A 239173-nucleotide genomic window follows, 5' to 3' on the forward strand; every position below is an offset into this window, starting at 1 on the left:
TATATTTATTAATGGATATTGTGGACACCCCTCTCATAAGACACACAGAAGAGGTGCCAAAGCAGGTTAGATCCAAAGCTCTGCCTAGCCCACTATTCTCCATCAGCCCGCAGCAGGGTCTAGGGGAGAAGAGCATAAGAAACAGGACAAGTTTGGAGTGATGCTTCCCCTGCATATCCTCCAGCTTTGGCTGTCAACAGATTAGCTGTTTCCTAAACCTCATGATATATTTAATTACTGGAGACAGGGCAGAAGGTCTGATCCTAGTGCAAAATTCCCTAATTGCTTCTGCCTGATGAGCACCTTGCCTCAATCAGCTCCAGGGAGTTGCTAAAAAAAAGAGGGTGAGAGGAAAGCTGAGATATCTCTCTCTGGCACTGGCAGCAAGCTCTTCTGCTGTCTGAGGCCCCAAATGGCAAGGTTTTGGGGTGGGCCCATTGCTACTGGGTTTTAAGCATGTCTTTTACAGCTTCCCCCCCCCCCCCCCCCAGTCAGACAAGCTGCAAATGCTGCTAATAAGTTTCCTTTATGCCTGTTTCCGACGTAAACTAAGAGCAAGGCAGCTGCAGGCTCCCCCGCGGTCTCCCACGGCCCGCCGGGGCGGCGAGCACGGGGGGCCAGGCCAGGCTTGGGGCGCCGGGCAGCGCCGGGCCGCGCTCGGTTGTGCGGTGGCACGGGGAGACCTGCCGGAGAGCGCGCCGAAAGGCCGCCCGCCCGCCGGGCAGCGCACCGCAAGGCGCGCTCGGGGGCCACCCTGCTCCCCAGCGCCGGTCCCCCGGCCGGGCAGGGCGCCCAGCACCCCGCTGCATGCTGCGGAGACCTCCCGGGCGGCTTGAGCGATGTTACGGCTTGGTAATAACTCTTATTCGTGAATAAGGGCTTGTTAATTCCCACCGATTTCTAATGAGCTCAGCTGTTCATGCTGGCACCTCGGTGAGGCATGGTTTTTCAGAAAATCCTAGCAAAATCTCAAAAGCAGGCTCACTAAAGTCGTTTCAGATCTCAAAATGCTCCAGATCAGTGGTGACCTGAAGATCTTTAGGTCGAGGTTTTGGCTGCCATGCGGTCCCTGTGGCACGCGGACCCCGGGGCGGGAACGCGCACCCCCTCGCTGAGCCCACCGCCTCGTTCTGCCTCCTTTCTCGCACGGCGTCTCCCTTTACTTCTTCCTTGTAGAAATTTCCTTTCTGATCACCTCTCTGAGCTTGGGTGTACCACCTCCCGCCGTGCAGCAGTGTGTCACGGGGCTGCGTGACAGAGGGCACGTGTGGTCCAGCGCGTTCCCCTTTCGTTCATCCAGAGCTGAGGGCTGTGGCGTCAAGAAGCTTGACTCACCATTTACCCTTCCGGTGCAGCCCATTCCATTTTGCTGCTCTCTCCAGTCCTGATAAAACTCCCAGGGCAGTTTTCTCCAACACTGGCACTCGGACACCCTCCAGCGACCGACCCACCACCCAGACGCCGTTCGGGGGAACGGTCACTGGTGCCACCGGGTGAGCCGGCACAGCTGCCTGGGGCTGCAGAGGAGGTGGCACCGCTCACCCGCTCCCGGGGGGCCCAGGGCACAGCGACCCTCCAAACGCTCTCTCGAAGGCCCCCAGCACAGTTACAGCCTTCTCTTATACGGAAGCCTGCACAGGAACAGTACAGCATAGCTGATTTGATGTATTCTCCCCAGTATTCTCCCAATACCAATTTAATTAATCCAGTACACATCACATTTTTCTCCCATACAACCAATGCAGTTTCTTGTATATCAGTGATACTTCTGTTTAAAATCATGATTATATTGCCAGTGTTGTCTTTTTTAAATCATTCAGAATTACATTCTTCTGCCATCTTCTGGCAAAATGAAAAATCACAGTGTTTCAGTACCAGCAGTGTTGCTGTGCTGTTCTAAGGCAAGGGTTGTCATTAAAGGTAGTATGTAAATAGATCACTTGGCATAAATGGAAAAAAAATATAGCCCTTCTTGCATGTTTGAAAGCTTGTCTAATTCTTCCAGCTCTACCAGTTGGTCTAGTAGAAGTGTTTCAGTGGTTATCCCAGAGCAAAATGTCTTTTTTAGACCTTGTGTTTCTTGAATGTGTCTAACAGGAAAGGAGAGCTGCAAAAAGTGAGGCTTCATAATTTTATTCTACATTTTATAACAGGACTGCATAGAGTGTAACATAAATACTTTGAAGAGAAGTCCTTTTGCCAAATTTGGTCTCAGGTCTTCATAGCTCATAAACAAAACACATCTTTTTTTCCCCTATGAAACCGATGGAAGATCTTGTGTGATAGGCATGTAAAGATTTTCCTTTGATTGCAACAGGTAGGAAGGTGTTTCTTTCTGATCTCTCAATATAAGCACCACAAATCATGCCAAAACACCTTACATGATTTGTTTAATTCTAAAATAAGCCATTTGAATATTTTGCTTAAAATGTACAAAAGATTAAATTTTTTAAAAACAAAGTTTTTCAAGACTTTTAACATGAATCATTACCAAAACCAAAAAAAATTACTGTTCCTGATTTTTTTCTTTTTCTGTGAACACACAGACTTTCATTGTAAATGACTAGTCTTGACCCCACTCTCCTGCAACATAGCTTTTCCCATATATTTTTTGATAAAAAAAATGAGTTACTCATGCTAATTAAAATAGAAAAAAAAATCCAAAATGAAAAAAAATGACAATCTTTTTCCTTAACACAAAATCAAGATTTTTGAGCCAGTAAGAAAAACTACTCACAAAATTCTAGCCTACAAAGTGAATATAAATAAAAACTGTTCAAAACTTTGTGCAGTTTCCCTAGCACCAGCAAAAACGACTGCTGGGGATGCCAGGCGCTGGAGAGAAAGGATGTTAATGCTATTTATAGCTCATGGATGGCTCCCATCACTGGTATACCTGAGCAGTTCGCAATCCTCAAGGTATTCTTGCTCCCAGCGACTTTCTCAGGTGGAGGACAGCCTTCCCAGGGCAGTGCTGGAGGCAGTGGGGTTTGCTTTGGGAAAATGCATTGCTAAATATTGCAGCCTGTTCCCAAACTGCCTATTAAAACTCACCTGCGGCAGGTGCAACCTCCGGCGAGGCTGCGCCCGCCGCTGCCTGTGCCCGGCTCACGCTCCTGGGAGCCGCAGGGCTGGTGCCGTGCTGGAGGCGCTTCCTCCTCCGCTTCGGCCACGCAAAGCCACAGGAAGAAAGAGCATCAGAGGAGCAGCAGCATAACGCCTGACAATATTAAGGGGGAAAACCGAACAAAATCTTGCTGGCACGTAGCGGCCTTGCCTGACAGACTGCAAGACTCGGATGGCCCCAGCGTGGGAGCTGGGGGCAGCGCTGCGCTGCCCAAGCTGCTTCCCACAAGCCAGCAAAGGCAGGACAAGCTCCCTGGTGATCCTGGGCCGAGGCTTCCTGCAGGCCAGCGAGGCGTCCCCCGGCCCCTGCTACGCGGCGGCACGGAGAGGGGCTGCACGCCCCGCTTTACCCTCTGCTGGGCAGCTCGCCGCTGGCTTTCGCTCTCATTTACCCACCGCCCCAATACCAGAGAGAAGTAACAGGAAAACCAGCCCTCCCTTTCATTTCTCTTTCTAGACCCACGGCTCTAGATCTAAGGTCTCCCCTTAGCTGTTCTTGTGCATCTCATCTGTGACCAACTTCTTCGTGACAAACTACCAGCCTATTTAAGAAATAACTTAATCAAAAAACAAATCATGACTTTAAAATCAACAATTAAAACGTTAAAGAAAAAACATCGACTCTCCTTCAACAAAGCTGACTGTCCCTGGAAAGGTCTGTGAGATGTCTGAAAAGCTTAAGTGCCAAAACTGATCTTCTACTGTAGAGTTTTGAAGTCTTTTCAGTCTTGATTCCACTGCAAAGAGTTTGTGTTAACTTTATAAAAAGGGCCCTTTCTCATATGTACCCTTTCAAGCAAGGTAAGGAAAAGAGAGCACTTTACTGCTTACATTAAAGGTGCAGGGAGAGGCAACTCAAAAATACCACTGCCAAATGACTGAGGAATATCAAAAACCTTTTACTTGTGCCTTCAAATATTCTGAAAGCCTGCAAGCTTGACAGCATTGTCAATTTTATATTGACAGCAGCAATCAGACAAAAATCAGTTGAGGAGTAAATCAAGGAGAAGGAAAAAAAAACCTTTAATCCATGGTCACACCGATCCATACTGCCTGCAGAAGGGCAAGTGCTTTGGAGCCCTTTTAAAAGCAATATATTAACATCCTTGTTTGTCTTTCCCGATGCTTGCAAGGCATTTTTTTTCCCTCTCACAGTCTGGTCTCTTCGACATCGTTGGTGTCAGAACTGCCCATAGCTTATCGCTATCGACAGCCTGCGACACCGATGAAATCTCAGCGCAGCTCTGGCTGTGACAGTCCTCGCTGAACCCTTACCGATACCAAGGTCACTTTGGCTTTCTTGCTCTCGCGGGAGCCCCGCTGCCCTCAGCGTTACGGGGCGCCCAGGGACGCTCTCTGCCTGCGCACACCACGGCCCCAGCCTCCGAGCTCCCTCACCGTCGTCACGCCAGAGGAGCGCCAAGCTTCCACTCTCAGAAGCAGTTAGCTGCTCGGCGATTTTGTGCTCTCCCAAATATAGCATGCGGCACAGCTCTGACCGCTAGTGGCAGGACCTGAAACTACGGCTATTTTAATTCGGGGAGAAGCAAGGATGTAGCCGAGACGTGTCAAGAGGGACAGCAGCCTGGGGGTTCCGATGCTGGCGGGGTGCCCGGCTGGGAGAGGGGTGCCCCGCAGAGAACGCGCGCAGCCAGTCTCCCGCGGGGCTGGCGGACCCGCAGCCGAGCCGGCAGCTGCGGTGGGCGCCTGCGGAGGGCAGCGCTGCCTTGCTGGGCATGGTGCGGCCAATAGCTCAGAGAGGCCAGCGGCTAAGGTAACGCTTCTTTTTCCCCTTTGAACCCGAAAGCTGCAGACTGCAAAGCTGTCGTCCTGCTGCGGCTACGGCCTGCCACTGCCGGCGGTGCCGGCTCCCCGCGTTTCCGCCCCCTTGCCTTCAGAGCACCGTCCCTGGGGTCCGGCTGCCGCGGGGAGCCACCCGCGCGAGAGCCAGCGTGGGGGCCTCGCTGGGGCCTCCCGCGTCCCCCGGGAGCGCGTCTCGGCCGAGCTGGCTGCAGGCCTCAACCGGGGCCCGCCAAAACCCAGGGAGAAATAAATCCCCTTGCCCTTGCTGGATGCAGAAATGGAGGGTCACGGCCCGGAGCGACGCTCCTGGCGAGCGCGAAGCCCCGCGCAGGGAGACCGGGCGAGCAGCCGATCCCACCCGCGGCGCCTGGGTGCGCCCGCGAGCCGAGCCAGGGGCTGCTCCCCGCTCTCGCCCCACGCCACGGTGAGAGAGGAGGCTGTGCTTTCCAGAGCCCTCCACCTGGCTTCTTGCCCAGGTAGTAAATTCTCTTAAAAAATGAACCAAACAGAGCTTTCATTGTACATTCTGCTTTTCTCTTCACTCCAGAATAGTGGGAATGGCATTAATGCAGCGCTGCACTGCCCGCATACCCGCGCTGAGGCGGAGGGACTGATCCTGCTTCCCATTACCCCGGGGCACTGCCTCTGGTGAGGCAGAGCAGGGTTAGAGCAGAGAGCAGGAGCAATGAACTTCTGCTGTTCCCTGCTGTTTGAGTGTGGGCAAAATAAAAGGCCATAATATATGATTCAGTCAGCCAAGAAAGCAATATTGCTCTGCCATGTGCACGGTCTACACCGAGACGAGTCCAGGATCTCATTTCAAAATTCCCATTGGTGCCTCATTTAAACCATCAGCCATAACCTGCATCTCATTTCCAATACCACTTGGTATTAGCGCTGCAGTGAACTGCTGGTGAGAGAGTCTAATTCCTGCAAACAAGCCCCTGTAGGCTTGCAAGGAAAACAGAGAGTTCCCCTCTCAGTTGCCTGCTAGGTTCCCATCTGGCTGTTTTAACTTTGCTATTGCTTTTAAATGTGCCTGTTTCTGCACACAAGGCTTTCAGCTCCACCTCCAGAGACTCCTGAGCTCTGTGAGCATCGGATTCTGGCCAAAACGTAGAGACACAGATTGGGTCTTCTTAACAACAACAAAAAAAAGATCGGATTTCACATTACAGTATCTGAAAGATTAATTCCACTTACTTACATGACCATTTCCCTGTGAACCACACTTCTTTCCATCTGGATTTTTCCATCAGGAGGACAAAGAGCCATAGTGTTAAGCACTACCTAAGAGAAAACAACAAGCAGTGTAAAAGATGAGTGCAGAGATGCTTACTCAGAAAAAAAAAAGAGAAGGAAAAATGGGGCAGAAAGTAATTATTTCAAACACATCAAGAGGCTTTTTTGTTTGTTTTTCAAGTGAATTATGTTCTGATCTCATGCTTTGGTATTCTAAACCATTTAGTTCTTTGGGTTTTGTTTCAGGGATTTTAGGATATTTGGCTGCAAGAGCTCTCTATATCATGTTATTGTTATTTAGTGTTTGTGTTATTGCAGTAACCACAGGTCCAGCCCAAATCAGTGCCCTGCTGTGACTGAGGCTATGAACAATCTAATTTAAGATCTTGAAAGACACCTGTCCCCATCTGGGCTATCTTGATAACCACAAGTGGATCTGTGCCAGCTAGGAAAGTGCTAGCAAAGGGGGTAGATGAAAGACGATCTGGTGGTTATGGCATTACTTTGGGCCCTACTAATGCTTTGCCACAGCCTCCTCTTGGGACTTCTGACGGTTGTTTAATGTCTCTACAGTTGCGTTCTGCCTCTAGGAGGCATGGTAACAACCCATGGCAAAATGGCAAGAGGCCTTCCCCGTGTTGCAGAAATGAGAGCTAGGGCTCTGTGAGTAAGTGGCTGCTCGGTTAGTTTGTGTTCATTTTTAGTTAAACAAAACATGTTTTTCTCAACCAGGAACAAACTACTTCATCTTGTTTTCATATTTTAAAAGGTTTTATGCAATGTTAAAGTAAAATTCCAAAACAAAAGTAATTTTGGCAAGAAAAAATGGAAATGGTCATTTTTTTGGAAATGCCAAAATGAACAGTTTCAAGCCCACAATACTGGAACGTTTGCTTTCTTTTTCAGAAGAGTTTTCTTTAACTGGAGTCTGCCAATGCAACACAAATCTGTGAAATGCTTTAGACAATTCAAATCAGTGGGGGTTGTGGGGTTTTGTCTTTTCTTTGCCAGAAAAAATCTTCAGTAGAAAATGGCAATTGTTTCTAGTGCAGAAAAAAGAAAATCCTGGCAGACTGTGCAGACTCAAGTGGCAGGATAATATCAGAGCGTGCAAATGTCTCAGCGAGGCTGTTATTGCAGACAAGGTCCTGGACTGACCAAGTCCCTTGGGAACAGCACCCAGCTGCCCCCTCCCTTGGCTACCATGGCGAAGTCGGCCGCTGTCTTTCCTGGGGCTCCTGCAGCTCAGCAGTGCCGCGTACCTGCACCCGTGCTAGCATATGCCCCTGAGGTAGGGGAGACTCTTGTGCCTGTCAGGGAGATCCCAAGCAGCACAGGGCAGATGTGGAGCCCAGCCGGCCCTGGCCCTTCGGGGTGCGCCCCCGCGCTCTGGGCGTTTGGGCACCAATGCCGAGCAGTGGAACGGTCACAGGCGTTCACCGCCTTGCGGTCTCCCCACGAAGTGAGCAGGTTAATCCATCTGCATTGCACGTGCAGTCTCTTCCAAGTCTCAAATGTCTCCTGCAGGTAGAAGGTCTTCTAAAAAAAATTAAAAAAAAGGAGAGAGAAAGAAAGAATCGAATGAGATGGTCTTTAAGTACTCACAGACTACAGTTTAGGAAGAAAAGTAATCCTCCCTAACTTGCATGGGCTAGATCTCTGCAGAAACCGTTAGTGACCTTATAAGACAGAATTTCTTTTCCAATTACAGGGCATCCTACCACCCTACAGCTGCTGACTGTTTCCAACTGGAGCAGCTTCTGTGAGCCACCCAGAGGGGCAAGCTTTGAGAAACGTAATCAGTGGCAGCACTTTTGCTAACTTTGCAGTATCTTAAAGAAGAAGGTGAGGGAAAGTCCCTGGTCTTCAATTAAAAAAAATTCATATTACTTTCCTCATTAGTCCAATCATCTGGTATAGTTATTTCCAAGCTTACCCTGAAGGCCCTGCAGAGTAATTCAATTCCAAGGCCAGCACAGCACAGAACAGAGCGCTGCGTTTGGGAGGAGTTATGCTTCATGTTGAGGTGAGGAGCTCACTTGTCTGGCATTAGTCATGTGAAGCAAATGATGTTGACACACTTTTGGGGAAGAGCATTGCGGTATGAAAGGGAGCTCTGTTGCACCTCACTGTACCTCACTGGCTGCGAAGGCTGCAGTCACCCGCTCGCTTTCACCGGCACCAAACGACTCAGTTCCTCGAGGCCGCGAGAGCCTCCCCAAAGTCAGGCCTTGAAGAAGAGGCCTGGCAAGGAAATCTCTTTCCCCCTCTAGCACAGATTATTATTATTGTAACAAGCTCACAGACGACAAGGGAACTTTAAAACGATGGGGGCTAGAGCAACTGCAAGTTTAGCACCCATCTGCTTATCTTCACGACTTCAGCTTTTAAACATCTGCAGCAATTGAGAGTCATCCACACCGCTTGAAGATTAGCCTGTGGTCTTATGAACCTCCTGGAGTAGAACCTGTATTATCTTTTTCTTGATTTCCTTTTACTGCTTCAACTTAATGTTCTGTATCAGTGAAAGTACAAACAGGTCATCATAAAGATGCTGGCAGTAGCTTTTGAGCACAGTGCATGACTTTTGCAAGGCAGTAAAACTTGCTGGGCAATGCGCAATATCCTTTTCTGTGCTATTCTTCATGTTAATCTGTGCTGGGATTGCACAATGTACTCCTTTACCATCAGTCTTGGTGTTACAGGCCTTGAAAAATTTGTAGTATTCCTGTATTCCTTCTCTGCTTCCCTGAGTTATTCATATGCAGTTCCTTTTTCTTCATCATTAAAAGTGAGCTTTTTTTCCCTTTCTTCCATCATTTTTATTGTGCTTTTCATATTTTGCTTATTAAGTAGTTACCCTAGGGACACTTTCTTTTTATTGGAATGTACAAAAAGCTATAACTGCTCTTAACATTTGTGGGGACGAGGAGAGAGAGGGGAGCAGGGGAAGCACGTCCGAGCTGAGGTCACAGAAGTATATGTGGTATATTCAGTAGTATGCCTTGCCTCATCTATACTTCTTTTTCCATAAGCAACAAGACATCCTCCCTGGATTTTTGTTTATGCTCCAAATCAGCCTACACTGTTTAAAATGTACCTGGATGTTCAGACAAAGTTGTTGTTGTTGCTTTAGGAGCAATATCTGTGTTGCTGTTGTTGCTGTGGAGCAGTGGACAGACTGGGTGACTTCTAACAGTCCCTTCTGGGCTTGTTTTCCAGCACTGCTAAGTGAATACCAAAACACTAGATTTAGGCTTTCAGGTACTAGAATGAGAGCTGAGGTCACGTAACCTTTTGCAGAATAAATGCAGGCCACTCTGCTTTGCGAAGACTTCTGCTGCGTATCCCACATTCACCACGGCTCTAAAACCAGCAACCAACCAAACAAGACCCATCCACTTTCTCTGGAGGCAAGAACAGCAGTTCAGGATAATGAGATCTTATTGGCATGAGAAATGCTGCTGAAGTCTAAGAGGCGGGACTAGTTGGATATCTGAACTCTTGCTCTTAATAGAGTTTTGCTTCAGGCTGGCCTGAGCTTCCTGGGTCTAAAAAAGAGCAGGTTATTCTTTTACAGGCCATTCAGATCTATTAGAGACCCACTGAATAAGGAGTGAACACGCAAGATTTTTGCATTAATAACAGCAAACAACGTTGCAAAAGGGACGCACACACTGAACTGTATAATCTGTGAGGGAGCAAAACAGTCTTGGACAGGATTCTCAACAAGCCAACAGAGCCCGAACTTTCAGCTCTAAAATTTTCCAAAATTTAGCTCCTTTTTTTGTACATCCCAGGTACCTAAGTACCCTGCACTTCAGATGAGAGAGCTGGCCTCTCTCTAGAGGCAAATAGCTATCACATTTTTTTATACAAAGTGGAACAGCTCCCAGAGGAGAGACTGAGACAGGCAGGTATACCAGTATAGCTGAGTGTTCAGTGGTATTTGCCTGAGATACAGAAAAACATGGTTCAACTTCTCTTTGGTTTTGTTTATATACACATATATGTACACATGCCTCTGAAAATACTTCTGTAATTATACATGTAGGTATACATATGTGTACACATGTATAAATGTATTTGTATAATTGAAAGAAAATTTACATACATACATTTTATATATGTATACACACTCACACTATATGTTATATACACTTACCAAAATTTCCCCCTTGGCCCTAAAAGCCTTGTGAGCATAAGTAAGTCCAATGATTCATTATTTCAAAAACTTTCGGTTTTAACTAATAGGAAGCAAAGTGTACACAAACACTTCAGCTACTCTCCGACATAAAGTGCTAGAGCTTTCCTGTATTACACTCATTAGCACTACAGTAATACAAATAATAACTGCATCTATGAAACTCAGTCATTGCCACATTTGAGTGGCACAGGACTTTCTTTTTCAACACTGTTACTTGACAAGAAATTAAATCATACCATCTTATGCTGCTGCTTTCTCAGGGAATGAATTACATGCCTGTAGAGTCATAGCAGAGTCAGTCCTGCTCTCTGGATGCTTTTAGCAACACCTGCAGGCCCTACTGCACACACTAGTTATAAAAACGTAATGCTATTTGGAGGGTAATGAACAGGACTGCTTTCTAGGGAATATTATTTCTGTATGAAAATTTCCTCTTAATTCATTTCAGAAAAGCTGTCTCTGATATAACCTGAGCACGTGCAAGAGAGGAGCAAGAATGCCTCACACCAGGGACTGCTCTGAGCCGAGCAGTGAAGGCGACCGAGCTTCCTACGAGACGCCAGCACTAGCAGACCTCCAGCGGCTCTTCTGGTTCAGAGGAGGGTCTGATAATCATGTGGACCAAGTCTGGCCAAATATTTACCTGGGAGATGCGTAAGAACATATGGTGTATTATTAAGCTGTTACCGGTCCGGGGGAGGTGGAGGAAGGGGTGCGGTGCAGGGAAGAGCAGCTGTTGGGTCTATAGGAAAGTTTTTGCAACACTGGTTTCCAAAACTGATAACACAAGGAGTTTGGATGTCAGGAAAAACACGACGGACAAAAGTGTAACTAACTCATAGTATATCTGAGCTGGGTTTCCATGAACCACAGTGGATTTTAGTAGGGTAAGAATTATCTGTATGCAAGACAAAAGTGCTTAAAGGACCCACCTGAAACTGGTGGCAACTGTGATCGGCGCTGTGCGCTGAGAAGCATCATCTGCCCTGAGAACTGTGCTCGAAGGCAGGCAGGCAAAGACGCAGTAGCCCTCGCGTTCAAATAGGACTGACAGGATCAAAAGCCAGTTTGAGGAGGACTCAAATTATACAGCAGGGATTTTGCCAATCCAGATTCAACTCTCCTTCAAAGTAAGACTGTAAAACTGAAAATATCAAACAGGGATTTTCATGCAAATGCCTTACACTTGTGACTGCTTCCATTTATTTCCTTCTCCTTCTGTCTGGATCACTGCAGATTATGTAGCTCATCAGCTGGGCAGAACAACAGCTCTTTTTTCCCAACTTCTCCTCCTTATGAATACACCACTTAAGGATCACAGTTTTTTGGAATAATTTGAGTCCCAGTTTAGGGCTGGAAGGGGGAGAACCTGGCTGGTGAGCATGATGCAGCCACTTCATATCAGAACCAGGAATGAGCCCAAGGAAAAATAGTGAGAAACAGTTTGGAAGTGCTGCGTCTGTGTGGGTTCTCGCCCTTGCAACCCATGCACAGTGTGAGTGAGAGATTAGCCACAGGACTTGTTAAACAGATACTTAAAAGAAAATCTTGACCGCTCTATAGTCAGCCATGTTCCCAGGGATTAACTGCGGGGAGGCAATTGCCTAACTAACAGTATTTTACAGGCAAGTCTATGCTCATGCTGCTCTCTGTAACACCGTAGCGCATTTTTCATTTGCAAAGTGCTATGGGCATCTTAAAATTTTCTACTTTGCAATGAAGCTGCAATTCCTGTATCCATCCCTAGTGGGAGCAGGCATCACCTGTGAACTATGCTATTTTAATGCAGAATGTTGGCAGTGTTGCTGACTAACCCTTCATGTCTTTCAGGTGGGCTGCTAGGAATAAAACTACGCTTCAAAGCCTCAACATTACTCATATCCTTAATGCAGCAGATGGGCCATATAGCATCAATACAGGAGCCAAATATTACAATGACTTACAAATAGAGTACTACGGAATAGAAGCATTTGATGATCCTTCCTTTGATTTAAGCATCTTCTTCTATGATGCTGCCCATTTCATAGGCAAAGCCTTGAACACTTCAGGAGGTAAGATGGAGGCAGAGAGAAGTTTTGGGAGGAAGTTTCAACATGAGCCAAATGGCTTCACCTTGTATTAACCAGGCAGACAGTAAAGCTCAGGTTCAGCATAACATTTAATAAAGCACATGCAGAACCACGGCAGGGAGGACAGAGAAGGGCACCGCAGGGGAGGCAGCATTGGCCAAGCCAGGTCGCTGGGAGGTGGGGATGGGAGGCTGCCCCAAAGCCAGCAAGGGCCAACTCTAAGGGCAGAGGGAGAGGGAAGGGGAGAAATGTGGCCCTGCAGGTGCTCCTTGACACGTCTGTCCTGCAGGAATTACCTGCTGCCAAAATTCGTACGTCCCCCTGCCCGCTCACTTGCGCCCTCATGTTGGCAGGGGCTCCAGCCCAGAGATCTGCCCCAGGGACCATGCAGCAGCTCTGCTCTGGCTCTTGATGGCTTCGATGGGGGCAGAGGCACTTGAGCACTAGCTTAAATGCTTTACATGCTTAAGTGCTTCGCAGAATTGGAGCTTTATTCAGACTGCCTATTAAGCTAGAGAAGCAGCACAAGTTAATGAACTAAGTCAAAAATGACGAGTCTGACCCACAGCCTGCTGAATTTTTGTCAGTAGAGTTTGGATTATGGCCTGGTTATCATAATTTCCATTTGTTCCAGAGTTTGCTCCGACTCTGACTGGCTGTGAGAGCTTGCTGCTTTCACTGGAGTGCTTTATCAAAACCCTAGTTATAGTTCTCACTGGGCTGCTGAGATACAGTAAATTATGAGCCCATTTTCACAGGCAGGCTGTCCTGCGGAGTTTATGGGACTTGTCCATAATCACAGTCAGGACTGGGCCAAAATTTTCTGCCAAAACTGTTTTTCACAGCAAATTACATTGATAAGTTTAGTCACAAAAAGCTTCTCCTCCCACAGAAAATTTCAACTATTTTAATCTGAAATCAAATACCTGAGAAGTTTGGGCAAGAATTTAATTTCTTCAATTTGGGAGCAGACTAACCAGTCTGAAGTTCTTCTGCCCCCCTCTCTGTTATGGTGAGAGCTCCTAACTGCACTAGACCTCTCCCACAGTATAACAGCCAGCGTATCCTTCAGTGCACTGCTTTTTCAACCCCAAAAGCATCCTGGGAGCTACCCAGCCTGTAGATTGATAATGAAAGCAAGAGGCTCTTCAACTTCATATGACATTTCGCTAACAGTTTTTTGAAAAATACATCAGCGTTTGAATGTATACTCTCCTTCCTCAAACCAACCAAGCAAATCTCCATAGCACTCTTTAAACTTTACATGGAAGAAAATCTCCATCACTGAATAGCCTTAGTCAGAGGGAGCATATTCATAATTTCCTGTATGTAACTTTAGACCTTCTTTATATAGCTAATGTATCCTCACGATAACCTATATTAGTAGCTTTCTTCTCATTGCTAACTATTTTTCAGAGGCCAAAGTTGGATGCATGAGATCAGCATGAGTACCACCTCGCTTGAGGTCTAAGGCACGGTCTTATGATAACTGTCCATGGAAAACTGAGTATCCACTAATTGTCACAGTCATTTTGCCAACTCAGTTCTAGCAGTTTTGGTCCTCCCTGTGTCCCTCTCAGTAGAAAGCTGACTCTGTCTCTTCTTTTTGCAGGTAAAGTGTTCGTTCATTGTGCCATGGGGGTAAGCCGCTCTGCATCTTTAGTGCTTGCCTTTTTAATGATCCGTGAAAATATGACACTTGTGGATGCTCTGAAAACAGTGAGTTCTCACAGAGACATCTGCCCAAATTCAGGGTTCCTCAGCCAGCTCCGAGACTTGGACATTAAATTAAACGAAGAGAGGAAAGGAACCAGAGAATCTGCTAGCAAGGCATCATAAGAGAGTGTTGCTAAAAGAGACAGGACAAAATGTTATCTGAGTTTCCTGTATCTCTCTTAAATGAATTACATTTGCAAACTAAGGATGTAAGTTTAAGATACACTAGACTACATGTTACTACTAAAAGTACATTTTACTTGATCTTTCCATTTTGCAAAGCCAATCTCAATTATACTTATAATTGGTTGTATATTGTATCCCTCACTCTCCACCTTAAAACATTGCTCTCTGTGGGTAAAAAAGATATCAGGTTCCACTTCGGAAATAGCTGTGTTTCAGCAACGAGTGAAGCTCATATCAGTTTATGAAGTGTTAGGCTATTTGGGGTGAAAGATGTCATATTATTTATGCTACAATAATGCTTAGAAGTTCTCTTATGAATCAGGGCCTCCATTTGCTCTCCGTATCTAAAATGCTTTGTATTTTGAGACTTGAATCTGGCACTAGTTAGGTCTTGCTTTTACAATTGGTGGAGCCCCTGAGTTGGGGGTAAGAGGCTGTTTAGAGGTAGAGCAGCTGGGAAACAACACAAACCACTCTTCAAGAAATGATTCCTGTTCTAATTATAGTATTTTCCCTTTGACTGTTTATCAGATAGTTATTTGTTTGGAGGTTTTGAGGGGGGGGGGGTTGTTTGTTTGTTTTTTTGCTCCATGAAAATACCTCTGTTTGAGAGGACACTCAATTATTGCTCCTCTATCCCAGTAAAAATCATCTAGGAGATGCAGAGGAAAACACTTCTGAAGAGGAAGGTGGGTTCTCAGCTGAGGCTCCAAACAGATATACAGGCAATGGGAGTGGGTGCAGGAAAGCATTTGACAACAAAATTCAAGGGTTCCCAAATCTGCCTGACAGTTCAACATTATAAAACTTGTGATTTTCTTTCTCAAAAATAAAGGTCATTGGTGTCGCAACATCATGTTCTGCGGCATTTGCTTTTGTGAGGAGGCTCAAGTGAAAACTGAAGGGATGCAGGAATGGCAAGGGAAGTGCTGACAGGCGTGAGACTTTCATCTTTGTGTCTCTGGGCCACCATAGGAGCACTCAATAGCTACTGTCATCTGACAGATCAGTGCTGCCTGGAAACTATGTGGAGCACATCTGGCTCTCCGTTCCCAGCAGACAAGTATTCCCAGCACAAAGCCAGCTTGGGGATGGCAGCGATTTGCGGTCCTGGTGCCAGACTTGGGAATGCAAAGGCATGAATGCTCCCCACCATGGCTAGCTGGCTGTCCAAGAACAGAGGAGCAGCAAGCAAAAACACACATCTGCAAGGCAGATTTCTGCCTTGGGACAGACAACTCGGCACCCTTTATAACTCTCCTGGGCTACAGCCACATCTGCTGGGTGTGTCACGCAATAGGAGCAAGGGCATGGAGTAGAGCAGTCAATACCAAGCACCTGACCCTCACACCATGGCATTTCAAAGGTCTTTACTTAGACTAACTAATCCTTTGGACCAAACATCTGTGAGCAGCCCTAGAGTACATCTTTGCTCTCTTTTTCTACATAAGAAAACCTGTTTGTGAGCTCTCGGGTTGCTCTATGAGGCGACCCAATGCACAGCAAATAGCAGCAATCAGGCAGTTCACCCCAAAAGTACACTCAGACACAAATCAAAATGCTAACATATACTCACACCTCAATAACATTTAACTCAACAAACTTGCTTCAATCTGCAGAACAAGTGAAAAAACATAGAGGCAGATTAGGCTGTGGAGTCACCCCCAGTCCTCAATACAAGAAGCACGTTTTCTTACGCTTCATATCTATAGGAAAACTCTCCTTGCCTTCGGCGGCAGCAGCAGGACTGAGTCCGGCCATGCATTTCGGCAGCTACATGCACTGCGCTAAAGAAGACACGTGCGCCGCAAGGCAGGATGTGCTGTGTCTGGGGCAGATGCAGCGCGGGGGTCGCTGCGGGGCTGCTCGACACGCCGAGCCACCAGCGGCGTGGGCCACGCTCCTTGCCTCGGCACCTGTGACTGAAACGCATTTTGTGCAATAAAAACTCACCGCATTTATAAGCTGCTGCTTGGCGCAACTGGAAAAAATCTGTGTACAACTCTAACGTCAAGTATTTTAAAGGTAGAAGAATAGAAGAATATATGGACTATGCTGCACCCGCGGCGATTTAACCGGTTGCCCCGCAGCGCGGGCCGGGGGTGCGCGCCGCCCCCCCAGCGGCGGTGCCGCCCCCGCGCCGCCAGGTGGCGCCGCGAGCCCGGGCCGCGGCGGCGGGAGCGCTGCGGGGCCGCGGGTCTCCAGCGACGCGCGGGTCCGGCGCGGGTCCCGACCCCACGGACACGCGGGTCCGGGAACGACCCCGACCCCCCAGGCACGCGGGTCCGGGGCGGGTCCCGACCCCCCAGACACGCGGGTCCGGGGACGACCCCGACCCCACGGACACGCGGGTCCGGGGCGGACCAGGGCACCCCCCACGGCGCCGGCCGGGTCTCATCCCTTTGCACCACCTGACGATTGGTCTCTGTCAACACGCCGTGTCCCGCCACTGCTGCCCTCCAGCTCCTCTCTCTGGCTGATGCTTGCAGGTCCAAAGAGGGTAGGGAATTATGGTTTATAATTAACACAATTAAAAATAGACATTGAATAAACTCAACACAGAGAGGCCAGGAATCCGTTGTGCAACTGGCACGTTAGGAGGAAGCGAAGTGGCATTGCTCAAACAAAGGTAATCCAAGACACCGCAGCGCCGGAGCTTCGCCTACCAGGCAAGTACTTTTAAGCTTGTTTACAAATGAACCCCCAGCAAACTCAATACATGCACCGAGCAGCATGAACTGAGCCACAGCCAGGTCCACCAGCGGTGAGACAACTGCCGTGCTAGGCCATATTATTGTCTCTGTTGTCAGAAACTCTTAAGATTTGTGAAAAGCTAGTTTGCTTTTCAGCTGGATTCCCAGGGAAAGGAGCTCTCACTGAAAAAAATGCTTAAAGTTGAGTGGTGTTGGTTTTTTTTAATACTACTCCAGCTTGTATTTGAATTTCTTAAAGATCTGTCTATAAGGTAATAGTCATGAAACAATGTATAAGGGTTTTCTTCTCCTCAGCTGATGTTTACAAGAGTCTTTCTTGGGATGAGAGAAACTGGCCAACCAGTTACACTGGGGAAAATGTGAAACAGGCTGTGAATAAAGTGCTGAGCAGCGCAAAAACAAAACCTGGGGAAAAAAAATTAAGAAGTTTGGGGGGGGGGGTTGCTTTGTCTCTACTAACTCTTTATAGCATAGGACTCCTTTGCATTATTTATAACTAGGATAGAATTTTGAGACAGAAATGGGATTTTTAATATCAACAGCCTTCCTCAGAACATTTTTATTGAGAAAGTATGTTCGTATGGCTGTGGAAGCCATTGGGATGCTTGGAGTAAAAGAGCACAGAAAGAGAAGACTGGGTTAAATTAATTCCTACTAAATACCTACCAGCAGACTCACTGTCTATATGGGGAGCTGGAGACAGAACTGTACCAGCGTAAAAAGGATACTGTGTCTATTTATAGCATTGCCTTCAACGCAGTAGGAATTCAAAGGAAAACTCCAACTCAGCACACAGTCTTCTCATCATCTGCTTCTGTCAAGATTAAATCAGGGCTGAGCTCATTCCCTGCCCCTGCGAATCCCTGCAAGGAAGAGTCTCTTCCTTTCTGTGAGGGGCTACAGATCAGCTCAGCGCTCATGTGGCTGGGGCTCCTGGGGTCCCCGCGCAGACAAAGGCCAGGACTGACCCCTACCTCATCCCTCTCAGTTGCCGATGAAGGGGGAGGAGAAGGGCCCAGCAATTTAGCGATGAGGACTCAAAGCGTTTCACCTGCCCTGCAGCCCTCTCCCCCTTCTCCCTACACCGGCTTCTCTGGGGCACTCGCAAGCAAAAGAGCGGCACAGTGCCCATGTGCACCCCGTCTCAGCAGGGAGGAGAGGAGGACATGCTCCTGGCCACCCATCATGTCACCTACCCGGATGAGACCCTTACTCTACAGCCCCGCTTGCTGACACCCTGGGGCAGTCCATCCCTGGGAGGGAATGGGGCGCAGTAGATGTGTGGGGCACGTATTTGTCTGCTTAAACAGTCCCTGATGTTATTAAGAGTAGAAATGAGAGTAGCCCTGAAAAATGTATTTGAAAAAGCCTGCCCACCTCTCTAAAAATGAGGCTCCTGAAGCTCCTCAGCTGCACTCTTCTTTCAGCATCATGGTGCCTCAGATCTTTCCCCCACATCTTCCACCTTCCAGCTTCTCTTTCATATGAGCTGCAGTTTTCTTCTTCACAAAGCACTATCTGCTGTACACTTTCGGTGCCCCTCCTTTGTTATTCTGTTGTCAAGCTATCTGCAAGGTGGGGAGCAGAAGTTGCAGGACTTGGCACTGCCTTTGAGGTACAGGTAATTATTATGTGCATCTGTTATTGTGGTTGCTGCCTTAACAGGTGGAAAACATGCTGTTCTCTGATAGATTTGCAGCACTCTGCGTTCCTACCTTGTCTTTTCTCCAAAGCCAGTCATGTGGTGTTCCTAAAATAATAAACACAGCCTCACTGCTGCCACAAAACCCCTGGTAAATATATTTTTATGGGAATGAAATATTAAAGGATTTGAACAGTTATTCACTGAAAGCAAAATATGAGCAGTAAGGTTGAGTAAAGATTCAAAGGCTGGTTTGCTTCTCTTCCCTGGGGTACATCCAGCCAGTACTGCTTGCACTTTGGAGACGGATAGTGGGGAATTACTTAACCCAAAATGATGGAAACAATTCAGGCTATAATAATATAGTATGAGAGTTTCTCACATTACATCTATTCCCCATACTGCTGGCTATATTCTGCCCTCAGATTCACAAGCACAACTCTCATTGGATTCTGGAGGAACTGTATTTGAAGACAAAATGCACTTCATTGTCTTTCTGAAATCTCTCTATGGTTTAGTTGCTAAATCCTGAGCTCAAGCATTGAGAACAAAGCTTGTTTAAACATTTCCTAGTGTCTGTCCGTGTGAGATTCCCATCTGCTGAGTTTTATTTTGAATGTCATCTTCCTACTTTCCCTGAAAACACAAAGCAGAAACACACGTTTCCTCTGCCCTAGACTGCAGGAATCACCAAAATTCCCAGCAGGTTCTCTCACAAAATACAATGGATCCAAGTCTGTCTAAAAATGCTGCAAACCCTTTGTGGAGTAGAGAGGGAGGAGACCAGAAATGTGGGCCAAGTTTCTGAGTGTTATGAACCCCCCTGCCCCCAAAGGGACTCCATATCCTGTTTCCTCTCTCCCAAAAATTTCACCTGGCTTTGGGTTTCATTAGGAGAAATATACTTTGCTCCAGTTCCAGACTCTGCGTCTTCAGTTCGCGCTTCCTGCTGACACTGCAGAGAGCGCAAGGGCCATGAAAGTTGAGACTGACCTGGGGGCTTTAAATTTACTCCAATAGCAGAGCAAATTAAATAGAGAGCACATTAAGCAGGTTGGGAGATTGTTGTTGACCAACAAATCTTCATTAAGTTCCCGAGCCAACCTGTGCTGCACCTCTGATGAAACTGATTACCGTGTCTCCTTCCTCGCTTCAACTATTTGTTCACCAGGCTTACAACAAATTCAAACTTGTTTTAAGTCTAATTAGAAATAAGATACACCATTCATCCACCTTGCCCCATGCCTGCACCCAGCTTGCAGGTGTCAGTACATCATTCAAATAGACCAAACTCTACTCTCTTCACCACCAGTTATCTACTGTCCTGGTTTTTGCTAGCTCTTTTATTCACTGCCAGCATCTCATGGTGGCTTTGTTCATTGCTCTACGGTGACTTTCTTGGTTAACAGTTTGCATTGCCAAGGACAAGGTCTGAGATCAGTCCCTGGCACTGCTCTCCAGACCTTTCTGCTGAGCCCACCCTCCAAAGCCACCAGGATGAACTCGCACAACTTGTGCCTCCCTGCAGGGAAGCCTGTGCCCAGCGTAACTGCAGCTTTGACAGGATTAGAGCAAAGTCCTTATCTGGCCTCTGTGACTGAAGGGAGGCTACGGCGACTGGGGCCTTTGACACCCTTCCCTGCAAACCCCTCCTGAAAAGACTGCCCCACAGGTAAAACTCAGGTGCCAAGCTACTCTGCTGTATGGGTTTTAAAAACATCCTGCCCCATTTAGACCAAACTTAGAGAGGTAACCCCAGGGGAGGGAGTACAGGGGAAAGCGAGGGGAATTAAACAGCAGTGCTGAGAGGTACATGACTATCACATCAATAACACGCATGCACAGCAGGATCTGCTCACCCCAGCGTAAGTTGAGAAACAGTTATAAGGTATTTCTCCTCTAAATATAAGGTCAGAAACAAAAGGTATGCCCAGATAACGGGAACACCATGAATAAGGGAGTTAGTCTTCAGTGTCATTCTTTGCCTGATAATGTTCATAGTGGCCAAACTACATGTTGGCCATGGAGACTGGCTGTACCCCGTATAGTGTGTCTTTCCTCTCAGACAACACTTGGAAAATGTGGACAGGACTCAGCCTTTTTTGCACCAAAGAGAAGGCCTCAATTATTTATGCAATTTATGGGTTTAGGCAGCATCACCTCAGCACCCAAGCTGTCAGTATTTCCCAACACCTGGGCACTGCAGGGCAACAGCCCCTTTGAAAGCTGGGGAAGGGAAGACTGAAAAATGCAACCAAACCAGCTGCCTTCTAATGGGAGCTGTGTTATTTTTGTGCTGATGGTGAATTGGTTTCCAGCTCTAGAAAAAAATGAGTTCTGTTCTTCCTGTACCAGGTGATCTGTGACATTTTGGATCACATACTTTTAACTGCTAGTTGTTTTAGAAATATGGTAAGAATTAACCTAAAGGAAGAATGATTAGAAATACCTGTAATCCCAAGAGCTAACACAACTGCTGGGAAAAACTAGACCTCAAATCAGCTGTGCTACAGAATCTGACGAGTTCCTATTTTTTCCCCTTCAACAGAATTAGTAGTGAGATTTTACAATGAGAAGAAAACAATTTGCTTAGGTGACTTGGGATTTCACCTCCTTCCACACAGATGAGCCAGCAAGTCTCAGCTCTGTTCAGTCTCAGTCAGACCTCTGTACTAACTTCATTTATTGTTTCTAGTTCTCAAATAGTGTATTACGTTATACCCCAAAGGGCCTGATTAGAACTGGCCAGTATTTTAATGATTTATGAGGGGTATCTGGGACTGAACGGGTAGCATACGTGTTGTGTCACTGCTATAGGAGGAGCCTTTATTGATCCATACCAGTGTGCTCCAAGACAAGAGCGTGTCAAATTCCAATAAGCTTTAATTCACAAACCTGATTTGACAGGTGGCCAGGCTTGCACTGGGACTGACCATAGTTCTTATGGTGGGAATAAAAGAAAACAGCTGGATCGCTTCTAGCCATTGCATTATGAGAGGATTTCCATTCCTTTCCCCTGTTCTATTTCTATCTTGCAGTGGTTAAGGAGGTGTTTATCTTTCCTCGTTCTTCAGCCAGAAACCTGGGTGACTGGAGCTTGCTGTCAGTTCTGTAGCTTATCTTTCTGCCAGAAGATACTGGTGGGAAATACAGGCTACTGGAACTAGCCTTGCAAGCCTGAGTCCTGCCATGCATATCACATTGCTAGAAAGACTCAAATCAGAGAGGTTGATGTAGGAGAAGGATGAAAAAGCACTTAGAAAGCTGGTGCAATTATTTCTAATCTATGATGTCACTGTGTTTAATAAAGGCTCATATTGTTTTTTAGGGAGAAGGACTTTGCAAGCACCGAAAGGAGGGTATCAGGAGCCCCAGGTGGAGTACAAGGTTTCCATGCTTAGGGGTGTCCCTTGATTTTACGCATTCTGAGCGCCAAAGGCAAAATCAGCACAAAGCATTCCAAGAAAATCTCATCCCCCAGCATCATTTTTGGAAGGAAAACCAGTAGGCGGCCAAACTTGACCATGGCTTTCACTTCAGAATTTAAGCTGCCATTAGCTCACTAAAGGGGGCCACAGCTTTTGACCCAAATTGAACCTGAGAATGACTCTTCACTCAGGTTCAGCTGTCACTACAAGTGTTTGGCAGCACTCTGCCCTGAATTTCCTCCCAGCTCAGACCTGTGCAGAGATGTAGAGAAAACATCCAACTTCTCTTTACCATCTCCACTTGTACAGTGGGAAGAGCAGTGTTTTCCTCACAGGCTAACTAACAACTATAAAATGCATCCAGTGCTCAAGAAACGCTGATGAACCACAGCCACCTACCTCCTACTGCATCCCATCTTCCTTCCTAGCAGGTTCTTAAGTCCTCCTGCTATTTAAAGTGTAGAGATACATGTCTCTGCTCTCCTGTAGATGGGTAGCACAAAGCTACCTTGGTGGTTCTGGTGGAGACCGAAGGACAAGAACCAGGGGCAGGTAAGCAGTCAACGCCCCCAAACAGAACAGACCTCCCCTCCCCCCCCCAAAAGCAATACATTATTTTTAAGATAGAAGAACATACCAGAGCTAGTCATGGAGAGAAGGGCTTCACATTGTGCCATCTTTTCTGTTAAGTTCTGGGGGCAGGAACTGTTCATTTGTAAGCAATGGGATTCTTCCACTTCTAAAGCCTGATGTTGCTGGTGCTGGGCTGAAACATACTGCTCTATTAGTTATCATTATGGCAGGCTCGTTTACCTTCAGATGTGGCCTGGCAAACTCTGGCAGGGACACAAAATGCCCGCCTGAGGGACTGCATTACACCTGGGCTTCTGTGCAATGCATGGCATGTGAAATCCTTAGCCTCTGAACAGTTATTGCTGAAGCAATAAATAAATGTGACTGCCTCAGACCATTTGGGGTACCAGAGGTGACCTGGGAAAATTAGATTAATTAGATTAAGACTATGCAAGAGGGAGTAAACCTGAAGACGAGTAAAATAATGGCTGAGGGATTGGAAAGAGCGTTCAAGTGACATTTTGCTCTTCTTTAATCAAGCTAGAAGTAGTGTGCCCAGCAACCCGTGCGTGGCCTTCTCTGTTGTGTCCAGCTGGAGGTGAGATGCCCGGATTGACGGTCCTTACAAACTAGACAGTGTGTGAAGCCATGTAGTAGCAGAGCTGCTTGGCAGTGATGGTTTCACCCCAAACACCCGCAGCGAGGGAGCGCGACAATTTACACTGCAGTGTGTAGTGCTAACAGGCCTAACAGGCTCTGGCTCCCACGCAGCAACGGTGCTGAGGCTGAAACGTATCACCACAAATGTAACCCTCCAGTACGCTGGGTCTGCTTCAGAGAAACAGACTCAGCACCTTTCAGGCAACCTGTGAATAAACCTAAGCTTGCACATCTCTGCAGGGCCATGCTGTATTAACATCACCTGGTAACGAGAGTGCTACACACTCTCTACAACTGCAGGCTGCAGAAATTGAGAGGGCATTACTAAAAGTCATGAAAAAGAGAAACTGAGACTTCTGTTGTTCAGGGACAGTGAAGGCTTTGATGTGTTTGTGCAGAAACACCAGTGTCAGTCAGACAACCTAGCTGGTTACCGGCAGCTGCAAAACGAAACCAAAATGGCGCACACTACTCCTGATTTACAGCAACCTGGATAAACTGGCTAACCTTACTTTCAGGAGTATTTCATCCTTGGGGTTTTTCAGTAATTTTCTAGGTGTATTCCCAGAAACAAGGACAGAGATCACCTCTGCAGAGTATACTTGTCCTCACCCTGGAGAAGTCACTGCCAGAGGCGGCCGAGTTACAGCAGTGCTCCTGGCGCACTGGAGGAGAGTCAGCCTTACCCTGGAAGCACTGAATCTTAGGCAAGCTTGTCTTTAAGTGGGAGCACAGGGATAGGAAGCGTCTAATGAATGTAGCATATCCAAGAGGTGTTTGGTGTTACAGTGCTGTAAATTGGGATTTTTGTTTTCTCAAGGGGGAGTAAAATATAGTAGTATCTAAGGTAGGAAGGCATTACAGACTGTCAAGTCTGATGGCTGAAGTCCATGGCAGAAGGCACTAGCAATGATGTTTGACTCAGGAGCAGTACCCTGGCTGGGAGCTAGTCTCTCATGCACATGTGGACATGCTGTTGCAGTGACCGGTGGCATGCAGAGGTGGTAGATGCGTTTTGGACCAGCTAGGGTCTTTGGGTCATGTGCAATGTGTCTGATACTCTACCCGATCAGGTTGGGTTAATGGGTGTAAGGATTTGCTTGGCAACTGAGAGCACAGGAGTACTGAGGGGCTCCAGAGGGCCCAATTTCACAGCTAATCTTCTGTACCCACTGCCAAAAACCCTCCATCTCTGCTGGGACTGGGGCTGGAGGGGAGCTGACTTTCCTTTGCTTGCTTGCCAAGAGCCAGGTTCAGGCCCTTGGAGCTCTGCAGTGCTCCTGCTCCAGCTGGTGACTTCACGAACACCTAGAGTAAGGAGGAACACAGCTCCCTGCACAGCTTTAAATGTTTGTCTTTCCCTGCATATGCTGATGACATCATTGCCACCTGAGGGCCTGAACTCTGGTCTTGGCAGGTAAAAGCCTTTCGGATCACCTTACACTGGGGTTCTTGCTCTCGATGCATATTTATGTAATGATTGCTAGATGGCTGTAATTAAATGATTGTAAAGCACCACCTAAAATGCACTAGTAATAAATTCTTAATAGCTGATGCTATAACAAGCAGTACAAAAAATATATCGTACCATGCAAATTGTTAAAACAGTGTCTGGGCCTGTTTGGTGCACAGCTTTAAATAGTTACAATGCGTGCTATTAAAATGGCCCATAAAATTTGTAACTAGTAAATAAAGGGTCCAATTCAGCAACAAAATATATCCAAGCTTCAGTGGTGGAGAAGCCATGGAAAACTGACTTTTGTGTCTGCCAGCTCTGCATGGCCAATCATTACACTGAAGCAGGCCCAAAATAGCTGTTAAAATAGAAAGAGGAGCTTTCTTAAGTTATTTTTCCTACAACCATGAAGCAAAGGATGAGAAGCCTGATTCTGCCACCCTGGCTCCCTACTAGCTCCACTGAAGCCTGTGAGACTGCTTGCACGTGCAAAGCTTGCTCCTGTGAGTGTGTCCTTGCCGGATGGACCTCTCTTAACTTTTCTGTAGCATCTTAACTCAGTGCCTATCCAAAGACACCTCACTCACCTGTTTACCAGAGCACAACACACTTTTGGGACCTTTCTTTCCATGCTCAGTCACTTTCATTTTAGCTATTTTTGGTCAAGTCTTTCTCATTTTCCTTCTGCAAGTTGCAGCAGGTTTTCTTCAGCCTGCTCTCTTCTCCTCTCTGGGCACAGGAAAGCAGACCTCCTCCTGCTGCTGGGGATGGCTTAGAAGGCCTGGTCCAAAGCTTGCTGACGTCAGTAGGATTGTTTTGAGCTTTGTTTCTCCAAGTCTTTCTCAATGAACTTGGGGTGGATGAGATCTCCCCTCCTATCTGTACAGCCCTTCTGGTGCTTCTACCTATTAGACATGGTTTCTGTGAAGCATGCTCCACTCCTGCCTGGTGCAAACTCTGTCCCTGCATCTGCCCTAGCTCAGAAACATGGTTAGGATCCTATTTATATTACAAAAATGCAACTGTGTCCGGAAAGCCCTTGGTTTTCCATTCAGTGAGGAAGAGGTGGGCTAGGGAAAATACATTTAGCTACCCATATTTGCCTTTTCTCTTTTATCCAGTTAAAGCTGCAGTGTGGGCAATGTCTCTACAGAGATGATTTTCTGTGGCCAACAAAATAAAATAAATATGCAGACAAGACCCAGAAAAAATAGCAACATCAGCAGGTGGCCAGGTTTTGCAAATTTGGTGTGATATTACTGCACATGAAAGGATGGCTGCTTCTGTCTAGCCACCATCAGGAACCACACACATGGTTGGTAAATACAAGTGCAGTAACCAACTGATGACAAGAGAATATTTTATACTACAGTTATAGAAGAAAAGTAGGCCACCCTGCCTCCAGGCCTACATGCTGCTGTACATCCTGAAACAGTCAAGATCATCAGGTCTGAGCCCTGCTGGCTGGCTCACAGACTTGCTATGAAAAATTTAGACATACATTTTTGAGGCTTCTGAGACCTGGCTACCCATAACATCAGTAGAAGTTGTGGTAAATTCAGCATGCTTGAGAACCAGGATGGCTTGATTACTTTCTTCCTTACATTTGCGTAGTCCTTTGCACCAGAATTATCCCTGTGGATTCCCCTGGATGTTACATGGTGCAAAGTTCTACTTGGACAGAGGGAAGGCATCACTGTACCTCGCTAATTAGGACAGAAAACTTGGTACCAGCATAATACTGAGGGGAAAAGACAGACAGATGTTTTCCTCTTGCTTCTGCTGCTCAAAGCTGTTCTATACAGAGATTAATTTAGCCAGTCCATTCCTCAGCATAGACCCTGCATAGTCTGTTGAGGGCAAGGCCATTGAAAAGCTTTTTACTAAGTCACACCAAGGCATGTGGTTGCCTTACCCTAAATGTATAGCTAGGTTAAAGTTGTCAGTCTGGAAGCCTCTACTAAATTTGGAAGTGCTGTTCAGATTACATCCCCCAGCTGCTGGAAAGATTTTCTTACAAACAGTTGGCTACTCAAATATCCCATGCCTCCCTGGAAACTGCCTGTATCTCAGCTTTCAAGTCCAGCCAGCCCTACCTCAGTCATTGCTATAGATGATTCATACTGTCCATATCCCATAGCGCTCCTAGCAATCAATAAATTATGGCTCCAGTGAGACTATTGGGTTAAACACCAAGGAAGAAAGAACGATGACAGCAATACTTGTCACTTGTGCAGAGATGTAGCAACACAAAACCCTCCCGCAAACATATGTTATCTTGGAGGAATCTTTCCAAGGGATAGGCTTTCTGAGAAACATTTATGACTTTCGAATACATGATAGGCATGAACCTGACACGACCCACTTTGGCCAAGCCCTGGGCTTCAGCCTGGTCTTTTACCATCACAAATCAAACACAGTCCATTTGAAGTGCGGTCAAACTGATATCTTCACTAAGTTGACAAGATTACAGCACATACCAGCTTGCCAAAAAACAGGATGCAGAGCACTTTGTTCTCAGGATTAAAAATTCTAAAAATATATTCACTAAAGCTAGGGGAAAATGGCTATGTTCTACCCATAAACGCAATGCCAATGCAATGCCTGGGGTGATTAAAATATTCAATACATCATTGAAATGCGAGTATTGACATGCTGATATTGTACTAATATCCCTTCTTTATCTTGGCAATGCAAGGAAAAGCTTTCTACTAGAATGCTTGAACACTTTCTACTAGAACACACCAGTTTAATACGCTAGCCATTAGAGCTGATGTTTCCTCCTGACTTTCCACAGCATTACGCCACAGGGTCTCCTGTCCCCCTATCTCAGCCTTCACACAGTCCTGTCAGCTTGATCTTGTGCCAATGTAATGTCAAGTGGGCAGATTGCACTGACCTTTGATTCCGTTCTTATCCCATGAAATTCTGTGGCGCTGGAGAAATTGGCTAAAAAGTGGCACACATTTCCAAGGACTGAGATTCCTGTCCAGGGATCTGCCTCTAAAGGCCCTCTCCTCAGCATGGCACTGAGCGCCACTAGTTATGATATGGAGAAGTCTGTAGCCACTGAATTAACAGAAAAACTGCCAAAGCATCCACAGTACATACAATCCCAAGGGGCATTTGCTGCTGCACAGAGAGGAAACCTGAACAGTCAGGAAGGAGAGGTTCTCAGTGACCCTTTCACAGGCCCACTTTCCTTTCTTCCCAGCATATGCCATACACATTGCCTAGCATAATGAACCATCAAACTGGCTCTTTTCTTAGCCCTGTTGCAGAAAAGTCACTAATACTTTTCAAAAAAGTGGGTTATAGATATAGGCATTGCCTGGTGACATATACAGCCTGTGCTATACACTCAAGGTCACTCTAGATCAGCAGAATGACCTTTTATTCTGTGATAAGCCTCTTTGATTGCAATTCTCCTGCTGCTGGTAATTAAGGAAATTCTATTATACAGTTCAGCTAAAATTACAGTTGTAGTACAAACCAATTCAAAATTAATCTAAATATAATGGTAAAATTTCTCCTACGTGGTTGAATAATTACCGTGATACAAATCCAGTAGGGCAAGGATCAGAAACATTTCCTATGAATATCATTCAGAAACTGGCATTTTAAAATTGTATTGCTCATTACATACAACGTACATCACAGAAGCAGATCCATTACAAAAAAAGAATATAGAGGAATTAAGCTAAAAATCATTAAAATATATTTTTAAAATTAAGGAGAACCACACTATTACATATAATCATTTTCCTTTCATACTAATTTGTTTTAATCTATTCATGCTCCTTACAAAACATTACACAAGATTTTATTCATATCATTGTTTTCTTTTAAAATGTGCATTTCAGTAAATGGCATTTGCATGTATAAATTTAGTGAGTTAAAATGCTAGAGTGAAGCTAGAATTGAGCAGTCATTTATTCAGAAAAAAATTGCCTTGTTTTTCTATGTGTAAATTTTCTATGGAAGGCTATCCTTTTTTTTAGTGTATTCATTATTTAACATATTAGTTGAATAGTTCTAAAGAGAATTCTGTACTTCTGAATCATTCACAGGCCGTTAGTTCCAATTATTTCACATTTGAAACTTGAACCCTAGCCCTTAGTTTTTATTGGACATAGAGTTTACATGAAATTATTCTGTTCTCCAGTTGAACAAATGTGACCCAGATTGCAGATGGAACAAGTTTTGTACACAAGTTCAGGATTTCACGTCTGTATTTCAACAAGAGCAAATTCTTTAGCTAGAATACAAAATTAATGTGAGCAGAAGCTGCAAGTCATCTTAGGATAACTCTGAAAGAGCATGCCCCTCTTACGAAGAAAATCATCATTCCAGAACTTCTGATATCCACAGAGCAAGCAAAGCATGCCACCTCCTTTTGCTGAGTCTGCACGGTTGTGTTCCCTTCTAGAAAGACAAGTTTTTAAAGTATCACCAAAAGAGCATTTTTCCTAAGGTTTGCTATACATCAGAGCTCTTGCCCCAGTTGGTACAAGGATGGGATTATGGGCCTGAAAAGCACAGTGAGTTGCAGCCTGTCCTTCACGATCTTAATGACAGCCTGAACACCGTAGTGCTACTCAGGGCTCTTTCACAGTGCCCTCTAATTCTCCATTCCCGTGACGCTTAGGAAAGCAAGACTGACAGCAGCCTTCAGTCCTCTGAGGCTAGGTAATAGGAAAATCAAAGTATTTATACAGTGGAGAGGGAAAGAGGAAGGAATAACAGGCAGTAGTAAATAAGAAACCAAAACCAAAACAGTTGAAAGCAACTTTATAGGGAGTGAGAAGTGCCCTAGAGTGGTCATTAGCCACACTGCAAGGAATGGGATACATCAAAAAAAAGGAGAACATTTGCTGCAGATATTATGAGGTGGGAAGGATTGGAGGAGGCTTATTCTTGGAAGTATTTAATGAAATAGCAGATGGCCCTGTGGCCAGGACACAGGAAATGCAAGTTCTATGTCTGCTGCCAGCTTCCTGTGTGGGATCAGACAGACCACGCAGGTGTCCAAGATCCCCAGCTGGAGCCGGGGTCATGACTGGTGCCGAAGGCATGGAGGCTCTTCTGACGTACCTGGCATCGGGGTGGCCAACATCAAAGAAGCTATCAAAATTGATGGGGAACGTCCATTCCAGTGTGGGAATTTCTCCATTCCTCCTCTTGCATAAAGCCATCTGAAATGGGCAAGAACATCTGCTTTTGTTTTCACAGTAAAAACTGAGACTCAAGGAGATATGTGCATTTGGGAGGGGAGTGCATTCCACAGTGGAGCTCTTTGTAATACAAACAATACGTGACCATCCTGGGAACATCATTATTTGGGGGAAATTTACTGTTTTCAAGAGTAAAAAACTATGCCTGTGAAGGTGGCAGAAGGAGGTGTACTGAAAAAAATCCCTCCACATAAAGGGCCCTGATAAACAGCCAGATGGCAAGATGAGTCACCTGAAGTGTGCAGCAGAAGGGTGGCTTCTAGGCAATGTTCAGTGAATCTAGCACTGACTGACACAGCGGTCACTGCTCCCCCCTTCGTTTCTGTCAACAGGGATTTAGTAGTCCAACTTCTCCAACAAAGCAATGAGTTAACACAGAGGTGCAATGGGGCATAAGAGCCCTTCAGAGCTCCCAAAGCAGGTTAGTCTTCAGACTCTCTGTCTGTCCTTGTGCATGCCAAGTTAATTTTTTTGAATAAAACTACACCTTATGTGAATTTAGTGCTAGTGACAGAGCCTTGATGGGAAACCAGAAAAGTGTTTCACCACAGCTAACGTTGTTTGGAAGGAAATTGTAAATGGAGGTCCTTGAACATGAATACAACCTATTTTTAAGTGGCAGAGCTGCTCAGCAGATAGATGGGAGGTTTCAGGTTTGCTCTTCTGGACACAAACCACCACAGACCACCCCTCCTCTAATCACTTAAGTGAAACACGTTCAGCACAGCCAGTGGCAGAGCAAGATTTTGAATCATTGCCTACAATTTTATCTATGCCATAGACTGATGCATCTGGTCTAGAGCTGCATGAGTTGACAGACTTCTTAATACCTCCATAATGCAGATACTTGACTAATTTTTAGAACACAAAAATACTTTTAAAACAATTTTTTAAAAACAGAACTCTAGTAAAAATATATTGTGTCTATTCTCTTCTTCTCAAAAGTCATCCCAACAGTTAAAATGCATCTACAGCTAACAGAAGGAGCCACTATTTCAAAAGAAGTGTGCCACATAGGAATTGAATAATTCCAGAAAGAAATCAAGGCCTGAAAAACTGTGTTTCTCCTTGTAATTAAAGTATCCTGTTCAAGATTAGAAATGGAGTAATAGTTGGAGGGGGACAGAGAGAAGAGGAATGCAAATGAAACAACCTATAAAAAAAATACACAAATGCTTATACAGAAGGCATCAGGAATCACTATATCTTACTCATGCAGATTCTTTCTGCCATGAACATTTCTTATCAGGACAGCAAGTATGGCTGGTAACTACTATTGGAAAGAACCAAAATGCTCATTACAGAGCTTTCCCTGTTGAACTTGACAGTTAAGAGTTAACCAGTGAAAAAATTTTTTATGATCAATTCTATTCAACTCAGCTCAGTTTGTTTAACAAATTATAAAAGACAACTAAGATAAAGCATGTATAAGCAAGTCCTGATTTCCTGGTTGCGTGGATAAAGGAAAGGCTCAGCATACAAAACTAGTAACTGTTTTCTATACCCATGGAGTAGCTACGGTTTTATAATACATTTTCCATAGCATTACCTCTTTCCATTCAAAAGCAGAAGAACACATGTGCTAGCATATCAAAGACTGGGACACTTTATAAAGTATATAAACACAGAACACAAAGACAATCTCTGCTCCAAAGAGCTTATTTCTGTAATTGTGCGTGAACTTTGTGAGGGGGTAAGGGAAGGTGAGAAGAAGAGAGGGCGACCTCAGAAATGTCTCCAGCTGGTGGTGAACATCTGCCCTCCCCCTTTCAGGATGGCTTGGGATTCACTCTGCAGAGGTGACTTACTGCGCCCCAAGATAAGAAGTGCCTCAAGACGGACTACAGGAAGCCAGAGCAGCTACAAAACACCATCTCTGGAGGAGCTGCGGCACCTGCTCTGGACACGCACACATCCCACTGGGCATGTGGACGAAGTCTGGCCAAACCTTTATGTGGGAGATCTGTAAGAGAGAGGGAAGGGTTGAATGTGTTTAACACAACTCTTAGCCTTGGTCCCTTCCCCCTACTCCCACAAAACCTCCACCCTTTATTTAAAGCGAGAGTTAGGTGCTGATTTTGGGACCCCTCATGGTAAGTCTAGTTGTTGAGTAAGATTGAAGTGCACTTAGGATGCCACAGCATAGAGAAAAGGCATCCTGAGTATCCTGATATTTCCATCCAAGAGACCAAGAGATATTTCTGCTCCTGCACTAGTACAGGAGTCCCACATTGCTACAACCTGGCAGGGGCCATGACATGAGTGTGGCAGGCACGCACATTGGTACTATGTAAAACAGGATCATCCTGTTTTTCTTCTCATATTGCCAGATGACATCAGTCCCCCGCACTGATGAACACTCAGCAGAGGTGACTTGGTGAGACAGCAAACCAGAAGACACTTGACTTGTGCAGAAATATCATAACCACCACCTTTTTATTTTCCTTCAGTCGAGAGGAAAAACCCTCTGTTTCAAGACAGACAGCCACGTGTGTCTTGAAACATTTTGGTGGACCACTTTGAACCCAGCTGACCTGTCAGAAAATAGCTAATACTGCTTCACGCCATTTTAACAAACGGTGCACCATCAGCAGCTTGTTCTACCCTGTGTTGTAATGTAGCAGGGGAATATAACCCACCTTTCTTCTTTCAGGTATGTAGCTCGTGACAAAGCACAGCTGAGCCGAATGGGCATCTCCCATGTTGTGGACGCTGCTGCTGGGCGATTTCATATCGACACTGGACCGAAGTTCTACAAAGACCTGCCTGTGGATTACTACGGCATAGAAGCAGAGGACAACCCAAACTTCGATCTCAGCATTTACTTCTACCCAGTTGCTCGATACATAAGAGCAGCACTGAAGTCTCCAAGAGGTAACTAGACCATCTGTGCATGTTACGTACCTTCTGCATAGGAACCAAGTAGGGCAAGTTATCAAAGAGTATTCAGCATAAGCCAACCATCTGCAGATATGGGTAGGAATGGAAATACCCAAACCAAGCAGTGTTACACCTGCCTCCTGAACTCCCATGGTGAGACTGGGAAGCCGATGACATAGGCTGTAAAGAGAAAGTAAGTAGCTTGTTACTGAAATTGCTACCCTGTTCGGGAAAGGATAGAAATAAAGCCACGCTGCTTTAGAAGTCTATTTCTAGCCCTCTGGTGTGGCTTACATCATCTTCTTTTCGGAGGTGACTGTTCAGAAGCAACCTGGTTAGCGCAGAGATTCCTGAGGGCTTCTGCTACAGGACAGGGCTTGAGAGACGGGGCTGCAGTCCGTAACAGAGAGCAGAGCGCCAGACCCAGAGCACAGGAGCAAGGGTGCAGTTACCCTGAACCATCCCAGTGCAAAAGCTACCCAACATCTTTGCCAATGCACTGGGCAGGCTGTGCTCAACAGCCCTTGAAATGGCTCCTAACACACATGGTGTGATATGTCACAGCAGCCTCTGCTAGGGCACGCAAGTCTGCCACCATCATGGGCGGAGTGTGTGACATTGGTGCTTTTTGCTTTTGTTTGCTTGTTTTGAAAAAGCACACGCTTCTGTAGGCTTCCTGCAATTCACATGTTATGTCTTCTTTGTATTTGGCATGTGAAGGAAGGAAAATCTAAAAGATAACTGAAAAGATGATGATTTTCTCTGAAGGTGAAACAGGGAAGGATGCACTGAACAGGCTTTCAGAGGGGTTTTCCCTATACCTCGTGCTATTCAGCATCTCTGTAAGCAAAAGACAACAGAATAGCAAGTATCCTCTATTACATGCATGGACACTCTGACCTGGGAGTTGCATACAACTGATCTTGCCAAATTAGTGATGGAGTTTAAAATAAAAGCTAGGATGGGATAAAGACACATGTGCAAGTATCATATTTGGGAAAAAGGATCAACTATAATTCTAAAACTGTAGAGATCCTACAACCACAGAATAGGGAACAACTTGCTAGGAAGCAGTTCTGTAGAAGAGAGCCTAAGCAACACCAGCAGTCAGGAGCTGATGGCATGCTGTTGCCAGAAAGGGTATAACCTTGGGATAGGAAGATAACCCGCAAAATCCTTGGACTTGCTTAACATTGTCCAGGTGCAATGCCAGAGGCCTGGGGCTGGTGGGGGGGATCATGAATATTAATGACAAACCTTCACAAGAACAAGTCTCCACTGTGCCCATGCAAAAAAACAAGTGATTTATTCAGAGAACAGTTATGCACTCAGCAGCCTGTTTTGCTTGCTTGCATAGCAAGCTTTAATATCAGCAAGGGTCTTAAAACGGTAACTACCCAGTCTGATGACATGTAACTGGTAGATGCAATCTACACCTCTACAGATCTACACTGTACAAGCTAGGGAAGAAGGATAGAGTAATTGAAAACCACGCAGCTACATGCAGAGTTTACACCTACACCTCAGAGTTTACTGCTGTTTGGAGGGTTTGATTTGTTAGAAAGTTTCTGCCTCTGCGAAACTGAGAGTTGCGTTTGGATTGCAGAACCACTAGCATATTTAGGGAACTTGGATCTGCACCCATATCTATTACAGCATATGCTATTTACAATTGAAGTCAATATTGGTGGTGCTCCAGAGAAAGGTAAAATACAAAATCATTTCAAGTGTGTGCAAAAGGAGTAAAAAAACATTCCAAACTGATTCACAAGAGTCAGAAAACAACAGATGAATCATGGGGGCCACAAAAGCAAACAAAACCAGTGTTTCACAAGATGCATGCCCAAATACTGAAAGTTATGAATGCAGAACAAGTTAGGGCTCAAGGCGAACACAATGAACTCATCATGTCTAGAGTGCATATTTATCCCTACTCCTATGCCTTTAGATACTGATTTATTGAACTCCATATGGAAGCAGGGGTTCTGGGAATGGAGACAAGGTGAAATTCAATCGTATACAGTCCAGCTGTTGCTGACATTCATCATTTTAAGGAAAGTGCAACAGTTTGGAAATATATAAACAAGATGTTCTAGAAGCATAATTTCCTGAGCTACAAAAATTTAGCAGCTAAATACCCATGACCTGCACAGGGATGAGACACAGAGGGGATTTTTACTCACATCATTTAGAAGATGAGAAAGAACTGCATTTATTATAAGCAATGATGCCGAACAAAAAATCATACCAGGTGACAAGAGGCCTGTTCATATTAAATTCAGGCTGTAATGAGGTACTTCTGTTTGATTGACAAGTCATTTAAGAAGACTGCTGTTTTACTATTACTAGCAACTTCAACATCTCCTTTTTTTTTTAAATGGAATTAAATTATCTTGTTCACCTGGGAGGATAAGTCAAAGTTAAAACTATATGAGGCACAAACATATTTAAAACTATGAATCAAATATTCATTAGAATTAAGTAAGAACTGCTATTCCTATCATGCTTGAAGCAAAACACCAGAAGTAGTCCAGAATACAGCATGGACAGATTTATTCCAGATTTCTCGCCTAAATGAGCAGAATAGGTCTTCAGTGATGCAGAGAATTTATTTTAATGCAATTAACATTTCTTCAAACCCAGATGCTAGAGCATGAGCAAAGGGAAGCGGGGGAGTGTGGACTAACATTCTCCTAATCGAGAACTATTGTCTTTTAGGCAAGTTGCCCTTTGCTTCTGCCCACTATTACTGTTCCAGCCGCAGTGGTAGATGACTGCATCGCACTCCCTGAATGACTGCTTTCATCCTCTTTATCACAGACATTACGTCCAGAGCACAGCTAAATCTACGTGCAAATGAGCAGGGTTTGATAAAAATCTAGTAAAAGAGAGAAGGAAAGCGAACTCAACACAGGTGAGAGGAGGCCATGGAAACTCTCAGACTAACACCACACAGAGAGAAAGACTTGCAAGTAGAGAGCTTCTCCATTTATTGATCTCCAAGCATTTTTAAAACAGTCAGATTAAAATCACCCATTATCTTAGTCAAATTGTAAACACTCTCATAAGGCATTTCTCTTCTTACACTTCACTGGAGCAAATTTCCTCTTTCCTTTTTGTTGTTGTTTTTTTGGTTATAAAAGAAGCTTCACTAGGGAGAAAAGGATCCTCTCTCTTGACTCTGCCATAGGTGCATTATGCGCATCACTTTGACCTCCTACTCCCCCTGCGGATGACAGCCCTCAACTGTTCTGGGATGCCTGGGAAGAAGGGGCGCTCCACAGTCGAAAGCCCGCCTTTGGCTTCTTGCTGTTTTCAGCTGTGAGAAAAGAGACAACTAATAAATACAGAACTAGGCAATTGACTCTGCACCTGGCTGTAGGACGGTGGCTAAAATGCAACAAGAGCTGGGAAACTGCTGCGGCCTGCTGGCCCAGCTGAGATCTCCTCCTGGTCAGCAGTGTAATGCTGCTGGATTCAGTGGAGGTAGGGCAGCTGGGGCATTCACCACGGGTGGTGGATCTGGTGCCTGGTCTTAAGCCAAATTGAATCCATCCTGCAAGGAAGCAAGGGCTAGTTCAGGACATTTAGCTCAGTTAATGATGAGTAGCAAAAGGACTATAAGATATTATGTGTTTTAATGGCTAATTTGTTCAACAACATTGAATTCCCCAACTTGAACTTGGCCAACGAAGTTGAATGTACAAACTTCATCCCTGGCGCAAACCCTTTGATGTCAGTAGAGTTACAGCAGGCATGAGCTGGATACAATATCCATAATCCATTGCTAAAAACCAAGTGTTATTGTTCTGCACAAATCCCAGCCAGATGACAGTTATTGTCTGCCTCTGCAAAGAGTAGCTTGAGATGTGCAGCGCAACATTTCAAGTAAGAACTGCAAGATTTAATAATGCCAGAAGCTAAGCACTCCCACTTCTCCTCAGTTAATCCTCCTCATTCCTAAGGGATCCTGTTACACGCTCACTGCGAGGAGGTTGCAACATGGCCCTCTAATGTGGGATTGGTCCAACTTCTTTTTGGACTACACGTTGAAGCAAACAGGGGGAAGGGCAGAGCTGGAGAACTTCTGCTTGTGGCATTGGTGCTGATACGCAGGAGATCCGGACACAACCCCCCTAAACATTGCTGGACAGAAGCGCGTACTTGCTGCAGTGAACGCTCCCACAGGGGCTTCCAGCACTGCTTTCGCAGGCTGCAGGCCGACAGCCGCCCTGGTGTTTTCCCTGCGCCGCAAGGGAGTCTCTGGCAGGAGGAGCTGCTGGGGCGGCTGCGTCTCGGCTGCAGCCCCATAAGAGGCTTATGCGACTTTCTGTCATGGAGCACACTGCAGTCGGCACATCTGCATTTGAATAGAGCCCAAAGCGCATTATATCATCGTGGGTTCAGATTGTCACTTAACCCATTTACAGCAACTGCTAAGAGACAAGGGTCTGAACCTGTAAACAGAGCTAAATAGCAACACAGCTTTTGTTTCCTGACTCAAGTTTAACGTTCAATTTGTTTGCTACAAATAATCACACAGTAAATTCAAATCTGCTTTCATTAGAGCAATTTTACATTAATTAAATCATTTCACATGACTGATTTATCTGCAACAAACAGTCATTTTACTGTCAGAGTACCAGTATTTATCATAACCTCTGTGCCTAGTGAAACAAAGACTAACATTGTGGAACAGATATTGCAAAGGTAAAAGAGATAATATACCTGCATCCTTGCGGGAACAGGTGTATTAGGGAGCCACAGATTAGAGCCAAGGTCAATAACTGGGACTTGTCCAGATTTTTGCTGAGATGCTACCCAAATCTAGTTGCTGATCTAGGAGGGCTCTTCTGAAATGCAGAGAAGCAGGAAAGAAAAGACAGTCGTCTTATTGCCCCTTCACCTCCTCCTCTCAGAGACAGAGTTAGACATAAAATGGTAGAGAACGAGGCTGTAGAAGCAGGACCCTGGAATTTGCTCTGCTTTCTGTGTTCCCCACAAAAGCACCTCAGGCAATGTTTAACAGCAGCATCCTTACCTGCACATAGCTAGGTCTTCGCTTCCAGACTGCAGGTGGGGCTGAGCATTTCCCAAGGCAGAAGACTCCATCTGGGTGAAAAAATATGGAGTGAAGAACCATTTTATGAAGATGTGGATCAAAATAGCAACCATCATGTCCGCTTGAATTTCTGGAACAGTTTAGATTGAGTTTCAAACTCTTCAGTGATTCAAAGTCAAATCCAACCCAACACCTCTCTCTCTCTTTTTTTTTCCCCTCCCAGTACAGTTCAAACCATCAATATAATTTCTTTTTCCTATTAGGTGTAGGGTACTGTGAGTTTAGAAATTTTCAGACAAAGAAAAGAGAGTGTTTTTAGTTTCAAGAAAATCTTTCAGAGCATCTTGTTCGCTAGTTTCTATTATCTGGGAAGCGCATCAGGGTGAATGTCTGAATTTTCCCAGTCCCTGCCACTATCTTGCAGTTAGGCCTTCTGCAAACTAGCAAAGCATGGATTTTCAAAAGGCCTTTGAGACTTAGCCCTGTCTCCAGTATTTCTCAAAGAGGAGTTGTGCTCTTGACTCCTTTACGTTTCTCTGACCATGTCAGACCTGGGTTATTTGGGTCCGTAGTGCCTCCTCTGGAGAGGATAATTCAGCATACACCCATCCCACAAGGTTGCTGTGAAGACTAATGGTAGTGCTGCACACTGAAAATAAAACCTAGTGAAAATTCAAATTAGCATTATCTTTTAGCAGGAGTGCAGAGCATTTCTCCTCATTCCCATACAAAGTAGTACTTCAAGAATTTCCATTGAGTCCAAAGAGACTGACAGCTAGATATAAATCCAACTTGAATAGTGACATCAGGTGTCTCAATAAACCTCCTAAAGCTATGTCTGAAGGGGAAAACACAAATAGAAATCCCTTGATCCTTGAATTTTGCTAAATTGACATTACATTAAAAAAAAACTCTTCTTTCCCCCAAAGTTTCAATGCCCAGTCCATGTCAGCTGTCACCAGAGCTGGTTTTGCTGCTTCCTTGGAGACTATATTTGTCCCGTTATTTCTGCTGAAGACATGTCTATCTTTAGGGCTGAGCTCAGGTTTCTCATGCCGGGATAATGAAAGGTGGCTGTGTCACATACACTGTGGGATTCAACACTTCCCCGACCCTGCTGGCCATGGCAGGTTTTTACAGCACATGCTTGCTTGCTCGCTCGCTCACTTGGAGCATGTGGCTATGTGATCATCATTAGTCAGAATGGGAACAGTTGCTAAATAAATACTCTGTCACAAACAAAGCAGGATTTAAGATGAAAAGCTGCGCACAAAGTACCCGGAATTAACACCCAGGGAGACAGGGGCAATCAGTCAGAGGTTTTGGGCTGGATTTAGCATCATCATCCAACAAGGCTATTTTTGTCTTTATCCCTGGTAATAGAGAAATTAAAATGCTGTAAGCACAAACAAAACAAGCAACTTCCACTGAAAAGCTCTAAAGATACCTGGCCATTCTTTCTACCCATCCTTACGTTTTACAGAGAAGCAGCAACTGAGATATTTTATCCTATCTCCAAAAAAAAAAGCAACCTTTTTGCTGTTTTTCATCTTTTTCTGGATGTAAAATGTATTGTTAAATTGCATTTTGGAGAGCTATATGGCTAGAAGACAGAAGACTACAAATACGACAACCTAAAAAAATTAAGATTTTTAAAACGCAGAAAATATTTACTTTCAAACTTGTGCCTTACAGTGAAAAAGAAGTTTTGTGAAATTTTCATACTAAAGATACAGCATCTTTTCAGCTGCCTTAATGGGATACAGAGCTGTTCATGAGATGGTCAAAAGTTCAAATCTGATTCTAATCACTTTAATAATGCCCAATTGCTGAGCCATGGTCTCTCTGAAAAGACCAGATCTGACAGCAGCAAAGGACAAGAGAAGTCGAAAGTTCTCAGGCATGGTTGTAATTAAGTACAATGCCAGAACATTTTTTTATTAAAAATTTCCTCATCAAAACATACCATTTTTGTGAAAGTTGAAGCATTTTTGCAATATTCACAGGATGTAGGTTTTCAAGTTCCAGAATGCATTCTTTGGTCATGTCCAGTGGGAGAAGATTACAAACTTGAATTTTTCCATCTGAAAGCAATCCTTTTGACAAGATTTCCTTTAATTTCACATAAAACCATTCAAAAAGACATTTATCTCTTTCTAGCATGGGTCAAAGACACGTTATAGAAACCTGGAAAGTTGTCATGATACAGAATTGCCTTTCTCTAGCTGCTTCTGTCAGTGATTACAGCAGAGAAACCAAAAGCAGAGCAGAGGGAAAGAGGGAGGAGGAGAGCTGTGCTCTTGCATCCTGAGAAGGTCTTGTATCCTGAGAAGCAAGTCTGCGGCTTGCTTAGGGCACATGGAAGGACTCACAACATTGCTCTTAGTGAAGCAGCGCAACTCATATTCAAATCTCTGGGGAACTCAAGATAATTAACAAACCATTTTTCAAGTGGTCACCTAACAAAGAAGGGAAGATGACAACCTACCAAGGCTGCTTCTCGTAGCAGGACCTTCCTGCATTCAAACATGAACGCTAGAAGCTTCACCCACTGCCCACCCTTTGCTAGCAACTGCATCACTCCCATAGCTACAGGTGGGCAAACAGGGATATCGGGGCATGCCAGGCTAGACATGACTAGGGCATGAGGGCCAGACGAAACCCTGGGCTGTTGTGCTGCCCATGGTGCTGCCCACAGTTTGCTTTAACCTGAAGTCTGCCCCTGCAAGCAGACTGTGCAGCTCTTTACGCTTTTTCTCTGCTGTGTGCCATCGGGCTTAGGGCTAAGCCCAAAAATCACACAGTGAGTCACAGATCCTAGAAGAGAATTTGAGCTTTCTGTCCCCAACCAGCACTGCACCCTGTCTGCTCTCACAGCCTTAAAGCACTTGCTTAGACAGCCCCAACTATCAGCACTATTTCCCCCTTTGCTCTGGTGTGGTGAACCCCACCAGTTGGCTACACATCCTAGTGTAATTTGCATCTCTCTCTCTCTCTCTCTCTCTCTCTCTCTCTCTCTCTCTCTCTCTCTCTCTCTCTCTCTCTCTCTCTCTCCTTTTTCCAGGCAAAGTACTAGTTCACTGTGCAATGGGGATCAGTCGCTCAGCAACTCTTGTCCTTGCTTTCTTAATGATCTGCGAAGAGATGTCCCTTGCTGATGCCATTCGGACTGTGCGCTCACACAGAGGGATCTGCCCCAACTCTGGCTTCCTCAAGCAGCTTTGGGAGTTAGACCTCCGGTTAGGAAGGGAGAAACGCAGAGGAGCAAAGGTCTTCTAGCTGGAGAGGGGGGATGCCCTCTGCTACCAGACTGGGAGAGCATGAGGAGGCTGAATCTGGACTGTTTTGTAGTTGCACTGAGAAACTCCTCTGGAAATGGGTGTGTATGAGCAAGCTGGGTAGAAGCTTGGTATGTATGTTTTGGACAAGTTCACTAATTGAAGGAAAAAGAAATAAAGAAAAATTCAAAGTTGCAGCTTTACCCACCTGGGCCTGTTTCTTTAACTACCTGCTGTGCAGGGCATAGGGAGCAGTTGGGTTCTCATGCAGAATTAAAAAGTAGCACAGTCAACTGGAGGAAAGACTTTTTATTTACTTATAATTGCATTTATATGGCAAGAGGGAAAACAGCTAAACTAGTAAAAAGAAAAAGAAACTGGGAGGTTTTAAAGCAAGCTTTAACATTTCCCATCCAGCTGGCACAAGGCGAGACTTCAGGTTTTGTAGGTAGATATGCTCCTTTAGTCAGACATGGTAACACCAGTGCAGGATGTTGTGCTCTCTCCATTACAAGCCATGGAGGCTGTCACTGTGAGGGACCTACACACGTCCTTTCAGCTTCAAAACCACAGCAAACACTCAGAACCTTGAAAAGATCATGAAATGCTCAGGAGCTGATACTGGAGAGCCCAGGCAGATGCTGCACCCTGGGACACAGCTATCGATAGCCTTACTGTGCTATTCAGAGGGAAATAAGTTGTCCCTGGTGTTTGGGCAAGGCAAAGGGCACACCCGGAGCAAACTGCTCACCAGTGCACCGCATAGTGGTCACGATGCCAGACAGGAATGTCCTGCTCTGGGCTTGCAGTCCAGCACTCAGAATCACATTCCCTAAATTTCCCTGTTATGAAGGAAAGCCAGAATCCAGTGTCACCGTGTCAAAGCAAAAATGAGCAATACCTCTAACAAATCCAAAGCAGCAGCTATGCACTTCGATTACTCTTTTACGCCCAATTGGCCACATTTAATCTTGTGAAGAACTCAAAGCAGATACTTGCTTCAGTGCGATTACAGCCACATACAGAACACTGGCAAATGCAAACAATATAGAATTTCCACTTGACGGCAGATTAATTTGGTGTGATGTTTTCCCTTGAGAGGTCTTAAAGGCTTGCAGTTCTGAAAGTACCATGCAGTTTGTATTTATAGCACTGTGGATGTTGAACAGAAAGAGAGAGAAACATACTCATTCTGAAGTTTTTTGCCTCAATACATTAAAAAAATTAACTGAGCACAGCACATTTCCACTGCATTTCTCATAATGCAATATGGAAACATGATTTCCCTGTAGAGCCTACAGAGAAACTCAGGTGGTGTTTCCACTTTCATAAGAATAATAATTGAAAAGCAAGCAATGCTACAGAGTAATTTCCTCTGAGGGAACAGAGATGGGTCTTGCCTCCAGAAAGAGTCCCATCCTTTGGGACTGGAGTAAGTGGCCAGAAGGGAGGTCACGGCTAATGATGGAAAAAAATCAGTCAAGTTATAGCTTTCACAGGCTCCTTACTGGCTGCCACAGCAAGGAGATTAGATTTCCATGAGCATGGCAGCTGAACCACTCCTGGCATTGGGTCTCCTTTAGATGGGTCTGTGTGGGGATCTTTTATTATTGCAGGCCATACTGAAGCTGCTTTGTGAGTAGTCTTTTCAGCTGCCTTATTAAGCACTCCCTTGAACTCACTGTAACTCAGCATATGCCAAGCCAAATGGCACTGTATTAAAGCACAAGGGACATATGAAAAACCCTGGTCCAAAATCTCAGCGCACTGAGGCTGTCAGAACAGGTAATAATTCCCGGCAAGTTCCACACCTGGGAACATCTGTGATTGCAGGGTGGAATTTAAAATGAACAAGTTCTCAAAGTGACTGAACCTAAATTTGCCCCAGCTGAGGCCTGTTAACCATTGCAGGACCAGCTGGCCAGGGACAGCTGTAGCTGCCCTCACCCTGCATGGCTCACACCTGGGAGCAGTACCTGGCTGGAGTTGCAGCCCGCCGGGGGAGCCAGGACACTGGTAGAGCAAGACTGGGAGCCGCAGTCCAAGGCATGGCCGGATGCATCTGTTACAGGTCTATAGCAGAAGCATACTCTTCTGTCTGAAAAACACAGTGAAGAACAGGAGGCCGAAAAACCGAACCAAAGGCAATAAAGTAGCTGAGGGAGAACTTTTCCATCCTCAGGGCATCCTTGTTTCCCTTTCTAGAAGGGCTTGGGCTGTTTCCAGGGCTCTGCGTTGCTGTGAAGTTCAGACAGCAGGAGGCAGGTTCCCCCCCCTCCATCTCCTTACAGCTTCTCCACCCTCCATCGGATGACAGTACCTGAGCCCACCATCACATTTTCCTCAAATATGTAACTACAGCAAGGGGTGCAGCAGCATGGAGGCTGCCTCAAGCACATGGCAGGGGCACAGGTGCAGGCTCAGTAGTTGCTGACAATGAAATAAAATTGTAATCTCTGACCTACACGTGTTGCACACCCTGGTGGCTTGTTGCCACTGTGCTTAGTTAAACAGGAGTCTCTTAAAACTATGGATGGAATTAAAAAACAAAGAAAATAAAAGCAATGTTGGAGGTGGTTCCAGGTATAGGTATATAATTGTAATTATATATACAATTTCCAGATCCAGAACTGCTGGCTCTTTGCAAGCTGCCAACTCAACCTGAGAAACAAGGGATAGCTTCCTTCCACCGCAGCCATTCCTGCTAACAACGAGGAGTTGGATCCTGGAGCACAGCTGTCAATTTTGCTGATTATGAGTCAGGCAGAATAAAGCCTCACTTACTCTACTGCAGGTGTACTTCCTCTGCAGTGCCAGCTATAATCACACTTGCTAAATATTACCTGCAGGAAACACCGACTGTAGAAACTGCAGGCAGGGGGAGGTGATCAAAGTGGCAGATTCAGGCATATTAACAGGCAGATTCAGGTTTATGCCATCACCTTCTTCATGCCTACCTCCTACCCAGTGCAGCGCTAATGCTGAGGTTTCTTTATGAGCATTTATCCATTCTGAGTGCTTATCCAGCAGCTACTCCAGCTCTGTGGTAGTGTGGTATTTTCACACAATATGTCTATGAAGGAGGGAGTCCTATCCCCATTTCAAGGACAAGGCACCAGGAGCTCACCTAAAAGCTCCAGCAGGGTGTTTGGGGCAAAGCACTGTATTGCTCTCCAGAATCAGCACAATAGCATGAGAACATTTTTCTTAGTTAAAATATCTTGCTTTCTCCAGCTCTTACTCCCAGACTTTCAGCAATGGTAAATACAGAGAATATTGCTGTGAGCATGTCTGCACTGCATTATTTATCCTTCAGATTTGCACTTAGGGCTTTATTTGTAAAAGTGGGACCATAAACCTGCTCTGCAAAGAGCCAAGGGAACAAGTTGCATAGAAGATGCTGCTGCCAAGGGCAGGTTTCCCATGGAAAGAAATGTCATCTAGGATACTGCACAGGTACACACCACATGAAGTAGTAGCATATCAGCCATTTTGTTGCAGGTGCATTAATTCATTCCTCTTTGCACAGATAGTTTTGGGGTTGCTATTAGCAGGGACAAACCTCCTATCGGACCTTCCTGAGCCATAGTTTTTGCCCTTTTTCTCTTACAAAGAGAGTCTGAATTGGGACCAGAATAGACCACAAAGCTCAAAAGCTAAGTATGCCCAAGACAAACTTGTCAGCCTCTAGGGCATGAAGGGATGAATAACAAGCCACTGGACCAGCCTAAAATGGCCACATTCCAGGGTAACTGTTTTGTTCACAGCCTTCGGTGTACACATACGAAGGCACTCTGGGTACAGTGCCCAAAGTAATGCACAGTGCCTGTGGGCAAGGATGGAGCCAGGCTTGGTCTCATAAGCAAATCTCCTGTTTTTACATTACGCTGTATTGCTCTGATTTAACCAGTGGCTCCCACTTCTGCTTGAACTTCAGCTCTGCCTGCCAGAACCAGGTGACTTCTTCTGTTTAACACTGATGTCTGGCTCAGGTCTGCCCAGCTCCCAGCTGTCCTCCAGATTTTCAAAGCACTGTCGAATCCACTTGCTAGCTGTTATTTCTCCTCTTGCTGGTTTTCATTCCCAATAATAAGGCTGAGCCATGCATTTCTGTGGAGAGGGGCATACTCCAGAATAGCTTTGTGCTTTGCAAATTTTCTTGATACTTTTTGGTTAGAAGATTATATGCAGCTTCACAACCCAAGTCAAGCAGAAATCTATAGCCTACAAGGCTTTCAACATTTAGGTTTTCTTTAGGCTATGGCTATTCTGCTTAGAAACCAGACCCCCATCGGTTGCAGAAGGATGCAATTCTAATGAAGTCAGACAATTTGCTCTTTGCAATGCACTATTTGTGGTACAAGAATCATTGAATAATATTGCTCCCCCTCAGTGCCATCCCCTGGAACCTTGCCTGTCTACATACAGGGAACACTTTTAGGAAGTGCTCCTAAAAATACCCAGTGACGTTAACAGAGGGTCTGGCTCTGTCTCTCCTCCTCCTGCTTCTGTCTCAGTCTCCCATCATCTTCATGCTCTATCATCCAGTTCTGGCTGTTCAAGCCACCTCATTCTTGTCTCATGCTCTAAAATCATCCTCCTTCTTCTTGTTTCTTTGCCAGTAGCCATTGTCCACCACAGAGCAACTTCCATGATGTTGCCACGTGATGTCCCATATGTTTTGCTTGTGCTTTCTCATTTGATCACTAAGGTTACAGTGAAGCTCACGTTGTCTTTTATCAAACCCTTGAGTACACCTGCATGGCTCTTTCCCTTTTTCAGACAACAAGAAGATAGCAAGTCAGCAAGAAAATAGCATCAGAAAAAGTAAAATCTGTTTAATACTGTTTAAAGCTAACTTGGCATATGAGGACTGCAAATTAAGATGCCCTATCCCCCTTAATCTAAGTTTCAAAACCACTCTCAGGGAAGTTACCCAGAAGACAAAATTTGCTCAAGGGAAATATTGCAAATAAAAATATTTTCATAGTACAAATAAAAAAATCTGCATAGCAAAAATCCAGCCAGCTTACAAAAATATCAGTTATTAAACTTCAGAAGTAGGTCTAAGATTCAGCTAACATTTCTGAGGAGCTGATCTGTCCACTTCCCCTAAGATGTGAGCAGAGCCTCCTCTAATACAAAACACCAATCATCAATGGATAGAGTCTTCCATTTGCTGCAATGTGATCCTGTTTGTTGCCAATCATCCTCATGACCGCAAAGATTTTCCAGTGCATCCCAGCAGGCACCCAGCATGGACCGAGATCAAGACTGGCACAGAGGAACATTGATCCCTCAAGTTGTCCATGTATCACTAATTGACTTCAGTGTCTCTCTTTTGTAAGTATTCAGCAGAGAGAGCCTGAATATGAAAGCCAAATTCTGCCTTTGTTGCTTAGTAGGACACAAGACCTGCCCTTGTGATCATTCTTAGCATAAAACCTTTCTGAACAGTAGTAGATGGCCCACAAGTCCCATTCTATGAAAACAAAGCATCTGAAGTGTCTAGTATTAAATATCATCAATGAGCTAGTCAGAAAAATTTACAACCAAAATGATTGTCCAAATCCTTTAAGATTGCTTTTGGAAGATCAACAATTTTTAGAAAACCTCAAGAAACCCTTAGAAAACCTATTGAAAGGCATAGAATGGTAAAAATGAGAAATATCGATATTTTAAAAAAACCTCTATGATGGGAAGGGACCCCAAACCCACCCATCATTGGAAAAATGTCAACCAGCAACCAGCTAGCTAGGAATTATTTGCTCAGCTCTGGTGACAATTGGCTGTTACTAGAATTATTCTGACACATTGTTTCAGAGAACATCTGTTTCCACTCTGACTCCTTTAACTTTCAGATGTGAAAAACAAAAGCTCATTTTCATGCCATGTCTCCCATCCCCAGTTGGCAACAGTTGCATGATTATGAAGTTATTGTTATGCTAGATGTTGTTTGTCAGTTTATATTCTCCTATCATATCTATTTTTAGCTGCTCATTAGTATTACTTGGAGCCTCTCCTATAAGTCTTAAACATTTATAGCACATCTCGACAATTCATCAAATGGAGCCAACCTCCAAGGAAAGGAAATCCAAACCACTTCCCCCTGCTCAATTGAATGAGAATCAGATCCTTGTCTTTTAAACTTCAAACTCAACATTTTCCCATCTGCTCTTTATACACAACAGCCCTTTTGCTCTACCAATATTTTATTCTCCATTCATAACTTTTTATTTCCCTCCAGAGGTTTCCTGATGCATTTAGTCTGCTGGACTCATAGAAGACTTGGATTTGGGAGGTTTCTGCCCCCTCTCCCTCCATTGAAGGGGAAAAATAATCATTCAGCAATGAATGGCCACTTTTCATTACTCATTCACAAGAGAGACACAGCAGGATCCCAGGGCTAGACTTAAAGACACTGTTCTTAGCCATTCTCACAAGAAGAAAACAGCATTTTACCAAAGACTATTGAAACTAAGGAAATTTGGATAATTTAATTTACTTTGCACTCTCTGCTCTATTCATTGACTTGCATTTCTAACTCTGTGCATGCAGGCATAACTATCATTCAGCTGCACAATTTTAGTAGCTATGACCATGCCTGGAGGTAGCAGTACCTGTGATTTAGTCAGGTCGCCCATGCAGGGACCATTCCTAAAGGGTTTGCTCCCCAGATGACCAATGGTGTTCAAGTTGATTTCAAGAAAAAATATCCAGAAAACATTGCCTTGCCAAGAGTTTTGCAGGAGAAAATCTCTAACCGTGAAGCAGCACCATCACGTGCCAAGCAGCGCTCTGTTGATGGGGAGAGACTGTGCAGCTGTTCCTGGCTTGCGGGAGCAGGCACGTGTACTTTGTCAGGTCAGCGGCAGCCAAGGGGGAGTCTGCTGTCCTCCATGCCGCTTCCTCCCTCCTCCTCCTCCTCAGCTCTCCCAGGGAAAACTGAGCCTTGTAAGCACTGCACGTTTGAAGGCTATGCAACACATTTCTCAGATGGAAATGTTAATTGTCTGTATGTAATTAGCTGATCCCCAACTGGAAAGCACAACTGATTAAAAAATTAGACTGACCATCTTTTTCATTTGCTACGTACTTTAGTGAATCAAAAGAGACGCCATATAACAAGAAATGAAAACTACTGAGGAAAACAGTTCTGGCATGCACATTAGTCTAATAGAGTAGCTTTAATTCCTAAAGGTCATCTGACCAGGCAAAATAGCTGTTGCTTTTTAGGGAGGAAGAGTGTGCTTGGGAGAATGCAGTAACAGAAAAGCAAATTTAGATTTTTTTTTCCAGTCTAAGTTGCTTTTCATCAGCTCACACAATTCTTTGATTTACCTGTTGTCTTTTCCTACTGTCATTGTTTGTGGAAAAGAAAATAACTAGTTTAGACCCAGTTATGCCTCTGCTAGTTACAACCTGATTCCAAGTTCACTATGACCTCCAGGAAGTCCCCCACTTCCTAACACATCCTGCTAATCATCACAAACATAGGTTGCCTACTTACTGGCATCTCTGCTGTTTCAAATCCTTTCGGCCAGATGTAAAGTATCAGGGCAATAACAGTCTGTCTGGTAAGTCACCCAAAAGCACTTGAACAGATGAACACTAATACATCTTGACCATTCTAGTCACGCTCACAACAGTCATCCTAGCGCTCAGAAATGCCTGCTTGCTAATAAATAAATGAATAAATTATGGGTTACTTGGACAAAAATCATGAGAGTCTATAAATTCTGTATATGCCAGTAGTGCAGTCCCTATCCCATGCAAAACACTGCAAGAGAGCTTCTGGTGTGCTTTGATTACAATGGCAGAACCACACCATGGATTATCAGCTCTCAAAGTGGAGCAGATATTTTGAAGAAAGAGCAAACTGTGCAGGTACAATTGCTCACAGAGGTGAGAGATTGCAAACCAAAGCAAATTAAAGAAAGTACCTTCATAGCAAGAAAACATACATTAAGATCTTCCTCCCCAAACAACTTTTCCCATGAAACCAGTCCTTAAGAAGCATGCCAAATTCCTTACAATTCTTTCAAATTAAACCACAGGATTAAACTGAAGATTGACGCAAACTACAAGATTCACATCTTATCCAGATTTCCCTTAGCACTAAACACTTACGGACCTGGGATCTTAAAGTCTATTATGGCAATAGCAACCTTGGATCTAAAATCACGGCTAGACTCAGACATGCATACAAATCACTCGTTTTGCTGCCTAAGCAAGAATTGCATTTCTGCCAACCCCAGATGTTCAGAACTCCTGGGTCAGGCCCCACCCTTTCCCATATCGAGACTGTCTTTATAAGTCATGGGATTTATTATTATTATTAATCTTAAGGTTCTATGTTTTCATTATTTTCTTGACAGGGGCAATAATCTTACATTTCTCCCCCTGCCCCCACCAAGGCAAGCTGAGATTCTCTGGTAGATTTAAGATTGCGTGCTGTATTATGAGACACAAAAAACCCACAAGCGCTAGAGCACTTCCACCTGGTACACCACAGACATGTTCTAGGGCTGAAGCAGCTGGAAGCACATGCTGCTGAAAACGAGCAGAGCTGGGGAAGGATGTATACATACACATATATATTACAGCATCAGCAACATCCATGACATTGGGACATTTAACAAATCACTTACCAGCAACTCCCAGCCCTGCTCTGTCAGGTTTTGGTAGGAATAGCCCCTTGTGAACTCCCAGTCACACTGAGATTGCTGGTCAAACTAAGACGATTCCCACCAGAAAGTGGAAATTTGACCGGGCCCTGTGTTATCGCATACAAACTGATGGAACAAATGTGTTTCTCAATTTGAAAGGAATCATTTACAAACAGAGCCATAACAAATCAATTTTTTTACATCTGGAAGGACCATATAATAATACAATTTATGCAAGGCTTCAGTCTTTAAAAGAAGATTTAGCTACGTTAGCCCATAAGATGATGTGTAAATTGCCTGATTTTGAAGCTATCTTCTCAGCAGCGCCATATACTGCGAGGATGCACTCACAGATGAGAGTTCTGCTGTAAAGCAGGGAGACAGTGACATGTCACATAGAAGTAAAGGTTATAAGATGAACCACTGCATAGTCCAAAGGATCTCATTTGTAACAATGACAACATCATTGTTTTTGTAACTAACAGCACAAATATTCCACAGCATCAAGAAACATAATTCAGAAATAGAAAACACTTGCAATCCATGCTTAATATAAGCAGGATACAAGAGATGGGCCCTAAGGCACAGCCAGGTAAGAGCTTACAGAAGGCTTGGACAGGCAGGAAATCCTGTGCATGCCAATTCACCATCCCTCTGTGCTTTCCTTCTGTGTAAAACCTTTCTTGGACACCGCTGCTCACCACCACGGGGTCTGACAGATACTTTGGCCCCGACCACAACAGTTGCATCGCTAAGGTAGGAGCAGCTGATGGCTTTGACCTGAGGCTCCCCAAACTGCTCGGTGGCTGAGGAGAGGCAAGGCCCATGCAGGGCGTTACAGGAACGGCAGGAGGAGGGACACTCCTGAGGCAGCCCCGTGAGCAGAAACTCCTTTTGTGCAAAGGTCCAAACTCCTGCCCAGCCAACAACTCCAGAAAGTGCCGATGCTCCAATGCAGGTCCTGCTTCATGACAATAAAAATGTCTTGAGGTTTTCACTGCCCTGTCACAACCATCTGAAGCATTTAGAACGCCGAGCTGAAGACTTTTAGTAATTTCTGCCACAGCAACATAGCAGGACTCTGGAGACACTGACTGTATTTATAAGTGTGTGTGAAAAATGGACCTCTTCTCACCAACCAAACCATTTCCCCAAACTAAATCTTTGGGCAGCTAATTGAGAGAAGACTGTCATGAACCCTAACCTAAATTCACTCTTGGTCCTCAAGATCAGGTTGGTTGACTATGTTGTGACAGCAGTGTCTAAAGAGAGGTCACGTTCATTTCTAAGTTTCTCTTCTAGGAACAAGAATTTCTCCTGCATCTATACTATTAGGTTTCTATTTATAGTCTTGAACCCTGTGATGTAATCTTCCTTTTTGTTTCCAAGGAAAAAATATTTGATATATTCTACTTCCAACTTTGTCTTCTTTTAGGGTTGCCTCCCTCCCTTTTTTAAATGAATAAGTCAAGAAGTAAAACCTGTACTTCTGTATCTCTGGTGTGCAGCATAGTTTTCTAACACTAAGCTTATTCATCATCATTGAAAAATGTAAGTTATTTCATAAATATGCTTAGCAGTAGTTTTATGCACTGTTTCTACATATTACTTTTTTAAAAGTAAATGAACTAAAATTGCAGTAGGCAGTAACTCCTGCTGATAGTTCCATTTTCTTAAAAAAAATTCTGTTGTGCATCTCAGCCCCAAGCCCAGTTTTCCTGGAAACACTTTTGAATCCTCTCACTATCCTATCCTTCCAGCTTTCAAGGAATTTTACTTCTCAGGCTGGTACTCCTGACTTCCAGTGCTATTCCCCTGCCTTTTCTGGCATCAGGGAAGTTTCTTAAACCTCTCTGCATGATCTTATCATCTGGCACAAGCCAGTTTTGTCAGGGCTGCTGTGACACTCAGAAGTTGTAATTCACATGAAAACCCTCTACACAAATGTTCTTTTAAAACAATTGGTTGTCACTTCACTCTCTGTAAATGATGAAAATTCAGGGGATTGAAGTCATAATTCAAACTGAAATCAGCATCTGTAACAGCTGGAATAAAATGTGTTAAATGGATTTTTGGAGAAATACAGGTGCTTTGTAGTCTTAATGGAAGAGGAACGTGTCAAGCTAAAGACTTTCCCTAAAATCCTCCGTGCTAGTGTGTTTATGCGGACAGGCTGAAAGTTATGGGAAAAACTGTCTGGTTTCACAAAAATGAATATTTTAACATTGCATAAGAATTAAGAGCAGCAAGGTTCAGTGCATAAATGCAGCTGATTAACTCTGCCTAGGAAACAAACGCACTCATTTGTTACCCTCCTATCTTGTGCCTCAGTGACATACAACAACAAATGAGCTAGACTGATGATCTTCTACCCCATATACAATGAAGTTACAGCAGGAATCTTTAACGCTACCCAGTTCTGAACATAAAAGAGCAGGTATGATCCCAAACTAAAAGATGAGGACCAAACAGACTAAGTAATAGGTTGTGTAGTTAAGAGGAGGTGGGGAGTGGCTATAGCTTCTGGTACCCTCCCAGCCCGGTAAACCATGTGCTGGATATATAGTCAGCAAGTTTTACACCATCAAAGAAAGGTCTGCCAGAGGTAAACAGGGAAATTATCTGCAGTCAGCATCTTACACCCAGCAGTTCCTCTATTAGCTTCAAAAAAGGCCAGACTTTTTAAAGGTATCTGATCTCAGTTCAGCATCTCTGAGTCATTCTGACTTGGCGACAGCAAGGGTCATGGGATGGGGAGACTTACCGGGCCTAGACATCTGCCAACATCTCTGGATCCCTTTCAAAAATTATCACAATTTTTCTTCAAAACCCTAAAACAAGGGTTTCTCACACTCTGCACTCCCACTGGAAGCTGTTCCAGGAAGCCACTTCTCCCTCTGTTAGAAGCCTTCTCATTTCCAACTTAAATGCATTCATAGTCAGTTTTGTCCCAAAAGATCACATACGTTGTCAAGCCTTCACATCTCCCAGTCCAACCATGGCCTAATCACTAGACAACACTGCCTCCTCCCTAGTGGTGTCCCGGTCTCTTGAACAACCTCAGTAAAAATCATGTTTGACTAGAAGGGGAACTATTAGCAATCTTCAAATATTTGTCACTAGGTTTTTTTCATTTATTTCTGAAGTAAAATATTTCTGCTAGCTAAAATGCACAGCACATTTCATGGTCTGGCAATACATTGCTTTAGAGATTGTGGTTCTGTAAAGAAGAGCTTTATCAAGTGTGTTTGTATCTCAAAGACACCCATCCTTGGCACTGGGCAGGTCCAATTGGGTCTCAGTAAATCAAATGCTTATTTGATGTCAGTGAAACTAAGATGCAACTGTTGTTTTGCTCAAGGTTGTCAGGAAGCTTCTCAGTAATCGCTTTCAGCCAGAATAGATGCTCAATTGTTCTTCTTTCCTGCTGTAAGGGGGGAAAAAAACACCAGCTTGCTCTTCCTCAGTAATTCCCTCATATTTCATTTTTAATCTCTTAAGCAAATTACAAGTGAAGACCTTTGATGTACGCGCCAGCCAAACTCATTCATTTCTCAGTACTTGCTGTACTAGAGAGGATCTCTCGTTCTTATGCATGTGGATGATAATAACAACTTCAAAGCCCCCAGGCATATGTTAGCTTTTCTTGATTTCCTTTCTAAGTATGTGTTTTGTGGGCCAACACCAGTAAGACCCATAAACAGCTGCACTCAAATGCCATCTATTAAGACAGCCTTGCTATCTCTTGTAGGGTAACAACTCTATTTCTACTTCACAGAACTACTCTGTCTGGCTTTTGCATTTTCCCTGTAATGCAGTACCTCATTTCCAACATTTATGGTGTTCTCAGTTTAAAAGAGCCTGGAACCTGATCAAACTCTGAGCTAAAAGCCATCAAAAGGCACTTGCCCCGAGGTGGTGTGAAGCATTCCTCGCAGATCATGAGGCATTGTTTTACTGTTGTGGGGTTTTATAACATGAAGTGTACTTGATTACTTCTACATGGACAGTACGTTGCAGCCATGTGGTACCAGAGGACCAGATGTTCTGAGTAGCCACAGAACAGCTGCACCTGAGCAGTGGTCGGGTAAGCTTCCCCCAAGCTGGCTCAAGGAAAATGAAAAGGGGGCATGTTTCAAACCAGTTAAAGAGATAAAGATACTTATTTTCATTATTTAGTCTGTTGCATTCATTATCACAAGACTTGAAGGCAAAGAGCATAGAAGAGTTAAAGAAAATTTCAGATAGTCGTATGAATAAAATCCACCACCACCACCAGAGACAATTAACATTGTAAGAAAATAAATAGTTTTGAAAAAGCTATAAAACTTCATGCTTCAGGCTTCCAGCCAGGCTTTATCTGAGGAGGTGGAGCGGGGAGATTAAACAGATATTTTTTGTGGGGCAGAAAGTTTATCCCATAAATGGGCAGCACAGATTTCATGTACTTTCCTTTAAGGCTTTTAATGTTGACCACAGTCAGCAGTACAGACATCAAACGAATAGCACCAGCATGACAGTTCTGGTGTTTCTCCATCTGCACTGCCAGTGAGCCGGAAGCCTGTACCAGGAGGACAGCAAGCATCAATCCACTTTCTGGCTCTCAGCTCCATTTAAGACTAGATTTGGCACTCAGTATACCATGCAATTACTCTGACCTGAAACCTGCTCTCAGCATGTCTGGACAAAGCTTTCTAATCAGTTACATACCAAGTATCTATTATTTTTTTCAAACACGCTATGCTATGCTTAGGGAATAGGTTGGACCACATTTCTGGAATCTCTGCAGCAATTTGAGAGTAATGATACAGAGAAGGAAAAGAAGAAAACCTTCTTATCCCAGTGAAAAATGAGAGTAGAAACAGACTGTGGCAATTTCCCAATTTGTCACCAGGGGAATTTAAGTTCAGTAATGTGTGTGATACTCTAGTACAAAGTACAGTGCCATTTTCCTTGTAGGGCAGTTCAAATACTACAAGCAGCTGGAGAAGCCTAATTTCTAGATCTCAGGAGTGTGTCAGGGTGCCCTGCAAAGCACAGAATAACGTACTCACTGGTTAATACTCTTTCCCCTTAGGATTTCTCTGTAAAGTGCTTTTCTCCCAGGGCTCTTCAGCACTGACTAGGAAATAGAAGAGTGAGCATTTTGGGGCCTCAAGCTCCTCCTTTTCCCAGCATTCTTCAGTAAAGAAAGGTCACACACTTCATTGTGCCTTGGGATCTACATTCCACTTGAACACAAATCTCCCCAAAGGCGTTTTCTGCTGACAGTGAGAGAAAAAGCAGAACCTTGAACAAACCTCCTTTCAGAGCACTGGCCCCAGGCCCCACTAACCTTGCTCAAGACTAGGGCCCTTCCTTCCTGGTCCCCAGTGAGTTTGTTTTGTCCCTAGCCTCAAATACTGTCTTATAAACACAGCTATAACTCTGTTGGGCTATTAGCTCTGTGTCAGAGATACAGCAAGAGACACCAGCCAGTAAATCACTCTAACCATGTCAAACCCAGGTTACCTTCCTGATAATACTGCCTAAAAACTCATAAACCAATACTTCTGCCTGTCATACTGCTTGGACAAACACCACCAACTGTTATCTACAAGAACACTTATTTATTGACTGAAGAAAAGTAGCTTAAGAAGATACCATGCGTCTACCATTTCTGCTGGGCCTTTCAGTCCATCTTCCTTTCAGAATTTCAGGACTTTCTTGAAGACTGTATATTTCTAATCACGGTCACAGTAGAGATGCTCCTAATGCATTGACTTAAAACATTCAGACACTGAGCTCCTTGCCCTGTGAAGTAAAGCTTCCCCTTCGATTTGCAAAATGGTCTTGTTGTTCAACGTAATTTTGATTTCCCTGCACATAGAAGTTAGCATAACCAATGCCTAGCTGAAATAAAGTATTGAACACTGCATACAATACTTACTAGAGAATCAGATAAAATGCTGAATATATCATCAGCCAGAAATAAGCAAACAACTGACTTTTTTGGTAATCCTTAACTAGGAGAGGAAGAGAGAACAAACTCAAGCTCAAATTGTAGGCAACGTAGCGCAGTAACTGTCCTTTTTGTTTTATGTATCTGCAGCACTTACCTCAGCAGAGCCTCACTCTCTGATGGGGCCATTAAGCAACACCTGAGTATAAAAAGAGATTAAACAAATAATGCCAAACTAGATTCTCACGCACACAAGGCATTGTCAAACAAGTTTTATCTAGTGCTTCATAAGCACCAGTTGACTTCAGCAAGAATCAAGGACATTCAGCATTTTGTGAGGAGGGTGCATAGTCATTTAAAACATTTCTCTCTTTATCTGCAGTAATCAAAACAAGTTATAGCTGGGCTGTAGCTATATGTCTAGTTTGAAGACTGCTTGTCTGTGCAAGAGAACACCATCTGGATTTACTTTATGGTTAATTTTAAAATATATATATAAAGTTTCTTAACTTTTGCCAAACAACTGGAACATAATGGTTTCTGCATGCTGTTAGCATCTCAGTACAGCTGCAAATGTCCACTAGGACAATCTTATATAATTATACATGTATTCTTCCTATGCAATTGTTGAAACCCCTGCTTTTCCAAATAATAGCATATTTTGCAGCAAAGCGGAAATCTTCCAGTCCACCAGGTTGGAGGAAGGAGGAAAATCTTCTAAAGCAGAACTTTACTCAAAGCTTTTATTTTAAACTAATGTAAAAATTTCAAACCCTAGGAAATAGAAAGTCAAATTTTTCCAACTGTACCTCTAGTGTGGTCTGGCCAGAAAACTGTCATTTCTCTCCCTTCTCCTTTTCGCCCAGTATTTGTGGGAGAAATTCAGTCCTTCCAAAAAAAAAAAAAAAAAAGACAAAAAACTCCCAACCCCCCCTAAACCTCCACCCCAAAAAACTTCCATCCACCCCCCGGTTAATGAGACACTATCACTCATCCTTCCCACTACTTCATACTCTGTACAGCAGACACTGCCACCTACAAAGCTGGTCTGCAGGATTTTTCTGCCACTGTATTGCTCATTCTGCTTGGGTGTCCCTCCTTTCTCTACCTAAGCCTCTTTTATCTAGAATATTAGCTCTCCAGGCTAGGGATTGCCTCTTATTACATATCTGAACAGTGCCTAGCACTGTTCTTGGTTGAGCCTTTGACACTTTGGGACTAGACATGATAAATAAAGGCACGATAGGTTTTGCCAGGGTAACTTTTTGGGGCTGGTGCTGATGCAGCTGCTTTGCCAAGGGGGGCAAGCAGGGCCAGTGGCCAGCTCTTGGTTGCGCTTACCCACTGATGGCACACAATGACAAAAGCACCTGAATTCATGCAAAGCTCCAGGGAAGGGGAATGATCTGCACGTTCAAAGCACCATCATCAGCTTAGCCGGGATTTTCAAAAGTGACCAGTAACATGGCAAACATCTGCTTTTAAGAGCCCAAGGCAACTATTCAACTTTTCAGAGGGCAGGTGCTTAGCTCTTTCAAAGTAAGAGCCATATTTCCTGGCTCCAAAGTGTTCTAAGTCATTGGCAGTTCTAAAAACATCTCAGCAGCTAACATTTTTAACCTAATAAAAACAAAACTAGTGGAAACACACAACTGGTCCCAAAAATAGAACATTGTTTTCCAGGAGGTGAATACTCCCTCCCTAAACTTTTGGGGATCCTGCAGAGAGAGGAGCAGCAAGGGCTTGTATTGTTTTGGCAGCCAGGGAGACAAACAAATACTTCCATTTCAGCTTAATATTCTCGGCACTCAAAATGTCAGTCTGAAAAAACAATACCACAGAACATTGCCATTCCATCGATCTGACATCAGAAAGACAACCTTGCTGAATGACAGGCCAACAGAAGCAACAGCCCATCCCCATATTGGCACCATCTGGCGCCTGTACAGCTTAGATGGCGCACGCTACCAAACCTCTTCTCATGGGCGTTGCCATTGTGCTATATCATTTTACCTATATTTCCCCACACTGGCTTGCCTGCAGGGATAAAGCAGCTAGTGTTAGTTGTTACATAGGGCCCGTATCGCCCCCTCCCCAGAGTTTCTCTGTTATCACTATAGAATAAATTTGCACAATAACCTTCTGAGGTAACTTAGAAGGCACAGCAGGTTTCTAACATCTAAGCTCTTTTGCATTTTAAAAGCAACTATCTGAATAATTGGAAGGGAGGAGCTTGGCTGCTCTGTAGTACAGTAACTTGGCTAGAATAATGCTGTTAGTTTCAGTTCAAGTTCTGGGCGTTGGATCTGTTGCTGCATTACTATGTTATTACTGCTCATCTGTACTGCAGTAGTATCCACCAGAGCCATGGGCCAAGACCAAACTAACATCCTGAAAAATGTGTTATAAAAACTAAATGTGAAGACCAAGTTTTTTGGAATGGACTTTGATCTTCTAGAAAGACAGCAGATGACAGAGGTAGTGGAAAAGATTTGAAGTAACATTAAAAATAACTGGCAAAGTCAGTAACTCATGACCCACTGAAAGTTAATGGCACCTATCTTGGGAATCAGCTGCTTTTGAAAAAACACTTGGGCAACCTGAAACTTTGCTCAGGCACAGGCATTTGCATTCACAGGAGACCATTTCTGTTCTTGCAAGAGATTAAAGATTCATATTCATCAACATCTACATTTATCAACAGCAGCTACTTTTTGCACACGGTGGGGTGGGCACAGGAAGTCAATTTCCTACAACGAGCCAGAACGATCAGCAAATGGCATATATAGGTCCGCTCAGAGAGCTCATTCCTGAGACGATCATCTCAACAAGAGAGGCAGGCACCAAAAAGCAGGTGTGGAGGCCAGCAGGCTACTTCAGCATCCTGCCCTTGCCCTGACTGGTCTCTGACTCCTTCCCTCGCTCCCAGAGAGGGGGCAACCGATTAGGAGAATTTTCCTTGAGAAGTGCTGTTACGCACATGACAGCTGGAACTTCTCATGTCATTGTGAGCCTGGCTCCAGCAGGGACCACATCTCATTACTGCTAATGAAGGTGTCAGAGTTGGCAACACTGAGCCATGGTCTGCTGCAAAACAAACCTGCAGAAAGAGGATACTGTGTCCCGGCTTCTTACTTGTGATCACTGTTCCCTCTAGCGGACAGTCCTGCATGCCAGTGAAGGTCAATGCTCTTACAGCAAATGGAACGCTTGAGTGGAAGAGGTGTGGTTTTGACACTGAGGAATCCAGATTTGATCTTTGATGAATCTGCCATGGCTTATTACAGAAAGTTTTAGGCTTTCTGTAATAGAAAAGCAGGAAGGTTTTAAAGAAAGCTTTATAGAAAATCAGGGAACCTTTCAAAGGTTAGAGTGTGGAATGAAGAAAAGACATTAGAAAAAAGATAAGAAAGTTGCCTTTGGCCACATAAACATCAAGGGGAAGGCTAAAAGCTGCCTGCCCTGAGATAACTAAAGATAAGAATGCAGGACATGCTGACACTGGTGGCAGTGATACCAGAGACCCTAAAGTATACTAGAAGCCAGGAAAGCGAATGTATTTTGGTTGCCAGCACATGCTAAAAAGCTAGGTGACCATACCCACCATGCTTACAGTGAGTGTGAAGCTGAGTGCGAACACACATCCATGAGGAAAAGCAGTTGTCCAGCCAGTATGCAGCAAGGGTATCTGTGTACACATCCATATACATATCCATGTACATGCTGCAGCTGAGCCTTCATGTGTAGAGCAGACAGCCAGGAAGCCTCAGGTGACAGGGAGTGGAGAAGATTAATTATGGGGTGGATGGCTGGTGATGCTTACCACCAACTACAGCCCCTGAGATACTGAAATGCAGCTGCTCTAGGCCTCCATGATAGTAACAGTGCGAGAGGCTTCAAATTTGGGCATATCTTGCACTAGGTAACTGCTCACCTTGCCTCCTAACAGCCTTTCATTTCCCCCATCGCCTCATTCCCCACTTTGTTGACCCTACCCAGAATGTAAGTACCTCCACCTCCCTCTGGCAAGTTCTGTCCACATGACCAGAGAGGGAAGAAAGTCTACTTTCTAAGCAGCGAACAGCATTTCAGAAGTCAGATAAATACTGAGAGTGGCAGTGCTGGAGAAGAATAGACTGTATTAGAGGAGTGCAGCTGCACGGTGGTGTGCATGCAAGAGGAGAGGAGTCTGGATCCCTGTGCACGACACAGCTGCCAGGATGCCACCTCTCCTGCCACCCACTGTTGTGGTGCTACCAAACCACTTACATGCAGCACAGCAGGCAACAGCAGTGAAATGCTTCTAATCTAAAGGCAGTAGTAAACTTAGCATCAAGCTTGACAAGGAGACAAGAGGATAAAAGATGACTTTTGGTTTATTATAGCTGACATGTAGACATCACATTGTCTTAGTCATACTGCAATTTGCCACATGCTAGGTAACTAAATTGCCAGGTTTAATGTTTCAGGTCACATCAGGGAATAGTTTTTACTAGCAGATGTAAAGATCTTCCTTTGGAGTGGGTAGCACTGAAGGTCAGAGTCAGCAAATCCTACTCTAAAAATAGATCCTAGTTTCAAAGTCGGTGAGATTTCTTTTGTCGTTCTGCCACACTTCATAGATCCCAGCTACCTACAGCACCTGCCTAAACTTACAGGTAAGCCTAATCAATATAAATTGTGCACTATATTTCTTATGTTCCCTTGCTTCCTTTTATAATCTAGTTAAGTAATCCAGGGAGAGTACCGAGAGCTGACAAACTTTCTAAGGCAACTGATGGCTTCATAAATTTGTAACAGAGAAAAAAGCATGAAAGATTACAGAGCCAAAAGTTTGTGAAAAGTGCAATTTATGACTTAAAAAAACTAAATTGAACTTATTTGAGAGATTACTTTAGAAAATAGGAAATGAAACCAAAAATGTATTTATCTTAGGGATAAATAATTTTAACAGATAGAAATAAAAATGCAGTTTTCAAGCTTTTTTGTGACATCCCTCCAAGAATATTTTGCTTATTCTTTGCTAATTCCTCCACCTTCCATGTAAATCTAACTTTTCCAATTCAATTACAATTCTCTCAGATGAGACTGAGTTTTAAGTTTCTTTGGGCATTCTCAAAATATTTAAAGAAATCTCAGTATAAACTGTTTTAAATTAACCGGTTCAGTGAAAATGAAGAATGAGGGCAAAAATATATTTTTTAAAAGTCACCAGTGGCTTAGAAATTCATTGAAATAACTGGTTAGTTTTGAATAGTCACAGCAGGAGGGCTTAGGAAATAATTACACAGAGGCTATGATTCTTCTGGTTTGAAGCTGTTTAAAGACAGCTATACTGGATGAACTATTTTACAATCCCTGAACTCTTCAAACATAAGAGTGGGATGCAGGATACAATAAAGGAACTGAAGTAAATGACAATTTTTGGTTAAGGCTGGGACAGGAATAAGAACATGGATTGTGTTATTCTCCACTTAAATATGCTGCAGGTACCCTGGAATTTCCAATTCTGGATGTACAGCACTTTGCTTAATTCTTTGGGGGCTTTTTTTAGAGAAAGATTTTTTGAAGGCCTTACTCCTCTTCCCTTTCATGAAATATTTGTACAAAATTAAGTATTTGGGGGGAAGCTAGCATTAAAAAAAAAAAAGAAAGAAAGAAAGGAAAAAAAAAATCCAAGGAACCTTCACAATGCCTCACTTTATTCCTCTGGTGTTTAGCAAGTGTGAGGTTGACACAGGATACCATAAAGCTCTTCACAGCTATTGTTAGCATTTGGAGTATGAGCAAAATGTCACTGTATGGCATAACAGGAGGCACCACTTTTAAATTCATTTAAGTTAAATCAACCAACAAAGCAAGCTTTTGTTATTGCAACTAACCAACTCTCAGCTCAACTGATGTAATTCAAGTCATGAAAAAATCTCAGAACTTAGAAACCAAAGCACTGCTTATACTCTTCCCAAGTGTAAACATTGCGCTTCAGACAGCATGTGCACTGAATTCTGCAAGTGGAGCTTTCCACTGTATAAAACCACCTCTGTTTAGTCATATGCAAAAAGGGTAAAGTCCGTTTTTGCCACGAAGAGAAGTATGTAGCTTGCATGCTGGCTAAAAAGGGAGGAAACAAAACATTTCCTAAGAATTCAGGTACTTGCTAGATATCACCTCTCACTATTTTTGAGGGCCCATAGTCATTAGAACTATCCCCCCTTAGCACTGAGAACATGCTCACTGCAGACAGGTTACTAACTTGGATTCAAATCTTTTGCCCACTTTTTGAAAATGTATGAGAACCGGTATTCTCCGTCCTTACCTGCTCTCAGGCACTTCCCTATTCTCTCATACACACTTGTTGCAGATACTGTTTTCTTCAAGTAGACCTTACCCTGAAGTGGTTACTAAATTGAAAAAAATAAAAAATAAAAAAGCATTATTTTTGCAGTTGTCTGAGAGCCAGGAAAGTCAGGTTTGGACTCATTGGAAGACTGATGGCAAAATATCCTCTGAGTTCAATGGAGCTGAATTGCACCTGATAAATAAAACCATTCAAATAAATCATCTCTCTATACAGTATCAGGAAAGAAAATGGTAATCATTTGTCAATACAAGAGCTTCATACATGGAAGTAATTTAACTGTAACTAGTTTTTTCACTTTATTATTCGTCTTTCAAATTACTGTTAATGGCAGTAGATAAATTCAATCCTCAGATCTGAGGATCAGATCACTGACTAATTTCAAGGACACCATGTTCCTCTCCTGCTGTATTGGTATGGGTACAGGGTTTATTGGAAATGTCACAACTTTTGTAGACATGTCATAGAAGGTCCAGTGCTGATAAATGGATATTGGTCATTTGCTTTCCTTCCCTTGGTGTCTTGAAAAACACTTTTAAAAATACCACAGCTCTGTTCCTTTTTCAGAATTGTCATGAGGAAAGAGGTAGGAGGAAAATTTTGAAAGCAAAGCAAGAATGAAGTTCAGAAGCTGCCTTTGTGTTTATGAACAGGTCACATACTTTGGTGTTTAGTGGATGCTGAACACCTTTCGTTCCCAGCTAAACCAGTAGAATTTGCAATTGCTTGGTGTCTTCAAGGAGCAGTAGCTCTTAGTAGATGCCTAGATAAACAGCAACTCTGAGTACAAGAGTAAAGCAGGTACACTTGTGTACCAAATTAAATTTAATGAAGTCACTAACACACACAGATGACTGATGTAATCTGGGCTGGAGGAACTCCCAAGACCAGGAAATAGGGGTGGTAAAGAATTTAAACTATTCTGTTATATTAACATGGACTGAAGTAGGTGATAACACAAAGAAGTCCTATGGCCAACATTAGGCAGGACAGAACTGCCAGGAGGATTTCAGTTGTTTCTTCTGAAAGAAAGAGCAAGAGAAATTTGTCTTCTTTCTCCATTTTTCTTCCCACCTTTTCTTTATTTAGCCTCTCCCTTTTTGTCTGTTTGCAGAGCACGCAAACACCATTGGGCCCTGACCGTACTGGGGGCCTGTAGCCTCAGTCACGCAAACACAGCTAAGCATAGGCAGCTGGAATACATAAGCTTGGGTGACAGTAGCAACCCCAAAGAACTCCTGGGTCAGGGAGAGACACTAGCAAATAAGGGGAGAGGGTAAACAGGTCTTTGCAGGAAGACAAAGACAAATACAGTCCTTTTCTGTGCACCACTGTGTGTGTTGTTTTTTTTTTTTTTTTTTTTTTTTTAATCTCTACAGCTGACTTGGATCTTAACTGCTAGGCATAAATCTTGCCAAATTTGTTTGGCATCTTTATACACAGCACTAAGGCTTGTACAGCACATTGAGCCAAAAATATTAAGAAACATAGTATTTTGTTATGTAGCTAATGACTTACAGTTTTCAGTCTTAAAGTGCTTCGGAAACTTTCACCAAGTCTAGAAAACAAGCATGAGAAATGTGCACACCATCACAGGAGCTCTGATATTTGCCTCTAGATATGAATGTCAGCTCCCCTTCCTTCATCTGTGGGATTACAGAACTATGGAGGTCATGTCCGAGTTTTCCAGAAGCATTAACCAACTTTGGAGCCCCTGCAATTTCACTTGCCCATCCCTCCAGCAGAAAAAAAATCTGAAAATGGGCCACTAAGTTCTGTGACTCCCCAAGGCTTTCCTGGAAATTCTGGGTTAATCTGAGTAGTTCAGGGGACTAGGAATAAGATGCAGAAGCAAGACAGAAAATCTTTAACTGTCATATCTGTGATCCAGCCACTAGACAGTATTCCCTCTCTGAATTGAACAGCAGATAGCCTGGCAGATTTTCTTTTTTTGACTTGTACTTTTTCCTCCCTCCCTTTTCTGTTAAAAATAAAATAAAATAGCTAAAAAGCACTATAAGCAATTTGGCAGCTGTAGAGTGGCTAGTGAACATAAAGAAGAGATTCCTTTGCTGTGCCTAATGCATGCTGCTTATCCAAATTAGCCACACAATTACTTCTATCAACGCAAAAATAGTTTAATGTTTGTTTTTTTTTCTAGTGCACAGCACTTGAGAATGACTTGAAATGCAGTGTAATTTGCCACAGTGTATGTCCTGAAGTGGCTCGCTAATGAAAAGAGGATTAACTCTCCATTATTCTGAATTACCATTTTGTGAAGTCACTAACAATATTTTCATTTATATACATATAACCCAAGGGGGAGAAATATTCCAGTCATCCAAGTGATTAACAAATAAAATTCATTAGATAACATGCTCTTTGGTCTTATTCGTGAAGAGAACGATTAGAGTATAAAAATGTAGATGCCTGAATTTTTATCATCCTTGTTCTGATAATACACTTAAGTCCGTGACAGCATAATTGGTGAGCACCAGCAGCTAAGCATTATATTCACACACCGGATTGGCAAGCAGAACCTGCAGATATATCAGACAAGTCAGACAAAATCACACAGGCTTGAGGCGTGTACCTTGGCACCGTTGGCAGGTCCCTGGGGCTGCAGCAAGCAGAGTCCAGATCAGCCACCACAGGGTGGAGCAAGGAAGAGACAGAAAGGTCCCAGCAGCTCGCACCACCTGGCCTCAGCACTTTGGCAGCAGAAAGCAAGAGGAGCCTGTGGCTTCATCATGGTGGGGGGGGAGGAGGGGGGGAGCTGAAGCCCAGGCGAGGAGGGGACGAACCCAAAGTTGTCCTACCTCTGCCTCACTGAAAAGGATGGCCAGGACGACACCTGCGTCCTGGGCTCTGCTCCCGAGTACCTCAAAGTTGCCTGCTGAGAGGAACCTTTTGGGGACAACACCACAACTATTGTTCCTGCCAGCTGACTCTCCTCTTCATTTTCCCTCCATGCAATAGGAAAGGTTATTGTGTGCTGGAGCAGCACTTCAAGGAGCAGCAGGGTGCAGAGTCATTACACACGGGGCATGAGGGTCTGTCCCTACCACAGAGGCATTTGCATCCAAGGTTATGTCCACCCAGCACGGTGCAGTGCCATGAAGCAATCTCCCAGCTAGTACAGGAAAGCTGCACTAGTGCATCATTCAGCCTGCACTACCTAGGCTATAAGGCAAGGCATCTGGCCCAAATAGAGCACCACTAGTGGTGGGAGACTCCCAAGAAGCCTATGCAGAGGTAGTCCTGGAGTCTGCCTGCCATTGGACTGCATGGGTTAACACCCTGCAAGGGACAGCCTCCATTCCCCAAAAGTCTGCAAAAGAAATCTGAGCTTTCACAGTCAGGACTTGTGCTAGACAAACTGTCATCTTTATATTTACAACAGCATTAAGTACAACCATCAAAAAAATCCAGTCTTTTTTTGCTTTTTAATCTAACAGGGCTGGACTAGGGAGCAGTCTTCCTTTGGCTCCGCTTGGTTTACACAAAGCAGTCAATAAAAGATGAGGTTAGACATCTTTGGTTCCTGGAAAGACACAAACCTTTCTATCCTTCTCCTCAAACAAATTCTTCATGGTAATTAATTCCAGAGCTCATGTAGCAAGCCAGCCCTCTTTTTCTTCCTCTTCTTTGCTAAACTCTGTTACTTCTTACTTAGTCTAGAACAAATTCTGAAATATATGATTTATTATGGGAATTGCAACTGATGCTTCCTTGTACTCTAATTCAATTTAAAAATCCCTGCAGCAGATAACATTGGCAAGAAATAAAAGAACATATTTTACTTGAAAGTTCAGGGAGAATATGGCTTCCCAAGACAGACAGAACAGAGTATTTCTCAGCAGACATCTAACTTTCAGATTGGTAAACAAGCTTCAAACTGAAACGGTATGTTACAGTACCATAGACTATCATTTACAGATGTAATTGCCCTGTTTTGAGGTCTGCACTCTAAGTGCAAGACTATTGGTGTAACAAATCAATGTACTGTGGCCACCAGACATAATTACTAATCACATTTCCTTCTCTTACTCTTCTTCCCCTTGTTTCCTCCCCCCCACTTTTATGAAGCCCTGATTAAAAGCACAGTCAATTCTTCAGCATCAAGGCAACAGGTTACCATCTCTTGAGTCAAGATATTTCTTTACTGTACAAATAGTAGCTCTTATCAAGTTAGAGATAACAGCTCATTCACTCACAAATTAGATTATATTACATTTGCATCTCTGGCAGTATAATTTTATTTACATTGTCGTCTGCATGCAGAACTAGCATAATTCTGGCACTAGGAGGAAAAAGGCTCTCCTAGGGAATGGCTGCTGAAGGCACAGAACTGGGACTCTGTCACCCAGAGGGGCACAAGATAGAGCAGAAGGCAAACATGCTAGAAACTGGAATTCTCAGGACATATTAGAAATCCAAACAGAGGACCTTTTAGCTAAACATCATTATCATGTTTTAGGAAATTTGGCTGAAAGATAGATCCCCTTGTCAGTGAAAGCAAGCCAATTTTTGAGCAAAGGTGTACACATGCCAAACAAAAACTGACTCCATAATCTTGCCTAGCTTTGGAGTAGTAAAACAGGACTTGTTTGCCTTTTACAAGTTTTGTGGAACAACAAAATGTGACAGGCACAAAAGCCCAAACTGTCAAAACAAACTCCCCCGGTACACAGGATGTCAGTGAAAAATGGTCATCCTGCTTGCAGGGGAACCCTGCAACTGCTACATGAAGGCACTAGCCAGATTTTTGTAAAGAAAAGGACACAAACATCACTAATGGCCAGCATACAAAATTCATGGGAGTGACTACAGGGTTTGTGACTGCAAAAAAGGCAGATTTTTGGCAGGCTGTACTTGCACACTTCATAAGATCAAGCCCAACTCCACCTCTTCTTGTTAGGAGCCTCCTGCAGAACTGCAAGGTTCAACTTCTTCCTTCAGAGGAATAAGGGAAGGAAGCAACCACTGGGCTGGAACAGTGGACACTGCAACAGAAGAAACAAGACAGACCCAACAAGAGAGGGAGCAGGCAAGGAGAGAAGCTGCAACAGAAAGCTGGCAATGTGAAAAAAAGGAAAACTTTTTTCACACTTCTCAATCTCATTTCTTATTCTTTACTGAGAATACATAAATGTTCTGTACCATGGCTCCCTCCCTGCAAAAATGACCAAAAACTTGAAGCAAAAATAATTGTAAAGACCTTTGACCTAAAACACACCCCAGCATCACACAGAGTGGAGATACCAGCTGACTCCCCCAGCAGGGAAGCGCAGTGCTGCAGCTGGCCTAACAAGTGCAGCCTAGCCCTCTTGCAGCCTTACTGTGCCAGCAGCTAGCGTGGTTGCTGCTGGTGCAAGGGTTCTTGTATCACACTTATTTCACTGGTTTCTTCCCGAGATCCCTCAGCTGTAGGAGGTTAAAGTTAAAGATGGATCAAAATAACTGACGAAGGGACAAGAAGATTCTGGTAAACGGATGTTACCTGCCGCGTTCTAAGACATAACGGCAGCGATGGAGGAGGTAAGACTCAAGTTAGTCTATGGCTTTCATATGCACTAGCATTTGCCTTCACTCACCAGCTGTGAAAACTCCAGATTGCCCTCTGAGTCCTCTGCTTGCAGGGTCAGTACCCACTTTCCAAGTAAGGTGCAGCCCCAGAAGAAGTAGGGGAGGATGGAGGTGACTAATGGGGCTGTAACTGTGGAGTCAAGAACTGAAAGGGAGGCAAACTATACAGGGGAAAGTCTAAATCAGGATGGTGGCCAAGGCAGTCACAGCAGGCAAAAGACAGTCTGGAGCTTGAAGAGACAAGTAAAGCTGACACCAAAGGATTCAGCACTGGCAGATAGCTTAAACATGCAGGACATTAAGGTTGTCAGTTCTGAAAAAAAACATGTCTGATAACATGGCCAGGCCAGGCAAAGGGTTTTGTTTTCAGCCACACTAATGACGCTCTGGTTTTAGCTACTGGATAACATTGCTCTATTGCTTCCTTCTATTGCTTCTTTTACCACTTGGTGTGCAGGGATTTAGGTAAAAAAGGAGAGAGCCTGAAAAGAAAGTCCTTGAGCCCCTCTTCTCAAAAGCTTCTACCACAACTTCTAGTGCTGAAAGCTGCTCAGAGAGTGGGAACACTAGAAGGGGTAACTAACAGAAGGCAAAACCTGAGTTCTCCTTAATTCAGTGTATACCTGCAACATGAGAAGGTGCTGCAGTGATACCACGCTGAGACTAGGATAGAGCACTCACTGATTGCAGCAGAGAATTCATACTCAGATCTCCTCACCTGGATTGCTACCTTTGCAAGCTCTCCATCCCAGACAGTTGCAACCCTGGTTAAAGAATACTTTGTCAATCAGTCACACTGGCTTAGGGGAAGTGCTGCAACAATGTAAATTCTCATTTCTGGAAACAGCCTATGAGGTTCAGTGTGCAGGGCTGCATTAAGATTTTGAAAGAGCAAAACTGGTGCACGCAGCATCCAGTTGGATGGACATACCGAGTCTCACTAGATTGCCGAATAGCACAAAAAAAAGAGAAGCCTTTGGGAGATTAACAATTAATGATAAAGCCATATCTTACATTTCCCTTGCCTGGTCCACTGGCTGCTCTAAATTCCTTACATCAGGCTGCTAGATCTACCAAACTCTTACCAGTGGATTTTCTAGGAAACAAATTCCCAGTGGAGACAGAACTTTGTTAATCACAAACCCCTGCCTTTTGTTCCCACTGCTGATGAGCCCATCCAACAAACCCAGCTCAGGGGAGATAGAAGTAGAAACAAACTGCAGGTGTGGGTCCATGCCTGCCACAGAGCACATACATCCATCTCTCACCATGCCACATTGCACCTGGACAATGCTGCTCCCAGTGTTTCCTTAGCAGGAGCAGAACTCGCTTACTTCATGCTTCCTCACAACCTCACATTCCTTTTTGGTTGCATTCCAGTATCTCACACGTGCTGAGCACACTGCTCCTGGGACAAGATGTCATCAGTAGGTTTGAACACTGGGAAGAAAAATGCATACACAGCAGTCAAAGTGGATCCTGACGGGGATTACTGTACCCCAGGTGCATTTGAACTGGAGCGACTCTTCTGGAAAGGATGTCCGAAGTACACTCACGTCAATGAAGTCTGGCCCAACCTCTACATAGGAGATGAGTAAGTGCTAAGTATAGCTCACCAATAAAGCAAGGTATTTCTTTCTTTCTGCCAGCCATTAGCCAGTAGTCAGCTCTGATGATCTGATTTGATGATCCACTGACAGAAGTCAGAGTTCAACAAAGCAATCAGTCTGCCATAGTCCTTACACAGTACAAGCAGACAGTTTTGGTTGCTGTTGCTTAAAGAAAATGTTGGGTAAATGTGGAGGGGTCTACCCTTGAAGAGCTCTGAGTAATAGAGCAGTGGGGCACTAGCGTAGGCTGCAAAGGTTGAAGCTAATTGCAGTCTATTTTTAAATGGCTCATTTCTAGGAATAATTTGTCATTTATCTCTGAGGGACAGTTCTTCCACAGTTGCTGTGACTGAAGCATCTGGGCTAGATGCATTGGACCACAGCTTAGGTTGGTTTAAGCCTAAACCATAATTCTTGAAAGTGACTGAAGAGACAGCTCAACCTGCAGAGGTATTTCTGCATTTCCTAGCCTGTGCTTATGTACATGGAGTACTCCGCATTTTCAAATTGTGCAAGAGATTAAAACAAATGGAACCCTGTGAAAGGGTGAAGCTGCAGAGGTGTATCTCATCGATCAGGCCAAATGGCAATTTGAAAAAGAACAGACTTAGCTCTGCTGAACACAGGACTAAGACAGAAACAGCCAGCATATTCTGGCATACAGAGCTGGCTGCTGCAGCAGGGAGACAGGCCATCAGAAAATCCCCCAACCCAAACCCTGAGTACAGCAAGAGAGCTTTTCTTACCCCTTAGGCATTATTGGTTGACTTCCCATTTTCCTCTACACCCTTCCCTAACAAGATGTTTATTTTACATCATCACTATAAGGCACAAGCTGCAACCCCACTGACTCCAAAGTTCTCAGTAATTTTTTAAAAGGTCCTAAAATTCATCTGTTGCCAGCTTATAAAAGAGGAAAGATATACAGCTTTGAAAGTTACAAGACTCCTAATATCATTGACCAGTTATTTCTGTGGCGCCAGAGGCAATAGAAAGACACACGAGATCTGGGCTTTAAGCAAGCAGGGGCTGCCACTCTAGAAAGAGAGGGGAGGAAAAAAAACTAAAACAAACAAACAAAAAAAAACACATCACACACACGCCTCTCAAACTATGGGAAGAGCCTGGCCAAATGACTCAGGAATAAAGGAAAATGGGTTTGCCTGCCCTCCCTCCCTCCCCTCCCCCTTTTGGTAGATATTTTTATCTCAAGATTCAGTAAAAAACAAAACAAAACAAAAAACAGGCTCTTCTGACATTTCTTTCCTACATCCTTGTTTAAAATCACCAGAAGAATTATTCTAAATGAAACGGTTAGAAGAATGTCACTCTTATCTCTGTGATGAAGCTACTGTCCTGCCCTCTGAGCAAAGAAGCCTAATTAGACAACAGGTCTTGAGATAATCCCTGGTCTTAGAGACTGTGACTATCTTTCCTATAATTGTTGCTGTAACACTGGATTGTTACACCTTGTATTTGAGTAAATGCTAAGAGGTGTGACTGAATAAAACATACACCTGCACTTAGTACAAACTAACCAGGGGAATGGAATAACAGGCTTCTTGACAGGTTTTTAGAGCTATACCCATTTCAGCTGGACAGCTATTTATTTCTGCAAGGGCGGGGGGAGGGCAGGGACAGGTCTTAAGCCAGGAAAAGCAATGGTGCTTCAAGAGGAAACAAGTCCTCCATATTACCAAGGGCAGGGAGGGGAGAAAACCAGCAGAGAAGGGAAGAGAAATGGGGAGCAGGGAAAAACAAACAAATAAACAAACAGTGAACAGAAACAAAGCTTCACCAGCAAACAGGGCCTCCTGCAAAAGAATGACTTGCTTTCAGTCAGATAAGGCCAAACTCCCCATCCAGTGCCAGAAAATCTGGGGTGAGAACTGGTCTGCAGGCAAGACGCAGTTTTCATTACCAGAACAAACATTTCATTTGAAGCAGACAAAGTCCAGGGACCCCTAATGTCCTTTCTCAGCCAGCTCCACATCTTACTTCTGACCAACAGCTTCCCCCATCAGTGTGGCAGAGGAGTTTAGTTTATTTCAAGATTTTACTGTAGCACTGGTTGCCAAAGAGCTGCCATGGAGATGTGAACAGCTGTTGACTGTATTTGCATCCTTAGCTACGCTAAATTAAGGTTGGTCTTAAAAGTATTTAGTGGAGCTCATCAACAAAATCAAGCGAACACACACATGCAGAGTTTATCTTCAGAGCCTTCACATCTGTGCTTCATTCCTGCCTTCTGCATTTACAAGGTTAACAGGACTTGTGACTGCTTATGGAAATGCTAATTAATTACCCTGACTACGTAATCACATCTTCGATCTAATGCAATACAGGCTATCAAGGAGCCCTGTGAGGCCACTCAATCCTTTTGTTACAAGGCTTCACTGCAGATGTTGCCCAGAGGCAATGAAATCTCCATGAGCCTGTCAGACCCAGAATAATCAAAGCCTCAAAATATAACATGCTGTGTTCAGCTCCAACTGAAATTTTCCTCCAGCAAGTTCCAAGGACTTTTAAAGACCAAACACTGGAACTTGTAGGAGACAGCCCAATGATAGGAACAAAGCATGCTTTGCCAAGCTTTTGATTCATCTGCTACCAGGATGAGTACTTGCATGTATTCTGCTCAAATCCAGAAGCCTTTTATAGGGATGGAAAGGAAAGCAGCGTTGTCTTGCTTCCTCCTTTTACTAGTCACCAGTTTACTGGCATGAGCAGTCTGACTGGCTAATCCCAAACTTGCTTGGTTCACTCCAAGCACATGGAAAATCTCTGCCAGATACATAGCTTGTAGTTTTTTCTTTGTGGCTTTTCAGTGATTGCTTTGTTACCAAAGATGATGGTTGTGGTTCCACATTTCTGAATTCCAAAGAATATTTTAGCTGAAGACAAAGGCCTCCTAAGATTCTGTCTTCATCTTAACCATCCTCCAGCTCTGATCAGGATTTCAGGCCTGATCACAATTTCATCCATATCTGAATAACACATTCTCAAGCTACTCCCACAGAAAAGAAAGTATTCTGGAGTCTAATTCCTTACAGGTTAAATACCAAAGAGAAACTTCTGGACATAAAGTTGAACAGAGCTTTCACTTTAAGAAAACTGTGGTCTGTGCTTGTTCTAAAGCCCCAGGGCTTATGTTTTAAGAACCATAACCCAGGTAAGGTGCCACAGCACACAGGTAGTTCACCTACAGACTGGAGCCTACTACTGTAGATTCACTAAGAAATATAGCTAAACCTTAAATACACGCTTAACAAACTCTCTCTCCCCTTCTCCTGTTTCCAGAAAACCAATACAGTTTGGCTTTTTCCAAGTGACTAAGTAGAAATGCAATTTATACTAACCTAGAAGAAAACAGATGGGACTCATTCAGCATAGCTGATAAGTTACCTCCCACTGTTTAGCATTATGAACTCCTACAACTTATGCGAGTATTAAACATATAAAAATAGGAGCGCTCCAGGTTGCATGGAATTAAAGATGTCTACAAAAAGAGCATACGTAGCTTTAGTTTATAATAACAACACTCATGAAGACATAGTTTCAACTGTATTAGCATGAAAATCTGCCAGTTGTAACAGCACTTTAGCAATACAGAAAGTCAGATACGTAACACTGGACAATAAACCTCTTAAAGCAGCAACTGTTTCCAAGGCAAGTAACACTTGTCATTTAATCTTCTAGTTTTCCCCACACAACATCTCAGTTTGTAGGTGATTTCTAACAGTTGGAGATGCACATATGAGTGACTGAAGTCAAGGCTAGGAATAGACTGACTACAAATGCCTTTGCTATATAGAAAGCAGAGAGGAGTTTCCTTTACTTATATCACTTACAAAACCCATCTACTGTTTTGGTCTAGAGGAAAACAGATTGCTAAATCTTTTTCTACCACAAGTTATGAAGAGCTTGTTCAGTATTTTCAGTGGGACAAAAAAAATTGTTCTAGTTGAACAGGATGTATCCACAGAAATGGAGCAACACCCAACACCTCAGAAGGAAAAGGGGATACAATATTATACTATCTCTAGATTCCCTGGATGCTAGAGTTAAAGGAAATTGGGTCAGTATTATTGGAAATTCTCAACATCTCATGAGGGAAAGCTGCCAGATTTTCTAAAGAAAGTGTCAGTATTGCTTATATTCAGAAAGCTTCTTTCTGACACTGACCAGATGGTAAATTATCATCCTGCATCAAGTTTTCCTTTGGTGGTTAAGAAAATGGAAAAGTTTGAAAGAGATGATTCCTCTTCTAGTAACTCGTTGCCTCAGATTTCCTTGTTTTGTCAGTCTCAGTCAGATCATATGTGGGCTTTAACAGTCTATACTGAAACATGTTTGCCTTGCTCATCCTTTGCATGATGCCTAGGAGATTTGGCTCTACTTAGAGCTTATAAACATACCAGCTAAGAAGTGCTAACTTACCTGTGGAGGGAGCTGTTCTACCCATTTCTTGATAAGAAGTCTCAGACAACTACTTGCCTGCTCTTAGATGCACTCCAGTTTTTGTTGTGAGCCACTGGTGTCTCCCCTTTGAGAGCTGCTACTAAGATGCTTAATACTTCATGTGGAGGTGCAGGCTGCGGTGTCTGCAAGTTGTATTTCCTTCTCTTCCAATGGCATTGGTTTGGGCATCTTCCATAGTATTGGCTGGGAATAAAGCTTGTTGATGATAATACTTTGAAAAGAGAGAAAAGTGATTTGGTGCATTGAAGAAGACAACTTAAAAGTCTTTTACACTGTAAGTACTACATTGTTACTTCCAGAATAAGGAAAGTTTGCTGCAGTACTTGCATTTTCTCCTATGAATCTTACCTTTAAAATCGAGAGCAGGTGCAGTTAAAATCTTGGACCTGCCATTGCACAGACTAAAGGTACAAATATTCTTTTGGGAAGCATCTGAAATTGGATGACATTTGTTTGGGTCAGTTCTCCCTCTCAGTGATAGGGTTATATTCATATATCAGATCACATGAAAGTGATCTCCAACTTTCACCGTTTAAGCGGCATTCCTGTATCAAAGTGCTCTCCCTTGCCCCAGAACTTCAAAAATATGTTTGAGTCTACCTGTCTTACAGTAAAAGCAGGGCCTGATTCAGCAAAGCACTGCACTTTGGCTTAGCATGCTTTGCTGTACAGAGAGGAACTTCTGAGCATGCTTAACTTCTAGCATATGCTTATGTGCTCTCTTGAATTGAAGAGCTGATAAGTTTTTACATGGAATAAATCTGCCCAGTTCACCTCTCAAACTGAAATAAACTGAAATTTTTATGATTATCTTGTAGTGCAATACTTCACCTTCTAAGTACAGAAACACATTCAAGGCAGACACTGAAAACCATGGTTGCATCATGCAGAAGGAAATCAAGAGCTAAAAACACAGATGGTGCAGATGTACAAAATGAAAGCAATTACAAGAGTAGTCAAATGCTTCTGGCTTCACCTAGACTGGGCATTTGCAGCAAACTTTTTACAGTGGCTACTTTAAATTTAATCATTACAACAGAAATGGAAAATTCATTGCATTTTATTAGGAAATAGCAGCACCCGAAGAGAAAATAAGAAGAATACTGTTAGCTTGACTATTAAATTCTGGTAGTGAGCCAATTTCAAGGGAAAGAAGTCTATGCCATTTCTAGCCTGAAATGAATTAGAAACTGAGTTATAAACCCTCCAACAAGGTGTATGATTCATACAGCAGTCTGAGTGATCCTATGCTATTAGGTACCTCAACAAATCAGAAACTTGCCAATATTGATGCTTTCATATATTTTTTCCTTTCATCCAAAATATCGATAACTTAGGCATGGTAGAAACTGCAAGGAAAACCAAAAGCATTCCCCCCTCCTTGTGATGTAACCAGGATTCTCATGATGAAACATGAAGAAATTAGCTGGTGGTTCCAGTAAATAGAAAACGAGGGATGCTTCCACAAGGGTAGCTACACTACAGCTTCAGCTGCAGTTGGAAACAAAGCCAGTTCTTCACACAAAGCTGGAGTTCACTGATGGGCTAAGCCAGTACAAGCAAAACACATCAAGGGGCAGAGAAACATTTGCATTACAGGCATCTGTGTTCCCCTATATGAGAACTTAACAGCCTCCTCCTTACTCTGTGTTAACTGGCAATCAACATGCAGCAGACACAGCATGACCTAGGTTTTATTGCCTGTACTATGGTGGTGTCAAGAGCCTCAGCACAGGCCATGAGCTCAGTGCAGTAGATACTAGATAGAGACAACACATACCCCACAGTATTTATGATAAAAATACAAGGTAAAAAGATGGATGATGGGAAAGAAAAGCAGACAAATCCAGTTTAGCATAGTAAGTGGTGGTCTGACTGGGCTGTTTGCCCAGCTTTGGGTTTACAAGAGAAAATTGAAAAAAACCTTTCAAAACAATAGTAGAGGTATCTTATTAAATACTCGATTAAGTGCAATTATCAAGTGTTGGGGGGAGGGAGAGGAGGGACAAAGCATAAGTGCTTTCTAAAAATTAGCCTCCACATGAAGTTTGAAACCAAGCATTATTGCTCTTGTAAAAAGAAGAAATGGTGTCACTTCAGTTTTCTTCAGAAGATGCAGACTCTAAAAATGCATCATTTGATGGGGAAAGAAATCCTTCTGAAAGATGTTTGTAGCCCTGTTGCTGCTACTTCCTATACAAGAGGAAACACCTAGGATATTAACACCCAGCAAGCTTGTTTCAGTGCCCAAGAGCATTGTGAAGGATCCTCTTTCAGGAGCTGATCGCCTGTTGACTTAACTGTCTCAGAGCTGCACTTCCTTTTCTTCGGCTGCAGTAACAACAGGGCTTCAATACAGCGGGTGTTGCCTCTTCAGAGGGGAGCCCAAGGCAGGCGCCTCTTGTTGCTCTGTGGAACACTGTTTTGTATTGCACAGTTTCCTCAGATCTCAACACAACATTAGGTATCAGAAATCTCAGAAAAAGCTTTCCATAGATAATATTGTCAAGGCTATCTGCCTAAACAAAGGTACCTAATATGCTCCTTACAGATCTAGCAATAGCTTTGCTTGCAGATACACAAGGCACGTAGTCACATGGCCTACAGCAGCTCTGCTCTACTTAACCAGGACAAATGTTCCAGGTCTCAGTTCAACTAAGTCTCTGTGACACCTGTACACATCACAGTTTGAGCACCAATTCTGGTGGCACTGCTAGGATCATAATGTTTGAGTGCTCAACATTGAGGTCTCATTTTTTTGGAAGTTTTTTACCCTCTACATTAGCAGCTTCAGCAGAAAGAACAATATTTGGATTCATATTACAAAGAAAAAGATGGTATTGGGCAAGGAACCTGTGGCAATAAGTGACCTTTTCTATGCTCAGTTCAAAAGGATATAGCTGAATGAGGTTATATAACAAGTAATTAAAAAGCAGACATTTTAAAATCACTCTACCCCAAGCATGCAGGAAAACAGAATGCAGATTCTTCAGTGGCAAAAACAAAGGACTAGAGAGCTATCCAAGTATTTCCTTGGTATGCTTATAATTTGCTTCAAAGGAGAAGAAATATTTCACAGAAGATGATCTAGTCATGTTTGACTATTCACGATGGGCTTTTTGCAATAGCATTCAAGGTAGATGCATTGCTGCTCTTCATTCTGTTTCCAGCCCGAGCTATGGGAAACACTGAGCGAGCTAACAGAATAACAGTGTGTGTACACCCAAACTCCAACAAGCCAAGAGTAAAACAATGGCTAATCCAAACTGTGATGAGAAATTAACACCTGACTGCCTTTTGTGTTTAATTAATTGAATAAGGATGATGGAATTCCATTCTGGGCCCCAAATTCACAGTATGCAACTACAGATAAGACCTGGAGGGGGTTGGGGGAAAGAGAGAGAAGCATGGAAAAACATGGATTTTCCTCAAAACATCTACCATATGCTCACTAGTGGAGTACTCACTGTGCCAGGACAGAACAGTAGGCACTGACCTACAACATGCCTTGGCATTTTAAGCACTGGAACATTAGGCAGCATAGGAGCAGCTGGATGGATGTAGGCCTAAGATGCTCATACTGAAACAAATATCTTAAGAAATGTATTAAACCTGCCCAGTATGGGCTAAAGAGCTCCAGTTCCCAGGAGCTTGAGGAGACTGAGCTGAATGGTTATGCAGTTAATGAAAGGCAGTATCCCTTTTTCCTGAATACTTAAACACTGAACACTTAAAGATGAGATCCTGAGACACGGAACACCACAGTAATTCAGACTGTCAGAAACCAATGCGTTAGATGCAGCCACTGTGTCAATAGGCAATCTCCTGAGAACCTAATCAAGGAAACGGGAAAATGGGATTTCAGATGAATGTAGCAGTGTCAAATGTTAAAATGATTGTCATACGACCTATTGTTTGACATTGTCCTTGCTCAGAACAACAACAATATCATTTAATTCAAATGCTATTTATTAGATTGAGCAGTGGTTGCAGAATCCAAGTTTGGTAGTATCTACGGTACATCAGAAACCCCTCCCCCCCACACACACAAACAGTTAATCTTAATTCTTCCATTGACTCTAACTACAATGCAGTCCTACTTGCTATTCAGCATGTAGGACTCAACTTGCAGGGGTTCTAATTGAGCCCAGATCTCTGACCTGAAAGCATCAGTCTTTCATTGTTTGTTGGATACATGCTTTGGGCCAACTCTGGTGAATGGAAAACAGATTTTCTCCATCCCAGTATCAGGGAGGCAAAACAAAACACAACTTAACTTGAAAGCGGAATCTGTTTTTCTCCTCAAGCATATCAAAACCAAGAGAAGAGTTATTCGCTATCCTTTCTACTTTTTGACAAGGACAACATTTGATCTGTTTTTAAAGTATTGGCCATCTTTACAGTCCTGCGCTGAAGTGCCTTTGCTGGCTACATGCGTAGAGCATACCAACTTGAGGAGACTCCAGAGAATGAGTGTCTGAATGGAAGAGAGAAAAAAATGTCTTTCTAGGTCAGTCACTGCAACAAGAATATGAAGGGCAGGAGTGAGCATGACTGACCTGAAGGGAAGGTGGCAAGTCGCAGCACTAGCGGCAAGATGCTTTTGCCTCTCTGCCCTCCAGAGTCTACTGAGCTTAGGCTGGCATCACCAAACTGACTCAAGAATTCTTTATTATTATTATTAACTATCACATGGGGAACTTGTGACATTATTTCACGGGAAAAATGCCAGCAGGATCAAGATATTTTTGTTCTTGTCCAGAAGGGAATTTCTGCAGGGAGGAAGATCTACTCAGAACAGCCAATTATGAGTTTGATTTAAATCAAAAGAACACAGATAACACCCTGAAAATCCATATCCCAGTTAACTGTCCTAATCATCACGTTCTTGCCTGCTCAAAGGGGGATTTTGACTGAGAGAAAGTGGGAAGGTGCAGTTGACTTTATTTGCAAGCCATTCTGAGCTGTCACCATTAGAATTATGAAACACAACAGGTAGCCCAAGATGACATTTTGTGTGACAGTAGCTGCATTTACACATTGAAATGCTTAGGAAACATTCATGGAGAGAGGTAGTTTTGGCTGGAAAAAGCTGTTTTATATCATGCACTAGTTCACTTATGGCAGTAGTAGTTATGTGAATACATATTAATTGAACAAAGCCTATAAAATTCTTTGTGAAAAGCTCACTAGTCCTTTTAGACACTAATGAAACTTGACAGCTTTTCCAGAACAGAGCTTTTCAAAATTAAAAGCTTTCTGCAATGGAAATTCTAAAAACGAGTTTTTACATGTCTGCCACAAACTGCACATTTTGAGGAATTTCAAGCTGCTGGCACACAAACATCTATGATTCCCTCTTCTGACTTCTCTTTTCCAAAGAAAGAGAGGACAAAGAATAGAATATTGAGCTTTTACTGAAGGCTGATATCTGGTTTCTATGTCTAGTTCTTTTTGCTTAAGACCTCTAGTTTAACCCAACATGGCAGCAAGAGGAAGCTTGATAGGGATTGTATCAGAGAAAAAAAATTTGTAGGTATAAATGTAGAAAAAAAGCTTAGTAACTGAGGTTCTTTTAGAGATGATGAAGAGCTTTTTGAATTCCAGCTGATCTTACTACTCACATCTCGCTGATTCTTTTATTAGTTCTGCAATATCGAATGATGGGAGAGAAGGGGAAAGCAGCATTCCCGGGTCCTATTTCAAGCTCTGCCACTGATTTGCCTTTATGACCCTGAGTAATTCACTCTCTATGTATCTTAAGTTTCTTCTCGTATAGGAGGGATAGAAGCCAGTATTGCCTGCACTACTTAGGTGTCAGGGGAATATGTTCATTTGTAAGGTGCTCTGACACCTTCTAACACTTGGGAGAGCATCATAAATTTCAGGGGATCATTCTCTTTCTAAATGACAACATCTTAAAATTTTTACAGTGGTAACTGATGCATTTTTGAAGCATTACCAATTTCATTAACAATTAGAACATACCAAATCAGAGTTTTTTTGGCTTGCTGGATGAGGAAGCATCTTCATTCACATGACAGCTTTTGTTTCAACAGGAAAACTGCATTAGATCGCTACAGCCTTGAGAAGGCAGGCTTCACCCACATCCTCAATGCAGCCCATGGTCAACGGAACGTGGACACAGGACCAGAATATTATCGTGACATGACTGTGGAGTACCACGGAGTGGAAGCAGATGATCTCCCCACTTTCAAGCTCAGCCAGTTCTTTTATTCAGCTTCTAAATTCATTGATAACGCACTTCAGGATGAAAGAAGTAAGGAGGGTGTTGAAAATGGTTAAAAACAGGACAGTATTTACTTAAGCTGGATAAGCATAATTCAAGGCGTCCAGCTCTGTGGGAATAAAACAAGGCCAAGATTGTTTAACAGAGGATATAAAAACAGTAGCAGAGAAGTGGTTGTTTAAGATAAGACAGTGGTGGTAACTGGGTTTAGGACGTTTCTCACTGCAGAGCTGGTACCAGCCCAAGCACCCCTTCCAAGCTGTTTGATAGAAGTCCACATCACAGTTCACAGTTTGTGTTCAGGTGTCCGGTCTACTAGTGGTGCTTTCTTCTTTTCTTTTTTTTTTCCAGGGGGGGGGGGGGGGACGGGGGGGGGACGGACAGACGGACTACTTTATAAACACCTCAAAGATAGAAATTGCATAGGTGCCTTGCATTAGCTGCCTTTTCCTCAAATGGGTCCCTATTACGACAGGTTTAATGAATATTGGCTGCAAAGCAGCACAAGAGGGGTGTTCTGCAGAGATTCCAGACCATCACTCCACAACTTCACGCTCTGCAGCATTAGTTTCACTCTCCACAAATATAAAAGACACCTTCCTACCTGGCCATCACATTGCCCAAAAAGCTATAACAGGGATTTCTCTCTGTCATCTTCCAAGCAATAGGGGACTGAAACCTCTTTGACAGCAGAGATCTAGAAAAATTTTGTTAAAGCCTTTGTAATTTCTCAGCTTGATTACCACAATTCATTATTTACTGACCTCCAGCATGTTCTATCAGAAAGCTTTACACTGATGGGAAGTATTGCAGCCTCAATCTCACACTAGCTTCCAATATTACTCCTCCTACTCCTGCCCCTGCCCCCCCCCCCCCGCCTTCTTTTATTAAATCTCCACAGGGTATTTTACCAGAAATAAGTTGAGAAATTTAGTACTCTCCTGTTGACCTAAGAAGTTCTTAATATCAAAGGGTCACATACCAAGTTTCTAGCCTCCTGTCAGCTTCTGTTCTTGGCTGTTTAGCTCAGCTATAGCCAGCTACTACCTGGCTTGCCCCCAGTAGCCAGCCAGGTCTGTACAATTTTACCCTTTCAGCAAGTGCAGTCTATAGCAACAGTCCCTTTCCTTGTTCAGGAGAAGGACTTGAAAGCAGATCAGTTTTAAAATCAAAGTCCTAATAGCAGGAGAAACTGCTTTAGGAGGTTACTCATTTGTCAAGAAAGATACCTAACGTTTCAAAAAGTATATCTGAAGCACTCCCTTTGGGAAGGAATGCAAAACTAAAGCACACCTGTGTTTAGCTATGGCAGGAGGCCAGAGGTCTGTACCAGGCACAGTAGCTGAAGAAAGAAATGCAGACTTCCTCACTCCCATCACTATCCCTTTCCTGTATCACCTTTATCTGCTGCACTGAGATAATGAAACAAGCACAAGTGAGGCTGCAAAGTCTTGAGAAAACTTGCATCCCACTAAACATCAGGACAGGGAAGGATGGGACAGGCTTCTTGTTTTGAAACCACATCAAAATCCAGGAAACTCTGAGAAAATGCCAAGCACTAGTGCAGCACTGAGACAAAAGCTCCAATCAAAGAGTGACTGGATTAACTTATACATGACAAAATTCCCCACTAAAGTAGGTATTAACAACTGCAACTTTTTCTGCATTGACTGCCACATTCACATGGTTTTAAACAATAGGATCTCTTCTGATGGAGACCAATGAAATAAAGAGAATTATTTACTCTAAAAATCATGGAGAAAAAGGAAGAGCTAAGTTCTAATGAGGAAAAAAACATACTGAATGCACACCTTCTATCCCAGTCAAGAATATCCACAAAGACACATAAGCGTGTCCCCATGAAAAGATGCGAATTGAATGCATGTCAACAGCTTTCCAACATGCATTTGCAATAGATTTCAATCTTCTTCTATTGCTAACAGAATGACTCCAGAAACAAGATTTAAGAGTAGACTGAAGTCTCTGCTACACCTAAGGGTGAAAAGATTATAGGCAAGTAATTAGCACTCTCCTCCATCAACACACATGCAAAAGATGCACGCTGTTCATTTTATCTGTGAAGGCACATCTAGTCTAACTATGTATTTCAAAGACTATTCCTATTGTATATCTCCTGACACACAAATAGCATCCAGATTCCTAAGCAGGATTTTGGAGTAAGTAACCAAGTGTCTGTCTTCAGTGGTAATGAAAAAGGACTTCAGGGCTCAGTAAGTGGTGCTCAATACTTGTGAACAGTAACACAATTACACCCATTACTGTAAAGTCACTTGTTACTTTGCATTAGAGTTGAGCCAATGCAAAGAGAGAGAAGAAGGAGAAAAGAAAGGTTTCCACTTTGTGATAGGAAAGTATGGATGAGTTAATGTATTTTGGCTGTGTCACACTGCTTGGGGGTGCATCCCTCACAGCCAGACAAGCGACCAAATGGATTGAATAGATGTTCTTATAGAATGCTCTTGGCTGTGCAGATGCTTAATAGTCATTTAGTGTTGCTGAAACAAGTTATCGTGCAAATGAAGAACCCTCTCTGCTTCTGCAACAGGCCAGGAAGCCCCTCAGTTTGGATGCAGCCAAAACAAGGTTCTAATGCAATGTGATAATTCTGACTGACCTTTAAAACCTTTGTGATAGTGAAGAAATTCCCTGACCAGGGCACTATTAGCAGATTTTCAGAATGGGCAGACAGACTTAAGCAAGGGGAAAAATAACTCAGTTGGAAAAGTAAGTTTTAGAGGTGAACTCAAAACTGTTTACAATTGTGCTGTCCTTCAGCTGTGCATAAAAACTTCCCAAAACACAGAATTCAAAGCTTAAGGAAGCTTAAAGTTTTCGAGTAGAGAGGACTAATTACCTGAAGGCAAGGCATTATTTTAAGAGGTTTGTAGATCCCTTCTATGCTACAGACTTAGTTCTCATTCTCTTGGAGTCTTAGTTCCTCTGAATGTAAGATGGAGAGTAATAGCATTTTCTATTCATGCAGAGATGTCATGGGAAAATACATTAAAGAAAGACACTATAGCAATGTGGGAGGAAGCACAGGAGACAGATATAAAGACCTAAGGCATGTGACTAAAGACACCTCAGTATTCATCTTTCCTCAAGAGGAATGTGCTGTTGCAATTTTTGTCCGATTCTGGCCACTTGAGGAAAGACAGTTCAGATTGGTCCTTACATTGAAACTGAAGGCACTACGAACTAGTACAGAAGTGATTTGGCCCTGGAGAACTGTACCAGCATCTTGTCTCCATAGGCAGTCCGATCTTGAATATTCACACACGAGAATGCCAGATCTTCGTTTTCCTACAACCAGAAAGTATTTCAGGAAATTGTATGGACATTTTTTGCCTTTGTTAATACAACCATACATTTTCTCCTAGGGTCCCCTGTTTCCCACCCACAGAAAGCAAAGCCTCCTTGTCCTACCATTTATTTCATCCCCCTCAGCAGCCACCCATTTACAAGCTAGGAATCTCTAGCAAGAGACATGAAGGGCTGAACAAATGAGAGTTTTCATCCATTTCAAATATTTAGAGTAATAATAGAAGGGATTATCATTTTCCACGACAGGAAGAGGCACTTTCAGTTATCAGCGGGACTGGAATTTTGCCAAGATGCCTCTAAAACTATCTGCTGGGATTAGGATACAGACTGTAACCATTAATCCCCTCGTGCTGGCAGTTTTTGATACATCCATTACACAGCAATGCTACTCATGCCAAGACATTCCTCTTGTGCCTGGCAGTAAAAGAGTTAATCAGCAGGAGTCATAGCTTTGCACCCAACACTTCTCACTAGGCATAGCTGACAGAGATAAACTATTATTGGCCCTGTTCAAATCCCCCACCCCGTGGCAATTCAGCTTAGCAGGATGTTAGAGAGACAGGTCCAAATCAACTTCCTTGAGCAGTTCAACTCTTTGTGTGCCCCTTCATGGGCTCTGCTATCCCAGAATCCTTTCTGGAAATCTTCTGAAGTGTTTCAAAACTTGACAATCAGACCTGAACCCACTTACTATTTTCTTCCTCTGCCTCCCTTGGACATCGCAAATGTGGAATGTTCCACTTTGGTTTGTGTCCTTGCTAGTGCCTGGAGCCAAGGACTTTCTGACAGCAGAAATCCGAAAGTTGAACTAAGCAATGTAACAAAGCTAAAACTTGAGGCACATTTATCTAGAGACGAAAACTATTGACAGGAGCTGTGCATTCGCAGAGTGAGACAGGCCACTGCTGCAAGGAAGGGAAAACAATCTAGGAGGATGGTGGGGAGAAAAACATTATTTTTATTCAACATGATAGAGTGGGGGTGACTCACCAGAGAAAAAGACTACCAAAGAGCTGGGAACCAGCTTTTCTAAAGTCAAAGATGTAGTTTATTTTGTATCCAGCTGGTTATCTTACCTATGAACATCTATAGCCTTTCTTCCCCTCCGACCTCAAAATATCACTGAGACTTAAGAAAGTCTTATTAGCTACATTTTATAAATGAAATACTTGGGCAGACTGATCAACTGATGTGTTCTAGATCTTGAGGGAAACCGATGACAGAACAAAAAATTCAAAATCAATCAGTGGGTCACTTTTTATCTCTAGCTGATAGTTCTGAGACAAGCACCTCCTTGCATCCCATTTATCCTCATGGAAGGATAGTTTAAGAGCTTACCAAACCCTCCCTCACCCTTGTGCTTTGGTCACTATGCCCAAACAGGGAATTGAGTACACACTGCTTGGGAAGAGCATAAGGCGAGATGAGGTGGGCTTTGTTTGTTACTTAATGCAAGATGGCAACACCCAGGGCTTCTCTGCAAATATTGCTTACAAATAAAATGAAAGATATCCTGCTTAGGATTAAACACATAACCTCCAAGGTAGATGGTGTCCAGGCTCTATGGTAAGACTTACAGATTCTGCTTCCCCACTTGTAGGAAGAAAAAGGGGGGGGGGGGGGTCTTAAAAAGCGCTAGTAAGTGTAACCCTTCACCGTTAGGAAAAAAAAATATCCCAACATCGTTTCTGCATCATCTCTTTGTTCCCACAGATAAGGTTCTGGTTCACTGTGCTATGGGTCGCAGCCGGTCAGCTACGTTGGTCTTAGCTTACCTGATGATTTACAAGAACATGACAGTGGTGGATGCCATTGAACAAGTCTCAAGGCACCGATGCATCCTGCCGAACCGGGGATTCCTGAAGCAGTTGAGAGAACTGGACATAGCGTTGGCACTGCAGAGGAGGAACACCAAGAACAGTCTACCATCCAATGATGACGAGAACAGCATCACGATCTAGTATTGCTCCTGACAGGATAGTGCTACTGGAAAAGAAACTCCATCAAAAGAGGGGAGGGAATGGTTTAGTAAATTACATAGTCACAGAAATCATTTGTTACTTGGAAGGAGAAACATACAAATACTGTCAAGATGGGAAAGAGAGGAAGCCAAGTTTAAAATCCACCATTATAAAATTTCCTGGCTTTAACAGTGTCCTTCATGACATTGACATATTAAGTTTTCCTCTGTAGAAAAAGCTTTCCCACCACAACAGGCACAGCTTAAACTAAACCCTCTTCTGCCTGAGTACCCTCAAAATCCTGATCCCAAAACAAGCACACGACCTTTAAAAGAGAGTAGCTAGCCATTACATAAAGGGATTTTGTGGGAAAAGCACCCAGGAGGCAGTAGCACAGACAGCAGCACAGACAACTGAATTGTTTAGTCAGAGTGCTGAAATATTTCCCATCAGTTCGTCCCTTTTTGCTGTCTCCTGGCTTCTACATTTCTACTCTCATAGTAACAAACTTGGGGAGCAAGTTTAGAGAGTCTCCAGATGAGAATCAGCTGCCCAGGCTTCACAGTGGACTTTGCAGCAGAATATACAAATTAAAAGCAAAGCAAAGTCCTTGAGGTAGTCAGACACGTAAGCAAATACAATGGATAACAATTCAAGGAGATACATATATGGTGGCATATTTTAGCCATCTTAATTTTAACTTGCTTTTCCTGAATGTTTCAACAGCTTGAATTAAGAGGTCCTACACATACAGGATCCAGGTCAATTTACTAGGCCACAGAAAATGACTGAGAGAAGATATTCGTTAATGTGATGTGATTTGTTTTCCTCTAATAGCACTTGCAAAAACTATACTGCTAGAATAATGCAAAGAAAAATGACATATCCTTTGGGTTGTTAAGAGGAGGTTCCAGACTGAATTTGTACAGCCCCACCAATCCCCTAAATAAACATGGATTGTAACTCGTTTTAATGAACTTTAGTTTTGATTAAAATAGGCAAGAAACACAGATAAAGCCTTTAAAAACTGTCTCACAGTGGCTTGATTTACCAAGAAAAAGCCACTGCTATGCTTCCAGACACCACTACCAAATATTTCCTCCTATCTCAGGTTTAGTCATGCTAATGCATTATTGTGTTCAAATATGGTTGCTAGTTATTGTATTTATTGACAGAAAAGGTCCAAATACACAAATGGGGGTACTGGACCTTCTTTTCCACCTAAATGTATCCAACTTTGCTCCATTTGACACACGTATCAGTAACCATTTTTAGAAATAATGACAGTTTTGTGACCTCAGTCATATTGGATATTCTTAAAGTATATTGCACAGGATGATCACAAGCAAGCCATATTTACCTTTTGACAGCTGCAAAAAGGACATGTCATTACCCTCCCCCTTGGAATTTTGCTAATTCAGAATATCAGGTAAGAGCCATTTACTGCCTCAGTGCATGAGAGAAACTACCTAGCCATATGGAGTACAGGAGAGTTCTCTTGGTCTTCACCAGTTGGCAATGATTTTGCAAGCTGGGTGTAATAGAACTGCAGAAGTCTTTAAATGCGAACAAAGGGCAGAAATGTGCTGCTAAGAAATGAGAGTGTACTCTGCAAACCAAATGGAGGTAAGCACAACTTAAAAATACTTTTTCTAGAAGTTAACAGTTCTTTATCAGCTTAGCCTCTCTAGTGTGAAGGCTTTTCTATTCCTTCACTTCCTTTTAGAGCAGAACAACAATAAATCATTTATCCTCAAAAAGTAACACTGTAACCAAGGCTGCAGGCACTCATAACATACTGCTTTTGACTTCTCATTTGTATTTATCTGTATAATACCTTATCTAAAAATTCTCAAACACAGCAGAAGACAATAAATACAAACTAGACTACTGTTAAAAAACAAATTAGACTTCATGATGTGAACAATATTCATGACCGGGATACACAAACTCTGTGGCTTGTATCAAAATAAATCTCCTTTCACATGGACTATCAAAACAGAAGTCAGGAAACTCAGAGAAACCATTTGCCACTTCAAAAAGAAATGAACAGTCACCATGTGGAGTGAAAGAATCTATAAACCTTGGAAGGGGTCCCTCATCTTTTTCCACCTACTTCTAAAGACCTTCAAACACACCTCTTAGAGTACCTCACCATCTACTGCAACTTAGTTCACAACCTACACATGCAACAGCTTTCCAAGCCTTGCATCTTGACAAACCTGCATTTCAGACACATGGCTGTGGTCTTTCATTTACTTATAGAGAAAGCTTAACTTTCTCTCCTCTGGTAGAGGAGAGTTTCTTAGCATTAGCCTTACAGGCATGAGCTCTTTATCAAATGACCTACTGAAATGCAACAAAAATCTACCTGAATTCCCCTCGGTCAAGTTGTAAGTTATTTTCTTTCTTGTACCCTGCATGATACTTTGACTGCTATAGCTAGAAGAGGATTTTTAGCCGATTTATACACAGAACTGTATTTGAACAAGCTTTTCTGGGGCCTGGAGATGGGTGTTTCTTTTGCAGTCTGACACTTGTGCAAATACACAGGAAAAAATTTAAATTTCCTGAGGCCCAGCTGCTTTTAGTGGAGAATGATGGAGTATCCAAGTAGGAGTCTCCCCACTACTGATAGGAAGCAAAATACTAGAATCTTTTAAGTCGTTCCCACTCATGTTGTTCAGCATAGCAGTTTAGGAAATTGGCATACGGCAACATTAACACAGCAACAGAAAAAATTATCTACAGTTTCCAAAGGACAAATCCAAACTACTTAGAAGCTAAGAGTGGCCATTCTAGCATAAAGATGAAAAATAGTACAGAAGTAATTTCTTAAAAGCAACTTGATAGAAACCTGTATTCCAATGTTCCTACACGTACTACATGAAGATCTAAACATGACCTAATTAAGCTCACTTATTCTTATTTAGTAGATGGGGAAAAAAGAACTACTTTTAAGTGATTCAACTAAGGTTATGGTAGCTAAAATCCTACCTTGTACATTCTTACAAATTCCCTCCCCATTCCACAACTCCTGTAGCAACATTTGAACAATGCACACCCCGGTGCTTCACTACAGAAGACATGACCTATATATGTGGCTTCTATATATGCCATTAAGAAGCCTGGAAATACACAGTTTTAATAAAAAATAAAATAAAATAAAAGGATACTTCGTAAAAGGAAGAAGGAGAAAAAAAATAAAGTCATAGCTCTTTACACATCATTCTTGCTGGTGGTCCTGAAGGTGCTAGTCTCTACAAAACAGGCTATAACAGGACAACCCTAAGCACTACAGATGATTCTGTTGGCCCCATTCTTGTTATAGGTCTCTGCTGTGCATAAATGGAGTTTAATTTTTTCTATCAACCAGTCCACTTGATAGACAAGTTAAAAAGGCTGATAAAACCAGAATCATGTAGATAGTGGACTGTCCACATGATACTAGTGGATAGTCTGCTTCAGGCAGTCTCTTAAAAGATCAGTCACAAATTGGTTACATTTTGTCCACTGGTATTAGATTAGGTAGCTAGAATGTGGGAACACTTACAATTCCTGCCTTTGCAGAAGGCTAGAGTGAAGCTTTCAGGAGTACAGTGATTCAGCAGCTTCCAGATGAAGTAGGTTCTGCTCTAAAAGCAATATCTTCCCTAGAGCCAGGTCCTGCCTGAAGCATTTTGCTGGTACTGCTATGCCAACTAGCATTCGCCAAAGCGAACATACTTTATATTTACTTCCCAGCTTCTTTCTCTACCATTCTCCCAGAATGAATTAGACTCAGCCAGCTTCAGCAGTGCAGGCAGCTCTCACAATACAGCTACATCAAATCACCAGTCAACCCACCCAACAAGCTATGGCAACAAGTGTTAGCTGCATAAACTTCCTCTAGAAGTCAGGCCTGCAAGCAATGTACCTGCAAAATAAGGCATGTTTACCACCTCCTTGCAAATCACCAGGGGTATAAAGTATTCTGCCAGTCAAAGTATGCCCTTTGCTTATGAAAAGACTAAGATTGTGCAGGCATAGAAACCTTCTGCATCTCACAAGAATAATCTACTGCAACTTTGCAATGAATTCTTTTGAGACACTAGATGGAAGAGCTACTGCTCAGCTGGGATGTTGCTGGAGCATGCAGTCAAGATTGACACTGCAATGGGCTCACAATACATAGAAGAGGTAGATCTGTCAAGGAAGAGACAGCCTTCTTAAAAAGCAGAGGTTTCAGTGTAGTAATGCAGTTTGGAGCTTAAGAGTCACTATGGGAAAAAAGAGCCATTTGTCCTGCTGAAAGAAATTCAGTTCTGAAATAAAAATAAAAAACCCAATGACAACAAAAAAAGCAATCTGCCTGCTGTGCATACACAGTAAATCATTTCCCACCCAAAGTTTTTGACTGCATATCACAAATACAGAATTTTAGCATTATGCTGGAGTCAGGATGTTCTGTTTCAGGTTACCTCATGTTGAAATGGTGAGAAGGTCTGATTTGCTTGTATGTTACAGATTTGGGAAGGTGAAGTTGAATAGCAATGGATAAAGACCCACGTATTGCTTTTTCATTCACTATAAAACATACAAATAAGAACAACAAAAAACAATGCTCCTGTTTCAATGTGCAGTCATTCAACAAGGATACAAGGTCTCCATTATGCACATTCAAACAATGCACGTTAACCTGTGTTCAATTCACCTTTCCTTTCCCTAAGCATAAAAATTCATGCAAAAAATGAGACAGTGAATTTGCAAAGACATATAGTTTAGGTACTATGAACAGCCTCTCTGCCTTCAAAAAGCAAGTCTGACAGTGCTAGCACATGAACAAAGTCTTAGTTGTATCATTCTCTTCTTCTCAAAGATTCTGAACTCCTAAAATACAAGTTACTCCAAATTACAAATTACAACTCAACCAGTAACTCCAGCCCCCTTTCAGATCCACAGTTCAGATTGCTGCCCCATCCTTTACAAATCTAAACAGGTTATGTACATGAATCTGAAGGATCAATTCCTTGATGTGACAAGAACACGTACATTTTTTTTTTAAATACACATTTTTCTGACTTTTACACATTTAGAGTGCCACCTATAAAGCTGCTTTATACATTGGAATGGGGAAAACTGTTTTCAGTTAAGTTGACTGATTCTTTCACTTTAGCTAGCAACCTTCCTGCAATGTCAGTGGTGCAGAGGGGTAATCAATGGCAACATTCACTTTAAAAGCATCTTGAAACATTCTCACAGGGCCCTTTTTTGGTGCCAATTCAGGTGCACCTGATTTAAGTTTGGTACACTCACTTAACAAGAACTCAACATACAGAACCTTCTTGATTTTTACAGCTCTCCTATTGCCAGATCTTAAGTGTTCATATATATATACACAAGCACACACACACATATATATGTTTATACACACACACACACACGCATGCGTGTATATACACACACAGAGAACTCTGGGGGAGGTTCAACACAAGATTTTCATCATCTTGGAACTCAGCAACAGCCAAAAGGAAGAAAAGGTTATAGTTTTGTCATTAAGATACAATCCAAACATCATGGTCATTACCATCATATACCCTTTTATATATAAACACTTTCTATAGGAAAGAAGTTTCATACATTAAATATTCACAACATTGTAATGTATTCAATATGTATTTATTCAATATTTTTTATTAAGACTATTTAAAAAAATAATCTTAGATACTCTTTATTTTCACAAGGTGTATGCGATTATGAGTAACCTACATTTAGGCTCCAACACCCTAATCCAAACCCCATTAACTTTAATGGGCTTTAGATCAAGCACGTGAGAGCTGTAACAAACACTATTTCAGGAGGTAATTCCCCATGCAACATCACACTATGACAAGACACAAGAGGCTAAAAATGGCTCATCATAATTTATTTTATGTTAAAATGTACAGCTTAGGGTTTTTTGTTTTTACGGTTTTTATTTTTGTTTCTTGTTTGTTTTAAGTGACTGACTGACTAAAAAGATAACAGATAAATACAAGAGAGTGTCACTGGGTTCTATTTTTACATGTATCAAGCCTCTTCTGTTCGGCCCTTACAGTCACTCTGTACAGGTACAAAGGCTACAAAAAAGGAAGCAATATAAACAGACACAAATAACTTTTGCCTTTTTACATGCGATCTGTAAGCTTAGTTTGAGCTATTCACACGCTACTGCTCTATTTTTTTTCCCCTTAAAAAATAACTCCAATATTTTATAAAGATAGAAAAATCTACAGATGGAATGAAAATGTAAAGTTAGAGGCATTTCCATAAAATAGCAACTTTACACCAAATTCACTACTTTTTTTAAATCCTGCCAAGTATTTGGACATATATGAAAATGTTTCAAAACTTGACAAATAAACACTGAGATATGCTTCAATCAACAACAACAAAAAAGATAAATCAGTATTTATAAAACAGAAAGCTGCCTTTTTCCCTACCCCAGCCCCAAAGAAACTGGTCACCAAAAAAATGGAAAAGAGTCTCAACTTTACACCAAACATACAGCAATAAAACCCTTTGAACTAACCAAAATGTGAATAGCTTTTTCAGCTTCTTTATTATTTTTTACAAGTTTTATAATTAACAAAAATATAGTTCTGTTTTTTTTTTTTTTTTTTACCCTCAAACTAGGGTAACCTAATCAAGGCAAAAAAATTAAGAAATGGCTTACTGTTAAGCACAACACTTGTACAGTACTACAAAATGCACTGTCACTAACAAAGACATTAGCGGCATGCGGAAGTGTCACCTTCAGAAACAAAATAATACAATAAAAGAACTGTTAAAAGGCATTTACATGTGGGGAAAGGAGAGAGAAAAGCTCAGGATCCAGTACTGTCTGGTAGTTTTGGAGTCTATTTATCCACATTTTTAATGGGAGCAGGCACATAAAATGGCTCTGAACCATCAGCTGCTGTGTAATTGCAGTTCATAGAAAGAGTTCTTCCTTTCCAGAGAACTTCAAGCTCAATAAAATAAACAAAAAAGAATGGAAAACAACCTAATTCCCCCCAAACAAAACATAGAACCCCCCCCAAAAAGTCTTTTTTTTTTTTTTTAAAGGAACCAAAAACAGGAAATAAGAAAAAAAACAAAACACACTTGTATAAGGCTTTCTGCTGCATACAGCTTTTAAATGGTGCCAACAAATGTTTTTGCATTCACACCAATTGCTGGTTTTGAAATCATACTCTCCAAAAGATATTTGTGCAGATCAATCCAATTTGCCCGTTTGGTAGTTCATCTCTCCAGAGGGCCTACCTTCTCATGTAGGATCCATTAAGAGACTGTTTAGACATGCCTGTATTCATGTAGCCATGATGCCCTGGAGGAGTGTACATCATGTTACTGTGGGGTGCTGTCTGCATTGGTTGCTGTGCATATGGCTGAGTTCCCATCATCCCCATCTGCATCTGCATAGGGTACTGGGGTGTTTGATTCATATACCCGTGATTACTGTGATAACCACTATTCATCATGGGCTGGGACATACTATATCCATTCATAGCATTAAGGGTATTCATATTCATGTTCACTGAATTGACATTATAAGCTGGGGCTGGCATCAAATTTACACTCATGTTCATACCACGCTGCATTGTTAAGGTCCGTGCAGGCCCTTGCATAGCCACGGTCTGTGAAGCACGCCCGTAAATTTGTGACTGATGGGCTGCTGCAGCAGGCGGCAGAGGCGTGGATTTGGTTCTTACAGAAACATGACCTTTGCTGGCCATCTGAGTCTGCAGTCTTTGGGTGTGGGATATTCCAATATTTGATGAAGTCATATTACGCTGTAAAAGGGGAGGTGGCAAATTCATCGGAGGAGGAGTAAGGTTGGGGGGAGGGGTCATGGTAGCCTGTGCTTGGGGTCCTCCAGGAACAGCATGTGGAGGCTGAGAAAGCTGAACAAGCCCTGTATTACTTAAGGGGGTGGACAAAGAGGCACTGTTTGCATAGGAAGTTACAGCAGCTGAATGGCTGTAAGGCAAAGAATGATCCATAAGCGTGTTAGTTAACTGTTGCAGTTTGGCAAGGCTGAAGGTGGCAGACGGCTGCGAGTAATGCCCTGCTCCAAATTCGCTCTGACCCATTCTTTCATATAATCCAAGGTTGGCATTGCCAGTCTCGGGGATTTCAGTTAACTGCATAGGTGGTGTAAAATTAGCAGCCATGCTGCACTGAGATAACTGTTGGTTGCTGCTTGGAGGCCTTTCAACAACACAACCTTGGGGAGATTTTACATTACAGGTAGAAGGAGAATTGATGTTAGTCTGTTGCATCATACTGCAGCTTCCATTAATATTAGACATCTGTTGTGTCACTGCACAGCTACTCTGTGTTAGATTACTAGATGTAAGGCTACTGTATGAGCAACTGTTTTGTGAAGAGTTGTTTCCGCAGATACTACTACCCATTGTAGAATCATAACTGCTTGGGTTTTCATAATTTTCTGTTGTGCTCTCGATGCTCCCTAAATCACTAAACCCACTATCCACAACTTGTTGTGAATGATCAGAAACAGAGGGAACATCCATCATTGGGCTGGTCTCCATGTTCTGTAGAGATGGCACAGAAATGGCACTTTGATCTGGGCTGATCTGAGCATAGCTGTTCTCTAATGGAGCAACATTTGGACTATTAACAGAACGAACTGACTGGCTGGGATGAGAGTGTACAGATGAAACTGGGCTACTGTGGTCAGACTGTTGGCAATCATCCAGCGAGGTCATTGGGGGACTTTGGTCGGTATGGGTATAATTTTGCAAACTTCTGCATGCCTCCTGAGTCTCCGCACAATCCTGAAATGCATCTTCATGTTCACTTGTTTCTTGGGTGAGAGACTGCACTGCTTGAACTGTCTCTGAATCAATCTCCATGGTCTCAGTACTCTCTTCCTTGAAATCAGAATGTAATTCTTCACCAGCTTTTTGGTCCTGGTTGTTATCTGTATGATCATCGTCGGATTCAGGCACTGGGTCTGAATCCACAGCAAGTTCTTTCTGGTCACTTCCACTCTCATCAGCTGCAAGGTCGACATTGCAATCCATTAAGTCCTCCTGATTTGAATTACCAGTTTGAACATTTACGTCTAAAAAAGACTGCTGTGTCTCCAGCATTTCTTTGAAAGCTTCACCAGGCAATTCCTCTTTCTCCACTTCTGTTGAACCCATGTGGCTATCATCTTCATCATCTGCATCATGATCCTCATTGTGAGAAGGTTCTTCCTCTTCTTCCTCCTCCTCCTCCTCATGATCATCCAAATGCCTGGACTCTTCTTTTTGCAAAAAAAGATCTTCTGGTTTGTCTTTTTCTTGATCATTTGAATTGATTCCACCATCTTCTATGTTCCTTTCTTCTTCCCTGGCTTCCATCATATCATTTTCTTGTTTTCCAAAGGGTTCACTGGGTGGATGCAGAGGTTCAGGTTCTAGCTCTTTTGCCTCATCCTCTGGTGGCTGTAATACTTCAACAGGCTCTTTAATCTCTTCCTCTGCAACAGCAGGAACTGGGCAGGGTTTGTCTTCAGCTACTTCCTTTTGTTCCTCCACCAGCACTTGACAGTCAGGCTCCATAGGAGTTTCAGGTGGAGTGTACAAATTGAGTTTAAAGCCAGGTTTTCTTTCTTTGTTTTGCCTCCATTTAGATGGACCACGCTTAACTCCTTTTGGCCAGCCCTGCTTACACTTTAAAGGTTCAAGATTGTCTTTAGTGTTTTCTTCCAATACAGCTACATCCTCTGTATTATCTTTGGGAGGTAATGAATAGAGAGAGGGGGGGGGAAAAAAAAAAGTCTTAGCTTGCACGGATCAATCAATTAACACATTCAAAGATAAATCCCAAGTAATTTATGAATTCAAAATGCATTACAAAACTCTGGAACAAGAGTTGTAAAGAGATCTCAAACCAAAATAGGAAGACAATGTCTATTGCTCAAAAACACTTGCACAGATATGTAAAGTGCTTCCTGTGTAGGGGACTTTTAACAGGGACTACCATTTATACACTAAAACAATCACAAAGATTTAAATCAGAAGACGTGCAAACTAAAGCAAACATTGTCCAAAGATTTTATTATTACTCTTTGGATTCAGAACAGAGGTATACCATTACTTTATATAAACATGAATCTAATGTATATTCATCTTTTTTGACATTAAAAACATGATGGCCTAGAATCTCATATTTGAGGATTTTGGATTACAAGCTGGAGTAATCATATATATGTTTTAGTATCAACACTGAAAAAAGGTAGGTAGGTTATTTCAATCACTTCTCACAGGCAGCATATTGTGCAACAACTCACAATACATGACAAAAGCCGAAAGACTGAAGTTAAACACAAGAGCAAACTGAAATTAAACAGAGTGCATCAGAACACTAGATTAATCTATCAACAATGAAAAAAATGCACTATACACACTCACTCCTCTCCTCTTCTCTCTCCCCAGATCACACTTATATAATACCAGAAAAAGGGAGAAAGTTTATTCTCAAGATGTGACATGCCGCACTTGGGAATGTAATGGTGTCAGTGATACTCCTTTACCAAGTTCTCTCTAGAACTATAGTGTTATAACATTCCTACAGTCAATTAATGTGGTATGATTTGTCTATGGACAAATACACCGTATCAGTCCAGTTAAAGCAGTACAAACCTGACCATGGGGACACAGTTACAACACTGAATTTACCAGTTTAATTCATTTCTGTTGAGAAGCAGGAACAACTGATAATACTCTAATGTACGTGTGCACTGCTTTGTAACAGTAGCAACATTCTTAAGCAAGGCTGTTAAGCTAGCACAAAAGCTGCTTAAAACAGAAACTAGTGGATGAGCCTTTAACTGGGGAGAATCACAAAAATTAAACTTCCCGCCCAATCATGAAAACACTAGAGAAGTACCTACTGGCTTCTGAAAAGATACCTAGGCCTCAGAATCCAGTCATTCATTCTGGAGTTAAAACTTACACATGCATTTGAGAGCCAGGAGGTCAAGGGATGAGTATACTTTCAGAATGGCTCATTACTGGTTTCTCTATCCATCCATTAGTTTTTCTGTCAGTAAATATCCTTGAAATCAAACTAGGTAAGTATCTTTGAAAGAACACAATTAAAAACTCTCTTGCTCTTTCTTTTTGGGGAGAAAATAGAGACAGCAGCGCTGAACACAGAAGACGACATACTGTCCGTCTGTCTGTCCCCCCCCCCCCCAAAAAAACTACACACATTTCACAGAATTACCAACTTTGTGGAATAGAGATATTTGTGCAAGTTATATCTTGCTTGGATCATTGGTAAAGAATACGAGAACAATATTAGACAATATCCCAGTGATATCCCTGCCCTGTTGAGTATGAAGTGCCCTGTTGTAGGCACATAAAAGTTGCTTTTGCCAACAGGACAAGAACTACAGCATTTCAGACTGAAAAAACATGTCTATTTTTTTCTGAATAAGAAAAACAGATCACAGTATTAATGGGCAGGGACAAAAGAAGTGAACATTATAAATGCAGAACAAAAAAATCTGAAGCTGCCACATAACTAACAAACTATGTGGGACAAATGCGCCCGTAGCATTTGTAAGGAGAAGACACTATTAAAAGCATGTATTATTTTGATCTTAAAATTTTAAGACTAAAAAAACTAAATAGAAGTGGTTAAAAACTTCCAAGTTTATGACAGAAATAAATACTTCCTTTGAACTTTACATGACAAATTAGTTTTGCAAAGATATAAGAATATTTTCAGCTTACTTGGACAATTATCATCACTCCTGTAACAAGGAATGTCTTTCTCCTCCTTATTCTGCTCTTCCTCCTCCTCATGTTTCTGCTGCCCAGGTTGATACTCAAAAGCTTTTCTAATCTCAGGCTTCAAGTCGTTATCTTCCCCATCCATTTCACAGGTAGGTTCCAACTGTGGCATGGAACGCTCTTCATCTGAGTTATCAAATGGCTCATTTAACACCTCTGTTGTTTCAGAAATTGTCTCTGTTGTAACACTGCTATTAATCCTTCTGCGTTTACGGCCTCTTTTCTTTTTCAGTAAGAAAGGTCTCTGAAAAATAATTCCACAAATATAGCTCTTCCTGTGTTCTCGTTTATTAGCTGACTCAGTGCATAGAACACAAATACATTTTTGTAAAGCGAGTTCACAATCTATTTACTCATTCAAAAAATTACCTTATATTGCATCAAATTCAAGTATACAGAGAATTCACCAGTAAAATATCTTATGTATAAACAACTAAAATAGGAGGGTGCATGTATAGATATAAACACACAAATCCAATTATTCTGTAGGTGAAAATTAAGAATAGAAATTTCCTCATACTGCAACGATTTCTACCTTCTACTTTTGACAAATAATATTCATAGCTGGGTTATATAAATTATATTTACAAATTCTTCTCTGTAGATTCTCCAACAACATTCACAAGTACCGGACAAAATTTATTCTTCTACATTTCTGGTTCCTGCTCTTTTCAAAATAAGCATGCATATAGAAAAGAAATAGATAACAGCAAAGAAAATACACTCAAGCTTCACATGGGTCTTAGCAATACACTAAAGAATCCTGCAGTTGACTAACATATAGAGAAAAGAAAAAAGTGTTCAACAGTTTATTTCTACTGTTAAGTGTTTATCTCTCTCACAGATTTATAGTCACTTTAAAGTTTTCTCATCTAAAGTAAATAAAAGGGACTCTCCGGTTCCCTAATTCTCAAAGACACCTAAACACATATACTTCAACAAGCGCTCTAAAATTTTGGGATGCTTAGTTTACTAACTTTAACCATTCAAACAGCTAATTTTTAACCAAATGAAGAATTACAATCACCTGAGTAACCAGAATTTAACATTTAAATCTCTATAAAACAAGTGGAGTATGTGTGAAAAGAACTTTGTTCTTAATGGCATTAGTTTGGGGGACGGGGGGAAGGTACTCCCTTAAAGGACTTCCTGTATGAACTATGAAAGATAAACCCCACAGCAGGTTTGACTCCATCTTAAAATGAAAAAAGAACAATCATTAAAATATTGAACCAATACCAGTGCTAAGCAGCAGAGGGCAGTCACTAGTTTAAAAATTAACAAAAATTTTTAGTGCCACCCATGTTTTACAGTACTGTGAAAAATCCAAAAGATAAAAAGAATTGGAAGAAGGGGAAAAACAGAATTCAGGAATTGTTCAGTGTCCAAACACAATTTAGGAAAGGATTAAAACATTCTAATGCTTGTATACAAAACAGATACTAGTTTCAATGATAATGATTTGACTGAAATCAGATCTCAACACCTTTAAACCAAACTACTGAAGTAACACACCTTTCTTTTTATGGCCAGCGACTGTGGCTTTGTCAGCCGGGGAGGCGAACTTTGCTGATTCTCATCCCCTCCATCCTCCTCGCTGCTTTCTTTAGATTGCTCTGTGGATTGCCCTTGCTCCCCCACCACTGCCACACTTTCTGGAGATCGCAAATATTTATTTTTAGATTGTACTTTTGCAGGTGATTGCCTACTATTAGTTCTTGTGGAGAATATTTCTTGCTCTTCCTTTTCCCAGCAGCTAGCTTGTTCCATCAGACGCTCAGCCTGAAGGGTTGAGGTTAAAATAATGGGTCACTGAAACAGCATTTACTTAGCCATATCCTTTATGTTCAGCTAAGAGCTAACAGTAAGTCAACCCTGATTAGCACTGCTGACTAACCTAGCAACAACATTTCAGCTGAATCATCTAGTAGCTCCTTCATAACAGTTAGGATAACAAACCAAAGAAGATTGCATTTCATGGGATATTTAGCACTATTAATGATGCAGCGAATTGATTCAAGTCCTTTAGCACTACATTACATGCCCACTGACATGGATCACTTTGAGCAAGTTCATAACACAAAGAATCGATTGACACTGCAGCCCTTGAGCTCTGCACCAAATTTGATCTGATTACATGCTCCTCAACTACTTCAAGAGTGATAAATACAGCTCCAAGGCAAGTGATTCATGTTTTAAGTTTTCATATTCATCCCCCAAAAGTTATCATGTCTTGCTGCACAGCTTCCAAAAATTGTGCATCACAATATCACAGTTTCCTCCATCTCTAAACAGTGGTCAAAGTTCAAACTGCTCTGTTAAAGGCAGCCTACTATTGAATACTAGGGAGTAATAAGACCCAAAGGAAAGGAAATTCAGAATAAAGTGTCTGCTATTACCTCCTTTTCAGCTTCTCTCTCTTCTTCAGAAACTGCAGCATTAGAAACTAACAAAGGAGTCCATCTTAAGCTTTCAGGATCTACTTCATTGATACGTGGATTTGCTTTCAGCTTCTCCATATGACTTGAAATCAACTTTTCCCTTCTAATAATTACAAATCTACAATCCAATAAACAGTACTTTATTTTAGGAAATAATTACATAAAAACAATCTTCCTACAGTTTAAATCCTTTTGCACAATAACCTGTGAAAAGTAAGCGGGTAAAAAAATGGATACATAGAACTAAATACAAGCTGACATACACAGATATTTGGTTACACTATTGACTATCTACGAAGAGGAAGAAAGGTAACAGCAGTTTATGAAGTGAAAGCTCAACACTAAACATCACTAGGGCAACAGAGGAAAGAAATGTTTTTCTAGTTGACTACTGTAAATCCATGAAAAAGGTTTACTGTAGGCCCTTAAGCCACTCTGCCAGAACAATTTCCAATTTTAGTATGGCATATGAACAGGAACAGAATACATGGAGTATCATGAAGTAAAAAGTGGGGAAACTGTCAATAATAGAACTGAAGATGGCAGCTAACTGGACAAGAAAGCAAGTTATGAACACAGGAATTTAGTGAGACATAGAAATGCAGCTCAGTTCTATGTTGATGAAGTAGAAAACAACTGTCTATTACGAAATGGAGTATCAAATGTAGATAAAGACTATCCTAATAGCACAGCATGCTAGTATACTGGCACATCCCCCAAAGTCCTGTTATAAAGCAAAGAACTATCAGATCTTAAATAAAAACATTCTTTTTTAAGTAGTGATTTTTAAAGCTTTAGAAATCAGATAGGTAGGTGGCATTTTTCCTTTTCACTGAGAGGATGCTTTAAAAATCAAATCCAGGTAAACTCTTTAAATAATGGAGCAATTCTTTCTTTTCCAGATTGCAGAATTAAGACAAACCTCCACTTCAACACATGCAAGAAATTAATAAAATACAGGACAAATGGGATGAAGTACCATCTTAGTGGCATAGGAGTCCATAACTTAGGAGTTCATTTAGTTCATAAGGAACCATAACTGCCTCCAAAGGTAAGTGTCTGGAAGGGAATTTCAAAGACCTGATTTCTGTTCCTAGCTCAGCCACTCACCTGCTGAATAATTTTAGCCAGGCCAATTCATTTCTCTGTCTAAGCTTTACTACCTGTGAAATAAAACTAACTGACCTTGTTTATAAAGTATTTTGAATTCTATAGGTGAAAGCATTATTTTATAACTGGGTATCAGTATTTGGGGTGTAGTTTGTGACAGGAAATTGCATACAAATAATCAATACATATTTGATTATCTTTTAAATTTGTCTGTCTCATCAGGTTGCCCGCAAGTACGTACCCCAGAAAGGTAAAGTTTTAAGGTACGGACAACACCCCTCTTCCTACCCTCACCACACCAGTCTCCTTTTTGGCCAGCCTCCCTTATGAATGCTTGCACATGAAAGCTTAAGACTGAGCTACTTGCCACCTTCATTTGGGGTGGTTTTTTGGCAACCTACTATCCCTCTGTAGGGCAGCTTTATTTAATTGTAAGTTTCTATGATTGTAACGTTCAGACAGAATTAAGAAGCTCTTCAAAAACCACAAATACCACTGAATGGTCCTTTAGAGGAACTTTTAAGCATTTTATGAAAGAAAAAAAAAAAACACACTTAAAACCTAAAACAATCAAAATAATTAAAAAACATAATATTCACAAAGTAGGAACTCACCTCAGCATTTCCCAGTGCAATAACTTTCAACATTGATGATAACATTAAATAGAAACAAAAAAACCCTGAATTCCCAGTGCCTTGGGCAGAACTTTGCTTTGTTCCCATAGCTTGAGTGAATCCAGTAACAATTGAGAAAGGATGCACCCACTCACCTATAAACCCAATTTTTTCCCTTCACTGCTACTCAATGCAAGACATTTGCAAAATAGTCAGGAATTGTAGTTAGGGAAGCTGATACTGAATGAAAAAACTTTAACTGAAAATGTTTCTGGTTAAAGTTGTTGGAAGGGTGTGGCCAGCTTGAAAGACCATGTAAACAGCATTATTTCCTTAGGGAGAAAAAAGTCTAGGGTCCCCTTAATAAGACCTGACCCTATGGACTTCTTCAATAAAACTCTTACCTTTGATTTTAAAGTCACGATTTTACACATTTTTCATGTTAAAAAGTGTTCTGTAAGTAGAGAAAGGGAATATTTTGTCTTTTTTTTTTTTAATTAGCATAAGATTCACTGACCTATCTTCTCTTTTATCTATCATGCTATGCTGCTGCAGGGTTGTGGCAATATCATGTGGACACATTCCAGTAGCTCGGCTCATTCCTTTGATGCTGATTTGTTTTTCATGGTGACAATTAAGGTATTCTAATATGACACTTTTCCAGTAAGCGAAGTATGAGAGACGACCCAGATCAGACAATGGCTTTTCAGGGGATCCTGCTTGTCCCTCTCTTCTAGAAAGTAAATAACCTAGAAGGAAAAAAAATATATATATATATTTAATAACAAAACTAAAGAATTTAAGCTACCTTTAAGAAAGCTGATATTAATAGGAAACTTCGTCAGTAACTCTTGAAATTAGGAAAACAAATAAACAAACCTATACACAAGAGGAGAGATTGTTTTTCACAATTACAGTGAAATCAAAAAAGATTGAGTTCTTGGTAAGAGTCAGATCTTATGATAAGACAATCAAACATTAACCAAACCCCCCCTTCTAATCACAAGGCAAGGAGGAAAAGAAAAGCCAGCATGTTTCAGCACAGTAGCTCTAATCATACATGTTCTCATTTAGGACTATAACTGTCTAGCCTTTGTGACTACCTTTTACACCTGAGTTACATTACTGAAGCCAAAAATTTTCAGTAGAAACTTAAAAGGAACTGTCATGGGTAACACCAGGAAAAGTCAGTTTCCTTCAAGAAGTCCCAAGTGACCAGAGTTTTTGATTAAACAGTCAGTGGCTTTATTTCAGCAGTGACAAAATTCATGAGTTTAGTTGAATTTCTCAGGAGAAATCTTATTTAAAAAAAAAAAAACATCTCCCTTAATTCACATTTAAGAAAATCATATAATTCTAGTGTGAAGTCTCCAAGACAATAATTAATCAGCTATTATATGATAAAATGTAATTTCCAGTATGTAGTATACAACACCATTTTATTTTTTATCTATACAATAAGTCCTTTTTTACTCTCTTCAGCTTTAAGAAGCTTTTACAATTTAAAGTAGAACACACATGCTTAAAGATAACAGAAGTCTAGTATTTGCCACTATTAAAACTAATTCAGGGGAAAAAAAATTGCACAATTAATAAAATTTATCCTTCCATGATAATATTCTGCAACGCACTTTTACAAACACTATTCAAACACAGACCTTAAATACCAGGCTTACAAAATGCTTATTCCACCATAAGCAAGGGCATCATGCTTATGGAATTACATTACTCAAAGTCAACTGGAGACCACTAACATTTCCAGTTCTTTTGCCAACAAATACCCTTCTTAAACGCTTTAATTGTTAAAGAAAGAAAAGTGGGAATCCCTTCTTTCAGCTTTCAAAAGTTGCTTTAAAACATACCTAACACAGCCATGGCACATTTGCTGAACAAATCCTCCTGACTTCCTGCCCCACAAAACATCTCAGAATGAAAAAGGTGATTAAGATCCTGCTGAGCGAAGCAGTCGTCGTTTCCTTGTTTTGCTGTATGCTTTACTACATACAGAGAGAGAAAGTGTGTGTGCGTGCGTGCGTGTGTGTGTGTGCGCGCGTGTACACACATGCATATACGTATATTTATTCACAGTCAAACAATGGTCCTCCCTTTTTTGGGGTGATGCAAAAAGGTCCACAACTGAATTTGGAAAAATATGTATGCACTGGTTATACTCTCACCTCCAGTTTGCATGAAAATGCTTAAAGAAGCAGACATATTATTACATTCCAAGTGATCAATATAGGTACTGAAATAAGTAGTGCACCCTTAGATATCCATTAGTGTGATTTATGATGAGAAAACATCAGAGCTTCAGGAGGAATGCTATCCTGCATCTGCTTTCTGCTACATAGCACATCGATACCTACATGAAGTCTGCCTACATATACAAGGTACCACAGGAAACTCAGTAAGCAAACCTTTTACAGAAAAAACACTACCTTAAACCTTAAAAGGAAGGTGCTTTAACATAAGAAGTTACAGCATATTAAAACTTTTATAACCAAATGATGCATCTCTGTACTCTATGCAACTATTGTCAACAGGGAAAGACAAACCTCACCTCAAAAACTGATTGCATCTTGATTAGTTTGAAGGTGAAGAATTATTGTTTTGCTTCCGACTGTGCTAAGGGAGACCTAGACTCCATGTACAGCCTATTCTGCATCATTTTAGACAAAGCTTCACTTGTACTAAGTAAGAATTTTGGATCAGCTTGTTTATGACATATAAAGACAAGATTTATTCAGAGTATACACTAGATGTCATTGCCTCTAGAAAACCATACAAACCTGCAGCGGTACAAGTAGTGATGGGAGTGTCAATATAGGAGACAGAAGGAGAACCTAGATTTTACAATAATTCCATGAGAACTTAAAAATGACTTTGAATAACTTTCAGTTTTACCTATCAACTTAACATTCAAGAATACTTGGACACTACTAACAAGTGACTGCAGGCTATCTCTGCAAGACCTGGATTTCATTCTTGTATTTCACTACACTTTAAAATGACTTTGGGCAGGAAGTTTCTCCCTGCGCTTCCATTTTCCTCATACATAAAAGGGCTGTAATTATACTTTCTTGTTAATAGAAAGCACTATCAGGAGTTCAATATTATTAACTAGGCAACTGCATATAGCTTTATACTTTTACTAATATAACCTTGAGCATCAGATCTTTTGCGACTTTGAGATTAGTTCTCAGTGACCATTTTGACATTCTTACTTCATGTTAAAACACTGAAACTTAATTCGCATGGCAGTAACACCTGTTGGTATTCTTGTCCTACCATTCTATAACAGACCTATGTGTATCCAAGATACTCACATTCCATAGTATCAAAAATATAAATTTGAAGTAACAGTCTAAGTAGTTACATGTAATGAGCATTGAAGGAAAAGTTTCTCTTATAAGATTCTGTGATTTGAATGACATCTATTAAATTAAAACTTACCAAAGAGACGCCAAATAATTGATCTAAGTTGCAGGTAAATAAAAAAGACTGATCTTGGTAGCTCGTGTATTTATCCTGAAGCATCTGAAATGAGTACAATACGCCCCTGTTAAATAGTTACCCCCAGTGTCATTATGTCTACCTAGTCTTAATAATGGATAGCCTCAAAACGAAAACCTAACAGAACTCTCTTAAACTATAACCCATGTTTTGAGACTATGAACAATGACAACATTCGGATGACAGAGTATAAAACACCCCCCGCCCTCCACGTGTACTTGAGTCTTAGACTATGTGTTACAAAGGAACAGAAAAAACAAAATATAAGACCTAACCTGGAAGAACAAAGAGCTGCCTATCTTTTCTTTTGGGCACAGGAGTGGTATCATCACAAAATTAAACAGCCAAAACACTATTAATGATTTGCATTTCTTGTCCAATCTCCAGCCTTCACAGTGAAGCAACATGCCCATGTGACTTACAGCCTTTGATTTTGTCATGCAAGCTTCCCCAGAACAACTAGGTTTCATCTTACTTAAGATTTAAAATAATTGGAAGAAATTCAATCTGAGAAAGGGAAAATTAATGTAAGATATATATATTTTATAGCTACATCACAAATTTAGGAGATGATCAGACATTAAAACATTCAGTTAAATAAATTCAACTGAGCAATATCTCATCCTTTCAGTCTGCAGCAGTATTTAGCCCTAGTACTCAACTCCCCCGAAATAATTTCCTACAACAGATGCTACAGCACACTTGCACAAAAAAAACAAAAAAACCACCCCATATAACTGTGCAAGTTTCCAGAGATCTTTAGTTAGTTATCTACTAACTTTGTCATGCTCAGTTCTCTTAAAACAGGCCACATGATGTAAAATTAGAGATCCAACTAGCTAATACCCCATTCTGACAGTGGTCAAAAAGGAATAGATTAAAATGGACAATCATCTTGTGAAATTCACACCCAGAGTTATTCTTGCTGTCCAAATAAACTGTATCAGCCAGATCTGTATTATCCCCATGCTTGTTGACATCTTCCAAGAACTGAATAGATTTGTTAAGTATCGCTGTCCTGTGCGAGTGGCATAGAGTCTATCTTCTTCCTCCATTCACTGCATTTACCTATATGCTCATTAGTACTATTCTTTACTGTAGTTTCTACTAATTTGCCTGTTACTGACATCAAATGAATTGATTTGCATCTCCCTAGTTCTCTCCTGGAAATCCTTTAAAAACTGGAGTCACATTAGACAACTTTCAGAGTACTAAGGCACTAAAGCAGTTTTATGAATACCACAAGCTACACATTACCATATCTATTTTATCATTAAGTCCCTTTAAAGTTCTTTGGTGAACACCATTTATGTCACTTAGTTTATGATCTTTCCCACTAATACTTTTATTTGGGACAGAAGTTTTGGTGTTTTGTTAAGTTTCATGTAAAGAATGCAAGACTTCCCATGACAGAACCCAAATTCTTCACTTTCTAGTGAGAGAGATGTAAAAAGCACCAGCTTCCTGTTATGTTTCTTTTTTCTTTCTTTTTTTAAAACACACACCTCATTGCATTTACAACTCATTTCTCAAGCTTTTTTGTCCTGTTCCACTGTACTTTTGTATTTAACCTACCAGACCTTGTGATCCTTCCTGTTTTCTCCCATTTGAACACAACTTCAGCTTCTTAGTGTTATTTCTTGCTTTTAATAACCTCCTTTAACCTGGTGTTTAACCATTCAAGTTCCTTTTTGCCTTATACAGGCAGAAGCTTGAGAGATGAGGAAGGAAAAAAACCCACAAAAAACACATCAGTATGATTTGCCCTCAATCAGCAAAATTCCATCTTCATATATTCTATGTACTGTTTGAAAAAAAAGATTTGACTCTTTCAGCTGCCCTCTTCACCTTCCTTTTAGCAAGCTTTCTATGTTTGGGTAGCTCTCTTTCTTACAGTTGTTTATGATTACACTCATAATTCTAAATGAAGAGGCTAAAATGTTTGAATTCATGAGTTGAACACAAGTTTTGAAGTGGCTGGATCCAGAATTTAGTCTGTATCTGTCAAAATTCTCCAACTATCACCATTTTCAGAATGCATGGGAAAAGCATTTTTTCCTTCAAATTCATATATATCACACATTTTTCCCCTCCATATCACTTTCTAAATAGCCTAAGTTGAAGAAAAAGAAACATAGACCTATTCCATCAAGTTTTGCTAAATGTGTAATTTATCCGAAGTCACTAACGCTGGATTATCATAGATTTTGGTTCCTTTTTGAATGAGTATGCTTTGAAGGAAAACAACTCTCTAATATTGATTTTTTTTTCTTATTTTATCATCTAGACACTCATCTGAGTCTTCCATCCTTCCTCCCGAAAATCTCAGACAATATTCACTTGTGTTCATAAAATTCCAGGCCTTGAAAATACTGTTCCACATAATTACTACTGAAAAATATTTGCAAAGTTCTGTTATTACTTTAAATCCTTTCAAATTTACAGCACATGAAGGAAGATCTTTTATGTAGTTCTTTGCTTCAACCCAATGCAGCTGAAGAAGAACCCAAGTACCACATAAGTTTCTTGTTTCTACAAACCAAGAGATTTGTTTACCTATACTATTTATGTTTTAATTTTTCTCTGCTTCTTCTGCAGAAGAGTACAGTGTCTACAAACTACACTGGGCCTAGTAGGAACCTGAATGCTTGGTCCTGTGTGTTAAACTAAGGATTTTCACTTAAAAATGGATTGACCCCCCTTTTGAAGATCAGAAGATAAGATCGTTTTTGGGCCAGAAGATTCTAACTCCATTTGTCAATCTAGGATGTTTAAATTTATGCAGACAGTCATCTGGACTCCCTTCAGCCACTGAAATTAAAGCATAATACATAAATCCTCTTATAAAGAACACGCAGATATATACAAGCTTTCCCTGACATCATTGGAACATGGAGATAGCCTTCTGCCAACTTCAACAACGGCAAGTTTTCTGCAGGAATAGAAGACAATCTCTATCATGAATTTCAGCTTCAGCAATATGTTCCATAACTCCTGAGATCTAACATGGCCCCAGGTCTTCAGAAATTTTTTTCCTCGTTCCTTATGCAACTAAAGAGGAATCACATACCTGAGAGCAGCTTTGGTAAGACAGAGCTTAAACGAATTTCTGATACTTGTGAGGTGACGTACTTAGCCAAGAGCAGCTATCACAGGAATTCTGAAGCTGTTTCTCATTTAGCATGGAATGGGCAAACTTAACCACGATCATGCCCAACTGGTCTGATACGGCATATTCTAAAAGAACAAGGAAATTACTCTCACATAGAGATCTCCAGAAAGCACAGGCTGCTGTGGAGGAGGATGCCTCTAACGTCACATTCACATTTAAAAGCCCTTTCTCCAGGCAAAGCTGAAAGAAATCATGTAGCTCCTGAGATAACACCTAGGAGACAGTGTATCACAGAGCTTTCTGCACACTTTGCTAGGAGGAAAAGCAGATTGAGAAGATTCAATTATAGTTCAAAAGCCTAGAATCCACTAATGTCCATTAGCAGCCTAAAAGTCTGAAATACTGCAGTATCAAGGCACAAACTCTTGGAAGGGAGGTGGAAGTGACAGATATAACCTAATGCAAACCATTCTTGCTACATCAGAGACAACTCTTGAAGTGCTTCAGGAGAAATGGTCAGAAGAGAAAACTTGTATATTAGGTCACTGACCATCAACTATTAAGAAAACAGCCAAAAAGTATTATGCTCTTTTAGACTGTGATCAGCACACTACACGAAGCCATTTTTGGAAACTACTTCTGAGCACGTTACAAAACTGGACTTGGCAGATCTAAAAGGTAGCATCTACCGAGATATTTGCAGCAATGCTGTAGAGGAAAATAATGATTCTGAGCAACACTGACACCCTTTCTTCAATACTACCAGGATCAGGAGGGTTTGGGGTTTTTTTGCTCACCCATCCCACCTGCCCCCCACCCCATTAATTAATACTAGGTTTATGCCACAGCATTTACTGCACTTTGCTAAATAACAATCTAGTCAAGGGTTGCTTCTGAACTGTCATTATGAGAAAGTGCTAAGATTCTTCTGTATGCATAATACACTAGCTCTGCATGGAGCTAGCAACACTTTTCTAGTCCCATTTATCTCCATAACCTCAACACGCATTTTTCCTTCCCTGCCATATGCACTTTCAAACTTCTCTCCCTTAGCTTTCTAATATTGCCTTAAACATAGGTGATTCCACAGTATTAAAGGTGGACACCACTTAATATAAGACAGTTTAACTGAATTTCACTATTATCTACTGAAAAGGTTTAGACTTGTCCCTTAGCTTTTAACAAGGTAGCCAAGGCTGCCCAGCACTCAAAGGTGTAAGGAGACAGATGCAGATTACACAGGGGCCAGAAGTACAGGAAGCAGAAGCAAAGATACTAAACAAGTAAACTGGTACTGTATTCTGAGGAAGAGCGAGTGAACAGACTAGAATTGATAGGAGGATATCAGACAAAGTTTGAAATTGTTCTTTGAGGTCCCTCCCGACATCTTTGTCTTCTTGACAATAAACAAATCCATCAGAAATAAAATGATTAATTAAGTGTCCTACAGAGAAGAGATCTAGCTAAAAGCCCATTCTGTAGCTCAGTGAAGCACAGTAGCTGTTAAACTGTGGTATGTATATTACACAGGATTGAACGAATGCTTCATTAGTGGTTTCCTATTCACCTGAGAAGCAAGTGAACTTAGCTAATATGAAGGTTTTGAAAAAGTATTTTCAATATAATCATTATATTTACTATTTCTATTTTTAGAAAACTTTATAACCTAGAAAAATCCTAGAAAGCCTGCATTAAATATTTAATACAATGATTAATTTGTTTAGCTTAAGGGTAAGAAACAGTCAGTTGGCTAGCAGCAACACTTCAGAGAATAAAGAAGTGTAGCAGAGTAGATTTTAAAGAGGTGAACTGGAGGACTTTATTTGGCTTGTTCAGTAAGTGCATTAGTTCTCTTTTCATGAAAGAATTGAAATACATTGTGTATTTCAAGCAGGCAAGACAATTGTGCATTCTACCCAAAACTCAACGTATCCACCCAAAGCAACCTGGGGCAGTGTTTTAATACAAAGTACTCAGGAAGATGAATCTCTAGTATCCTCTCTTATGTTTTACTGTCCACATGATCCCTAAGTGAAGCATGTCACAGATCAATCTCGCCACGTGTGCCGTAAGCAATGTACCCTGTGCTGACAGAACAGAACAATTCTGCCACTCCTAGAACTTCAGAGTTTACAGGCTGGTAGTTTCTTTCAGGACAGTGATACAAAATGTGAGGCACTTCACTCTTGTGAGAAAGTCACATATGAATTTAACTACTGTTTGGAAAATACCTTTCACCTCATGGCATATAGTGACCCAAAGAATGTTTGCAAGAAGATTTGTTTTTTTTAATCTATCTGAAGTTAGATTGTGATCAGTTTTCCTTCAGTACTACTGACATACACAAAAATCAAGCTCCAGCTATAAATTATTCTACAATTCTCCAGGGCATATCCTAAATTAATAATATATTGTGGATTAAATGCTTCAGGTGTATTAGGTAATTCAAAACACATGGACTTCTCATGAAATGACACTGGAGACAAAATACAAAATCTCTAATAAATAAAAGAGCAACAAGCACTTATCTTATGACATGTCAACTTCTCTAAACATTTAGATCCCATTTGTTTAAAGCAAGTTTCTAATAGAGAATAGAAGAGCTTAACTGAAAACCCGGGGGATATCTCTTAAGAGAGACAGCTCCCAAAGGACAGTGGGTCATAGTGGGGATGGGGGGTGCAGGGAGGAAAGCAGGAGTTCTTTAGTCAATTTTCATTAAGACTAATTGAACACTTTCTCCATCCCAAAAAACAACATCCTTAAAGATGAAGCCAACATGATAGCATCTGATTTGCTGTAATAGCACCTAATCATCCTATGCAATAGCAGAAGAGTCTGCTTCATTTCTCAGTAGTTTTTAGCTAGCTCTCCAGTCTTCTTTATCGTATTGGTTCACACTAGAAGAGTTCTTTTCATATTCATAAATAAAAGGTAAAAAAATTATTGAAAAAAAAATTTTTAAGGAAATATTCAGCAGCAACAGATAGGAACAGCAAAAATGTGCCTGAATGACAGTTATTCTGTTGAACTTCATTCTGTACCCTGACTAGTACTTACAAACTGCAGTTGCTTTCCCCTACTTAACTAGCAACAAATTCATGCATTTGTTTTTGACTTATGCAGGTTAAAAAGTAAAAACAAACAGAAGTCTCTTCAAAATAGACCCAGGGGTAGGGATTTGTGTGTTCTGCACTTCAGCTGCAACGGAATTTTTATGTTTGTTTAAAAATCTGCAAATAAGAGTTTACACTGAGAAACTTAACAGAAATATAACTGAGCCTCTGTAAACAGGGAAACAATTTCATATATTAATCATGCAGTACACGTTGAAGACAAAAAAAAAAAAAGCAATTCTGTTCATATTTAAGAACTTATATTCATTGTCACTTTCTAGGAAGCCAGTTTTAATCCTTCTCTGAATACAAAAAACACGCTATGCATACTTGTAAAGAAAGTCCGTCATGTTCTTGTAACTGAGAAGACACACAGATTACAAAAAGCATCCTTTACAATGGTTACTTATTAACAGCAGTTTGATTAAAAAAAAAATAAATGTTGACCTTAATATTAGGATTAGCCTATACACCCTTTGTCAGAAAAAAAATACCATTCTATCAATCTTCCAAACAGTCTCTTGAATGTCTTAATAATTTGAGAACAAAAGGACAAACAGCTCAATATTAGGATGTGTATTACCAGAGTACTCCAGAGTCTTAGTCTTGGACCATCCTAGCTGCTCCAGAAAACACAAAAACACCTTCACTCAAATTTTATAATCCAAACTTCAACCTTTATGTTCCATTTAATCATTTGCAGATTAAATTGATTTGTCTCTTATAGAAAAGCTGCAATCATATGCAATAAGCATTTCTTCAGAAAACAGAGCAGCACTTTTGGGAGTTTAATGCAAGAAAAGAAGCAGAGCCTTGCATTACTGTAAATACTCATTAGAGAGATATGTTTACAGTCCATTTCATCCCAACACATTCACAGAATTATTAACACAGCACACTAAGCTCTAGAATATGGGCAACTCTTACAGAACACAAGAATAGTACATAAAATGCAATGCAGCAGAGGTCCCTAGTCTAGAATAACTGCTAAGAATCACTTGGCAGGTAAATTAATCCTGCTACTATAACCTATTGGACTTCACTCTGAACAGCAGTGGACCTGAAAAGTATGAAATCTTTATTCTGTTCAGCATGGTTTCATCAAGACTGAATCCTGTTATGCATTTTAGGCTATGACCTTCCACAAAGTTTCTTTGTGAAACTGCTCGATTATCATCATGCTACCTCGCTTCAAAGAGAAAAATTTCTATTGTGAAGCTTACTTAGTTCGTATGGAAGAAAAGAACCCTCCTACAGTAGAAAGGATCAGAACTTTTAACAGCAATATCATTGCAAAAATATTTATTTTTGCATATTAAAATATCCAGAAAACGTAAAATGCTTATCACATCCAGATAATCTTCTGAATCATTTTTAAACCTGCAAAAAGTCATACAAGATTCTAGTAATATGTACTGACTGAGAATCAGGACGGGGAATAAACAGATACTAAGCAAGGCCCAAATTCAAATCTTTTAACCTTGCCTTTCAAAGCTGCTGAAATTAAGTTTCTGGCTGCTGCGATTTGTCTCACAGCACAACATGAAAGCAAACTGAAATGGTTCCAGACTTAATCAAGTCCTGCCTGTGTAGAGAACCCATTTAAAAAACAGGTTCCAATTCCAATAGGAATGGTATAGCTTAGAACAACCGTCAGGTTGACATATCTCACACGCTCCTAAAACAGCCACTGAGCTGCTACAGCATACAGTATGTAATAACGTAAACTGTTACCAGTTCTCCTAAAAGATGTGTCATCTGCACGTACTGGTAGCAGCTGAGTTGTAAATGGCTTAACCAACTATGAATCAAAGACAATACAGACAGCAGAGATGGTGGTAACAGTGTCCCATTCCAAGGGTTATGCTTGCTCTCCAGCTGTGCACTAAGGTCACTACAATCAGATTAATTTGAACAGCTACATAGAATTGCTGTCAATGCACAACTAAACCCCATTTTATCTTACTGGAACTGTTCAGCTGTACTAACAATAGTAACACATCATTGATCCTACAAATAGGCTTCAAGGTTGCCAGTGTTGAGTACCACATCATTTAAGTGTAGCACAGCACTTAAAATGATAGCCTACTGACAGCACCTTACTTCACTTACAAGCTTCCAAAACTTTATTTAAAAAAAAAAAAACAAGTTCTCCTACTGTGAGCTAATCTGACACTAACAGGAGAAATTTTAGAAAACAACATTGGCAGAAATATCTATAGACAGCTTGCTTTTCTTACATCAAGTCAAATGATCTGTATCATCTTTGTAATATAATGGCAATACAAATCAAATTTCATTCATTGCTGTAGTTGCCCAGACATTTTTTTTTTTTCCCCCCTCTGAAGATGCATGTAACATTTGCCATTCAGTCATCGGGGATGTTCTCCAATTGCCATGACTTCTCACAGATAAGGAGAGGTCTTGCAATGATGTCAGCCAGCTCTCAGATGCATCTCATCTGGTCCCATGAATCTATGGTTCACCCATTTTACTTAGAATATTCTATAACTTGATCTTCCTCTAGCACAGACAGTATCTCTCTCTTCTGCCCACTAAATTATGTCACATCTGAGAGCAGACCTTGCCAGTGAAGACTAATGCACAAAGATCATATTAAGTACCTTAGACCGTGTTTTGTCACATGGTCCCTACTCCATCCAGCAGCAGGGCATGTTCTCCTTAGTCATCCTTTTGCTATCCATTTACTTGTGAGAGTTCTCCTGTTGCTCTCCACATCCCTCAGTTTCAACTCCAACTGGGCTTTGGCTTAATTCCATTCCTGCATGTGTAAGCAATGCCAGCATATTCCTCATGGATAGCCCATCCGCACTTCCAACTTCTGTTGACTTCATTTTTGCACAACCAGAAGCCCTCTCTGTAGCCAAGCTGACTTATTATCGTGCCTGCTAGTTTTCATGAATATTAGGATGAATAATTTTTGTGGTTTGAGGAAGTGATCCTTAGAGATCAACATGTTGTCCTGTGCTCCTCTGCCTCTCACAGCAGCCTCTTGCAGGATCCCACTTAACAGTTCTCTGAACAAGTTGAAGCCCTGGGCCTTAGTCTGTTACTTGCCCTGCTCACTTCCCACAGGATCTGAAAGCCTACTATCTCGTGGCAGCTACTACCTAAGGCTGCCACTGACTACTACTTCCCTGATCCATTCCTCCTTATTTGTGAGTAGCAGATCCAGCACAGCATTTCCCCTAGGGGGTCCTTCTAGCATCTATATCAAAATACTGTCCCAAACACCCTCCAAAAGTTTTCTGAATTGCTTGTATCCTTCTGTGCTGCCTTTCCAGCAGATATTAGAGTGATTCAAGTCCTCCGTGAGAACAAAGGCCATCCATTGGCAGATGTCATTCAGTTGCTTAGAGGGTTCATTCACTTACTCTTCTTGATTAAGTAGTCTGTAACAAATGCCCACCGCAATATTTCCCTTGCTGGCCTCCTCTCTGATTCTGACACAAAGTCTCAACGGGCCTGTCACCTATCCTATGGCAGACCTCCATGCTTTCAAGTCATTCCTTTGTGTACAGCACAACTTCCCCTCCTTGGCTTCCCTGACCGTCCTGAAGAGACTGTATCCATTATTGCAGCAGTCTTGTCTTCTGAGCTATCCCACTATGTCTCTGTAACCCCAATGATATCACATCTCTGTGACAGAGCAGAAACTTTTAATTTCTCCTGTTTGTCTCCAGGACTTGAGAAACTGGGATGATGAAATCTCAAAGGCAAGTGCAACAGCTCCCACTTCCCCCTACTCCATCACATTGCGTCTTGCAAACTACCCCTTGCAAGAAGCCACAGACAAGGATAGCTACACACTCCCCCAGAAGTTCTGTCTGGGTTACAGTCTCTGACATGCTGGGGTGGCTATTCCAGATGGTGCCTGTGGCACATCACCATCACTGTTGTGCCAACTCAAGCACTCCCAAACAGCTCCTCTGGGCCCCCTGTGCATCCCATTTTGAATCAACTGTCACATTAACCACTACATTTGCATGTCTCAGTCATTCATGCTCACCAGGTGTTAGCCAAATAGGACACTGGACACAAGGCTACTCCACATCACTGCAAGAATTCCTACACAGCAAGCAACTTCTCATGCCGTTTTTTTGGTTGCCAGAAATAATTCAATCACCTTTTGAACCTAGGGTCCATCACATGCTCCTTCCTTCCATGCTGTGCTTTAAAATGCTCATGCTGTATTATCAGCCAAAGTAGTTGCGTGCAAATTAATTTCTCCTAAACTGGTATTACATGACTCTTTTACAATGCAGTATCTGGTTCCATTTCCTTCTGTTTAGTCTGGATATTGCTAAATACAAGAAACTAAAGCAAATATTCTACCATATTTTAGTGTACTGACTTTATAGCAATGGTCACTGCTTTTTTTTTTTTTTTTTTTTTTTAAACCACTGTCATGAAATATTGCAAAAGTCCTTCTAAACAAGTATGGGTCTCCATGAAGCATTCAGATAGAAAAGAAAGAAAATTCACCAAGAGACAAATATATTCTCTTATTATTTAGGATCTATCTTAGGGAGGACTTCTGTGATCATGTATCCTGTGGGAAGGTTCAACAGTTTTTATAGTTTTCAAATTAACGTTGTGGATGCATTTCTGCCATTTTAAACAATGTTTTCCTATCAGGAAGTATTATAACTAACATGAATACGCTCTCTCAACTGTACATCCTAGCAGCTTAAATAACAGGTGACAACTGACAAAGTCTCATAGGTATTTCAACTGATCACTTTGTCCACAGCAGTTACACAACAAATAGGAACATTTGAACCTCAAATGCATATTGAACCTCTGCACCAGTTGTATAGATTAACCGCATTGCAAATTAATTAGGGCAACGATACATGCAATTAAGTATTTGGATCAAACCATTGCTAGTCACCTAAGCAGTTATGTAGTTAAGCAGTCAGAAATGAAGTTCACCAATCTAGTTTGCCGCCAGTTAATTCATAGAACAAAAACATCATCACTGCCAACTTCCAGCAGATCTTGTCTAAGGGACAGGAACTGATGTCCTGATATCATGAAAACCAGAGTCAGAGCAGCTTGCTTTGAATGCAAGAAGAGACTTTAGCTTACTGCAGAAGTTCTTTCCCCAGTTTTGGAGAGGTTTTAAATTGACTTCTGCTGTGAATGATACACTTCACTGAGTATTTTAATGCACAAATAACCAAAGCATCCAGGCACATATAGAATGCATCAGCAAAATGAGAAATTAATGTAATGCTAGCATTCCGGACTACAATCTGATTTAGAAGGATAATAGGTCTTCTCGTGCATTGTACAACTTAAGCCTGCCAATCTCAGGTTCAAAATTATGCACATCACATTTGTATATAAAAGTTTACATACGCTTCCATCCACTGCATCAAAGGTAGCCCAACATCATTAGAATAACTCTCATAGAAGACAGAATCAAAGAACCAAGTACCTTATAAAAGCTTTCCAGATACACACATTGAAGATGCTAACACATTGCTGAAAACTCTGAGCAGACAGAAAAAAAACAAAAAAACCCCCACCCCCACATACCCAAACCACCACCACACACAAACAACCACACAACTCATACACACACCAAATTACTGCAAAAACTTGGAAGCAGCTTGAGGTCTGTTTTTCAGACAGAGGCCCTCAGTCATAAAATGAAGCATTTCTGAAAGACTCAAAAGATTGCCCTTAGGTAATCGGCACTACTCAACACCCATTTTCTTTTCAATGCATATTTCGTTAATATTTGCGTCAGAAAAAAACGTGTTGGATGGATTTTCATGAATACAAAAGAAGCAATCAGTGAATTGTTTGCCCTTGCATGTTCTGAGTTCTTCTAAGTCTCTTTAAAGGCCAACCACCACAAATGCATTACCAGACTCAGACAGATGGAATCAAGCAGCTTTCCATTAAACTGTGTTTTGTTTGAAACATAACAAAGTAAAATAAGTCCTTAATATGGAAAGTAAGAACTCATAAGTTTGCATGCAATGTTCTGTATCAATAGATCTGAAAAAACAGTGAGTGCTAGTAATTGCTTTTATGATACACCAGTGTCTAAAGAGAAGATTTCCCCCCAAATCAGCATTTCAAATTATTCTAAAGAGGCTTTCCTTTGTCTTATACAACATCAAATACTTTATTTTGAAATCGTATGAACAAGTTGTGTAAGATGCAGGTTCAAAAGGAAAATCGAAACAGCTGAGTATTCGGACAGTATGGCTTAGTGTGGCTAGGTCGGCTCAGCTCAACATTCCAAGTTCAGAGGTGTGACCACAAATAGAAAGCAGAGACAGGAAAGGTGAAAAATGTGAGCTTATTAAGCCTTAGATTCCTAAAACTGTAACTCAGCTTACCCATTTTTTCCACCATAGCTATTCTGTGTGCCTTTGCACTGTTCTTATTTATGTCAATGGGAAGAAGGTCAAAGATAGAAGTTCTTAAATAGGTGTTATCATCCTCTTTGAAACCTCTTCTGAGATAACTTCAAAGGACCCCAATGCCAAGATTCACACAAATACACAAAAGACCAGCTGTAACTTGAGATGCTTAGATAAGTGAACAACCTGCTACATTTTCTTTTCTTCTCTGTCTGGTTAAAGAAAAGCTTTCTTCATGATGAAGAGAGTAAGCCAAAGATTCTCTCATTATTGTTACAAGAAATAATGCCAGTTCTCATTTCTCTCCACATTATCAAGTAAACTCAATACAGGGGGCTCAAAACCTTTGGTTTCTTTATAGGAAGCTTCACAGAAGAGGTTAGGGCTAAACAAATCCCCTCACGAAGGGAAAGAAAGGTAAAGACAACTGCATTACAGTCAAACCAAGAAAGGGTACCCTTTAAGCAAATTAATTGGCTAACACTTATTTTATCCTGTGCCAGTTGCCAGTAAACCTCTTGACTGGAGGTTTTGTGTACAAAGTGGACTAAATATAAGTGCAGTGGAAACATGAACAAGAGAAGAGGAATTGAAGTACCTTTAAAAGCAAGACTGCCATGTATGGAGGATATTCATCTCTGACTAAGAATCAGATGAATAAATTTGTCAGTAGGTTAAGTAGTTTAGAAGACCATTAACAGGCTTTTTAAATTAAGCTCCAATAAATGACACAAAACAGTAAATTGTTTATAACACTGTTGAATGAACTTCCTTTAAGAACTGCCATTACCTTCTCGTGTTTGAAGTTGAGAGCTCATGAATACCATTGTTAAAATATATCAAACTTGTTTGTTAGAAAATACAGCCTGTTCACCTTACATTCTCTACATACTCATAGAACAAGACTTCAATTGACAAGACAAGAAGGTGGACCCTAGGAGGCTATGTCTAATACAACAAGTAAACCGAACATGCCTGGAACCATTTTCTGGCACTCAAGTCAACCAGCACAGAAATATGAGAAATATGGTATCTATACCGTTAACAGCCGATTCTCCAAAAGAGTGACTGCATCTAAACTGGCTGTTAACATGGATCAAGAGCTCTCCTAGACTCCTGAGCTATGACCAGAAATTGTTATCACACTGAGAGAATGACAAACGTCCCAGATCAAAACTGCATGACTTATGGTTTTACAGTTTTAGAGTTGACGGCCAAGTTCCAGAGCTCAAGAGAGTTTTCCATCACTGTTTTGTTTATACCTACAAAGACAGCCAAGCAGTTCTAAAGAATATTAATAAAAGTGAAATGGGAAAGTCAGTACTGAAAAGTTAAAGGCACACCTGGATAAAGGAACAAGTGACTGCAAATGCTATATAATTCAGATAAGCGGTCTAACAAACACTTCATAAAACACAAAAACACAACACAAGATGCAAATTGGAATCAAGAACTTTTGTCTTACATGAGCTGAAAAACCTCATTGCTGTGCATTTTCTCTATATGCTAAAGCATGCCGTAGAGCAAGTGATCAACGAAGTAAGATTTGGAAGAAAGAACAAAGAAATTAATAAGGTTTATCAGTGTACCTAGTTAGCCAACAGATATAGAAATTGCGTAATTAAACAACCACATCCACACATCATCTACCAAACACTGAACACAGAAAAATTCACATTTCAAAAGGTAAGTCTCAAGACACAGCAAGCTACTAAATATCTACTGTTACTCAAAACTGCAGTAAGCAAGCAAAAATAGTCATTCCTTTACAAGGAGGCAGAACTGCCTGATGATGACACTGGAAAAAGACAACTGTTAAGTCACAAGGTTATCTCATTGAGGTGACATGTCTAACTGTTGCTAGAAGTGCTTCAATAACAGAGTGACAGGCTACACACATCATTGACAAATACTCGCTCCGTCCCACTGATTTGCTGCAACAGAACTACACTGTGCAGTTAAAAGTAGAAATTCTTGATCAGTAAAGACACATTACTTAATTAAAATCTGCTTTCAGCCACCAGTCCTAGGCAGATTGCTTCTATAAAGCCAGCTTTGTCCAACAAATATTTGTTTTCATTGCTACCACGTTTGGCCTTGCCTTTTGGTTGTTTTCAATGCTATCTGAAATAAAGATGCTCTTCAGTTAGAACAGTCTTAGCCCTTGTATCTGGAGTGACATGCCTGATTTCTTTTGCAGTTCTGATAAATGCAGCGTCCTGAAGCTATAGAAAGACAATGCCAAGAAATCTCAAGAGGCTGATTTTTCTTGGAATAATCCTAAAAAAAATAATAAATAAATAAATAAATAAAGCTTGATTCAAAAATCCATCTTTATTCCTCCCTCATCTAAATCTCAGCTTGACAAAATGTCTCTTATTAGTTATTTAGGAGAGGCCAAATTCATGCCTTCAGGTAAGCAACATAATCAATTCTCAAGAGAGGAACATAAAATAAGTAGAGGCATTTGTGCCACCCAGGGCAACCTCAAAAACTGAAAACTCCCATAGAGGGACCTTCAGCTTCCCCTTAAAGAAAAAAGAGGGAAGAGCAAATAATTTAACTTTTCATTTGGACACAACAGGTCTGTAAACTTAACAAAAATGACCTGATGATTGACTGTGTTCTGTAATGGGGCACATAAGCAAGTCAGTCAGTAGTAAAAGAAGAACAATTTGATATGGGTCACCACAGGAAATGCAAAACACAGGCTAAGCTATCAGCTGTTTTACACAGATCCTTGAATTACTGGTGTTGACTTCAGGAGCATAGTTTGAAGACAGATTTTCTCCAACAAAGCCTACTAAAGAAATTCCTATTCCGCTTCACCCTCAGCCTCTCCTTCTCACCCTATCCTGTTTGCCACACCCTCAGCAGTGCCAAAACAGTTCCTTTTGGACATGCAACATGAGAAATCAACTGTATCTTAAAAATACATGGTCCCATTACATCTTCCATCTCTGTTTATAGACCACAGCAGAGAATGTACAACTGTAAACAACTTTTTAAAATGTTTATTCCAAGACTGTATTTACAATATATTTCAGTATTTGTTAGGGCAAATCGCAAGACATTTAACACCAGACTTTGGAGAACAGTATTTCTAAAATACTACTTACTGGTCAAAGCATTACTTCCCATGGCCAGATTAAGGGATTTAAACTATCAGTTCTACATAAACACAGACCAAAAAAGTAGATTCAACTGCTTAAGGCCCACCACAGTTTGGGTCTAACTCTAAACAGTAATCAGATATTAGAGGTCCTTCCCAGCTGTTCAATAACATACCAGAACTTGCATATCTTGTATATGAACACACATCACGTACACAAGTCTACACAGCTAATTAATACAACAGAAACATAAGCTAAGGCTATACAGCAAATAAATTAAGAACTCATCATAATGCAAAAGAAAACCTCATGTCTTTGTTACTTCTGCCCCCTTTTGCCCTTTTAGTGCTTCTGTTAATGTTTTGTTATTTTTATGATATACGCTGCTCAAATATTCTTAAAAAAAGAAACACAACCAAATTGCACAATATATTTTCACACCATTTCTATATGTAATGGCTTTTCTCATTTGCATCATTCCAGCTTTCTTCCATAAAATGTGAGCCCTTTATTTAGGGGAGGGCATTTGCCACCCTGTCCAGGCTCTTCTTTTACTTATGTAATACTTTTTCAAAACCACTGTAAAAAAACACGCAGCATTTTTCTCTATTCTACCACTTAACTATAACACATTTTCTCCATTAAAACAAAACAAACAAAAATACAAAGAAGGAGGTACTCATCTTCAAAACGGGAACGACATTTTGTCAAATGCCAGTATCATCCATGAGCCATATGTTGTCCTACACAACAGGCCACATGTTAGTTCATTATTAATTTCAGTTTGTGTTCAACTTCGTTTTCTTGGATAGCTGCCTAAAGTTGGTGCTTCACAAAAAGTCATTGCTTTTTAGGTTCCCACAGAGAAGTAACCTGTTTTGCTGTTAGAGCAGAAAGCCTAGAAACACTAGAGCTGGAACCAGAGATAAGAGGAAGAGAGCTATGAAATCAATCTTTGGTACTGCAACATTTCCAAATCTCATTAACATACCAAGCACCACAAGGCCAATGTGGATGCTGGAGTTAAAGGAAGAGCCTACTGTCCAAACTGCAACTAGCAGCATGGAAAGCTCAACCCTGATTCCTTCCAAAGACACTGAAAAAACAAAGGATACAAGTGAGAAAGCTTGGCCCAAAATTATGCCTAACCAAAAATTCTTAGCTTTAAGCAAAAATAATCTTTTATCTATATCAGGAGCCAGAGCTTTTAAATGACTGGAGACATTGGGAAGTCTGAAGTCTTAACTAGTCGATTCTAGAAGAAGAAAAAAAAAAAGCTATTTGAATTCAGTGTGTCTAAATCAGTGGTTTTATTTTTGAATGGCATTCATGTTTTTCTTCAAATTTAGCAGAAACCAAACCTCTGGTCTTTTAGAGAAAAATCTGGTCTTTTACAGGCTAGACTAACTCTTTACCAAGTTTAGTCTTGTGTAATTTTGTTCTCCCTATAAAGACCAGCAGAAAGCTTAGAATCTTCACAATCTGCTCAAACTAAGGTGCTTTTTTATGTAATGCAATATTTTAGCCTCTTTCAAAATTGACTCAAAACTTGTAGCAATAAGCACCTTGAAGAAATAAACCCACTGGCCCTATTCTCATCAATGTAGGTTTACATTTAAATGTTGATGCTTCTGGGACAGCTTAAAGTAATTCTCTGGACTGGATGAGGAATGCTCACTCACCACTTTGCATAACTGAGCCCTAACCAATGTAGACTTCCACATTTTCAGAGAGATGCAAGCCTTCTGAAACACCTGCAAGCTGGAAAGAAGTTGAGAGTGCAGTTTAGAAAGGTCTCCACCCTTTTCTCACCTATTCACTTGCCCATTACCATCCCTCACTTTCTGGAAGAAAGTGTATAGGGGATCAGCAAGTGATCTGGGTTTAAATAAAACTCTGAGAAGGTCTGTCCCTGCCCCCCACCCCCTTTTAGCCCAGAATATTTCACTGATTCAGCTTTTGCACACAAACACCCCAAGCTGTTGCATCTGCATAAGCGATGGCAGGAATTTGCAGTGGAGAAGATGACATGAAAAGAATTGAGATCAAACACCCCCCCCCCCAAATCTCATTCACAGGCCTTTGTTTAGCTATCTCCTACTGAGAAGCCTAATGAACATTGCTACTAGCCTGAGCGGCTTTGAGCAAAAAAGTGGGTCTATCTCTCAGATCCCAATTTATAAACAATCATAATGGTACTGACCTCCTTTATCAAGTGCTCTGAGGTTTATTGATGAAAAGCATATAAAAAGAAAGACATAACCACTGCTTTCTCTCCATTAAGAATTTAGTTCCCCTTCACCTCTAGGGCCTTTTTTTTTGTTCCTCTCCTTCCTTGCCGTTATACATTAGCTGTTGCACAAGTACTGCTACTGCTGGTACTCTACTGCTTCTGCAAATCAGGAAATGAAGATTTACTCACCTGTTTGAATGTAACAGGAACAAAAATACTTGACCAAGAACCAGATATTGGATTCAGGGAATAAAAATGAGCAAACAACAACATTAAAGGAACCACTTTTTCCTATACCAGAATAGAACTGCTCAGCTAATATGAATTCAGTTTGTCTTTTCCTCAGCCACACTTGAATTGTCTTTCCCTATTACGGGCTCCTCAGACAACTGAGTTACACATCCCAGAAGGGAACTAGGGGTTAGCGCAAGCTAATGGAAAAAATAATATATGCCCATACCATGATAAATCTTGGTAATCTTAGAGTGTTTTTATAAGCACATCAGTATCTGTTCAGCCCTGCGCTAGACCTCTTACAGTATTCCAGACAGTGTGACCTTTCTAAGGCACTAAAGTTGCATACAGTGAAAGATACAGAAGGTCAGAAAGTCAGCACTGACTTTTCCAAACATACAGACAAATAAAACAAATCAAAAAGCTCAAGCAGCCCAAATGGAATCCCAGCATCGTTAGAACAGGCTTCCTCTCAGGTAAGAATATCATTTCACACAGAACAGATAAACCAAATGAAAAGAAGGAATTCTGATATGGAGGAAGAGACTGAAATAATCAACCGGACAAGAAACACCTTCAAGATAAATAACAAAAGGCTATCAAGGACTTTGTTCCTTGGCATTTAACCATATTGTTACTGTGATGCAAAGGAACCAGCAACATGCTAGTCACTGCAGTGGGACAGGTTTATCCCAACGTCCTCACATACAGTCTTCCTCCAGCTGCTGCTGCGCTAATGCACTGCAGGCACCTGGCAGGGAATTTGCAATCCAGTAAACAAACTTGAGACTGTGGAGGAGTCCTGAAATGCGAGGAGGCCTGAAATGAAATGATTGTTTTAAACTTATGGAAAATGCTTATTAACCAACTATGAAATATTGCTGTATTCCATTTTACTAATATTGAATTCTGTGTGTTAGATCTGAAAAATAAAGAAATATTAACATGTTCGGCACTGCAGTCTAATGAACAGGAACAGAAAGTATATGAAGAATATGGATTCTGCAATAGCTCAAATCAAGAAAGTAAAGGAAAAAAGAAACTTCTTGTATAGAGAAGCTGCTAAAGTTTGTAAAAGAGCTGGGAGTGCATGGATAGGAGGAGCTACAAAACTGTAGGTTCAGTGCTGGCACTGTTAAACCACATCAGAATTGCATGCTGACTTGATGCAGGACATGTAAAAACCTGCCCAAATGTAGGTATACATAATTCTCATGTTAGGATTAACAGCTGTGCATCACTTCAGATGGATTTACACATGGACACAGAGTGAGACAAAGCTAGACTGGGATCTCCCGCAAGAGAAGTCTGCCTTCTGGTTTGCTTCTGGATCAACTTAAACTGGACTCTACTTGCCCAAAATTTAATTTGCAGCAAGAACAAAAGATTCATGCAGAAGTCTATTAATTCCCCCTCAGGTACACCCATTACACACAATCCAGTCAGCCTCACAGAATACAAAGAAACACCACAATGAAAACGAAACACCCCAAACCAAAGAAGTTTGTGCCTGCTGACTCGGAAGCAAATGTTAACAGCATCTTTTACCACAATTTTAAGTATGCCCAAGAAGTTGGGCGACCATCATCAATCCTGTAAAAGACAGTAAGATATTAAATATATCTGAGCAAGTTAAGATTCCCCCATCCCTTTCCAGGAGCTACTTTCATGTGTTCATATATATTCCAAATAAAAATTAAGTTCTCTAACTGAAAACTGAACAGGCTGTAATAAAAGAATACTTAATAAAGCATATTCAGCATAATCAAAAGGAAGACTCCATGTGAATTATTTTGTAAGTTAATACTGTCTTCAGTAAGACATGCTTCCAGAAAATAGAACAGGTTAATCTAGCTTTACCTTACAAAGTGAATTTAGCACGATCAAGCAAAATCAAGTCTGCTTTTTTACAAATCAACAGTTTCAAGATCTGATAAATATTTAGATCCAAGCTACTTTTAAATTTTTAACAGTCCAGCAAGTTTCTAGCATAGTCAAAACATGAATAACTTCACTACCAAAAAAAAACCCACTTACCAAGCTTAAAAAAGAAAGAACAAACATGCATATTACATTTTTTTTAAAACACATTTCTATTTAAGTGACTGATTACACATAGAGATCTAAACAATTTTTTTTTTTTTTTTTTTGCTGAAGATAATCAGGATAGACAACTCAGGCACTTTACACCACACTTTCTTCTCTCAAAAATTAAACAACCCTTCCTAAAAAAAATGTTTTTTCATATGTGACATCTCACATTATAGATTCCTGAAGTGACAGAAAGACAGAAAGCATTATGCTTGTATCTACAGAGTAGGAAATTTCTATTTCAAATAGAAACTAAAAATTTTAAATGTAGTTAACAAAAAAAAAGTTGGAAATCAAGGGACAGAAAACAAAGAATTATTTCCTTTTTGCAAAATAAAATAATTTTCTCTTGCAAGTTACCAGAAGACCATCGATTCATCACTAAAGATTTAGTTCAAGAAAACCAGTTTGACAGACCAAAGAATGCACCACTTTCTGAACAATAAACAGGCAGCGTTCACATAATCTACATTTTCACCAGACTGCTGATAAAGCAGGAGTTGTGCAGTGGTTTAAGATTTGATTTCTTTCCAACCTTTCCCAAGTTCTAGATATGCAAAGCAATGTGAGCCATTAACTGCTTGCACATAGCACTTGAGGCCTTCCCTTGTGCAGTTTGTAATTATCATTTTCTGAAAACTATCTGTTCAACAGGAAAATTTGTATTATTTTAGTCTAAAAACTGTTCCGATTACTGTTATTAAAAAAAAGTCAACAAGCTTTAGTGACTGTTTTGCAGAACTCAAAATACAGCAGTTAGACTTGTTACCTGCATGATCAATGAATGATTATCCTTAGCCAGAGGGAAAAAACAAACAAAAACAACCACCTTCCCCAAAATTTATGAGAACATGACATTCTAGACAATGTCATTTGTAAACATGTTTATTTTATTATTATAAACTTGACCTGTGGAAGTCTAAAGGACTGGGGTTTGGCTGTATCCCATCTTCTCAGGCCAGTTACAGCAGTTATTCTCAGAAGCATCCACAAGTGAGCAGAAAGGGTTAAGTGAAAAAGTATGGCAGCCAATTATATTACAATTTAAGAAGAGATGAAAGTGAAAATAATATTGCAGAAAAACAAGTAAAATTAATAATTGATTTTGGATTTTCCTATAATGGTAAATTTGGGGGTCACTCATCTGGATGAGGATATTACTGCCCCATTTAATGCCTTTCAGCCTCCATCCTGCAAAAGGATAAAAATACAAACCAAGAAAACAAGACTTGAAGCTTCACCTTCCCTGTTACACCTAGGAAAAAAGCAGCCACAAGCAGTTCTCTTTCATACTTTTCATTTATTTTGTTCAACACTCAGTACACAGTCCTCACAGACCTCTCAGTCACCTCTCAGTTCATGCTGTTGGAAACAGAGACACTGATTCCCAGTTAGTTAAGGGAAACACTGTCTAAAAAATAAAAGGGAATTGTGGAAAACTACTGAAGGCCAGATCGCATGCTCAAAGTGGGCAGGTTGTTAGCCCCAGCAGAAGCTAAAACTGATCTCTAGACCATGCCCAATATGTATACAGGAAATGAGTACAGGCAGCACCAAATAAGGTTTAAGTTAAGTGTACCACTAGGACATGTTGCAAGTCATCACAGAAATCCTGATAATTCAAAGAACCTGATGTACTTCCAGATTTTCACAGGAGGAGAAGAGGGACAGAACACCCTACTGATTCTTCCAGATTAACTAGCATAGCACTTGGTAAAGCAAGAGACTGAGTAGAGATCCAGCAGACACACAGAATATCCAAACTATAATGTACCTGTATACAGATACAAAGTAGTTTAAACAAGAAAATACTCCATTTCACTACAATCCAAAAAGATCTCCAAGTTCCTTAGCATATGGAGTACCAAGCTTTAGTTATGAGGTCTTATGCAGAGTGTACAGGCTTCAAAACTGTACTGCCACTTTTGTAGACATCACTCTACTGCAAAGTCAGTATTCAATCAGAACAATGTTCCTTGAGGGCGCTTTATTTGGAAGACACCACAGAGTAAAAAAACAAAAAAAACAAAAAAACCCTAGAAGTACTTACCAGTTATGCCCAGTAAGAGTCCACTACCTCCTTTTGCAAGAAGAGATACTAGTTCTCAGATCAGGGCCAAATTCTACCTAAGTAAACAAGCTTAAACTCTGTACTGCAGTTCTAGAAGTATATAGTATTTTGCACTGTCTTTCCTAAAATGTTGCAGAATGTTCACAATCGAACAGCTGTTGTGTTCCACTCCAGCGACAGCTACATTTCAATGGTGGATTAAGTGATCCAAAACCATCCTTACCTATCTCACAGGGGTATAGTGAAGATTAACTGTTTGTAAAGCCATGGAATGAAGAGACATACTAAATATCTTTATTAATTCTAGTGTGGTCATGCTGAGTAGAACACTGCAAGACCCAGAGCTGCAGAACTCTACAGTTACAAATTATCGGTCTTGTCCTGCTGTTATACTGCAATGTATTTTTATTTGCATTTTAATGTTCTTGCATACACCTTCAGGGCAGGAATCCTATTATCTTAACTATCTCTATTATCATGTAATTCTACAGTGCTTTAGAAATCATAAGTAATAGTGAAAACTAGATTTACCATTTCTCTAACCACATCCAATACACACCAATTCCCTCATCATCCTTTCTCTAAACTACAAAGTTGGATTCAGTAATACTGAGGACATTTATCTGAGATGCTTCCCTACAGAACTTTGTTTGGAGTTTTATTACAGCTTAAAAACGAAAGGTTTGGGGGTGATATAAACGTACATTTAAACAAGTGTTCCTCAGGCTTTCAGATACTCAACTCAGCACAACAAAGCAGCAAGAATACATACAACTGTGAGCACATACACAATTTTGTAACATTTGTCACTAATAAAGTGATGATTAAAAAAAAATACATTCCTTCTTTGTAACACTTCTTCAGAAAAAAAAGGTTCTTCTGCTAAAACAAAATACAAGCTTAAATATTAGAACGCAGAGAATGCCTTGGACTAACACCTTCTTAGTTTTAATCACAAATAATTGCCTCTTCTTATACTAATGAGCAGGGCAAAATGGAAACTAATTTAGACAATTCATTTAGGGCAATAGCTTTGTGAGCTAATATTACTGCTGAGAGATCCATTCTCAATTTCCTAGAGTACAATAACAGAGCAGCAGTAAGTTTTTCACTTCAGGGAGCTTTTCTATCCTGTGTAAATATAAATAGAAATCCCATTATCTATTGATAAAAACAACTAAGCAAGTTAAATAAACTTTTATATGTTACAGTTTCCTACAACAACCATCAGCTCCCTGAATCACAAATGTAAATAAAACACTTCACTTACTGAAATCAATGAGAAACCTTCCAAATCCTTGCCTTTGGTATTGGGGCATGATCATTATGCAGGAGACATTGTACTTCTGCTGGCAAAGCTTTTCCTGAGGGAAGGAGAAACAGATCAAGTATGTCAAAGCACTGCTGAAGTGGGCAATTACCTGCACCTGTCACTGTCCTTGTAAAATATCCCAGTAAGGTAAATGAATGCATGTGGTCAGTACCAAAGCTGAGTAATTCCACATTAATAAGAAGGAAGTATCAATCAAATATACCCTCAAAAATATTTGAGTTTTATTAGTTAGCTACTCAGCACCTTAAAAATTAAATAGATTACCTAAACAGCATAAGAAAGGTTAAGCATAGTTTGGAAGGAGGGGGACAGGAGGAAGAGGAAAATATTTTCATGCTTTACTGATCATTCTGTCAGGGATATACAAGCAGAAAATAACAACCATACATATGGTGAAGATATATTTTCTGCAATTGCTACATTAATTACTTCGTTGGTTTTCACCTGTATTTTGTCTTCTACCTCTGAATGAATACAAACGGGGGGGGCACCCTTCAGTTACAGAACTAAGTAGTCATACTTAAAGCATACTAACTTTTTCAAAGCTAAATGCTTCTCACCTAAATCCAAAGGAAGGCAAAAGCTCAGAATTTGGAGCTCTATTTCAGACAAAAATGAAGTCGTATGTATGCACATAATGGAGGCAAACATTATGGGAAGAAAAATCTAAACCATGAAGCTGTTTCAACAGCATAGCTTAGAGGTTCTTTTATTGATATTAAAAAAAAAAAAAAACAAAGAAGAACAAGAGAACCTTGAAGCCTTATTATCTTTAAAAGATTACACAGAAAACAAAAGTCAGTACTACGTAGATTTGAGGGAGACCAAATAAATCAACTAGGAATAAACAGGCTGGCATAACTGACAAACAGCTAGGGCAAGCACACAGATAGGCAAAACACCACCTCCTAATTTAGCCTCCCCACCTAAGATGACGCCAGATCAGTGATGACACTGACAGGACCAAAGGCCAATAAGCTGGTTTCCAAACATTTCTTCAGTTGTGAGAGCAAATGTCAATGCCATATTTCATAAGATTTCTTAGTTTCTATGTGTATGATGAAGGCTAAATCAGTATCTTCTCTGTACAGGCTCCCAAACTCTCAGATTGCCGCTTAGTACTATGCATCCTGGTGATGTATTTGCACTTGAGGAAGAAAAGACGGAGCATTTCTGCCAGCAAAATGACACCCATTGCAGGTGCAAAAAAGGGGGCCCAACTCAGTAAATCATTGCAGTACTTCAGTGAATTCAAGGTGATGCTGAAGTATTTTCCTAAGTTTTGCTGGGGAAAACATTTGTGACCACCAGAACGGACAAACAGACTGATTGGGGGGGCAGGGAATGACAACAAAATGCATCCTTGCTGAAAAAAGGAAGGGGAGGAAACATTCAAACATCAAGACAGATTCACTTCAACACCTGCGATAACTTAAATAAACCTACTAGAAAATACTTGCCAACATCAGAGTTCACATGAGTTTGTCTGCCACGTGAACTTCAGACTGAAATAAGCTATTTGAAAGTTTAAGGTCAGAGACAGTGCAAGTTGTGCCTGAAATTCTCACTGTTATTTAAATCTCGGAAAGGCCAACACCTCCGAAGAAATGAATCGGCCCAGGAGTACCGCCGTAGAGTGTGCAAGTACTCCAATATGATTTTTACACTTAAAAATGCCTTTATACAAATCACTTCTTGGTGAGATTAGAGGCAAAAAGCACTCTTTAAATTTCTGAAAAGCAGAATGCAGGTCATACAGTAACTGTTTGTGTGCCAAATCATCAAATTTCTTACGGTAAAACTAACTAATGGAAGCTTTTAAGACATATCTAATTATCCTTCACCACTATTTTTATTAGTGTTTGTCAAGACAATTCAGAGAAATACTTTTGTCCATAACTGTGATTATTGCTTTAAAATTCAAAGAAAAAACACAAAAAATAAAGACATCTACTATAAAGGCAACGTACGCTGTGAAGTTAGCGCTCAAGTTCTTAAGCTTACTGTATTAAGTAACTGCATTAGACTGTACACAAGAACGAACAAAGATATACACAGTAGGTCATTTATGTCTAAATAGCCACCTTGAACAGCTAGCAGTAAAAGCCTGAATGCAAATCAACATCATTTCAAATGCCTAGCACTTTTACTAGTTAGACTAGGTATACTTCTGCAAAACTTGTAATTTAAAGAGAGTGTGTGTGGGGGAGAGATTTAATTTTCAACTGTACAGATACAAGTCACAAAACAACCTGAAAAGAAAATGCATATAGCTGAGTACATATATAAATTCTCAACTTGCACCAGTCTTTGAGAAAAGAAAGTACTAGTGTATTTGAGATGAATCACATTCCATTTGAGACTGATGGAGAGGATTTGAATTTTTTTAAATAAAAGTTTTACTTTGCTGTTGAAATTGCACAAATATTTAAGTTCACGTATTAAAGGAGAGTGGGAAGAGTTATAAATAATGTTTTGAAAAAGAAACACTTTTTTACCTTAGAGAAATATCCAACTAAATGGCAGCCTTTCTCATCATTTTTTGTAAGAACATAGAAGAGGAATGGTTCAACATCATAATACAAGGTTTTGTGGTCCAGAAAGAGTTTAGCTAACAAACAAAGATTCTGACAATAAATTTTGCTCACATTTCCATCAACCTAGAAAGCAAGACAGATGCAGTTATTTCCCATGCCACCAACATATTAGGACAAAATAGCTTCTCGAATCAACCTTATCCTAGGAGGAAACATGAAAAAGATGATGTTACAGAAAAAAAAAAGTTTCAGAAGAGAGATGCCCCAGCTTCTTGTTAAATAAGAATTCTCCAGTTAGTACTAATTACTTTGCATTAGTATCTTCAGAGGATCTGGATTAACTAAACAAAGTAACTTCACCTTTTAATTGTTCAGGTTGGACTTACCTCTTCCACTTAATTCCTGGAATGAAACGGACATGACTAGCAGACAACAACAACAATGTACTATTTAAAGCTACATTAAACTGTGGACTGCTAGTAGGAGGGCGTGCCCAACAACAACAACAATAATAATAATAATAAAAAAAAAGAATGAATTGCATACTGAATCTTAAGGTACAAGACCAGTGAATGGGTTGTCAATTTGGTATTAAATATAGTAGCATTTTAGATACAATGAAACAAGACAAAAATACTACACTGGGGCTAAAATGATACTGTGCAAAAGAAGTACATTTTCAGGTTAAGTACTATAATTAGTCTAGGTATGCTCCTAGTATGAAGAGTCAAGCTGTGACGCAGACAGCTACAAAAAAAACTAGGCACAGATGCAGATTTCCTAGACTACAAAAATAAGTTACTCCCTGAAACGGAAGGCTCAAAGACAAAAGTCTTTTTGAAATAATCTTAATAGAAACATTTGTTTGTACTGATATTCTTTGATAAAGTCACTATTTCTTTCACACAGACAGCCAAATGATCTGCACACAATGCTGAGAAAGAAACTGTATTCTATTCTGTTTCTAGTTACAATCCTAGTTACAATTCTGAGTAAACACCAACCTTTTGGATTTATTTAGGGATTTCAAGGTGACTGACTTAGTGTAGTTGTGTTATTTGGATTAAAGAAAAAATATTTAATGATCAGCTACTGCTACTAAAAGCATCAGAATGAATAAACTTACATATAGCATTTGAGAACTTATCAACTACATTAAGTCCTCATAGAATTTGCTCCATTATCCAGATTTTTATCCTCCTTTTGCACACTTATTAGCAAATATGTAAATTAAATGAGTGTCAACAATGTAGAAGTTATCACTGGGTAAGCCACAAGTCTGAAAATCCAAATTCTGTAAGTTATTTTTCAATGAGAACATTTGTACAGAAATGTAAAAACACTCCTTCGAGTCCAGACAAACGCAGCTCGTTCATCAGTCTTAAATGAGCGAAAAAGTGGACTACAACCTCAAAAGAAAACATTTGTCAAAGTTTCTTGGCTTCAACATAGTAGTACGCTATGTCGAAGTCTTCTCTCAAATCTGTCAAAGTCATTCTCTGGGAGGAGGTACATAAATCTTAAATGCCAAACTCATTTCTGTTTCTCTAGAAAACAGAAAGCATGAAGGAAACCACATCCCTTGCATTCTGCCAAACAGAAAGTGGGTGCACAGAATTCCTTAAAGTATCTACTAGGAAGGACATCAATGAAAGACAAAGTCTCTACAGTTATCAGAGCAACAATTGAAGCTAATCTTGGAAATGAAAAACAAAGACTTTCTTTCAGAAGTCTTAAGATAAGTGCTTATTAAGGTGCCTAAAACAGAGAAAGGAGACAGGAGTGGAGAAAGAGTCCAGACATTCCTTTCACATGCATCTTATTTTCTGTGTTTTTTTTTTTTCTCCTCAGAACTGTTTTTTTTTTTTAATCATTTTTTATTCATGGGTTGGCTGTAGCTAATGAAAATAAAATGAACTAGAAAGCAGGATTTGCTTATTGTAGCATGCTGGACAGCTCTTTTAACACCCAATAAGGGAGGAAAAAAGGTTAATTATTTCAGACTGACTAGGACAATCTTGTTTTTTTGATAGGGAAAGAGTTTTAAGCCTGTTTACAATTTAAGAGTTTTGCTAGCAGATCTATAACCTGTAGAAAAGCTACCTGAATTGGGAAGAAAACACAATCCTGATGTGGATAGCTATGCTGAACCAAATAGATTAGCAAAAAAATATTTCTACTTTCCTAACTTATTTGTTTGCAATCATGTCCTTATGGATTCTGAATTAGCTCTCATAAACAAAGGAATAAGGGGCAGAAAAAACACACATGGTGGAAAACCATAGCAAAAAACAAAACCTGGCTGAGACACTGGCTGATGTAGAATTTTCTTTTAAGTTAATATTGCAAAAACAAGCAAGTGAACCAAGTATTAAGGTCTTTTTTTAAATTTAAGTAATGTCTCCAAAAACTGTATCTACCACTATTTGAACAGATAATGGCAATGATCAGGCATGACAGACATTTTTACAATATGAAAACACAAATTACAAGTAGAATCTATGATACCTGAAATTAAAAAGTTAAATATGCACATCTGAATGCTGTTGCTGAGAAACAATCTCAAAAAGTCCTAATAACCCTGACCGTCTTTTCTGTTAATGCAACTGGTAACTCTAGGAATGTACAGATTAACGCACAGCTTGAATAACTGCAGACACACTACTTGACATGCAGATTTCCATTGTCCAGGATATCCTTAAAAACTCAGAGACTGCTACAGAAAAGGTCTCCAAGACAGTAATTTAGATTATAAAGGGCTATGCCCACAAGCTCAACTCTGGGCTTCCTAAATTAAAGGCAGCTTGTTGTGGCCAGAGTTAGACTGAACCTCCATCATCCAACCAGGATACTTCAGGGCAAGTTTCTCAAACACCCAAAAGGAAGAAAAAAACCCTTAGTTGCTACATTTAAATTTCTAGAACAATATGTAAACTGCTTTGCTTGTTTTCATACCTTGGAGATATTTACATGATGCTCACTACTCTCTCTACACCCAAAAATACTCAAACAGCCAAAACTGAACAGGTGTGAAAGGCACTTTTGCTGTGAAGGGAAAGGTTGCCCAGCTGAAGGGCTTCCATTGCAGCACCCATCTAAGAAGCATGCTGCACAAGAATCTTTAAAGGTTGAGTAATGCATAATGTACAAGTGTAGAGAAAGTAAGAGTCATGAGAGAAAAGGGCAGGGTGGAACAGGACAGGGAAGATGGACTTGTTTCTGCAGTATAAGAAGAATCTTCATGGAAGTATTTAAATATGTTAAAGTTTTCCCCCGCCATTGGTCTACAGCTGGTCTGTAATGTCTACAAACTGATTACTTTCAGAAATCTAGACTTTGATATACCTACCTCAAATACTGAAAGGTCATTTCTTCTGTAGATTTCATTGGCTGGAGGATGAAACCAGCCACATTTCTTTGAGTGCCTTAACAAAATGTTTTTACTTTTCATGTATTTAAGACAGAATTCGCACAGGTAAAGCTTTGGTAGTCTGTATGAAAATTAGAAAGATATTTTATACAAAAAAAAAAAACAAAAAAAAAAGCAAATGAACCATTTGTTAAATTCTATAAACAAAAAAGTTACCACAAAGTGACAAGCCCCTCCCCATTTTAATGTAAGGTACCCTGAGTAAATGCTACTTAAGTTAAAAAAAAAAACATTAGAGGGAATGATTAAACATATACATCAGTCATTAGAAGGGCACATATTGGGGGAAAGAGAAAAAAAAAAAGATTCAGATTCAATCAGAGTGAACCTGATTCAACTGAGTTGAACTCTGAGCAGCTGTTTGGTGGTCCAGCCTCAGCTAAATCACAGTTCCCTTCCTCCCACCCCATCTCACATTTCACCTAAGCTTTTGTTGTGGTCTCCATCAAAGTAGGTACACTGGAGTCATACCTCAAGTTCCATCCTTTTTCACAATAAGGACAAAGGAGGCTCATAATAGGCTACAGGGAATTTCCTTCCCTATTTTGGATGTGGAGGAGGCTAGGAAATTTTTTTCTTCTCACTCCCTTCCATTTACTTGGATGGGACAGCAGACTGTGGTAGGATGGTCCTCTCCCCCCTATCCTCCAATCAGCCACATTATCACTTTACTCAAACACAGAAGCCAGTCCAGAAAGTTCACATATAGGCAAAAGGCTCCCTTCCACCCATCTCCACGACAAGCGGCAAGATAGATGACTATTCCCCCAAGGAGGATTCAGTTCAGGCTGGATGCAGATAAACCACAGGTACCATGCTGGACAAACACTGACAATGGGATCTACCTGCCAGAAAAAAGCCTGCTCCTTTCAGTAATTTTTAGCTATTTATCCTCATTTTAAGTTACTGAAGTAGTAGAATACTACTGCAGGAAATCAGTTTACTAAAATTAGTTTAGTTAGTCTACAAATTCTTAGAACAGAGGCCAGTTATATCTGCTCTGAAGTTACTGATACATCTTGGAATCATGTTGAGGTAATAGCACTGGTTTACAGTATTCCAGGATTCTAAGAAAATTTATCAGAGTAGTACAAACTGTTTATTCCATGATGTAATATCACTGCATACAGAGCCAAGAATCACACTGCCTCCTACAGATGTCATCCCACTGTTGGCTCATACTAACGATTATCTGTTATCATACCTCTGCCTGGGATTAGTTTACTTGATGGGCCAGATCTCTCTCCCTCTCCCTCACAGTATGACAGAAAATAAGGGGCTACAAAAGTGAAATAAAATATTAACACTGTAAAAGCTCTGTTAATAAGATGGAACAGAAATGCTCCATACACTCTTTTTTGGCCCTTGATTTTTATACTATCAATTCACAATATACCCCTCATTCCCACTACGCAAAGATGACAGTATCTAGGAATGAGGGGGATGGAAAGAAAAGGCAGTTTACAGTAATGTTATCCACAGGCTTTTTGGAACAGGCCATATAATTTGGTTGTCCGCTGTAGAGAGTACTTGATGAACACACAGTTCTGCAAATCTCCACGTGCCATAAATCCAGTGGATTCATAAAGCATATATTTCCAGTATAAGCATAAATCAGTAGAGATCTACTGAGCACATGTACCAGTTCATGCTCTCTGCCTGACTCTGAGGCATCCTGGCGAAGGAGGAGGCCAAAACTGGGACGCCACTACCACAACTTGCTCACTTAAATTTTATTTATTTAATAGGTCCAGAGTTCTTGCTCCCTCAAAAGAGAGGTTATCTTCTGGACGACAAACAAGATTAATTGTTCTGAATGGCTGAAAGTTGGGCATACCTGGTTGCAAGTTGTTTAAAGAAGAGAAGACAAAAAAAGATAGCAAGAAACTCTAAGATTATGCAGGACTAGAAAAAACTCAGTGTTTTTAATGCATCTTTGAAAAGAAATAGTTAAAAAAAAAAGAGAGAGAGAAGACCCTTGTCCTCCCTCAGAATTACAAAAGTAAATTCTAAATTTAAATAACTTTTAAAAATAAGTAAAGTATAAAATTAGTAAAAATTCCAACAATATATGATGATCTTGACAACTCACTACCTTGCATATTCCTGTGGGTAAGGCGAAGAGTACCAGGTCTGGATTTCATATTTTCCAAACTCAATCACTGAAGGATATCGTCCACTTGTTTCACCAGTGTTTTTACATCCAATTTTCTGTCAGGTGCAATAAAAGCAAAACATTAGTCACAGAACATGCAAAAGGAAAGTTAGTTTTTCTAACATCAGTTTCAACCAGTGAAGACCTGACAAACTTGGAGCATTCAAATTAGTTGCTTATGTTCTTCCAGCCTGGACAGACAGAGGACAGAATCTGCAAACAGCTAGCTATAAAACATACAACTTTTTTTAAGGTGCCAAGCAAGTAAGAATAAAGTTAAATGAGTAGTGCTTACAGACAAGTGCATGCAAGTAGATGCATGGCCCAGCCAAAGAAGAGGCACAACTGTTTCAATCCTCCTCTCTTGAAGCATCTAGCAGGAGGGTGTTTCTAAAGTCCTAGTTCAAATTCTAATCTGTCCTTTTGTCAAAGGAATGAATGAGAAGGGATCAGGAGAATTTTTCTGGAGTTCACAGGATTTGATCTCATAACAGTCAATAATACACTAAAATACATTAACCTCAGCTGACATAGAAAAGTTGAGCTGATCAAAAAGTGACTGCTAGATTCTAGAGGGCTGGCTAAATACAATGAAGGAATAAATATGGAAAAAACTTAAATTAAGTGATACCAATTTTAGAAATCTTACCATATAACATTTTTGAACTGCATATGAAGACAGAAAGAAAAAAAGAAGAGGAGGTAGGAACCAGTTCCATTAGCAAATGAAAATACCAGCTAACAATCAAGTTGATCTTTAAACTTGGTTTGCATTTGGTGGTTAACACTCTGAATTAAGACTCTATGAAGGTCAATGCATTGACCCATGCCAGGTAATGTCAGTTCTTGTACCTCTAACCTGAAAAAATTAAGCAACTTTCATTACTGAAACAGATAAAAGACATACTGGTTTATGACACAATTCTATTAAAAGCAGCAGTTGCAGCATTATATGCACCTCCCTTTTGACCCTGCTTCCCAGAAACACTGCTTGCTTGAAGGGCAAAATTTCCTCATGATTGACTTGTAAAGAGCTTCTTCCACCACGGAAGCCTTCAAGGCTTGCTCATTTCACTGACGCAGAAAAGAAAAAGCCTCTTTTTGCTAAGGGAAGATTCAGCTGCCATGTCTAGAGCTTTCTTGGCAAAGAAAACCAGCTCAGTCTCAGGAAGCTTTAGATTACTATTATATATCCTAAAGAAAAGCATAAACACCAGCTGGTATAAAGTTTTAGTCAGATTCAGCTCAAACATTTCAACTACCAAAAAAAGTCTATAGTTTTTAAACTTAAAATGTGTTAAATCATGGGGCAAAATAAAATAATGAGCCCACCATCAAACCCAGTTTGCTTCTTACACACAGTATTTGATGGGACAGACTTAACTTTTCACAGTGGCTGCTTTCTGTGCAGAGAAAAGTGATCAAGGCACATTCTTACTGACCAACATCCTCTCAGTCCTGACCAGGATGTCAGCTACGCAACTCCATGTTTAGTCAGTGGCAGTCCTATGTCCAAAACACTCCAAGCGTATCTTTCAAAATCTATTGCAGGCGTCACTCTTCTGACCCACTCCAGTGGAATGCCTTGTCTCCAATCTAGCAGAATGCAACTGTATAAAGTGTCTCTCCAATTCAATGCACAGCAAGTATGAAGCATTGGGCCAAAAGGAATATACCAAAAATGAAGATGAGCAGACATCTGAAAACTAATCAAGTTTTTATTTCCAGAAATAACTGCATTTTATGTAACACTGATGACAACTTTCTCTCTCTCTGCTTACCTCCAGGGAAAGTTCCCGGGCCTGCTTAAATACTTCCAAATCCTCTTGCGTAACAGTGTCCTTGCTTCCCACCAGAAATACATCTGTATTTTCTTGTTTGATGCTTAGTTTGATTTCAGTATCTGTTATTTAAAACCAGCAAAAAGCTTATTCAGACATGCAGGTTACATGTGCTTTTCCAGAGTGATACTCCTAAATAGTATTGTAGCAACTACAGCTCTTACAACCTCCCATTCTAACTAAATTTGGAATTCTAAACAGGAATGAATCCTTACCCCCTTCTTGTTTTGTAATTTCCTGTTGCAAGAGCTATTTTCACTACTTGCTTGCCTGTCTGAGCTTTTACAGTCCAGTTCTACTAAATTAGTTTTGAACCTCATGAAATAGAATATATTTTTTCACTGGAACTAAGTCTCCTAATAAATTGCAAGATACTCTACAAGATAATAATAAAAATAAGAGAAAAAAGCTGCCCTTTCAGTGCTAATTTAAACAAAAACTTTAAAAATTTGGAGACCAATGCTAAGCTAAGCGTACATTCAAACATCAGAAATAATTTTTTTCTTAAATAAAAGTAATCATAAAAAGGTATTTTACAGCAGTACAGACTGAGTGTTGTGGAGGCAGGATGGAGTTGGTCATGAAAAAGCAATGGAGCAGAGGGAAATGAATCGAAATGCCCATCATTATAAGCACTGACAGCACACAATCATGATGACAGCACTACTGCCAGAGAAAGGGCATGGGAAAGAACAAGGAAGTAGCATGAAAAGTGGCTACTCATGCGGTACTACACAGCCATAAGCAACATTATGAAGGCACTCGGGGCTCCTAGTGTCACTACAGATGCAAAAATAATAAAAAGGTGGTGTGGTATTAGTCAGAAAAAACATTTTGGAGGTTTAGTCAGCATTAGATACAAGGTCAAAGTTTCGTTGCTTTTGTATGAAAGTGAAGTAAGAACAAGAGAAGTAGCTAAGACCTATGTGACAAAATAAGAATCTCGGTTTTGGACGGGACGCAGGTTTGGTTGGCGCTTTGACCTTTGCTTACCATCATCCTGATCAGGTTTAATCCTTCCGTCTGTCAAGCTCCCCTTCCCTGGTGAGGGGGTCCCCATTTGAGGGGTCACTTTATACTTTAATCTGCCTAAAATCCTGTGCTTTTTAAGGAAGGTTGTTCGCTTGAAGTGAGCGATTGCTTTAAAAGCATGTCCTCTAGACATACCCCATCCAGAGGTACAGGAATGAGAAATAAACCTACTTCTAACCTCTTTCTTTCCATAGAAATGGCTATTAGATTTTGATGCGGAAGATAATTCTGGCTTACGACGCATACGCTTGGGTGGTGCATAGCTTGGGTGTCCCTTTTTTCGAGACTGTCCCTGAGTGGTATAGATATGAGAAAGTCCATCAAAAAGTCCCTTTAGCTGACTGTTATTAGGAAGGCTACTAAAGGAGGGTGCACTTGACTGACTGGAAGAACTCTGGGGAGAGTTAGAAGAAGTGGAAGTGCTGGATTTTTGTGAACTGGGGCTCTGACCAGAGATGGGGGTTGGGGGTAGAAGTGAAGAAGGTGGAGGTTTTAGCTTTTGTGTGGTACCTGTAGCCAACACAAGAGAAGTGCATGACTGTTTCTGAGAGACCTTTTTCCTTGGACGATAGTGCTTTGAAAAGTCTATTATTTCACCTCGTGATCTGCGACCATCAGGTGATGGTGTAAAAAACTTAGTAAGGCCATCAATGAGCCCTTTGGTTTTCTTGTTAACTTTAAGTGTAGAGGCAGATATGTAGGTGGAGGTGGTGGTGATTTTGGTGGTGGCACCAGGCCGAGTGGGGTCTGTAACAGGCAATCTGCTGCTTGAATCCTTCACAGATGCAGCATGACCAGATGAAGGTGTGGTACAGACTTTAGTCTTTTGACCCCTACCAGGTGACCCCCTTCCTGTGAATGCATTCATGGATCCTTCATCACTGGTTACAGACCTATGCAAAAGTTTGGAAAATAAAAATCAGCATTAAAAAGATATAAAGCTACTAGCAAATACTACTACAGTTTTATACAAGTTACTTACGCCATTTTCCTAAAAGAATCTTTAAAGAAATTTAGAAAGACATATGCACCTTGGACATAAAATTCACATTATGGCATAACATCTGACACTTAACTTCTTTTTTTTTTTTTTTTTTTTAAAAAGGTAGTTCACAGTACATATAAATAGAAGCAGCTGGGATAGCAAAGTCTCCCAAGTATACAGGCTCCACCTACTTTTAGGTATGACAGAAATGTGTGCGCCTTTGGAGAAAAACATTAATGCATTATGTCTGAGCACAGTAACTGCTTCATCACTATATAAGTGACTGCACACAACAAGGAGATGCACCACGTTCAGTGTTAACAAATTACATACAGCATATCAAAACCCTTATTAACTTCATCAAAACATTTACTTAAACTGTACAAAGAGTCTATTATTCTTTAAAGCAAGTCAGTTTTTCAAGAAACTGCCATTTTTCCACAGTCTTATTTGATTACATCTATAAGCACTAGTATTTAAAAAAAGACCACCAAAGATCTAAAAGCAAAATGAGGCAGTTTATGAATAGCATTGCAGCAAAACCAAAGAAACAACCCATTTTCTTCAGGAATTATAATAATAGCAAAAAGAAAATATATATATAAAGAGGGAAGGAGCAAAATCGTAAGACCAAGTAGTGATCAAAGAAGAGCCATAAACTGACTGAGCCTAATATGGAATATGTTGAGGAGGAAAAGGGGTGAATATTACCTAAAAGGCTAGTAAGATAAAGGGCATGCTGCAAGCCGACACTTGTGACAGCAAAAGTGCCAATTTAGCTGACTGCTAATGAGTGAAAAACATCACTGAAGAATACACTGAAAAGTAGTATATTTTAAGTGTACAAAAACCAAACATTTAAAAATATTTGAAGAAATAGGTATCAGGAGGTACGATCAAACTGCATACCTGAACAAGGCTATATAGTTAAACCCAACAATTCTATTTCCCTTTTTTCATCCCTTTCTTTGAAGTTAGCTTATTTTGCAGAGGAAAGTTTTCTTCCACAGATTTTGCCTTCTTAATTGCAATGCTGAAGTAATTAATTCCTACAGGTTACTTTTAATTAGAGATGGAACAGCCTGGGGCTACCATCTGGTTTGCTGAACTCCAGTGGCCCAGTCTAAAAACTGGCCCCTTTTCCACTCACACATCCTTAAATTTGGTTAGCTCTAAGCGGCAGCAACACAAAAAACTACTAAGTCTTTTGAATTCTTTGGTGCCATAAGCTTGTGTCCATAGCAAGATCTATTCTTCCTACCACATGTGCTAATCACCAGTGCCAGAGGTTGACACACACCTGGTTTTAGTTAATCCTACACAGTAATTTGCCCATGAAGGGCTTCCTACAGATGTTCAATAGGCAAAAAATTATTCCAGTACTTCTGGATAGTTTTTCCTTATACTACATGAAAAGGCCTAAGTGACATTAGCCAATCTTGCTGTACTTCATGTGATTGCTCAGTTATTTACAACATTATCTTCCATACCCTATTATCATTTTTAAACAGGATTCCATGAAAATCTCTTCTCTTATTCCATCTCCTGTTACTCTTCCAAAACAAGATTACTTTGTTCTATGTATATTAAAAAATCACAATAATAGAAATATGTCTAGAGTATTGCAAATATTCATTATGCAAAGATAAGAATCCCCCACCCTTAAAGCACTACTCTATCTTTCCTTCTCTGTAGCATGTGAGGATGTAAGTCTTTATACTCATAATCATCATGCAAAACTAAAAGGACTTCTGCTTCTTTTAACACAATGTTTAATAAAAGCTGGAGCTCAGAATACCAGTAGCTCAACACAACAGCAAAAGCCACTCAAGCTTACCGACTTATCCCTTACATGTTGGAGGAAGGAGAAAAGGCACAATTACAGTGTCAGACAGGCATTCCTGCTAAAATCCCTGTGGAATGCCCAAACCAGGGACATGTTTTAAGAGAAGTAAGAGGGCAGTACTATATTCAAACCACCACCTCCAGCTGAAGGCTTAGGAGTTCTCAAAGGGGAAAAAGCACAGGTGTAGTTAGAGATATAGGGAGTTTTATCATGCACACACAATAATGTACAGGAAATTCAAGATGTTAAAATGCTGAAAGTTGTATGGCTATTCTAATGACTGAATGCTTCAAATATGTAAGTTATTTAGTTGGGAAGAGAAGGGAGAATTAAAAGAATGCTCTACCCTTCTTTAACACACATTTTCCACTCCAACTCTAGATTTTTCGCTTTCATGTAGTGCCATAAACCATCTTTGTCCTGTACTACTTTCCTAAAGCAACAACTCTTGAACTTCAGGACACGGACCAAAAAGGCCAAAACAAGAGATCCCAGCAGATAGAAAGAAGGGGAACAAGAACATAGCAACCTGCACTGCATTGGGTACATCAACTAGGCTAGTGTGCTATACTGTAAAGGTCAAAAAAAAAAGGAAAGAAAAAATTAAAAAAAAACACCGGAAGTACTACATGCTGGCTGCACTGGCTCCAGAAATTCTTATCTGGCAAAATCTACCACAATTTTACAGCAGGTAGCATGCAACTCTGAAGAATACCAGACAAGTTTTTAGGCTGTAGAGAAAAATGGTAGGGTAACAACCACATAACAGAATGAGTAGATAGAGCCAGAAAGCTTTTCAGTTGACATGGCCAAAGAGATACTTAAATAGGAGGAGAAGAGGAAATTTGTATGTGAATAGGAACATGTGATGAGGACAACATGCTGCTAGCATTAACATAGAATCTGTTCCTGTTTAACACTGAATGTAACATCAGCTCAGCTTTTGAAATCTACCTAAACAATCCTCCAATGAAGCCTTAAGATGTCCAAATACAGTGTTGCCTGGAAAGATAGACGCCAGAAGAATTACAGCACTCTTGTCTTAGATAAAGAGATAATCTTGAGAAGCAAAAGGAATTGCAGCCTCTTCCCCTAGTAACCAGTGGCTGCTTAACAGGACAATTCAAGTAATCTTTTTTTTCCAGAGTAACACTGAAGCCAGAACTTCTGTCGTACTTACATAGCTTGCTGTTGGGAATGGGTTTTGTGAGCTGATATGGACTGATATCAAGCTTACTTTTACACTGTTTTTCAAGCAGAACTTTGAGCAGAACAGTGTCCTGAAGTTGGACATAGGTAATCAGCTATTTATTATCCACTTGGTGTGGACTCTGTACATGCTTCAGTTAATTTAAGTTACATTTAAAAGATAGTTGTGTCACATTATTGTACAAACTTTTGCTCGTACCTGTTATAGGTACAAGTTTCATTAAAAAGAATACTGCATTTGTAAGAGTAAGTTTATAAGAGTAAGTTATATAAAGGTTTCCCCCCCGCCCCACCCCATCATTTTCTGACATAAGGTCAAAAATTAACCACTATAATTAAGAAGTTACTGGCCATCAGACCGAAATGTGTACACTAGGATTACTTCTCATCATTTCTTTTCCCCAAATTGAATCACAGTTAAAAACTAGTTGAGTTTGGATCAACTTCTGTAAAATTATGTTCTGAGAAATGTTAAAAAAAATTAAAGAGAAACCTACAACATTCGTTGCTTTAGTTTATTTTTCGGTCGTCCAATAGGTTTTGCATATCGTCGCCTAATTTGGGCAGCTTTCTCATGAAGTAGCTTTCTCCCTTTTTTCTTTGGTCTACAGACCTGGCAAATCCACATTCCTACACAAAGAGGAAAAAAATTAATCTTACACAACCTATTTAATTTGTACTGCAAGTGTCTACTGAGATACATGCCAAGTATGCAACAAATTCTCTTCCAAACAGGGCATATGGAAGGAAAAGTGGCCAAATGAACCCCTTCTACCAGTATTTTGGAATTTTTGAAAGCAAAGCACTCCTGGAAAGGGAGAAGTGACAAAGATCACAGAAAAGATGGTGAGCAAATGGGTTCCAGAAGAATTTTGGTTTTAACTTGCCTCTCCTTACACTAGCTAGATCTTTCTTCAGACACAGATAATTCAGGTAAAAAAAATTACATGCAAATTACAAAGCAACCTAAGCTAAGTGCTGTAAAGAAACTAACAGATCACACTTTTTTTTTTTTAAATATAGAACAACTTCAATTTGTCAGCCTTTTAATGTTAGATGATCATGTCTTAACATGTGTTTACTGTAAATAAGGCTAGGGGATTTAAAAAAGTTGAAAAAAGACTCTTTGCACAATTTTAAAATTAAATAGGGAAAGTCATAAAGATGCAATAGCAGATACAAAATGTACTAAATACCAGAAATCTAGAGATAAAACACAGAACCTGAAGATACAGGTGTTTTGTTTGTTTTTTTAAGTTACCATTAGAAAAGGTATGAAGGAGGCTTTTTGAATTTTTGAGATTTTGGCTTTTTGAGTTTTAAGGATTTTTGTATTTGTGTATATACCCCAAACGTTTTCAACTACAACCTTTGCAAAACTTCGCTTTTAACAAACAGCCCAAGAACTCAATTGGCATTATGGAATTGACCATAGAACTTGTGTTCCCAAGAATAAACCTCAGGTAAAGAAAAAGAAAGTCTTGGCTTTGACTTGATTGAAACTCTAGTGTTTACCAATTGAAAAATAATTAGCATGCTCAAGAGGTTTTGGTCACTTAACATGAGAAAAAACTGAATGAAAGGATTTTCATTATCACCTTTTGGCATTCGGGAAAGTGGTGGGTCACAGCACTCCATGTGGAATCCTCTATCACAGGAGTCGCAAAAGAGCATGTTATCCTAAATTGGGGGGGGAGGGGGGGGAAGGGGGACAAAGAGAGAAAAAGAGACTTAATACAGTATTGCTAGAGACTGTACATCAGAAATTTGTATTTCCACATGTGCCAAGTATAAAGCCAGGGTCAACAAAGTTAGATAAAGCTGAATAGTAACTTACTGCATTTTTGCCTTGGATCCTACATGCACTACATGTCTTGCATTCAATACACTGCCACCTTAAGGCCTTCACATTTGTTGTTAACTCAGGACAGAATTTCAAACATGATGGATGCCCTGAAAAACAAAATATTTGAAGTTTCTTGAGATTTAAGAGAGATTTGATTCTTATGTTCAACACAGGATGCAGCCAGCTCCACTGGAACCCTAAGAGCTCTGGCTGTTTTCCGAACTTGCAATACATTAACTTCTTTACCTCATGCAAAGAAAATATGGAATAACTGCCATAAAACAAGTGTCAAGAGAAGTAGAATGTTGACTTTCACTGTAACTGACATGTGTAAATAGATTTCATAAGCACCTAGGATTGAAATTATGTTTTCACTTAAACTGCCATTGGTTCCGAAAAAGTTATTTCCGTTAACCTGAACCCACTCTTTTTATAACAATGCAATATAAATCCAGATGAAAGCTTTATATAAAGCTCTATTAGTAATTTGTCTCTAAATATTCCAAGGATCTACCACAGAAGCTTAATAGTCAAGCTATATGCATTTTTCATTTCAATGTATTGTTTGATTATACATAATCAGCAAAGTTTCAGAGCAGTAAGAAGAAAAAAAGTGAAATGGGCAATTGTCAGGAGAACTTTATTACAAAAGAGGGTTTAAAACAAAAGAAAAACAGTAGCTGAACTATCTTCTCCCATGAAATTGTATTTTATTCCCTGGTAGGGCCATCTTCTTTTCATGGTAGTTTATAAGGCCTAAATAGTAACATTTCCAATTAATGCAAGATATCAGACACCTGAACACATACAACATCTCAGACAATACTGGCAATGACTTTCCATGTCTTCAACAGCCTCAACAGAATTACTCTTAATCCAGAGAGATAAAAGCACTGCTAAATAGGAAAGGGTAAACCCTTTCCAGGGAGGTACTTTTTGCTAGTATTACATTCAGAGATTATGAAGGACATGAACCTATAAGTTGTCAGAAAGGTAAGAACCCTGATGCTGTGCTGCACTTATAGATGGCTGCAGCAGTGTTATATGCACGAGGGATGCTTTCGTCTCATTGTCAGAGCCAGGAAAAGAAACTGCATGTGCTTTATTCCAGTTAATTTTCTGGTCACGGTGATCCGGACTTTCTCCTCCATGTTACATCCACTGTATATTTCCCAGTCCAGGACTGAGCTAAACCATGACAAAAAAGGATACAGGTTAATCCATAAGCATTTCTTGTTTTCATCTTTCAAGAGACTGAGGCATGGACCACAAAGATGACTGACTGAATGAAAGAAACGCTTTAAAATTTGAAACCTGCACTGATCACCTCCTTTCAGTGTGCGCACCCAAGGTTTAACCCACTTTTTGTTAAACTTTAAAAGAGTTAGAACAACCCAAATATCACATGACCCCAAAATAAAAAGCAGGAATATAATCAATTAGTAAAGAACAATCAAGAATAAATTCATCAATAGAGTAGTTTTTAAAATAAAAAAGATATTGAAAAACATTGCCTTTTGATTCTTAGCGTAAAGTTTAACAGACACTAACAGATTTTTGTGTTTAAAACTGATTATGCACTTACAATGTGACTATTCCTCGTGACAACGACAAATGCACTGGGTAACTGCATAGTTTAGTTCAATGCTACATTATCCGTTGCACTGAAGCTTAACAAGTGCTTCATTAAAAAAAAAATCCACTAAACAAGAAGAAAAAAAGTTCCCTGGAGTGGCTGATATTAATAATCAATATAATAAAAAGTCTTATTTCATCAACCATGACTGAACAGCTATATTAACATGTTAAAGTGTTATCATAAGCCAATTGCCTCCATACACATACCTTGAATTTAATGCATCTATTCTACACAAAAATGATTTATTTCAACAAGCAAGAAAGCTGTGGTTTAAATTGCCGATTTTAACTTTCCCTTACGTTTACCCTTTTCAGTTACTTACCTAAGAAAGGTTGAGTCTCACCGGTTGGTAACTATGCACATATTATGTATAATGGGATTACTTTATTTCCCTGTTATCAGCCAACATAGAAGCAATTACATAGCTTAACACACATTTCTTTATATCTTTAAGGGTTGTATTATTAGACAAAAATTCACCAAAAAGCAGCCACTGGGATTAAACACAGATTCTGCCTGTGACTCAAAGTCCTTGAGCCACAAATAACTGGACTGTACATGGGAAGTATCACCATGCATTTGTCATATTCTTTCATACACTTCCCTAGGTAAACACTAGCAGAGAGCGCACTGACATTTTCAGATTTCAAAAATATGATATGCTATTGTTCTTTATAAGCAGGTAACAAAAGTTTTTTTACTATTGTGGACACAAATTTACATAGTGCAAAAGTGACATTAACAAAAAGTGAGTTACGCCTAATAGACATGAAACTAATCAGCACAGGTTTCATTTTTAGAAGGGACTTTCGGTTTGACTGCTTTTGTAGGTTAGTCAGTTAAACTGAGTCACTGTGACCTTCAGTAATTTTACAGCTAGGCTTTTTACATTTCAAAGAGTTGAAGAGGGAAAGATTCCCAATATCTCGGGACTGGGTGAGCCGAGCCGAAATCAAGAAAATACTATCTTCTGTGTATCCAAAAGTGGATACATCTGCCAAGAGGTTTTCACTACTTGATCAATCTCTAGTTTCAGGTGTTTAGACAGTAATTAGCCCCAGTTCAACCACTTGACTTTCTTTTTAAACCTCAGCAACATCAATATTTTGAAGTGCCACACAAATTTCACAGATTACAGGAAATCTAGACTGTGTGAGATTGTCAGTTTTCACCAGGAATGGACATCAGTTTATTTTTCAGTAAATCTCTGCTTTAAAAACTCCACTATTATCCACCCCAGTCAGAAAAGGGTAAGATTTGAGATACACTGGCTGCCTTTACATTACTGTGGTAAAAATAGGTGAGATCTGAAAGTTAAAACAGAAACTCACTCCTTCGTGACCTAGACAAGTCCTTTAACCTGTCCACTTTTTCACCTCATTGCTAAATTGAGCCTTATGTTTATTCTTCAAAGGATTTGTGACAAAACAGATAATGTTTTAAATTAAAAAAGTATTACATTAGTGACAAATGTGTACTGTGCTAAATTAGATATGCTAATATCCCCAGTTATTTATAACTTGGTTGGGGAAAATGGGAGTAGAGTTTGATTCCTGTTCTCAAGTCTGCTGATTTTTCAAAGTCAAAAGATGGGGAAAACAAGACTTAGGAGAGAAGCACTATTTGCTTTGGTACTTAGGATTTGTTTTCTCACATTTCTGTCATTTTACTCCTTCAGAACACATCCTGGTCAGAATGACACAGCAGTGCATCTTATTTCCACTGCCCAAATATATAACCTTCCCAAATGCTGCCCCCCCCCCCAAAAAAAAAAAAAAAAAAAGCAGATATCTAGAAAGTTTCCCTTGTTTCTTAGATCAGAGAACCATAACTTGAAGGGACATAAATAATGGATAGAAAAACATAAGGGAAAGCAGACATGCCAGTAGTGGGCACTGCAATTTAATCTCTGATCAAGTGAACTACAATCTGCTTACTGTGTGCAACATGCAATTTCTGTTTGTTATACAGTAAGACTAGCTTTGAGATGCACTGCAATGTGCAAAACTACAAATCCAATTACAATAAACCTTCACTTGAGTGAAGTTTTGCTATTTATATGTTGCACTGAGATTGGTTTTTATTCTAGTTAGGCATCAGTAGCTGAAGTTTACCCATCCAGCAATCTGACTGGCAGTCTCAACATTTCATTCTGTATATCTAATACATCTGAGGAGCTAATTAAAGATAATTTAGTCTTAATGAGGCAGAGAGAATGTATCAGTGTTAATTCAAATGGAAGCTGATCCATGAAAGTCAAGGCTTCCAGTTTTAATGTGCCTTAGAACTACCAGAAAATTATTACAATACAAAATAGCTGATATCTAAGATCACCTGATTAATATAAACTGTGTTTGCAGAACCACCAGAGGATTATAACCAAGTGTAAATTCTATTAAACTTCCAAATACTAAAACACAGATTTGAAAGTACAGAAATACTGTAAACCGTAAGTAAGACAGTTTAAAGAAACCTATGGGGTTTCTTTTTCCCTACCAGGAAAAAGCCAAAAGCTTCCTTACTTCAGTGTTTAGTCATTTACTTAAATATATTAGGAAACACACCAATTAAAAACCAAACAAACAGAACACCACCTTACCTTGGTGACAGATTCAGAAGCAGACAATGGAAAAATGTACCCTAATTAACTGAAAACACACTTTTGGTTTAGAGATCCACACTGTTTAGTTTTTATTCAGGTACTTATGTAGTTCTCCATTACAGTGCAGTAGCTTTATTATCCTCAGCAACACACTTATGAAATAATGATATATAGGTACTTCACATTTAAAGACACTGAACACGCAATACAGCCACTCAAGGAATGTTTTCACTTCCAGCCCTCAAAAGTGCTGCTGCCTTAAGCAGTCCCTAGCACTTCTCTACTCATTCCCCTCCCGAGCACTTCCTCCTTCTTCAGGCTGGCACAGGAGTTCATACGGCTGTGCTGTGAACCTGACCGGGGAACCGATCCAGCAAGAAACTTGATAGTTTTTCAGACTACATTTGTTCCTCAATCCAGTTCACATGCAATCACATGCACCAGCTCAGAGGAAGGGGTAGCAGCAAGCAGTTGGAAGTTGCAGTTTGCAACTCCTTAACCATTACGACCACTGGTTTATCTGTTAGCTGGGAAGGGATGGTCTGCATTGCAAAAAGCTTTGTGAAAAGTATTCCCTTATGCAGTGGTAGCTTACGGGGGCAGAAGCTATTTTACCAGCACAATTAAAAGCAGTCCACCTGAGCAACATAAAATACCAGCCAAATGACTCCTCTTCCAGTATAAAGCTACTCACACAGGGAATTTTTTCCAGAATAGCTAAACTGATCAGAGATTTTCATATCTCAAACTCCACATCTACACCAGAAAAAACTTATGGCAAAGACTGGCTAAAAAGATTAGCCAGCCTCTCTGAAATAATCTAGGCCAAGAACATGCTGGATATCATCCATGCATAAGCAGTACTTAGAATGATGCATTGTGCTACAATATTTTGTTTTAAATATTAATCCACATGATGACTTTTTCAGGAGAACCACCTGCATTCAGAACAGGTGCAAGAAGTCAGCAAGAGCCATTACTACACAACAGGGCAAGGTACATGCGATCAGCAGACCATCGTCACCTTGTGCCTGACAAGTGGTAGCCTCTGGTTTGCCACCATCATCAATTTGCAAATTTGGCAGAGAATAAGACACCATGGTTCCCAAAAGGCACAAATCACAACATAGTAACCCTTCTTCTTCAAACACTCCCTGCATACCGGTTACTGTACCTGCTAATATTATAGCTCTACCACCATCCTTACAAATACATTTTAAGGAACAGGCAAAAAATTTGAACCCTGCTATACCAATTAGAGCAATTCTTTGAAGGGGAAAAATAAGGATTTAATATTGAAAACCTGCCTATACATCATGACAAAAGTTCTTGATATAAAAACTCATGTTATCAGACTATAAACACTGGGCACAGCAATGGAAACTAGTGAAGGGGGAAGCCAGTTTCTGACAATAGCTAAAGAATATGAAGAAAGAGTTAGTTTTTGGTTTTTTTTGTAGTTCATTTCTTTGGCTTTAAGTTTTGCTTTATTTATATAACTTCATAGGAAGGTAAGCATCCAGCTCGCTAACTGCTAGAATCCTTTGCACTTTTAAAATATTTCTCCAATTCAGTAATTTTCATGTGTTAGCAGCCAAAAAACCTGTTCCTCTTTAAACTGTCTTTTCCCCTCAAAACACACATATACCATGTCAAGGAAAAACAGACAGATGTTTCACTAACACCTTTAGTAAGTTATTTGAAATACTATTCAAATTGCCACTCCAATAATAAAAGAATTTTATTTAAAAAATTAAATATGCAGGATGCATATCTGCAAAGACTGCTACACAATTATTCCCCCCCCCCTCTTTCCCAGGTTCTTAAAGGCAGTAAATCAGTGAAAGCAAAATTCTTGACCATCATTTGGTTACAAATTATGAGTTTTTAGATAAAAGGTAGATCGCAAACCATCACAAAATTCCTACATTTCAGAAATCTAGTCCCCTGTTAACTTACTCAGCACATCTACACTTCACACCTAAATATGATTTCAAACATCTCATTTGTAGTTGTCTAGATTACAAATTTTTAGTCAAAAGTTTTAGCCTTTTTTGTCGTGTTTTGGTTCTAGATTTACGTCCAGAGGATGACATTCCAATTTAAAAAGAATATTTGTAATCCCTTAAAAAAAATAACTATTCATAAACATTTTGTAACATTTGTAAATTCAACCAACTTACCACTGCTGCCACAGTCAGCACAAGACAACAGTTCTTCTGGTTTTTTTTCACGATTTGATTCTTTCGTCCCCAAACAAAAGCTACATATTGGAATGGGATCAGCTCGTGGCTAGATTTAAAAATAAACAAATGACAGTTAGCTTTACTAAGCAAAAAAAAACAAAAAAAAACCCCAAAACCAAAAAACCCAAACAAACAAATAAAACTTAACGAAAGCTACAGAGATGGGCAAATCATTCTCAGTGGCCTTTTTGGTTTCTCAAATACCTAAGCTTAGAATATCAGATTTAACTGACCTCTTATTGTACTACATATTATTTACTAAGATAAATGCCCATTTTGCATTACCTTAGCATGGCAAAATTTATTATCTTAAGATATTTTGTAAATATTAATCCATAATTAGCAACCTTGTGTACTAATTCACACAGACCTTTCCTTTTCGCTAAGACTAGCGTTAACAAAAAACAAGCCAAAAAAAAAGCGCACGCGCACACACACACACACAGAGGAAAAGTTAGAACTTAAGGACATTATTCTTGAACACAAAAATTCAACTCCAGAACACATAGAAAACTGCTTATTTTTAAGCTATAAGAGTATACAGATATGCAAACTGACCTTTAATACAGCTTGCATATTCTTCCATTCTACAAGATAAGTAATAGTTTTTAAACAAAACCCTCCAGCCTACAAACGTTCTCCAGCTATACTATGCAGAGTAAGACAAACATGCAAACTTTTCAAAATGTAGAAGCTGTACACACTCAAAAGGATTGAGAATCTATATGAATTTACTTCCTAATCTTCCTAATCTGCCATGTGGCAAACTATCAAAGATTTAAATATTTAAGTTCTGCAGTACATTTCAGAATGTTAATGAAACTAGTTATCTGCATCATTCCCCCTCCCCCCCCCAAAAAAAAAAAGAGAGAGAGAGAGAGAGCGCAAGAGAACAATAAAAGCCTTCTCTAAAGTTTGGAAACCTAACACAACAGATAGAGCTAGGTATAACTGTTTCTTCAAATGGCATACTCAAAGTAATGAGGAATACTTCCCTTGATTGGCTTCCAGCAGAGTTAGCATCACAACAACCCCCCAAAAAATCAAAAGTTTCTTTGGAAATTCATAGTTTCTGAATTTAGTGGAGCAATAGTACTAGTTTTATATATGAAATTAATTATACCTTGTTTTCACCTCCATTTCTTAATTTTCCACTGTATGCCATTACACTTCTATAAAGCAGCAGACTCTCTTTAATCATTCTACAATTCTGTGCTCCATTACAGTTTGGGGAAGAAGGGGGTGGTTGTTTTTAAGGATATTCTTGAGAATGCAACAGTTCATGTAGATGTGTCCTTATACCTCAACACACCATAACACAGACACTGAAACTAGCTCATACTAGCAAGCTTTAGGAGCAGCTTAAATCAAGCAGCAGAATCCAAAGAACACTGAACCTGTCATGATAAAATTATCCTACCCAAACTACAGGAGCACAAATGCCCCTACACTAAACTAAAAACACTTTATATAGATGTACCCTGAGGTACAGCATTAAGGGGTGGGGGGAGTATTTTTCTGAAAGCTTAGTGCTCAGAAGGTCTATCTGCTGTTTGTCTTTTCAAAATCCAATTATTAGAATATTGGCATACATGTATACCCCAAAGCATATACATTCAAAATATAGTCAGAGTAGTACACTTTCAGTGAGCGTCAAGTTATCTGTTTTCTTCCATAAACTACAAAAGAAAACTGAAACATCACTTTCTTGTGCCAAATAGAAATAAACTTCTGCAATCCTTATTCTTACTAACACCACCATTATGGATAGTGGAAATATCAAATTGCTACTTTGAGAAAAATAATTGTGAAAATGATAAAGTTGGGAGATTTGCAATTCAGTCATGCTTCAAGAAAATAAAAAATACATTATTGATATTCTTTGTCAGTTATGGCAGGATGACATTGAATGAGATCAATTTTATCGCTGGAAAAGGATGTACACACTACTTGCAGAATCTTTCACTTGCAAGTTAAAAATGATGCAAATACAGATGATAAAACCATTAGTCACTGTTCTTGCCAATAATAAATCACAATTCAATAGACCTGTCCCATCATTATACTTCTAACAGACTAGTATTCAGAGCAAAATGGTATAAATTTTTATATATACGTATATATAAAAATAAAGAAACTACTAAAAATCAGCTTTTGGTTTGTTTACTCAGACACCAATAGTCACAGGGGCACAAAAACCAATCCAGAGCTATCCATCTAAAACTGCTCCCTTGCAGCATCTTGTGAATGCTCCTTAATTGCAGATGATTTTGAAAGTAATGTCTTTCTTTTAGTGGACTCCAGTAAAAAAAAACCCTAATCTTGGCAATCATACCACTCTTACTTTCCCTTTGATATAACAGTGCTTTAGCCATTTCAGAAATGCTTACTCTGATAAATAATTTACAAAATATGACATATTGTTCATATAATGAAACAAATCCAGGTCCACAATCTCATTTATCTTACCAGGACTTTTTCTTGCTCTAGGAAAGACATGGCCATTAGCCAAAATTCATGTACTTCCCGCTTTCAGCCTCCCCCCCTTTGTTTTTAACTAAAGGTAACATAAAGGACAAAGGTTGTTGGCAGTTCAGGGCTAGAAAGACTGATGTCCCCACACCAAACCTAATAATAAAGAGGTTACAAATCCTATCACTTTATGCACAGGTTTTCAAAGATCTTACAGCTCCAATATGTATTTTTGAGCCACTTATATTAATAACCATCTGAATATTATGTGGTCTGATCTCTGACCTAGTGATGACTGAAAATTAAGAATAAACACATGCCCCTCTGAACAGTAAATAAAACTTAGGTGAACTGCAGCTAAAGTGCAACTATATTTATACTGATAGTAGGATTATTTTTGACTCACAACTGTTAACTAGGATAATTTGGAAGAAAAGTTGTTTTTGACTGGGCCAGAACATGATTGGAAGAGAAACATACCTCCTGTCTGTATCTCTTTTCAAGTCTTGACCACCACTATTCCTTCCAAAATGTAGTTATCAAGTATCATTATTATCCTCTGGAAAATAATGGTTAGTTGAAGTAAAGACTAATTCCAGTCTCTCTCTTACAGAGACTAGTATGGCCAGTTATTTGATCCAGCAACATTTTATACTAAATAAACCAAAAATATTTATCTTGCTACTCAATCTCAGTTTAAAAGGAAAATAAAGGAAAATAAAATTTCCATCTAATATTTCAGAATCACGTTAGTAATGATACAAAAACTTTAAGACTATATTCTATGTTCTGTCACTGAAGACAGGGCTGAAAATGTACTATTTCTTCAACACAGCTAACAAGCTGAAAAAAATTTTTCATCCATTTAATTTTGGAAACAAGCTAAATTACTACTTCCATAAGTGTTTCATTTTTTTCTTCAAGATAACAAATGAGTAATTCTAAAGACAAGAGATACCATATCCTATTTCTGGTCACTATAAATTGTACATCCAAATTTAAGAGGTTGTCCTATTCAAATAACTGCCTACTTTCAATCGCAGTAGGGGCAAACTTGCAGAGATCTCAGTCAGCAAGCAGTTACATTCAGAAACTGAAGATTCACAAAATGCAGTCAAACCACTAAACACTAAAACACTTAAAAAAACAAAAAAAACAAAAAACAGACCATCAGTTCAGCACCTATAAACCAATTTTTAATATTACTTTCCAATTAGAAATTGAACAATAGCCATTAAACATCATACATCCAACTATCATACTCGATCAACCCTTTAGGTGACATAAAAACCCAGTACCATATCAAATGGTAATTTTACTGTCATCAGTAATTTTGAGTCATACCCATGGGTAAGAACTCTCCTGATGCACACACAGATTTGTTTGCCCAAGCCTACATTCTCAGTCCCCTACAGTAGGTATTAAAGACAGGATTAGATTGTAAAATATAGTATTTTATATACATTTCTGAAATATATACAGTGTTAAACAGATTGTATTACTTTACACTATCAAATGAATGATTAGAGACTTTGATAGGAGATACTTAGTCTTGCTGCAACTACAGTACAAATGTTAAACCAAGCATTTATATTCAAACATTCACACTAAGAAGATTAAGAGTCTCAGATGTGTTCCCCCTTCCCTTCAGGCAAAAAAAATGCAGAGGCAAAATTACCTCTATAAACAATCACCCACTGCAGTTAATCAGAACACCATCATAAAAGCTTGTGTGACACAGAAAAGCCACACCAGTAGGTTTTCCAAAGAATGACTTACTAAAAAAGTATCACAAAATATTCATCAGGCTGCGGTCAGCATCTCGGCTCTAGACATTATATAAGCCTTTGCTTTGACCTCATAAATGCATCACCTTCCTAAGAAGGGCACTAAGGAAATGAAGGAAAAAGTAAGTTGTACAGCTCAGTTACTGCAAACAAAAATTTGGTATACCATGTACAGTGACTTTTCTGTGAGACACACGCACACACACACCAGAACTGTCTAAGCAAACAGTATATTTTAGTGCCTGCCAGTAAACATCTAGAGTACAGGGGTAAAGACCAACCGCTGGTCAAATCTGAAAGCTCCTGCCTTTCATCAGGAGAGCAATGAAATGATTTCACCTGGAAGTACTTGCACAGCCCCAACCTGAGTAATGGAGAAGGAGGATTTCCCAGCTGCTACCCCAACATGAAGTGCAGGACTGAATGAACAGCAGAACAGTTTTCAAGTTCTGGGGATTTGAGGGGAAGGGGAGAGAAAAGACTTCAAGCTGGCACAGCAGGTGAGGTGGAGAATAGCTTATCTATCCTCTTCCATGAATTTGATACAGGTTAGAAAAGAAGCAAAAGCAACCCCTCTGACAATGAAAAGAGAAAATATGTGAGTGGTATCATTTGCCATAAGGAACAACAAAAAAAAAGCGTGTATATGAAAAATCAGATATGAACAACTGCGGGAGCAGGAAGAACAGAGAATTAAAGATTGTTTTAATTAATTTAATCAATCAGTGTTTCCAGATCTATACTACTGCAGTAACTAGAAACAATCATGGACTAAACAAGGAATATTGCGAGGTTTTCAAGACTAAGTTAAAAACAGGCCTGAGAAGGATGCTTAGCCCAGTGCCCACAGATGGGCAAGGACTCAAAAACAAATCCAAGTATGTCAAGTGCAGCATTGAATGCTAGAATCTTTATTTTAAGAAACCCAGGTTCCCCTCTCTCCTCCCCACACCCCAAATGTAATTTTGTAACATTTACATTTTTGAACCCATTTTAGAAAATATTTATGCAAGCATCTTGTAACATTGAAGACAGTTTTCATTAACAATCATGTGAACGTGTGCACATCTGAGTATAGCTTAATCACTTCAGTCACTTCAGAAACAAACAAAAAACTGTTTAATAATAAGAATGTGCTACAGGTAAAGAGCTAAAAATACTGGTTTGGGCAAGTTCCGGAAGCATTTTTAAATCAATTGTTTTCAAAAAAAGAGGGAAAGAGTCGCAGTTATCTGGCATTATTTACAAGTTCTAAAACATTAAGGGACCCACAACCTTCACTGCTTTCTAGCTAACAGTCCTCACTTATATAGCAAACCCTGAGACTGGTCCTCACATAAATCATAATAATTTAGAAGCGATAACAACATAAGGCTAGCATTTAGTTAAAACAGTGCAACTTCCATATTTAAAGCAATGCCTTAATCGTACTATTAGAGTTTGTCATTTATGCAACCAGTAAACAATATTTTTATGAGTCACAGCTACCTGTTCTTAGATGCTAACAGGTTTTGCCACTGTGTCAAATTAATCCTTGGTAAAAATTATTCTGGCATAAGGTAACCAAAAACCAGCAGAAATTTGTCTCAGAATTCTGGCCCAAAAGACTAATTTCTTTTTCCACTGTAGTTTCTGTGCCCATGGACTTTGTATGTTCTTCTGACTCCATTTATAATTCTTACGAAAGTATCAAAGCATTCAGTGTGTTATAAGATCTCCCTCTTCCCCTAAAAAAGAAACAAAAAAACACATCCTGAGCTAAATCTGAAAAGTCTTATTTGTGAGCATGTGAAGTTATCCGCAGCTATAAATCCCACTGAAATCAAGGAGATTACTATTTGCATTGGCATAGCACTCCGGAGATTCAAACAGATTGCCTGAAAACTGCTAGGCATTAGCTGCATATACACAATTATGGTTTTAAGTACTAGTCTCATTAAATGTTATAAATACATTAAAGGAACTGAGAAGTGTCGTGCACACACCCAAGAAATCTAACTTTGAAAAGTTAACAGAAAACTCCAACCGTTGTCACATTTGCAACTCAAGTCTCACAATGCCTTTTCAGAAACACCCCATTATCTGACAGCTTGCTGGAAGACACATCCTTATGCATGATACACAAACGTTAGACATCTATTATCCTATGAACAGGAGCAGCAAACAAGCAATTTCAAGGTTAATAGGATAGAAAAGGGCAAAATTAAATTGAAAATGGGAACTGCCATGACCTTCACTGGGGAATCCACTGTTCTGGCCTCAATCTTTACCCTTCTTCAATTACTAAATTATTTACAACCTCAGGAAGGACAGAAGCAGAAGCTTGCTTCTTTAGAATTCCCACATTTTTGTAAAAAACCTTCAAGGGCTATCTCCTTGGTTTTTTTGATCACAACATCCTAATTTCAAAGAGGACTCTTTTTTTTAAAGAGTTCTTTAAACAAGAATTTACACCAGCACTCAGCATAACTTGCAGGGGGGTGGGGGGGGAGGGGGCAGGTGGAAGGGAAATCTTGGAAAACAAAGACCAAATGGGCCACAGACGAATTTATCATCTTCTCAGCTACTGAAGCAGTTGCTCTTGATCACAGGCTAGGCAAGGCATTAGGAGTATTTTCAGCAGCAATTCCCTTACTGCACCCATTTTTTGCAGAGGGGAAGAGGGGGCACCTGAGTTTAGTTTCCACATCAGAAAAATGCTTCAGGAACAAGTTATTATAAGGTAAGTTAAACTGATTTTCAAAAACACTTTTTAAATGATAATTGTCCAGTAGATCACATTTTAGCTCTACAGTACTTCAGGGTAAGATAAAGGCAGCACATGGTAAAAAGTACACACTAACTCAAGTCATGGTAAGAACATTCACACAGGCAGTTACTGCAGAACTGTGAAAACATTACACTTGCTACAAATGTTACTGTAGGGCCTATAGGTTCAGAGAGCACACAGCGAAAAGGAGCTTAGAAGCAGTTCCAAGAAAAGGGAACAGCCACCCAGGGTGCCAAATTTGTGGTTTCAAATTATTTTAGATTACACATTTAAGTCAATTACAGTGTGTGGAGGAAGAAACTGAAGCTTCTCCCCTTCCCCCAAAAGGGCATCTTCACTGCTAGATTACAGGATCACATTCTCTTTTACTCTACAAGCCTTTTATTTCCTTACTGCACAGTGGCTTCCTCTGCCCACAAACTCCTCCTATACTTTCAGTGGGTGCTTATGTATGGCAATTGTGATATCCAGCATGACTTTGTATTTAAATTATCCAAAACTAAGAAGTTTTAAACCCTTCCTTTCCTCCTGGATTCGTACTCCCCAGAGGCATTTAACTGCAACAGTGACATTATATTTTAGTGTGCAAAACACTCTTGCAGTTGGGCGTCCATGGCCTTCCCTTTGCGTGTGCACAAACAGAGCAATCAGCACATGACTGGCAAAGATGACTGTTAGGGCACTATATAAAGTCCATCTTTTGCGTAACATTCTTCAGTAGTTATCTCAAAACCTAGAAACTTTTCTACCCTGCATTCATAACAACTACATCCAAACTGGCATACTTTTACAGACAAGGGCAGGAGAAGGAGGAGCACCCTCCCCCCCTCCCGGATATCTCTGCCCCCCTACCCAGCCCATAAGAAACTATAATTCCTAGAACAGATCTCAGAATTAGACTCACTTGAGCACATGAGTTTCTTTACAAACCTGAAATCCTATGTGCAGGGTACACAAGGTATTCCTAGCTTTGACATCATTCTTCAACTAATAATCCCATGTATTATCCTTAAAACAGCTCCCCCCCCCCACCCCCGGCAAAGCCAGGAAATGTGAAAACAAAACACACCTTCTCCCCCCTCCCTCTCCCCCTAAAATGACCCACATACAGCCAAACCTGTAAGGTAAGCTTTAGAGCTTGTATCTTTAGAAATTTCTCCCCAAGTACTTTATTAGCATCTATACAAAAAAATAGATTACCTACCTCCCACCCAGCACAGGATGCATCTCACTGGAACACAACTCTTTTTGACCCTTAATATTTTAAGTACGCACTGACCTCATCAGTCAACAAGTATCACTACAGCTGATGGAAGTGTAACGTCAACAACCTAACCTGAATCTTCATATACAAGCACTGTAATGAGGAAGAGATGCACAAAATAGCATATGCTGGTAGCCAGTTTTCTAAGTATGACTTTAATTAACTTTTTAAGTTACTGAAAGCAGCATTCTTTCTACGTCCTCCAAAATGGAAAACAATACAAACTAGAACAGAGGAGCTCACAAAAGTTACTACTTCAAATGCAGCTTAAGGCTTTGCAAGTAACTTTTGTTTGCAGTACAGAAGAGGTGATAAAAGTCAAGTTCTGCTCTACTTCAAATTAGATTTTCCATGTTTCATATAAGAGTACAAAATATTAGGAAAAACAAAACTAATTTCAATTTATTAAAATTGCTGCAGCTGTATTCAAGAAACCAACCAGGATTAGTGCTCCGCATATTCAGTATTATTCAACATGCAGAAAAGAATAGCCTCCACACACACACGCTTACCTTTTCATTTTCTATACAGGATTTTTATCTATTTATTTACTTAAAGGGCTCTGTCCCCATCCCCCCCCCACCCCAAGAAAGGCCAAAGTAGTCCTGGTCCTATTAATTATCTTCATATAAAGCTTTACAGCAAGCTCCATTCATGTTCTGTTTGTGGTTTATATCTGCTGAAAACACAAAAAGCCACTTTCTATTGTAAAAGCACCACCCAACTCACAGGATGCACCTAGAGAAGGGTGCAAAGCAGCAGCTCAAAGGTGCAGATAATCTCCCAGTTCCCTGGGGGCTCAGCTCTCATTTTAAACAGAATCAATTTAAAGCTTCTCTGCTTGTAGAGGAAGAGTTCTTAAAACCATAATCTCAGTTCGATGGACACACAAGTCCACTGGATTTTGTGGACAGCCTGAAAACAACATTTTCGATAAGTGAACACCCTGCTGTCATTTCAACGGGTGCTGAACCCAGGTACCAGTAGGATGTTTGAAATACCAATAACTTATTTTTCTTGTTCATCTGAACACAGAGTTACTGACTTAGAAAAAAATCCTCTTTTAAAACTTGAGGGTACAATTGGATTTGCTTTACTTAACAGGAACACACCTTCCAGTGTATAAAGTCACTCACTCCAAGGTTATTTCAATAACAAAAAACTTTATTATTATTTATTCACAAGCTTCCTTTTTCCTGAAAAAAGTTAAGAGTACATATATATATATATTTTTTTGATTGAGACAGACTTCCTCCTCTCCTTTAGTTTGTCACTATGGAGAGAACACAGTACAAGAATTAATGCACACACCACTTTCACACCTATGAAGCAAATTAAAAGGATATCACGTAAGTTTTGTCTTTCCACTCTTTTTACAGTTACAGTACCTTTGCTGCTGCTTCAAACCAGAATGAGTAAAACCTTTAAGACAAAAACTTCGAGTTGGAAAGATCTTTTTGCCTTCACATCAGTTTGTTCTTGAAGGCTACACTAGAAGTGCTGAACAGTGGCTATTTCCTCAGCACCCCAAAGCTGGTATGTCATTTTCAGCCCTTAACCTTCAGCTTGAATAAAAAAACCCATCAGTTGTGCTAACTGCATTTGTGGCTCATATTTATGGAAAAGTTCACATGCAGTCTTTAAGATGCAATTTTTTGTGCAATACCCACTTCAAGTAACAGTATGCCATAACTATGTATCATCTTTTGCTGCATTCCAGCATCCCCAACTAAACACTTCTACACGAGACAGGTGACATGGAAGACCGCTTTAGGTTGGACCAAATCCTTCTCACTTGTAACCAAAATCCAGTATTTTAAGTGAAGAACAATTTTATTAATATATAATCCTTTGTACAGTAGCATTACCCCAAGAATCAGAATAATTTTTACTCTTATTTCTCAGCAGGATGAAGCAAGCAAATGCAATTTATAAACACTTATTGAACTGTAGCTGGCCTGTGATCATCTGTCAGTTCCTACTGTAGCATTACAAGAGAAAGGTGGCTCCTCCTCGTGAATGGGAGAGGACTTGTTATTTCAGGTGCAGGTTTCCTGCTTTTTAGTCCTGCACCTACACATAAAAAATGTAAACAGTTTATTCATCTTCCCACTACTGTAGTAAGAGTGGAAAAAAAATAACAGGTAACCAAGGCCATTAATTCAACTGGGCTATTAAGAAGACTATCCACAAGTTCCCTACTCTTCTTTCTCAATTGGGAGATTATAGCCCTACAGATGATCCTGCTACTAAAAAGGTACTTATGCTTACTAGTCAGGTTATAAATAGATCCAAGTTGTAAATGCATGCTATATACTATAATTTTCCAGTTGCATCTTCCTGTAACTCTGGATCACCACCATCCGCATTGTCCAAATCTAACCTTGAGCAAAGCTGCCTTCAGACTTCTTGAAATTGTCTCTTCAGTGTTCTTGAAATAAAAAAAAGCTCAGATAAACCTAAATAAAGAGGATTCCAAGCTACAGTAAGTTCAGTATTTTTCAGCTATGTTATCAATACTTGTGGCAATGTATTTTCTTCAGGGATACATATTTGTAAGTGGTCTCTATCAACTAGAAAAGATGAAAAAGATCCTGCATCTTCAATACTGCATGTGGAAAATGTTGCCCAGTTGCACACATTCAGCTACTAATGGAGTTGTTCCCTTCTTTTACTTTCTGCAAGGTACCTATAGGAAAATCATTCGGAACAGATCCAAAAAAATCAGACTCTTTACTACAATAAAGATGGATCCTTTTTCCTGCACCTACAGTAATGCAAAGATTGATGTCTTCAGACATCCTAGGGGATACTTCATTACCAGTTAAAATTAGAGTGGCTCCAAAACTTATTTTTTCCTTTTCTAATTCCAAATTTCTTCATTTCTCTCTTCCCTTGACTGCCTACTTTCCAGAGCCAGTTGCTGATCTCATATCTACACATCTTGAACTTTGCTTTCTTGCTAGAAGAAAGATTTTCAGTATTTTTCATCCAATTCTTCAATCTGGCACACAAAAGAGCCTCAAGTATGCCAGCAGCAGGCTTGCTTTTTCTCCATTTCCTCTCTGAAGTAAGTCCATTGACTCCCACAGACCAAAGCGAAATTGCTATTCCAGATTCAACCAAGCAGATTATACCTGAAATTTTGTTATTCCTTAGACAGCAACCATTACTCAATGCACTAAGGCATCTTCCAGGTGATCACTTTGCCTTTTACGTAGCTCAAATTCTTCTTTGCAAGTAAGAAGAACTTTAATGCATCTCAGTTAGATTCCTCATGTAGTATTTCTTCATATGCTTAAGAGACTTCCAAACTTTTTGGCATGAAACTTTTTTTTTTTTTTTTTTTAAATCAAATACACATGCAGGGGTTTTTTTTTTGTTTTTGGGTTTTTTTTGGGGGAGGGGGGGCGGTTTGCAAGAAATCACATTTCCTAACTTCAAACTCTAGTGTTGCTGCAGTACAACTAGGATGGGGCAGGTTGCAGATGTAATCACAATCAAGTAAGCAGTGCTACAGTTCACACACAATGATCCAATGGGCACATCAATTTTGAAAGTCTTTGGGAAAATTATTGCTTCTAAGGAGAGTAACATAACTCCAGTACAAAAAGCAAACAGTTTATTGCCATAATACTATGTTTACTCAGATGTTTGTATATATATATTTTTTTATTCATAACTATTAGCAAAGTCATCCTACATAAATGTGTATAATATGTTTGCAATGCAGCACAGGATAATTATTAGTTGTCTTGATGCTAATTGCTCAGGGAAAATGTTTAATTGCATATTAAATTGATCATATGCATGTTTTATTTAGTGTACTCTTTGAGGGCAACTTTACTATCAGCACTATCCAGCTTTGAGTAGCACTGTACTAAATAAAATAGGGCCTCAGTGTAGTGGAATCAAGCTCATGTCTGACACGCAGTTTTAAATAAAACAAGCAGAGCCCAGTTCTACTTCAAGATGAGGTGGACCAATTTCCACATAAAGTCAGGAAACATCCTGCCTATTTGCCTCACAAACTTGAGGGAAAAGTATGAGGACCAAAGAAAAAGGATTTAAGGCAGCAAATTCCAAACTTGACATAGGATTACAAGAGAACTATTTCTTTAGGTTTGTTTCCACTGATGTCCGATTCTGCAGTGCAGGCTTTCAATAAAAAGAGCTATAAGCAAATTGTAAAACAAGTATTTCATTATAACACATGCATATAATTTGACACTGTTTCTGCTTAAACAATTATTGTAGAAGCATGTGTAATACAAATAATTTCACTTTTATTACAATAGTCACCTCTTACTGAGGCCCAAGTAGTAGAGAACTGACACTACCGAAAACCCATATTCCTACAAACAGCAGCAAGCAACACCAACCAGCCATGCCATTGACCTTTCTGTTGCTGAGAATCACTGATTTTGATCTGGTAAAAACACTCACACTAAAGTACTACTCAACCATGTGAGCTATGGAGCAATACAAGTAATAAAAATACATATCTTTTATAAACACACTCCTGGTTTCCCTTCTGGAGAGGGTGAAAACTGCACAAATAGCTGATGAAATGAGAACTGTTTAATTTCTGTTCCAACAGAAACTGAACTTTATTCTCAACAGGAGAAAGACAGTGTTCCCCCCCTGCCCTGAACAGCCAAGACACTGAAGTCACTTGCAGGCCTCTAACAGACCATCACTCAAAACACAATGCCACCGAAAATCTGCTCTATCCATTAGCTAAATGCAGTGTGTTTCATACAAGACTTCAGAGAACAGCAGTTTAAGAGGCTGGTATTTCAAACAAATGAAGCAATAGATTGTTCTGTTAATCCCTGCTTTTTTGCATGTACAGGTAATGTTTAGTATTGATATACCTTGAAAAAGCTTCTAAAAATCAAAATGTAATTTTATGATTAATAAACCCAGACCACTGAATTTTGTTCACCTAATACTGTAAAGTTATCTCCATCCAAATATAATAAAGCAATGTTAACCAGCCATGCTATGTAACCTGGAGAACAAACAGTTCAGAACAAAAACAGTAAGTATTTCACAGAAAATCACCATTTCTTAGGAAAGTTTCCTAAGAAATAAATTTCCTAAGTATGCCTGTTAAATAGTTGCGTGAAAATCTCTCGAAGGAAATGGACTTGAGATTTGACTCAAACTATTACATTTAAGCAAGAAAAAAAATATTATTTGTTTATATAAAAAAAGTTTCTTGTAGCAGTTTGTATTGAATGGTTTCTGGAAACAAATCTAGTCAGGCTCTCAAGCTGTGGTTTTAATCTATGTTCTAAATCAATTCAAAGTCTGTTGTATCTAGCAAAACCCACGAAGTCCAAGAGACCATTCTCTGTCCTACCAGTAATATTAAACTGCCATACTACTAAGAGAATGTATATGAGTCCCAGCATCAGAATATGTACAACAGCTAAAAAAGGACGCGAGAAAGATCATAGTAAACTTCATTCAACCAGCAGCTTGCGTACTGTAACTGGGGGGGGGGTTAAACAGCGCTTCAAATTGGTTATACTCTGCCTCTAGAAGAGCAAATGCATTTCTGATGGCCTACAGGAGGTGGAAAAGCTTGTACTCCAACAAAAGGAATAACTAAAGCAAAGAACACAAGAAATCATCATTCTGAAAATTAATCTAACAGTGCTATTGGACCTTGCCCAAGTTTGAAATGGAAGTCTTGTAGCATTCCTGAAGCCACAGAACTGAAATAACTCTGTCAGTGTTGAAGGCAAAGTAATAAAATTCTTACTGCTCGCTTTCATTCAGCAATAGAATTAAGTGATGTAATAACCTGTACCTACAACTTCATCCATACAAAAGGGCCACTGACCATTAAGAAATACAAAACAAACAACAAAAAACACACACCACAACTTCCAGTAGTATTTTCAAATTACAAATTTTCTAGTGTAGTCCAAACCCCAAACCATTTTGATCTAATTTCACATAAGTAAAAGGCACTGTTAGGACAAAAGCAGACAGATACGCTCATGTGAGATGTAATGCAGGAATCCATTTCATGAATCTCCTAGATCTCCTAGGCACTGATTTCCTCTTCCCTCTCCCTTCACATGCAGGAGAAAGTGAGATATCCCCATGAAAACAGAGAACCTGCATGAAGAAAGCCACATGACATAACTCACTCACTAAACAGTCTTTAAAAGGACTAAATTAACCTAGAAGGCCAAGGAACAAGTAAACAACATCAATTTTTCACTTCAACTACTCGCCGTTTAGCTCTTTTAGGACTAGCATATTAAAACAACAAAATTTGGACCTTGATCTCTTGCAAGGAAGCCTGCAGTTTTCCAGTTGCTACAGAGTCTCCACACATTTCAGACTCCCTTAGAGGCTAGTGTATTTCCCTCATCCAGTCAGAACAAAGTAGATGGTGGATCTGGAGGAATGACCAGGGAGATTATTAGCTATATTGCAATTTCTTAACAGTCTAAATCAAAGTATTATTTACAGCTCTTGCCCTTTTGTGGCTTGTTAACTACTTTTCTTACAATGTTTACAGTAGACTTAAAGCATATAGTGTAAGCAAGGAGGCCCTAAATACACTGAAAACACACGAAAGAAATTAAACATGGTGTTCTTCAAGGTCAATTTAAGCAGTCGTATTCAGGGATGAACACAAACCATCTCCCTCAAGTTTTGCAAAAGCAAACATTTATGAGATGATTTAATCAATTAAATGATGCAAATCAGTTAAAGATACAGTTTAGGAAAAAAAGGGGGGGGTAGAACTATTTGTCTAAAGCCTAGATCAGTTCAATAATACAGTATAAAGAATCTTACATAACCCCAACCCACAGAAGATACCCTTTCTCCCTTCTCTTCTCCCTTCTCTTCACTTTCATGTTTACAATGAAACCTAAAGCCTTCACTACTAACAAGCAGTCTTGCTAACCAAGTCATCATCTAAAAGATCCAGCATTCACACCTTGGTATTTTTTGAATTTAACTGTACTAGATAGGTCACAGCAAATTTAAAAAAAGTATATATATATATATATATATATATATATATATATACACACACACACACACACACACACACACACAGAGTCATCTCCGGACTTACAATTCTGGATGAGAAATTCACTGCACTGGAGTCCAAGAACTCCGTCACTGATGTCAATGCAGTTTGGACATAACATTTCATTCCCCTTTTCTTAAACTACTTCTGAAAACGTTTTTGGTTGTGTCATTTAAGGGGAGCTCAGCTTTAAGCAAGCAACTATAAGTTTTACTATATGAAAAACAAGACACACTTGCAGCCCAAGCTGGTTTCCTTCAAAGCTTATTTGGACCTGAATGCAAGGTTCACATTAACTGACCAATAATAAAACAAAGTACATTTCATGTTCCAAATATAATCAAGTAATATATATAATAGTTAATACAAAAGCACTCTAAAGTTACTTGATCTAACCAGAGTGCCTTATACCACTGCCAAATAAATAAGTATGATCTAGTTATTCCACACTCACCAAAAACATTTTGATAGGCTAATTAATCATGAACATAGCTTTTCAGACATTACATAATTTCACACAGACTTGCTTTAGCTCCTGCCAAAGAAAACAACAAATTGTATGAGAAATAAATCTACACTTGAAGAGAAGTGACAGTGACAAAACATGGTGAGAGGAAGAGGAGGAAGGGGAGAAAGCATTAATATTGCACAAAGAGAAGTTTAAAATTACTCCTCAAAAATAGTAAAGCTTTAAGTTTTAAAGTCAAAACATATGAATTAAGTGAACCCAGCAACTGAAAACAACTTTTCACTCCATTTTTTTCTATTCCCTAATGACACTCTACACCATAATGGCAGATTCTATCTTTAACTGATATTTGACAGAAGTAGAACTGCAGAAAAGCAGAAGTTGGACCATGCAACTTATTCTGTGACACTCTTATTTTAAATCAAGAATTTCCTCCTCCTAACAGTGGTTGTTTTTTTTTTTCATTTCTGCTTTAGAATATATCACTACTCACATCAGGCACAGATCATTGTTTTATACTTCAGCAAAACAGTCTGAAAATTTAGATTTCCAACCTACCAATAAGTTAATATATGAGCAATTCAAATTATCTGTTCAAAACAGATATAAAGAAAGCTAAAACCAATTTTTCCTATTAGCATTTTTTTTTAATCCTTGTGGTAGGCCTCTCCAATAATGCATACAAACCCAAAATGACCAGGACACTAACTGATTAGATAGTCACCATAAAGGCAGGTAGAGCTGATTTAGTAAATTAAACAGGTATCCCAGAAGACTTAGCTTCAATTCCTGTTTTAGGTTCAGGACTTCTATGGGCACCTGAGTACTATGCATAATCTGAGTTCTCAGTTCCTTATATGAGGAAATTTAAATGCCATTGCTTTAAGAGTAGCATGGAAATTAAACTCAAAAGGTTTTGCAGCAGCTACCTAAGTCACAATGCAGACAAGCAAACTCAGGGCTCTGCACTATGACACTGGAGAAAAAAGAAGTCTATGAAACAGCTATGTATTGGTACATATATTTATATAGTGACCAATTTGTTTTCTCTCATTAAAATAGTGGGATGGGTGGAGGGTATTTTCAGTCACTGAGGACATTTGTAAATGTTTTATATTTCTACTACTTTGATCCCTGGTTTCTTTGGTTATTTGGAGAGAAGAGTACGATTTCTTGGTGCTGGCTGGGAGACTTAAGGGTTGCACACAATGTTTTCCAAAAATCCTGCTGCACTGTAAAAGAAATTCCAGAACTTGTCAGGTGAGTGAGAGCAAGCAGAAAGGACAAGTACTTCTACATCACAATAAATACTATTTTCTTTATAGACAAAGCATTTCAAAATATTACTGCCAGGCCACACAGTACAGATTTCAGTTAATTTAGACTGAGGGCATCTAGCAAATAGCACAAAGTGCACACTAAGGAACAAAGAAATGCATTCTGAAGAATAATTTGACTTGTCTTTCAAGGAAAATTTGAGTGGTTTATAACATCATTTTACATACTTTTTCCTTTTAAATGCTTTTAAAATCAGTTATGCCTGAGAAAGCAAATTCGGATTTGTAGGACATCTGTAAGGTAACAAGTATTGCTGCCACTATTTGACAAAACCTGATGTGGATCTGGTAAATGACATAGGTGTTTCTTAGCGATTTCTCTACCACACAGTAAGCCTTAGCACCAATTTCCTTTTTTTCCTGCTGGGGAAATTCACGGGTAGTACTTCCAGAGCCTTGGCTGCTACTGACTACTAAACGCAACCCACTCCTCTCCTCCCACCTCTTCCCTCCTCCTGCCCATCGAAGAATCAATAAAATAAATCTAAAACACAGTCAAGAACACCACCACTGACAGCCCTCCTAGCTTCCACTTTCACGGCAGGAGCAATATAGCCACTCTCCAGGTGACAGCCGAATAAGACAACTCCCCCCACTCTCCCCAACACAGACATGCACACAGCTCACACAAATCAACAAAACTCACCCCATCCTCAACAAGTCAGGAACTTCTAGGAACTTCTACAGTTAGAAAAATGGTTCGCAAAAGGTCTCTTGTCAATCCCCCTATCAATAACAGCTCTTACAACCTGCACAGATTTACATTCCCTTTAATTATATCATTGCAATTTAAGCAGTCTGCATTCATATGAACATAATTGTAATTTTTAAAATAATTATTCACTGGAGAAAATGAAGTTCATTGTTCTGCCCGTGCTGGTAAGGAGTGATGAGAACCAATAGCTTTGTTGCGTATTATACCCCATACATACCCCGGGGCATATTAAAAATAAGGTGGCAGAGAACATGCCCATTCCAGCCACCATCAGAAGCCACCAGTAGAGAAAATAGTGGCTTGTAAGCCAAATTCATTGTTAATACTACAATTCTGTAAACATTTCCTAACATGATCTCTCTCCTAGAAGCTCAGGGGAGAGAAGTTGCTATACAACATCACCAAGACATCAGCATTAGTTACGAGATCTTTCATGCATCCACAACATGAAGTGTTGTCTTCTAGGTGACAGGGAAAAGGAAGAATGGGTATGACTACATGTATATTTTGAAATACTGTAGTTTAAAGGCAAAAACAACTAAGATCTGAAAAATTTAAATTTAAGCTGCAATAATTGTGCAACCCCATTTTCCTTATGATAGAAATCAGTACCAAATACCTTTCAGAACTGGACCCTGGGGGTGGAGGAGGGATAAATTCTGGTCTAATTGTAGGACAAGGAAACAGAGCAAATCAAAACCAGTCTTGAACACTTCCAAGAACAGAGGTACCACAACCTGCGAGGGCTTCCTCCCGACTCTAACTTAGTATCTGAGGAATTATATCTTCCACTATCACAAACACATTCTCTGCGAGCTTGAAGGTCTCTGAATTCCAGCAGAAGTGAGAGTTGTATACAACCTACTAGCACACAAATCACTAGGGTACCACTTAATAGAGTTGCAGAAGATGCCAGAGTCATGCTTCCAAATTCTGTTTATACAGGGACATAACTATTTAATTGCATTAGTTAAGCCTTCTTTCTCCCATTTAATTTCAGTTATAAAAACCAAATAAGATAGCAGGGCATTTTTACAGCTTTCTCCAAATCCCACATTTTAATTTAAAGCACCTGAATTAAGTTGAAAACACTTACTAGAAGAACACTAATTAAAAGAAAGGACTCAATTTCTGGTTTGGACCTGTGATTTGACTCCTTTCACACCTTCAGATAGTTGATGATAATGTCACTACTTTGGAAAGACTAGACAAGGGAGCTGGGTATAGAACTTAAGGACCATTCTTTCTTCTTCTGGCAATACTTAGACAGCACCACCAGAGAGAACCCAGCACATAGGAGCTCTAACCCCATCCCCTGCCCTCCAACTGTGGCTGAGCATGCAACTGGCGTGCAGAAACAGGGAGTCAGTGGACCACGGTTAGCAGAGACATATATCCCTAAAACAATACATACAAAAGATGAAGGAAAAGTATACAGTGCAGTTTTAGTGAAAAGGCGTCAGCTCTGAGAAGGTAACATAACAAATTAATATTAATCCATTCTCAGAAGTAGTTGTACCAAGCACTTTTCAACTTCAAGATAAGTTTACAGAGACAGAGGCAACACCCCCTACCTCCCCAAGCGCACAGGAGACAAGAAGCAAGAAGACTGTGCAATAACTGTCAAGGTGAACAGTTTCTGGGCCACACACACAATATAAAGCAATTTAGAAGTGATTGTCAGTCTTCATTCAATGCTCTCATTTAGTAACAAGTTAATAGCATTCAAGAGTTAGTGAACATATACTCATCTGAACTCAATCTGTTTCTAGATCAAAGCAGGCATAATTTCTCTAAAGAAACTTCACTATGCACCCTAGACATCGATTATTTTAAAACAATTCTATTTTTAAAATGACAAACACACATAATTAAGCTATTCATAGTTTCAGACTGCCCTGCTTTGCAGCAAAAATACAACAATTTTCAACTCTTGAATTGACCCTGTCACTCACTCAGATACCTCAGGAAGAATTTAAGGACAGGTCTTCGCTTTATTTCAATTTGAAAGTGACCACATGAAAACTAAACCCTTTCATGTGTTTGTAACAGGTACCCACTAGGTAAGGGCAAAAATAATTGTTGTAGACCATAAAGAAAAATAAAAGTATTTGATTGTGTGATTAAGTGTTTGGGGGAAGATGGGAAGAGCTACCACAGATTTTGATTTTGCCCAGGGCAAGGGGAAAAGGGAGGTTCCAAATGTCCTCAAAATAAAAGTTTTGTTCCTGGGCCCAAAAGTCATCTTAGCACACCCAAGTTATGTGGACAGAAGTAGTTCTCCAAGTGCAGTTTATGCTACTTCAGCGAGTGAAGTAACTAATGCCAGAAAAAAACCACACTCAAATGCGTACAATAGAGTTAAGCCAATGTTAGACAGGTTTTGAAAAGAACATTCAACATTGAGACTGTTTTTAAACAGCAAGCAGCTCTAGTGTAGACCTACCCTGTGTATGAAAGGACCTTCTCCAAAATTCACATATTATAAAAAAGGCTTTGCCCATAGAAATACAACATTCACATTCTGAAGCATTTTTAATGTATGTTGAGAGTTTAAATATTTTCTTTTTAATACTCTATCTCCTATCCAAGAAGGAAAACCATAAAAAGGAGTTAAAATGAAAGAACTGGAATCTTGTGTGTATTGTTTTGCACGCCAAGAGAAATAAAACAAAAACATCCATCCCCCCCACAAAAAAAAAAAGCAGGGAGGAGGGGGGAGACTGCAAAGCCCAGATCTTTTCCAGCAACTCCTCACTCCTAGCTCTGCAACAGGAGCAACATGCCAAAGCTACAAACAACGTCTACCTCTGCAGTCCAAGCACCAGTAATAACCTAATCACAAATCAAAAGTTATGATACTTACAATGCTAAAAATGAAACAGCTAAACAAAGCCCAGAGTGTTCAGGATGAAGTCATACCAAACTGATCTACTGAAATCTTAATTCAAATTCCCAGATTACATGCAACAAATTATACCGGACCAAGGAAATACACAGCATGGGGAACAAAACTAGTTGATATCCAAATTCACAAGGGGGATAGGGGAGGAGAATGTGTAGGCATATGCATATGCTTTAATTCTATGTGCAAGACAAATAAGGAGACAGCCAATACAACATCATCTTGTTTGGGACATCATCACATTTTTGATACTGAGGACAACAACTACAGGCCAAGCACTTACACTGAGGCACTGCTTTCAGCTTCTCAGTTAAGCATGCAACCCTCTGATCACAAGAGGTTCATGAAGCAAGACTGGATGGTGAATATAAGACAAGATCACTTAAAGCTCACACTGTAATTGAGGTTACTGGGTAGTTGGTTGGGGTGGGAGGGGGGAGGGGTGTCCATTCAACATCAATTTTCCAGAAGATTGCTAGATCTGACAGCTTAGACAAAAATGCAGTAGAGAAACATTCCAAAAAAAAATATTGAGGGAATGTATTATAGACAAACAATACTGTTAAATAAAGCTTAGCGCTATTAATTTACAAATGAAGCAGCTAAAGCCCTTTGCAATAATAAGGAAGGCTAAGCCTAGTACAAATATAACTCTCCCAAAACAAGCCACTAAAATGTGGCAAGCTATGTCTCTCAGATACATTTCTAAGTAACATTTCAAGGTGAAGAAACTCAAAACCACTCATTATCCTTCCTCACAGGCACCCTAACAAAACAAACAAACAAAAAAACCACACTCACACACACCACCACACACAGAAGTGACAGTATGAGCTATGCTCAGTGCTTAAGCTTATTAAGACCACCCCCATTTGAAAAAGTTCTTACCCATAGTTACCGTAATGCCTTCCTGAAAGAGGTAAACATAGTTAAAGAGGTAAAAGGGGTGTTACCAGTAATTAGCTATCACTACCTTTTGCTTCTTTATTGTTTATTACAACAAAAAAGGCCTGCTGGTTAGGAAGCAATGTAAGACTAAAAGTAAAAAAAAAAAAAGTCTTCTACGTAAGTTAATATGATTTTGGGGGTGGGAGGGGGGAAGGGTAAATATTAGCATAGTTTAAAAGTCACAGAGTCTTTGTATGACAAAAATAGATGATGACAATTCTGAAAGTCTGAGGCTGAGTTAATATGTACTCCAATCCTGGATTCCAGCACTGCAGTAAACCCTTTCATAATTAGCAACAGGTGTCTACCCTTACTGAATGTAAGGGTAATTAATGCAGCTTTATATGAAGAAATGCTCTAAGAATCCCAAAAAATGCATAGGCTATTAGACAACACTACTTTCAATTGGCTCCTTTCTAGACCTATTCTTTTTAGAGGTTTACTTTACCATCAAAAAACAGACTCAGTTCCTCTTTTTGTAAATGAAAGATTAAAAAACCCCAAAGAAACAAACAAAAAACACCCCACCACACATTTAACTGAAGCATGCAAATAATAATCCTAGGAAGGCAATAGGTATTTTGGCAGTTTCTTCGGTCTCGTCATCCCTACCAATAGCTATATTCATGCAGTACGGTAAAAGGAGCAGTGGGTATGCCAATACAGAATACAATCACCCTATGTAACTAAACTAGGTAAATGCTCGTGTCTGTATTACTAAACTTTCACAAGAGATGAAGTTGATGCAGTAAGTTCCTGGGGTCTTCCAGCTGATGGAATTCAAATCCCCTTTTCCAGCTGCCAATAAGAAAGAGATATGGCTGCTGTTTCACTAGCCTACTGGACAATAATTTTGCATGCTGCTATCAGTGTGATTTGTGTTATCCCCTCCTTTGCTGTCCTCTACTCTTCCCCTTTCCAGGCCATGAGAGAAGGCTGGAACATTTTGGTTTCCACTCAGTTTTACTATTCTTTATATCTGGGGTGACTCCAGTTTTTTCTCCAGTTTTGCTAGATTTATCAGAGAAGGGTAACTGCTTTCCCATATTAAATGCAGGAGTATATCTTACAGAGTCATCTACTTTCCAAATAAGCCATTGAAATAAAAAGCAGATCAAAGCCAAAACACTTTCAACCACTCAGAATCTCTGCCCTAGCGTTTAGCTCATGCAGTGAGTGTTGTAATAGCTTCTCACCATTGCACTACAATAGCCATCCCAGCTCCTACACAAAGGATCGTTTGAATTTTGAAAGAAGCCAGGCACAAGTTGGGACAAAGGATTCTTTCTTCACCTGCTGTGTAGGTTATCTCCACCTAACATCATCTGCCCAGAATGTGTTACAGTGTTGAAAATCCAGGACTGCAACATTCAGACAAGAGAGATTTTGGACTTGCTGCATCCTGAACACCTTCCTCACCCAAACTCCTCCCCCCCAACCCACACAAGTTGTCTAATTTATTTGGAGAACATACGTCACTTCCTACACGAGAATATAAACTCACTTCAAAATTACTTCAATTTCTCTGGAGCTCATGTACATACACAATTCAAGCACTTTGGAGACCAAGGGAATGAGAAAGGTGAGGGCAGACAGGGAGGGAGGATGAACTGCAGTATTTCTGAAAATTTGATCTGCAGTCTGATCTACCAAGATGCTTCCTTAGTGTAGATTACAGTTTGCACATCAGCCACCACACTGAACAAAGAAATAAAGAACCCCAAATAGTCTTTTTTCATGCTGACTTATAGCAGTATGTGCAATTGCAGCTTTACAGAAGTAGAAAATAAGTATAAAAGACAACTAAAAGAAAGCCCTTTAATCCTACCTCTAGCACTACAACAGCCACTACCCTACAAACTAGCGAGTTGTAGTCCAACACGGAGTCAAGAGCAGTGCTGCAGCACAGCATTTTGGGATCCTGTCACCCACCAAAAAGGCCAACTCACATTCGATCCCAGGGTGAACAAGCAGCAGCGACACTAATGCAGCCAGGTATATACAGAAGTACAGCCATTCATCACCATTGCTGCCAAAACACAGTCTAAGCAACAGAGCAGTGGTATCCAGTCCTCCCCTTAACTGACATTTGTCAAACACTGCTGGGGGTTGGGGAAGGAGGTCTTCTATCCCATATTTCAGACCCCCATTCTGTGTGTGTGCGCGCGCGTGTGTGTGTGTGTGCGTGTGCGTGTGTGTGTGCATGTTTAAAGTAAGCTGTGCAAGAGGTTACCACCACAAAGAAAAGATTGCAGTGCCAAACTCAAAACCGCTTCAAACTTCAAAGAACATTACCACCACAAACATGCTTTGGCAATGCCACTTCATTCATCTGTTTTAGCCTGATAATACCTGAAACGTTTAGGAGGTCAAGTGCTGGAAGAATCTGTTTAAAATTATTATTCCCTCCCTCATTTCCACTCCAACCCCAATATCCCCTTAATTCTTCATTTCAGTAAAAGATAATAGAAGTTAGCTTTACAAAGAAAAAAAAAGTAACAGCATCCAGACAGCTACAGATATCGGGGGGGGGGGGGGGGCACAACAGGGAGAAGGGACACGTATATGTTTTGCGGCTCTTGTCAGCTAATTCATGTTTATACTGTTTCAGAGCATCTCAGTGCCAATCATGACAACAAATCAGATATTAAAACACTGGAAGAGTATTTCCACCCCTCTCCATCACCAGTGAAGATATCAGCATTAGTGTCCTAGACTAGAGCAGTACACACAACTTCAGGGGGAATCAGAAGAGACATATGTCCTTTTACCACTGTTCATATCTGTTGTACAGAAAGATCTGTTTCATATTATTAGTTGCATTTAATTTAGTGCAGATCTAAATGATAAAACATCTATTTTTAAAGTATCATTACCCAATTATTAACTACACACAAAGCGAGTATTGGATTCTCCCCATGCCACCGCCCCCCAGCAATACTTCACTTGATACTCATTCATCTCCAGGATTATCATATAACTACCAGTTTAAAGCTGGATCAATGTTTTTTCACTTCACTGAACAACCCAATCAATAGCAACAAGGACATTTTGCTGCCAAAAGCAAACTGCTGCTCATGCTGCTAGTCCCCCCTGGGCTTGGTGTTACAGAACCATGTTAGATAGATCCTACAATGCAGCGCTCAATGTGACACTGATCACTCTGTAGGCACAGTACAGGGTATTGATATCAAGTATACAGCTAATTCAACATGGGTAATTACTTGCACCTTAAGACAACAAAACTGTAGTCAAGACAAACAACTTGCAAAACTATTTGTCCCTCCTACTGGAAAACATAAGTTAGTGTGACTACTGTCTTAATTAAATATGTATACATTTATTCTTCAGGAAGGCAAAACAAATAGAAGCAGCTTACTACAGAAGAGACAAGTGAGTACATTTAGCCAATAAGTATTACTTGTTTATTTTTTCATTCCAACTAGTGGAAAGCACATTGCTCTTTTTCCAACTCCTTGTAACTCCTGGAGAGCTCTGCAAATCAAAGATATCACTGTACACTTTTCATACAAGAATCACATTTTGTAGTTACATTACACAAATACTAAGAAAATGGGGAGAGGGAGAACTGTATATACAAGAGATTCCAGGCATTTAAATCTCTCAAGAATATATGCCAAAAAGTCTAACAAAAGCAAAATCCACTCACTAGACTATTTTATATTCAGTCTATCTGCACCCAATGGAGAAGAGCTTACATCTGACTCCTGAACCATGTTATTCTTATCAAAACAAAACTAAGCAATGCCTAGCTTTATTGCATATTCCACTAAGGCAGACAAATGGAGAACTCCTATGTTTCTTGAAACCAGCTTTGTATAATGAAAGCTGGGTGGGAGAGAAGAGGACAGAAAGGGTAGAGAAACCATACCAAAGAAATAAGTCTCTTCTCTTGTTATGTCTGGCAATTCTAGCTGGCTAATTTCACAGCCTGTGCAGTTCAAGGGATGGAACATGCATATCTTCCATTTAAACAAGCATATGAAACTTACAGATGATGTTATACAAAAAGAAAAGTTTCACTCATGGATTTCCCTCTTATTTTAGGCTATGAAGTGTCCCCTAGACCTATGAGATTTGGAAATATTTAATTTCATAACAACAAAATTAGCTTGATCTGGAGTCTTGATCCTTTGCTAGAAGTTTGCTTCCTGGACCAACACAGCTAACGAAAGTCGTCCCCCCACACACACACACTGATTACATATCTTTTATTTCCATCACTACCTCTTCATCTCCAAATCCTCAAACTGCATCACACACACATCCCCAATACTCCTACTTACCTTGGGTCTTCCGCTCTCCAAGAGCGGACATACACCACATCTAATTGACTATCATATAAGACTGTTTAGCTCACTACCTACCACCACCCAAAACATCAAGTAACAAAGATGTAGATAGAAATGTCCCTCTTCCCTTCAGCAGCAACACTTCCAAAGGCTTCTCTTCTCCCTGCTCAATTTCCATAAAACTTGTACCATTTGTGGCCAAATACAAGCTAGCTGTTCAAACATTACGGAGAGGAGACGAGAGAAGAGCAGCTGACCAATATTGACAGCAGTTGCTGTATAACTGCCAGTTTTTTGGGTTTTTTTTTTTGGGGGGGGGGGGTTGTTTGTTTTTTAAAACATAGGAAAGCAGAAACTAAACCAGCCAACAGTTAACCTTGCTAAATGTACCCTTTTTCTCAAGGAAATTTTGCCTCCAATAACTTTTTCTCCTCTCTATATTGGCCCAGCCTCACTTCAAGTTTCTCTGCTGATTCTAACAGGGATACATTTCAGAAGAAACTAGTTTTGTTGAAGGATGCCTAGAAGCTACAGACTTGCCATCCAAATAAAACCTGTCAATCTGCTGTAGAGCTGTAACTGTTTTTCTTCCTGCCTAGTTCTACTGGGCTGCATTTTGAAACAAATTCACAGAAGCCAAAACTTTGACCTTTTCCCCAAGCCCAGATGCTCCCAGAATTAGCAAACTGTTAGTTTTAGATGTAGTTAATCTAGTTTTAATAAGCAAAGGGTAGAGGAAGTACATAACAAATTACCCAGGCATGCAAAGATACAGTCCAGCCGCTTCTTGGAGCTTCATAGGCACCTAATCTGCCTATGCCCTTAACTCCCAAGGAAACATTTAATACATCCTAAGTGTCATATCCTAAAGAAGGATGAGACTGTCTCAAAAAGAGAATGAAGCATGTTCCTCCCCTGATTACATTCAAAAATTAACTAGTAACAATTCAAAGCCTGAAGGTTCACAGGGTATTCAATATAAGGAACAGTAGTTACACAAGTCTAGACCTGAACCATGTATCTGCTACCATTCAAAGGCTGTCAGGGTTGTTTTTTTTGTTTCTGTTTGGGGGGGGGGGGAGGGGATGCAGGGGGAACATTTAATCACATCCAAATCAAATCTGACTTCAAGTCTCCCTCCTTCCATCAGCAAAATCAGTTTAGGGTCTACCTTTCAGCTACAGGATCCTCCTGCCAAAAGGCCTACTCTAATCTGTATTTTGGGTCCAAGAAGCAGCCACACCTGTCCCCATGATTCAAGCAGTAATTAATAGACAGCCACCTGCAAACCCCTATAACCTGCCAAGAGGCTGAGACAACAGAAGAAGCCTGCCAACTTGTTATGGTATCATACTGTAATAGCCCTGGGAAAAGTAGTATATATTTTCACCACGTAAAACAAATACAGTGCATGAAGTTCTCAAACATGTTCATCAGATGGCTTCAGATATATTTTAAGAAACTAGTAAAGAGATGGTTGTGTTAACATATTAACATACAACCTTAACATATTTCCTACTTTACCCTAGCTAATAATCATTAGCCCAGATTCTCTGTTGAAACTTGTAAGAACATGAAATTACCCTGATAAGTTTAAATTGGACACCTGTTCATGAGGAACTGAACTGAAATTCCCTGTCATTTACATAAGCCAGGACGCAGCCAAGACAACCTCCCATAATTATGGGCCTGACCTGTATTTCAAATAGTCAACTAAAGGTGAAAGGCTTCACATGTCATTACCAGCCTTCTAAGGGAAATAGACAACAAACTGCTAAAGCCAACTGTTAGCAATCAGCTAACATTTCAGCACCCAAAGCAGAATCCGAAGGAGATCCATAAAACCACATGAATTAAGCTAAACCTGAAGTCTTGCCACAGGGTCCCAATGCTAACAGAGTTGACAGCCACTTCCTATCACTGGTGCCCTTGCACTCATGTTGGAACATTAGTAAAAATGCAAGTCTTAGGTGAAGCAGGCTGCTGTGCAAAACAAGGGTGATGACAGGATAGAAGAAAAAAACTCAAGACTGACCAATCATTACCAAACTCTCAAACTACAGGAGCAGTTACAATCCCTAAACACGAGGTGTCAAAGTAAGCGTGTTTTAATCTCATGCTTACCTAAATATTTGTTTTCCTTTCTTCACCTACAGAAGTCAGACTACAACAGTGCAAGACCACCCACAAATAGCTATACTTCAATAAGGCTTAGTAGAACCCTGAACAGTTATCTCCCCATTGCTTATAACACTTATGAGAAAACTAATGATAGAAGAAGTAACAATAAGCTGGATCCCCTCTTGGGCAGTAGTCAGTCCTAATGCACTTCACAGCATGCACTCAAGCTTATTCTGGTCCCTTGCTTGGTTCTACAACAGTGCTGAATGCTTGCATTCATATCATGTTTATCAATTGCATACTGGGAATTTGAAGAAGGTTGTAATGTATTGTCCTACATTACATTAAACTAGAATTATCTTACTAAATGTATAAATGCATAAAAGTCATGTTTTGCTAGAGTTTCTAGTGGAAAAGGGTTTTTAAATGAATGATTATTTTGTTTGACATTGCGAGGCATGTTCATTATAACATGCGGTAGGTTTCTGTGAGCATACATAGTCCTTGCCAGTATGTACTTTAAACTATATTAATACTATTTAGCAACAACCATATGATGTTTTGTAATAACACTGTAGCATAATTAAGTGTTGCTATATTTTGGAATGAAAGTGATTTCAAACAAATTGTGATTTTACTATTGTTATTCAAACTGTGTAGTTTATGCAATTACTAAAATATGTTCTTAACCTTGGGAAGTAAGACAGTCAAACTATAAGATAGAAAATGTGATGGCAAATTTCAAAAGAAGCAAAGTTCCACTCGGTCAAACTAAGCACCCCAACACAATTTTATTAAGTCTACTGGATATAGGGATTATATATACACAGAATGGGAAAGAGATGCATCCTGATGATGTAACCAGGCAAGCAGAGAATAGAAGCAGTGAGTGGCAAAAGGTAGCTTTTATTTGCTTAGATCTTTCAATCCAAAAAACTTATAGTATTTGTTTTAACATTAAGTATCTGCCTTTCTCTATTGCTAGGTGATTCTCTACTCCTTGGAGCACATCAGGGCTTTCTTCTGTATCCCATCTAGCTTCCTACATTTCAGCTTAGTCCATTTTTCTTGTTACTGACAGCACCTTGATTTAATCCTGATTCTTCCCCTCTCCCTCCAAACCTTAAGTCTTCTCCAAGCAATGTTCCCCCTATACTTATTCTCTATCTCCAGTTTCACCTGAACTGCCCCCACACCAATTTCTAAAATTGATTTGGGAACACTATTAGTTATACCAACAAAAAACCTTGCAGAGATGCAAGCAAAGCAGAAAATATGGAAATAAAGCTATACACATGCACACTTCTCCATGTTTGACCTAGATGTTTCTGTAGCATTAGAACTGAAGCATAGGCCCAATTTCTCTGGAAGTATGAAACCAGAAGAGCAAAAAAGGCCAAGTTTTTAGTTTATAAAGATTATATTAAGTAGAACAAGATGGACAATTTCATTTCTCTCCTTTCATTCCTAGCTTGCTGATTTAAGTTTCACCTTTTTCATTTTAAGAACAGTTCTTCTCTGCCTCAGGTCATCTCCCTTAATATCACATAGCTCTGATTCACTAGGACCTCGGATACCACTTTGAAACCCACTTTGATGTTTACCAACTATCTTTCTTCCACAAAAGCTGAACCAACACAAGGACATTTCTTCTCCAGAAGCATTCAAACACTTGTTTTCCTGGGTCCAGTTGTTTTGGAGAAACACAAAGTTTAGAAACATTTTCAAAGGTACGAGTAGGAAAAAAATTTTAAGCACTTCATTTGCATTAAATTAACACAAGCCCTAATGACTTTACTAAAGCTAAACCAACGTGTACCACTTGAGAACCCGCCTTCCGATCTCTAACCTAAAGAAAAGTTCTGGCAAGAGATGAGCTATGGCACAGTGACCATAAGGGACTTGTTATGAGAGAATGCTAGAAGACATGTGAAGAAAGCAGGTATCTTCTGGAATCACTTCTTTAACCACAATCTAGGACTAGCAACTACTACACAAAAATTCTTTTACTATATATTTCATTTTGATTACCTCATCTGATTAAAACCTTTTTAAGGGCAGATAGGAAGTTCTTCCACTGAAACAAAGAGCAATCCTGGCCAAGAAAGGATCTGCCCATTAGCCACACTATCTCCACAAAGACAGCAGCCTTATTAAATTACAACTGTTTGAACAAGGTCAAGCACTTGGGTTTTAATTCAAAGTGTTTCGAGGTATAATGCTGTCAGGTCAACTTAAACAAGCCAACAGAGGCTTTGAGCTTGATTAAATATTAAAACAGAATCTTTCACATCTGTTTTTACCCAAGGATGAAATTACTGTACATGCCTTCAACCAGCTCATTAATACACTGTACACATCTTGCCTCAAAAGGTTACAGGAATATCAATGCTTTCAGAGTGCCTGCAGTGAAACCTACACAACACAGCTAGAAGTGAGGTCACTGCATACTTTAGCAGGATGTCAATATTTCTTTATAAATGTGAGAGGTAATCAGTCAGACATAGATACATTTCAATTTAAAAGACTGAGGCCTCCAGTGAAGCTAAACCAGTTGCCTTTGATCTGAACCTTTTAATCACTCATCTCATTTTCTTTGATAGATAACTTGACAACAGACGTTGAACAGAAAGTTTGATCCAACAGTAATTATTTTTCAAACTGGAGGGCTGTCATGTCCAACTAGAAATCTGCAGGTTTTTTTTTTTTAATTTGCAAAGCATAATTTTTAATTGAAACATAAAAAGGTCCTTCAGGATCATCTATTTCAACACCTGTCATTTCTAATGATACCTTGATGCTGTGTTAGGGTGGGGGAGAAGAGAAAGCATTTGAAGCTACATCTTCTTTGACAATGATACACATTAACTACTCCGCATGGCATCTGCTGCCCTTAAAAAAAAAAAAAAAAAAAAAATTTAGATACTCCTCTAGCACTATCTTTGCAGGAGAAAGCAGACATTAGTCAAATCATGCTTCCTGACTGCAATCCATAAAATGCAGACACAATTGAAAGTCATCTATGTAGAGTAACAGATGTATAAGATGAGACTTGGAAGGGAAGCAACTTGTGTCTAAACTATGCTTATCTCAGAAGAAAAACTGATCTGTAAGTTAATATATACTGAAATAGAACCTAAACATGTCATCACTTGAAAAAAAAAGATAAATATTCTTAGCGAGTTTACCATAAAACATTCAAACTTACAATGCAGCCTTAACAGTGCTCTCTTGGCAGTGGTGGGGGAGGGGTGATGGAGAAAAACACTGTTTCAGTATCAATGTTCTTAGGTAATGAATAGAAGAAAGCTACCAAAGTTTTTAAACGTCCTAGCATTTTTACAAGAGTGAAAATTGTACATTTTAAGCACTGATAGTTAATAAGGCATGAGACAGTTTGCTTAAGACAAAATAAAATTCCAATACAACAGTCTTCTACCACCCACTAATTTACACTTGAATAATATAATCAACCAGACCAAACTATGTTTAATGTAAAGTCAATAAATTCCTTTTTGGCTGTTGACACAAAAACCTACTGGGAATTTAACACTTGAGGAAATTAATCATTATAACACTCTGGCTCAATGCACATCTATATTGAAATAATTTGGTCTTTAATTCACTTTATTTGTAGTTGGGTTTAAAGCAGTAAATTTAACAGAAGCTGGCCTCATTAAACTGAGATCCAGTTCAAACTGCTTTTCATTAAGCTTGGTATATTTGAACAAAGTCAAAAAGAATTGTTTCCTTTAAAACACAATTGTGCATTATTAAGCAACCCAAACAAACCAAGACCATTAATATGTAATACAATAATAGCATTTATATTTGATCTGATCAAAAGCCAACATTAGTGATGTATTTACTTTAAATGCCTTTTCTTGAGGCACAGAGATGCTCTTTTTTACTGACCAAAGTTTACTGACCACAGAAACTCACATTCACAAATAGCAGTAAGACCATCAAAATAAAGCATCTCGAGGCCACTGATATAACATCCCAGCTTCCTGGTTTTTAAAACCTTATGTTTAATTCCTCTAAGCTGGACATGGTTTGGCCTTGTGGTTCCCAGGTTTAGTTTGCCTGGAAACCCACAGCTACAACAGGTGGCTCATACAAAACCAGTCTGGAAGAGTCCATAAACCCATGGACTGGGGGAATTTGTACAGAGTCACTTGACACAGTAGAGACAGATCCAGCTAAGATGAACTGTACCTACACTACTCTCCACTCAAAGCCAAAAGATCCTTCCCCCATCTCTGCCAGGATGGGGCAAGGACAGGCACTGTCTACCCATCACATGAGCTCTGCTGCCTGCATACTGCAGTCTAAAAGCCTCTGGCAAAACAAGACAGTTCAAACTAAACACATGCTTAAACACATTTCAGTAACTCAGGAGCAAAATGTTGATCACTCCCACACACATTTATCTTTCCACTCTGTTGTGGTTTGAGAAGGGACAGGCAAGACAAAGGGATTGCTTGCTCTCAGGTAGACTCCCAGGAAGAAATGTTTAGATGATATAAATAGAATGGTATACTCGATGATTTAGACTTTAAGTCCACACACATCATCTCCACTTCTTGAAAGCAGATTCAAAAGCTAATTCTATTTGAAGTAGAAGCCCACAAGTTAAGTTTGCATCTTCAGAATACAACCATGTTTCCCCCAACCCCTTCCACTACACATAGTTTATGCCTCCATGTCTTCAGAATTTCAGGCTTTACTATGAGATGTAGTCCAATACCCACACTAGCATTGATTTCTAAAGAGCAGTCCCATATTAGATTGAAGTGGGAAGAAGGGGATAACCTAACATGAAATACAACAGCATTGCTATCGATTAAAAAAAAAAAAAAAAAAGTGGTGGGAGGGGAACCCTACCCTGAGCCCTTTTAATCTTAGCACTGTAATCTTTTCTCCATTCCTCAAAACAGACAACTGCCAGAGTCACTTAGTCAGGCTACTTTCAAACCTACTCCAGTTACTACTGTAATGAAACTACTCTGCAAGGCAGAAAATGCAGGACAAAAAAAATACAGAACAGCACAAAGAGGTGCTAGAAAATATGCCAATGGGCAGAATTCCCTCAAAAGGTGCATCCTAACCCTTGCAGCTTTATAATATGGTTTTCTTCAAGCATAGTCTGAAAAGCAGCCTCCACAATGGCAAACTGGTCCTTTACAGCTTGAAAGCACAGCCACCACCTTCAGGTCTTACTTCCCTCCTCTTGCAGCAGTAATTGGAGTGGAAAGGCCATTGCTCCTCCATTCTGTTTTGTATGCCAGTGGCAGCAGCACTACATATGGGGAACACACAATTTGATTCCTATGAACATGGTATTCAGAAGACACATAATGAAGGCTATCTATCACTGAGCCAGGACGGCAGGAGAAGGTCTTCTGGCAGCAGATTAAGTTAGGAGCTAAATACTTATAACCTAGGATTCAAGTCCACCCTAAGGTGGACCAGAATACCAAACCAGCTTGGCAAGAAATATAGAAATCAGGACCGAATTTTTTGACAAGAAAAATTCGGTAAATGTAAAGCTTTATTGCAAAAATAAATTCAAAGATGAAGGAAAAGCAGCAGCAACTGGTAAGCTGATGATCAGAGCTGGTTACTTATGATCTCTGCATGTGTCACAAAGATTTCAGTGAAACATCATAGATAGACACTAAGACAATGACAACCCTGAGAGTTCTGAGAGAGCATGCACACAACACCAGCTAATTCTATAACACATTTATTAGCACAGTACTTACTGTGTACTAAGTAAATATATAATTTCACAAATCATGAATACTAGAAGAAAAAGAGAGAGAGAAGGACACAGCTAGTTTGTCTTCTTTATAAACTTCAACCCTCAGTAAGGCTTAGCCTGGTATACTTCTGTGGCTCTGAGTTCTGAATTTGCATGCAAATACCTGGAAGTCCTTGTCCACCCCTCAAAATAAACATCGTAACAGGGTTATCTGAGTGATGTTCAGGAGACTACAGTTCATTCTGTAATCAAGCACTGAGAAAATGTGGTAGGGCAAAGACCATTCCTTAAGTTCTCATGACAAAATGAAGAATCCACAGTCACCTGAAAGGTTATTGTACCAAGTTTCTCTCAACCTTGAGTTTTCTCATAAGATTATCTCACAGGTCAGGAACACCCTGGCACCACAGGTTCCAGGACCATTTTGCTTGTGACTTCAGAAGGACTTTAAACAAAATGTCAGTAAGAGAAGTCTGGTTTACTGCAGCAGGACATGGTGCCATGGCATTTGTTTCACCAGTTCTGCATCTTCTGGGAATGGCCCCAAGCACCTGCAGCTGGCTGAGCCCAGCACCAAGTTACTCAACTAACTTGAGGAGACAAGTGAAAAAATGTCAACACTGCTAAACAGCTGCTAATACCTGCAGAAAGGAAGCAGCTATCAACCTAGAAGTCACCATTAAAAAGTTAACAGCACAGAGCTGTATTTTCTTCTTTCACATTTCATTCATTTACTCTAATCTTACATTTTTCCCTTTGTTCTCACTGAATCTTGCACCCTGTTTTTCCTTAAAAATAAATAAATTATATAAATAAAATCAAAATCCATCTGCCTTCACAAGAAGACAGCAAACTGCTGCATATAAATGAGGGCGATTCAAATAGAACATTTGTGTGCATGCATGCGTGTGTATATATACACACACACAAACATATAAATATATATGAAGTACCCCAAGGCACACAGAAAGCACTTCTTTTGGCAGATAAACAGCTTCAAGGGAAGAGAAATTTTTAAGAGTTATTTGCATAAATTTCTGAATCTCTGCTGCTAAACAGCATTCAAACATAAAACCATACTCCTACAGTTTTCTCCTCTTGAGATTTACAGTTAAATTATAACAGAAATACTTCCTGGTTAAATTGGACAGATAATGCAATACAGCTTTTATCAAACCAATAAATATGTTATAATACACAAGCCTCAGGCCCTAAGAGACTTTCTTCTTCAGGTGCTGGCAGTTTATAAATTAGCTCATTTGTAGCATAGAAAAAGCTTCATAATTAGTAACTAGTTTATCATTAAAACCTTGCAATTCACTGTATGATGTCACAGACTAATGAGTTTGGCGCTCATTTACACACTCTATTTTCTGGCATCTCAGTATATTCAATCCCATTATTTCCTGTATAATTGACCAACTTCAACAGCTGTAATTCTTCTTATGTAAATACGGAACATATTGCACAAGCCAAGATCATAGCTATCACTCTTAAAATAATTCCACATAACGTACAGTTTAAGTTTGACAAGGCTTAAGATGCTTTGCCCTGCAGCCAGCAAAAGTTTGATTTAAAAAGCACTGTACAGTAATTAGATTTAAGCAACAGAATTACTTAAAGCACCACACTCATTGACTGGTAGAGCTTTTATTGCAGTAGATTAGACTCATTACCTAAAGAGATTGAAAAGCAGCTCAGGATTCATTTAATTCTGGTACGAGAAATTAATACATTTAGTTCTGGTGACAGCAGTGAATGGAACATGCAGACATAAGTTCTGCAGGTCCACCTATGCCAGGCAGCCCCTTGGACTAACAGTGAGAAGAAGTGCCCTGGCTGATTCAAATCTCAAGTAGCGACAAACTTGCTAAATCCTCCTAATCTGGGAAACTGTGGAATACATATTCTTGGAATCTTTTACCCAAAGAACCCGAAATGGCAACCCCATTTAGTACAGACATGGAAAAACAGTGAAAACTTCAGCAAGGATTTCTCATGGCTGTTTGAAATGAATCACTAAGATATTTTCCATCTACTTTTGCAAAATCTTTAACTTCAAGAACAAGCAAATCCGAGAAAATACCTGTCTTGTTTAGTATAAGAGGTGTGAAAGTCTGAAAGTCACAAAGCACCTTCTTAAAGGCCCACAACAGAAGTCCAAGATGATCTTCAATGAATCAAAGGGGAAAGCAGTAGCAGAAGTGAGAGACAGGATTCAACAGCCTGGAACCATGCTTTATCCCTACTACTAACTGTATAGGCAAGAAAACAATGAGGAAAGTATGCTTTTAGAAATCTAACAGTTTGTATACCACAGTACATACAGACAGAGGACAGCTTTCACAAAAAGGTTTCTTTTTTCCCCCCTCTTCTCACTTCTGCCCTTAAATTTAATAGCATCAAAATAAATAGGATCCTTTCTATTGCTTCTTTGAATCTTGTTTGGAAAGTAATGGATAATGCCTGTAAACTACATATTACAGCTTTTTGTTACGAAATTTTAGGGGTTTGTTATTATCATTTTCACAATAGGCATATTCAAGATGGCTTGGACTTTCAGGCATTTTAAGGTACTTTCCTCCTCATTACTAGGACCAACAAAAAAAATATTACAACATAGAACTACATGAAGCAAGATGGTTACTTTAAGAATACAAAACTAGGAAAGAGTCTAAAAATGCGTGAATAGATACAGTTTAGCTCTCTTCTAACTATGTTTCCTGCCTATCATATTTCCAAGGTCTCACTCACAAACTAAGTGCTGAGTTCGCATTTCCTGTGCTATGAATTTGAGTCCTCCATTTGAGTTAATTCATAACTATAGATAGCTAAAAGACAAGAATTCTTCCAGTTTCACACAATGGCTCCCAACAGTACAATGAGTTTTGTTTTTTTTTTTTAATTCCATTTATTTAAATATTGTAGTCATCCTGCTATTAAGAACAACAAAGCCTCTTCCTGTTAGGAGGCAAAGACTGCCTTTTGGTCGCTGCACCATTAAGATGTGTCAGTTGTCAACTCCCACGGCCAGCACAAACCCCTAGCGATCGGGACATTTTCCTCCAGAGAGGATGCATATTATTAAAGATAACACACTAGTCAAATGTTTCCAGAAGTTTTAACAGATACATGCCAATCAATATGGATGACAGTTGAAAAGGTTCTGCTGATACAGTTACACAGTCTGAAGCATCACTCAAATTAAGCTATATAGTCCACGGGGAAAGGAATAGAGAGAAGAATGGAAGACTCCTCCTCAAAACCCGTACACCTCAAGTATGTTTTGAGGTGAAAAACTGAAGTATCTGTAATAGTACGCTGTAAGACTGGAGTGACAAATCAAAGCTTACGAGTATGGTGACAGTGAAGGTCACTGTGGATCTTTCATGTAAAAACCTGTCTTGAACAAATTCAGGAAGTCTTGCACCACCAACTTCAAAGCCAAGGCCAACACCTTGCCTCACTCAGAGCACGGCCATGTGATCGCCTAAGTATAACAGTATTGAGCTCTGTAGTACAGCATACTTTCCCTGCTGCTTCACATAAATCCAGTGTTTTATTAAGGATAACTATGACAAGTATGCAAACGTAAAAGTCAACCTGCAAAAAAGCCATCAAAAAAAAAAAAGCTTTTTATTTTATTTTATTTTTTAAATAGATACACACACCTTTATTATCTGGCCTTACATGTTCAGTATGCTCTGATTTTTAAGGAAGAAACTAACCTCTATGGCAGAATCTTAGGCACAAAGCAGGAAGTTTTAGCAGTCCATTAAAAATTTCAAATATTTGTTTGTGCAAAGCTTCCAAACAGCACGACCCTAAGAAAAATGTATTTTTTAGGCATGAATAAGAAGTGAGGCTAGTCTTCAGATCCGGTAATCCACGACCATGAAAATTCCAGACTAGTTACCTGTATACATCAGTTAAGATTACATATGGATAGAACTGAGGACAACAGCTTGACCCTCTATGAAGGAGTATTACATCATAACCTCTTATGTCCTGGAGAACAGTCAGCATCTTTTAAAGCCAAGTAAATGATTTAAGATGTTAATAGAGGAAAAACTTCAATAAAATTATCTGCAGGATAAATCAGGCTAGTCAATTCTGAGTTACCCACAATTAACAAGATTCCATACTTTTTATTCAGCTGTTTGCAAAACAGCGAACTATAAAGCTTTCATGTACAATCTAGGGAGAAGCTCCTGCCTCCCCCACACTTCTAACAGACTCTTGAGTCAGAACTAAGCATTAGACTCTAAAAACTATTTTCACTTGGTCTTTTGACTCTATTCAGAGTCAAAGGTTGAATAGTTGAGCTTAATATGCGTTTATCTATTCTACTTGGTTACAACTTTGCTGTTACAATTCATGATTGAAGAAAGACAGCATTAATCCAGCAGCAAAAACCTGAGATCTTGAGCTAACACACTAGCAGATAGCCCCATTCTAAAGCTTCACCTGCACAACAGCCGCTGCAGAATTTGCAACATCACATACTGCGGACAGGGAATAAGTAGTCAGTCCCTTCCAAGGCCCATCCCAGTTACAAAAATGAAGCACTGCCTTCTGTAATTTTCTAGTCATGTGTACCCAGCTCAGAAAATAAATATACAGTAGTCAGGGCCTTGAGCCAGCCATCTTTTAGCTATGTGAATTGATTGTGGAAGGCAGGTAGGAGGGGTAGGAGAAGTTACTGCCAGTGAAGTAGAAAGGTGAGAAAGACTTTTACCCCTCCAGCAAATGAACAGTCTGAGACTCACCATTTAAATCTCACATTTCCCACTTCCTCAAATTATTTTAAGCCAAAACTTAAAATATTTAACACTGCTAAAGAACCTAATAAAGAACTATAACATGACAGGAAATAGCATGAATTATACTGGGTCCCATACCACGATGGGAAGTAAACTCAGATCATAGTTCACTTCTTCCTTCACCTAACTGTTAGCAAAACCCAAATTAAGACTTTATCAGCTAAGGTTCCCCCCTTGGGAAGATTCAAGAATGGCTGTACAAAGAAGTAAATCCTGTTCAGCTTGAAGTCTGTGAACTATCTTCATTAATTTAGAAGAAAGAGATCTGTTCATCTTGACACAATCTTTAAGTATTGTTTTATCACCTACCCTATTTGCATTAGTGACTTCCCAATTAGCACTCCATAGAAGTATTTGAACTGATTACAGAAGTAACAAAAAACAGCATACAGTCACTACGGATAGCTCCTGAGAAGTATCCAGTCTGAATACAAACAGGTAAACTGGGCAAGAAAGAACCCTGCACGTTATCTAACTTGTACCTAGTATGACCAGATTTAACTTAGATTATTACATAGAGACATAATTGCCACTTCACTTTCATAACTGGACACTCTTTCCCAATGCCTCCTCAGAGGGGGTCAAGTATTTCTTACGGCTTTTCTGTAAAGCTTTACACCAATGAGGCTAAACTACAAACACCAACAACCTCAAAAAACAAAACACAACAACAAAAAAAACACTCTTCAAAGCATTTCTACTAAATCAGTAGAAAATCATGTTTTGCTGTTGTTTTCACAAAGAGGATTGTTTGTTCCAGATTTTGCTACTTTTGGAAAAGCTTGAAAGGTACTTGGAGTCTCAGGCTTGGGAAACAAAAAGCCAGGCCTACAGCATAAATATCAAAACTTCATCTTTTGCAATAATAACCATGGAGGGAACAGGAGCTGGTAGCAAAGTATAAATCATACCAGGTAGATCCATGATGGAATTTAACAGAGCTGCTGAGAGAAATATTTTTGGAGACTAAGTATCTTCTGTTTTAAGTATACTAAAGAATTAAAACTACAAATAAAATATAAAATTGTCTTTTAATACTCTTAAATACTTTTAATAAACACAGTACTTTTATTTCTACATAAAATTCAATATATCAATAGCCTACTGGAGAACATATGCAAATTCACACACCTCTTTACAAGCAGTAGCTCCAATCCTAGTTTGAAATGCAGTTACAAATCATGCTTCCTTGGTGACATTTCTGTCTACTTCTGTCAGGATTATCTCTTTGCTATATCAGGAGCATCTCTTTGCTATATCAGCCCCAATTAAGATTTTAGTTATCCTCTCCTACTGGTTTTATACTCTAGTAAATCTGTTTTCAATAAAGAATGATATTTAAGCTAATAAATTTATATATAATATTTTATCCTCCTGGTGAAGCTTCTTTCAAAAAAAGTCACAATTTAACGTTAAGAAGTCACTTTTCCTTCAACTGCTGCATTTTAGAGTATTTTATTAAATAATTATCCAAAGAAAGCTGCCTTTGTTAAAGGCTTTACTAAGATCTTTAAGGTGAATGGGACTGGTCATACAACTGCGAAAAACCTCCCAAATTGTAACAAGTGTAGGCAATGCCTGTCCATGCTATTTTTAGCTCCATTATACCCACACAAAGAAACAATAGTGCTATAACCAAGACTGGGTCAGAAGGCATCACTTTAAACTCTGGTATTAGAAGCTAGCACTTTTAAAGTTATCATGCAGCCCAAGTATCAGCCTCATCTCCAATGAGGGTGCAGTCCCTCACAACGAAAAGATACCATTGCACAAGACATTGTATTTCGGTCTGGATTGTCTGAAGAAAGCACTAATAATCAGTTTACCTTAGCAACCCTTCCTAGAATATATTGCTCGAGTAAGTGATGAAAGACTTGATTCTCATAGATTATTCATTAGATCATTATGCAATAGTTAGATGCTAAGCAGACAATTTAGAAAAGTTATTTCTCTCTTCCAAATGAGACAATATCTCAGATCTTCATATACTACAGAGAAGATTAAGTCCAAATCATGGAACAGATTACAAAAGTTAAGGTAGATACTAGCAGAAGTGGAGAGAAACTCTTACAAAGATACTGGAGTTAGATGCCAACCTTTCAGTAAGCTAGAAAAGGGGGGGGGGGGTGCACGAGGGGGAAGAATTCCACTGAGTACAAAATAATTTCTTCAGTCTGAGAAGCTATTTCAAATAATCAGTTATGATGGAGTATATTCTACCTAAGGGTTAGTGGTCACCTAAGTGCCACTGTACTTAGAAATGGAAACTAATTTGATCATTAAGAAAGATATTTGGGGTAATCAAACAAATCTGAAGAACCTTTCTCCCTCCTGAGTTTGAAAAACATGCAACATCAGACTGCAGTATTATTACAAGATCATGGAAAACATTTCATCACCCAGGCCTGCTATAAAGGAGGATATTCAGAATAATGTATACCTATCTTACTGTAACTTTATTTAACAAATCTATATCATTCAACTTAAAACTAAACTCATGTAAAATTTAAAGCTTCAAACATTGATTTTTAATCATCTTTTTCATTATAATCCTGACATCAAAGCAGACTTTCAAATTTTTGGACAATTTTAAGAGCAACAGCCCAACAAAAATTTTTGATACCGCATGGAAGGTAGGCAGCCAGTTACTGGTAGAAATCTATTCAGGACATGGGATTTTGGGAGGGGGGGGAAAATGTAAGAAGCCAGGAGAATATTATAGACTTGATAAAACAAACAACACCCCTCTCCATCCTGATCACTCTTTTGGGAGCGAAGTCAAAGTTATATTTAAGCAGGCAGGGATGAGGAACCTGAACTGGGTCTCAGAAACACCCTTCTTCCTGTAAGTTACAGTAGACAGTATTTTAAACATAGCCCCTTAAACCCTCTTCTCTGCCTCTTGCCCTGAAGCACAGCCACTGTGGCATCCAATGACTTCTAATCTATTTCTGAACCTTGCAAGGGGACCATAATGTCTTGAGAAAGCTGCTCTCTGGAAGACTGCTGAACTACTCAATCCATTATTACTTTACAGAACAGAGTGTATTATCCTATTCTACAGAGCACAATAATTCAAATATACCCCTCTATATATTGGTGCTATAACAACACCTTATTCTAATTATATTTTAGCAATTCTATTTCTGATCTACTAGAATTATTCTCAACAAAAACTTTCAGAGCCTTACAGAATAACAGAATAGCATTTTCTTGGGTAAAGCTAAACTGATCTGAAGACTTTAAACTTTTGGGGGGTGTTGGGGGACTTCGTAAACACTGTCTAACAACCCAGAAGCATTGCTTTTTTGCTACTGCGATGCAAATAGTTTAAACTTTATTAGGGGAATACCCTAATTCTCCCCGCCCCAAGTTGTATCTGAAACAAGTATTACTTTAAAAGCGGAAAACAGTCTTCAATAAGAACAATCTATTTGAAAACCTAGTTCTATCTAAATTGTTCACAAAAGGGTTGGGAGACAAGTTTACAAGCAAATTTTGATATGCAAGTCATCACCTTTAATATGTATCCACCAATACATCAGGTGCACTTACAAATGTAATCCAAAATAGATTATAGTTCTATTTATAAGCTTTAATAAGCAATAGATAGCTTAAAACATTCTCAAGGCAACTCTCAGCAAAAAACTAGGAACTAGTTTTAACTGGCATTTGCCATATGAGCCAGTAACAAATAAGACTTTCTGCACAAAAGAGAAAAAACCTTCATTAAGACAAAGAAAGAGAAGTGAGTTCCTTTTGCACCTCTTTGGTTTCATCCTCCTTCCCTCCTGTTTTTTTAATTTAAAAGCCTACTTTCAAAATTTAAAATATCAATGACCATATGGTGACAAAGTCAAAAAATTTAGTTTAGTCAAATGCTGAAGACACTGTCTTAATGAATTGCCTTGGTAAATAAAAATATAGAAGGTAGCATCAAGTAAAAAAAATTCTTATAGTGGTCCAATGCTCAGTACCTGGAACTAGATTAAATACTCTTTAGCATAGTCTTTGTACTCGTTAAATCCAGAATTCAATAACAGTAGAGCAGCTGCTCAGTGACTGGTCTGCAGAATTCAATGAATGACAAAAGGTTACCTTAATTCAATGAGATAATCAGTGCACATTTACCCACTACCAGGAGTTTTCCAACCATCTGCAAGGCGGCAGAGCTAACTGCCTATAAAACAACTGGCAGCATGCTGACACGGCCTCACGTCCCTCATGTCAACGAAAATTTATCTCTTAGCAACAGCTAAAAAGCAGCTGAACTTACAGAAATATTTTAGAGGCATCATGAGCCAACAATTTCTTAGTAAGTGATTTTGATTGCTACTGATCTCCAAACAGATGTCTACTCTAATTGGTAAAATCTATTAAATACACACTAAAAAAAGGTGGTGGGGGGAGAAAAGTTGTCATGGCAATAACAATGAGAGTCACTATAGTTGTGCACATAAAAGACAAAGTTAACCTTATTTAAAACTGCTGGCCTCCCAATGATATCACTAACAATGAAGTAAACAAAAAGCATGTGTTGTGTGGAGAGGGAAAAAAAAGTTATTAAGGCTGTTGTCAGAAATTGTAAGGTAATAGAGGACTCAGCTAAAAATTAGTATTTCTGAGAGGAAAAAGAAAATAAAAGAGCCAAGAGTAAAATTACTTTAGCTACTAAAACTACTTTAGGATTCCCTTCCCTACTAAGCGGAAGCGAATAAGTTGCTTGTATTCTCTTCTTCAATTAAGCATACTATGAAGGTGTAAATATCTTTAATTCAAAATTAAAGTTAAAAATACAAAATGTTAAGGGATCAAACTTTGCAAATAAGAGCCATAAAACATTTCTTTAAAAAAAGCACTCTTTTTACTGAATTTCACTTGCAATATCAAAATATTAAGCAAATTAGAACTATATCTAACCACACAGATTAGGAAAGGGAAAAAAGCTTATCCTAAACTATGATATTTTTAGTAGTTCTACTCTAGAATTCAAATCTTCCACAGTTCTCTTCAAAAACATCCAATATTGAAAAAGAAACAATGTAATCCATTGAGTTTCAGTTTAACACTAGCAGATTGTAAGCAGTTGTGTTTGGAACTACATAGAGCAAATTAAATAGGGCATGTTCACACAGTGAGGTCTGAACTTTTTTTTTGTTCTAAGCAGAACAGAGTTACCAGCTGTCAATCAAAGTCACTTTCTCAAAAATCAACTACAGCATGTTTATTGACCTAAAAACAGAGATAAATGAGTTTTATTTCTAGCTTAACTCTAAAAGTTATCTATACTTTTTCCATAACAGGCTACAGTTGCCCATTAGACATGTTGAGAATATTATTTAAGAATGCAAAGTTATCAAAAAGAGAGGAACCAAACAGAGCTCCCCAGTATACACCTCTCCCACCACTAGTATTTAAGAAATGTAAAAGCAAAATCCTTTCAATCTTAGGCTGAAGAGCAGCAACAGTGATTTCTTTAATTTCACAGACAGGAGTAAGTCCAGGTAAAACCTTGACTTTAGAGCTGTATAGAAAATGTGTTATGTTGCTAATAAAAAACCAGCCACCTTTCTAGCAGTGTCATTTTGTCGGGAAAAAAAAAAAAGACTACTGGAACAACAGTCACTTTCAAACAGCCCATGAAGTACTGCACTTACTACACTGTACTTCTAATGAATTCCGTCCACAAAATGCCAACGTGAACCACCCTCCTCCCTTCCCACACACGCTCCTTTGCTGTCCACAAACAAAGCTGCCTTCCCCACAAGCCCTTCTTACCTTGAAGTATCTTAAATTTTACTCCACTGCCTTTGCAATCAAAGAGGAGGGTGCAGTTACTGCTCACCATCAATAATCAGATAGAATGACGCACTTCTACAGAGGAATCAGATTGCTAGTTGAATGAGTCCTATGCACTTGGGTAGCAGGACAGCATCACCCCAGACAATCCAAAGGAAATAAGCTACTCCCGAGGCTCTCAAGAATATGATATTGAGATAACCAAGTGATCAACTTGAATGGAAGTATTCCAGTCTTTCATTACCAAGAACAGATCCATATTCTTCCAGCCCATTCCAAATAGGAGGAACTCCAAAAATACACTCCACTCTAAGTCTACCCCTCAAGGTGGCTACACTGATACTTTTATTTGTGGGAGAGCATGGGGTGTGGAGAAAGAAAAGGAGGAGGCAAAGAACTACCCACAAGAGACTTCAAATCCTAAAACCAGAGAGGAACACAAAACTTATCAGGAAAAGGGTGTAGTCATAGACTACAGCAGGGACTTCGGCTGTCAACTTTGAGCCAAAGGCAGACCATCCAGAAAAGCCAGGAGACATCAGACTATGAACAGGCAGCAACGTCTATCAGCCAGTATTTGCTTGTTGGCTATATGATTCATGTTCCATGCTCCTACAGCAATCCAGTTACCACTGTAGCGGTGCAGGAGCTAAGTATGCATTAACAATTCTTAACTAAGCATGGTATTGAAAGCATAGCAAAAAACGATATGAAACAAATAGGGTAGAGTTTATAGCTACCTGCATCATTCTGCTCTGTTCAGAGCATCTCTAGCATCTAGTGTGCAATGTTCTTGCAAAGGTTTTTTGTTTGGCTGGTGTTTTTCTAAGCCTGCTTTCCTATGAAAAACAGACTTGCAAGATTCTGTTACCAAACCCACAAGCAGCTTTTTACCTTGCTCATCAACTTTTGACCAAATTTGTCAAATGGTCAAAGCCTAGGCCTCAAACATACTGACATTTCTCCAAGTTTTATAGAAAGCAACAGGTAAGTGGGAAAGACCCAGTCAAGGTCACTCCAGTTAGAGAATATACAGGCAGTCATCAACTGCAAGCCCTTCCATCAGTTATCACATGGTTCCTATATCAGCTGGCCAACAAAAATGAGCTCTGTGATACACATGGGACGTACATGGTCTTACCTAGCCAGCAAATGCATACAAAGGAGGAAGCTTAGGACACATTGCATAAGGAGACTTTTGGGGAGAAGGGACAGACCTGGGATACTGCTAGGTTACTGCAAGATATACAGAATACAAACCCAATGGAAGCCAGGCTTTTATTAGTTCCCCTACTTCTAAACAGCCCAGTCTTTTCCTAAGCAGTTTATACATATTTTATACCATTTGAACAACATATTGCTAAATAAGCTACTCTTTCATTTTCTTGACTTTACCTTTAATGATGTAAAAGGCATGTTACAGAGCATTCATGCCTCAGGAACGGCATGTAAAGGTTGTTGGCTACAGGTAGGAATTCCTTCAGGAGATTTGTTCTGTTTGAGTGACCACGTGTAAAAAGGGATAGCAGTTGGAGTTCTATTTGAACTAATAGTGGAAAACTTCAGCTTGCAATTTGACGCATCTTGTTTCTCCACAGCGCCTTTTGCTGTTACTGTAACCAAATAACACTATGAGAAGACTTCTATTTTCAAAGAGACTGTTACCAGAGCAACCACTGTAAGTTAGGCAGAAAGGACTAACCAACATAGAACTGCAGAAGAAAACAGTCTTTAAGTGTATGTGGATAACAGTAAAGAATTACTTTTTTTTTTTCCCTAAAAAACTTCCAGATAGCAAACAAGTCAACCTAACAGCAGATTCAAACTATATTACTGCAACCAAATGTCTGCTAAACATCAGCTTAGTAGGGAAGCAGAAATTTAAGTTTTCGTTCTCCCAAAAGCTTGAAATTGACAGGAATCAAATCTAGTGACAAATATCAGAAAACAAACAAAAGTAGATTGCAAAAGTTATAAAGATTACAGAAGTAGCTCTCATGGGAGCCGGTTCTTATACTGAAAGCTCTTCCTCATCTAAAGAAAGGCTACTCAAAAGAACAGGCCAAGTACCCTTTATTAGAAGGGGTGGAATGGAAATTCTAGTTTTGGCTTCTCATGTGCATTTAAGTAAGAGAGCCTCCTCACTTCATATAAACTTTTTTTTTTGCAAGCCATCACCTCCTGACAACTTGCACCCTCTGTGTCATACTTCATATTTTCCACAAACAGGAGCAACCTCTAAATTCTTCAAAGTAACAAAAAAAGCCCCCCCCCCCAAAAAAAAGACAAGAGTAATGTTCACTTCTAACGCTAGTCTACAGCCAAGACAGTAAAAAAAAAAAAAAGCAAGCACTAAATAAAACCCAAAACAAAAAAATATATATATTACCAGAAAATATCTTCCCTCCATTCCCCCCTGCCAAATTAACTTTGGTCCTGTCTGTCCTTTATTTCAGAATGACATTTTTCAAGGTTAGATTGTCAGTGCTCACTGTTGCCAGCACAACCTTAGACAAGGCTTACTGTAGTTTTCAATCTAATATTAAATAGAATTTTATTTCTGTCAAGTTATAGCACTTCTGTTCGATTAGCGACGTCACATTTGATCATGTCAGATTCACCTCACATTTCCAGAAAAATTAATGCAATCAACAAAAAACCCTAGATTTCAAACATTTTAATTAGAGGAATTTATGGATCTGTCCCGTATCAGTCATGGAGATTTAAGAATCAAACGTACCAAAATATTTTATTTAAAATATGTATAGCTATTTCACTTACAGATGACAGAGCATGCCTGATCTAGCCAAGTCTTTGTTCAAGTTTCCTTCTGCTGCTCAGAAATCAGTCCTTCAAAGTCAAAGCAAAATGAGTAACAGCATGTGTTACCTGTACAACCCAAAACAAAAGTTCCTCTTTTATTAAAAAAGGAAAAGTATTACTGATTTCATGTCATAGTTTTTATGTAAGACATACAGAAACTATCAGAAGCTGAAACAGGCAAGCATAACCAGCTTAACAAAAAAAAAAAAGAAAAAAAAAAGAGACATTCAAAGGAATACCCTAGCTCTGTATGAGAGCTAGAGTTCTCATGTTCTTTTTATTGCCAGGATGCAGTGAATGTTGATTTAAGAAAGGTCTGTTTCTGACTAGACAGGGGCTATGAACATTTACTCCATATATTTAGATGTCAAGTACTAAGAAGAGCAGTTGGGGGAGGTAGGGAAGAAAGACACCAAGCACAGAAAACCAGACAGGAGTTCCTCTCAATGCAATCCACCCCCACCAAAAGTGACTACTGAGATATATTCGGGGGTAAGGGGGAAAGCAGAAGGGGAGAGCAAATTCCTCCAATGGTTTATTTTTCCTAAAAAATAGATTCTTAGCATCTCACATGTTTGGATTTCAAAACACTTTTGAAGCTCTCTACAGAAATGCTGACAACATGCCTGCAAGATGAGCAGCTACTCACTTGTTTTTAAATGAATTTCATGAAAGCATAAAGAAGTTAAAAGAACTGCCCATCATCACTTAAATTGGAAGTGGTAAAGCCCAGAATACAACTCATGTTTTCAGATTTCTGGTCCTTAAATAGTTTCCAACAGATTTGAAGCAGAAGAGCTAGCTGAAGCCAGGAGTTTCCGTAACAGCTACTGTATTCCATGTTTTTTCCAAGGTAGAGCATCTTTGACTTTTAATTGAGTGAGAATAAAAATCAAATATATGGATGGCTATAGTGGAAGCTATCACCTTTAACAATGTAGTAGTATTACATTTGTTTCAAGAAGATTTAGAACCATTAAAGGACATAACTACCAATAATTTCCCTTTCCTCAAGGAGTATGGCAGACAGGCATGTCAAGGGACCTGACACTAGGAACTCTTTCCTGCTTGTCATACATCTCTTGGGAATATAATTTTAAAATGGCCACAGAAGAACAAGTCACTGGTTTCTAAGAGTGTCAGCTCCAATACTATGGCATGCAGTTAAATATATGCATATGCAAGTGCAGTAACAGATTGGTCCATATGCACATAGCATGCACTGCTACCTAACAGATGAGACTCTACCCTGATGAGTGGTTTTCTCCAATAATTTCTTGACTGATTTATCTACACTTTTTAGAACTTCAGAAAATATCTGTTACTTGCATCTAAACGAAAGCTTGCTTCACTAAATCAGCAGAGCATGTTGCCAAACATGCAACAATAAATAGGATTTCTACTGTACAATTTTCCAGTATTAAAGAAGCACTAATATATTTTTTAAAACATTAATATCTTATCAGTGACACTCACTTTTTATAACTGGTTAAAGAGTGAAAGGAAGAGAGCTGGACAGTTTAAGGCAGAGCAGAAGGAATCAGATCCGAAAATACCACGTGTATTTGCAAGCCCCATTATGTATTCTTATAAGCTTCAGTGGGTATGTTTATAAACTGACTAATAACCAAACATTTATTCATAGAGTCAATACCCTGTCCTCCTCTCCCACTACCGCTAGCTTCCTTGTTAACCTGACTCCTACAGCAGGTTTGCTAGTGTTTACAAGATAAAAGAGCAGCAACAAAGTAGGAAAACAAAGCTGAATGTCTTTTAAATTAGGAATGGAAGAAAGAGAGAGAGGGATGCAGCTGCCATTATAAGCATAGAACTTGTTTAACTAAGTTCAGTGATTGAAGTGGAGATTATTTTTGTCTTGAAAATTTATTAGGCTTATCAAACATTGCCTTTTTCATCACCTTTTAACAATTTCTGTATAACCACTTGGCTAACTGCTCATTATCCACCTATCCTAAGCACTTTAGAGAATTCCATCTCACAGTGCTTCAAGTTTGGCGTTACCCACCTTTTTTACAGATCAGTATCAAGACAACAGTTCAAGCAGCTTGATATAAGGCATGCATGTATGATAATGATGGAACTTAAATGAAGCCTAGCAGAGTTCAGTCCCAGCCTCCTGTATATAAAGCTAAAAGTCCAATGACTTCCAGACTCCCTAAAGCCTAAAAATAAGAACCCAAGAAAGCAGAAATCAGAACACACACTTTTCTTACAGCAACATACAAAACGCCCTCATGAAACACAGAAACTCAAAAAAGTGAATTTTCCAGGGATGAATGATTTTCCCCAGATGAAGCTTCTCTCCCTCTTAAACTTTTTTTAGATCACATTCAGGCCATTTGATGTAGCTGTCTGCACATCTTTGACATCACAGGCTTGCATGAAGAACTGTACTTTCTGCTTTATTAGCCAACAGTTAGAAGATGCAGACAAGCTTTCAGTCTGGGTTGAAATAATACCATAGGCTGAGACACATTTCTGGAGCATCTATTCCAACCTACAGCTCAAAGCAGCATCAACCTCAAGTGTTTCTTCAGGTTGCTCAGGGCCTCACCTAATCAAGCTTTGACTATCTCCAAGGATGGAAATTCCACAGCCACTCTGTCACGGGGGGAGAAGGTATTGGTATTATTATTTCTGGGTTTATTGCAAACAGAGTTATTGAAGATGGCTATACAGTGTAGTCATAGCAAGCAAATCTTACTGCATATTTGTTATTGCTCGAGTCTCCGTTTCTTACCGCTCCAACGGTTTCTTGTCAGAGGTTCTCTTAACTCCAGGAGAACAACCTTGAGAGGCATCCCAACTCAAGGGGAGATTCACCACCGTGCAGCCCACTGCCATGCAGGAGACCTCAATGGGCTCTAGGCTGCAGCACTATTTATGGGCATGGAGTTTGACTCACAGTCATACAATATTTGGTGTAAAGATGTACCTTTTTTTGCTGACCTCATGCCATGTTGGGGAAAAGATACCTTCTGCTGATCTCGTGCCCATTTCTGGCCTCACCAGTTGCAACCAGTATCACCTAATTCCTCCCGATCAGACCTGGGCACTGTCAGTTATTTGCAGTCAGTTGGGCCTGAGGTTTTTTTTGTTTTGGGGGTTTTTTTTGGGGGGGGTGGGGGAGGGGGGGGCGCAGGGGTAGCTGCGCTCCGCCACACACACTGAGCCCTTGTTCCACGTCTCACCATCCTTATTATGAAGGGTTTTCTCCTTCATTTAATTGGAATTTCCCTTGCTGCAACTTGTTCCAGTCACCTCTCATCCTTTTGCTGTACATCTCTGAGAAAAGGCAGACTCCACCTTCTCTATAATTGCCGAATAGATAGCACTGAAAAAGGTGCTTTAACAGGACTTTCCCATGCAAAAACAAATTAAAAAGAGTCTACGCATCCATGAATTTTTATCTTCACTATACTCCTTTCAAGTGTTAGTTGTAACTACTTATTAGTTAAGGACAACTTCTACTCAGTGTCTGACGTGTGCCACAGATATTTGTGTCTCTCATTGAGTCAGCTGCACATCTTGCTAGTTAATATTGCCACAGATACACAGACATTACATAAAAATTAATTCCTAAACCTACAAACAGTCCTTATCATCACTGTGGCATAAAGCAAAGATCTGAATCTGAAGTCAACCTCAAGACACTGCTGGAGACAAAATTAAATGCTGGGCAACATATGAAAAATATGTGGCAACCTTAGTATCGCACTTTATGCTAGCCCCCACTTCCACTGAGGATTCTACCTAGATGAGGAAACATCAGCCGCGCCACCCAGACAACTCCGCTGCGATCATTCAACTTCTCTTCTCCAGCGCCAGAGTCCTGGTAGAAGTCTCAAGCTTACTCCACTGTTGAGAAAGCAGAAATTCCTACATGTTTGTACCTATAACTATACAAAGGACACAAGAGTTAAGATTTTACAAGCCCGCAGAGTTTTCTTCCAAGGTTCCCTCCTCCCCACTCAGTATGTAGCAGCTTCTCAAGTCACAGTAATCTACAAAAACAACATTTCTCACCTAAACCTAAATGCAGCAGCCCTGGAGTGATCTATGCAGAAATCCCTTTAACAGTTTACACTGTTCATATTTTAGAATACTGCCTGGTGCCAGCTAATTAAAGATTTTGAGCTCTTCTGCATGGACTTGAAGGGAGAAAAAAAAAAAAAGTAACAACAATACTAACTGAAGTAACACCGGGTATATGCTCCCTGAATAAGGAGACTTATAAGCAGACAGGAGAGTGAAGGAGGAGGAAGAATAAAAAAAAGCGCACACCCACAATTTTGATTCAGACTTATTTCAAGCAAAATTCTGTTTTCAGCAAGATTATTATGAATATACTCAAGTCCTGCCACAAAACTGCAGTAAAATTTTCGGTCAGTATAGTACAGTGATGCTCAGACTGCAGGTCTAGTTTTGAGGAAGAATAAGGGGGGAGAGGGGAAAGGGGGAGGATGAATCTAGTCAGTTAGATACTCTTAATAAGAAGTTGTAATATAAACAGAGATCTTCAAGAGAGCTTGAAAAGAACCCACAACAGCCCCTTTCACCACAGTGGTAATACTAACTGGTACTCCGAAACAACAATCTAGCATCTCTATTTCTAGAAAATGAAATGGTTGCAAATAACTACCATTCAGCTGCTGCTGCTAAGTGACACTAGGACAATTCAGGAACGCGCGCACACACACACACACACACACACACACACAAATCCTGTCAAGCACAGGATCCTGCCACATCCTAAGGCCAGGTCCTGTCCCATCAGAAAGAGTCAGCTTATAAGTCCTGGTGGACAGAGCACATGCGGACATATTTGAATGTATCTGCACATCTTATTCTGATCAGTGACTGCTTTTGCAAGGTCACACACAATGTATTTTTATCAGTTAAAACTCACCATTGCCTCACTGCCCCCATAACAGACCCCTGAATTGTTCCAAATTGATTGTTCAATAATAATAACATTTCGAAAAACAGAACTAGTCTGCATTTTGGAAATAAAAAGATGGCTAGAGTCACTGAATTTAACTGTAAAATACACGCACTGGTAACTCTATTCTTATTTTCAGTTTTCTTAAGTGGTAAAATTCTGTACTTGCAAAGTCTGTTTTAACATACTCTTATTCATATTCACACTTAAAATTTTAATCTATATCAAAATAAACACAACAGACTCCATAGGCATCTTTACCAAAGCATTAACCGAACAAGTCACAGTCCAGTGTGGTTGGGTTCCTACTTTTTCATCAGCTGTATGCACTTCCTAGGCTACTGAATTTCAAGGAATCAGAAAAGGTTAAATGTTTTGTCCAATCTGCCTATCTCCAACAAAAGTTTATCAGCTTAAGTCAGTGGGACTTGCAATTTTAAATTGTCTAGTGAACTCAAAGGAAATTCCCAAATACAATTGCACAGTTCTACATTACTAAGCTTCTGACTTTGAAAGTATTGGTCAGGCCTATTAAGTTTGGAAACAGATAAGTCATTTAAAAACTACTTACCCTCATTATATCTAGCCACTTAAACACTGGAGAATCCCAACCACAAATTCACATTTCTGATAGCAATTTAGCAAAATTAACAGACACCAAAAGCAGTGACACTGCAACCTTGCACTATATTAGCAACACTTCTTAATGGAGCAAATTTTCAAGCTGAGCTTTTAAGTTTTCAAGCTAAGTTATTTAAACACTTTAGGCCATTTAATCTAGTTAGTCACATCCGTTATCCACAACACTTCTTATTTCTCCGCCAGAACAAGGAAATCATTTAGCAAGGCAATACAGTCCACACTATAAAGAATGTCATGCTACATCACTAGTATCCAGAGGAAATCATACTAGTTTAATGATTAGTTAGGCTCTTAACAGCAAACCACCCAAGGACAGCACAGGATCTGTTGGCTAAGTGCTGCCTTATTTTATGCACTTCATTCTCAAAATTCTACAGTTTCACAATCACAATTCAAATTCACAATCATTGCCCTAACAGTATTGTTCCAGGACACAAAAGTAAGCAACTCTCCCAGTTCTGTTCCAGAAAGTTGCAAGGCAGAAGGCTCAAAACAGACCCTCACAGTCATAGGGAAAGGGATTCTCTCCTTTTACTTGCTCAAATATAGTCCTGCATACAGAGGAGAAGAGTTGCCTTTTGAAAGAAGCTACTAAAAAGATCATAAATGCATTTAAAGTCACACAGAAAAGGCTTTTAAATCATTTGATCGAGTAATGCTTCTCTCAGTGCTAGCTTGACAATACTTATTTTTTCAAAAAAAATGGTCTTTTGCAACTTTCAACTGTCAGATTGGAAAACTACATTTGATCAGCGGTTGATTTAGACCCCAGGGATCTTATACATTAAGAAAAAATTATCTATCAAGAAATTGCAGAGAACCTCAGCTGCAAAGTACCAAGATTTTTCATGACCTTTTTTTACAACCAAGTGGCTGCAACACCACGAAACAACATGGAACTATTATCACATTCCAACTGCTGCAGAATAAACACCAAAGACTCATGACCACAATGATGGCTGAACATTAGCCAAAAAAAGAAGAGACACTTAAACTAAGGCAGGTAAGGATACAGCACTGAGAAAATATCCAAGGCAGTTCTCCTTAATTCTAGGGGCAGACTTCTGTTCTTTTTATACACTAGGAAAAAATCTTGACAAAAGGAGGTATCTCCACACAGAGAGAGGGGAAACAAGCAAGTAAAGAGTAAAACCTCTAATTACTATTTAAGGATCAAATGTCTCTCTCAGTTTAGACAGAAGAGTTCATAGAAAGATTGTAGATGAGCAAACATGAACAGAGCTGCTGCAACTATGCAGGGTTGTTGCTTTTTTTAAACTCACTGCTCTCAGTTTCAGTACAGGACTCTGTACTACATCACATCAATTATTTTATTTTGAAGAGAAACTATCTAGATAATCAAATTTTAGCAGTCCTTAGGATTAAATGGCTTATAATATAGGTTTGGCATTGTTCCTTATAATAAACTAGAATTATGCGTGCATCATTTGGAACTACGTTCCTAGGCTTAATATCCAGCCTGGAAAAATGGATGAGCTGGGTCTCCCCAGACAGTTCTATAGGAAACTGAAAACAGATGACATCTTTCCAGAAACTAAGTTTGCTAACACCAGAAATGAGAACCCAAGCTTCCCCTGTCATGAAGGAGCAGGCCAATCTAGCTTAGGAAAAAACAGTTTTTAATTCCCCTCCCACCATACAATTCAAGAAAACTTCCACAGGCATGTTTCTCAGTTCAATCAGAATGTGTTGAATTGTAAGACACCAAAAAAGCCCAAGAGATCCTGGTATCTATTTACAGTGATATGAGCTGCTTCTCCAGAACACAGGATGACAAACCTTTTCCATTTCAGTTTTAAATACTCAGAAGATGGGATAAGGCATTCTCCAAATTCTGATAAGCCCCAGAATCTCAAGTGTGAATAGGAACCATTTGGAAGCATTCATTTGGCTTCTGCATAGATTTGGTACTTACAGCATTTCAGAAATTACAGGGACAGCAGAGAAACTGCAGGGAGCAGCAACACCTAATGATCATCTTAAAAGTTCAAGAACCAGAGCTAGAGGCACTGAGGTGCAGGCCAGCCTTCCAAGAAATTAAGGTGCATCTTGCGAATTGAGACAATGAGAAGAATAAACATAGGAGTTTACTTTTGTCAACTAACAATAACATTCCCGAGTCATTTGTCACCATAAATATGTTACAAAGGGAAAAGTACTGGTTGTCTCTACAGTGGTATTTTATGGACTGAGACAGTTGAAGTCTACCTTTCATTTTCCTTTTTTTTTTTTTTTTTTCTCCTCCCCACACACCATCTACAGTCTCCTCAGCATGAGCACTGCAGATGCTCTTGTAGAAACTTGTCTATCACTCCATATTCATTATCAGACTCAACCCCAGGAGCACAGTCTTCATGTAAAGTCACCTCCAAAGGGAATATTCCCACTGCCTAACTTAAGTGTAAATCAGTAAGACACATTCTGTAGCACTTCCTTTCTGCCTAGTTTTTCTGTTTCTGATCAGTGGAAAGTTTAGAGGCCAGAGGGGATAAGGTAGAGCAAGCAAAGAAACCTCAGCCAACAGTCTCCTGTTGCCTTCCCACAGGAAGGCAGGAAGCTGAGGAGCAGAGCAGGGAGGAGCCATGGATGCCAAAAAACTTCACTATAGATTGGCCCCTTGCCTAAAAGACAGAAGGAGAAACACCCAGTGTCTGCACTGCCACAAGCTGCATCCCAGAAAACTGAAATCCAACCCATGCCAAGTTACACTTTGAAAAGCTAAACGGACATAGGCCAGTGAAAGCAAAATTAAACAGGAGTTCAAAGTATGAAAAAAATAAAACAGCTTGTTTTTGCACAAACATCAACTTAGAAAGACAAAATGAAAGTGAAAGAAAAGAAAAAACAATTTTTCATGCCAAGAGTCAAATGGAAACAATATGCAGTTGCTGAGCTTTTCAAAAGGGTGTCCAGGAGAACCAAGAAAGCACAGGAAAAGTCAGTATCAAATGACCTTCTGTATCTTTCAAATTATACTTGAAGTATATCAAGCCGAAGAGGTAACCACCGAGATACACTACACAGGCCCACTGTCCTCTAAAATGTTAGGCAAATGGCCATCGCCTCTTCATTCTTTTTTTAAACCAAGTTTCTCCTTTTAAATGACGTTTAAAAATAAGCAAGTAAAATCCTGTCTACAGCAAAGAAACATATGCTTCTTCAGGTTTGCATCCACACTGCATTTGCACTCACACAGCTAACTCCTGGGGCTGGCAGGTCTCGTACAGTTTCCAAATTGCAGGACCTTCCTAGTGCTTATCCAAGTAACAAAGAACAAGGAACACACATGGAAAATGTCAAACACAGCTGTTCTACCACTGACCCCATTAAAGATAAATTAAATATCCATTACATCACTAATGACTTTAAGATTAACTTTTAAATACCACTTTTTGCTGCATTTCCAGAAGTATTTTTAAATGTATTAAAAGGCTTATACAAAAACTAGATACTGCTAAACATGTTCAGGCTCATTCTCCCCTCTGTTCGCACCCTTTCCTACTATGTTTTCAGTTTTTACACTGCATTTTCTGATTAACATACTTGTACAGCCCTTTTCAGGAGATGATGGGTGAGAGGTGTGAAGCGTGAGAGATGAAATGCGTATGCAAGATACCCTGAACATAAGGAAGAACACATAAGAGCAGTTAAAACTGATCTTGCACACTTCACTGTATCACAGTGCATAGTTTTAACAAACTACTGAGCAAATAGTTTCCTTCTTTTTCTGCTTATGATTTTTTTTTCCAGGAAAGAAGAAATAACATTTAAGGCTTTATCCTAACAAACGTCTCCGTTTTCAGTTTTCATTTGTTGTCAAGAAGGCTTCGCCTCTGGCTAGAGGTTGGTCGATTCCTTTAACACACCAATTAATTTAAGACTTTAGGACAGATGCTTACCTAATATGGACAGATAACTTGAATCAAAGCACCATTTTAAAGTAGCCATCAGAACGTTCAAGATAACTGTGAAGTCCTTTTGAAATTTACTTTTTGCTCATCACATTTTATACCATGTAAAGCCATGTACGTGATACAATACCATACCATGCACAGAACGTACAGTTGATGACAGCTATTTGACTTTCTGATGAAGTCTGTCCTTCCCATGAGCCTTGTACCTGCATCTCTTCATATAGGAGCGAAAGAGCAAACCTGCACACCGAAGGGAATGGAAAGGGGTGGGGAAACATAAGATTCAAACAGCTGCACTACATTCTTCTGCTTCCTGTAACTGGGAGTTGACATGCCTTTGCACAAATTCAGAAGCACCAAAACACAACGTTTGAAGGAAACAAATGGATTTTAAAACAAATGTTTCCTTTCAGGCCTATGGAGAACAAGAAATAACACGGTAGTTGCATTTAGTTACAGCAGCATTAGCTTGTGCTATTTCTACTCCTACTGAAACAAGAGGACTGCATCTAGCTGTTTTGAATCACCAACTGGGTCAGAAGAGAAGAGTTAGGCAGCTCCATATCATCACCACCAAAAAGAAAGGTAGCACTTCAAGCTCCCTCTTCCACACAAGTATGTCATCTTGTGCAAAACACTGAACACTCCCATAGTCAGGCTCCAGGTCTGCAAAACTAGCTTCAGCCATTACTGAAGTTCAACTGCATTACGGCAGTATCTATCTCTTTGCTGCACCAGGCACTTTGATGCCTTGAAAAAAACACAGGCAGCACTGGATCTCTTCTGACCACCTCTTGCTCCCTCAGGAAGGCAGGCTCAGGGTCTGCATCTTGCACTGCAAGTGTGAAAGTTCAGCTTGCCAAAGGGGGGGACTCTGAATAGATACAGACTTCAAATGCACTAAATCTTAAATGTCTCATCCTGATGAGATGTTAATTATACATAAAGATGAAACTGACTTTTAAAAAAAAAAAAAAGAAGCTTTGTAGTCATCTGAACAGATTTCTGCACACATACACCTCTTTCCCCACTGAAAGTCAACAGAAAAGATATTTCAACCTCACTTCTAGCATTAAAAAAAACAAAAAAAAATCAGAAAAAAAAAACCCCAAACACTCTTACTTGAGCTAGCTACATAAACAGTCAAATAAAGAAGCTTTAAAATACACTGAATTGTTCCAAGTCTAGCCATGCCTGAGAGATGCTACCTGGCTACAGTTTATAGCATCAAATTCAATAAATAATTTTCACATGCCCTATACCGCCACTTTTACCTAAACTACTTTTACCTAAACTACTATTAAAAATAGCCTGACAGTTTTCCTGCAGTGTTGTTTTGTTCACTCATGAATTACCATGAATGTTGAATCAACATTCAGTAACGTCCCAATAAACAAGAGATACCTATTTACAGGGTTAGTTTTAGAACTGTCCTTTCTTAAACTATATTCAAAGGCCATATAGCTTAAAGACTAGCATCTATCCTATATTTAAGCCAAGTCTACAGATATTTGCCCAATAATCTGCTTCATAACTAAGACAAGTAGCACACTTGAGGACATGCACTCCACTGAAATTCAGCTGTTGATCTGCCAACTTTACACTCTTTCCTGACATAGAAATACTTTTGATGTATGCTATACAGTTTTTAAACACACAAGTCACACTGTTAATTTTGAGGCACTCAAATGAAAGCTTATTTCTTGCCAAAGCACTTGTTAGAGAACAGATTTGTTTGGCTAACTTCTGAGAGACAGATTTATCCTTATACCAGTATTTTAGTATGGCAGTAATGGCTTTTTCAGCACCATGACCCAACTAGTGTTTCTAGTGATGGATGCCAACCACTGTGGTTAGACTATCGGGGAGACTTCCCCCCCACTCCAGAGAACTCACATGAAGTATCGTTGCATTGAACTGTTTTGGTTGCTCAGTATTCCAACTTTCAAGTTTTTCATTCCACTGTGGACTATCAGAATTACAGAAGAATCTCTGAAATTACTTAAACAATAGACAGCTTTGTCACTACAAGTAATTAAATCTTTGTAGTGAATGATTACAGCAGTAACTGCACAGTAAGTAGCAGTCCTGAATTCCCATTCTGGTTACTAAGCATAAAGCTCCACACATCCTTTAAACACCTTGGAAGTCCAATTTGATAGAAATCCACATGTAAGAGCAATTATATTTAGGATATGCTTAGGAAACTTGCAAAACAATCAGCCTACATGCACCAATATTTGTATTGTCAGGTCTCAGTTCCACAATCTAGCTGCTCTTGTAGGTTCCACTAAATTCACTTAAAACAAAAGAATTTTCTTCTCTCCACCCTCTGGCTCCTTACAATCAGCTGAAGGAAGAACAGGAATGAAAACCACCATGAGTTTTTAGGAGGAGATGCTAATGGCAGCACTACAATGGCAAAATAATCTGGCTTATTCAATGCCAAAAGCAACCGCCAACTAACTTTACCACCAAGTAGTTCAAAAACTAGAAATATTCTGTTTTAAATAACTTAATTCAAGTAGAACAAGTTGCTTCATTTCAAGTACACTGAAAACCCAAAAAACACTTCTTCACACTAAATGAGGAATGACTAAAGAATGCCTATAGATGTGCCTTTGACACTATCCTTTCAATATGTATGTATATCCTATATGAAACACTGATCAGCAGTTCCTCCCCCCCCCCGCTGCCACGGGCTTAGAACCTGTGAATAATTAACCTGGAAACAAGAGCCAAATGATGTCAAAAAAACATGTAGGAAGGCCAAAGAAATTGAAATAAGAGGATTCTGCAGTTAACCACAATATGCACCTCTGACACCTTCACTTACATGCCTAGGATATTTACATTAGCTCCAGTTCCCACTAACTGTAGTTTTTAAGCTAAGTCTATCTACATTAAAAAAAAACAAAACAACAACAACAAAAAAACATCACCTAACAGTCTTAAATATCAAGAGTTCTACTGGCAGTATTTCAAATTCAGCTGGTGTTAGAACCACAAGAAAAATAAGCATGTCCACACGAAAAGTGAAGATAATATGCCATAGACATATCAGATTGCAGATTTCAAGAATACCAGTCTACCACACAGACAAGACAAAGAACAGTTTCACACCCAGAAGAGAGCACACATGTGTACTCTTCCCTGATGCTTTTTACCTACTGGAAATCCAAAGAGCAAACTATCCAATACAGAATGGCAGGACATAGCTAAGTTAACTTCGCTTTTCAGAACCAGTTCTGCAAGGAACTTTGACCTGTATTCTCACTTACACACATTTATATAGGTAAATAAAGAACAAGAAGAATCATTATTTTTGCATTACTACATTTGCTTTCATTTTCCAGCTTACCTGGTCTTTTTCATGGGGTAGAAGGCTGACAGGTGGAAGAGAAGCTGGGAAAGCACTGGAATATTTGGGAGTTCCTTTGCTTTCCAGACTGCCGTAATTCACCCTATACTGAGGCCCATCCTTCAATAACCTCCCATTGTTCACTGCACGTTTGGCCCCCAGACGCAATCTCTGCTGAAAAGCAGGATTGTTGAAAATATTTGCGAGATCATTTTGACTTCTCAAATACTTTTCTATGTTTTTCAGGGAGGAGCCATTTGGTTCTTGAAGCCCTTCAATTGCTCTTCTTAAGAGTTTATTCCAATCCACATTACGAAGCTCATTACAAGCTCCTCTAGATCCCTTAACAGATTTAGGAATAGCGCCAGGTTTAATAGATGAAAACCGTCCAGGATTATCTGGGTCCTTGTAGGATGCAAGGCCTTTGTTGGTAACTTTAAGAATAGAACCATCTTGAACACTAAGTTCCAGTTGTTCCGAAACAGTCTTCTTATCTAATCCATGGGAAGCGCAAACAGCATGACATATTCTCTCTTCAGATGGTCTTTGCTTTTGCTTTTTAACTTTCTGTATAGCTTCAAGAATCCACTCTGTATAAAGTGGGTTGGCAAGTTTTACCATGGTTGACCAGTAATTGCTTCCAGCCAAGAGTTACCCATAGAGGTTCCTCCTCGTCCTTTTAAGGGATCTTTCAGAGGTTGTTCGCACCTCAAAAACAAATCAAAGGATTCCACACACTGTTTGGATGTGTCTCAAAAATATCCATCCTAAGGAGTCAGAAAAGGAGGTGAAATATCTGCTGACTGAAACTTGTAATTACTTTGCTCCAATGGAAGTGTAGAAAGGATTCATTTGTGATGATACTGGTACATCCTTACAAATAAGTTCAGTTCAACCTTCAAAAAGAGAAAGGAAGAGGCAGGGGAAGAACACAGTTAATGCTGAAGTACTTTAAATAAACAAACAAACAGGCATGCATTCATACTGTACATAATGCAGAATGCAAAACATCTGTGAGACTGTCCAAAATCCATCCGATAATTTCCTCCCCATGCCAAACAAGTGGCCATGTAAACCTTGTATTTCTTATCACATTCAGTGGATCTAGCTTCCCAGAATTCCATCACTCCATATTTAGCCTACTATCGACTAGTTGGACAACTTCTATTCAGTCAAACATCTGAAAACATTTTCCAGAACACAAACTGCCTACAAACCATTTTCAGACCCACTAATGTAAGAAAATGACTATATGCATGCACCATTAGTGCACTGAAAAAAACCACCCTAACTTGATGAAAGTCAAATTATTAGTCACTGCCTTTTCTTGCAAAGTGGTGTCTTTAACTATCAGGCCATATTTTGATTATGCAACTTGGAAGAATCAATACCAAAACATCAGCACTGTATTACTAGTACTGCATCCTTCATTAACACCTAGCTATGCTATAACACAGAAATGGATCACAAAAGCATGCCTCATCCTAAGCTGTGCAGTTAACAGACATGCATTTTTGATATAAGCTCTCAGAAACAGAAATTAAAATGAAGTAACAGGTGAAATTTTCACATAAACTGTCAGTATGAATATATATATATAAAGAGGTCATATTGACAAAATGTGCTCTGTCAGTGACTCACAGTTTCAAGAACAATTTTCTTTACTTCTTATTATGGAATGTAATAAAGAATAATTTCTTCCCATAAGAAGATTCAGTGGCCTACAAAAACCTATTTAATAAACACAAAAGAACATCTTAATCAGGAATTTATTCATTCTGCAGGTCAACATATGAAAAAGCCACATAAATGAAAATAAGACAGCAGTCATCTAATGAAAAAATAAATATATCTGAGATTAAATTTAAATAGCTTCTTCTGCCATGAAATCTGAGTGACAACATTTGAAGACATGAACAGAATTGTACAACTATTAAATCAAAAAAATAAACAAACACCAAAAAGAAGGAAATCTTCATTCTCAATTAATTGGTTCTCTTGTAAAGAAGATTCTCCAGTTTCTCAGCAAAATCTCATGGTGGGGGGGGGGGGGAGAAGATACACAAATGCATCATTTCTTAGGCTGCTTGCCACAGTTTATAACAACAAAATCTATGATTCTGTAAGTCTTGGCTATCATTTCTATTTTAGTCAAGTCATCTTGGATTTCACTTGGGGTTAGAAACTTGAGTAAATTATTGACAGGAAGTGGAAATTACATTTTCCAAAACCCAAACTGATGCAGTAATTTAAATTATTTTCAACTCATTAGAAAGATTCGCTGTAACTGTAAAGAGGATGACTAAAAACAAGATTTTTAATCCTATACCCTTCCCACCCATCTCTTTACGCAACACCCAAGAACTCCAGATCATGTTTCACACATTATTATACCTGCACAGTAGGATTAGTAACAAAAGAGCAGCTGCTTATTGGTGAATGTAATACAGTTTTAAACAAGCATAGCAGAAATATAGATCATTTCATAAATTTGTCATTCTTTAGGTTTGATTGGAGCTTAAGTATTTCCAGATTTGTAAATATAAAAGTCCATCTGACTGCCAGAATGAAAAGACATATTCCTAATACAAATACAGGGCCTGAATATTTAATTGGCTCTATTACCCTGAGCCCTACTGATCTACAGAGAGGAGTGGATCCTGTCTCTTGCTTCTAGTCAGTGTTCATATGTTATATCTGATAACAGTTCTGTATATTTCAAGCATCTCTAACGAAACAATGGCTTAATCTGGGAATAGACATTTTAATTTAATCCTGCTAGTGAAAACCTTTAGGTTAGGAAATTCTTTGTAGCTGCATATAAAACCACAGATTCCTAGAAAGCTAGTTTTAAATTTAAAGTTATTTAGTTAGGCTGTTCTACTATGAATTTGCATGAAGATGCTCAGTGCTCAATTAAACACCGAAAACTCCATTTGCTGAGTCAGACATATTTGCCTCACTTTTAAACCTACTGCAGTTTGTACTGTTTTATTAAATTTTGTACAAGCAACCACATCACTTCCATTAAATTCCAGAACACACAGTGCAGGGTCTGTTTCAGGCATCCGGACACTGATGAACATTTTAGTGTAAATGCTGTAACTTGTGGGGTACAGGAATTTTTATTGGCCAGTGACTGTGGCAAAAGGTGAGCATTAGCCTATAGCCTCATTAAAGTCTGCTGCTTGCTGCAGGAATTTCACAGCACTATATATTCAGAACTACATTTCACTTATTTACTTAAAATTCCCTGTGTGCCATACAACCTCCTGCATACTGGCACCTACTAAATCAATACTAGTTGAGTGCATCAGCAGGAGCACAGAATTTCCACCACACAGGGCAGGATATTTTTGAAAGAAGAGTAAGAAATCTTAAATTTACTCCTTCCAACAGAATCCAAGTTCATTCTGCTTAAGAAAGCCTTGCAAAGCTTATCCAATCCAATTTCTGAACTGTTTCAACACTACCAAGAGTTTCTGTTATTCTGCCCCTTTGCCTGCATATGTACAGAAATGCAGCACCTTGACCTCTGCAGCTGACTTGAAAAGCTCTACCACCTGTAAGATTCAGAATAACCACTTAGCAACAAACATTTGTGCCAGAAACATAGTCCAGCTTAGTGATCCTGGAGCAATAAATTAAAAAGGCTTTTCATAAATCAAGTTCTGCTAAGACAGTTATTGATCCGAGACTGGCAACATATACATATTTACACATCCAATCACTCAGCATGTGTAGAGACAGAACTAACTGCCATAGAGAGAATTTTTCCAGATTCAACATAAGACAACACAGGGAGCTTCAAAATGAAGTTCAGGTTTCTAAATTTAGAACTATATTTCTCCAATACTGTAAGAAGAGCTCATACCTCATTTAACATAAAAGCATGATGTTTACCCAGACAGATTTGGAGGAAATACCAATTTTTCTGAGTAATTATAAACCAGTAGCAGGCACTCATGCCTTTTAATATTCTTCTTCTTATAATTAAAAAACCTTTAATCAAACCTTCAACAAAACCCATCCAACTGCAGATTAGATTCTCCAGACTCCTAAGTGCATAGGACCACTTCCAAGTTTTTGGCAATGGTCACTAAACTCTTAGCAACTCGTATGGATTTCAATTTCAGTACTCTACCTTACTTTGAACATAGTAACACAATCTAAAACTTCTGAAATGTTATTACACCTCTGATCAAGTCTGTTAACAAATCTGCTACTTAAGATCTGCAGAACATAAGCATTTGTAGGGGGATTACTTTTAAAACAAGAAAAGCCATCTCTCGTCAAGGCTTGTCCTTTTACTTAAGTTATAAGTTAGATAAATGCAAAGAGGTTGCAAAATCATGAAATTGCTTGAGATTTAAGATGAATGCAAATACATCCTTTATAAAAGGCACACCTATTGTAGAGCTGAATCTAATTAAAGAATGCATTGACTGAACATGTCATTCTTAGGTGTCATCAGTAATCCTATAATCCTGTAATGGGTTCTTGGTTTAGACTGAACTAGTATCTGGAATTACTTTTGAGTGTTCCAGATTTTGAAAACAAGCTCTGTAGCAGGAAAGGGGAAAAAAAAAAAGCTGAAAAAATAAGTTAGCTAGTTCTCCCCCTTCCCTTCTCCCCCCAAACAAAACTAAAAAGTCATTACACAAGTATCCAAAAGCATTTCACAAAACATGATCTAAAGTCTATTTTTGAGAAAATCATAAAAACCTCCTTTGTCTTAAATGTAAATGCAGTTAAACTTTTAAAATTTTAAGTTAACAAAACTATCAGAAAAATAAGGAAAAAAAAAAACCCCAGCAAGTCGTGCAACCTCCTGGTGACCTGTAAAAAACACTTTCATTCTGCTCCCTCCTACCTGCTCTGCACACATATAAGAGAAGCAGCAGCAGGCCAGCTCTCTGCTGCAGCATCAGGGTCAGGTAAGGATTGCAGCAGAAGAGGAGGAAGGAGAGAATACTGCCATTGCATTAAATAAGCTCTTTGCCATTTTCCCCCCCTCCAACCCATTACTTAGAATTATGCAGCTAATCAGCTCTGTGTTCTACCACCCCCACCTCAATTAATGATGCAAAAGAGAAGATATTCATTTCCCCATCTCAAATAAATACAGGCACATACCAAGAGACAGAGAAAAAGGAAATCCAGACAAGGATTCCCAGCGTATGTGATGCTCTTAAAGTTACTCGGATCATGAAGACAGCTATTTCATTATTCTTCATACAACATGTACTTTTCAATTGTAACAAGCAAAGGAACTGACACGTCCATAATGCAGGCAGATGAGGAGACACTGAGCAACTTCAAAACTAAACGACAAGACGGGGGGGGGGGGGGGGGGGCGGAGCTGGAAGCGGTACATGTGAAGAAGAAACTCATGAAGTGCTTGCACTTAGCCATACCCCACAAACCAGTTTAAGATCACACTCTAATGAGCAGTAACATGACATCAACAAGCACCACCAGAACCACCAGCACCAGCACAACATGACACCAGCAGAATTACCCAAATTTAACCCTTCCCACCCTCCTCAACGAAGGTTTTGACCATTTTAAAGTACGGTGACTAGAAAACATCAGCGAACATGAGAAGGTAACATTCGCTGTCAGCAGTTAACCTGCAGGAGATGTTTTCACTTAAGATATTTCTGCTTTGGGACAGTGATTCTAAACAGAAAAGATTTTTGTTTGCCTTCCCCCCCCAATACTTCGTGACAGAACGCTAAAGGTGAGGTCTAGGTCTCAAATACGGTTTGAACACCACTTCTGCAACGCTGCTTTCAGAGGCTTGGTATTTTTCTCCCTCAACTTACTTACAATTTTTGCAGTGTTTCTAAGCCACGGAAGTTTGCAGCGCCTGGCGCCTAATGCCAAGGCACCGCTGGTCTGACAGGGGCCGGGCTGGGGCTGGCTCCCGAGCCCCCGCAGCCGTGCTCCGGGATTTTCTTTTCAGAAAGGGAAACCCCAAGCCCGCGGGCTGGGCTCCGCTCCGCGGGGCTCGGCGCGCCCGCGGGACAGGGCAGCGGGAAGAGGACCGCGGCGGCGCGCACCTGCGCCCACCCCCGCGGCGGCGGCAGCGGCGGGCAGCGCCGGCCCCGCCGCGCCCGCGGGAGGCGGGCCGCCCGACCCCCCTCCCCGGTACCACTCACCTCCGCGGGACCGGGGCCGGCGGGGGGAGGAGCCACCTCCAGGCGCCGCAGCGGCTCCCCCTGCTGCCGGCTCTTCCCCGGCTCCCCTGCCAGGCTGCGCCGGGGCGGCTGCCCCCACTGCTGCGCTGCCCCCCAGCCGGCCGCCGCCGCTACTGCCCCTGCCGCCGCGGCTCGGCTCGCCTCGCCTCGCCTCACCTACGCTGCCGCCGCCATTTTGTCTCGCCCTGTTGTACTTAACGTGAATCCGACATGACACTGATTACAGCCCAATGGAGTCTCATTAAAACCTTACCTACCCCGCGCCCCGCCCACCGGCGCCCGCCATTGGGCCGCGAGGCGCACACCGCTCCACGCTCATAGGCCTTAGCCCGATGTCCATCAACCGTCCACACCGGCCCCGTTCCGCCCAGCAACCAGCCTGTCTCCCCCATTGGAAGGCGGGGCATGCCAATCACGCGGCACGCCCCTTCCCTCCACGCGCAACCCCGCCTACCTGTCAGAGAGGGCAGTGCTGGAGGGCGACCATTGGCTGCCACCGCCGTCACACACGCGCCTGACCCGCCCACCACAGCCCAGCCGCCTCATTGCTGGGCCTCGGGCGCTAGCGATTGGCCACCGGCTGCAAGCGGAGGGGAAGGTTCTCCCCAGCGCGCCCTCCTATTGGCTACCACAGCCGTCCGTCTGGTTTCCCCCCGGCTTTGCTACCCTCCCCCACCCGGCACCGCCCCACCCGCTCCTGCCGCTGAAGTTTGTTCGAGAGGGTGATCGCTAGCAGGAAACACCGCCGGCGGCCGCCTGAACAAGCGCGGCCGGGCGGGCGCGCGACACACACTAATAAACAGCGTTAAATATTGAGCGTCACGCGCGTGTTTCAGATCCTTCCACTCGTCCGGGCGGGCAAGATAGAACAACATGCTCCCAGCATAACCCTCCCAAGGTGCCTGGCACTGGCAGCCGCTTATCGCGCACACACACACCCCGCACCACGAAGGGAGGGGAGGAGGGGGGTGGAAACGGGGACGATGACAATGACTCCCAGCTCTACAGCCACATGCAGGTCCCTTCAAGTTTCGCCATGCGAAGCACAGGGACTTCTCTGTCACCCCGTCTGCGAAGGAACAATTGCAGCCTTAGAAAGGCAGGGTGGGAGCATGCAACACAAAAACCTCAGCCATCCCCTGCCTCCCTCCACCACCCCATTCCCCCTCTCCCCACCCCATCCAACCCAGCCATCACCTCCTGCTGCTGCTCCCCCTCCTCTGCAAAACGCAGAGCATTGCAATGCATTTACCAAGCACAAGTGTCTGCAAACACGTGCATCAGCCTCCAATGCAAAAGAAAAAAAAAGTACCCAACCTAGTGACAAGCTCCCTGCACTGAGAGAGGGGAGGGAAAGGGGGTCATTATGGTAAATTGCAGCCTGTCACCCAATGCAAAACAAAACCCATCGCATGCTCCCTATTATCCCCCCCATAAACTCCTGGGAATCTAACCTCTGATGCAGGTTTCCCCCCTCTGCTTGCAATGACCTCCTTTCTCTGCCTGTATGTTTCTGCAGCAGCGGTTCCTGCGGAATGTGCTGCCCCTGAAACGCGATCGCGGCTCCTCTCTCTCTCTCTTTCTCTCTCTCTCTCTCCTTCTCTCTCTCTCGCTCGCTCTCTCTCCTGGCTGCAACCAGAGCCAGGAACACAACAACAACACAACCTCCCCCCACCCCCTTCCCCAAACACATACACACTGAAGAGACCCAGCCAGGAGAGCCAGACGAGCCGGGGAGGGGGTGGAGGGAATCCCCAGCCAGCGGATTGATTGCACCAGGTACCTTCTCTAAGCCCCTTTGCAAAGGGGGGAAAGGAAGATGAATATAGACAGAATACCTTGTCTCCCCTCCTCCTTTTCCGCGGGGCTCCTCTTCTCACTCCAAAATACTAAAAGGTGGACGGGCAGATCAGACACAACCGCTCAGCTCACGGCGGGGGAGGGGAAACCACGCGAACAATTATCATTAATTTAGAAATTAAAACAAAAACCCACCCCAGACCTCCAGCCTTCCTGATGCTGAACGGACGCAGATTTGCGAGGACTGGTGCTAAGACACAGGACCTGATAACAGCTAATTGAAAGGTTAATCTACATAGGCTGTGACAGAAGAGGTCCCTCCCCACTTTTTTATCTGCTGTTGGCAAGTGGGAAATTGAGCTTCCCCCCCTTCTCCCTCAAAAAAAAAAAAAAAAAACCACACAGGGAAAGGAAAAAAAGGGCAATAAAGTTTGGGGGGGAGGCGCGCCCCGCGCGGCGGCAGGCCGCGAGCGCGGGTGGCAGGCGGCGGCCGTTGAGGGGACGCGGCGCGGCGGCCGTTGCGGGGCGCGCGGGCGCCTGAGGGGCAGCGGCCACCGCCGCCCCCCGAGGGCCCCGCGCTCCGCAGGGAGGAGGGCGGTGCGGTTTGTTTGTGTTTTTTCTTCAATCTGTGGAGATTTAAAATGTCTCAATAGAAGGAGCACCACACACGGTCACTAGGAAATCCATCCTAAAGGGCTTCAACAGTTCTTCAGTCCAGAGGAAGAGGGTTGTGTTCGAGGCAACCATAATTAGTCCCTGCGATAAAGAAGAGGGCGAGCAAATGACAGATGTTGCCCTCCCACTGAATTTGTTGTAAGTGTAACGAGATGTTATGAGGAGGATAGTTTAAAGGACAGGGTGATAATGCACATAAATGGACTTAGAACTGGTTTAAGCCATTTTGCCATGCCGCCAAACACCACTCATCATGTCAAAGTTTTAATACCTTGACAGGCTTGGCTCACTTCAGAGGTCTCGTGGATTTCAGTTTCCATGAGTTGTGGGTGACACGTCACATTTAGGTGCCTTTCTGCAAAGTTTTATAAAATTAATATCTGCCTGAAGAAGAAAAGATAGAGATAAAAGAAAAGATAAAAATAGGGGGGAAAAAATCTCCTTTTAAAATAGGCAGAAAATTACCTGCTCCAATCAGTTAAGGAGGCCTTTCTTCAATCATGTATTGCATATAGACCAGTAAGGGAGCTAAGTTTCCCTTGTAATATATTAAATGTTAAGGATTAGTGCAACTTTTTCAAGGAGTCAGTTGCTGCAGATTTTGTATGAGGAAGCTCCTTGGTGATGTTTTAGAGCATTGTAAAACTGAATGACCTACTTACAGAAATCTAGTAGGTGAAAATATTATTCCAGTCTATATCTATGATACCATACCTGTGGACTGAGGATTTTTCCTTGGTGTTTTATCTGCCAGTTGCCGTCTTTTAAACACATAGAGGGAAATTTCATTATGTAGTAACCTAGTATTTATTGGAAAATCTTGCAAGGTTCATGTATTATGCAGGACTTGCCATGATTGAAAATGGTTTTTAAATTATTGGAAACAATATAAATCATTACAGCACAATTTGTAGCAGAGCATCACATTTGCAACACTATTCTGAGTGTTGTGTCAACATTTCCACTGTAAACTTGTTTTTTACCAGAAATTTACAACTTGGTTAGTGGTAAAAGAGAAGAATAATCTCTTGAAACTGAAACTTGGCATGGCAGGTACCAATTAAAGAAACAAAACACTGGAGAAAACTTGACAATCAGTTTGGCCATTTTGAAATTATGAGTGTGCTGAAGACATAAGTTATAGCACAGGGAAGAATCCTAGAAGTTTCCATTTTAAATACTTTCATTCTCTCTTCTCAGTTTAATTCTCTTCTAAAAATAAATTCTTTAGGCCAACAGAACATTAGTTGTTGTGTTCCAGTTTTTAGCATATATTCAGGAATCTCTTGTTTGAAGAGAAATTCTTATGGATCTTGACATTTACAGGTGTACTTAACACTATGTAAATTGATGAAGTTAAGCGCATGAACCTCTTTATACATGAATCATCCTTCAGTGAACTTAGCTCTACTATCACTGTCAATTATACTTTTTCTCAAAATAATGACTTCAAAAGAATTGCATCGTGTGAATTTAGGACAGTTCAGTCTGAAAAACAAATGGTAGTCTGAAACAATGCATGCTATACAGACAAACTGTGTTTGAAACACTTTGGGTCTAATTTAGAATGTCTAATACATTGTGTGCATTCTGGTTTGTGATCTAGATAAGAAATGTGCTTGTCTTATTGTATATAAGCAAATGCAGAATATTGCTTATTTAAAAAAAGACATTAAAATATCCATACAAAAGTTGTAAGCCCATCAATGAAGTAGTATAAGCAGTGAAATTCATGCTTTAGGATGTCTTCTACTGTGAAAGTTTGGGGGATTTACTCTCATAGCCACTATGAAACTAATGCAGTATAACAACAGTTAATGACACTGAGCAGTAACAGATGTCTATACACCTGCCCATTGAATATATCCATCCCCTCTGCTGAAAAGATGTCCCTGATATTAAAAAATAGTCTCTGAAATCAAAAACAGTCTCTCACCTGCTTTTGGAAAGGAGTACTATGGTCCAGTTCACCCTGTCCCATTCATTTCCTTGCTCTAATTATATTTTAAATATCCTTACGATGCTTTTTTTTTCTGTGGAAAAATATATTTGTTTGCACATCTATATTTTAGACCCATTTGTTTAAGCATATGTTTATTTCCTGGATGTCTTTAGGATTATTCCAAAAATGCATGTGCAGTTACTATTTTTGGATCACAAGCAAGAGAAATCAAGAAGGTTAAGGGCTGAGCATGTTCTGAGTTGAATTTAGTTCTCAAAAATCAGAATCTGAAGACTAACACTATTTGTATAGCAGTGGTATAAGGCAAGATGGAGACCAGCGCTATACAAAAGGTAATGCTGAATTAGAGTTCAAACACTCATTTGAAATCAATGAGAACATTCTTGTGCATGAAGTTACTGCTGGATCTAAGAATTTGCTCATGAGGGCTTTAATCTCTGGTACGGTTCCATTAGAACCAGTGGGGCTTCTCCAGAGACGAATTCAGCCCCTTGTGTGTAGCTGAATCTAGGGTTCCACAGAAACAAGATCAGGATGCAGGTTCAATCTTCAGTGTAAACCTTTTTATTTTCGTTAGCCAATGTCAAACAGGAAGCAGTTAACTATTAACAAATTAGCAGCTCCTCTGAAATTTAAGGCCTCAATCATTCAAAGCTCACACTGATTATTTTCAAGATGCCTGTCCTTCATTCAGTGCGTTTCCTCTCTTTGAAGTGATTATAATACGGTATTTGTTACCTATCTGGAAACAAATATATAGTTGTCCATGTTGGTTTAGTGACAGATGCCTGTTTATCTCTGGAGCAGCTCTAGGGTGAAAACTTGACCTCCTATCAAAGTCAGTGGGAAAACTTCCTTTGACTTCCATAAAGCCAGGATGTTCCTTCTGTTAGTACCATACATAGCCAAATATATGAGCACAGTCACCTGGAAATTGTCTGCCTTGGTGCAGACCACTGAGAAAAACGACCTTGAGGAGTCATGTCATCCTAAGAGTGCCATGAGTTTCCTCAAAGTCTGTACAGTCATTTTGAACATGTCTCTGCAGACTGTCTGAACCCATATATTCTGTACCTATACCACCTGCTCTGCTTGCTTTACCTGCCGTGGGTTCAGCACCTTCCTGTAGTCCTAATTGTGATCTTCAACCCCATATTCTTTCTGGACTGAAATAGCCTTTTCCTTTTTCACCTCTGAGATTTTTTACAGCCTTTTAGATTGTAATTTAATCTGAAAGACTAATCCATGTAACTAAGTCTATACCTCTAAATACAAACTGCACAGTCTTTGGCTTATGCATGAGGGTATGCATTGCTACACACAACAGAGCATCACTGCCCAGTTTAAACACTATTAATAAATACTAGTACAGATACATAGATACATATATGCATATATTTATACATATACACAGAGTGAATAACCTATGGACAAGTTTTCCAATCATTTGCTATTTCATCTATTATATTTAATGAAATGAAATAATACTATAAAATAGTCTCCTGCTACCATCTTATTGATTTGGGGGCTTTTTTAGTTCCTGAAAATAACAGCTTATAAGGTAAATGCTATAACAGTCTCAAGAGTTATAATTGGTGTGATACTATAATTTGGAAATAACACTGTTTGTGGTAGATCAGCTGTCATCCCACGGGGACAGAGACAGTGACTTTTTTTTATAATAAATCCCACATGTTCCAGTCTACTCCAGCAAATGTTCCACCCTGATATATCAAAGTGCTTTACAATCCTTAATTAATTAGGTCATGTAAGAGCTCTGTTAGGTGAGTGTATATTATTTTTCCTGTTCTCCAGTCAGATACAAAGCAAAGAGCAAAGCAGCTAGTAGAGGATGCCAGAATCAGGAAAAACCCCAGTTGCCTGAGTTTCAAGAGCCCTGCTCTAACCACAAGAGATCACTTCTCCCTGCTTCCAGTTACGGAGTAGCTGGGCTAGTCAAAGAGAACAAACTAGCTGGCTTGTTAATGCACATTTGAAACCTTACAAGAGCCTCATCTTTTCTCTGCATTAACTATTACAAATCTCAAAGACGCAACAGGACAAACAGAACTTAGGAGTGCAAAGGAACGAGGCTAAAAGCAAAGCAGAAAAAAAGCAGGTGGCTCTTATATGATAGTGTCTTTCATATAGACAGTACTTCACAATAGTGCATACTAATAGCGTAGTATTCATACACACAATATAAGGGATTAGTAAGTGAGTAATAGATATTTTAACAAATGGTTAATCAATTGTTACAAGTCCAACAGGTCAATAGGTTTTTTTATAACAATAGCTCATCATCATCTGAAGCATATCTGAAACAATGTATTTAAATTGCATAGGCTTTACATATAAACACCTGTTAATCTTGTGTTAACCCTCGCAAATGGAATCTTAGTATAATGGGTAATCCAAGACAAATTTGGTGAAAAAAAACCCCAAAACTTAACACCTGGGGCCAACAGCAATTTGTCAGTTGCAATTGTACTGGATTTAAGTTTCTCCTTTTCCCATGTAAAATGCACTGATATGACAGGAAGCATTTTGACTGTTGGGCACAAGAGTAATGTTTTCTAGGCTAATCCCAAGAGGAAGGCCTGGGATATTGCAGGTCTCTGTATCAAGCAGCATCACTGAACTTGATGCAGCTTTGTGTTTTTCTGCACGTTTACTGTAATACTTTGTTAGGGCAGCTTGATGAGATGAAGGATAGAATTGAAAATGAATAAAGATCAGTTTTCTCAAAGCTAGTGAAAGCTGCCATAATCAGGGGCTGTACAGGCCCTTCATGCTACCGTCCTGCTGCGATTAGTTAGTCTAGGTGAAAGGGGAGGACGCTGGTGTGTTTGCAGGAGCCATTTTAACACCTCAGCTTGTCTTTGTTAGCTTTAAAGTAATTAACTCTCCAATCATTATCGGTTGACTTTGTCTACAGGTTTAGGTTTCCCTCCTGCTGTTCCCTTTGGGGATATTGGGTTGTCACTTCATGGGGGTGGGGGGGATTCTTTTTAGAGTTCACACAAAATCCCTTTCACAGCTTCCCAACAGCTTTTTTTCTTTTTTCCTTTTTTTTTTTTTTTTGGTGCTCTCAAAACTGCTGTAACTCTCTCTTTCTGTTTTAATGAACATTACTTTTATAACTTTCTCCCGATCCAACTGGACAAGAAGAGAGAGAAAAAAGAAAAGAGCCTCTCCAAAAAGCCTGGCATCACACTTGCTGAGCCCTTCAGATGAAAAGAAGGCCATCCTCAGTACTTAGAAGCCAACAAAAGAGACTGGAAAGGCAGTTTTGCTAAATAAGGTTACTCTGAGCCTCTAAAGGATCCTGAGAATCCTTAATGTGAATGAATGAATCCTCACAACTTCCAACTGTGATGTGGGTGTACTACATTCTAGTTCAGTTTTAGCCAGGGGAAAATTTCCAGATTTCAAGTCTTTGGCAATTTTTTATTGGTCAAACATTGCCAAGAAAAATGGAGAAAAAAGGGAAGGATGGAGCTTGACCATATTTTCATTAATCTCATTCTCATCCGGTTTCTGCTGTATTTTTTAAAATCCTATTAATAAGATGAAGGAATTGAAATGACCAGAGGGGTGTTACCCACATAATTTGGAGTCAGAATAGGCAACCCTTGATGTACAGCAGGATTAGATGAGCAGCCAGAGCAATAAGAAATATGAGTGAAAGGCACGCCCACCACATTTCAGACTCAATGGACAGTGAAAGCCCTTGCATGCTGCAGAGCATTTCCCCTTTCAGTTTCTGCTCAGGGTCTCCTGGCATACCCACCTTACCACGAAGGATGGGATGAATCAGCCCTGAAGTTTCTGAGCCCGGGTTTAGAACTACCATAAATCTGCTCTGTGTTGTTTGAAAACTGAACAACCTCCTTCGTAGTCTTTTCCTTTGGTGGCTTGAACTAAGTAGAGTTTGACTGGTCTCAAGGAGCAAACCACTATATCCAGTTGCAGTTTTAACTAGGTTTATATGATGTTTTCTTTACGATATATTGGCAGCATTAGCTGCAAGTTCCCCTTGCTAAATAAGGCTCTGACCACACAAACAATTTATTTCAGTCACTTCCCATAGCTGCTGATACCAGAGCAGCTCTACCTGTGTTAGCTAGACTAGGAGGCCTGTCAGAGTCAGGTGGCAGTCTACCACATCATTCCAAACACCTTTCAAAAACCTTTACATTTGCTCAAGGCTGCTGTAAAAATAGCCCATGGCTTGCTTGTATTAGGGCTCCCAACCTGACTAACTCTGGTTGTTGAATTAATGTCATGCACAATAGGATTTGGTATTAAATATCCTTTGAGAAGGATAGTGAAAAGGGATTTGGGGGGCAGGAAGGACTTGTTTTTCTGTTTCAGTTAATGTGAGAACGTTAACTATTGCAGCAGCTGGGAAGAGCTAAGGTAATATATCAGTGTTAGAAACATGAAGTAGCTTCTTTATGTACATTTAACTGTGCAGTCTCCTCAGTGGTACATAGGATAGGTAGCTGATGATATATCAAGATGCAGGGGAGGGAGTTGCATTATTTGACATAATGAAGCCCTTTGTTTATTTCATATTATAAATAAATAAATAAAGGAGTGAAGTTCTACCTTTCAGCTGATGGCAGGACCTGGCCAAGCCATGAGGTAGTCAGAACTGTTTCCTTGGCACTGGCTAGAACCCCCCTGTTATCCTGATATTATTCCCCTTTGTTATTCGGTATCCCACAGTGCCAGCTAAGTCAGCAAGTTGTCACACTCCTCACTGGTGCAGCAGGATACAGAATAGCTGGGGGTGGGGAGGAAGACTGGAATGGCTAGGAGGTAGAAGGGAAAAGGCCTTTTTTTTGTGAAAACAGTAGCACCAGCTGCATCCTGCAAGTCGCTGAATTAGCCAGTCAGTTGTTTTTCTTTTAATTTTTGTGTGAATTCAAGAATAGGTTGTGGATGTCTTGGCAACTCATGAATGAGGCTCTTTATGAAAGAATTCACCTTGCAGAGGGGCTGCTGTCAGATGCACAAGCCTCTTTCCATTAATTAAGCTACAGAACATCCCCTCGTTTTTTTTTTTCCCCCATCCCTCTCAGTGCCTGGATAATCAGACTCTGTGTCTTTCCATAATATCCACTTCTGTCTCTCTTGCTCCTCACCATATTTCACCTACTCTGATAATTCTGGGCTGCCAGAAATTTTTGTTTAAATTTTTTAAATGTAGCTTATCGCTGCTAAGTGAGATATCATGCCAACTGAGCTAAGAAACTAAGATGAGTATCCTGCTCCACTGCAACCAACAGCATTCTCTACACATTATTTTCAACTGAAAGGGGCCTAAGAGCAAAGTTGGATATTTCCAAAAGCTCAGATGGGAGTTAATCAATCCTTATTGTCTTTCAATGGGAGATGGGTGCTTAGCTTGCATCCACAGTGAGACATTCCCTGAATTGTTCCTTGTATTATATGCAAGCAGTCACACAGAAGGTGAGGAGAATTTTCAGGCATCCTAGAAATGACCTACTATTAAAACTGTGTAAACTAAACTGGATGGTGTTAGGAAATGATTACAGATGTAACCATGCCTGAACAGAACAGTTTTGGCAGAGAAGGTGGGTGTTGTCAAGCACCTGGGAGTAGTACCCTCCTCACTCAGCTTTGCTATGGTCTGAACAAGATGTATGACTGCAACTGAGTAGTGTTTAGTGGAGATACTCATATGTGTCCTCATGAAGTTAGGCACCTGCCTGACAGAGTAATCCAAAAGCCTTTAAAGCCAGTGGAAAGATTTCCACTGACTTTGATGAGCTCAGTATCATACCTTAAGTATTTGCATGTTTGGGTTTAATTTTGTGAGGCTAATTTAAAATCCCAGTCATTGGGATAGAGAAGTACAGTATATGGTATTAACGACCAGCTTTTAAAAACTATCTGTTCACGTTTCTTCATTTTCAGGTAATGCTGAATACTCATTTTCTGCAAATGAAGTAATCTTAAGTAAAGCACATGAAATAATCAATCTTTGGAAACTTTGGACTAAATTAAAATAAATTAAAGTTAAATTAAGAGATCATCTGTGGCCTCAGTTAGTGCTCTTGCTGGAAAACAAGAGATACATAAATGAATCAAAAAAGAAAGCAAATACCAAATTATCTAACAGGAAAGAAAACTACAAATATATGTAATAAATTCTCACACAACATCATAAAAAAAGCTCTCTCTCAAATGCTGTCATTGCATATGCCAATACACATAGGAGACCATTTAATTAGTGGTAAAAAATGAATAAGCAAATGAGAAGTGTTTTACATTGGAAATATTCATTTTCTCAGTCTGGGAATTTCTACTAAAAAGTTAGCATGTTCTAGAAATTATCAAGTTATCTAATATAGCACAGGTTTTTCTTATACTGAGAACTGGATATGGTAGAATTTGAAATACTATTTAAACTGTAAACCTGTGGAGGTAGACATTGTCTCTGTGAATGCAGGCAACATCTCAAAGATTGATCATTCACAATAAACTCAATTTTTTTTAATATCAATTATTGATTTTTTAATCAAACACCATAATTTGGTTAAAATGAAAGCATATAGCTGAATCCTCATCTGTAAATAGAGAGCACTCAGGAAGATAGGAAAGATATTTTCTTCTTCATCTTATATTGTATTAGACCCATGAAAAGTAAGCCTGTTTTTTTTCCTGGTTGTCATCTCTGCTGAAAAACCAGTCCCTGACTTTCTATGCCTACATTTACCCATCTCAAAATAGACACTAAGTAAGCTTTTTCTTCTTCTTCTTCTTCTTCTTCTCCCCCCCCCTTTTTTTTTTTTAAACCCTCCACAGGGGGAATCCATAAAAATAAACCATTAATATTTGTAAAATAGCTTTGACGTCCTCACACAGAAATTATACTCAATAACGAGGTATTCCTAAGAACAGAAACTTCCTGTGGAGTATTCTTGTTCAGATCCCTTTATCCATTCATTGTGCACATTCTTTCCTTCTTTCAGGGATTCACTTGCCTCTCTCTCTCTCCTTTTTTCTGCCCCCCCCTTTTTTTTTTTTAATCTTTCCTTGGTTTCAAATCCACAGCTATCAGAGACAAATAGCCTAGTGGAAAGTAATATGGCTGAAGAGATTAAATACAATACTGGTCAGCAGGCTCTCTTGAGTTTTAAGCACAAGTTACTGTCTCTAGTCTTACTGAAACCTCCTTGCTGCAGTTTTCATGTTTGTTAAGTAGGAACAATATTAACCTGTCTCTCAGAGAAGCAGACTTGGAGCTCAGAAAAGCTACTGTCTGTGTAAATGCTGGGGATTATAACAGAGAACATGTTTAGCTTGGGAGGGGGATCCTGAATATAGAGATGAACCCACTCAATTTCAATTGCTGCATTTTTTTTTCCTGTTACAACAATTAACCTCTTATAAAAGAATTAGCACTGAGTTTACATGTTGACTCTGTAGACATTGGATAATTGCTATAAAAAGCCCATCTATAGTCCAGGAAATTACATTTCTCCTTTTGCTTCTAAAATTACAAACTTCTGGCTTCCCAGCTGGTAATGCAAGCAATCAAAATCAGGTCTCTTGAGTGCAGTTGCATGACACACATGAACAACAATCTCATTTCATAAAGAATTAACCCACAGCCAGCCATGTTAACTGGTTCCAAATCCTGCCACAAAGCCCTTCTGAGCAAGGCATTGTAGTTCCTGTTTTGCATAGGTAGCAAAATACCAGTTAAGTAACATCATAACTTCTCACAGCCCTACCATACCAAAGCTCACTGACAGAGGGAAAGACTCAGAAGCTCTGGCTTCATTTTTCTGTCTTTCTTACAGACTTCCTATCTGTAAGTCACTTAACCTCCCTGAGTTTCATCTTTCCTTCTGTGATACGGGGACAATAATACTTCCTTTGACTGTCTTTTTTTATCTGGAGTATAAAGAAAGTGACACCCTACCCCCACCAATCTCAGCTAAAGCATCTAGGCACTACTGTGATTCTAATCAGTAACAGCATTAACAACTGTTAAAATAGAAGGACCTATTTTAATTTGGAATTTCCTTGATTTTATCTGGTTAAAATTCTCTTTCTAATTTCCCTGTTTTTTTTCTTTTTGAGAGAAGGTAGGAGGAAAGGGGTTGCTTGTTTTGGGCTGATAATTCAGTTCTTAAAATACTCCAAGTATAAGATCATAAAAATGAAGCACAGAACATGGATCCTTAGGTCCTAACGAGCAGAAGCTGGTGTATTTTCTAGCTAAGGTCACTCCCTACAATATATGTTCCACAGAGCTTAGATTTAAAGATGTCCTGCAAATGAAAAGTCCAGAATGAATGTGTAACTCTGTTGTGAGCTTTCCTACAGAGTCACCTTAAAATGACCTGGGTGGAGGTTCCCTCAATACCTCCCCAGCATTTCAGACTGCAGACCTTACTTCGGTCAGGCAATTTTTCTTGATATTCAGTCTAAATCTTTCTTTACTGTGTTTTAAACCATTTTGACTCTAGTTTTGTCCCAAATCAATTATTCTCATTTCTTAGTGTTTACTGCAAATGGTTATCCAGGGTAAGCAATTGCCGTATCTCTCACCAGTAATCACTTAACCAAACTGTAGCCACTCCCCACCCCCCAAGTCCATTTTGAAATACTTCTTAGCTGACAGATTCCAATGAACACCATATTCGGTTATGACAAACACTGCCATGCAGTGGGTTTTGTACTACAAAATTCAGTCAGGGAAAAGGTTATTCGTATATTTAGAAGACTAACTTTTCCAATATATGTACAGGTTTGTATTTGAAAGTTCTAGATTGACAATCCTTCAAAACCATTTGCCTTCTCCTGGGATGAAACATGAATCTTCACTTTGATTTGAGAACTGACACCACTGTGATCTCCATCACAAGTCTAGCAATATTAAGTGTGTTGTTCTTTACAGGACTGAGTGCTAGAATTGAGTGACTACATGTTGACCTAGGGAGCAGGGAGAGTTGCAGGGGGGATTGTTTGTTTTTAAAAATTCCTCCCCTCCATGTTCTGGGGAAAAAAAGCTTGCAGACATTACATAATCCTTATGGACTCAAACAACAGCTGATTTCAGCAGCATCTTATGCTTTTCAGGACAGCTTTATGATCTGTTGAAGCTTAGCATAGGATTTTTTTTTTTAGATCAAAAGATGTGGCAGACCACAAAACGTGCAGTGAAGAAATAAAACCATTCCCCCCACACACCAAGAAACACTACTACATACCAGGTTCCCCTTACAAAGGTGTCTTTAGCATGAGTCCAGAAAATTGGCAGTCTGAACTGCACTTATACTTCAAAGACAGACAGCCCTCTGCCAGAGACAAAAGGCCATCTTCTTCTCTCACGGTGACTTACAATGGAGCATAGCAGTCATTGCGAGTTCAGCAAAAAAGGAAGGCTGCATGTACTGCTAAACTGGGGGACATCAGAGGAACTGAGAAAAAGCTGGAGCTGGCAAGTTCCCCAGGGCTTGCGCCTCTCGACAGTGGTTCTCCTTCTGCTCTGCCCAGGCCCCCACAGCAATGCTGGGCTTTGGGTGCTCTTCCAAAAACTGTTGTAGATTATCAGCCTTCTCTGGCACAGTAGGAGCCCTATGGCTATCTTTAAAAAGGCAGAATTTTTATATCCCCTTGCTAGACACACCTGAAAACCAAAAAGGGTGAGGTCCTCGGGACCAAGTGTATAATTTTCAAATCCCTAATGAGGGAGAATATGAAACTCAGGAGGCCCTGAGTCCAATTCACAGACAAATTCTGGCTTTTGTGACAAAGACAGATAAGTTTCATCCATGCATGGAAAGAAAAACAATTTTATGATCAGTATGCAACTAAATTGTTTCTAATTAATTCATGATCAATATTTCACACTGCTGAAGCAGGGTCTGAGACATTCTAGAAGAAATCTTTCATGTGACACATTCTTCCTACTGATAGCATAGGTGTTGAGTCACAATTTCCATTATTAACAAGTTTTTTTGATAGTTTGTAACTCATCTCTTAATTTCATCTTTCTGTTGCTAGACACATACAGTGAGTTGTCAGTATAGCATCAGGGAGCAGCAAAGGCCAGCTGCCCCGTAAGGGGTGAGGAACTGGGAGCTGGCAAGGTCCTGTCCCACAGTACCTGAGCAAGACGAGCAAGGCAGACCCAGAGACCACAGCCAGGCTCAACCAGGAGTCAAGATCACCAGGCAAAGTCATGGCGATTAGGCAGGTCCAATGTCAAGACGGGAAGTCAATCCACAGGTCAGGATCAGGTCCGGTGATTGCCAGCCAAGTCCATGGTAACGTGGCAGGTCTGAAGTTCAAGCCAGGAAGTCAACCTGTGGGTCAGGGTCCAGATCAACAGGGTCCACAGCCAGGCATAGATACAGCTGTGACACGGGTAGAGACTAGTACTCCTCGGGCTGAGCTGAAATGGGGCTCCTGGAACCACAGGCTGGGTTGTGGGTGGGAGCCCCAGGTGAGGCTGGTCAGGGCCATTAAGGGCTATCAGTGCCCTCAGGGCCCTGGCATATAGATGCACTGTGTTTTCAAGGTGGTTTTTTTTAGAAACAAATGTCATGAAGACAGCCATACCTTTGGCTGCTGCACGGAGCAGAATTTTAATGTTACAAATAATAACCTGATCCTACAAATGCTTGTATATGTCACTGAGATCCTATCACATCCTGGGTAAGAGGATGCTGTGTGTTTGCCCCCAAAGTATATATGTGATAAGCTGCACTAAGTGGACTCAGTTTTGCATCAGTGAAGTGTATTTGCATATTGCACTGAAGGGGGGAAAAAAAACCCACCTCTGTATTGCAAGAGTTTGCCATCCACAGAAATACCACTGCAAACATCTATGTACATGAGCAGTTCCAATGAAGTCAGTACTTCTCTGTGAAAGTGCTGTGTTGGGACTAGTGAGAGTAAATTAAAAGGTCTGTGACTTTTTCAGTTTTTTGGAGGCTCTTTGGAAAACTCACCCATATGCTTTCAGGACTTTTTGCAATTTCCATTGCCTTTTGCTCTAGAAAATTACACAGGGAAAAGGAGCAGCAAATGCTTTGGCTATGATAATTCAAATAATCTTTTGGAAGAATCCTTATTAGAACCAACCTTAAGTTCAGCCAAATATTCCCATTCTCTTTCATTTCAATCCTTGCAATGTCCTTTCCTGTTAAAAGGGGACCTGGAAGAGATGTGCGTATTTCCATTCTATACAACATTTTTTTCTATCAGCTGTTGATCTCTGATTTTTTTCATTTCAGAGTTTTTTCATTTGGTGTGTTTTTAAAACCAACAGGAGCCCCCAAAATGTATCTTGTATTTCATGTTCTATGCTGCATTTTACAGTTCTGTCTTAGAATTCTTCCATAAATCCAGCGATCTTATTCCTAAATTAGTCTAACTATTTTAGGGCAGGATCTTGAAAACCTGGTATCACATTAAAAAAATCTAAGAATGCAACTTTTATATTAAAAACCAAACAACACATGTATAGAACTATACACACATGCTTATGCATGCATATACACACATACTTTTAGTGTAGTGACATGTTATTATGGTTTTACATATAAGCCATTAAAATAATATAAACAAAACAAAACAATTTACCAGCAAAAATTGCAATAACAAGATGAAGACCAAAATTATAATCCCCAAGCAAGTTGATAACAGTCATAACATTAACAATTTCATTCTGCTCCTACAACATTTGCATAATTTCACTGATTTATCTATGAAAGAGATTTTTTTCTTGTGAGTAGATCCTAGGGCTCCAAGATTGTTTCTCCAACCAGATTCAGGCTGGGTCTTGTTTGACTGAAGTGGAAATGCACCTTTTGCAGACGTACTTGTAAGTGCCAACTCTGAACAAGAGACTTGCCGCCTCCATTCAAACGGCAGCTCTGACAGAGATCTGAACCCGACTGTGGGAAAGTCCTTGAGGGATGTGTTGTGCCCTTGAATTTAAGCAGGACTTCCAATGGAAACTGATAGCCCGGTACAACTGTTCAGCTCTCTCTGGACCATCCTCCAAATGGGGCTAACAGTATTGACCTTCTTCAGAGAAAAACGACACAGTTTAGCAGGACAGCGGTGGTGCAGATTGAAGCATTACCTACAGGCAAGTCAGTGGGAAGGAATTCATAAACAAAGTTACCCATAAAGTGAGAATGCAACACTAACAAAAATGAAGTGTAAAGTGTGTTAATACATGGATAATTAATGCAGTAAGTAGAACAGAAGGCAGGCAAAACATTGCTTTGGTGAACTGTGTAGAAAACCCTGTCAGCAACAGGTGTCAAATATATCCTTTGTAGCTTCACTGAGGTATGTTGCAGTGCAATAATAAAAACAAATATGCAGGTCCCTGTTATGGGACAAGATCTTCTTGCAGTTTAGTGCTAGGACTTCCCTGGCAGTTTGTTTTGCAGAACCCAGTTTTTGCAACATGCTGCAACAGACCGAGAGCTCAGATCCCAAGTAAGACCCCACTCCAACTGCTAGGTGAGCACGTGTAGCTCTGAGGGTACAGGAGCCACCTTGAACCCTCTGAACAGAGCTGCAGTGAAATTGCTTTCCTACTTAAACCTGTGCACATACAGAAGCATATGTGCTTCATTTCTGGCTGTTTGTGGTTTAATATTTATGACTCTGCACCTTGGGCTTCCCAAGTGGTCATCCATCTCACATGGTGATCTGGTCAGACAGGGTCTTCTCCAGCCCATATCCACCAGCGCAGTCACCAGCATCAGCAGGTGCTAGTGATCATAGCCTCATGATTTCCTTAGTCTCCATAGGGCTGGAAAAGCCATTTGCTGAACCACCAGGCAACAAACAGCAGTTATATTTGGCAAGACTCAATCCAAAAGGGAATATTATGGATTTTTAAAGCCAGCAGGGACCGTTCCACATCACATAGTAACTTTCTGACTTATTCCTCCACAGCTGAGCAAGAGCAAGCACACAGAGACAAGGGCTGTGTAAGGGGCCTGAGAGCATCCTCCTGGAGGGCTGGCTGCCTGGGCTCAGGGCCAACACAGAGACCACACAGCTGAGGGCTGCCCCCTTCCTTTAGTGACCTTAGACAGAGTTCGCCCAGGCAGCCCCTTCCAATGGGACCTGCTTTTAAGTTGAGCCTCTGCTCTACTCTGCTCTGGGAGCTACAGCTCCCACTGCCTTGCAGCCATGCCTGTGCCTGGCCGTAAGCCCCATTGCTCTGGACCAGGACCCTGATCTGCAGATGATTTCTCAGCCTGACCTCAGCCCTGCCTCATCACCATGGACCTCCCTGGTAATCCCCAGGCTGTGTCTGAGCCTGATTACCATCATCAAACCTGTCCTGCTCCCCTGGCCTGGGGGCTGTGGGACTGGGCAGATTGGTGAGACTCCTGCCCTGCCTGCTGTGGGATCCCCCTTGGCTTCCAGCTCGCCTTCCCTTGAGGAGTGGCCAGCCTTTGCTGCTCCCTGACAGGCTGTTCCTTTCAAAATCCCCATAGCTTTTAAAGACAGTTATCATCTCAGCATAAATATCAATCCATCGTCCTTCACAGAACAAAAAAATAGTGGAATCAGCCAGGAATCCAACCCAATAATTCTAGTGAACCACGGAGGCAGCAAAATTAGTAATCCTACATTGTTTCCTCTCTCAGCAATGAAAGACAGTGCTAGAAACTTTGACAGCTCTTTTTCTCCTCTAGCATTTATATACCTGTATGACCACTCCAAATAGAGACATCCTGGAAACAAACACCATTAATTCGTGGAGTAAAAGAAAACAATGTGTGTGAGGAATGGCACTTATGACTCTTGCAGTCCTACGGATTTGTCTGCTACATGCCCTGCTCTGCTGCATCCTCGCCAACCCCAGCTAGTGATAGGGGAATGCCAGCTGAAACCTTTATCACCCTGGCACCACAAAGAATATCACAGCTTCAGCAAGTGTCATGAGACTAAAATATCTTCTTCAGACAATGAGTCAGAGGGATTCCAGGGAAGCTGTGGCTGATATGTCAGGATGCTCTTTTTTTTTTTTTGCCTTCCCCTGCTTTCCTCTCATGCTTTCCCTTCCAGCCCCCCATCAGCTGCTTTTGCTGGAGGACTGGGATCTGCTCCTGGAGGAACTCTTTCTGTGCCTGTGGCAAAACTGCTGTGGTGGCTGCTCAGACCTTTTCCTGTCATTGTGTTGTGATACAGTCCTGACTCTACCACAGCAGTGGTGTTTGCCTGCTGGAACCCCAAAGAGTTCAACACTGATTAGGAGGGATGACTGGCTGGCTGGCAGGCAGCATGACTGGCTAAGCCTAGTTTCCTTAGGAACTCAGCCTAAGAGAGTGAGAAGGTAAGAGCATGTGTGTTCTGGTAGGCAGTGAATAATCCATTAAAACTCTTAATTAAAAATTTAAACATGTGTCTGCTAATTACAACACCCTTCTTCTGCCCTCAAAAAACCAGCAAATGAGCATGGTTACACACCTGCCTGTGTGTTTATTTCCTTAGGATGCTGCTCACTTCTTCAGCGACCCAAATACCAGCTCAGGTAGCAGCTGCCATTGTAAAAACATTCTGCGGAAGAGCAGTGACAAATATTTCCTATTTGGTAGTGACTGGCAGAACCATTTATGGGAAATCTGCTCACTGTTGCTGCATGCCCTGGATTTATTGATGTTTTTCATATTTTTATGTTGATATTACTAGGTCTTGTCTCCCAGACAGGGCTATTTAATGCTAGCAAAGCATGCTCTGCTGACCAGCCACCTGAAGACCTGTGAAAAGAGAAAGAAACTGGGTAAATGGTTTAAAAAGTAGACTATAAGGGTATGAAAGTGATTAAACCAATGTCTGTAAGCTCAGAAACTGCATATAAAGGTCTTCCCAGGCTCTAGACCCTCTGGAGATTCTCAGTTTTGCAGAGAAAGTGTGACACTTCACATTTCAAACATATATGGGTGAGGAACCTCAGCAGGGTAAAGGGACACCTCAGATTAGCAGTTGTCTGTGCAAATGAGCACTCATAGCAATGAAACTTGCTTCTCCCTCTGCAAGTTACCCTGCAGTGAATCTCCTCAGCTATATGTAGCCTCCTCAGCCATTCTGAGTTGGCTGGGTTGCAGTCATCACTTGACATCAGACCATCAGCTTCTGAGTGGGTAAGGCTGCTTTATTCACTGCCTGGAGGAGTAAGATCATGTTCAATATTGTTGTTTTTATTTATTACAGTCATTAATTTGGCAGGAATTAACAATTCTGGCAGATAGTGTATGTCTCTGTACATTAGCATAACAGTGCTGAGCTGTAGTGGAAATACTGGGTGAAAATTGACTACCTGATTTTTGATTTCTATCAAGACAGATAGAAAGGAGGAGGCAGACAGGCATGAGAGCATGTGTGTCCACTGACACATATATGGTCACCCTCACCAGATGTTCATCCCATATGTCCTCCCTGCGCCCTGCCTTTACACAATGTTCTCACCACAAACTGCTGAACCTCTTGGGATAGCATCCAGCTGGGACGTGGATTTAATTCCTGGGGGGGTCAGAAGCCGTCCTGGTGCTGCACAAGGCCTTCTCAAACTCATTCGTGAAAGAGCTTAACAGACAGCAAGAACTTCTGAACCCCCTCCACCCCCCCTGTACTGTGCATTACTGTCAAAGCACTGTCTCGAGACTTGATGACCCTCTGAGATTATCTCTGGAGTGATAGTTTGATGCCTTCACTAACAGTTTTAAAGCTTCACAGGTGACTTCTTTAGAAGACATACTGGAGAAGGTTTCATTATCCTCAGAGGTGCAGGCAAGGAGAAGTCTACCCTGCTACTGAGCTTCCCCGTGGTGAGTCCATGCTCTGCAGTCACATCCATCTAAGCCAGCTGCAGTCCGGCTACCCTGTTCAGGGGCTGCCAGAACCACTGAACAATTTTTCATGTGAGTTGAAGCATCTGTTATTACAGCGTAAACAAAGTAACTGTTCTTTCCTTTAAAAAAAATGCTCATTTGTTAAAATCTGAGGTGCATGTACAGTTTACGAGGCCATATAGCAAATCTGAGGGCATATGAAAACCCACGCAAGGCAGTGAGGTTAGTTGGCCCCAGTCAGAAACACTAGGGCTTGGCAGGCCTGGTCTCTAGTCACTGCGGAGGGATCTCAGTCCCAGA

General features: G+C 40.2%; 4 protein-coding genes and 1 long non-coding RNA gene across 19 annotated transcripts; 3 read left to right on the forward strand and 2 right to left on the reverse strand.

Annotated features, from left to right (window-relative positions):
• Positions 1–4601: 4601 nt before the first annotated feature.
• Positions 4602–15200, forward strand: DUSP13B (dual specificity phosphatase 13B). Of its 3 annotated transcripts, none has more exons than XM_013960217.2 (4): positions 4602–4900; positions 10827–11032; positions 12209–12429; positions 14060–15200. In XM_013960217.2, the coding sequence occupies exons 2-4, from the start codon at positions 10875–10877 to the stop codon at positions 14284–14286; spliced, it is 606 nt and encodes a 201-aa protein (XP_013815671.2). In that variant the 5' UTR covers positions 4602–4900; positions 10827–10874; the 3' UTR covers positions 14287–15200. The 3 variants fall into 3 exon arrangements, with proteins under 3 accessions (XP_013815671.2, XP_013815673.2, XP_013815672.2); XM_013960219.2 differs by lacking the exon at positions 4602–4900 and adding an exon at positions 7926–8016; XM_013960218.2 differs by lacking the exon at positions 4602–4900 and adding an exon at positions 8073–8197.
• Positions 15201–31830: 16630 nt separating this feature from the next.
• On the forward strand, positions 31831–41277 carry LOC106498879 (dual specificity protein phosphatase 13B-like). The gene is made up of 3 exons (XM_013960205.1): positions 31831–32021; positions 32710–32930; positions 41063–41277. Exons 1-3 carry the CDS (start codon positions 31831–31833, stop codon positions 41275–41277), a joined length of 627 nt encoding a protein of 208 aa, XP_013815659.1.
• On the reverse strand, positions 37674–40068 carry LOC106498894 (uncharacterized). Its single transcript, XR_001295060.2, has 3 exons — positions 39965–40068; positions 37978–38048; positions 37674–37789 (listed from the first exon to the last, which is right to left on the reverse strand). It is a non-coding gene; the product is annotated as an uncharacterized lncRNA (long non-coding RNA).
• A 27974-nt stretch (positions 41278–69251) lies between the features above and the next one.
• DUSP29 (dual specificity phosphatase 29) lies at positions 69252–85624 on the forward strand. Its single transcript, XM_013960250.1, has 3 exons — positions 69252–69427; positions 79985–80205; positions 85234–85624. Exons 1-3 carry the CDS (start codon positions 69252–69254, stop codon positions 85479–85481), a joined length of 645 nt encoding a protein of 214 aa, XP_013815704.1. The 3' UTR covers positions 85482–85624.
• Positions 85625–91371: 5747 nt separating this feature from the next.
• KAT6B (lysine acetyltransferase 6B) lies at positions 91372–220667 on the reverse strand. Of its 13 annotated transcripts, none has more exons than XM_067299896.1 (18): positions 220393–220667; positions 213993–214082; positions 212352–213247; positions 152009–152117; positions 145576–145691; positions 145337–145418; positions 144236–144368; positions 140536–140591; positions 138607–138728; positions 136766–136881; positions 134590–134731; positions 131202–131363; positions 128641–128734; positions 102001–102232; positions 99718–99877; positions 98834–99100; positions 97259–97562; positions 91372–95250 (listed from the first exon to the last, which is right to left on the reverse strand). In XM_067299896.1, the coding sequence occupies exons 3-18, from the start codon at positions 212970–212972 to the stop codon at positions 92762–92764; spliced, it is 5205 nt and encodes a 1734-aa protein (XP_067155997.1). In that variant the 5' UTR covers positions 212973–213247; positions 213993–214082; positions 220393–220667; the 3' UTR covers positions 91372–92761. The 13 variants fall into 13 exon arrangements, with proteins under 13 accessions (XP_067155997.1, XP_067155996.1, XP_067155995.1 ...); XM_067299895.1 differs by having other exon boundaries at positions 140296–140591; XM_067299894.1 differs by having other exon boundaries at positions 140209–140591.
• Positions 220668–239173: the final 18506 nt, after the last annotated feature.

This window comes from Apteryx mantelli, chromosome 7 (assembly GCF_036417845.1).
Source record: "Apteryx mantelli isolate bAptMan1 chromosome 7, bAptMan1.hap1, whole genome shotgun sequence".
NCBI classification, from domain to species: Eukaryota; Metazoa; Chordata; class Aves; order Apterygiformes; family Apterygidae; genus Apteryx; species Apteryx mantelli.

Bases quoted from the DNA above. Each gene is read 5' to 3' on its own strand.
- DUSP13B (XM_013960217.2), top strand. From the start codon at position 10,875: ATGCCTCACACCAGGGACTGCTCTGAGCCGAGCAGTGAAGGCGACCGA. The intron at 11,033-12,208 runs GTAAGAACATAT...CATGTCTTTCAG, and splicing joins AATATTTACCTGGGAGATGC to GTGGGCTGCTAGGAATAAAA. The intron at 12,430-14,059 runs GTAAGATGGAGG...TTCTTTTTGCAG, and splicing joins AGCCTTGAACACTTCAGGAG to GTAAAGTGTTCGTTCATTGT.
- LOC106498879 (XM_013960205.1), top strand. From the start codon at position 31,831: ATGGCTTGGGATTCACTCTGCAGAGGTGACTTACTGCGCCCCAAGATA. The intron at 32,022-32,709 runs GTAAGAGAGAGG...TTCTTCTTTCAG, and splicing joins AACCTTTATGTGGGAGATCT to GTATGTAGCTCGTGACAAAG. The intron at 32,931-41,062 runs GTAACTAGACCA...TCCTTTTTCCAG, and splicing joins AGCACTGAAGTCTCCAAGAG to GCAAAGTACTAGTTCACTGT.
- DUSP29 (XM_013960250.1), top strand. From the start codon at position 69,252: ATGTCATCAGTAGGTTTGAACACTGGGAAGAAAAATGCATACACAGCA. The intron at 69,428-79,984 runs GTAAGTGCTAAG...TTGTTTCAACAG, and splicing joins AACCTCTACATAGGAGATGA to GAAAACTGCATTAGATCGCT. The intron at 80,206-85,233 runs GTAAGGAGGGTG...TTGTTCCCACAG, and splicing joins CGCACTTCAGGATGAAAGAA to ATAAGGTTCTGGTTCACTGT.
- KAT6B (XM_067299891.1), bottom strand. From the start codon at position 212,972: ATGGTAAAACTTGCCAACCCACTTTATACAGAGTGGATTCTTGAAGCT. The intron at 134,732-136,765 runs GTAGTGAGTTGT...ATTTTCATACAG, and splicing joins TACCCACAGGAATATGCAAG to ACTACCAAAGCTTTACCTGT. The intron at 97,563-98,833 runs GTGTGTTACTTC...ATTATTTTTCAG, and splicing joins CGCTGGCCATAAAAAGAAAG to AGACCTTTCTTACTGAAAAA.